The sequence below is a fragment of the Pogona vitticeps genome, chromosome 2 (assembly GCF_051106095.1).
Source record: "Pogona vitticeps strain Pit_001003342236 chromosome 2, PviZW2.1, whole genome shotgun sequence".
Classification (NCBI taxonomy): domain Eukaryota; kingdom Metazoa; phylum Chordata; class Lepidosauria; order Squamata; family Agamidae; genus Pogona; species Pogona vitticeps.
Window position 1 is genome coordinate 138,589,940 of NC_135784.1, and position 223,184 is coordinate 138,813,123.

The 223,184-nt window shown below is 40.4% G+C and overlaps 3 protein-coding genes and 1 long non-coding RNA gene across 16 annotated transcripts; 3 read left to right on the forward strand and 1 right to left on the reverse strand.

Moving 5' to 3' along the window:
* The first annotated feature begins 30,178 nt into the window (after positions 1 to 30,178).
* Positions 30,179 to 41,617, forward strand: LOC144586283 (uncharacterized). The gene is made up of 2 exons (XR_013541017.1): positions 30,179 to 34,602; positions 36,685 to 41,617. It is a non-coding gene; the product is annotated as an uncharacterized LOC144586283 (long non-coding RNA).
* A 24,540-nt stretch (positions 41,618 to 66,157) lies between these two features.
* SPAG9 (sperm associated antigen 9) lies at positions 66,158 to 186,565 on the reverse strand. Of its 13 annotated transcripts, none has more exons than XM_072990632.2 (31): positions 186,138 to 186,565; positions 178,117 to 178,237; positions 165,290 to 165,360; positions 149,220 to 149,314; positions 141,293 to 141,325; positions 138,195 to 138,348; positions 130,392 to 130,599; positions 125,671 to 125,770; positions 124,813 to 124,934; positions 115,714 to 115,756; positions 112,683 to 112,835; positions 112,539 to 112,590; positions 111,951 to 112,081; positions 109,169 to 109,225; positions 107,310 to 107,483; positions 106,217 to 106,346; positions 102,393 to 102,488; positions 101,374 to 101,541; positions 97,782 to 97,953; positions 92,523 to 92,750; positions 89,815 to 90,010; positions 88,631 to 88,753; positions 85,325 to 85,405; positions 83,640 to 83,707; positions 82,667 to 82,815; positions 81,322 to 81,493; positions 79,857 to 79,970; positions 77,658 to 77,696; positions 76,357 to 76,533; positions 73,494 to 73,640; positions 66,158 to 69,716 (listed from the first exon to the last, which is right to left on the reverse strand). In XM_072990632.2, the coding sequence occupies exons 1-31, from the start codon at positions 186,441 to 186,443 to the stop codon at positions 69,601 to 69,603; spliced, it is 3,996 nt and encodes a 1,331-aa protein (XP_072846733.2). In that variant the 5' UTR covers positions 186,444 to 186,565; the 3' UTR covers positions 66,158 to 69,600. The 13 variants fall into 13 exon arrangements, with proteins under 13 accessions (XP_072846733.2, XP_072846732.2, XP_078240363.1 ...); XM_072990631.2 differs by having other exon boundaries at positions 115,714 to 115,771; positions 186,138 to 186,564; XM_078384237.1 differs by lacking the exon at positions 141,293 to 141,325 and having other exon boundaries at positions 186,138 to 186,564.
* An 11,419-nt stretch (positions 186,566 to 197,984) lies between these two features.
* Positions 197,985 to 207,719, forward strand: NME1 (NME/NM23 nucleoside diphosphate kinase 1). The gene is made up of 5 exons (XM_020814885.3): positions 197,985 to 198,124; positions 199,063 to 199,186; positions 199,924 to 200,025; positions 205,287 to 205,399; positions 206,422 to 207,719. The coding sequence occupies exons 2-5, from the start codon at positions 199,067 to 199,069 to the stop codon at positions 206,537 to 206,539; spliced, it is 453 nt and encodes a 150-aa protein (XP_020670544.2). The 5' UTR covers positions 197,985 to 198,124; positions 199,063 to 199,066; the 3' UTR covers positions 206,540 to 207,719.
* Positions 207,720 to 209,426: 1,707 nt separating this feature from the next.
* LOC110090964 (nucleoside diphosphate kinase) lies at positions 209,427 to 217,852 on the forward strand. Its single transcript, XM_020814873.3, has 5 exons — positions 209,427 to 210,525; positions 211,976 to 212,111; positions 212,935 to 213,036; positions 216,983 to 217,095; positions 217,611 to 217,852. The coding sequence occupies exons 1-5, from the start codon at positions 210,194 to 210,196 to the stop codon at positions 217,726 to 217,728; spliced, it is 801 nt and encodes a 266-aa protein (XP_020670532.3). The 5' UTR covers positions 209,427 to 210,193; the 3' UTR covers positions 217,729 to 217,852.
* The last annotated feature ends 5,332 nt before the right edge of the window (positions 217,853 to 223,184 follow it).

A 223,184-nucleotide genomic window follows, 5' to 3' on the forward strand; every position in this document is an offset into this window, starting at 1 on the left:
ATGTCTGGATGGTGCTCTAATGCCTGTATGAGCACAATTTCTATATGCAGTTGCAGAAGTTTGCCTTTGACCTTCCAGACCTTCTAGAACAGGGGCCTCAAACTCAATTTACCTGGGGGCCGCTGGAGGCAGAGGCTGGGTGAGGCTGGGCCACATCAGATTTTCTGCCAAGCGGAGCAAGAGCCTGAGGAAGCTGTCCAGGGGTTTCCTTAGCCCAGCTAAGGAGGAGGAGGAGGGGCGCGTGAGCCCTTGTAGCCGGCAACGACCCCCTCCGGCTCCTTCTTCACTACCACCACCAGCAGCAGCAGGACGAAGAAGTGGAAAAGGGAGGGACCACCAGCGACCGTCTAGCGGGGGAAGGAGGAGGGCACAACATTTTTTTAAAAAAAAACCCTCAAAGAATCATCTTGCCAAAGGAGAAAAGCTCCCATTGATCCCCGCGAAATTAAACAGAACGGGGTGGGCCCCCCACAGGTGCGCACATGTGCACGCATGCACACACACACACACGGAGGTCCGGCAACCTTCCTCTGAGGGCCCCCATCAAAAGAGGCACACTCAGCAGCAGCAGCTGCCCCCACCACGACAGAGGAGCAAACTTTGCGAGGCAAGCCCAGGCAGCCTCCAGAGTTGAGGCAGCTGAAGCAGGACGAAGAGGAGGAGGAGGAAGCACTGCCAGGCGCTGAGATGGCCGCTGGCCGGGCTGGTGCTGGGGGTGCGAAGAGAGAAAGAGAGCCAGAAAGCCGCTTCCCAGGAAGAGGTGGTGGCGGCGGCAGCTGCTGTTGGCGGCTTGGAGGCACTTTTCAAGGTTGGGCCGGGAGCGAAGTCCACTCTCAGGCGCCACGCGGTGCCAGCTTGGGCACTCAGGGGAAAGGGCTGCCAGCGCGCCTCGCTTGCCGGCTCTCCCCCAAGACAGCACCTCTTTCACCCTCCATCCGGAACTGCAGCCTGCCAGCCGGCAGACAAACAAACTGGCAGGCAGGCTGCAGTTTCAGAAGGAGGGTGCAAGAGGCGCTGTCTTGGGAGAGAGCCGGTGAGTGAGGTGAGGCTTTTTTTGACTCTTGACAGCAAAGGACACTTCGGGGGGGGGGGGAGCAGGCAAGGCGGAGGCCACAAACTATCATCCGGCAGGCCACAAATGGCCCCCAGCTGAATGTTTCAGACCCCTGTTCTTGGATATTGCATCTCTTTTGAAGGACTGACGGTAGATATTACCAAAGTAGAGACCATCCTGTTGTGACCAGTACTCCAAAGTATGAAATACAGTGTGATTCCTCAGATTCACCAATTACTATCACAAAATAACAGAATTGGAAGGGCCCTATAGGACTATCAAGTCCAACCCCCTGCTCAGTCTAGGAATACAATCAAAGCATATCTGTCAGGTGATTAAGTTTTTCTTGAATGCCTCCAGTGCTGGAGCACTCACCAGCTCCCAAGGCAATTAGTTCCACTGTTGTACTGCTCTAACATTTAGAAGGTTTTTCCTGATATTCAACTGAAATTTGGCCGTCTTTAACTTGAGCTCATTGTTGCATGTCCTGCACTCTGGGATGCCCTCTGTATGACAGCCTTTCAAATATTTAAAAAGTGCTATCATATCTCCCCTCAGTCTTCTTTTCTCAAGGCTAAACATGCCCAATTCTTTCAGCCTTTCCTCATAAGGCTTGGCTTCCAGCCCCCTGATCATTCTTGTCACCCTCCTCTGAACTTGTTCCAATTTGTTAACATCCTTCTTGAAGTGTGGTGTCCAGAATTGGACACTGTACTCAAGACGAGGCCTAGCCAGTGCCAAATAGAGGGGAACTACCACCATTTCCATGTATAAGACGACCCCCCACTTTTCCAACCCCAAATAAGAACATTTTATTGCTGCTTTACCCCTTCATTCGGGGCTTAGGAAATGGAGGGGTAAAGCAGCCATGAAAGGGCTGCACAATCAAAGGGCTGCGATTGTGCAGCCCTTTGATCATTGGTGTACTCCACCATTTCTGAAGCCCCAAATGTAGGGGTAATGCAGCGATGAAAGGGCTGCAGGATCAAAGGGCTGCAATCCTGCAGTGCTTTGGTCCCTTCCCCTTATTTCCATGTATAAGATGACCCTCAATTTTTTATCTAAAGATTTTAGATAAAAGTATCATCTTATACACAGAAAAATATGGTGATATGTTGCAGGATCTGGAGACTATACTTTTATTAATGCAGTCTAAAACAGCATTTGCCTTTTTTGTAGCTGCATCATTACTGACTTTGCCACACTGAATGCCCATTTGACCAATCTGCTCTGAATCCATTTCGATGAACGTCTCCTATAGACTAGGCCTTTCAAGAGTTTAAGGAGGCTTTTACCACCAAAACCATTCTCTTGCACCCTGGACCAAGGACAATCTTTGTTGCTGTGACTCATGTTTCCAATGTAGCGATTGGGGCCATCATCTGCAGCCAGCTCAGGGTGACCACAGACTACTTTCATGTACCTAAAATTGAAGATTTACCCCTTCATGAGTTCATTCTACAAGGGTTTAGGAATTGCTGACCATGAAATCTGTATTGGAAAACTAGATGTATATTCTAGAAAGTGCCATTCACCCCACTGAACTGCAGACAGATCATCACAATTTAGAATACCTGCAGACTGTCTAGAAATTGCTTTGTTCAATTTCTAAATGACCTACATTCCCAACACCAAGAACTGATGCCCTTTCACTCAAAGCAAAACATACTCTCAAGGAAAAGATGGACTTTGTGTCCACTGCCCTGAGAATGCCATCACTTCCTACCTCTTGTGGGAGAGAATCTAGGTCCAGCAGCAATGTGGTCCATATGCAGAGGCTTGTGTGCTGAACACTTGTGTTCAGGGGAGTTACCTTTCCCCCTGAAGCTTGTCTGTTGCACCTCCAGGATGGACTATATATTCACCCCAGGCAGCTGTGAACAGTGACTATGCCATGACTAAGAAACAGACAGCTGGACATTTTGGATTGTATAATACCTTACATCTTTGTGCCCAAAAGTTTCAATGGTCTCCAATAAATGGCACAACAGAACAATGCCTATCAAAGAGCATACACCAAACTAGCCAAACTTGTGTGGGTCTCTTATTACCACTGCCTATCCCACTGGTCCAGATGGTCACCTTCTTTGGATTTTGTGGCATTCAGCTCTGCTCTCACCTGTCCTTCACAGCTGGGCAGGGGAACCTCAGCCAATGAGAGGACGGAGGGGTGCAGAAGTGGGAGGAGCTGGGGTATAGAAGGTGTGTGCGAGGAGTGTTGAGAGCTGAGTTTGAGAGATGAGTGATTAGAGAGATTGATAAGAGTGTGAGAAAGAGCCTGTCAGTGAGGGAAAAGTCTGTGTGAGCTAGTGTCTGAGAAACAGTGATTGAATAATTGATTTATACCTGTGATTTACTCCTTTTATTTCTTGTAATCAATAAACCTTTTTATTTGTTTGAAAGAAACCCTTGTCCTTTTGATTTTAAGGATAGGTTGGTGGCAGCAAGTTTTTGGTGAGGGGTAGTGAGCACAGGCTTGAGAGTGGCCTGCTACAGATTTCATCATGGGTCTCCACAGGTCACAGCATGATTCTGGTAATGGTGAACCTCATTTCAAAAAAAGGACCACTTCATCCTTGCTCTCAAATCCCCATGGTCTCCCCCAAAAAGTGCAGGTCTTCAAACAATAATTGGATTACTTGGCTGTAAAAGACCTGATCTTAGACTGCTAAACCCAATTTATGGCTTGGTTCTGGTAGGCTTTTCCAATATCTTGAAGCTGTTAGGATAATAGCAATATTGCATTCTAAAAAGAATTGCCTTCAATTATGGGGAGGGGCACTTTATAGAGTAATATGATTGTCCTTTGCCACTAAGTGGCATAAAGTTGATTTCCCACTTCAGACATTTGAGGCAAGCCTCTGCCCCCTTCCTGTATATTTTTGCTCGCATTGTTTTGTTTTTTGCCACTCTTCTTCCTCTGGCTATCATCCAAGCAGCAAGCATGCAGGGTCTTCTGGAAACTCCATTTCTCCCCTTTTCTTCTGACTGTAACTATAAATGGTAACTATAGGTAAATATACCTTTTTATACTGTAAATGCTTCTAGAATGATTTTTATCATACAAAGTGCTAGTTTGTGGGCCAACCAGGGTGAGCGTTGTTTGATGAGATGGGGCTGATCTCTTCATGTTTCTGTATTGTTTTTCTGGCCTTTTACTCTGCTGACGAAAAGGAATAACCAAATTCATAGAAAACCATTTTTTTTTTGCTAAATGTCCCCAAGAGAAGCTCAGTTCCCCTCCATATCTCATCACCAATCAGATGGGCAGATAGAATGCACCAGCACAATTCCAGGACAAAACATACAGGCTACCTTAGTTACAGGCAAGACAACTAGGGATTGCGTACAACATTTGTCTGAGTTCTTCTATAATAAGTCCCAGTATTCTTTGTTAATCCACTTCTTTCTTTTGTTCCTTCCACAGTCTCTGTTGCGATTTAAGCCTTGAAGGGACTATAGATTGTACACCAGGTCTTATGGAGGCAGCTGAATCAACCTAAAGGTGATTATGAATACTTTTGGTCACTGATGCCAGTTTTGCACAACATTAAAAATAAGCAACAACGTTTTTCTGTCCATCTGCCTTTTGCCCCTCCAAAACTTTGTCTAGAAACTGGATACCCATTTCATCTGCTCTTCTAACACAGCGGCCCAGGTCAACTGTGTTTCTTTTTGCTGTCAACTGCCCTCCTCACTTCATTTCTTGGTCCTAGATCAGTCTCTGTATGGAGACTAAGCCTGTCCACCTCCATCTCTGCCCATGTGCACTGATGATGAAGAGTAATATTGGGCGGCTTGCATCCTAGATTCCCAGCTACTCTGAGGTGCCTACACTATTTGAACTGGAAGATCATTTGTGGAAAAAGAACACCAATACACAAGGTCTTACCCTGGTTTATAAGCTCCATCACTACTGCCCTAAGAGGGCAGGAAACCCTGGGAAGGGAAGTAAGGATGAACAGGGAATTCCAAGCCTGTCCCCTAGAAGGCGGGCTGCTGTCCCCGCTCCCCGCCTGTCCCTCCCGCCTCTGCCTTCAAGGTGCACCTGCCCCACTCCTGCCTCACTATGAGTTCATGCCCACCTCACCATAATTCTTCACCCACCAATTCGCCGTCTGCAAGTTGCTGAGAGCATGCTATTATTTTATTACTCTTCTTTGTTTGAAATTTTGCACCCAGGGCAACTGCCCCTGTGTCCCCCCCCCCCCCCGCCATGCTATGCCACTGCATCCGATTGCCAGAAAAAAGGAGTGAACCAGCAAATCCAAGTAGGGGACCAAACAGTGGGACAAATGCCCATCTGATTGCACCCTTAGTCTGTTCTTTACCCAGTTCTGCACCCAGTTCCACTCCTTTTAGGTTGCCATAAATAGGAAGCTATTTGATGGCACATCACAACAACAAAAGTGACATCACTTTATGTTAAATTGCTTCTGCTTTCTAACACAGATATGTAACAGTATTCCAATTCCTCCCTCCCATTTGTGCTGCACTTGTTCCACTTGGACAGATGGCCAGCTTCTGCTTTGTTTCATCCACCAACAGGCAATAGGCACATCAACAGAGTATGTGCAATTGCCAAGCAAACAGTGATGCACGACTGCAAGAGTAGTTATCCCGGTGAGGAAACCACAAATAGCTCCTCTCTTTTGGCAACAGGAAGCAGAGAGCTCTCCTTTATCTCCCACATATTGCTGAGGTGGTTGGCATGAACTTTGGGTGTCAGTTTTTGACCAGCGTACAGTATGTGTGTTGAGAATTTGACAGCAGAATGGCATCATGGAGTCCACTCTTGAAAATCTCCAATTGTTGCTCTGATACTATGATAGATATGATCTAATTACAGTAAGCTTCCACTGTTCATCCAAAACAAAAACTTAATAGGAGCAATAGAAGCAGTAATACCCTATGTATACTGTCCCTAACACCTGTTTATGTATTATAATTATCTTTGCTAACATCTGTCTTTAGATTTGTTCCCACCTAGAGACACCTCCAGTCTTGCTATCTGCAACAGTCTAAAAATGGCTACCCACACAACCCTGAACATTCAGTAATGAGAGATAGGTCCCAAGTGGTGTCGTGGTTAAATTCTTCCTGATAGATAGCCTTTTAGACTAGGTTGCCTTTTTTGGAAACATTCAGACTCTTATACTTCAAGAAACAGCTTTTCATTGACTACTGTATCTTGAGGGAGATGAGTCTGGCCATGGTGGCTCAGAAGGATAATTTTACTACAAGGGAATACCTTTTTTGTTATGTATATCCTCAGTCAAAGACAACAAACTGGCTTTATTTTTTTTAATTTTTATTTATTGCATTTATATGCCACCCATCTAGACATAGTCTACTCTGGGCGGCTCGCAACATACAAAATAAAAACAATTTATGTGTGTCCTTGTGCAACAATCATATGGCATGGGATCCCAGAGCCAACACAGATTTCTCTTTTTAGAAAGGGAAATATTAATTCTGGGTATGACAGATGCAATAATGGAAAGTAAAACCTAATCGCATGAAAAAAATAGTGAAGACATAAAAGCAGTGTATGTGTGGGAGGGGAGCGTTCTGTCACACATCACAATTTATGACACAAACATCTAATGACTGTCTATAACACATGTACAAGCACATTCTGCACAGCAATCTCACAAATTTCAATTAACGTGTCATTTGTGGGAGCGACTGAATTGTCCCAGTCGTAGAATATCACACTTTGTTCAGACAACCAGAGGTTACACAAAATTTCAAAACTGTTTTAAAATTATGTTTTGCTACCATTCAGTGGCTGAAATCTGGTGTCATGACTTAGGCAGTGTAAGGCTAGTTTCAATGGTTGATATCCAGCATCATAATTTAGGCAGCAGAAGGCTGATGTGTGTGTGTGTGTGTGTGTGTGTGTGTGTGTGTGTGTGTGTGTGTGTGTGTGTGTGTGTGTGTGTGTGTGTGTGTGTGTGTGTTTTGAAAAAAAAGTTTTAGATATCCCTTCCCCATATCCAAAGATCCCAAGGGAGCCTCCAGACCTGGAAGGGAACTGAAATGTTTAATTTCCGGGGGGGGGGGGGGGACACAACAAATGATGTCATCAACCATATGCAGTGTAAGCTATAGTACTGGATTTCAGCCAATAGCTGAAGCTATCAAGACAGTAATGCAGTCTTGAGGGAACTTGTGGCTACTGGATGCAACTGATAGGAAATAACTGAACCAGCACAACACAGCACAATCAGCTTACGGCATCTTGCAGAGCTTCACTGAAGATGAATTTCCTCAAGATTCTTACAATCTAAACTGAATAACTGTTAAATCAATATAAGAAGGAGAACTTGGAAAGTTAGTTTTTAAAAGGCATCAGTATGATAACTTTTTCTAAAAAGGCAACTCATTGTAATTGTTTTTAAACGAACATTATGTTCCTTGTCATTACTTACCACTGCTTTTTATCCCTCCTCTAGGGGAAAAAGCCATCTATACTGTAAGAAAAATGGGATGTAACTTAACTAAGAAATATACAAATAAATGTGTCAATTTGACATCAGTATCAGGAAAGGTCCTAGCACAGTTGACCTGTAAGCTCTTAGAAAAGAACACTATGATTTCTAAAACCCACCAGGGATTTCTCAAAAATAAGTCACACCAGACTAATCTCTCTCTCTCTCTCTTTAACAGTATCATAGACTTAGCTGATAAAAGGAATGCTGCAGATGCAATATATTTTGATCCCAGCAAGGCTTTTGATATGGTCCCTTATGACTAAGGTGGAAAAATGTGGGATAGATGATGCTACCATTAATTGAATTTATAGCTGGTAGAGAGTCTGTGATACCCAATCTGGTGGTAGTGGATACAGTGGACCTCTTAACAGTGCAAGCTGTTCAACAGTAGAATGGACGGCCAAGTTGGGGGCCAGTTTTCCAACACTGGAGAATAATTGCTTTGAGGACCACCTGTCAAGGATGCTTTAAGGGGCTGGACTCCATGAGGTCCACAGCCCTTTCTGGCCCTATTCTAAAATGAGTCCATGAAATACCAAATGGCCTGACCTCTTTTAGGGGAGAGGGGAACTCACAAAATGCCCCTCAATGGCATTTTCATTCCATGTATATAGATAAGAAATAGAGGGAGAAACAAATAGATAACTGAACCAAGTAGGAAATTACTGTGGCTACAGACAAGTACATTTAATTGCTACTTAAAACTGAAGGCTCATCTAGACATGATGGCACAAGATGCTCGCGTGAACGTTCACCATTTCATTTTTGTTTACTAAACAGTAAACAGGGCAAGAGAAATTTAAATCAGAACAACAGCATGATGGGGGGAGCCTTCAGCTCTCTGCATCCACCTGTACCCTAAACCCAGTTTGGAGAATTCTCAGGAGCAAATCTGCCATAGCACAAAGCCAGTTACACACCAGTGGGATTAATTGTAAAAAAACCTACATTATTACACCAAAGAAGTTCACAGTCACTCTAGCCCAACAAATAAAGCAGAAAGCTTTAAGGAATTATGGTGATACAAACAAAATATGGTAGCTTGTGTTTTCATTTCATTGACACAGAATATATTTACCAGGCTGTTTTTAAACTTGGTTCCTTCCTTTAATTTTACTAGCTCCCAAGACTGCTATGGGAATGATTTGACTATTGTTGTGCTTTGACTTAATAATAACAACAAACCTCGCCCTTAAGGGGTGACCCTAAGGAATCAATTTATAAAAACTAGACGGTGTAGTAGCCTACTTGGTGTGTGATAGCATGTCAGTCCACTGGGTAATAAAACTGCTTTTTTCATGTGCATCCAAATATCTGAGCATGGCAAGTTCTTTTCATTAGTAATTAATTGTATTCAAACTCCTACAAGATATGGAAAACAAATAAATCATGTCACGTTTGAATGATTTTGAAGATTTTTTTTTTAAAAATCTAAAGTGTAAAATGTGGCAATTGTAATGGGCAAATATCAACTACTGTAATGTGGTTAGCAGTTCTGTCAGTCTTTACGCGTGGCAAGAAAAAATTAATTCACTGACAATGAATTTCATTTATGTTGATAGCAGCCCATATTATAATAGTAAAACATTGGAAAGACCTTGAGAAAATTAATATCATCATATGGTTGGACCTGCTATGGAAAACAATCTGACCTGAAAAGCTGAAATGTAGCATGAGGAGCTGAAAAAACGGGCATGTTCATTGTGACATGGTATAGCTTCATTTCTTCATCAAACCACCAAGCAAACACACAAAAATATGGACGAATTATTTTTAAAGGAACTTTAACCAGATATCAGCTTTATATCCAAGAACTACTGAAGTCCTCATTCAAATGGATTACAGACTTAAGCATAAGATAGGGGCTAATGATAGAAAATTTACTATTTGTTTGTTTCTCAAGAGCTGATAGATTGGCTGAAATCCTGTTGCTTAATGTAGTAAGTTGCACTAGAGTAGGCCGAGTGAATCAGTGGGGATTTGATGAGTCAATTTCCCCATAAAGATGTATTGATTCGGTTGGGTTTACTCTAGTTCTGACTTACTTTAATGTAGTAAGTACAATTAGAGTATGTTATAACAGTTTAACATTTTATTCATAGAAACATTATACATACGTACATACGTACATATGTATACAAGATGTTTTTAGTGAATGAGAAAACCAAATAAAAAGAGAAGTAGAAATATTTTAAAACCAACCCCTGAGGAGAAAGAGGATGGTAGTGGGCAGCAGAAGGATAAGAGCCTTCAAAGTAAATGGGTAAAATCCTGTTGCATAACTTACACCAGGTAAGAAAAATTATGTCACTGAAGAGGCAGGTCACTGCTCAGTAGAGTCTCCACTGTGGTTCTGCAGTGCTTAAGAGTCAAGTGGCATACCAGGAAGAGTTCTGTGCTATTTGTTGCCATGAAAAAGCTTAAATGCAGCCTTAAAGAAGAACGACCAGATTTCTGGGCCCAATTAACCTTTTTTTAGTTGCAGAGCCATGGCAATGGCTGCTCTTTCAAACTTCTCTCACAGGGACCCAAAAAAGCTCTTCCACAAAAGACAGGGAGTGCTGTCTTATTTTCTTGAGATATTATGTAACTCAAAGCCCCACCCCACCCCCAAAGAATTAACAAAAAGATGATTATAGTTCTTCTGAAGCACTTTCTGTTTAAGCTGTTTAATATTATACAGTTGCCTAGTTCCTCAGAATATTCCAGGTGTTGAATATTTGCGTCTCCAGAAGGCAGCAGACCTCTGCATGGTCCCATATCCAAATCCTCCTACTTATCATATTACACACAGTTCTAAGGTTCCCCAGTTTTATTAAACATGTACATGCATTTCTCTCTCAGCTGCCTGGAGAGAGTAATAGCCTGAATAAACTTGTTGACCAGAGAAGAATATTTCCTGTGGGGTTTTTATTTTCCTACTAGCAGGACTTAGACCATGCCAGCTGGGGGTTTTCTGAGAGCTGTTAATCCAAAAAAGAAGGAAAAGAAACTTTTTCAACTCTTCTCCAGATGTTGCTGGACTGCAACTCCAACAGTTGAAGGTGGAAAACTCAATGGAGAGGGATGCTGGGACCTAAAGTTCAAGAGGATCAGGGGGGCATGCATTCCCCATCCTTGTTATGCATGAATTTTTAATTCAGCCAGAGTGTATTAAATTGCTTTCGGAATGATAATTATTCTTTCGAACGTGAGACCAGGGTCTCTTTATTAAACAATCATAAAATGTAGCCAGTATTGAGACTCCTTAGCCTTAATTAAGATTAGAGATGGGCACAAATCACACTTCAATGTGGTTAGTCGGATCAAGCCCACAGGTGTTGCGCCGGTGCCTCAGATTCCCCACCCCAACTCCTCCCATGGGCACCCACTCAGAGAAAGCACCCCGGACTTCCCTGCCCCTCCTCCTTCTCCTCCTCTGAATGGGTGCTCGTGGGAGGAGGCAGGACAGGGGATCTGGGGGATCTGCACAACACCTATGGGCCTGATCCGCCAAACTGCGCTGGAGTGCCAAAGCACAATTCGTGCCCATCTCTAGATAAGATACTTTAATTGGTCTACACTAGAAAAAAGATTTTTTAAAAAACACAAGGAATTAACATTCTCAAAAGCTCATAGGCAAAATGCAGCCCTTTCCCAGAATAGCATTCATTTGGGAACACTTGTAATTAATAGTTGAAGCAGCCTTGCAGAACTGCACAGCCTTACGGCTTGACTTAGCTGAAAATAACAACTCTTTCCTTCAGCCATTCTGCCATCGTGGACTGTGTGTTGTGTCATGCTTCTGAGTAATACCCAGTACAGCTGTATGAGGCTGTGATGATAAGGGAAGCTAGCTATGGACTACATATATCATTCCATGTAATCCAAGAAGCCACAGCTGACTTTAAAGCAAGCCCTGACAAGAACATCACATGCTTACTGGTAGAATAACAAGCAACGTGATTCTAGTTCTGAGAGCCACAAAAAGGCAGGAGCGCAATTTAAGCATCTTGCATTAGAATGTGTTCCTTAAAGTAGAGCAAATGAAACATGTTAGCAGTCCATGGGGGGGTGGGGGTAACAGCCTGAGACATTTTGTTGTCTGAGGTAAAATAACAAAAGGCACTCCCTCCCCTGGCAAGTCAAGTTGCATAGTATTCAAAGCCAGCCAAATTATTTCAACGCCTAAGGCAGGAAATCTCACAAGTACTTCTCCCTGGCAATAAAAATATAACAACAACAAATGTAATAGGTAACAATTTGCTGACTTTTTTTCATAAGACCTAAAATTTGCTACCTGAGGCACCTTGTTCATTTAAATATCTCGCTGTGAAGCCAGATGCCTGAAGTTCAATTCCCCACTGTGCCTCCTTGACAGGGTCCCTTCCAGCTCTGCAGTTCCAATATGATGATGGTGATGATGCTTAATGGTTGACAAATCGGAATAAATTGTTCTGATTTCGTTGTTGTTGTTGGCGTTCTCTTGTAAAACCACTGGCATTTACGGAGTTTGGAGAGTAGTAACTAAATCCTTCTTCACGGATTGCTGCCTTGTCGTGGCGAAGGGGCTTGAGTAACTCAGAGAAGCTATGGGCTATGCCGTGCAGGGACACCCAAGATGGACAGGTCATAGTGGAGAGTTCCGACTAAACACGGTCCATCTGGAGCAGGAACTGGCAAGCCACTCCAGTATCTTTGCCAAGAAAACTCCATGATCAGAAACAAAAGGCTAAAGGATATGACACTGGAAGATGAGCCCCTCAGGTCAGAAGGTGTCCAACATGCTACTGAGGAAGAGCGGAGGAGAAGTACAAATAGCTCCAGAGCTAATGAAGTGGTTGGAACAAAGCCGAAAGGATGCTCAGCTGCGGACGTGCCTGGAAGTGAAAGGAAAGTCCGATGCTGCAAAGAAAAATACTGCATAGGAACCTGGAATGTAAGATCTATGAACCTTGGTAAGCTGGATGTGGTCAAACAGGAAATGGCAAGAATAAACATTGACATCCTGAACATCAGTGAACTAAAATGGACAGGAATGGGCAAATTCAGATGATTATCATATCTACTATTCTGGCCAAGAAACTCATCGAAGAAATGGAGTAGCCCTCATAGTCAACAAAAGAGTGGGAAAAGCTGTACTGGAATACAATCTCAAAAATGATAGAATGATTTCAATATGAATCCAAGGCAGACCTTTCAACATCACAGTAACCCAAGTTTATGTCCCAACCACCGATGCTGAAGAGGCTAAAATTGATCAATTCTATGAAGACTTACAACATCTTCTACAACTGACACCAAAGAAAGATGTTATTCTCATTCTAGGGGACTGGAATGCTAAAGTAGGGAGTCAAGAGATAAAAGGAACAACGGGTAAGTTTGGCCTTGGAATTCAAAATGAAGCAGGGCAAAGGCTAATAGAGTTTTGTGAAGAGAACAAGCTGGTCATCACAAACACTCTTTTCCAACAACACATGGACCTCACCAGATGGGCAATACTTGTACTGAAATCAGATTGATTATATTCTCTGCAGTCAAAGATGGAGAAGCTCTATACAGTCAGCAAAAACAAGGCCTGGAGCTGATTGTGGCTCTGATAATCAGCTCCTTATAGCAAAACTCAAGCTTAAACTGAAGAAAGTAGTAAAAACCACTGGGCTAGTCAGGTATAATCTAAACCAAATCCCTTATGAATACACAGTGGAAGTGAAGAACAGATTTAAGGAACTAGATTTGGTGGGCAGAGTGCTTGAAGAACTATGGATGGACACTCAATATGCCAGCAAGTTTGGAAAACTCAGCAGTGGCCAGAGGATTGGAAAAGATCAATCTACATCCCAATCCCAAAGAAGGGCAGTGCCAAAGAATCCTCCAACTACTGTAAAATTGCACTCATTGCACACTCTAGCAAGGTTATGCTCAAAATCCTACAAAGTAGGCTTCAGCAGTATGTGGACAGAGAACTCCCAGAAGTACAAGCTGAACTTCAAAGGGGCAGAGGAACTCGAGACCAAATTGCTAACATGCACTGGATTATGGAGAAAGCCAGAGAGTTCCAGAAAAACATCTACTTCTGCTTCATTGACTAAGCAAGAGCCTTTGACTGTGTGGACCACAGCAAACTCTGGCAATTTCTTAAAGAAATGGGAGTGCCTGATCACCTTATCTATCTCCTGAGAAATCTATACGTTGGACAGGAAGCAACAATCAGAACTGGATATGGAACAACTGATTGGTTCAAAATTGGGAAAGGAGTACGACAAGGCTGCATATTGTCCCCCTGCTTATTTAACTTATATGCAGAATACATCATGCGAAAGCCTGGACTGGAGGAATCCCAAGACGGAATTAAGATTGTTGGAAGAAATATCCATGATCCACTGCAGATGGTGACAGCAGCCACAAAATTAAAAGACGCCTATTTCTTGGGAGGAAAGCGATGACAAACCTAGACAGCATCTTGAAAAGCAGAGACATGAACTTGCCGACAAAGGTCTGCATAGACAAAGCTATGATTTTTTCCAGTAGTGATGTATGGAAGTGAGAGCTGGAACATAAAGAAGGCTGACCGCCAAAGAATTGATTCTTTTGAGTTGTGGTGCTGGAGGAGCCTCTTGAGAGTCCCCTGGACTGCAAGGAGAACAGACGTATCCATTTTGAAAGAAATCAACACTTAGTGGTCACTGGAAGGACAGATCCTGATGCTGAGGCTCCAATACTTTGACCATCTCATGAGAAGACTCCCTGGAAAAGATCCTGATGTTGGGAAAGTGTGAAGGCAAGAGAAGGGGACGACAGAGGACGAGATGGTTGGACAGTGTCATCGAAGCTTCCAACATGAATTTGACCCAACACCTGGAGGCAGTGGACCCTGGGCCCTGCTGCCCTGACACACATAGGTCTATGCTCTCCAATACAAGAAGGGGAGGTCTTCATGAAGTCTTGGAATCCAGGACCAGAGAATCAGAGAGGGACCGATAGTATTTCTAGAAGTACACGAGTACTAGTGTCCTTATCTGATGCCCATGAGGCCAGGGAAAAGCACCCTCACTGGGTCATTTACAGCCAGTGCTGAGCTGTGGCCTATCTCTGTCCATCCATTTGCCAGCTAGAAATACTGGGAATCGTAATCCAAAATACTAGGCAGATCTAATATTTACCATTAAAAGGGAATCTCAGACAGTGCGGCTGAGACTTTGGAGGCCCACTGTCAGCGTATCCTGCGCTAGATGAACTGATGGTATGACATGGGTTAAAGAGGCTTCCAACATTACCTAAGCAAGCCAGATGAGATACGTATCAAGTGCCAAACTATAAGAGTGCATGGTGTGTGTGTGTGTGTGTGTGTGTGTGTGTGTGTGTGTGTGTGTGTGTGTGTGTGTGTGTGTGTGTGTGTGTGTTGGTGTGTTGGTGTTGGAAGGAAAACTACACTGAACTTTCAGAACCCGCCAGAGAAGTGAGTTGTCCTCATGCATCATTAGGCTGAGGAGATTTTACTATTAATAACCACTGCCAGCAGCAAAGTGCAGCGCAGGGTCATACAAATATGACACTAAATTTAATACAATCAATCCACAACATCATGGTTGATTTTTAATTTTTTTTTAAAAGGGAACTGAAAGGAGGGAATGGGAGAAGGGAGGTCAGTCCTGCCCTTGGAGCCAAAGAAAGAATTTTGTGTTAAAAATAGTGACCAGGCTTCCCTTTCCCTTCAGAGTGATTAGAACATGCTGTACTAGAGAGATCATCAACATTGTACACAGCAGCTTGCTTTTCTCGCTCTTCCCTGTTACTGTCTGTTATACTCTCTTCAGATCCCGACAAGATTTTATGCTCTTATCTCTTTTTCTCCTCAAACTCCTCAGATGGTTGTTGCATCTCCTTGTACCATCACTCTTTGGCTCCACCTACCACCACATTAAATACCTTGCAGGTGAAGGTGCATATATTGTTTAGAAATTTAGTTGTAGGGGATGCTAGACTCCTGAGATTACTGCATATGCCATAAGCTAGTCTGAGTGTCTTTCCTCGCTATAATTAGGATATAGGAAGTTGCTGACAAGCATAGTTAAGAGCACATGATACGTCTCAACAAACACCACTGTTTCCCATTTCTCTTCTTCTGGGGGCCTCCACAGTCCTTAATGCAATAGAGTTTTTCCTTGTGATTAATATTGCCCAGAATGGAAACATTCCTTTTAGACTCACCCTTTACATCTGGAGAGGATTTAACTCTTTCCTGTGTTTTACTAGTTATCTTCACATGCTTATTTCACTGTCGACTCAGGGCCAAACTAGATTTCAGAGATAACCCATTGTTTGAACTGAAATCATGATACTGTGCTAAATGCAATGTTGGTGTACTTTCGTGTCCAAGGTCCTTGACAATTAAGAGCTTTTCCCTGAAGATGAGGTGGCTCTCTTTGTTTTAATTAAATTAGTGCTACCTAAACTGATTTTAAATAGTTTAAGTGTAATCTTATTTTAATCTTGAAAGTCTAATCACAGCGCCCTGATGCTCTCTCTAGGTGCAATACATTTGAATATAGACAGTTGATCCAGACCTTAATTTATTCCAAACACAGAATTCTGTTCTGCAACTTATTCTGCAATTCTTTGTGGCTTCTTGTTGTATGTCTTGAATCTGAACCCAAAGAGTTAAGTCCTTTGGAGCACTCGGTTCCACTTATTCACTACTGCTGCTGCTACAATGAAGGGCAATTGTAGAATTGGACGGGGGTCAGATACGCAGTGGTATGTAAGCTTAATTTAGTGTGTGCCACTACAGCACATCAATTATTATAAAGAGTAAAGTTAGAGTTCTGAAAGAGCAACCACTATTCTTTAGACACCCATGCCAGACTCATTCCTACCTCTTCCCTCTCCTCCCCTCAATGCAGCTACATATAATTTTGTCAAGATAATGAAATATTTTGCCTGCTGCTGGACCACCTGGTACAAAGCTGAGGGGAAAAAAAGAAAGAAACTGAAAATAAACTGCTAACAAGCAAAAAGGAGTCAAAAGAAAGAAAGACCCTCCACAGCTACCATGTTAAGAGAGAAAGAACCAAATAATGGCATTTTGCTGTACTAATGCTGCAGTATTATAGACCCAGCCTCTTTAGCATCAAAGCCCATGTAGCCCGCATTATGCTTAGCGACAGGGAACTCACATGGTTCTAATGACTGTCGCAGACAGAATGCCCTGCAGTCCTGGCATTCCAGAGCTCAAAATAGAACATCTCCAAGCTCGGCTTCAAATATACTGATGTCAAGCATAAGTAGGGGATCCAGACAGAATTTAAAAGCCAGTGCTTCCCCCCTCGCTTGAGCTTCCTGCCTCCTCTTGTTAGCAAAGTGTTATACTAAACTTAGCCCTCCTGAGAGTGAATTGTTATGCTAAGAGTGCAGCTATATGGTGAAATACTCTTGATTTTTGCATTGCTTGAAACTGATGACATTTTGTGACTACACAATGTACTCCAAAGTGCATTCTTTTTTAGAGGTAAATTGGTTCATTTTGAGCAGGCAGAGAGGGGTCCTTTATTTTGGATCAATTTAAGAAGTGTATCCCCTCACCCACCCGTTTCCTTACATGCGTGTGATCACCTCATTTGAGGTGTGTCCCTCAGTGACGTATTCATCGAACTTATTGTGAGACATCCCCCCCTCCATGAAAATGACTGATGTTGACTGCTTCAATATATCTTTTTCTATTTTGTAAATGATCATTTCCAAATTGGCACTGTATCACATAGTTGCTTCGGCATGAGGTATCCTAGCTTGCTTTTCATTTAGCTGTGTCAGTTCTTTTCATTTCTTAATGCGGCTGCAATTGCCAGGTCTCTGGGTGTGTCCTGGGGACAACGTTAATTCCTTCTGAAACAGCTTCTGACCAAGCAACTGACAGAGAAATGGGAGTGGGGAAGAGAAGGAAAAGACTGTGGAGGGTGATAATGAGGGGCAAGAATGTAATTCTAGAATTAATGTAAGTGGAGAAGCATGGGGTGGACTCTCAAAAAGGGGGCTCTTTATCTGGTTAGTGTGAATGGCAACAACATATCAAGACATTAAAAGCAATAGGGGCCCGGTTTGAAAAAATGTGAGGCAAAATAAAATCTAAATTGTATCACCCCATGTAGCTGCACCCTAATCTAACCTTTCTAGATAAGTTTTTTTAAAAAATCATACCATTTAATGCCTCAGTCTCTGAATTTTATGGAGGTCTTCAGATGACACCATCCTCTATTCACTACCTTTTTTACTTCTATTTTTCTTTTTCCCCACACAGCACAAAAAGGTGAATAACTGCATGCCAGTCTTCTACTTATTGATGTGAAGATCCTGCTGTTGGGCTCTGCACTGGGTCTGTACTTCAGTATTAGCACAGCAAACTGCTATTATTTAGTATTTAGAAAAGAAAAGTCCTGCTTTTGAAAGCAGACATTAAGAACCAGATTCTCCATCAAATCTTTCCATTCTAGAAATAAGGCAATGGAGCCTACAGTGGCTGTTTTTGTCTATTCTTCTACAGCTGGTGGGGGTGAAGTTTAGAATGAAGAGATGTTGTCTTCATTCTGTTGTTGGCTAGCAACTTCAAGGAACTGTCAAGATTGCAAATGTTGCATGAGTAATAGTGAAATACTGTAATTTGCCTGTATTGTGTGAGGTGTTGCAATATGTTAACATGACCAGTAGATGGTGCTCTGCTGAGGTAGCAAATTGCATAACCTGTAACTTAGTGTCCCTGTATCTTGTGGTGTCAGCATTTTGCTCACCTCACAGGCGCAGAAACCAACTTAGTCCACACGAAAGTTGCCATAGTGGCAACTTGCTGGTCTATTAATTAAAGGAAATTTTACTTTGCTACCCTGGCAAAAGCAATAGGGATTTCCACTGAAAGATTTCCGACCGTTTACAGAGGACCATAATTGATGAACTTGGCAAAATGAAATTGAAAGGAAAAATAAGCATCATTAAATAGTATAAATAGCACCCAGGAGGAGCAAAAGACGAGAAAGAGCAATGGTAGAGACTGCATGGGGGTGGGGAATAAAAATTTTTTTGCAACATATTATCCTGTAACTGTTTATGCTTTAGTTTATTAATGTGCTTACACATATGTGAACAGAGTTTTAAAAATTTAATTATTATACATTTGCAATATTTTAGTTACCTTGGTACCTAGTGAGGGCCCTCAAAACCTGGCTTTGAATCACCACTTGGCCATGGAAACTCACTTGGAGGTTACAGTGGTAAAGCCACTCTTTAAATATCTCACTTGCCTTTTTGGAATCCATTTAATAAGTGCCATTCCCAGACATTGAAATCATCCCCAAAATTGGATAGATATTTATCCCTTTGTGTTTTATTACTTATTACCAAACAGACCTGCTAATAGCCTAGTAAGTAAAGCTCAAGGAGGCATTATGGATCCAGTGGGAATTCCCAGTTTACTAGATGGTAAACATTGCTTGACATGGCATTGCAGAATGGTCCTTGCCTTATTAACAAATCTGTAACCCAAGATGGATTAAGTGTTCTGGGAGCATCTTTTTGCAGAACTTGTCTTGCAAGTGAGATAGGAAAAGCAAATGAGCCCTCAACAACCTAGCGGCTCCCAGTCTTTTTTCTATGCTAATCAGGGAAAGCAGCCTCATGCTTTCCAGGTTAACAGATGGAATAGACTGCTAAAGCTAACAGATTAAAGGAACACATTAGCAGTACATTTATGAATGTATGGCACTGAGAGCCATATCTGTCTAATTTCATTGTTCAGTAGTAAATAAAACTTCTTAAAGTCTACTTTAACAGATAGGATAAAATGCTAAGTTCCTCTAATCATGGTACTCTGAAATCAAAGAACTGGATGGTTGTGTTGATTCCAAAGACCATCTGGTTCAATTCCCTGCTTTAAACTAGAATCTTTCATCTCCATAATTATTACCAGGGTAAATTATATTCTAATTTATATACAAAATAGCAAATTTGACCTTGGTAAACATTCCTGCTTGACCACAAGTATGGCAATGAGTTAGATCTTGAGGATGAAAGCAAAATCCATCTGCATAAGAGGCTGCAGCTTGTAGTTCAACAACTGTGTTGTTGACTATTATGGGGCTAGCAAAGCCAAAAGCCAACAGGCTTTGAACACTAAAGTTAACAAAAATGTATATAAAAATATATTTGAAGCACTCTAGGTTTTTTTCTTTTTTGCACTAAAAGAATGAATTTGTCCATGAGCCACATTTTCTTCTCATTGTATTCCAGAAAAATATAGTAAGTAAATTTGGCTGAAACATGGCATGTTGAAAAAACTAGTAAGAAGAAAAGAAATCTAACTCAAAAGCAGAGCTTGGAAGTGAGCTTTTTAAATTATTAAATTATTTGTAATCCACAATGTTAATATTACTTTTTCAAATTCCTAGTTACAGTATTTTAAAAGTAATTAATGACAGAATTTGGAAAGTAACTTCTTACATTCCTTTTTTTTTTATGCCTTGGGTTTTGGTGGGGTTTTTTTGTTTGTTTTTATTTGGTTTTTAGTTAGCTTACTTTTCTAAAACAACAGTATTGATAAGAGGGTGATAAGAACATTCCAAAATTCCTGTCAAAATGCCTCTAAATACTGGTGAGAATCCTCTTAGTTACATCCACCTGTACAAGCCATTGGCATAAATCTGTTGAATTGCTTCAGGTTAAAATTTTGGACCACCCGTGTTATACCAAAATAAAAACTCAAGAGGATTTTGGCCACTGCTTGTCATGTTAATGAAGTAACTATGTTTCTTTCATTCTTCTATGTACTTTTGCTATACCTTCATTACCCTACTTGAAGTAACTACGTTGCACAGTACCAGGTTACCTGTAATGCATTTCAAAGTTCTGTTTATAATTGCTTCCTTTTTCCAATAATGAAGGTACAGTATAAGTCCATTACATAACTGTTGCAACTTAACAGTGTATGTGCAGCTTTCAGTTTACCTTTATTCTGACAAACTGGTTAAGGAAGAGTATCATGTGGTTCAAGAAGTGGTTCTGTTGTGGACTTTGAGGTGGGTACGAGGAGGGTGTCCTTTCTACCACAGCCCAGCAGCTTGTGGTATTCATGGATGGTTTAAGTGACATACAAGTAAGTATTTTAGTTCTGAGAGAAGATAAAGCGTTAAAGATTACAAAGAGTCTTGTGGCATCTCAAAGGCTGACGATGTTAGTTGGTATAGTAAGTTTTCATACATTACATCCTGTTTCATCAGATGTGTGGAGTGTTACTTGTGTAGGCAAATGTTTATATTCATGCCTGGATGGGAGAAGGGTGTAGAGAATTAGAACTGCAAAAGGAACAAATGTTGACATTATCTTCTTAACATTTTTTAATATGATGCTAATCATTAACAACAGTTGTTTAACTAACTGTAATAGGACAGATCCTGAAACTGAGGCTGCAATACTTTGGCCATCTCATGAGAAGAGAAGACTCCTTGGAAAAGACCTTGATGTTAGGAAAGTGCGACGGCAAGAGGAGAAGGGGACGACAGAGGACGAGATGGATGGATAGGGTCACAGAAGCGACCAGCATGAATCTGACCCAACTCCGGGAGGCAGTGGAAGACAGGAGGGCCTGGCGTGCTCTGGTCCATGGGGTTACAAAGAGTCAGACACTACTTAACAGCTAAACAACAACAAACAGGACTTGAAAATATAGTTGAATTGATTTAAGACCTTCTGGCTGTAACTGTAACCAATAACTTTTTTTAAATATAGCATCCCAAACTCTTCCAGAAAGACAACAGCTTCTGCTGATAGGATGACATATGAAGTGCCACACAGAGACAGACTCCCCAAATCCCCCTCTTTCCAGAAGAGGACATCACCTCACAGTGCCTCATAAGATGTCTGCAGTCCTTGGGACAACCCTAAAATGTGTCACAGGATATTAAAACACAAGGAGTTGCTGTTGTGGAATAAAGTAAGAAGCTTCGCTCAGAACACACAACCTGGTTCTAACACACATTTGACTCCCATTCATCTCTATGTACAAGTCCATTGAATTGACTTTGTAGATGAGATTAATTTTTAAGATTTGTGGGGAGGACTATCTCAAACATGTCTGTTCACACTTTCCTTGTAGTTTGACCCAGCATTGTACATGGATTATATTCATTGGATATATCTTTTTTTTTTTTTTTGCTCTAATTTTAAAGCTGTAGCATTCTGGAGACATAGATATTCATCTGAATAAAAAAATACTTAATCTGAAATAAACAAATCTGAGAGAAGCACTGAAATTACCCCCCTTTTGAATCATGTGGGTGCTAGTTACAATTTAATTATTACTAAATTCACCTCAGCAGTGCTTATGAGTGCTAATCTCATAAAACTGGCTTCATAAATATGGGAGGAATAGATGAGAGAGCACTGTTCTGTAAGTAAGTAAGTAAATAAGTAAGTAAATAAATAAATATCCAGAATTTAATCAGCTCTTGAAATCTGCCACCCCATAATGTAGTTCATTGAGATGATTCAGAAGACATTTGGGTCTACAGAATTGTGTTGGAATGAGGTGGGAGGGGGAGTAGAATGGTGACCTCCTAAACAGAGAAGAATGCGGGAAGTCAAACTGAGGCTCTGGAGAAGTAGTCTCTGTCCCTGAAACTGCTGTATCAGTTGCACAGGGCATCTGTATCTCAAAAAAGCAACCTTCTTTTCTGTGTAGAGTAGTGGTATGGAGCTCCTTGACAAAAGCTCCCACAACACACATCCCTGCATACGTGCAGTAGCAGAGCACCAGCGTCTCCCTCAATACAAAACAGTACAAAAAATACAACCTTGTTTTTTGGTGGGACAAAAAGGTGAACGAAAACAGGGGGGAAAGTGTAAAATGATATAAGAAGAATGTTGTCTGGATGTTGGGTAAATATCTGAGAAAATCAGCACATAAGCCAATACTTAAAGGCTGCATCTGCAAAACAGAAATGATTATTTAGATTTTTATTATGATCGCAAAGTAATGTGGAACAGTATCAGACTTGGATTTTCCTATTCCTCTCCTTCGTTCAGCATACCATAGTTGCTTGCAAATGGCTCTATTTGGAGATTGTAATTCATTGGCTCTGTGCAGGCTGACAAAGGCAACACAGTTTCAGCTAGATAAGTGGTTGCTGAGGCAATCATCGATAATACCTGCTAAATGGCTTGCTTTTTATTGAAGCCCGTTATTTGGAGGCCTGTGAATTAGGCATCTGGCTGCTGAGCCAGAGGCTTGGAATTCAGTTCCCCACTGTGCTTCCACAGAGAAGCACCAGCCTGTGTGGCCTTGGGGGCAAGCTGCACAGTCCCAGGGCGCCTCAAAAAGAATTGAATGACAAACCATTTCTCAGTACTTGCTATCTAGAAAACTCTGGAATTGGTCACTATTAAGTCAGAGTTGGCTTGATGGCACACAGTTGTTATGATTATATTTAGAAAAGCATCGAGCTCTCTGTTTTTTAACAATTACATAGTATTTTACACTAATAAAGTTTTGGTGTAAGTTGCTTCCCCATCTTTTTTTCAATGGTTTTGTAAGACTTTTATATTCTGATTTGGTAACTAGGGAATAGATATACATGTTTCAGGAACACGTACAGTATTAATATTATGACTTAATAGTTGCCCTGAAGTGGCCTTAAAGGACAAGGGGTGAAATCAAGTTGCATGTACACACAGGCAAGGCTAAGCCATTTTGCTGCCTTAGGTGGAGGAGCAAATTGTACCCTACCTACCCACCCAGTTAAACTACACAGTACCCCTAAATGGCTAAATTACTTTGGCAAAGGAGAAAGTCCCTCAAGTGTCTTTCCGCATCTGTCACAGTAACAATGCAATAATAGCAAGTTAAAAAACTAATAATTTATTATCTTTTCATGTCATTCAAAATGCTGCCAGAAATGACGGCCTCATTTTGCCTAACTATAGGGTCAGCTCTGCCTGCAAGTTGGGATTTAACTGCAGACTTATTTACAGGTACAGTATTCAGTCTTGTAAAGCTTTTGGAATTTGGCAAAAACATATTGTTCCTTTCTGATTCCTGAATTATTTTGGGCTTGTAGGTTTGTGAGCAGAATCCTAGATTTCTGTTGTGTTTTGCTAGCTGATCATAAGTATATTCATGATCAGCTCATGATTATGAGCAGCCTTTCACAAGTTATAACTTGTGAAAGTAGCAGTAATTTCTATGATCCTATTTCACATGAGCTATTATTACTTTAAAAACAGTTTTGTGTTTGTGTTGGGACCAGATTAATTGTTTTTCTGCAGGACATGTTCATCTCAATGATGCATTTTCATCTGGATTTCTTCAAATGGATGCTGAGGACTTCTAGATCTTTGTTATGCCACAAAAAGAAAAAAATAATTATCCAGTTTTCTATACAGATATTTGTGACTATGCACTAAAGTTATTTGTGACAATCACCTTTCATATTACAAACTCCCAGTTGTTCAGTTTTTCACTTAAATACTTCCCTCTGAAATCAAAATCCATTTGGGCATAGCCGTGGACCCTTGAAGGTTTGTGCTCTTCAACAGAAGCTGAACGTGTACAGTATTCCCTGTGTTCCTTCCAGCTGGTGATGTGGATGAAAGAGCCCTCTTTCCAAAAGCCCTTCCCTTCTCTGAAGTCTTTCCAGTAGAAGGCCCAGGTCTTTCACATGCCTCTTTCCCCCTCAGTTTTATCTGTGGTGTTTTACACTTATTTTAAATGCTATTGACTTCCTTGTTGTTGTATTACGTGTCCTATTGGTTTGTTTTGAAGTGGTCATGAAATATTTTGGTGAAAATATCTTCTATTGTTGGGCCTGCTATTTTGAACATCCATGTTGCTTTGAGACAGCAGCTTTCTTTGTGTCTTTCACCTGGTGAAATAATCCAATAGCATAATATATATTCTACTAGGTGTTAGGTGGAGTGGTGTGTAATCAGGCAGACAGGATATATTTGAGATCCAGCTGCATTATTAGTATCAGTCTACCTGAGTTATGGAAAAGCAGAAATTACAAATAGCCTGTGATTAAAAGAGGAAATTCCTTCACTGTGAAATTCTCCACATGCCTAACAGAAGCTTTTCTCATAACGTGTCATTCTGAAATTAACCTGCTTTGTTTTGATAGGATTTAAGAATAGGAATAGGATTTTTTCAAACACAAAAGATAGCAGTTCTATTGAAGCTCAATACATGACAAGCCCACCATGTAAAGAGGTGAGTTCACACCCCTCCTCTTGTCATTTCTCTTCATGACTTACCAGTGGATGAAGGTAAGTCTGAACGGAGAGCACTCTCCTATCTAGGAGGGCTCTCCATGTTAATCAGAACCCTGGAAATTTATGATCTCAACTCATATGAACAACACCCATGTATAGCAGAGCACACACACACACTCTTTCTCCAGATCTGTCAGCCCTCATGTGGAGAAGAGTGACAGAAATGAAAGATTGGGGAGGGATACTGGAGTGCCTCTATAGGTGGTGATTTTTTCCTGATAGATAAGCCTGGATAGGAGTCATCAGAATCATGTCTCTATAACGCTTGTTTTCAATTCTTATTATGGGCTATTGTGTATTTCGACATTTAGCAACCAGATAGGTGGGATATAAATAAAATAAAATAAAATAAATAAATAAAATAAAATACTTTTGAACACTTTCCTACTGTGTCGTTAGAATATTTATTAATTTAACGAATTAATAATATTAACGGAATATGTATTACTGTAATTTATTAACTTTTTAAAGCCCTCCTTACATTGCAAAATCTCAGGGTGGGTTACAAAGCCATATAATATAGTTTTAAAACATAAAAATCAATGTTATTACAAATTTACAATTAAAACACTTTAAAAGACACAAAACATTAAAAGCATTGCTTTAAAACCTGCATAGGCCAAGATCCTCAGCCCTCAAAGTCTCTAATAAATATGTTTTGACTTAGCACTGAAATGATTCCAGTGTTGACACCAGTCCACCCTCCAAGGGAAGGGCGTTGTACCTTTGGGCTAAGCACAAGGTTATAAGATTTTCTTATAAAACATTAAGTATCAAAATGTCATAAATGCTGTGGCTTAGTGTAGCAAATCACAACTAAAGTAAGCTCATTTAAATTGATGACATTTACAGAGGGATTGACACACCAAATCATTCAGTAGTTCTACTCTAGTGTAACAACACTAAACAACACAAGTTCGGCCAGTATGCATTGCAAACAAAGGAGAAGCTTTACTCTGTCTGTATCCATAATAAAATATTTGTTTTTAATCCGATGCTGTTGTCAGTTTTCCACAAACTCTGACCATAAACGCAAGCTTAGCCCCTTCCTATGACAAGCAACAAGGCAGTGCACCTGCTGGTGAGGAGATAACTAACATCAGTGTCTATAGACCTAGGGAACCTCTGGATTGATTGATTGAGGTCAGGAGGTCACCTCTCACTCATTTGGATTAAAAAGAAGAAGAAGACAGACACTATAGAGCAGGAGTGAGGAACTCTTAACTCTACAAACAGATGGAAGGCCAGAAGCATCCCACCTCTGCTGCAGAGGAAGACTGGCAGAGCTCTCCATCAGAAAGGACCAAAGCAGCTTTTCATTTGTTCTGTAAGGAGCGCCAGAAGTTCAGTCTTCTCCATGGGACTGTAAGGCATGAGAAAAAGTCAGGGAAAATAACTCTAGCTTGAAGCAGCTTCACTCCAGAAAAAGCTGTGGAAACCTCAAAGGACAAGCAACTATGTAAATCCATAAAGTATTGAATGCTGAATTCCTAATGTGCTGAAAGACATTTATAATTATAGTTTGCAACTTAAGGTACAACAACACAGTGGGGAAATGTGAATGGACCTGCTGTAAAGTTGAATCCAGGAAGTTCAGTTTCCCTGGGTTAATTCACAGGACTACACAGGAGTCAGGGAGAGGGGAGGAAATTAGCTTGTTTGTAGCTTGTTAACTGTTTGAATCCTCTCCTCCCCACACCTGGTGCCTTGGTCAGCTTGTTTCCCTCCCTCCCTTCCTTCATGCTTTAGCTGTAAGATAGCTAGGTGATGAGAGAGAAATGAGAAATCTTATCAGTCAACATTGGGTCCAACCCATTAAGTCACCTCTATTCTATGCCTCCTGCAAATCTGAACAGCCAGAGCAGTCCTACCTTAACAAGCTGGAAATTTCGTCATCTCTCTTAGCTCATTCCTTATTTTTTGTTTTTTTTCTCCTTGTCACCTAGCTGTCCTAACATTAGGACAATAAGCATTTCTAAAAGAAAGAAGAAGAAGAAGAAGAAGAAGAAGAAGAAGAAGAAGAAGAAGAAGAAAGAAGAAGAAGAAGAAGAAGAAGAAGAAGAAGAAGAAGAAGAAGAAGAAGAAGAAGAAACAAATAGAATAGGAAGGGAAGAAATGAACAAACAAACACAGGCATCAGGAGTAGGGAGGAAAGGATTCAAACCACAGTCAGTTTCCCTGCTGCCCTGCCCCTCTCACTGCTCCTGGAGCCGGGTGGAATGGCTTCAGATAAAATTGGTAGAAACCACTCCACAACAACTCAGGTGATCATGCCATCTGAATCAACGTGAGTGCATTTGCTACCAAAAAAGTAGAAGCCCCAGTAGCAGAAGAAACAACTATATTGGGAGGGTGTGGAAGCTCTGGGCTGATCTGCATTAATTTTTACATCATGCAGTCAACAGAAAAAAAAATGCAAATCTAGCAATTCCAAATCCAGAGCATTTCCTGCATTATTTGTTAATGTAGTCACTCCTTAGCTTTTTTTGGTATTGTAAATGGGTCAAGTCTTTATCTGAAATCCTTATTGCTCAGACATGAAGGTCTGGGGAATCACATCTATGGAAAACTAAAATGATTTCAATTTCTAATGACTGATTCTCTTAATGCCTAATTTGACTGCAGATCACAGCTGCCACAGAAATCATTTTAACAGAGAGAAGGATTACAAATCAGGCAGGCCTGACAGACAAACTGAGGACCTCCATGTTCTCAGAATAAAACCTTGGTTAGCACACTGGAATGCCCCTATTGAAAGTTAATGATTTCAGCTTTCATGGATAGATAAAAGGCAACTACTCACCTTCAAGGTTTCAGGGACATTCTCTGTTTTACTGCTATGTAGCAGTTGCTGAAAGTCTTCATGACGAGGGTGAAAAAGGATCATGGGTTTTCCCTGCATGTGCAATTCCTGATGACAGTTTTTATAGTCTCTGTGTCAATCTGCTTTCAAAATATAGCCTTAATGTAATTTCTACTATGAAAGCCTTCTGAGTGGGCCATAAAACTTGTTGCTCCTGGATACTAAAACCACAGACTGTTCAAAATAATGAAAAGTCAGCTAAATTTCTTTCCTCAAACCCAACCATCCAGACTACATCAACTGCAATGTATTGCTGCTTTTTCCACATAATTACAATTCCATCTATCTTTCTTAAGTCAAAGGTGATGTATGGTGCTGACCTAAAGTCACTGTTTATGACATACACCAATTTCAGTGTTGAACATTTTTCTGCCTGCACCTCTGCTTTTCTTAATGTGCATGGATTTATAGAATGTAATTGTAAGCGGAGACGTATAGATACATGTTAAAATATTAATCATACAGAGCAGAGTCTTTCAGAGAAGAGTTCTAAAAACTGGTGAATGAGATTAGTTGATTGTTCAAGTTGCCTCACATCATAGTCCGTTTTCGAGGAGGGGAGAAAATGAAACCAAAGAAAGAAGCTATAACACCCAGGAAATAAAAGTGGATTTAGGGCTGATAATTGGGCCTAGGACTGACTAGATGATGTAAGTAGCCTTGTAAGTGAAGTTGCTTTTCGAGAAACCTGCTAATCTGTGTGCATTGCTGGTTACAAGTGTAAGAACAATGTTAATCATTCAGTCATTTCAACGACTTTTGGGAAGGGGTGTTCTGAGAACCAGAGAGGCTAGAAGTTATTAGGTTCTGCTAAAAAGATTTAAGAAAAGGAGGGAATTGGAGGGAGGAAACACAAATGCCTCTTGTGTCTTTTATTTCGTTAAGTATAAAACCATTCCAGTAAGAGGTGATTTGAGCAATAACCAAGCCAATCTTGAATGTAGCTTGCAGACTATTTTCTTCAGTGAAGCAAGATGGGACTCAGATGTTGCATTAACTCTACCTAAGAAATCCTGTAAAGTTCAGTTTAATCCTCATTCCAATTTATTCCATCTGGATCCAGTTTAAAAATGAATTAGGAAGCTTTCAATGTTACCACTAATCCATTAACAAACAATTAAACCAAAAACAAAGGGCCTGACCCCATTGACAAAAAAAATCCTCCTGTTGTACCGAGTTCTCCATTTAAAAAAACTATTTGCATTTTAGCATACACATGAGGTATGTGCACACACACTGAGTGCATAGGCCAGGGGAGCGGGTGTTTCTCCATTTATTTTGGGGCAGATGTGGAGTTAACTCATTGGAACTGATTCCACACAGGTGCATGCCCCTGTCTGCTTTTTTAAAATTCTTGCTACAAGGTAGCAGAAATAATAATAATAATAATAATAATAATAATAATAATAATAATAATAATAATAATAATAATAATAATAATAATAATAATAATAATAATAATAATAATAATAAATAATTAATAATAATAATAATAATAATAATAATAATAATAATAATAATAATAATAATAATAATAATAATAATAATAATAATAATAATAATAATAATAAAAAAGAAGTAACAGGCTTCCTGGGGGCCCACATAACTGGTCATCCCCCCTTACTCGTTCACCCTCTCACCCACCCCTTTGCTCGCCCACCCCTCAGGCACCTGTGCCTGCACCCTCCCCCCTTGCCTTTTGCCCTCTTATCCTCCTCCCCTCCCTTTCCATTCTCCATGAAGAATGGATAGGATGGCAGTGACAGTTTTAGCCCAAATCCACCACAAAAGTTTTGGATTTGGACTAAAGTCCACATGATTTAAGCACAAATACCAACCAACCCCCCCCAAAAAAAACACCACAATCCTTCTGCCAGTTTAATCTGGCGGTGGGAACAGGCCCAAAATCTAGCACAGAAGATAATTCTTTAGAGAATTTTTCCTCACCATTTGGAAAGAGTTGTTGTGAAAGATCAGTGCACACATTTAAAAAGTGTTTTTCCTCCAAGATTTCTGAAATAATTTTGAATGGTTCCTTTCAAAAATGCTGATCTCTTTAAGAGCAAAGAAGCGGGGGTTTAGGAGTAAGTGTGGTCAGAAATTCTGGTAAGATCTGCACTTATTTGGCACCAACGGGCATCAAAGGGAAAGGAATAAATGCTCAGGCTGGATAAGCCCACAGAGTCACTAACCCATGAAAAAGCCTTGAATGCCACTTTTGAAAAAGTGGCCTTGAATCCCCGTGTATTCAAGTCTAAGCATTTTCAAAAACAGTCTCGTGCTAACAGTTAAAAGGTGCCATGCGACTCTTTCATTTTATTTTACTCCTTCTGTGATAAGAAACTGCCCTTTTAAAGGTGCCAACTGTTAAAGCTGTTCAGCTTGAATTTGTCAGGAAAAGATGTTTTCATGTTGCTGTCACTAGATTTTGAAATTCTCCTCCTGAATCTCTGTGAAGTCTGACATCCCCGCAGGGATTCAAGGAGAGATGCAAGGTAGAATTAAGGGGTGTACGAGGTGGGCCTTTGGATGTCACCAAATTGCTATTCCACCCCTTAAGTGGTGAAGCATTATGTGAGGCATATCAGATGCACATGTTAACATGGTGAGAGAGTGTGAATGTGTCAGGGAAGCTGAGAGCAAGGACTTCAGGAGGCTAGACTGCATTGTGAGTCTAGACTTCTAGCAACAGTCAGCCAAGGGAGAGTATTCGAAGCTGAGACACCAGACTACGACACATCTACACTCTTCAGGAACAACGGCCACAGCAGCAGAAATGAATGGGCAGTTCTAATGGAAATGGAAATGGGAAAAAAATTCTGGAGAGCAGCTCTTGGGGAGCAGCAGTAGTGGAAAGTGACATGGCAGACGATCTTTCACAAACAAGGGCAGTGATGCTCACACTACCATTGCTTGTGCTGCAAGAAGGCGGCAGTGGTAAACCACTTCCGAATATTTCTCACCTTGAAAATACTATGATGAGACAATCCAAAATACAACAAGAGATAGTGCTGGAAGCTTTGCTAATTACAGTACAGTGTTTAAAAGTATGACCCCGTGAGACCTTCAACATTGATATAAGGCCTTGGGGATTTTGTGTGTGTGTGTGCATGTGGGTCTGGTCTCTGGGTGTCTGTGTGAATTTTGTTGTACTGTATGTGTAGACTACGTATATACTTACAATGACAATAAATTTATTTGTATTTGTAAAAGAATTTTGTTCCTTGAAGGTCAGCTATCCATTTTAACTCAACCTGCAAATTCACCAGGCTAGCAGTTAGAAAGATGAGCATTATTGGGCCGATGGAAAGATGGGCAACCATTATTGCCTATAAGGAGACCCTGGGACTGCCAAGCAACCAAACTCTGTGGACTGATTGAGGGGCCACATTGAGAGAAATGTGTGTTTGTTTGTTTTTTTTAAATGAATGCCTCTCAAGTGAAGAACAAAAAGTATAATTGTGAAAACATGTTAGAAGAAGGAATGCATGCGTCCTCCGGGTTATATCTGGAATGTAAATAATGACTTCCTTTGCATGTTGAATTTTGGAGTTACCCATAACAAAGCAAACCACATTGCTGGGGTGAAAACAATGCTAGAACAGGAAAATTGCACTGCTCTGAAACTGTGCTTTCCTGGCACTCAGAGCCATAAACTAGACCATTACTCAAAAACTAAACAAGCCAGAAACCTGCAGAAATGGTCCCAAAAGATCCACTGAAAAATCCTGTTGAATTTGATGGGAATCAAGGACATTTACCTGTATAATCCTAATTTTTCTCAACACAATGTATATCTCTCTCACGCTTTCTCTGGATCACACCCCAGTATGCATTTAGTTTCTTTGCTGTTTTACCTTTTCCAAAACATATGTATGAAATCAGGACAGCCAATATGAAGGAAAGAATAATGTGTTTCTTTTAACAAAAAATTTAATTTTATCTCGGATAAATACTTTACTCTTAAAAGTACTGTGTCCATCTAGCGATGCATCAATTTTGTGATTTTTAAGCTGTTTCCCACCAGGTGTGATGTCAATGAAATAGAAGAAGTAAAAATGATAATGAACCCAGATAGACCTTTATCAGTCTGAATAGAAAAGTCCATGACATTGTCTTATAGTTTACTTATTTAACCAAAGATCAGTTTGCTTCTTACTATGATTAAACAGGTTTTCCCAGTCATCGTGTGCTTGAAATACCTGGACTTTCAAAATCAGATGACTAATCAACACTTTCTATTAAAGTTGCTTTTCTGAGCTGCAGGATGACATCTAGCTCTCTTTTCTCTTACCTACTTAGCAAATTATTATCAGAGAAATTCAAGATGTGTTAATGCCACTGTGTATAGATAATTAACATTCTGGAGCATTTAAAAGGAATATAATTCCCCAGAAAATTTAGATATTCTGCCTTCCCTCAGTTGTTAAATAGAAATGCTGTCCAAATGTTGTTTGGAAAGGAGATTTACAGTTCACCCCAAACAATGCTTTTATCCCCTCAAATGTATCTGATTGGTAGCTCTTTCAGGAGGAATAAGTTATGAAGGCATAACCCTCGGCCATCTTTTATTCAGCGCAGAAAAGAAAACATGGCACCAAATGTAGAAAGGAAATGAAACACAGAGGGTTACAGAAGACAATTTACAATCTTCAAAGCAAAGCGTGCTGCTTACATACCACCCCATAGCACTTCAAGCACTCTCTGGGCAGTTTACAAGTTAATTATGCAGGCTACACATTCCCTCCACCCTCCATGAGCAGGGTCCTCATTTTACCGACCTCGGAAGGATGGAAGGCTGAGTCAACCTTGAGCCGCTACCTGGGATTGAACCCTGTGTTGTGAGCAGTTTTTAGCTGCAGTACAGCGGTTTAACCACTGTGCCACAAGGCTCTTTTATTACAATTTTTATTTGGGCCGTTCTTATTCATTTCTTTTAAAAAGAGACAAACTCTGGTGACTGGACCATCTCAAAATGAGATCCCATGGAAGGCAACGTTGGCTTCTCTTTGAAAAAAATGCATCAGAGGCTGTCACCAGGGGTGTAACTTCTGCCATTACCACACAACCGTTCTCCCAAGGTATACAGGAGTTGCCTTTGACCTTCCACCCTAACAGAAGTATTACGTTTTTTCTGTGTGCGCATCCTGCTAAGTTCCATGCACTTCAGTATACTACTATGGCTGGGGCCATGTTAAGTTCACCGTTTCATTATCAACTTTGCAGGTGGTTATTTATTTGTAATCCTTTTTTTTTCAATTAAAGATAAAGCATTCTCTCTCTCTCTCTCTCTCTCTCTCTAGCTCCCAGCAATCTAATCAAGGACAACTTTCTCATCTAGAGCCAAGTCTTGGGGCTCCCTAGGCACTGAGCAACAGGGACACAAACTGAATGACAGAACCTGTAGAGTAGGAAGGTGGGACGTGTGATCCATCAGACATTTTTGGACTACAACACCTTTCACGGCTGAAAACTGGCCATGAAAAATGGAGCTAGAGGGAATTGGAGTCTCCCTACCCTTGCCTAAAACATCTAATCCTCTTCCTCGCTGAATAGACTTGAACATCCCTGGCATTAACTAAACTCACTGCTTGAAACTGGAATGTTAGACAGCTCGCCTTTCTTAACAGGCAACTACTAAAATTGAGGATGCTATTAAAGTAAAGGAGAACTTTGGCTTGCCCAGGGCCATGCTGACCTGTGCTTTCTAATTACCGAAAAGAGCTGTTTTACTGGCTTTGCAAATCTGCTGTTTCAATTAATTTTTAGAAAGCCATTTATTTGCTTTGTAAAACTGTTTTGTTAAGGAGAGCCAGGTGGTTTGTTTTGACTCAGCAGGACACACCTCTGGTTTTCTGCATGTGCCAGGTCAAACTAGGCCTGATTTCAAAGACTTTTGTTTTTTGTTTTATTTTTCCCTTTTTCCTGAATTTCAGCCAGGAAGGCCAGGGGGATCAATTTGTTGAGCGGTTTAACCATTCTCTTCTGTGCCATTTCCTCCTACCTATCTCATTCATTACCCCTGTGTGGGGTGAAGGAAATACAAATATGGGGAAAGTGCATGTTATCAGTCATTTAATAGGATAGGTAGGGAAAGGAAGGAGACTAGGCAAGGACATTGAAATCCAGCCAAAGAAAAACCAAACAAACAAATGGATCTCTCTATAACACTCAGCACAATGGTTAATCCTTGCCTTTCAACTCAGTGTTCATGTTTCTGGCTTCAGCAGAGACTATCCAGGTTGCTATAGGAAACTGACCTTTTAAATACCAAGGAAAGTTCAAAGATTTGGCCTTCTGCCTTGCTATTTCTAGATGACTGCACTCAATAAATTTTTTACCCTCGTAGATAGGAAGGCTTCCCCGCTCCCTTTTATTTAGAATTAGAGGCACCTGAAAAGCCAAAAGCATACCTTATTCAGGCTCTCCAGCCTCACCTAGCAAAGCTTATCTAACCTCTTCTTGTAATAATTCAAGGGGGTATTGCCTCCAGTCTTTGCCATCTGGATCCGTTCTGCTCCTTAACCTAAAACTGCTTTCACTCATTTGAACCCATTATTAATTTTTTGTCCAGTAGATGAAGTTTATTTTCTAGGTCATTTATCACCACCATCAGTCTTTAAATCTTCTCAGACTTGCTGACATCCTTCATGGACTGTGGACTCAGATCTAAAGCAGCATCTTAAGTTTTATACAGAGTTAATGGCCAATTACAGGTTCCCAATGGCTGCTTGCTCCTGTTGTCATGCATTTCACGTGAGAATATTTAACTCCTTGCCTGTTTGCTCTGCCTTCACACAAAAGCAGCTTCCTTGGCTCATGGGGCTCCAATGTAGTTGTTCACATGTGCTTTCAATCTAATTGAAGAACCCTTGGTGAGCTGAAGCTGAGAGATGGCCATTGAGGTAAGAATTCAACAGATACTTCTCCTCCTGCTTCTGTACTCCAGCTTAAGGTGGCCTGATGGGAAGGTAGGCAGGGCTCCTGCATGTATAATTTTTCTGAAAAAGATGGAATTTCAGCAAACAGGACAATCTGCTGCTTCTGAATTCCCTCACCGGCACAATTCTTAAAAAGCAAAATATGCTGCTTATCTACCATCCCATAGTGCTTAAAGAACTCTCTGGGCAGTTTGCAAGTTAGTTATGCAGGCTACACATTTCCCCCCCCCCCGCGCGCGCATGCACACTACGTACTCATTTTACAGACCTCAGAAGGATGGAAGGCTGAGTGAACCTTGAGCCAGCTACCTGGGATTGAACCCTGGGTCAGGAGCAGAGTTTTGGCAGCAGTACACAAGATTCCTTAAAGGCACAGGAGGGCCCCTGTCCTCTTTTGCCCTGGTCACGAGACTCTGGATGATTTTATTTAAAATAAGCATGCCAGGACTCTATAATATAAATTTGTGCACAATATGTAAGTTAATCTCTTAATCGGTACTCTTATTTACCAAAGCAGTTAACATATCCCAGAACAGTATTGGTCTTGCATGTCATGACATCACTGTTGACTAGAGATGGGGATATTCGTACTGAAAATAATCCAATCCTAGCTGGATCTAACCAGGGTCTGCCCCCTGGGACCATCCCATCCACTCACACATCCTGGTGCCATGAAGGTCCCGCTCTTCCCAACAATGGAACCAGGAGCTCCACTGTCTCCCTTCTCAGCTGGCCACTCCAGGCAAGGGGCAGGAGGAAAAATCTCCCCACACGACTGGTGAGTGGCCAGCCAAACATGGAGACAGCAGAGGTCCTGGCACCACTGGCAGGAAGAATGGGACCCTTCTGGTGCTGGGACATGTGAGTGGATGGGCTGGTCCTGGCAGACAGACCCTCATTAGATCCAGCTGGGATAGGGATATTAGTATTTGTTTACAAATATGAGTATCCCCATCCCTACTGTTGACCCACCCCGGCCAATTTCTTTTAGACACTGTGCCCACTAAGGGCACAAGTCACCAGACGTACTCATACATAACACCTGCACATTTCCTTAGGAATTCCATAGTCAGCAGTACCTCCTTAAGGAATGCACTCTGCAAATAATTGCTAGCTTGCTTGTTATCTGTTTTTCATTTGTTTTGTTTTGTTTTCTTAGTTCCTCCTCCTCAAGCTCATGCCCATCTTATTATAATTATGACTTGTAGTTTCTGTCTGTCAGAATGATGCATTGATCATGGATGAGGGTGATATTACTGCTCAGACGAGTCTCAAAAGCAGCTTTTTCCACAGCCCTATTTGATATCAGTATGTCATATTTAGGACAGCACAAACTTGGCTATCATCAGCTACAGGAACTCATAACAGGCAGTCTTTCTCAAGAGCTGAATGTCCCCCTTTAAACCTTCTTAAAATCCTGCAGTAATATTATTACCACAATTTGTTTTACTTAACCACTTCCCAAAATGGAACTTCAGACAGAATGTAAATAATTCCTAATCCTTTTATCCATTTCAGGGCTGCTTATGAGTGTGGAAAGTACAGGCAAAATGATTCCATGTAATATCCTATTAATAAATATACATAAGTACTGTGTCCAGAATTCCTGGCTTTTTGATGCTTGTCACAACCATATCCGATTTTTTAAAAAGCAAAAGAACATTATTATTTTATCCATTTTTAGAAGACTAATGATCACCAGAATAAGCCTGAATTTATTATGCAGGAGATCCAGGCTTAATCAGACTTGTATGGGTCTTTTTTTTTTTAAAGGTTCTTGAAGAACATCTCCATTTTGGCTGAAATTCAGTTGCTTAGCATAAATTGAAATAGTGTAAACACATTAAACCAGTGGAGATTCTGTGAGTCAAACCCTCTGTAAGTTTCACTAATTCTAGTTGTAACTTTTACTACACTAAGCAACAAGATTTAAGCCAGGATCAAACATTTTAGTTTTAAAATGGAAGGAAACTGGGAATTGTAGTCATGCAAAAATGGAGTCTGTTAGGTTCTGTTTAAGATGAATTTAAAAGACATGTTTTTCAGGAGCTTGTTGTGAAGAGTTGTTTGTCAAAGTCACAAGGTTGGACAATCCAGGAAAAGAAGATGAAACAAAAGACCAAGATCAGACACCTGGAGCATGAGAACTTTGGGCGGTGATCAGAGTGATCTGAGTTACACCAACTTGGACTTAATTGGGTGACAGCTGGAAAGTGTAATGAAGGAGGCCCTAGATATGTAAAATGAGCAGGTTTGTGTATGTAAAAAACTTGGTTCAGTGAATGCTGTGGAAGACACAGAGGCTTGTTTTTCTTGAGAAAGTAGAAGGGGGGGAATAGCCCAGCTTCTAGATGCCAACATGTAGAGATGTAGAACAAAGATGATTACCTAGCTGTTTTTATTTTAATCGGAAATTGTAGGTTTATTTAAACATTGTAATAGTCTGCAAATGCTTAATGGTTATGCTTTAAAGCTACAACTATACTCGAATGTAACATTATTTTCCTAATAAAACAAATATAATTCTTCAAAAGAGATCTAGTCTCTTGATACAGCAGGGCTATCTAAATCCAGTGTGCATGAAAGAAAGTTAATAGTTGCTACTGTAAGTTAATCCCCTTCATGGATTGCTGCCTTGTTGTGGTGAAGGGGCTTGAGTAATTCAGAGAAGCTATGGGCTATGCCGTGCAGGGACACCCGAGACGGACAGGTCACAGTGGAAAGTTCTGACTAAACGCAATCCACCTGGAGCAAGAACTGGTAAGCCACTCCAGTATCTTTGCCAAGAAAACTCCATGAACTGAAACAAAAGGCTAAAATATATGACACTGGATGATGAGCCCCTCAGGTCGGAAGGCGTCCAACATGCTACTGAGGAAGAGTGGAGGACAAGGACAAGTAACTCCAGAGCTAATTAAGTGGTTGGGCCAAAGCCGAAAAGATGCTCAGTTGCAGATGCACCTGGAAGTGAAAGGAAAGTCTGATGCTGCAAAGAAAAATACTGCATAGGAACCTGGAATGTAAGATCTATGAACCTTGGTAAGCTGGATGTGGTCAAACAGGAGATGGCAAGAATAAACATTGACATCCTGGGCATCAGTGAACTAAAATGGACAGGAATGGGCAAATTCAGTTCAGACTATTATCATATCTACTATTGTGGGCAAGAATCCCGTAGAAGAAATGGAGTAGCCCTCATAGTCAACAAAAGAGTGGGGAAAGCTGTAATGGAATATAGAATATAGAATGATTTCAATACAAATCCAAGGCATACCTTTCAACATCACAATAATCCAAGTTTATGCACCAACCACCATTGCTGAGGAGACTGAAACTGAACAATTTTATGAAGATTTACAACACCTTCTAGAACTGATACCAAAGAAATATGTTCTTGTCATTATAGGGTACCGGAATGCTAAAGTAGGGAGTCAAGGGATAAAAGGAACAACAGGGAAGTTTGGTCTTGGAGTTCGAAATGAAGAGTTTTGTCAAGAGAAACAATCTGGTCATCACAAACACTCTTTTCCAACAACACAAGAGGCGACTCTACACATGGAAATCACCAGATGGGCAATACCAAAATTATGTTCTCTGCAGCCAGAGATGGAGAAACTCTATACAGTCAGTAAAAACAAGACCTGGAGGTGATTGTGGCTCTGATTATTAGCTTCTTATAGCAAAACTCAAGCTTAAACTGAAGAAAGTAGGAAAACCACTAGGCTAGTCACGTATAATCTAAACCAAATCCCTTATGAATACACAGTGGAAGTGAAGAACAGATTTAAGGAACTAGATTTGGTGGACAGAGTGCCTGAAGAACTTTGGATAGAGGCTCGTAACATTGTATAGGAGGCAACAAAAACCATCCCAAAGAAAAGGAAATACAAGAAAGCAAAGTGGCAGTTCAACGAGGCCTTACAAATAGCAGACAAGAGAAGGGAAACAAAATGTCAGGGAGATAGGGAAAGTTACAGAAAATTGAATGCAGACTTCCAAAGAATAGCAAGGAGAGACAAGAGGGCCTTCTTAAACGAACAGTGCAAAGAAACAGAGGAAAAGAATAGAAAAGGAAAAGCCAGAGATCTGTTCTTGAAAATTGGAGATATTAAAGGAACATGTTGTGCAAAGATGGACATGATAAAGGACAAAAATGGGAGGGACCTCGCCGCAGCAGACGACATCAAGAAGAGGTGGCAAGAATACACAGAGGAATTATACCAGAAAGATTTGGATGTCCTGAACAACCCAGATGGTGTGGTTGCTGACCCTGAGCCAGACATCCTGGAGAGCGAAGTCAAGTGGGCCTTAGAAAGCCTGGCTAACAACAAGGCCAGTGGAGGTGATGGCATTCCAGTTGAGCTATTTAAAATCTTGAAAGATGATGCTGTTAAGGTGCTACACTCAATATGCCAGCAAGTTTGGAAAACTCAGCAGTGGCCAGAGGATTGGAAAAGATCAGTCTAGATCCTAATCCAAAAGAAGGGCAGTGCCAAAAAATGCTCCAACTACTGTACAACTGTACTCATTTCACACACTAGCAAGGTTATGCTCAAAATCGTACAAGGTAGGCTTCAGCAATATGTGGACCGAGAATTCCCAGAAGTACAAGCCCAATTTTGAAGGGGCAGAAGACCTAGAGACCAAATTGCTAACATGTGCTGGATTATGGAGAAAGCCAGAGAGTACCAGAAAAACATCTACTTCTGCTTCATTGACTACACAAAAGCCTTTGACTGTGTGGACCACAACAAACTATGGCAAGTTCTTAAAGAAATGGGAGTGCCTGGCCACCTTATCTATCTCCTGAGAAACCTATATGTGGGACAGGAAGCAACAGTTAGAACTGGATATGGAACAACGGATTGGTTCAAAATTGGGAAAGGAGTACAACAAGGCTGTATATTGTCTCCCTGCTTATTTAACTTATATGCAGAATACATCATGCGAAAGGCTGGACTAGAGGAATCCCAAACTGGAATTAAGATTGCCGGAAGAAATATCAACAACCTCCGATATGCAGATGATACCATTCTGATGGCAGAAAGTGAGGAGGAATTAAGGAACCTTGTAATGAGGGTGAAAGAGGAGAACGGAAAAAAGTGGTCTGAAGCGCAACATCAAAAAAACAAAGATCATGGCCTCTGGTCCCATCACCTCCTGGCAAACAGAAGGGGAAGATATGGAGGCAGTGACAGCTTTTACTTTCTTGGGTTCCATGATCACTGCAGATAGTGGTAGCAGCCACGAAATTAAAAGACGCCTGGTTCTTGGGAGGAAAGCGATGACAAACCTACAGTAGACAGCATTTTAAAAAGCAGTGACATCACCTTGCAGACAAAGGTCTGCATAGTCAAGACTATGGTTTTTCCACTAGTGATGTATGGAAGTGAGAGCTGGACCATAAAGAAGGCTGACCGCTGAAGAATTGATGCTTTTGAATTGTGGTGCTGGAGGAGACTCTTGAGAGTCCCCTGGACTGCAAAGAATCCAAACCTATCCATTTTGAAGCAAATCAACCCTGAGTGCTCACTGGAAGGAGAGATCCTGATGCTGAGGCTTCAATACTTTGGCCATCTCATGAGAAGACTCCCTGAAAAAAATCCTGATGTTGGGAAAGTGTGAAGGCAAGAGGAGAAGGGGACAACAGAGGACAAGATGGCTGGACAGTGTCACCGAAGCGACCAACATGAATTTGACCCAACTCCGGGAGGCCATGGAAGACAGGAGATCCTGGCGTGCTCTGGTCCATGGGGTTACAAAGAGTTGGGCACAACTTAATGACTAAACAACAACTGTAAGTTAAAAGGTCTGACTGTCCTACTTGTTAAGGCTGTTGTGCATTCTAAGGAATCACAAAGCCTGTTTTATTGCTTTGGAAGCAATCAAAGGTTACTACTAAGGTTCAGGCTTGTCTATGGGGCTTACTGCGCACTTCTGAGGCCTAGAAGACCTATGTACCTCAGGAAATATAGGTGGCAGATTCGTGCCCAGAGGGACTCCCTGACCACGATCTTTGTCCCTTTAGGGAGACAGGATTCTTACATTAAAAACTACATTTATAACCCATATCCATCCCATTATGGTTTCAAGGTAGCACATAAAGGGGTTCACAGGTTTTCTCCCATCCTCATGCTGGCCAGACGCAAATGTTTTCTGTTTTAGCCAGGTTGCTATGTCCTGTATTGTCACAAATATAGTCATTGCTAGCTTATCCACTGCACTAAAAACCCACAATGCATGTAGTAACATGTCTTGAGTGCTCAACTACATTATTAGCTATTAGAAAACTTCCATTGCTGAGTATTCTCTGAGTAGTAATTGCACTAAAGTCATGTCCACCTTTTGCCAGTGTCTGCCATATAACTTCCTCTTCCTCTATGACCACTAACAGAGCCCATTGCAAATGTGTAGTATAGTACCTGGTCTGTATTTGGGGTTTTAAAAATGGTCCTCAGAATCCCCACTGGGGAAAAAAGCCAGCTTCTCCTACACTGCCTGAATTTCAAAAAGTGAAACTGACACAGAAGTAGACCTCTGAAAGGAGGAGAAACCTGAAAAGGCAGGAGACCATCTGGACACAGCACTATTACTCCTCTGGAGTTCATTTCAGGGGCACTGAATATTGTGCTACAATGAATCAGAGCTTGGAATGTTATTTTAAGGTGACACATTGAAAACTGAACATTTGTATGGCATTAGTATCAATATTGTTCCTTGTTAAAGAAACAAGTTAGTCTTCCATTACTACTGTGCTGTTTTTAATTAATTTTAGACACCTAAAATGCAGAAAGCCCAAATATTTAGGTCATGTAGGGAAAAATGAGAAATATGCAGGTAGTTATAGCTCATCAGTCAAAGTAAAATAAAGAGGAAAAAGAAACTGCCTCCAAAATCAGTATAGAGGTGATGATGTCCAAAAAGACAGGAACGAGGAGGAGAAAGAAGTCCAAAACTCTGCACAAAAAACACTTCCAAAGTACAGTATAATTTAGGAGTAAAAACAGGACAAAAAAAGACAAAAGTGGCTTTGGGCAGTTCTCACACACGTGCGCACTGAACATGTTTGGTGATATTTTATGAAATATTTTGGCTTTTTTCTGTGTAAAAGAGCAGTTTTAATACATTATACTAAACTAAGGAGTGAATTAATTCGATATAAAGAAAACGTGGTGGCGCTGTGGGCTAAACCGCAGAAGCCTGTGCTGCAGGGTCAGAAGACCAAGCAGTCGTAAGATCGAATCCACACGACGGAGTGAGCGCCCGTTGCTTGTCCCAGCTCCTGCCAACCTAGCGGTTCGAAAGCATGCAAATGCGAGTAGATAAATAGGTACCATCTCGGTGGGAAGGTAAACAGCGTTCTGTGTCTAAATCACCACGGAAAGATTGTCTTCGGACAAGCGCTGGCTCTATGGCTTGAAGAGCGGGATGAGCGCCGCCCCCTAGAGTCGGACACGACTGGACAAAAATTGTCAAGGGGAACCTTTACCTTTAGCTTAAAGAAAACCATTCATTGAATTAGTACCAGTGACTGCCATTAAGTCTCCATGATTGCCTGGGAGGCTGGGGAAGGCATATGGCAGTGAGGAGTTTCCAGTTTCCATAACAACCTCTTATGTTCAATAAAACTGAGAAGTAATATGAGACTTCAGTGTTACCATCAGGTACCTGGCAAAGCAGCTTTTTGTGGAGTGGGGGGGAGTTGTTATATTTCTAGGTACTTCTTAATCATAATTCGCACTGTAGCACGGCTGCCGAGCTGCTGATGAAACCAGAGTTCTCAAGGACCAACACCATAATGCCTATGTGGAAAGCTATAAGAATGACAGGTTGGCAAAGAACATTTGGAAAACAGATGAGCTGGGGGCTTGCTCTGCACTAATTGCAACAACTGTAATTCACTGAATTATTCATACGAACAAAGATGGGCAGAGCAATCCTAAGACTGCCGTTAGGATGCTCTCAGAGAGAGCACTCGACACCTCCATTGCCCTGCGAGGAAGGCAGAGCAATTTCCTTCCCACTCTGAGCAACCTGAGGGCATGAATTTAGACCCAGCTCAAGGAATAGTCTAAGTTCTCAGCTCAGGCAGGTAGAGGGCCAGGATCGTGAGCCGGGAGGACTAACAGATCCAGAGCATACTGCACTGTGTCCAATGATACTCCTGATCTCCCCCCTTCTCCCTTTTTCAGTGGGCTTGCCTCCAGCTCACACCACCGCCTTGTCCCCTGCCCGAAGGGAGCCCGTGAGTGGCGCTGGATGAGGTAGTTGTGCAGTGGCGGCTGCAGCAGTCAATGAGCAGCCACAGGGGGTGGCCGAGCACACCTGCTCCTTCACCTCTGGCAAGGGTCAAAATTGAGGGTCGTCTTATACACTGGGGGGTCTTATACACAGAAAAATACGGTAAATAAATGACTCATTCATGCTTCCTCCCATGTCACTTCTGTGGACTGTGAAAAACTATTCTCAGAACATCCAGATTCCACAAAGTAGTGTATAATGTGGTTATCTTGAACATAAGCCACTTTTACCAAGTCCAAGCTCTATTTCTTGTAGGAGAGTTTAAAACACATCCACTCCAGCCCCACCAGATACTCAGACAGGAATTAGTGTTTGGTATATTTGTGCCTCTCTGGATGACAGTAGAACCAATTACTGTCGGGGTGGTGAGGGCTCCAACATAGGAGAATTCAAGAAAAGGTTAGACAGCCATCTGTCAAGTACACTTTGATTTAGATGCCTGCACTGAGCAGGGGCTTTGGAGTAGATGGCTTTATAGACCTCTTCCAAGCCCATTATTCTATCATTCTATGATGACCTTGATGCCCCGTGCATTCTTTCAAGGAGAATTGAGTTCATACAGTTCTATTTGGGCCCAGTAGCTGCTATATGTGATTAGCTTAGGGTAGCCAGTCTGAGAGCTCTGCTATGGCACTTCTCCATCAGGCAAACAGGGAAGACATTATTCGCAGAACTCTGTTCATGTCTTGCAAAGCAAAGACTATGGCTTCCTTTGCTATGTCAATCCATCTCACGTTAGGTCTTTCTCTTTTTTCCCTATTGCTTTCAACTTTTTATAGCATTAATGTCTTTTCCACTGAATCTTGTCTTCTCAAGATGTGCCCAAAGTACAATAGCATTGTTTTTTCTTTTGTACGCTGATACCAGTATTTTTTCTGATGCAAAGATTAAGCTGTGACCCAAGCAAAAAAACAAAACAAAACAAAAAAAACCCTAACTCCTTTAGGTGTTTTCTTTGTTTGTTTGACTCACTTTTGGCTGGTGAAGGGGTTCCATTAGCTTCTATAATTGGTAGCACTATTCCACTATTAAACAAAGAAACAGACAGAAACATTCAGCACATAAGACCATTTTGAAAAGGCCCCTGCAAAATGTTTCAAAGACTTGGTTTTAAAGACAGCTGATTTCCACAGTGGCTTAGCTATGAATGTCTGCTGTGTCGGAAGCTTTCAGTTTAACATTATTCCATTTAAACAAACAACAAAAAAGAACCCACAAAAATCCATCAGAGAGGATTATTTCTACTGTTTCCTCCAGATTTTTTTAAGAGTTGTTTTTGAAGACAGCTGATTTCTGAGGCGGATTAGAGCAGACATTTCCTGCCTTTGGAAGCTTTCAATTTATCATTAATCATTAAAGCAAAGGGAGGGAAAAAATGGATCCATCAGCTAATATCATTTTAAAAGGGTTTCAGGACTTCAAGTGTTACTTCAATTTTTTTTTGAAAGATGTTTGATCCCTTCCTTAAAGAGATGCTGATTTCTTGAAAGAGAAGTGAAATGGGGCTTTATGAATGAGTATGTGCACAGAAATCCTGATAAAATCTGCACTCAAATGAAGATACGTGGTACGTACCAGCATAAAGCTGGAAGGAAGAAGCACTGCATGGGGACGAGTGCTTAACATCTAATGAGATAACAGGCTTGATTGGACCCACTTTGTGGTTCTGGTGGTCAACAGAATAAGTAAAACTGTCCTCCATCACCACATTTCAAATGAATCCATTTTTTTTCGCTGTCAGCTTTCACCACAATCCAGCTGTCACATCCATACACAGTAAATGGGAATATTATAGTATGGATAATCTTGGCCTTGGTCTCCAGCAACACATTGTTACATTTAAGGATCTTTTCTGGTTCCTTCATAGCTGCCCTTCCAAGTCTCATTCTGATTTCTCAACCAAGGTCACCACTTGGATAGTCTTTAAAAATTTCAGTTTCTTAATAGTCAGTATTAAAGTTATGCCATCTTCAGTAATTATTGTTTTCGTTTCTTAATGTTCAACTATAATGCTGCTTTGCACTTTGTTCTTTAGCCTCTCTCAGGATCATTTCAAGTCATTGCTATTGGCCCACATCCTCTTGCTGAACATTGTAAATTGCAGTAGAGTTGGCCCATTGAATCAGAGGGAATTTGATGAATCAACTCCTCCATAAGTTTCATTGATTCAAAAGCAAGTTTTAAAAGACTTGCAAAGTACAGTCGTGCCTCACATAGCGACGATAATTGGTGCAGCAAAAACCGCTGCAAAGCGATTTCGTCGCTATGCGATATTAAAAAGCCCATAGGAATGCATTGAAACCCCTTCAATGTGTTCCTATGAGCTTCAGACTCACCTTTAAGCAAAAATCCTCCATACGGCGGCCATTTTCGCTGCCCGGTAAGCGAGGAATCCATCCCAGAAAACAGCGGGTGGCCATTTTTTTCACCCGGCAGCCATTTTGGAACCGCCAATCAGCTGTTAAAAATTATCGCTTTGCATCGGTAAGCGAAACAGGGTACCGATCATCGCAAAGTGATTTTTCCCCATAGGGAACATCGCAAAGCGATCGCAAAAGCAATCGCAAAAAGTTAATCGCTATGCGATTTCGTCGTTAAACGGGGCGCCCGTTAAGCGAGGCACCACTGTATTGTGAAGAGCAGGGTTAAAAAGAGAGAGAGAGAGGAGACCTTAATACAGTGCCCCTTTCTTTACAATTCAAAGCAGGAAATGTGCCTGTCTCTGCTCAAACCCTCTTTCACCTGTGAGGGAAAGGGGAAAGGCTGTCCTCCTTCTGAGCAATGTATCCACGTTGTTTTTGTGACAGCGGCAGCAGTGGCTGCTACTAGCAATTTATCATTATCCCCTTTTTTAAAAAGAAAACTTTTTTAAATGGTACAAGCGCAGTGGACATCAAGTGGCCACAGCACCCAAAACCTTTCCCCTTTGCAAAGTAAATAAATCAACAGCAACTTTCACACACACTGAAACAATAAGGAATGAAGTGGTACACCATCAGTACAATTTAAAACAACCCTCTTAGTGAAAAGGAAATAAAACAATGGCTGGGATAAATGAATCGATGTTATCCATGTGTCAGGTCAACAGTAAAATTTGAAAGGATCCAAATAGCAAAATGCTATAACTGGGGTTCTTATGGAAAACATGATCAAGACCTTAAATATATTTTATTTATATTTTATTTATTTATTTATTTGATTTATATCCCGCCCATCTGGTATATTTATACCACTCTGAGCGGCTAAGCTATGAATTATAGCTTATAGGACTAAGCTATGAATTTCAGTTCCTGAAATTTCAGATGCTAACCTCAGTTTTTAAAAGGTGAAAGAGGCATCAGGGATACAGTGGTGTAACAGTGATTTGTTTAATGAAGAATTTTCTCATTATTTTATATCTATGATTAGAACATATAGTTTGGTTGGTTCCATCCACAAAAATACATCCCCTATAACAAGAGTGGGAATCTTTGTCCTTGAGATGTGTTAGACCAGTACAGTACTTTCTGCTCTCATGTTTTCTTCATAATTATGAATTTATTTTAATTAGTTTATATACTCGATTTCTGCCCAAAAGATGCAGCTCAACCTACAACATAAGTGTGTGTCAACTTTTGAAAGCAGATTATCATAGATCCCAACTTCCATCCAATGGATGGGATATAAATGTAACAACAACAAAAAAACCTAAATGATATTTATTTATTTATTTATTTATTTATTTATTTATTTATTTATTTATTTATTTATTTATTTATTTATTTATTTATATCCCGCCCATCTGGTCTGGTCGACTACTCTGGGCGGCTTACAATAAAATATACAAACAAGTAAATAATTCTGAGGTGTTATGAAGGCTCTAAATCTTTGCCCATAGGTCAGGGCCCTGTAGAACTTGTGGTTATAAATAACAATACAATTGCAAAGAGACCGTGAAGCTCTATGAAAATAGATAGATAGACCGATAGATCGATAAATCAGACAAAAAGGTTGGGGCACCCACAAGCCTAACAGTTATATTTTAATGTGAACTTCGTGGACTTGCCTTTTTTACTCCCCCCCCCCCCCAATTCTGTTTTGTCTGATATGCTTGCACAGACTCACATGGCTACCTTTTCCAAAACCACACTTGTTTAGTCAGTTTCTTGAAGTATTTCAGGACTGTGCAATTTATCAAACTAAACCTTGGGGAGAATGATTGAAGAAAAAAAAATCTCTGATCCAGTAACTCCTTTTTATTTGGGAAAAGGACCATCTAAATCCTGCATAAACATGCACAAGTCATTTCCTGATGGGTGCTTGAACAGAGAATTTATTGCCAGCTAGCTAATCCATATTTTAATTGGTTTGAGGCACAGTGTAATTTGTCCTTTTGTCTCGGGGCTGCTCCATTATCTACTGTGACAAAGAGTTCTACTTTCTATATCATTACCATGCCTGCACACATGAATTGCTTTGTAATCACAGAGACTCTTCTCCCACAGCCAAGTATTTTGTTGGATGTGGTCACTTTTTCAGCCTTGCACTCCTCCATTACCACCAATAACGACGGGGATCTGTTTCTTTTAAAACAGAGCCGCAAAGGCAAAATGGAGACATCACATGTACATACTATACAGCAGGTGTTTCTTTTCGCCTTCTCTCCCAGCCTTGTGCATACCTTCCACATCTGGTCTGAAGGCTCCCCCCCAAAGAGAGATGGGAACATCCAGCAAGGAGGGGAAATATTTTCCACAGCAACTTGAATTAGTGGATGGCTCCACAGCAGCTGCCCTTAAAGTGAAGCCGAAGTATGTGTGGATATGAGGAATCTGATGTATTGAAACCCCTGTACACTGTTGTGGGATACTGTGCAAGTAGTGGTGACAGAGAAGGATCACCTCTCCACTATCACCACTTTCATGCAATAAGGACTTGAAGTCTAACACTTCATGGATCAGATTCACCCTGAATCTTCCACCCTTGTCACTCTAGCTGTTTCCATAAGTATTTTCATTGCCCTCAACTCCTCAATGTTGAAATTCCATGTGAAGATCTGCTAAAAAGTTTGGGTCTTTTGACGTTTAGAAGTTGGTAAGAGAGTTTTACAGAGTTACGCATGATGTCGAGAAACAGGACGTTAGAGGATTGGGTTTCAGGACTGTATTACAGTCAAGTCCGATTTGGGGAGCTGAAAGGAAGCTCTTCTTCACACCATGAATAATGGATTTACAGAACTCGCTGGTGCCATGTGTGATGACCACTGGTTTAAATGGTTTTAAAAAGGGAATTGGAGATATTCATTTCAGGTATGTCTAATAATGCCTAATAGTCAGGGTGGGTTTATTCAACTTCCATATTCAGAGGCAACACGCCTCTTGAGTGCCTGTTACTGGGAGGAACAAGGGGAGAGGACCATTGCCTTTATGTCCTATTCTTGGGCTTCCCGAGACAGAATGCCGCACCTTATAGCCTTTTCTTCTTCTCCAGCGGAGGTCCATTTATTTTTCCACTGCTTATTTGTGTTTCAGGACCACAAGGTTAGAAGTAAGAGGAGGGAAATGCATTCCTTCATGGAATGCAATTTCATCTTTATACCACCATTCATGGCATCTTCCTTTAACATGGTGAGGGTGACCTAGCAAGGCCACTCAAGGCTGAGATACAGCCATTCTCTTCAGGAGTTAATGGCTACATGTTCTTTTCTATTCTCCAGTTGCAGAACATACATTTTTACACTGATTTTGCTTTCAATAAAGAGGTGCAACAGCTAATATGGGCATTTTCTTGCTAATCTCCACCTCCACACATTAAGTGGCTATTGTTTGGCCATCTCATGAGAAGAGAAGACTCCCTGGAAAAGACCCTGATGTTAGGAAAATCTGAAGGCAGGAAGAGAAGAGGACGACAGAGGATGAGATGGCTGGACAGTGTCATCTAAGCTACCAACATGAATTTGATCCAATTCCAGGAGGTAGTGGAAGACAGGAGGGCCTGGCGTGCTCTGGTCCATGGGGTCAGGAAGACTCGGACACGACTAAATGACTAAACAACAACAAGTATGGTTATCAATGAAAAAAAACCCTTTCAAGACAATCATGCAGAGGTTAAAAACACATACATGTGGAGGATAGATCCATTGCTCATCTAGGCAAGTTCATCCCACTTTCACCTTTTTCAAGCCATCATCTGGTTCTGCTTTGTCTCAATATGAGCTCCTCCTGTGAAGCACTCAACGGTAGAAGTGAAAAGCAGATGCAGAGTCTGGGAAGCTGGCCAAATCATTAAAGTGAAAAAAGGATCTCGGATACAAATTTTCTAGAGCTGCCACTTTTAGCACAGGCAACTTTTTGTCTAAGTATAGTCACTGGCAAAAAAAAAAAAGAAGAAAAAAAAGATAAGTTCCACCTTAAAAAGAGCTAAAACAGCCAGCTCCCACAGTGCCCTACTTCTGCTGAAAAGCCATATGGAAAATATTTATAGATGTAGAATTTCTTAACATATGAATACATTAGGTCCTGGTCTTCATGTTTATAGCCCTGTTCATGCATTCTATAAGCATGTGTACTCCACATGCAGTGAAGGAAGCATGTTTGGCCCCATCTGGCTCCACCATTACTTTCAATATGCAAAAGTATGAAGTGGGGTGAGTATTATATCCATATGTGCTCTCTTCATGAATCTTTATATTCTGCCTCACAGGTAGATCCTACACGATACAGCTGCCTTCTCCTCTTCAGAATGCCAGTTTTGTATGTTCAAAGCAATGGCAGAGCAGGACAAAAAGACTGAGTCCGACTCATGAAGAGAGCACACATGGATATAACAGGCTTCCCTCATTGCATAGGAAGTACACAACTTACAGAATAGGGCTTATTCTGTAACAGAGAACAGGATGAAAAAAATGACTGGGAAAACTTTACTTGCTTCCCTCTGTGCTATACTGTTTCGGTTATTGCTGAAACTAAACACTGCAGAGCTTGAAATTTATTCCTTTTTACAATAACGAGATCATAAATGAATTAGATCACACTCAAAGTAATGAGGAATTACCTCATTTCTTTCGCAGCACAACTAAAACAATATTAGTTATCTTGTAGTTACAGGGTAGGAAACTCTGGCTAATGAGAAAGTGTTTATTGATTGATTGATTGATTGATTGATTGATTGATTGATTTGATTTGATTTGATTGATTTGATTTGATTTGATTTGATTTGATTTGATTTATATCCTGCCCATCTGGTCTGGTCGACCACTCTGGGTGGCTTCCAATAAGGTGTATACAAGAGTATACAAGTATAAATTTATTTTATTTATTTATTTATTTATTGGATTTATATACCGCCCCATAGCGCTACAAGCACTCTCCGGGCGGTTTACAATTTTAATTATACAGGCTACACATTGCCCCCCCCCCCCCCAGCAAGCTGGGTACTCATTTTACCGACCTCGGAAGGATGGAAGGCTGAGTCAACCTTGAGCCGGCTACCTGGGATTTGAACCCCAGGTCGTGAGCACAGTTTTAGCTGCAGTACAGCGTTTTAACCACTGCGCCACGAGGCTCTTATATAAATATATATATATATATATATATATATATATATATATATATATATATATATATATATATATATATATATATATATATATATATATATATATATATATATATATATATATATATATATATATATATATATATATATATATATATATATATATATATATATATATATATATATATATATATATAAAAAAGTATACAAAAGTATAAAAGTAGAGTTGCTTTTTAAAAACTAACTACAATAGTAACTTACTCTATCTTACTTATAATTGTAAATAATTTCTCCATGCACTGAGTACAGATTTAGATACGAATGAAAAGATATAAGAAATTACTACAATTGTTCTGCACTATCCATGAAGCAGTGATGTTCAGCCTGATGAAATGGAATGTTCCCTGCAAAAGTTTGCAAATTGTTTGATTTTTTTTTTTTTTTGTGGTCCAATAAAAATTATCACTCACTCTTTCATTTGTGTAGATTCATATAGCTTTCTCCAAAGAAAATGTCTTTGGTTTTTGTTTTTTTTAAAGGAAGTGCCGTTTCAAAAAGAGAGGGGAAGGTAGGTTGAACTTTTCCTCTGGCAGTTGATTTTTCCACACAGAAATCACACACACATGAATGCAGATATACCCCAAAGCCCTTTAAATTGGTGCTTGCTATCTTCAGTTTTTGTAAACATTATTTGAGGTGACATCACTAAGGTGGCTGCTTACATGTTGCCTAAAATAAGACATGCCTCAAACTCCTAAGAAAGAGGCTAAGATGTTCAGGGGGTTGCACACTATTTGCATATGCTAATTTACATGTATTGTTAGGGACACAAGCAGTTTTAAGTGGGTTTTTTAATAACACAACTGTAAATAAACATGCAAATGTAGAAATCATTTCCACATTTTCAACAGAAATACGCCTCACCTCTGTGGGTGGCCAGAGGACCTCTGTGCCTGCTCAGTTTGCTGTTCGACTGCTAACTTGACAGACAAATTGTGGTCTCACTTCTGATCATTCAGAACCACCCTCCAGAGGATTGTCTCAGAGGGACAAACTTCCAAGAGCCCTTCAGATAATAGGCTACCATCTATAAAGTATGGGACAGATGCTATCATGAGGCAGGGAAGAGTACACTTTAAGCAATGGTGAGGGGCATAAAGAACACAGAAGTAGCATATGCCATGCGATCAAGTATGGCCCTTCCAAGAAATTCCTGGCTTGTGTGGCTGACAATTTTCTCCTACAAAAAGTAGAAAAAGAAACTAGAGGATTTGCTATCCTTGACTTGATTCTGACCAACAGAGATGACTTGGTGGGGGAAGGGGCAGTAAGGGGAACTGTAGGCGAGAGTGACCATGTCCTAGAATTCTTGATTTCAAAGGAAATGAAAGCAGAGTGTAGCCACACACTTCTTTTGGATTTTAAAAAAAGCCAATTTTAATAGTCACAGAACAAGGATAAGTAAGGTCCCATGGCAGGAGATACTAACAAGAAAAGAAGTCCAAGAAGGGTGGGAGCTTCTAAAAGAAGAAATTCTAAAGGCACAACTACAAACAATTCCAACAACAAAAAAAGTAGGGGGTAGCAAAAAAAGGCCAGTGTGGCTTCACAAAAAGCTCAGGGAGGACCTTAAAACCAAAAAGAACATGTACAAGAAGTGGAAAGAAGGCCAGACCACCAAAGTGGTCTACAGACAAGTAGCAAGGAAATGCAGGGATGGCATTAGGAGGGCAAAAGCTGTGAATGAGCTGAATGCTAGAGACACTAAAAGCAATTTAAAAAGCATTCTTCAGGTATGTGAGTAGCAAAAGACAAACAAAAGACATAGTGGCACAGCTCCGCAATGGAGATGGAAAAATGGTAACAGATGACAAAGAAAAGGGACAGGTGCTCAATTTCTATTTTAGTTCAGTCTTTTCTCATAAGACAGACGATGAACTTCCAAACAAATTGGAAGTGCAAGTGGTGGTGGGGGGGTTTGCAGCTGGCGATAGATAAACGAACAGTCAAGGAATACCTTACTACCTTGAACAAATTCAAATCTCCAGAGCCAGATGAACTACATCCAAAAGAACTGAAGGAACTGGCTCAAGAACTCTCAGAACCACGGGAAACAGGTGAGATGCCAGAGGACTGGAGGAGGGCCAATGTTGTCCCTATCTTCAAAAAGGGCAAAAAAACAATGCAGTAATAACTAGAAGCCAACAGGGATTTGTCAAGAATAAATCCTGCCAAACTAATTTGATCTCGTTTTTTGATCAGGTCACCCCCCCCCGATAGACAGAGGGAATGTTATAGACATAGTATATCTTGACTTTAGCAAAGCTTTTGACAAAGTGCCCCACAATATCCTGATTAGCAAGCTAACTAGGTGTGGGCTGGATAGATCAATGTCAGGTGGATACACAATTGGCTACAGAATCATACTCAGAGGGTGATGATTAATGGGTCCTTCTCTAACTGGGAGGAGGTAACAACTGGGGTACTCCAAGGCTAAGTCCTGGGCCTGGTGCTCTTCAATATTTTTAATAATGACTTGGATGAGGGACTGCAGGGAATGCTTGTCAAATTTGCAGATGATACCAAATTGGGCGGAATAGCTAATACCTTAGAAGACAGAAACAAAATTTGAAATGACCTTGATCGGATGAAGCACTGGACTGAAAACAACAGAATGAAATTCAGCAGGGATAAGTGCAAATTCCTGCACCTCAGAAAAAGAAAGCAATTGCACAGTTACAAGATGAGGGATACCTGGCTCAGCAAAACTACGAGCGAGAAGGATCTTGGAATTGTCGTTGATCACAAGCTAAATATGAGCCAACAGTGTGATGTGGCTACAAAAAAAGCTAATGCTATTTTAGGCTGGATTAATAGAAGTATAGTTTCCAAATCCCACAAGGTACTAGTTCCCTCTCTATGCAGCACTGGTTAGGCCTCACCTTGAGTATTGTGTCCAGTTCTGGATAACATGTCTACAAGAAGGATGCTAACAAATTGGAACAAGTTCAGAGGAGGGAGACAAGGCTGATCAGGGGGCTGGAAACCAAGCCTTATGAGGAAAGGCTGAAAGAATTGGGCATGTTTAGCCTTGAGAAAAGAAGACTGAGGGGTGATATGATAGCACTTTTGAAATATCTGAAAGGCTGTCATACAGAGGAGGGGCAAGATCTGTTCTCAGTCATCCCAGAGTGCAGGACATGCAACAATGGGCTCTAGTTAAAGACAGCCAAATTTCAGTTGAATACTGTATCAGGAAAAACTTCCGAACTCTTAGAGCACTGCGACAGTGGAACCAATTACCTTGGGAGTTGTTGAGTGCTCCAGCACTGGAGGCAGTCAAAAAAAAAAAAAACTTAGATAATCACCTGCAGATATGCTTTGATTGTATTACTAGACTGAGCAGGGGGCTGGACATGACTGCCTTGTAAGCCCCTTCCAGCTTCACTTTTCTATCATTCTGTGATTCTATCTTCAGGAGGGGAGGAACTAAACAGTCAGCTGTATCAGAAGAGGCTATCTTGTCACCAGTGTGGAAGGCAGAACCTGGAAGTAATGTCTTCGCTCATTAGTTCTCCTCCTTTTTAGTTATGTGGGGTAAAATCATTGCTTTCTCTCTTTCCCTATTTTTTTTTTTCAAAAGTAGCAAATTTTAGGGGCTGGAAGTTGGCAAACACATTGATAAAAATGCAGGAAATGCTCCTAGATTGGAACATACTGATTCAAATGTGTGGGGTTTTTTTTTTTCCATTTGACCACATGATGCACTGGGAAATGCAAATCAGCCCAGCTTCATTCTGTTCACAAGAATTTTCTTTTTTAAAAAAAAGATGAGGAGGTGAGGAAACCAAGGAAGGACAATCTTGCTTACAGATTATTAAGTTCTTCCTTTGTAACAGTGCTACCTATAGAGCTGTCAATAGAACTGCAAGCAAGCTGCAAACAAGGCTCTCCTCCACTTTGTCTGTGTGGCCAGTCAATGCAAGGAGACCTGGGAAACTCAAATGGTGCAACTTCACAATGTGTGAATGTGAGTAAATTTACATTTTCCTTGCTGTGTAGTCACACCATCAGTCACAAAAGTGTTTTGGGCTGAAACTTGTAAAGACTCCATGAGCCACTCTACATATTGTACAGCCATCTTGCAAAAGGTAACAAGGATTTAGCCTGGTCAGTGGCTGGAGGGGTGGCCACCTGGGAAACACGTGTATATGGAAGTCTTGAGTTCCAGGACTGAATAAAAAGGTATCATTTTTTAAAAAGGCAACTTTTCTTTTAAAATATGTGATTTTTAAAACTAAGACACAAGTAAACTAAATGATTAATCAAACATTGAGAAAAAGGGGAGAAACTCCAGCACATTGGTGATTCCATTAAACAGCCTTACTCCCTCTCTGGCCTCCATTATATGAGAACAAGCATAGTACTACTGTAACAGATCAGGCCTTTGATTGTGTCTTTATGGAGGTGCAGGAAGCATTTTGTAAATTTTTAAATGGCTTTCCCTTTGCAGCTTCATTTATCTTTTTCTGGATGTGTTTTACCAATTGATTATTATTCATGTTTATACGTTTATTTTCTGTATGGTACTTTCAAAGGGATTCCTTTTTAAGAGAATGCATGTTCCTAAAATAAATGAAATAATATTTTTCTCTGTTTCCTTTCATTTTCTCCACAAGGCACACTGGTACTGTGGCCTTGTGAACTTGCCTTTTAAAAGGCAGTACACAACAAGACTATCTTCCATGCATTTCTTCTGTTTAATCTTTTTTTTAAAGGCCTGAGAAACAAAGGTCATCATCTATCTACCACTTATCTACAAGTTAATTAATGCAAAATTTTAGTCCTGCATTGGGGTATTTTCCCCTCTGCCCCCATCGCTCATATTTTTGCAAATCCATGACCTCTAAAGATCTCTGCTTAGTCATGTTCTGTTATGAAACTTAACTGACCAAAGCAATTAGCATCTTTTCCACAGAACGCAGTCAGGAAACGTCAAACAGCATCAAATGTTTCAGGGCAAAAAACATGAAACTCTGTTAATCTTTCTATGTATAGCTCTGCGTCATATGATTAATTATCTATTAAATTTTCCTTCAGTGAAATTACACTGGAAATCATAGCAGCCTTTTACAGGGAAAGTTGGACACTATTTATAAACAAAGATTAAAGATGCATATTAGGACATGGTGCCATTTTATTTAAAAAGATATGCTCTTATGCAATAATGTATTTTGACATTTCTGTAATTAAAAAAAATAGTTCAAGCTGGTTTGAAATCCTTCCACTTGCAATCAACCTTGCCCCCCCCCCCGCCATACACCCTACTTTCTAGTGGCACAATTAAAAGATAGACACACTTCTTTTAGCCTATCAGCACTACCTATTTCCAGGCACAGCATAGGCAATTAACAATCTGTTCTCATGTCTCCTCACACTGGAGACAGGGAATGCATGAATTAGAAAGAAGAGAAAAGAGGTAGAATTGGAAAAGAAAGACTTGCATGACAAACTGCAAGAGTGCCATCTTGTGTCCAACATGAAAAACTATGATTGTATCAGTTGGCTACCTTTTATGCATATGAAATCTCTGTATCAAAAAACAAGGAGAGGTAAGACAGACTGTGTTGCAACAATGGCCAATTTCTGATGGACCTTTTAATGCTAGTTTTCTATCAAAGAATGCCAGGCCATGTGGACCAAGACCTTCTCTAACTTAAGGAAATATGTTCTCAAGCTTATTCAGAGTCACTTAAAATGAATCATTTAAGCCAGAAAGAAAACACTGCTGTGTGATTACCACTATATACATATTTTTCCCCAGTAGGATTTTGGCCAGCATTTAATATTCAAATAGCCATGAGTATTGAGTAAGGAGCAATTAACTTTTCTCTTCTTGTTTCAAGCAATGCTAATGCATTAGCTTTTGCAGCCATGTTATTCCAAGTTCTGGTCCTTGCACCCTAGCAAGGCTCAGCGGAACAAAGGCCCACCCATGAGCTCTGGACAATTTGTACTTTGGAAATCTCAGGATACTGTGGAAAATTTTAAGTGGTGGATGTCCAACACTGGAAGTTGTGTCAGAACTCTGGCTGGAGGACTGCAGTCTGCTAGTGGCAGGAAGAGCAAGGGAACTTCTCAAGCTTAGAGCAATCCTTGGGTAGTTCAGCACCTGCTTTGCATTCAGAATGTGTGCGGGTCAATTTCTGCTGTCCACAATCCATGGTTTCTAGGACAGCAGATTTGCAAAATACTATTCCTGACAACCAGGAAGAGCCACTAACAATACTGTAATGGGCTAGATGGCTTAGGAAGAAGATTAGAGAATGATAAAAATGATACGATAAAAAAATTATCTCTCGGCTTAAAATCTAGCACCCCTCCCTCTTTATGTGGGTGGATTTTGGAATAAGGCATCAGGCTTAGAAGTAAAGAGCAAGTAGACACCTGCAATGTGTGGTTTTATTTTGTAATAAGGGCGTGATGGTGTTTTAAAAAATGACCTAAAGCCACTGGAGTATTTTGTGTAATTAGTAACATTTTCTACTTACTTTAGAAATTAGATGTTTTTAGATAGCTTGAAAATAATTTTTCAAGTTTTAGGCCATTCTGTTATCAATAGTAGCTGGCTGGATAACTGAGTAGATTGGGCATAGAGGTTGGGAGTTTGATTCCCCATTATCCCTCCCAGGAGAAAAGCCAGCATGTATAACTTTGGGTGAATTGCACAGTCCCAGGGCATCCACAGAAGAGGAGAATGGTAAACTACTTCTGAGTATACTGTACCTAGAAAATCATGGAAAGGTTCACCATTAATTGGAATCAACTTGCCAGCATGTAACAATAACAAAAACAGCAACAATCCTAAGGTGTTTCCCCCCCAGGCAAAAATGTTAACAGAAAAGAAATTTAGAACATAATAAATTACTGCAAACAAACAGTAACTGTAACAAATAAGTCCATCCCAACTATTATAATAGCTATTCTTGCAAGATAGGTTACACAGCTTTTTTCTCTTACCTGCTGCATCACAGTAATGCTTAAATTATCCTATAATTGTATCATCTAAGAATTCAAATGCAGCAGAATGTACAATTTTCTTATTTATGTGCTGGACCTAAACATTCACTCGTAACCTCAAAAATGAATTTTATAGTTGCTTAGATCCTTTTCTTGGTAGTTGTTAACAGCCTTCTTCCTAAAGGCTTCTGACTACTAAATCTTACGAGGGTAAGATTACTTAAATTTCAGGAGGTGCCCTCCTTACTCAGGGGTCATTTTGGAATACCTTTCTAGCTTTACTCAGAGATAATTTTGGAACATTTTAATCAGACTAACAAACTAAATACCACTTCTCATATGGTCTATTGAACCACATTTTGATTTAGAAGACATTTTGCTAGAAATAACCAAGTGAAATCCCATGACATCTTGCTATTTTATTTCTCAAAAGATATCTTGAGAAATTTAAGATGCTTTAATAAAAAGTGGAAGATGCTTACCTGGGCTGAATGTTCTAGAATTTGGTCCAGGGAAATTTTTGGACAAGAATCCCTAAGTACCTATTTTCATGTGGACTATTATGAGTCTATGCTGCAATGCAAATTGGATTTTGGAGTCACAAACTCCATAGAATGATTTAAGACATAGACAGTGTATACATGGTTATTGTGTCATTCGTCCCACCCACGTTGTCTTATTACCTCTCAGTTCAATGCCTCCTTCACTCAACCTCACAGTCTCTTAAAAACCCACTCCTAAGCTCTCTGGTGAGAAAATAACTTCCTGTATTTAGGTGAGTATTTACGTCTTCACCATGAAGCTTCTCCCTCAACAATATGAGCTGCATCGTAAGTGGCTGGGTATCTATGTAATTGATGGAGTGGTGGGTGCTACCCACCCCTTTTCCTTGCTTTCTTGATTAGCATAAAGAGTCTAAAATGTCCCTGGCTTACTCCAAGTCAGATAGCAATCAATTGTTAATATTTAGCACAACTCTTCTATGTCAGAAAGTTTCCCAATAGTGGCTATTTCTGCCTTTTATACTAGCCATCATATAGCAGTAACCCTGAACAGAAGTACTACATTCACTAATTTTCCAGTTTCTGCAAACAACTCTCTGGGAATATGTTGCTGGAAAGAACAACTCCATTTTTTTTAGTTAATTAAAAAACAGATTTTCTGGCAAAGCTGAGGCTGTGCAATCAGGGCCTTTAAAGAAGGCTTCTGGAGCACATACTTTCCCAAAGTCCTTGGAAGTAAAATTTTATTTTTATTGATTGATTGATTGATTGATTGATTGATTGATTGATTGATTTGATTTGATTTGATTTGATTTGATTTGATTTGATTTGATTTCAATCCCGCCCTTTTAGACAAAGTCTACTCCGGACGGGTTCCATTAAACATTGTAAACTAAAACAGCTAAAAACAATTCAAAATAATGATCATTAGTAATGCTCAAGATGGGAAAACAGAAAATTATAATAAAAATAAAGTCAAGTATTAACAGGAGGGAAGGCCTGCCTAAAGAGCCAAGTTTTTAAATGGCTCTTAAAAACACCCAGCGAGGGAGCCAAGCAGATCTCTGATGGAAGGCTGTTCCATAGTTGAGGGGCCACTGCCGAGAAGGCCCGGTTTCTAGTTCTTTCTGTCCGGGCCTCTCTCAGCGTTAGGCCCCTCAGCCGGCCCTCCTGGCTATGGCGAGTGATTCAGGTAAAAGTGAGTGATGAGAGTGAAAATTATTTTCAACTAATGTGCCCCCTGCTCTCTCCACTTAATGTAGCAGAGCTTCATGGCTGAGGACTACACATATATTTAAAAAGGCATATAGCAAATGCGGTGTACCAGTTCTGTAGACTGAAAGATCTGGCCTTCTCAAATGCTCAAGCATCAGAGTCCCTGGCCTCAGTACTTCCTGTCTTTGGCCAAGCTTACCCTTTAAATTTGCCAGCCCTCCAATGAAATATCTTGGCTGGAATAGGATTAAACTATAATCAGTTTGTTTTGTCTGCCTCTTCTGCTTCTTTTCTACAGGAAGCCAGGATCAAAGGAGAAAGACAACATCAGAAGTGTTTACATAACAACAGCAGCACTTCAAGATTGTACTTGAAGGTAAAAATATGTCAGCAGAATGAGCAAAACCTCTCATATTGTCAAGTTATCCACATTCAATGGCTCATAGACAATGATATGCTAGAGGTTTTGTGGTTAGTATGGTTCATCTATTCATCTATGGCTGCAATGTCCTCCTGTAGTACACCTAGTGGAAGAGTGTTGTCTCAAATTTAAATGAGATAAGTAGCCAGACAATGGATTCTTATGGTAAGCTTTTGTTTCTATCAACTTTTACAAGGGGGTGCTGATAAATATTGAGCCTTTCCCAGAAAAAAATTGAGCAAGGAAGCTATAAATTGCAGGGTGTAATGGCCAATTTGTCTGTATTCAATGGTGCAAAAATCAACTACCTATGATTTTAACTTATCTTTCATGTTCAAATCCAAAGTGAACATGGCAGCAACTCCAGAAAAGTTCAGTGTGGAAGAGCATAGGACCATAATCAAGTTCCTGTTTCTCTAAGGGAAAGGTGCAAAGCAGATCCATTATGAAATGTCACAAACTATGGATGACAGTGGCCCTTCATATGCAACAGTTATACGTTGGGTTGTCAATTTTAAAACTGGCCATTTCGGTGTTGAAAGTGAGAAACCCAGTGGAAGGCCTGTTTCTGTCTCTGTGCCTGCAAATGTGAAAGCCATCCATGACATAATCATGGATGACTGCCGAATATCAGCCAAAAGTACTGCTATATATCTGAGAATATCACGTGAGAGAGTTGGTGCCATTATCCACAATGACCTGGACATGAGAAAGCTGGCAGCAAAGTGGATCCACAAACTTTTGACAACTGAACAAAAGAGGAAACGTGTGGAGTTATTGGTGTCTGTTTTGGAACATTTTGCAAGAAATGAGTCTGATTTCCTGTGCAAACTGGTAACTGGTGATGAAACATGGATCTACTGTTATTATGATCCTGTGACAAAGGAACAGTCTAAGGAATGGGGGCACAGTGGTTCCCCCAAGAAGCCGAAGAAGCTCTGAGTGCAAAGGTCGGTGCAGAAGCAAATGGCAACAGTTTTTTGGGATAAGAAGGGAGTTTTGCTGGTGGACTACCTCCAACAGGGATCAACCATCAATGCAAAATATTACTGTGCTTTATTGATGAAGTTGAGGCAAAACATCAAGGAAAAACATCGAGGAAAGCTCTCCAAAGGTGTCATCCTGCTGCATGACAACGCCTCGTCACACACTGCAGGTGAAACAATGGCAAAACTGACGTCCATAGCCTTTCAAGTGATGCCCCATCCACCCTATTCTCCCAACCTGGCTCCTTCTGACTATTATCTGTTCCCCAAACTCAAAAAATACCTGAAGGGACAACGATTTGGGAGTGTTCTGGAGGCAACTAATGCCGCAAATGGGTGGTTACACCAGCAGTCAGAAGAATTTTATTTGCAGGGACTTAAGACGCTGCAGGACAGATGTTGCAAGTGCATTGACTTCCTGGGGGAATATGTAGAATAGTGTGGCAGTTACAGCTTCCTAGCTCAATTTTTTCTGGGAAAGGCTCAATACTTATCAGCACCCCCTCGTACTCAACATAATAGCTCTTCACTGCATGAAGATTTGATTGATTATAAATACAACAGATGTTTCCCATAGGTGGAAAGATCTAGATGGTTTGTCATTGAATACAGGTACCTACATGGGTCAGATATGGCTCAGTTGCACTTAAGTGGAAGATTGAAATAGAGAATGAGAGCAGCCAAAAGAATAAAAAAGACTGATTTATGGAAAAATGTTCTGGATTGTGGGTTTTTGGGTTTTTTTGTTTTTTTGTAAGGATTCCTAACAATTCTGCTTCCACTGGTTCACCTAAAGACCAGCACAGGTTCTGGAACAATGTTTTGTGACCTATTATGAAAATATCCCACACACACCCATGTAACTTTAGGTCATCGTATAATTCATATACCCTGGTTTGATGTTTTATTGCGTATTGTCCACTATATAGCTCCATGTTGCTCGACTGGTAAACCTCTGACCAAGGCCTGTCTCCTTGTTCAGAGAGCTGTAGGCCTCAGCCTGGGACCCTCCGGCCAAACAGCTCCTGTTGGGGAGAGGGGAGAGTCCTCTCTCCTCTCCCCTCTTCCTTAGCTGGAGGTCTTTATTAACCCCCCTATCCTTGTGGTGTCTTGCTGCTTCCAAATCTTATTCTCCTCACTAAACTGATCCACCTAAACATTTTCTTCCTCAGAATTTCCTATGGCAAACCCAAAAAGAGTTGTGCTCTAGGCCCTAGGCATTAACTTTGGAATTCTCTCCCTCAGGAGGCCAGCCCAGCCTAATCTTCAGCAAGCAAATAACTTCCTCTTTAGGCAATCTTTCCTTGAGTGACTGGCTGCCTGAGTGGGATTTTTAAACAGATTGTTGGACCTTACTGTTTTGAATGTGTTTTGGTGTCACTTATATTTTTTGTTGTTGCATTTGTTTGATCCTTTCTAGTACTGTATCTGTATACTCACTGTTGTTAGGTTTAATAGTTTTTTTAATGGTATAAGCCACCAGAAAGGCAGGGTTAAAATATTTCAATTAATTAATTATACATTGTTGTTGTTTCTGAGATGTGTATGTTTTCGGAATACTGTTAACAATAACTTCCTCTTCCAAAATCAGGTGAATTCAGTTCTTGAAAAACCTGTTGGTTTAAGAGCAGAGTGAAGGCTAGGGAGAATGCAAACTAGGAACGTAGAAGATAAGGCAGCTGTCTTCATTTTAATAAATATGCCCCACGATGAGGAACAATGTTATGCAATGTCAAAAATTGTGCTTGCTTACAATTTACATTCCATACGCCCACACATTTCCTTGGTCTTTCAGGCCAAAAAAAGCACACAAGGCCGGTTGGTGTGCTTGGAACTGCCAAAGATGCCTGCTATGGTCCTGCTTTTGTGTTGCTTTATGAAATGCTGCAGCCTTAATGTATCACTACAGGAACACTTGTAAGCTGTTTCTCCCTGCAGTCCATTATCATGGAAAATGCCTGACACTTCCGCTCCCTGCCACCAAGAAGCCAAGCCATATTGTTTTCCTCCTGCCTACTGCTATGGCCGTTTCAGACTCCAGCAGCATATGGAGGGAGAAGCTGCTCTTCAGTGTGAAATAGGCTAATCATCTGTCACATCATCTACCACGTGTGGGAAAAACAGAGGCAAAGGCCTGACCACACTTAAGCCTCAAACAGTGTGTGATCCAACCACTGAGTTGCTGAGGTCTCAGAACCTGATAAGGACACCCGACTTCCCCAGGAGTCCTCTGAAGATTTATAGACCCTCCCAGGCAAGGAAAAGATTCCATGATTCGTCATAGCTGGTATTATCCCAGTAAAGGGTTACTCCCAGAATGAAACCAGACAATCAGCGGCAAGCTTAGGTGTGTGACATAACTGCACTGTATAGTCTTTCTGTTTTAAAATCAAAATCAAGATTGGGAGGCCTGAATTTGAGGAAAGTAGTAGGAATAGGAAAGGAGGAAACCTTGTTTTCTTCAGCCATTTCTGGACTCAAAATTACTTCCCAATCACCTTTTTCTGCCATGGTGCAAAATACTATGTATGTATAAATGTACTCACATATTTCCTCTCGCAGAGAGAACAACAGTTGGGGAAATAGCTTAAATGGTAGAAACATGGCTACAGAGGAGGACTACTTTTGATTTAAAAATCTAAGAAAACACAACGGTGTGACCTATCTAACTTATCCGCTAGCATTCACACTTTATACATCCCCCTTGGGGGTAGAAAGAAACAGAAACGTGGTTTGTGTGAAATTACTTCCTTCCTTATCACCTTCTAGGGAAAAAAGGCATCTTTCAGTAATCCCTGCTTATTAAAAATCTAATTAAAAGTTTTCGCGTTAACAAATGCTGTTGAATATAGGAACAGGAACTTCACTTTTACAGAACAAAGAGTCTGCTGTGTAAGTAGTAAAAGATTCTCATATTAGGCCATATATTTGTCCTACTGAGTTTAATAATTTGCTTTACGGTATAATTTCATGCACTTCAAAAGTCAATCTTATAAACTGGTTTAAGTGCCAAGTCATGCCCTTTGTCAAGTGTGCACAAATGAACATTTAAGGTAACACCTAACTCAAGTGACTTTTCCATTTCAGCCAGTAATGAGAGAACTCCTATCCATTCTTAGTATGAATCATCCTCTAATTTTTGGCATGTGATGGTAGCTATTCAGGAAAAATGATGATGTTAAAAGCAAACGTGCTTCTGAAGATTCCTTTAAACACTTATATATCACACTGTACTGACAGAATTGTATTTAAAAGCTGGCAGACTATGAGACATGGAAGAAGTTTTGTGGTTTTTTTGAATGGGCAAAACTATTACCATCTTATTGGAACTGTGAATGTTTTAATAACTGGGAAAAGCATACATCACTATGAACATCACAATTTCCCTTGAAAGTTTAGCCTTTAATGATTTGAACAGAAAGCTATTCTACTGAAATCAGTAGTCTCTTTTTTTCAAAAACGAACACAAAAATAATTGGTCTATTTCCTGGTCATTCATTAATTTGAGGGATCACTGGAGCATACTAGTGGTATGAGTTGTTTTCAACTTAACAGTGAATTTAGTAGATTTTAAAGCTATGTGACACAATTATTTATTTATTTATTCTATTTATACCACGCCTATCTGGTCAATACAACCACTCAGGAGTGGTTTGCCATTCTCACTTCTCACTGAGCTTCCATAGTTCAGTGGTAATTTGAATGCAGGTTTTCCTGAGTCTTAATTTGCCACTATTCACTATACGACAGGGACGTGGTGGCACTGCAGGCTAAACCGCAGAAGCCTGTGCTGCAGGGTCAGAAGACCAGCAGTCGTAAGATCAAATCTACGCGATGGAGTGAGCGCCCATCACTTGTACCAGCTCCCGCCAACCTAGCGGTTCAAAAGTACGCAAATGCAAGTAGATAAATAGGGACCACCTTGGGTAACAGCGTTCCGTGTCTAAGTTGCACTGGCCATGTGACCACAGAAGATTGTCTTCGGACAAAATGCTGGCTCTATGGCCTGGAAACGGGGATGAGCACCCCCTCTAGAGTCGGGCACGACTGGACAAAAATTGTCAAGGGAAACCTTTACCTTTACCTTACTATACCACACCAGCTTTCAAATCAGCTTGTGGTTATTCTTAGAGAATCAAATGTAAAATAACAGTGTAATATAGATACTGTGTGTGTGTGAATGCTCACTCATGCATGTAGACAGTGCAACAGTACTATAACTCTGTCCACTCTACTTTATAAAGCATATATTTGGTGCTCTAGATATGAAGATGGACTGTGGGAGTTGTAACATAACAGACAGGATAATCAAAGACTCCTTTTCACTGTTGTACCACAAAACTTTTCTGATCATCGAAAATTATGGTGAATTGCATTTTTGAAGAAAGAAATATTAGCTACTGGTAAACCATCTGCTTTAATCTCACTGTCTTAAAATTAAGAAATTAAATATCATCTTCAGTTCACTATAAATCTACTATAATCCATAGCGATCATGATTCTCAACAAGGAGCTTTGGCACATTTTAAGGGGGCCACAGACTGGAAACAGTTCTTCACACACACCATCTTATTTATAAGTTTTGTTATGCAACTTATGCACCCCTAATTCAGTCTATATTCCTTTCAGATTATGTTTAAACCCATGGAGGTGGGAGGGAGTTGAGAATGGCTGGAATAGATGACATGAATACTGGGCCATCTTGATATTGTCTCTCTTTGCAAAGGGAACTAGTAAAAATAATTTTACCAGAAACTTACACTTAGAACAGAGAGCATCAGATTCAGCCTGCCTGGTGTGGTAGATAGAGTTGCCAAACATAGACAAGAGAGAATTTATTTTTCTAATGTCTGCTTACCAAGTGGCTTTGAAAAAATCACTCTCTCAAAATAGCCTATGTTATGGGTTTAATTTTAACAGCTGGATGGCTAGAGCTCTTTGGAGGAAAGATTTTATATATGCTAATGGGAGTTTTAGTTCAACAAAAGCTGGAAGGCCATAACTTACCCAACTAAAACCCAGCACAGTCAGTGGTGAGAGACCATGGGAGTTCATGCAACATAATGTGGCCTCTCTTTAATTATAAGAAATCCTGTGTGATGAAGAAAGGACTTTCATATTGCCTGCATGCTGACTAAAAGGTACTTGCCAGTGCTTGGAGAACCACAGGCACACAGGCAGCATAGACTATACCTCTGAAGTAAATCCTCTTCTATTCAGATACAGAAATATATGAACCTTAAATATTTCATCAATACATAATCAATGGGGATTTACAAAAAGGCATCTTTCTTTTGTCCTTATTTCCTAACAACAACATTATAATGATATGCCTGTGTTCAGTTTGCTCAAATTTAAGTCGGGGGACAGTCTTATGTCTCCATAACGACACAAAATCCATGTTGCTGAATATCTGAATACCAACAGGTTGCATTTCAGTGAAAAGCTAGTTTCTGCCCCTTGACTGAATCCTTAGTAATTACACCATAATTATACCTCTGTTCACCACAGACCGATAAGAAAGACAACAAAACAAGTTTGCATTTCATATACATATTTATATATATTTCATGTACAAAGTTACATTCTGAACCCCCAAGGATTCAATAATAAATACTGAAATAACTTCACTGCTATATGAGCTTTCTGGCTCACAGAAAAGAAGCCTCAAGTTTTAAACAGACAGCAAATTTAATGCTGCAGTATCCATCTCAAGGTTACAGAGACAAGTAAAATTCAACATAAGGTGTCTAGACAACATTTTCAAAAAAAATATTAATGACCATAAAATGTTTTAAAACATGTTTAAAAGTCTGAAAGTGTGCAGTAATGAATTGTTAAAAGGAAAGGAAAATATTTAGTGTACAGAAGAATGTTCTGTGGAGCAACATAGGTTGTTATAATATGGCATCATCCTATTAGGAAAATAAAGTCAGCATCCACAAAGAAGTGTGTGTTTTCATTCTGTTATATTTTTTTTACAAATTAAGGATCTTTATAAGATCCTTTCTGGACAGGGTCAACTGCAAGAGTGCCAAATCAGTATCAATCCTTTGGTAACTTTTGTAATACTCACATGGAAATAAATATTCAATTAAATGCTATCTTCAGGACACCATGTTCTTTAAAACAGTTAGCATATTAGACGATTATAAAACATTTCGGTTACTAAGGCAGCTTATGATAAAGTGTCTACACTCTGCCAGCTCTAACTGATCCAGTGCAGGAAGACCTTACAGGAAATTAACATGACACATAAACTTAGTTTTACCTTTCCATGCAAGACACCTTTTCCCAGACAAATCATGTGCTGCATATTTTTGTGCTTGAAATGCTCTTTTCAAACTATGAACAAAAGGTTTTAACTATCAAGAGATTCTCACTCCTGGTTTTAGAACTATAAGGATGTGATAACTAAAACATTCTCAAAACAAATTTTTGTTAGGCAATTATTTGATGTATGAGGTTTAGTGAGGTTTATCACCTACAATTAAAAAGTGCTCTGGAATAGAGAGTGTACACATCTCAGTGAAAAGTGATGACAGCCACATTCTAAATCTGTTATTCTGGACACAGCCTACCATTTAAAAATAAACAGGAGAGGAAAATGTGTGTCAATCTGTTATTTTCATTTATAATACTGTTACAGACTCTGCTGGACTCTCATTTTTCTGCTATGAATAGCCTTTCATCCAATGAGAACAAAATGGCACCCTTACCCAATATGCCGAATTATTAAATATGCTACCCCGATGTGTCTGTTATCCAACAATGGTGATGCTTTCTTAAATAGCCCACTTAATAGTTTTTCAATGAAAGCAATTTCCTTTAAAGGGGAAAATTAAGCTCTCTTTCCAAGAAGATGAAATGTAGCGAGTCAACCACTCATGAAAGATCTGGGTAGTTTTCCAAAAAAAGTCCATCAATATAAGTAGCCCACAGGAAGCAAGAAAGGCAAATAAGTTCTTTCAGCAGTGAAGACATACCAAGCATTTTATCTGGACATCCAGTATCAGACATAACTTGCCACACTATGAGTGCTTGAAGAATATTACAGAATCTTATACATTTACTATTTTAATCTGAACGTCCTCACCAAGCTGATTTTTAAGCATCACCATGTTGCCAAAGCTGCACTTTTATATATGAACAGGCAGGGTCACATTTTGGAATACCAAGTGGGGAAAACTGCATGCTTCTCTGGATCATTCAGAGCTTTTAGATGAGTGCTTATTTTCTGAAGCTTGAGTAAGTTGAAATTTTATACTCTTATCTTGTTTGGCATATTCAAGGGGAAAATTATCTATTACCAAGGTATTAGACATTCAATCATTTTTAGCAACATATATCATGGTCTAAATACATACTTACCAGAACTTACTAGCTGTGTACAAAATATGGTGCTTAAAAAGTATTTATACATATAAATCTATAACCAGTAGACCTGAACAGAGATTTACTGATTTTTTTTTTAAATCAGGTAAGATGCTCATTTCCTTTTTTTAAAAAGCTGCCTAAATAAATATTTACACAATAGACTTCATGATTTTTAACATGATTTTAAAAAATTAATATTATATATATTTATATAAATACATGTTTCCTTGACAGATCACAAACCATTCCTATTGCATAAAAATGTTTAGGCAGTTTTTCAAGACTGTTCCTAATTTTGTCTCATGTTGTCCTTTGAAACTCTACAAAATTCTCCTGTTCTGTCACTTAAATATTATCTGCTCCCATCTAATGGGAATATCCCAAGTCTCTTGATAGGGACCATTTGGATGTCCATATTTCAATTCATAGTTTTCAAGGTATGAAATATTGGGAAGCTGTTGCACCCTATAATGAATTAAAAATGTAGCATTCACCTTAGTTTAGCCATTAACTGGGTAATCTGTAATAAAGAAACATACTCTGTCCAAAGCTTATAGTGAGAAGATAGAATAAGTTGTCTGAAGTTATACCTGTTTCCTCAAACATCAGGGCACACCTCCAGCACCATTCAGTGTAGGGCTCTCTCAGCAACTACACCAGTGCAAATCATGTGCAACACTCCCTACCATACTCAACCCACAGAAGAAAAAAATACAACAGCAGTTTCACTAGTTATATGGACTATGAAAATCAATGCACTTTAAACCTAATTAGGGTGATTTCCCCTCATTTTTACTCAAGCAGTTAAAGCTCACAGCTATTTTGTTCCCTGTTTGAATCCTTCTATGTCAAGTGCCATGAATCTGACCAGCTAAGGTCCAAGATAGCAGGTGTGCAAAAATATTTATCTTCTGCCCAAGGAACAGAAAGGAAGGTTGCAAATCTTTCTAAGAACAACATTGAGATCCGTAAAAATGTTTCCAAATAATCTCAGATAAGAAAAATGGAAATAATTCTTTCCTCAAAACATCGCAATTCTCATTATTAAGGGCAGTTCTTGTAATTTTAGTGCTATTAGAATTAGACATAAAAATGTATATTATTATTATTGGTGAATTTCTATATAATTTCTTCTTTGGGGCTTTGATATCAAAAAGTAAAGACAAATTTGCTGAATGTACAGAATGTAAAAGGAATATGATCCATTTGATATTTCTGAAATATTACCATGGAAATAACTTTGCTGTTTTACTTGATACATGTTCAGCAGATGAATTCAAAGGGTTCATTCTAGAATTTATACTCCATTTGTAGTAGCTTTCTGTTATAGGCTGTAGTGTGGCATATGGTCAGTTCTATTTCAGAGTAAATACAGTTATTTCTCTGTCTGGGGAAACTAGTTTGTTCTCGCTGTGTAACACTGACACAGTAATACAGCACAAGCGAATTCCTGCATTGTTAAGGTTTGAGAGGCTTGTTATATGACGTCAAATGGCAACAAAACGTTCAAAAGATTATGGAGTGAAATGGGTTCCACAAAAAAGAAAACAAAATCCAAAGACATGCAAAAACTTTTGCTGTCTCAAGCCGCTTTCCTGGGGACTCATTCAGTGTCACACATAAGTTGCCACACTATGAGATGGCTTCTCTCAGCTTTGACTACTGAAGGCTCCAGTTGTAGTGCTTCTCCCAGGAGTTCTGATTCACCAACTTCGTCACCTAGGAGAAAAGAGAAAACATTTTAGGCAAACAGGCTAACATAAGAAGGCTACAAGTTGCCACTTTCTGCTCCTTTCCTGCAATTTTAATTACAAGGGAACTAGGGTAGCCCTCAAAGGACATTACTGATTTTTCCTTTGTTGCCTATTCAATTTTATTCTCCCAATAAAAGGAGGCAAGATAGTTTATAAATTATTTTGAAAAATATACAAACTACTCAAATACTGTACATTGGTTGAAATCCTGTGCTTGTTGTACTAAGCTGCAACAGGAGTAGGACTATTGAATCAATGGAACTAATTCAGAAGAGTTGAATCACTCAGATCTCCAATGGTTCAATGGGCCTACTCTTAGTTGCAACTGACTATACTAAGCAACAGGATTTGAGCCATTATATATTAAAACTATCAAAAAAATTCAGGGGAATTCTTGCTTGGCAATAATCTCTGCATCAAGAGCTTTCAAGAGGATAAAACACAACAGAATTTGTAGACAAAGAAAATGAAATTACCTATATAATTGAACAAAATCTAATATATAAAAGAAGGTAAAATAAAGGTTAAATCCATGGTGATACCAGAGGACTGAGAATCTGATACAGTACTTGTGTTGGATTACATTGTTACAGAAGAGGTAATGGAAGCAGTATTGCAAGCACACAATCTATGCTGCACAACTGCTTGTACAATGGGAACAGCCTGGATACTACTATCACACAAATGTTGTGCTATCTCTGCCAGTGCAATGACACCACTGAATGTACGCTCAAATATTCAAATAATCAGAAGCTTGAATAAACAGGAATACTTTTCCTTTAAAAGCAGGAATGAGAATCATGGAGTCTGCACATAGCTGCACTGAGGCCATTTTTAGGATCCTGCAGCAGAAGAAAATCAATACTTTTCAAGAATCATTCCTCTTGGGCAGGAGTGGACAAGGCATACACCTCCAAGCCGTTTTTCCTCAGACCCAGTCGTTCCCAATGCATCCCAGGAAAAGATGGTTTAAAAGAACTTTGGTAGCTTGCCCAGCAATATTCAGTGTAAAACCAATAACTTGAGGAACCTCAGAAAGACTTACAAGCCTTTTCCCCCAATATTAATTTCAGGAGGAAACCTTTAATTATCACTCTGTTTCAAAGTGCTGCCCCAACATTTCTCTTCTTTAACTCTTGAATTTTTATCCTGCAGGATTAAACTTATTATACCTTGTTTCCCCACAAATAAGACCTAACCTGAAAAGAAGCCCTAGTAGGATTTTTCAGGATGTTCATAATATAAGCCCTACCCCAAAAATAAGCCCCAGTTAAATGAAACCCTGCCCTCCACCATTGTGCACCAACCATAAGATGATAACATGGCTGTATTTGAATAAATGTAGATTGTTGTACATGAAAATAAAATAAAACATCTCCTGAAAATAAGCCCTAATGCATTTTTGGAGCAAAAATTAATATACGACCCTGTCTTATTTTCGGGGAAACACAGTAATATACCTTAACAGAGCAACTACTGTTTAAAAAACTTATGTCTAGGCAGATTATTAATCATAAGAGTATTACAGGATTGCAATTCTCTGTTGCTATTGTTGCCTTCTTGAAGTAAATTTCAAATACATATTTAAATAAAAGTGGAAATTAGTGACTATTTAATAAATTATTATTTAATAAAGTCTGAAGGGATAAAACTGACTTTCTGAAGGCATACATTAGATTTTCATAGAATTTATAATATTTTATGAAATTAAAATTACAATTTCTGTATTATAAATATCTTTTATTTATCATATGTCAATTTTTAGAACTGGGAACTCATGCATTTTGCCAAATTGATTTTATATAGGAACTAATATTGAATGACACAAAAAGGCAATGTAAAATATACATGTGATTTTTTAATTTACCAGTTCTACATATAGTTACCTATATTCACTTACTTTTACATATTTCATACAGTTTTAATATACTGTAACAACATTCACATATTTTTAGATTCTATCCAAGTGCTGGAATACAATATTTAACATTTTTAAAGAGTTAAATAGCTGTTTCAGTGACTGCCCTCTCTACGCTGGCAATGCTCCATGGGAGTGTGCCTTCCAACTAGCCAGCCAATTTTAAAAGCAGCTCTCAGTCCTACTAAAGTTGCTCATCCCTCCTCTACCATGCCTTGCTGTAGAGTGCAAAGGATTTAAAATGTTGGACTCACTATGAGCTATATCAGGGATCTCCAAACTTTTTACAGTGAGGGCCACACCAGATATTTTCAAAGTTCTTGAGCCGAAGGAACAGGAATGTGTGTGTGTGTGTGTATACATGGATGCACACACACACACCGCATGCACGCACAGATGCCCTCACGTACACATGGACCCCCCTGCATGGATGCGCGTGCACGCATGCACACCCCCCCCACATGGATGGATGCCCTCCCCTGCGCAAATGGGCTGAAGAGAACAGGCCAGACAAAATGGTAATGCAGGCTGGATGTGGCCTGCAGGCCGTAGTTTGGAGACCCCTGAGCTATAGGGAGGAAATGAGACACATTATATAATTGAATTAATAATAGCATATAACCAATTTCTGAACTTCACTTCTTCCACACTCAAGCACACGTCCAGCAGGCTGAAGGCAATTTTTTTTTTACTTTTAGTCTTTTGGAGAAAAAATTGGCTGCCTAGTCAGGGGTTGGGAGTCTGATTCCCCATTTTGCCACCTGAGCCGGCTTCAATGCATTTTAATTGGCTTCCCGATCTCTGTTTTCGCTCATTTTTAAGTGTCTTAAAATGTTTTAAACCTGTTTTAAATGCTTGGAATCGGTAGTGCACCTTGTGAAACCTATGCAAACTTAATTTGGCTCTGTTCTGAGTCTTCGTTAATTTTTGGTGATTTTTTGTTTTCCCCATTTAAATCCATTGAACTGTCCCTTCAATGGATTTAAAGGGGAAAAACAAAAAATCACCAAAAATTAATGAAGACTCAGAACAGAGCCAAATTAAGTTTGCACATGTTTCACAAGGGGGACTACCGATTCCAAGCATTTAAAACAGGTTTCAAACATTTTAAGACACTTAAAAATGAGCGAAAACAGAGATCGGGAAGCCATTCAAAAGCATTGCAGCCGGCTGCAATGCTTTTGAATGGCTTTCCGTTGGGGGAAACATTGTTTCACTTAGCGATGTTTCCTATGGGGATTTTCGCTTAAGGACGGTAATCCATTCCCATTGGAACGGATTAACCGGTTTTCCATGCATTCCTATGGGAAATTGTGTTTCGCTTAACAATGTTTTCCCATAGCGATGGGTTTTTTGGAACCAATTAACATCGTTAAACGAGGCACCACTTTATTATTAAAGGGAGAACAATCGACAATCAGTTTTCTACAGAAAATCAAGAGCTAGTGTAATGTATTGGTTAACATGTTACACTAAGAAGTGAGAGGGCTGTGTCCAGATCATCCATTTGGCCATGAAATCCACTGGGTGACCTCTAGACTCACATCAGCTGGATTTACTTCACAGCCTTATTGTGAGGATAAAGTGGGAAGTGGAGAGCCATGTACATTGCTGTAAAGTGACCAGTGGAAAATGTGATGTAAACTGAACAAACCAGCAGCAAGAAAGAATACAAAAATATAATTAGAAGGAATTTAAGGAAACTTCCTGAAAATAAAGCATCCTTGAAACTCACGGGAAGAAAACAAAGGAATGATACATCTATTCTTCAGCATTTGATTAGCATTACAACGCAGGGCCATTTAGCAATATTAAGGCACATACCCATCCTGAAGTCAATGTACCCTTCTCCTCCACTTATCACCAACATGGATTTTAAAGGAGCCTGGCTGTTGGGTTCCTGTGCAGAAAGAGCAGCTTTATCACCAGATAGTTCTGGGCCTCCTCCCATCTGAGGGCAAATAACCTGACCTAGACACGAGAAAAAAAATCAAAGGTATTACATTTTCTGAAGCAAGGTCAAAAGATAAACATCTCCCCAAGCGATTAAGCACATGTTTGCAAAATGAGTGACACAAAAAGGCTTAATATTCCTTTCCTCCAAATCATCCTTCTCCTTCCAGAACAAGAGGCTGACAAGAGTCTCAATTCCTGCTTCACCACTAAGAATGTTTGATTTTACTGGCAAAGCTTCTTGACTTTACTTGCTAAACTAGCATTACATCTTATCACGTACAAAGGAAAATTGCACCTCTTGAAACATAAGCTAAAGCAAAAAAAATTATAAAGTTCACTACTGGAATTAAACCAGCCAGAGAAATCATTGGAAAAATGTAAAACTAAATAAAGGCAAATCTCAGCATTTGGTTTAAGAGATTAACTTTCCCATGGCTGCAACCGTGTTGATTAAAAAACAAAACAAAACAGAGAGCGCCCAGAATAAATAGAATAAATAAGCTACCAGAACAGGATTGAATGAAAATGAGAGTAACCAAGAGAGTGGCTGTTTCCATGCTTAAGCGTGTTGAAATGTGCAACTATTTCTTACTATACCAACACAGGGCTAAATATTTGCACTCTCAATAGCTGAGTTAAAATAGCTATTGGCATTCACATACTGGTTGGGAAGTCTACTTTCCTATGCTTTATTCTAAAACCTTTGGATGTTATTAATGGCTGAGGTTCAAAGTGATCTAGAATTCAGTTTTTGAACAAAGCTGGTACAAATGGTCTAACCAGCTTCTGAGTAGACTGTTGAATGAACCGAGTATACTATGTTTCCATTTATGAGAGAAAAAAACCTAAAAATTCTGCCAATGCTCTAGCCCAGTGATGGCGAACCTTTTTGAGCCCCAGTGCCCAGACTGCAACACAAAACCAACAATGGCCGTCCCGAAGAGTCCCACTCCTCTGGCTGCACAACCTCCAGTGCCTGTCCAGGACACTCCCCGTTCTGCCTCCGGCTGCAATCCTTAAAGGTGCGGTCGGCAGGAGCTGGGTGTTTCCATGCCGGGGGGGGGGGGGGGCACGACGGTCTTTGATGTCTTGACTCTCCCTCCCTTCCCAAGACTTCTTCCCGAAATCTGGGATTGTAGGACAGGTAAGTATTTCTCAATGGAGACTTGACTCGCGTACCCACAGAGAGGGCTCGATATGCCAGCTGTAGCACGCGTGCCATAGGTTCACCATCACTGCTCTAGCCACTGTCTAGACTTCTGTAATCTCCTCCTTATGGACCTTTCCACTGATTGAGAGCATCTATATGAAGCTTGCCAACTACAAGCTGTGGTGACTCTGGCCATGAGTATCAAGCTTTTAGTTCTTACTCAATATTTTATGTAAAATGCACAGGAAACCTACTGCCCAATCCCCCAATCCCTGCTCATCATACCTGGTGCAATATGGTGCGTGCAGCTGTTCATCAGTTTCTAGAAGGGCAACAATCCCTACCCCTATTCTGCAATATTGTCTTTCCTTCCCACCCAAGTATAACACTCCCTGCTTGTTCTTCATATCCAAAGTCTTCTGCCCTTGGACCTCAACTATTCCTAGACTTCCACTTCTTTACTTTCTGCTGTGCTCCCTGTGGCTGTAATTATAGTGCAATGGGCTTATACGCATTGGGATTTCTCCCTTTTCCTGGGAGCAGTTCTTACTGGGCCTCCGGCAGCCACCTTTTGATTTTTTTGGCAGCAATCACAACTCATAGTGGTTCTAACAGAATGAGACTCAAGATGTTCTGCTGCATATACACAGAGCTCACAATCTACTACTTTAAGCAGGCCCAAGCCTGGAAGCCCCTTCCAGCCACTACTTTGGCCTCTTTTGGCATTCCTGAAGCTCTTTCAGAATAATTCAACCTACTCTCCTCTCAGCTTCACTACACTTGACCTCCCCTTTAATTGCACTGCTTGCCAACACCAATCTGTCCTCTCACTTGTTGTCTTATCTAAAGTAAGTGGCAGTGCCTTTTGTCAACCATAGAGAGCTAACACGTTTTGTTCAGTGAGTAACACCCTTCTGGCTCTATATAACAGTCCATTTGAAGCACCAGTAAGAAACTGACAGTAGATATCCAGTCTGGAAGAGGCACTAGAGATAGCATGTTTCATGAAAGAATTAGTAAGGACATTCTCCTTGTGAAAATCTTTTAAGTGGGAAAGTGTTGTGCAGGAACTTCTGCTGAAGGGATGGGAAATAAAAGGACGGGCGTGACATATGACAGAAGAAGTCATTACAAGAAGGGCAATGATATCAAGATCTCCTATGCAGTATCAACAGCTTTAAAGTGATCACGAGATAAACATTTCATCTCGTCCTCAGAACATGTCATGGCTGGGAGCAAGACTGTTCAGCATAACAGAGAAGGACACTAGCAAATTTAGCTGATGTCTCTTCTTCAAAACACGTTGCTGTTTCCATTTGTTTGTTTATTCACTTCAGATTTGGCTGACAAAAGAGTATGTCCCTCATTTCAAACAGGTACTAAAACAAAAGGAAAACAATTCTTATCTTTTTCAACAGGATCAATGACAAATCTTTCATGACAGCTTCTCCAAACTGATCTCTTCTAGATTTCTTGGACTATAACATTTATAATCCGCAGTGAGCACAACCCAATTTGACAACAATGGCTGAAGATGACTGGAGTTATACTTGGAGAAGTAGAGTTACAAATAAATCTTACCAGGCACTGCAACAAAGAATTTGACAGCATCACGATGCCCATGAAAACAAAGCTGTGCATGTGCCATCGAACAATAAGGTATGAACGTTCCAGGTGTCACTTTGTCACTGTTTTCATCACCATATACACGTATCACACTGCCTGGACGGTTGCCGGAGCCCGCTGCTGCTTTGTTAGCTACACAGAGAGAAAGAAAATATGTTGCACCTGAAATTGCTGGTAGTACAATGGTCGTTTATTAACAACCCTCATGGGACCAATCCATAAGCTAAAGCCGACTTAGAGGAATGAAATAGAAGGGGCAACAAAATGCCAATTCAAGACAAAGCTGGAAGAGAATAAAGGATAGCATGCGTAGTTATTTGAAATACCTGAAGAAGAAATGGAGTAGGTTGCTAGTCTAGCATAACTGTACCTTTTAATCCCTCTCCCCCTTGCTGAAAATTTACATTCATGCAAAAAGGATGTAGAAAAGACCTCTTCCATATTCAAAACACAAACTGATCAAATAGATTAAATACACAAACACTCAACATTTTACATCACAAATTACATTAATAATTTTTCAAAAGAAACAAACCCAACAATGTCAGGGAAAGCCATGCTAGTTTATTGTAGTAAGCAAAGATTTCTTGGTCACCTTAAAAACACGTTTACTGTGATGTTATAATTCATCGACATATTAGCAAACATTTACATTGCAATAATTGAGTCCTACATTTACAGTGCTACAAGACTGTTTTTAAAAGGAAGCCTTCCAGGGTCATTTGGATCTCTTGAAGCCAAGACACAATTAAGGGCGTGGGTGGGAGGGAAAGGCAATCATCAGCCACTGGTTGATTCTGAGGAGCTGTATTTCACTGGTAGACTCAGGAGAGCTGTATACTGATTTCAAAAGCTACAAAGCATCTTGAAATGTTGTATGCTAGACACACAAAACTATCTCCATTTTGAACAGTATCAGAGGAAGGAAAGAAACATTTTGGAACAGGAGAAAAATGATGTGATTAATGACAATTACAAGGTTATGGTATCACAGATGGTGCTGGAAGTAAAACAAGAAGCTGGCATGAAAAGTTCAGCTGCAACAAAAGATGAAGGCACTAAACTGCGGAGCAGGATTGGTGGTCATTTAGCAAACATAAAATACTGCAATGCAGGTAACTTCAAGTGGAAGAACAGTTTAGGAACATACGGGGGTGGGGGGTGGGTAAATTTTAGCAAAGTGGGGAACAGCCTTTAAGTGGCTATTAGAGAAGCCTGAGAATACAGAACTTTTTCCGTTTGGGATCAGCACTTACCCCTCAGCCCCAGTAAACGTCCCTGGTGGAGGATTACAGCTAAAGTAAGAAAGGAGGAAAGGGGGAAATGGATAGGTGTGACAGCAGAGGAGAAGGATTAATGAGAACCCACCACTTGCGCTCTGGTACTTGATATTTTAGCACCTAACTATAGAAGGTACAATAAAATATTACAATTTTTCCCCACTTGTTGGCATAGAAAGCAGCAACCTTAAGATTGTGATGTGTCAGCAAACTTGTTTCCCCTTTCTCTCTTTTCTTTCTCAGGGACACTACTCGTTCACAGAAATAAAGCTGTCATCTCCTCCTCCACTCACACCTCCAATGGTCCTAAGAGTATGAGCATTAGCCATCCAGTCTTAGCATGTCTGCTGATGAGCAGGACCCCAGCATTCAGCTTGTCTGAAGCTTGCATTTTGTTCTTCAGAACAGCAGTGAATGGTAGCTCAAGTAAAGAGCCATCATCATCCAGAACTTCCTTTCTTCCATCACTTTCCCCAATCCTTACTTACCTAGTTCTATGCTGTTCCTCCAAGCTACTTACACCTTCTAGATGATAAGGGTAATGTTACAGATATTATCATCAGAAAAACCAGAAGACATTCCACAGAAGGGAAATCAGAGCATGGTTTTTTTAGATGGCATTCAAGTGCAGCTCCCAGGATCACTCACCATCCTTTGTGCTGGCTAGGCTTAATGGGACCTGCAGTCCAACAGCTCCCGGGGAAGAGGGCTATATTTTGTCTGTTCCTATTCTACATGAAAATACTAACTTCCCATTAACAGTGGTGTCTCAATCACTGGCTGCTGAGATACCTGGGGACAATAAGTATAATTTCCCAGCTCAGCAATTTCTACAAATCCAGGCCTGCTTTATTTTATTTATTTAATTTATTTATTTGCCACCTTTTTCCCCAGAGGGGGAAAGCCCAGTAGAAACATGTGAAAAAAATCCAGCTCTTTCCCTCACTGCTTAAAATAATATTTTTTACATCAGGGGGAATCTAGGAAGAGTGCCTAAGGTGAATAAAGATAATCTTCAGAATCAGTTCTACTATTTAAAGCCTATTATGATTTGAAGTCTTTGTCTTAACTGAATACACATATGCAACTCAAAACCAGACATTTAATGGATGATCAATGATCAATGACACATGAAAAACAATGCACATGGTGTTCAAAGCAATTAATAAGAAAGAACGCATCATGTTTCAGATATTTAATATTTTACAACACCACACAATGATCAACCTCACCATGCTGCCAAATATGAAATATGAGAAAGTTATGTGACCTCAGCCCAGTGACAAGAATCCATACAGATTTAAATTGCATTATATTAGTTAATTGAAATATAGAAGCCCCAAATGAAGTGTTTGGGCAAGATTAATGTAACAAAGCACATTGGAAATTAAACAAATAGATCTTCATAATAATATTGATAACTGTCAAGGTATTTAAGGTGATTCAAGAAAATAATTTTATAAAAATAAAATTAACATTCAAGTGCTCAGGACAGAAACTATTACCTCTTTACATCTTTTTCCCCTAAATATTTTCCTTGGAACTATGGGAGTCAGAGGGGAGAGAGTGATTCTCTGTAGGGGTTATCAAAGATTGACAGGAAACAGGGAGGAAAGGAAGAACATTACAATATGGGGCTACTGTAAAGGAAGAAGTGACGTGGACAGAAGTCAGGGGGGTAGCCTCTTCCTGAATTACTGCATCTGCTTACTGTTTAATTAAAAGCTCTTTCTAATTACATGTTTAGTATCATGGCTTGCAACAGTTTAAATATTCAAACTCTGAATGCACTCTTGGGGCCCAATTGTCATATTGAAGATTTAACACTGAAATCCTACACACATATAGTTAGAAAGACGTTCACTGAATCCATTGATTCCCCTTTTCCTCCAAGTAAACATGCAGCTGCCAAGAATCCAGCTGCCAAGATGCTGAACGTCTTGGAAGCAAAACCTACAGTTCTATATTTTTGCATCTGTCAGATTTGCCATTCTGTAGATGTGAGAAGCTGCCAGCCAGAAGAGTCCCTCTGAAACAGCTAGATTTAGACTATACTAAAATCTTGAAACGGCATATATTACTGGAAAACAGCAAACACTAGACTACAATTGAGTTCGTATTTGATACAAAGCTGTTGTCGTTCTTGTCTAACACCTTTGGTCTTACAGAACTTACTTTCTGTTAATGGTATAGAGATGATGACACCATTTCCTGTTCCAACCCACAACCGATTACAGGATACCATAAGAGCTGTGATTCTCACAAATGAAAATCCCAGTTTTCCGGTACCTGGAATGAGCAACATTAATTAGAAATTAAAATGTAAATGCTTGTACAGAATACAGAAAAGCTCTATGTTTAATTTTATTCGGAAATATGTAAGTTTTTACAGTGTAAATCAGTCAGTTTCGTACATTCGCACATGTCTATACGCAGAGATTTGGAAACTATTCCTTATTTTAAAGAGCGTGGTTTCTAAAACGCCAAAGCAATTTTTAAAAAAAGGTAGTTGGGTTCAAGCTGTCCCTTTACGTCACAGAGTTGACCAATAATGACACAATCATGAGATCTCATAACCTGATTTTGGGACTGAGCAGACATCATGACTTGGATCCAGAGTCCCTGTGGGGAAAAAGTTCTGTCTACAGAACTACAAAAGTTCTGTCTAGCAGTAGATAGGCCAGGATTTCTTGGCCTACAACTCTCAGAAATCCTGGCCAGCACAGCTAGTGGTGAAGCCTACTGTTTTAGTCCAGGGACATCTGTGTCATTAGTGGTGCAAACAATGCTTATTTTTGCATGAAGATATTATGCTCTGCATTTCCGCAAGCATAAGTTGGAATCTCACAAGCATAAGTTGCATCAAATGTATTTTACTTCACAATAGTCAGATGTAAATGTGTAGAAGAACTGCACAAGTTAACTGAACAATGCAGGATTAGCAATACAATTTTTTTTAGTTTGATTGCACCTACTTAATGCATAAATTTCCCATAAATTATGGGATATAAATTATGTACACTTCTTTATGCTCAATGTGATAAACCTCTATGCTAGACTTCATTAGACTGCTGTGTGTTTGTCCAAGGTTTCACTAGGACAACACACTTTATTTTATGTCACTGCATAAAATCCGTACTAGAATCCTCTTGCAAAGCAGATTTATAACTGTAAAAACATTTATAGTGCTCATTATGTGTTTGTTTTAATATAAGATTGTCTATATTCCCTGACTGAATTAAAACAGATTTTGAGAACCTTCAACCTGGCAACCAGAAAAGGGCTTCTTTTTGTAAAGACTGAAGTTAAGAAATGAAGAGATAATCTTCAAAATCAAGAGGAAAATTATATTTCTCCCCACTCAACCAATGAGAGTATTTCCAAATGTCAAAAGATGAAAAAGTGTCATTCTCATAGTATTCTATGATGATAGCCAGAAACGCTTCTTGTGGGTTTTATTACCCTCCTTTTCCTTAGAATCTGTACATAAAACTAGATATAATGTTGAGTTTTATAAATGGTACTTGGTGTCATTCTTTGTCTAAAATAAATATATTCAGACAGTGTTTTTTGAAATAGCAATGCTACTCACACAGTTATTTTTCTTCTCATACACTGAAGACAACACCAAACAACTTACCTAGCATTTTGCTTACATAGGGCTCAATGTCAACATCTTGCAGATGCTGGTAAGTATGTGCATGATAAAGGCGGAGAGTGGAATCTAATCGAATGGATACCCACACACCATCTCCTATCCAAGCCAGTTGTCTCACCTGGCTTTCCTTCCTTGGGTGTGCATCAAATGATTTCTGAAACAAATTATGGCTTGGTTAATGCTCCAGAATAAAATACTTACCCCTGTCCCATTTACATTTGAGGCAGCAGGTGCCATAATGGCCCTTCTGCCTGTCCATTCTTCCTTCCTTTTGCATCCACTACCCTGAAGATCCATCATCCTACCTGTTTAGGGTGATGGGTAACAAAATCTTTTCTGGTGCTCTGCTGATTATAGCTTTTCCAAATTTCCCTGCTCATCAGGATAGACACATTTGTTTGGAGAGTGGGAAGATGGAAACAGCTTGTGAGATCTTGTATTATCAGTGTGCCATGGTACTTTAATGAATAAAAGTCTCTGACCCCAAGGAACTTATCTAAAGTTCACCACAAGACATGGAAACAGAAGAAGAATTAGGAAGTTTTCCACTCTCAGATCTAATTATTGCCTAAGTTTATACTACAATGTAGGAATTAGAACACTGAACGGAAGAATCCAGAAAGAAGAATTTTAAAGATGGATTTGAGAGACACTGGAATGCTCAGGTGTTCTAAGGTCAGTTTCGAGCTTCTAGGATGGCAAAAGGGAGACACAGAGGGCAGCATTTGGAAGGAGTGCGAAATCTTCAGATGGTGGAGGAGAGCAGAAACTAGAGGAGCGAGAAGGCCTCTGAAAGGAAGGAAAGAGGCCTGGAGAGAAGAGAGAGGAAGCCTGTCTAGGAATTTAAGAAGCGGTGCCATGTTTCACAGATAAATGAACCTGATTATTATTTTACTAAAATAGTTATGCATAGATATTTGTTTACAACTATTTACGGGGATGTGGCTGGTCTTTTGACCATAATAAAGTTTTATTATTATTATTTACGAGTATGTCCAGGGATACCTGGGTATATACACTTAAAATCTATTTACAGACAAGTAGTTAATGGTATTTTTGCCAATCTTCTAGCTTCAACAGGATAGAGAGAACATTCATTCATTCATACATACATTCATTTAAATTACTTATATGGTTCTTTTTCCCCATAGGGGATCCACAGCAGCTCGCAACAAACAACAAGTTAAAAACAATATATAAATATCACATTTTAAAAAACAATTAAACATACATTGAGATTTTTTTAAAGTATAAAAACAATTCCAACGCATTTAAAATTGACATCCTCTTCTTTATTTAGTCTTAAGAAAGGCTTATTTTAACTTGCCTCTATTTTCATGGCTTTAGGCTGAACCACATAGATTTTGTTTCGATAGCCACACCAGACTTTATCATGCACCACAGTCATGCACCGGATTGAATGATGAGGCCGGCCCAGGTCTAAAAGGTGATAGTTTGTCAAATCCCACTGCCCATCTTTTAAAAAAAGAGAAAATAGAGGGGTCAGAACATACAGTCATTGCAAGTTATATACTGACATGCTCCTACATGAGTTTTTTCAACTGCTGTCTTGTTTACGACACACATTCATAATAATACTTGGAAGTTGTCGAAAATGTTACCCAGTCTAATACTGTGCCAATATAAGCAATCCACTACTGTAGCATAATATCTTCTTATTTTTATCTCACTCAATTTTTTTAATTACATAAAGAATCAAACACATACTTTACTATCAAGAAATGTGATCAAGTACTGTATTGGACACCATTACTCAACTATGTGAATTGGCAATATGAACCCCAAACAGAAGTGGTGCCTACAGAGCACTGAATAGTTAGGTTTACAAATCAGGGTGACTTATAAGATAAACGTTCAAATATAGGGAAAACAAAATAAAGGAGATCACATTCAATCTTCCTTCGACAAGCTCTTTGGAGCACGGCAGCTCCTGAAAGGAGGGTCTCCAGGCTAATCATCAGCTTGCAGGGCAGCAGAAAACAGCACCATAGCACTCCTAGTGTGAAGGTCTACAATAGATCTGCAGACCCATTTTGAGGAAGAACAAAAAGGTGACGGAGAACAAAAGAAATACAGCCCTCTCAATAACATGCAGCCAAAAAGGGCTCTTCAGGAAGAAACAGGAAACTTGTGTGAAGACAACATGAGATGATTTAACAATAAAATCTCAAGAATTACAAGATTTCCTATAGTAGGCAACCTCTGGGAAACAAATTAAAGCTTGTAATAAACAAAGCCAAGATACAGATACATGACAGTTGTCCTGGAAGCATACTTACCAACTCCTCTATGAAATATTGCTAAAGTTCCATCTGCTAGTGCAACTAATACTATTCCTTTTACATGTCTACATGAGAGAAAGAGGCAAGACACATAGTATGAGAAAATTGGGAACACAGACACAGACTGCTGTACCATTTTTTTTCTTCTTCTTGACACCATACACAAACCACCCCAGTGCCCATTCTCCCCTGGAGTGGAAACTGGAATCTTGTGTCTCATGCTCTTTCAAATTTGGCTGCACTGAAACTTTATGAACCCTAATAAGTCCAATATCTGGAGGTCTACAATTCACTCATTCATGATCATAATAGATAACAACCAGTTGCTGCCCGAGCCCAATTCAAAGTGCTTGTTTTGACGTATAAAGCCCTAAACGGCTTGGGCCCTGGATACTTGAAGGACCGCCTCCTTCCATATGAGCCTACCCGGCAGTTAAGATCTAGCCAGGAGGCCTTTTTGAAAGAGCCATCCCTCAAGGAGGTAAGAGGGATGGCTTGTAGACAAAGGGCCTTCTCGGCAGCTGCCCCCAGACTATGGAATGCCCTCCCAACTGAAATTCGTCTGGCGCCGACGTTGATGACATTTCGGTGCCAGGTCAAAACCTTCCTGTTCCAGAAGGCTTTTAATTGAAATAACATCAACTGTGGGTCCTGATGATGGCAATTTTAATTGTATTTTAATTATTTTATCTTTTATTGTATTGAACTTTAATTGTTGTGAGCCGCCCAGAGACCTCTGGGTAGATTGGGCGGCATAGAAATTAAATAAATAAATAAATAAATCTCTGGTTTCTAATAATTTTGGTTTGGAAGAGAGTTGGCAGTAACCCCCACCCCTCTCTCTCAAAATCTCTCTCTTTAGCAAAACTGCCCCACTAAATTAGGAAACCACAATGCATGCCCACTGTCTAAGGGCATCGAAAATGAGAGTCTATTTAAATTATTCCATTAGTTAGAACATCCACAAATGGAATGACTATCGTATTTAATCAGGTTTATTCTGGGTGCCCAGAATTTTGAAGAACGAAAACAATTTCATCAATTTCATAGAAGAACTCCAGTCCAATCCTGTATTGTGGTAGAATCTTTTGCACTTCCAGTTTTGTAACACAATATGTTTCAGTCACTAACAAAAATTCTGTGTTCCTCAGCATTAAGCTACTGTATTGTTTAGACCATTGATGGCTAACTTCAGAGAGTATAGGGGTAGGTTTCTGGAGTTAATGGCTCATCACAAGTTGTATAGTGTATTTCAACTTACACTATACTGAGGATAAAATTTGTAAAATCAACAACTTCAGGTTTCTTATAGTTCTAGTTTGGCACTGAGCTTGTGGGGGGAGGGGTCAGTCCTTTCTTCTATAGCAAAACTTCCCCACTAAAAGAGGAATACTGTTCAGTAAAGATTATAAGAAAAACAGCTTGTACACTTTCCCTCGTTAACTCTCAGGGGATGTAAAATCTTGGCTACTAAGAGAACTTCATAACACTTCAATAATTAGAAATAAAGATGTCCCTTTTGATTTGCTTGGTGATTTAATTCTAACTCAACACTCTCTTACAAAAATACCAGGAGTTAACAAAAAGTATTTTTAAACCTAATTATTTTTCATTCAGCAAAAATCCAATTAATTCTCATGCAAATGATGTTACGGAAATATGTTAATATTATTTCAACTTACACTATACTGAGGATAGAATCTTTAAGTTTAATTGCATGGACACATTTTCGCCACTGAGCCACTGAAGAATGAACATACAAACTGCAACGATAAAATCAGAATGAATTAAATCCAAAACTCTAAATCTATGTTTCATTTACAGTAATTTCATGCTGTTAGCATAACGAAAACATTGCAACAGAAAACAGGCCATAAGTTTGCTTAACTACTTATGTTTTGTCTGGTCAGCTTTAGATTTCACTGACATTATCTAATCATTTTCAGCTTTATAGATGCCCTCTCCCAGGATCTTATCCTTTTTTTAAAGGCTTGATGGTTCCTTAAAGTCAAGACAGAGTTGTTTGCTTTTACAGTGTTCTCAGGTTCATGACTTGGGAACCATCTCCCTCCTATATCCATCCATCTATGTGTCAGGGTTGGTCTTAAAAACATTCCTTTGGTGTTGCTTATTAGAGGTCAGGTAGGAGACAACCAGGAGTAGGGCCATTTCAGTTATTATGCCCTGATTATAGAGGACTCCATAAGGAGATAAACCTGGCTCCAGTCTTATGTTTTTCTTATAGTTTCAGGCTCCAAAATCCTTATGTATTTTGTACTACCCTCTGGAGGTTTAGGTCTGAAATGCAATGAATTTCATTTTCCTAAAATATCTTAAAAACAGAGGGATCCAGTTATTAACAGTACAGTGGTGCCCCGCATAGCGACGATAATCCGTTCCGGAAAAATCGTCACTATGTGGGCTTTGTCGCTATGCGAAATAAAAAAGCCCATAGGAATGCATTAAACCCCGTTTAATGCGTTCCTATGGGCAAAAAACTCACCGTTATGCGGAAATCCTCCATACGGCTGCCATTTTCGCTGCCCGGTAAGTGAGGAATCGGCGCAAAAACACAGCGGGCGGCCATTTTATTTACCTGGTGGCCATTTTGGAACCACCGATCAGCTGTTAGGAAAACATCGCTATGCAAAAATCGGTAAGCGAAATAGCTTACCAATCATCACAAAGCGATTTTTTCCTATCTAAATCATTGCAATGCGATCGCAAAAACTTAATTGCTATGCAGATTCGTTGTTAAACGGGGCGCCCGTTAAGCGAGGCACCAATGTATTCAGATTTACAAAGGGAATGTATAGCAAGTGGAATGAGGGGGAAATCACCAAGGATGATTATACATGCACAGCCAAGTTTCAGATCTGATATCTGGTGGTGTAGATTGGAATGTGTTCCCCAATCTTGCGAGCATCCCCACCCCCACCGCCTTCTATTGAAACACAATGTTCCTTTGGGGCTGGGAATATACAGACCAACATCCACAGAGTATGAGGGTAATCATGTAAGGTTTCCTGTTCTAGTGAGGCCCCATTTGAGCAATTGATCACACAACCACTTGTGCATCCAATTTCATAATCAATACAAGACCTCACAAAGGGGAGCCTGCCGGAGTGGAGGGAATGCTTCTGCGCTCATCCTTCAGTGGCTGTGTAACTCAGCAGGATACTGGCCAGAGTAAATTAAATGAAGTAATGCTTATCTATTCATTTAAACAATGCAGTATCACTCTGATATATTTCAGCTTGCCAAGCGCAGTTCCCTCACAGACTGCAGTTTTGTCACAGTAAACTTTGCAAATTTATTGTTATTTAGAAATACATGTTATTAATGATTATTTTATTTACTTACGTTCAAATGTTATTTGTGTGATAGAAAGCACAATGGTATTGTTTAACATCCCCTTCAGTAACATATATACTGTCTTCAGTGTATAAAGAAATTCATGACTTGGTAACTGTAGTCTTCCTATATCAATATCTTGGATTTTAAAAAATTATTTACTTATATGTTTTGTGGCAGAAGCCAAACAGAAACATTTGTTAAGGCTTTGATTTTAGATAAAGCAAAGCACACTGTGAGCCGCATGAGAAAAAGAAAGTTATGATTCCTTAGATTTCAGTTAAGCAAAACTAAGCACAATCACTCCATCCATCCATGTGTAACAGAACACAATTGTTAACGGAATTCCATCGCACGTGGAATTGTTACATTTATTACTTATTTTATTTTATTTATTAGACACATGTTTCTCCAGGAGGAGTGCTGGGTCTAATAAAACAGCCGAACTCCTTACTTGGTTCACAAATGGGTTTTTTCTCCATCAATCATTAGAAAATTGACAGGCAAATTTGTCAGTTGTCAAGTGACCAACGTCACCTCCTTGCTTGGATTCAGCTTCTTTTGGTTGTCCTTTGGCCACCTGACCATAGCCTCCAACCAATAACTAAACACTGTCACAGCTACCTCTAACTGCTTAGTTAATGTAAGCTATAACTGGGTCTCAGAATATTGATGGCACCCAACTCCAAAGCCATGGATGATCTCTGACAGTGGTCTTGTATATGATCTGAAAAGCACTATAGCTAAAACAAAACCCTGTGGGACTCTACACAACAATTCCCAGGGACAGACAGTACCCTACTATTACTCTCTGAGTGCTCTTGAAGGGGAAAGATGAAAAACACTTCATCGATGGGCTACTATATCCAGATCAAAGGAAATAACAGAATCACTCTATTCTCCTTTGGCCAGACCTCACCTGGAACATTGTCCAGTTCTGGGCACCATAGTGTAAGGAGGATATCAACCAATGGGAACATACCTAGGGGAGGATGACCAAAATGGTAAGTATCTGCCAACCAAGCCCTATAAAGAATGGCTTAATGTAAAAGAAAAGCTGAAAGCTGATATGTTAGCCATGCTCAAAAGACTGAGAGGTAACATAAAAGATGGAGCAAGTTTATTTTCCATTGTTCCAAAGGACAGGGCTCAAAGCAATGGATTCACATTACAAGAAATGGAATTCTGATTACATGTTAAGAAGAACTTCTTGACAGTAAAAGCTGTTTGACAGTGGAATGGACTGCCTTGGAGGCTGGTGGGTTTTCCAATGAGGATCTTTAAACACAGGTTGGATGGTCACCAGTCAGAGATGCTTTAGTTACCCCTTGGAATCTCTTCCAGCTCTGTGGTTCTAAGTAAAACCTCTTTTCCAAATGTCACTTTCAAATGCCAACCTTAGTTGAGTCTCCACATCACTGGATGGATGTACAAACCACTTGCTGTCAACACTGCAAGTGACTAATAATAAATCCCAGTTTAAGTTAACCAACTATGAAAACCATAGAATTCAGGAAAGAATACTGATGTTTCCTTTTCAAGCTGGATATTTACCAATCTTAGAGAAAGAGATTCAATCACCATTTCTATGAGGGGGAAAAAAAACAAATTGGGAATTAACACTCCTGCCTTACCATCCATTCTGTGCTCCAAGCCACATAGTAGGTAGAAGGCTGCTCATTTTCTGGGCTTCTTCTCTTACAAGATCCTGTTCATTTGGCAATACAGCAACATCTTTGTACAAATCTGATTCATTACTGAAAGAGGCAGAAAGTTCTTTTTTAAAAAAAAAATAAACAAATAGTATTCAAATGTAATCTTTAGCAGGCACATTATGAGAATATATTAGATATGTTTGTGTACAGTATGTGGTTTAGTATGAAACAAACACATTACCCCACTTGGTCAAGATTTTTGCTGGGATCTGGGTCATATTTACAACTGAGGAGAAGGCAACCCAGCAGCCCCTTTCTACCCCACAGGAAAATCTCATTTTCCTCTATTCCCTGCCACCAGCCATCCCTTAAAATGGGATCAGTTTCACCTGACATGGGCTAGAAACGTTGGTGTAAGACCATTTGCACTTTGCCCAGGCTCTATGAAAACAACTACTCTGGTAAAGTAGGCTTGAGCATCTTGGCTTTCCGGATTGGTTTAAAGATAGCTCTGCAAGAAATTAGAAACCTCAATTTCTACAAGAAATGACTTTATGTACAGAAAAAAAGCAAAGCACTAAAGAAAAGGCTTGAAAAGCTTACAAATGGCAAATACATTTAAGGATTTTCAGGCAAGGGTAACCTTAGCTACAGGCGTTAAAGATAAAGAAATACAATTATTTCAGTAAACAAGATCCCTATCAGCCACTAAGTGACAGTCCTAACCTTAGGTCAAGTTCCATACCCATCTCCCTATTACATTTCTGTCTCTCAGTCTCCTGAAAAGGCTTTCTTTTGTTTGACTGGAGACTCTACTTAAGCCCCAAGCTTAGTTGTGTATTCCATGGGAATCCTGGGCAAAAGGGTACTTCGAAGAAGCTTTTGAACTGGGTAGGTAAAGGTAAAGGTTCCCTTGACATTTAGTCCAGTTGTGTCTGACTCTAGGGTGCGGTGCTCATCCCCGATTCCAAGCCGTAGAGCCAGCGTTTGTCTGAAGACAGTTTCTGTGGTCATGTGGCCAGCCGGCGACACATGGAATGCCATTACCTTCCCACCGAGGTGGTCCCTATTTATCTACTCGCATTTGCATGCTTTCGAACTGATGGGTTGGCAGGAGCTGAGAGAAGCAACAGGAGCTCACTGTCGCATGGATTTGATCTTACCTAGGCTGGAATGCTGGAGAACCCTCTACAGTATCTTGAACTCCCAAAGGATCTGTAAAGACGTGCTCAGTGTAAACTCCAGATTGTGCAGTATCTACAACTTCTTCTCCCGAGCCTGCATTGACTTCCGTTGCCTCTGTTGCTTCCTCTGCTGTCTGAACATTCTCATCTACTGCACCATTTTCAGTTGTGACATCTGCAGGTAAATTATGTATTACAAATCATGTATTAATCATGCATGATGATCTCTCTTATAGGAAGCATCCATGCATTCATATTTGTCAGTCACTCAGCAGCTTCTTCTAAAATTATTGCTGCATTAGAGTGCAGCAATGTTCTTCTGTTGGGAGAGCAGTTTTAAGAATGGGGGCAGCCAAAACAATTTTTTTTTAAATTGGGCTTCAGATCAGCACCAGATTTCACACAGTTGTAGCAGACAGACTGTTTTTGCTATGTGCCAAAATTGGGGAAGCTTGGGCTTTGGGTTTTCAAGTTAGGATTTCTAAAAGGTAAAACGGTTTTAAACCCGTCTGCAGAAACAGCCAACCCTAAATGTCCTCAGATTTCAAACAGATCATGTAAATTGAATAGACCAATCTTATTTATTTTTAAAGAAAAATTTTGGCCCCACCCATTTATTTTACAGTGGTGCCTCGCTAGACGATTACCTCACAAAACGGTTAATTCACAAGACAATGGGTTTTTGCGATCGCTATAGCGTTTTGCAAAACAGTTTTCCCTATGGGCGATTTTCACTAGACAATGTTTCGGTCTGTGCTTTGCAAGACTTTTTTTTTTGGGGGGGCGGTTTTTCGCAAGACGACGATTTTGACAGCTGGGTCCGCGCTTCGCAAAACGGTTTTCCTATGGGCGATTTTCGCAAGACGACAATTTTTCCCCCATTGGAATGCATTAAATAGATTTCAATGCATTCCAATGGGGAACCGCATTTCGCAAGATGATGTTTTCGCAAGACAGCAATTTTCACGGAACGAATTAACATCGTCTTGCGAGGCACCACTGTATTTGGAAAAAAATCCAGGCTGTAGAAGCTAAATATATATCCTCAAAAAAGGCCTTTCAAAAGACATAAACAGGGAGCACACATGGAATAAGCTTACCAGCAAAGATTTTGCAAAGTAAATACATTTTTTTGCAGCTTTGTGTGCATGGAAGGGAGATATTTGAAGAGCTTAGGTCACAGAAACAGAATCAAAGAGAGTTTTTTTTTTAAAGAATATAAAAGCTCACAGGCTTGCTTTAAAGAAAGTAATGGAGTGGCAATCCTTCAGAAAGGGGGACATTTTGCCATGTACAGGGAATTAGCATACAATTTTGTAAGGCATATTCAAAGTATTTCTGCATTAAAAAAGCACAGAGCAGTTGTGTTTGCCCCGGCCCTGAGTGTTTTCAGTAAACATTCACTTACTGAGACCAGCCTCCTGATACAAGTTTTTAACCAGGAAATCAGTGTCATGCCTGGGGCAATCTGAACTTCTTAATCTTAACAGCATCTCATATTAGCTTGTTATCTCTTCCTATTGCCCCTCCCCCTTCTAGCAATATTCCCTTTTCCAGTAAGTTCTGCTCAGGTCTTACAAACTAACAGCTATGGCTTCCTTTATAGAGACAATCTGCCTCATATTAGGACTTTCTCTCTTCTTTCTCTACTACCCCCACTTTTCCCCATCAATATTGTCTTTTCTGGTCAGTTCTGTATTCCCATGATACATGCATGGTGCAATAAGCCTCAGTTTATTCATTTTTGCTCTGGTGAGAGTTAAGGCCTGACTTGAGTGAGCACCTACTTATCTGCCTTTCTGGCTGTGGTACTTATAAGGCTCTCTTCCAACACCACATTTCAAATAAGGTGACTTTGTCCCATCTTCACTGTCTTTCTTTCACATAGTATGGGTAATTTTGATCTTGGTTTCCAGTGACAATCTTTGCTAACTCCAAGACTTCATTTTTTATTATTTCAATATCTTGGGAAACATGCACACAACTTGTTCAGAGAGCTTTTGGTCCAGTACAGGTAAGCTTCTTCGGGCTGCCTACCTTAAGATAAGGGTTTGGAACATAGCTTTCTAGTCTGCATTCTGTGGAGCAGACATGAAAACATTAGTTTACCTGAGAGATTAAAAGGTGTGCATGTTTCTCTGTTGCATGTGCTACATTTACTCACGTCTTTGCTTCACCATTTCATTCAAACTTGCTTGTCGAAAAACAGCTCTGCGAACTGCTTTGTATTTGGGGGAGAAGTAGTTAACTAATGAAAAATAACTCAGCTTCCGGGATTTTCTCTTTCTTGGTGTCATTTTGTGTATGGTAGGGAACACAGGGCAGTATCCTACCCCTTTGAGGTGCCTCACTATATGTAGTCTGTCAAGACACATGTTCTTACATAAGTTTCTGGAAGAGGAAGAAATGTATAACCATGCTATTTCCTCCTGGTAGAGAAGCTAGGATGGAATTAGTGGGAACTGAGCTTTTAATTGTGATTTTACATTACAGTATTTTATTAATTCTTATGCTTCTCAGCTGGAGATCATTAAGTGAAGACTAGGCTTTATGTTAAATGAATAAATAATCCCATTTGAGGAATATGACCAATATTTGTTAATAAACCCAAAATTAATACAGTACTGTATTAGTGATTCTAGGGGACAAAAGATGTACTTTGAATAAAATGGTAAATAATTTCACACCTGGCTGTTTATTCACATCAGGGGAGGCACCGTTGGCACTGGGAACAGCAGAAGGCCCTGTAATACCCTCTGCCGTACAACCAACTACTGTGATTCCTCCTAATAGACTGTCTGTTTCTGTGGAACTGTTGCTATTCATACTGCCAGACAGGGATGATTTATCCACAACACCCGAGTCTGTTTCTTGTGACCCTTCTTCTCCTGTAGGATAGTCAGTTTCCCGAGCCCCTGAAACAGAACAGCATATTGCATTCATTAATTTGGATATAGTAAGTAGTTCAATGCCCTTCAAAGATTAAAGATCATTGTAAAACACCTGTAATTTACCATAAAGAAACCAAACAGTGCATTTTTCTATCAGAACTAAAGCATGATGTCATCTAACTTACCTACCAGCTGAATAATTTTAAAAAGTGATTTTGAAAATTGGGTATTAAGAAATGGCAACAAGTACAGTGGACCCTCGACTTACAGACGGCTCGACTTACAGACTTTTCGAGTTACAGACTTCTCTGGCTGCAAAATTTAGGTTCGACTTTCAGCCGGAGAATCGACCTACAGACCAGAAAAAAACCAAAACGGAACAAAAATGGAACAAAAACAGCCGGTTACGGATTAATCAGTTTTCAATGCATTGTAGGTCAATGGAGACTCGACCTACAGACTTTTCGACCTGCAGCCACCATTCCAATATGGATTAATTCCGTAAGTAAAGGGTCCACTGTAACATGTTTTATGTTTAATATAACAGGTTCAAACAGAGCAACTACTTCCTAGATCTAGAGACATTAAAGCTGTTCCTAACACTTGTTTGATTTTATTTGTGTGGTAAAATACAGAAGAGCTAATAACTCTAAGTTTGGATCCTATCCTTTCAGATTTACAACTATGTAACTCCCACCGAATTTAATGGTAAGAACCGATACATCCATTGATTACTGTTCTTGGTTTTTCACCTTCTTTGTTCAATACAAATTGTTCCCACATCAAATTGCAATTTTACAAAAGTCTATATGCAAACATTTTTACATTTTTGTGTGCTTTGGTTGACAATCTTTCATGTGGAGGTTCAAATATGGAAAGACGCTTAGCAAAATGAAAAGTAAACAAAACACTGTTTTCTTCTTCAATGCTCCTCATGTTTGCATAGATATGTGTATCCTTGTGCTGTAAAACAGGAAAGTGTTCAAGTGCTGAAAGGTCACAAACCTGTGGCCAATTTAGACTGTCATTTTGGATTCTTTGTAATTTTATTTTTTTAAATTTTTAAATTTTCAAAACAAATACAAGAATACAAAATACTAATACAATCTGAAACACAGTGCACCCCCATATGCATGGGACCCTTTGGGGCAATACTTTTATTACGAACCTGGGTGATTCAACAATACACCCACAACAAGACACACTAATCACCCATCCACAGAAAAAGACAAAAGCCCATCTCACAGCCATAAATACTCCACTCCCAAGCCAACTACACCAGAGCACAGAGTGCTGTCCTCTGAAGATGCCGGCCACAGAGACTGGCGAAACGTTAGGAAGAATACCCTTCAGAAAATGGACAAAGAGCCCGAAAAACCCACAACCAATTTTAGTTTTATTATTACTGTTGCTATCTATTATTAATATAATTAGTATAGTTAATACTAAAGACTAGAAAGAAAGTGAAAAAATCGATATAAATTAATGAAGGAAAGAGAAGTAAAAGTAAAAAAAAAATTAAAAGATTTAGAAGGGGGGAGAGAACAAGTAGTCTGTCTTCTAACAATTTAGGAATCTGCTCCTTTCTGCTTCAACCTTCTGTTTTTTTGTTTGAAGTCGGAGTTAACTCCTGACCTTCATCTTCCTCCTGCCAGAGTGTGCACACCTTCAACAGGTCATTACCTTCTTCACATGAGTACATTTTAAACAGAACCTGATCTTTCCAAATTTTCAAAAAAACAGGACGACACCATTGGTATTTGAATTTTTTTTTTAATTTTATTTTCAAAACTATTGGGTAATGGGGAAGGAATACAAAAGGCAAAGGGCAGTGGGGGGGATGGAAAAAGGGTTTGAGAATAAGAAAACATCAAATGCATAATCATTCAATCTTTCATATCAAGTATATAAACATCTAATCTATTCATGTTCCAATAAAGGTTCATCTTTCTTCTTCTTTTTCTTCTTCTTCTTTTGACTATTTTGTCTATTTATTAACCTCTTTAGCTTTCAACTTATACGTGTAATACAGCTTAAATCTATGTTATTCCCACAGCATCAGAACACCAAGGCCAATTGTGAAATATATCCCCTCTTTCACCCTCCTTTTTTCTTGAGAATACACTCAACAGACCCAAAATAATATAAATTCTGCTCTCCCCTCCCCTTTCCTCCCTGTGCTTGTTTTGTTTCTGCGACTCTTTTTTCTTCCATATTTTAAAAGGGGGAACAATATCATTCAAAGTTTGCTTTTCAACCTCAATTTTCTTATCTGCTATCGCTACATCGCTTACTGGGTGGCCCTCCATCCCTTGTATATTATCTGATATCTTCATCAATACAGCCGGTTCTGAGATCTCTTTTTGGTGTAATTTAACCTCCGCTACCTTCCCTCCCCTAGAGCCTCCAATCACGTCTTCCATCTGGTCAATATAATAATTTACCTGCATGAATTTTTGCAACAGTGACATCTGAAAAGAGGTTTTCCAGTCTAGCCACCGATCTGTAATTTTCTCAGGGGGAGGTTCCATTTTCTGTTTCCACTATTTTCACTTAAAATTCCCTCTCCCCTTTACCCCAATACACATCCAATATTTCTAATATTTCACCTTGCAACTATACAATATTAGCAATAAGATAGCAGGTACATTCAAGTAACAGATGGAATCTAAAACACGAATCTCTCAAGTGTCTTTGTAGTCCAGTCCTTTTCCACGTCGCTGATAACTTTCAGACCGGTTGCTTCTTCTTTTCCCTTCTTTTCTCTTCTCCAAGTTTGTTTTAACCTTCACCCGGCAAGACTCTATTATTAGAATGTCATTTGTCAAGATCCCAGTTCAGTTCAAACCACATAGCCCCCAGTTCACAGCTCACAGTCCGTTCTTCTCCCTTTTACTTCCAGAGGCTTCCTTCTCCTCCCCCAAAAAGGGAAGTCCAGCAATCAGGGTCCCGGCAAATATATTATCCACGGAAAGCAGAGTCCCACACAGTCTAAAATATATATATCCAAAGAGGAAAAGGGTCCAAAGTGAACAGCTTGCAACAGAATTTATTTTTTCAAAGCCTGTCAGTTGATTCTTCAAGAGTTATTTTTTCTCCTTTAATGGAGACACGAGCTATTTCTGCCTGGCTGTTCCTTTAGAAATGACTCGACCTTCAGCTTGAGTAAAAGCTGGTATGCTAGGAATGCCGCTCCTTATCTCATTTGGTCATAAATTTGCACACAATCACTTGTTCTTTATTTAATGAGGTTTTTCATAGAACAAGGGCTTCCACTTACTTTGATGTATACTTTCGCCGTGCTTCTGTTTTCTTATTCTCGGCGAATGGAGCTGTCTTTGGCTAGTTGCCAAAAATGGCGCCCGTCTTCCTCTGTGCTGACGTGAATTTCCAGAAGAAAGAAAAATCGAGTTGCTGCCCAATCTTCTAACTTCTGTGGCTCACCAGCTGCTGCAGAAGGGTCTCTCCTGACTCTTCCTTGGCCCCCCCGTTTCTGGGAGGGTCCCAGACCGAAGTGGTTCTAGCTTTTCCCGGGAGCTATTCCCGAGAGCTGCTAGCTTCACCAAGACGAAGCTCCTCCTCCGGTATTTGAAATTATTTTTGATCAATAGGCTTCATAGATTTTCTCCAATTTAAAGAGTCACTGCTTAACTCTAGGAAAATCTGCAGTTTAGTGCCTCTGTAGACCAGCTGGTTTTGTTTTTGTTTAATTTCTCTCATTAATTGTTTTTCTTTGTATAATTTAAAAAACTTCACCACCACTGGTCTTGTCGTTGGGCTTTTGGGGTTACCAACAAAATGAGGTCTTTCTGTGTCCTGTTCATCCAAGTGTTGTGTGCCCATTATGGAGTTAACCCACATTTTAATTTCTTTTTTGAGGTCTTTTCCATGTTGCAATTGAAAATTCATTATTTTAATGTTGGACCTTCTGGAATTCTCTTCCAGATAAATCAGCTTTTTCTTTGTTTTGCTGATTCCCTCATCCAACCTGCTTATCTTGGTCTCATTTGCTTCTGCCCTGTCTCCCACTTCCTTAATTTTCTGTTTGACAAATTTCAATGCCTGTGTCATTCCTACGACTTGATCTTGAAGTTTTTAATGCCCATTTCAATACACTTGGCTTGTCTCGCTGCTTGCTCAAACTCCTGACTCATTTTAGAGGATGTGTCCTTCACAACCCATGTCACTTCGTCCATTGCTTCTTGCTTATCTACAGCTTGGGATGGTGAGACTTTGCTCTCTGACTCTTTTTTTTTCTAATGCAGCCTCCACCCTCCTCAAGCATTCCAGGCTGCAATCTGATGGCTTGTCAGAAGTTTTATCTCTTGCCAAGCAGGAATTTTAACAGCTTCGCCCTTCCTCTTTGGCATAGAGAAGAATCATTAGGAATGAATATCGTTGTCGGAAGTTCTCATTAGAAGCAGGGCTCTAAAAACTCTAACAGCTTATCAGACTCAAAAACAAAACCAGTATTCCACTCTAAATCAACACAGTCTTTAAAGAGTTTAACTAGATGTACACATTCCTTATCTTTCCCTCCGAAGGTTTACGTAGCAAAAAACAGTCTTCAAAAGGAAGAAATGCATTTTAAAAGTTGTTTACCATATCCGCGACACGGAGGTTTAGTTCTTAGCTGCCCATTCCTCCCGAGAGGAAGTGGATTCTTTGAAATAATTTACATCAACAATTTAACAGAATTAAGTCTTCAGCTATACAGTGCCCAGAGAATCAATTCCATACAGGATAGCTTGCAAAAAGGAGATCCAGAGCTCTGCTCCATGAGTTACAACACCAACATTTGGCTCCTTTTAAAACTTAAAAAACTATGATGTGGAGGATTTTTATCCTTTATAGAGCAAGATACATATTATAAAGAATGAAGCAGCAGAGTCTGAACGCACTGTACTGGACAATTTCAACATTATGGCCACTTGAGAATAGTTTACTGTTTGGTTGAATTCAACAGAAGTTGAGAATGAGCAATATCACTACAACAGGTATGGTGGTGGTAGTGGGGAAACAGTAATCCGCCCACAGCAACCCTGCCCATCTTACCTGGCACACTAGCTATACAGAGTACGTGAGAATTGCAAACAATGAAACTGTCTAGGATGTTCCCTGGCTGGTTGGCATCTACAATGATGACTTTTGTAGCAGAATGGGTGCTGGTACAAATCCAAACAAGGCTTGATAGCTCCTCCTGGTTTTTCAGTTCCTTCTGTTGATCCTAGATAGGAAAAATCAAGACCAAACCAAATAAATCTACAAGTTATGCAGCATATGTTTGAAGCGTGCTTTATCCAACTCTTTTTTAAGGGAAGGTTCATCTAATGAATTGCCAGATCTATTCATTGCAAGTACAATACAGAAAGTATTAAACATGTATTTATGACCAGAATTATTGTATAATATGAATAATAAAGTTTTTTACACATGCAATACTCCCCATATAATTTTTATACATACAGTGGTGCCTTGCTTAACGATGTTAATTGGTTCCATTAAAAAAATCGTTATGTGAAAACATCGTTAAGTGAAACACCATTTCCCATAGGAATGCATTGAAAACCAGTTAATCCGTTCCAATTGGAACAGATTAATGCTTGCAATCATTAGCCCACCTCCTGAAACCTATGCAAACTTAATTTGGTGTTGTTCTGAGTCTTCGTTAATTTTTGGTGATTTTTTCTTTTTCCCTCATTGAACTCTCCGTCCAATGCATTTCAATGAGAGAGAAAACAAAAAATCACCATAAATTAACGACGACTCAGAACAACACCAAATTAAGTTTGCATAGGGTTCAGGAGGTGGGCTAACGATTGCAAGCATTTAAAACATGTTCCAAACATTGTAAGACACTTAAAAATGAGCGAAAACGGAAGAGCTTCAAAAGCACTGAAGCCGGCTTCAGTGCTTTTGAAGTCCTTTCCGATGTCCGTTTTCGCTCATTTTTAAGTGTCTTACAATGTTTGGAACCTGTTTTAAATGACTGCAATCGTTAGCCCACCTCCTGAACCCTATGCAACTTTAATTTGGTGTTGTTCTGAGTCGTCGTTAATTTTTGGTGATTTTTTGTTTTCTCCATTGAAAGCCTTTAAACGGACCATTCAAAGGCTTTCAATGGAGAATTTTAAAAATCACCAAAAATTAACGACTCAGAACAACACCAAATTAAGTTTGCATAGGGTTCAGGAGGTGGGCTAACGATTGCAAGCATTTAAAACAGGTTCTAACAGTTTAAGACACTTTTACAGGAGCGAAAAAGGGACATCGTTAAGTGAAATTCCCCCATAGAGAACATCGTTAAACGATGGGGGAAATTTCTCAAAGAAACCCATCGCTGTGTGAATTCATCGTTGTATGAAGCAATCGTTGTGCGAGGCACCACTGTATATAAATTTCACTCAGAATACATATTCACGAACTATACTGAAGAAATCAAGCAGTTTTATATAGCTAGTTACTTTGTTTTCTTGTCCAAACTGTCATCATGACCCATCTAGAGAGTCTGAATATCTGTACCTCCCCATCCAGACTATCTGAAGGACTGCATCTCCCCACAGGAGCCTATTGGGGTTTTAAAATGTCCAAAAGAGACATTTCCTTCTGTCTCACTACTTTCACAGCCATTTTTTAACAAACTCTCAGAACTAGTTTAGAGTGGTCGAAATGCAACCTTTCATAGCGGCATTTAAAATCAGCATTCTACTCCAAGTTACGTATCTTTTGCAAGGCCTTTCAGTTCTGATTCTAGACACATTTTTCAGATTATAGCAAAACTGACTGTGGAATTTACACATAATTGTAAATGTTTAGAAATTCCTAATTCTCTTGTTTTTCACCATCTAAGAAATTAGGAGGTCTCAACAACGTGCACCTTTGGGCTTCTCACTCAGCTTTTCATTTTTAACAATTAGTAAGCCTAGTGGTTGACAATAAGGCTATCACTAGAAATACAAGGGTTAGATCTGTGTCAGAGGGACTCCCTTTTCACTGGAGGGCTCTAAGGCTATGTTAAAAAGAGCAACCCCGTTTTTTTCTTAAAGGAATACCTTTAAAAGTTGTACAGATATTTTTTGGTTTCATAAGTTTATAATTTCACCTTATCTGTTGGAGCCTTTCCTTGCTTACCCTCGGTTTTATCATAATAAAAAAAATCAGATGCAAAAAATGGAAATACAAAGGCCTACAGTGGACCCTCGACTTACAGACGGCTCAACTTACAGACTTTTCGAGTTACAGACTTCTCTGGCCGCAAAATTTAGATTCGACTTGCAGACGGAGAATCGACTTACAGACCAGAAAAAAACCAAAATGGAACAAAAATAGAATAAAAACTGCCAGTTATGGGATTAATCGTTTTTCAATGCATTATAGGTCAATGGAGACTCGACCTACAGACTTTTCGACTTGCAGCCACTGTTCCAATACGGATTAATTCTGTAAGTAGAGGGTCCACTGTATATAGATTATTGGAATATCTTTTTTATAGAAGACAGTTCAAAGACCATAGCTCAGTTGAGGGTACAGTTTCTGGGAAGTGGGGCTGCCCTTTGTGGTTGTAGTTGATCCAAGTTGCTGATTTCACAGCAATTTCTTCGGTGAAATTGCATGCCTCTAGAACAAAACCCCCTTTTGATGAGCTAGTCTTCTCCATAATGATAAGCACAATTCCCAAGGTACTAAACTGGCATGAGAAAGTGACCTTGTCACTTTGATTCTTATGACATCTGGCAGTCCAAATAGATCCAGCAGCCCTTTTAGATGAGCGTCCTTGAAAACGACGGACCACAAGTTACAAATTGCTCCACAAACTGTACCTCACCCTCATACAATTATATAAAATCAATCATACTTTTAATTCCAAATATTGGAGGGTGTGTGGGGAAATTGGTTCATATTCTCACCTGTGGCGATCATGCAGTAAGGAATGTGTCTTTTGGGAATTGATTTTTAGAGAAATTGGCAAAATAACAAATCAAAAGGCAACTTTATGTCCAGCATTAGGCTTGTTGTCATAATGCAAACTCATGTTTGATGTATAATTGTGTTATAATCATACTTTGTCAATCAGCATTCTCAGTTTTGTGTGCTAATATTCAGCAAGCAGTGCTAATGGGCAAACTAACCAAACAGTTCACTTAGACAAGGGAAATACACTTCTCACTTTTATGAAATATGGGGCCTGTTTATCATCAATGCTCATGTGCCATCCCTTCCAAGACTTCTGGCAGGATTGCTTTAACTGATTGATCAATTATCAGTTTTATCTTCATTTGACTACCTCCATTATTGCCCTGGCCTATGCTACTGTCAATTGTCTTTTTATTACATATATGGGCCTTAAAAACATGTTGTATTTGTTTGCACTTTTAAAAAAAGGTATATTCCACATCTTTCAAGATAATATGTAGACATAATATAGGAAGAGTTCTAGGTTTGAGGAACTGGTACCAAGTGAGCTAACTGATCATGAAACATTATCTTGTGATAGAATATTGTTTATTGACGATCCAAGAACCATCAGACAAACACTAGGTACTTATTTAAATTCACAACCAATTCTTTTTTAAAAAATACTACATAGCACAAAGTGTTAATAGGCTTCTAGAACTGTTTTACATTTTGATTTAATTTCTGGACTTACCTTGAGTTCTTGATCTAATCTATCCAAGCTGCTCTGCGATGCACTTCTCTGTTTGCTGCTCTCCACATCCACAGTTGTTACATCATTGTAGAACACACTGGCGCCAACCACTGAGCCCCCATCTCTCGTCTTCCCTCCTGATAAGTTCACTCCTACAGCACACCACAGCTTGAACAAAAGAGAACTTTATAAAAAACATTTGGTAAAATTAGGGTATTACGTCTTATGAAAGGAAGTGACAGATACCAACTTTTTAGAACAATCTGCATCATGTGAATGAATTCAGTGTAGCTGTATTTAACAGTCAGAAATCTTTAAAAACATTATTGTGTACAAATCTACAAGTCAAACTATACTATCACCACTTGGAGGCTAAAAGGTATCCCTATAAAGAGATCTTTCTTTTTCATGTCAAAAGTACCACAAAATGATTAATAATGATGCAAGATAATTTTCACCCAATGACAGGCAACATCCGGGGCAGCTGGCCATATTTTCCATAATACATGTTGCAGAGACAGATGTAAGTGTGAAAGTGCTGTTCTTTTCCACACTTACAAAGGAGTATAAGCAAAAATACCACTTTCGTCCTTTTTCTTTGGTTCTGTCAATCCCAGTCTGTAGCCTATTAAGCGACTTCTACTAACACAGCCGGGGGCTAGACTTTCCTGGGGTTCCATCCATTTTTAAAGGTGGGCAGTTTTTTATTTTCACATTCTAGCTATACCATACCGGGCTGGCTTCTTTCCCTGTGGAGTAGCTTTCGTTCTTTGTGTATGTATTTTTGAGCCTTGATGATCTGACAGCTTTTAAAGAATATTATTCCTTGCAGAGAACTTTTGCTTTGTATCTTTTAGCATTGCTTCTTATAGGTCAGCATATGATCCAAAGCAAAGGAAGCACCACTGGATAGAAAGGGATGCAACTTGCTTTTGCAGAGATTTAGGCTTGATTTAAAATGGACAAATTTCATATGTTTTGTTAGTGAAGTACAAAGAAAGAAAAGAAAACAGATCTACCTTCATGGATGCATCCTTTTCATCAAGTGGTCTCAGGTAAACAGGCACTGGTAAGTTCTTCATTTTGTTATCAACCTGACCACCACCATTTACAACCTAAAAAGCAGAGAAGAAAGCAACACTGGACACGAGTTTACAACGTGGAGCCTGCAAGAAGTCCTCAAGGTCCTGACCGAGTCTCCATTTCAGTGGCTGAAACCCTGCTGTTTTTTCATGGAAGAAGCAAGCAAATGGGCAACATTCACTCACTTTTAGCCAACAGTTAATGAGTTCTCCTCCAGGATGCTTGATTGCATGCTAAGCCAATGGGTGCATGGACCCCCAAGAATTGTGGCAGCAAGTCATTAATTGCCAGCTATACTTTAGTGAATGTTATGCTGTTTGCCTTCCACCTATGTAAAATAGCAAAAGGGTTTCAGCCAGTCTCTAACAATTATATTGCTCTCACTCATAGTGGCCTTCCTTTTGGCAACAATATAAACCAGAAAGATATAAGAATTGAATACACTATCTACCAGGGACCATCTATACATCAGGTCGAAATATTCTTCCACCTTGGTCCGACTTCTATACTTAAAAGTAAAAAAGGTTTTTTTACAGGTCTGGAGAATGTATTATTGCCTCTTTTCCCATCTTCAAGTAGGTTTCATACAAATGGGATGTGCTAAGAGCACTGAATGTCCACACATGTTGCACACCATGACACAATGACACTGTATTAATTTACTTTCATAATTTACTACATCATAGGTCAAAATATCAGTGACAGTTATAACTACAGCCTTCTTAACTAACACGGAAACAAAGGGCAATCATGTCGCCCACACTACATACTGGGTACCATACTTTTATATCCAGCGGTCGTGGTCTTTCCTTCCAGCCACTCTTATCTCACTCTAGGCACTTGATCAGCTTCTCCACATCCCACTGTCGCCTGCCCCCTCAGCCCAAGTGGAGCACTGATACTTGCCTTGAATGTTCCTCTCAGACTGGTGTGACAGAGGCATTCATAGCACAGTATGACTAATAGAGTGTCCATCATTCAATACATTTTGTCAGGTTTTTTTTAATCTACGTAAAACCAGCATCATCTTCCCTGTGCTCCAGTTTGTGACAAGCCCCTTAGAACAAGGTAGCACCCACCCACCCACCCTCTTTTCTTCTTCCATCTCCCTCCATCCTTTTCCCTTGCTCAAACGGAATCTCCCAGTTATGCATTTGCGTGCTGAATCACAGGAAGGAACTGGGGAGAAGTCTTACAACACCAAGCCAAGTAATAATATTGCAGTCACACAACACCTGGCTGTCTTAGGAATAAGCAGTTGTTCTATTATAGAAAAAGATAGGACATATTTGGGAGGGGGGCAAGCAATGTGTACATGTCTCACTAGCAATCAATATCCTACAGAAACCTGTCCGAGCCCCAGCATACCTTGCCAACTTAGTCCCTGACACAAGGGCCTATTTGCCACTGGTCCCATTATCAAGGATAATTTTCACACTAAGGCAGAACAAGGCCTATGGTAATCAGCAGCCATACTTGCTCCATCGCTGCCAAAGCCACCATTGGTGGGAGCCCTCTGGGAGCCCACCTGGGACTCCACCACCACCGAAACCGCCATCGGCGGGAGCCCACCCAGGTTTCCACCATCCCCGCGACCACTGCCAGTGGGAGCTCTCTGGGAGCCAACCTGGGCTTTCTCTGCCGCCGCGCAGGCTTCCTCCACTGCCAAAACCGCCATCAGTGGGAGCTCTCCGGGAGCCCACCCAGGTTTCCATCGCCACTGAAACCGCCGGCAGTGGGAGCCTTCGGGGAGCCCTCCCAGGCTTCCACCACTGCCTGGCCTGGGCTCTGCCACTGCTGCCCAGCTGGGCTCTACCTCCCAGACTCTGGCCACGAAGCAAGCAGCATGGACGAACCCAGCGCCAGGAGCCAGAACCTGGCTGAGATGGGTCCTCACCTCCCGGCCAGACCCCCACCACCACCGCCGCATCCCTTTCCCAAACCGTTGGGGTGAAAGAGCTACAAAGAAGCAGCCTCTTCGCCACCAATAGTCTACAGTGGTGCCTCGCATAGCGAGGTTAATCCGTTCCGGATTAACCTTCGCTATGCTGAAGCATCGTTGAACAGGGCAGGGATTTCCATTGGAATGCATTAAACATGGTTTAATGCGTTCCAAATGGGCCAAATACTCACCGTTCAGCGAAGCTTCTTAATGGCCAGCAGCCATTTTCGCGCCCTCACCTCGCTTAACAAGGGCGCGAAAACGCTGCGCGCGGCCATTTTGGGCCATTTCCGGGCTTCTGGTGGCCATTTTGGCCACCGAACAGCTGATCATCGGGCTTCGTTTTGCGAAGATCGGTAAGCGAAACGCTTACCGGTCTTCGCAAAGCGAATTTAGCCCTATTTAAAAAACGTTAAGCGATCGCATTAGCGATCTGGAAAAACGGATCGCTATGCGATTTTGTCATTATGCGGTGTGCTCGTTAAGCGAGGCACCACTGTATTTGAATTTCCCATCCCTTTCCCTGCTTTTTTCCATTTGTAAGTCAAAGCTCCATTTGCAAGTCAAAGCAAAATTTTGCAAACGGAGCTGTTCGTAAGTCAAAATGTTCTTAGGTCAAGGCGTTTGTAAGTCAAGGCACCACGGTATACTGTAAATACACTTGGTGTCAGAAGAAGCTGTCTTTGTCTGAATTAACTGGACTGCCTGAACTGAAACAAAACTCTGCTAACTTAAACCAGCACCCATCTCCGGCTACACTCTGGACTGCAGAGCACTGAGCTGATCAGTCCTTGCACTACTGACACACTCCTCACACCAAAAAGAGTCAGATTCTTTCCTCTGTGCCAAAAAGTTTCTGGAATCATACAGGGCAGTTTGCCACAATCACATTTATGGTTTTTGTAGGTTTACCAAAATACTAGACTTCCAGAGAGGTGAACAGGACCAGAGGTTCTCTTTTAAAATCAAAAGCTATGGAGATTAAGAGACTAGTTATTACCCTATTCTCAGAGGGGCAGTACTGTATATTAAAAAAGTATACAAATATATATTATATAATCTTCACCATTCTCAAAATATTTTGTAGCTCAAAGCATACAAGGTAGCACAAAATGTTTTTCAAAGGTCAAGAAAAATGTTCAGCAAGAACATTCCATTATAATGAAGGCTGAACAGGCAGCCGTCCCACTCTTTCTACAGCTCAGTGACCTTTTCTTGCTAGTTTGGTTTTCCATGAAAAGTGACATTTGTGTTTAAATGGGAAAAAATGCTGACTTTTCACAAGCAGGGCACAAAAGCCTAACTTACTGGCTTAAAATATTTCCAGATTTCAGGTTTACAGTAAACGTGATTAGATCTCAAGTATGCCCCCTTCCAACATACGATCTCTCTCCTCCAACACTTTCCTTCCAAACTGGCATAGAAGGCAAGACTCCTAAAGGAACAAAGGCCATTCCAGCATTGTGAGGAAACACGTCGCACTATTTTTTTTACAAAGCTACACCAGTAGGAAGGTAACAATGCTATGCCAGGCTTTTGAAACCCTTTGTAAACCCTGTTTAATATAATAGTTTACACAATGACTTGTGTCACAGCATTTATGGTCACTGTAATATCTACAAAGGGTTTTCAACAATATTTTTTATATCTCAAAAACAGAAAAGTATTCAGTGGCCAACCATCCCAATCTCCTCATGCTAAAGGAACACATGAGCAGTAAAGAACAGCTACGAACTCACAATAAAAATGTGCTTTTTATCTCTGCTGTGCTAGGAGATTAACATCCAATGGGCATATTCAGTTATCCAAACACAATACCTGTTTGTATTTCTGAGGAAGGCTCCAACCAAAAGCTTGTACTCTGCCATCTTCCTTCTGAACATGTGCTTTCACTTGGCGGTATTGTTCTCTCTTCTGCTCTCTGCGTGAGGCAAGGCTGGCCTCAGTCCTGGGCAAAAGAGAAAGAAAGGCCAGGAGGATTTCTGAGCACAAGTTATATTAGAATCAAGTAGCATGTATGTGGTAAGTGTGTGATAAAGTAGCAGTCTATCATGTGTGGCATCAGTATCATTTTCAACTGAAAAAGGGAAATCATTTTAACCTTATTCCCTTCCTTGTTTTTTTCCCCTCCTAAATGTAGAGGGTGACAAGCCAGAAGCAGAGATCCCTCACTGATTTTGTAGGGTTCCAATTCATTTGGACAAAGCTCACAGATAGAGGAGGCCCTCCCTCTCAAAACTTGCCACCTTCTTTGTGTACAAGTGCTATTTAAATGGCAACAGAGGGTTATGGGGCTAGAATACTCCCTGTTTTCTGTAAATCCTCCACCAGGTCTGTAGCTTTGGACTACAAGTGTACCTCAGTTTACGAATTTAATGCGTTCTCTGGGACGTTATGTACAGTACTGTGAAAAAATCGCAAACTGAAATGCGGTTTCACATAGGAACACATGTACAGGGTTGGTGCTATACACCTCCCAGGCACAATGCATCCTGGGGAAACTTGCTTTGTATTACAAAAAAAATTCATAAACCAAGGCATTATTTTCAATGGATTTTTCTTTCATAAACCAAAAATTACATTAACAAAGGTGTTTGTAAAACAAGGTACTCCTGTAGTTCTAATGGACAGGGCTTAATCCTATATATTAAAATACTGTCATGAGACAGATATTTACCATGCCTCTAGTCTAAACCATACAGCAAAACTAACAACTTCACAGAATTCTAGTAGCCAACATATTATCAACTTCTGTTACCCTGGTATGCACTGTTACAAATTTAGCTTGTGTTGTTATTTTTACTGTTATATGCTAACAATATACATGCTAGAATGGCTGGTTGTTTAGCCAGTTTTATAACTTTCTGCACCCTTTTTTCTGCACCCTTTTCACAAGCAAAAAAAGGCTTACTCTTCACTGAGGAAATCAAAGGCTTTTGATTTGTCACTTGGTAGCTGAGATAAAGTGCTGCTTCTTTTCTTGACTGATGGGGTGATGTGTGAAGTAGGTGCATTGTATTTAACATTAACGGGTGGTTCTGGTTTCTTTGCAGTGTTGCCTGATGAGCTGAATAGCCTGCTAAAACTAGGAAAAAGAAAAAAGCAGGATCATATGAGTATATAAATACACCAAATCATATGTTCATATAGCATTTTCCAAATTACTTTATTCAAAACATATAATTAAGGGTGAGTAGCGGGGGGGAGACCCCAAAAGAGCAGCCATTAATTGTTGAGTACAGCTACACTGTCAGGACAATAGCATCTCTTTATAACACTCACTAAAGTTATGCCATGCGCTTGCAAAGCAAGAATACAGACAAAATAAACATCCCTGTGGACAAGGGTTGGAGAGTGGTTAGATATTTTTAAATATGATATTAGAAGTGGAGATATTTTTCTATGTGAATGTAGGGCTGGCATTTAAAAAAAAATCATGCTGGCTCACAGAAATCAGACTCTGGCACCGAGAATTTGAAATGCATTTCAGCTTAGCCAACATGTAAAGCAAAGATCTACTGGGGTGCGCCATTTGGATTTTCTGGACTTCAACCTTCACTCTAGGGATCTGAAAACTACAAATGGAGCACTCCAACGTCTACCACTGAAGTAATCAGAAGGCATTGGACATACCAAGGCAAGATGTAGTCTATGTCTCACTTCCTTGTACAACATGGTGGCACTACTGACCTATCTTACAATTTAATCACACAATGTAGTTATAGCAGTTTGATACCACTTCGATTGCTGTGTGTCTACCCTATGGAATTCTGGGATCTGTAGCTTGGTGAGATGCTTAGAATTCCTTGCTGTGATGGGGGAATGCACTAGAATTCCAAGTATTTCCCCAAACTACAAATCTTATGATTTTACAGAATGGAACCATGGTAACTGAACCGGCATCAAGCTGATGTACTTGTGCAGTGTGTACGTATATACACTCGAAAGTAATCTCTATACATGAGATAGTTTGCACATTGTAATAATCTAAGCACCATGTGTATGCAACAGAGTATAACTTCATTGGAGTACAAAATTCAGTCAAAGTTCTCTACATCTGAAAGTAAAGTTGAGCAATACTGGCTTAGGTTCAGAATGTGAGTTGCAATTTTAAAAAAAGAGAGGAAGACAGAGCCACTATTCTTCAGGAAACAAAATCTTAACAACTGAACTATTCAACATGTCAACCCTATAACGGTACAAACATATCCACTTTTATCAGGTAACCGGGTACTAAAATATCCCTATATCATGCGATAATAAAAACTCTTGACAACAGAAAAGGCTTTCCAATAAAGCCATCTCTCATCACAGTTTTAGTACTTTCTCGTGTTCTTATGTTTAGTAAGAATATTAAGCTTGAATTACCAATTTGCAAAAAATCTTTGGTGAAGCCAAATTATATGCAAACTACAACAAAGCTACACATATTTCAGTTTATTTTAATAAGCACAGAACTACTGCTACAGTATCCTTATTTATTTTATCAGTACTGCTACAGAAAACTCTAAATTATTCGATTGGAATTGGGGTGTCTACATTTTTTAAAATTTCTTAATTAAGTTAGGCAATTATGTTTCTCAGCCAAGTGCATGAGCATTGCAAGATGCATCTTATGATACAATTTGTCTTTAAGATCGGTCTTACCCAGCTGGCATACTAGATTGCAAAAAGAAAAAAATTGTGATTATCAGTCACTTTGCTACTGAAGAAAGAAAAATATTTACTTTAAAGAAAAAACTAAATACATCATAAAATTTGAATACTTACAACTGCCAAAGACTTGATCTCTTCTTCTCTTGCATGGCTGGATTTTCTCTTGATGCCCTAAAGGGGGAGGAAAGCTAATTAGTTAAGCAACAAGAGCAGAGATGACCTAGAATGTTCTACATTTCATATCTAAGTAACAATAGGATAGTGCTCAATATTAAAACCCTATACCAATGATTCCCAACCTTTGTGACCGCCTTTTATAACAGCCAAGTAACCTGCGACCCCTACCACATTTGCACAAAAATGCATTTTTAATGAGGGCAAGTCCTCCCTCCTTAAGAAATTAGAGGCTTCCTCCCTCCTCAAGAGAGGCTTCTTTCTCCTCCAAAGGGAGGGTTCTCATACATTCACGCACACACTAACTTTAATATCCCGCGCAAGGAAGGAATTATTTAACAAGGGCTACAACACATATAAGGCAACCTGAAACCACCTCAGAAAATGCTCTGTGACCCCCTTGGGAAACACTGCACTATACCATAAAGTTTTTTAAAGAAGAGGAATGTGTTTTGTACGCAAAGCTTCCATAACATATTATTTTCCAAATGGATTCTAAATAAGGATCAGAGATTATGAAAGAACTGTGCATCAGCACATTTGTGCATGAAGAGAAGCCAAAATTTAGCAAAAGCAGCATTCAAATAGTATTTATTCAAACTCTGATTCATCCCATGTGAAAATGGTTTTTTAAAATCTAATAGTGTGATCAAGGTCATTAAAAATCCATCCTCAAGAGAACTTCTGTTTAATACAAGCAGAAGGGCAGAGAGGAAAAGAAAAAAAATAGTTTTCCTAACAAATCTATTTGACATTTAGATCTGCCCCCTCCCTTCCACTGGCAAAGCACACTAGCATTCAATTATAATGAAAAGATAAAACAGCTCCACACAAGAGTGGTATTGTAAAAGCTATAAATAAGACAAAATGTTGTCTGCATGTCAAACACATGGTTGCATTGCCCATAAGAACAACATTTGCCACCTGATTACCATTTCGTCTGTCTTGTACAAAAGACAGTTGTCCAGTGCAAGAACAAGAGCAAATACCCACAGCTCTGCCTGCAGACACTGAATCAGCCATGCGCACAAGAGAAGTCGAACGGTTTCATTCTAGAATGTGGCTGCAAATCTGTCTAATGCAAAATAATCCAACTTAGCCACAAACGGATGTACAAATGTAATTACTAGTTACAACTAAGACACAGCAATTACATCAGGCCATTAGATGGCAGCAGAATAGAGTGTTTTGATAAGTTAAAAAGGCCAAACTAAAAAGCCAATAAGGGAGAGAAGGATCTCTTCTTAAGGGGACAAAAGGTATCTGAGCAAGTTCCCTGCAGTCTGCCCTCATATTTGTATCACCATGTCAGAGGTATCTCTAGAGAGAAGTAGACACTGAGGGATGTGTTCTCTCCTGTCCCTTAGTCGTTGAATAGATACAACACACATTCCATGATTTGGGCATGTTTACATTTAACATACAGAAATCTGTCACCATTATGTTCAGTTTGGTCCCAAATTAATATTCAGCAACCTAGCAAAAAAACCAACAAGTTATCCCATCCCGTGGCCATTACCAAAACAAGAAAAGAAAATCTGGTACCGAGTAATCTTTGCACATAAGGTGTATTATACATGTTATATACAGCTCGCTCACTCTTTCTTTCATGTGCATGCACTCACTCCAGCCTGGCACACTCAGTACACATAAATGATACTTTAGAGCCAGATATTAAATGAACTAGTAAACTAACAAGCAAAGAGCCATTGGATACACAACAGGATTCCCATGCATACTCTGAGAATGAAGGAGCACTCAACAGGACTGCCGGTGTACATTTAGTCAGGAACTATAGAGAGGCACAGACCCCACTGCTTCCACATCTAGCCTTTCAATATGATCAATGGAATAATCTCACCCCACTATCCTTTTGCTAAGATTCTAACTGTGAGGACAGCTTGGTAGGATTAGAATTTCCACTTGCTGTCTAGATACTGCTACTTCTGCATGCCATACACTGCCCTAACCACAAGGGCTTTCTCCAGAGACACTCTGAAGCAGATTCTATTTTTTAAAAAAATCAATTGAAAATAGAGCCAACAGCCCACAGGCTAGTACTCTGTACCCAATACTCTGTTTCAAAATGTTATCCCTTATTTAGTCCCCAGATGCTGAGAACCTGACTCTCACATGGTAGGAGATTCTTTAGGATCGGGCAATATGTGGCCCTCCAAATGAGGGTCCATCAACCCTAGTGAGCATAGGTAATGATGTGAGACCATTAGAGCTGGTGCCTTATCAGAGAACAAACTACAGCACATTTCTATTTATAATGAATGCACCTTCCACATACCTGCAAGTTATACAATGCTCAAACCAATTCACACAATGCCCCTGTGGAAGGTGGATTCTTACAAAATGCCTTTAAAAGTTCTCAAATGCTTATGCCATAGTAAACATGTTGGGTACAAAAAGAATCTTTCATTTCTTCCAGAGACTTCAAAATGGCTACGTTTCTGGAAACTGCTTCATTTGAAAAAAAATGACAGATGCACCAAATACAACATTTTCCCACTAATTAAAACTAGATTGAACGTGACTGTTGACTTCTTTTATGCTTGGACAACAACGTGTTTATCTGTGACTCATAATAAAATATTAGTAACTGAATTATTTTTTAAAACATGTATTACATTAGAAAGAAACATTTTCTTTAGAAGGAAAAGCTTTTGAGGTGCTTTATCTCCAACATAGCACAAGCACAACAACATGTACTTGCCGTATCATCTCAGTCCATCGCACAGCTTCCTGGAGCTCCATCAGCCTCTCTTTATACTGGTTTCTTTCCATCAGGACACGGGCCATCTCAACTCGAGTGAAGCGTTTCCTCTGAGCAGTTGGAATGTCACTCTGCATATTAAAAGCGGGGGAAGCAAGTTTAACATATCACATCAGATATGTATCATCTGTGTAATGAAGAACTCTGATTTTCTGTGACCCACAGCCTACATGAAAGGTCTAACTTAGGTACTGAAAAAGAATTCAGTGGTCTTTATTAGCTGCAGAAGGGTACAAGGTTTGGCAAAGGACAGGAGGATACAGTGGCAACCATGGAAGAAGCCTCTCACTAGCTCCTCTGGGTTCAAAGCAGGTAGAAGAAACTGATTAGGCATCTCCCACCCCAGAATCCCTATGCCCGGCCTTGATCTACTTATCAACTGCAAAACAAGCTCCATTCTTGCCACGGAAAGAATAAGCACAGAATTTGCCCCTGTCATTCGACAGAAAGACCAGATTTGTTAGCCCACCTCAGAACGGTATTAAACAACAAGAGAACAAGATCTAAAATGTCAACAAAATTACATACATCATCTTCTTCCTTTGCTTTTTGTCTTGCTTCTTCTGCTTCTGCTCGAGCTCTAAATAAGATACAGGACATATCAATGAAATGAATCACAAAAATTCTTTTTCAGATCCCCTCTGCCACACGCACTTGGAGCACTACACTCACTTTCGAAGTTCTTCTTCCAATTCCTTATTCTTCTCTTCAAGCTTCTGCTTGGCTAGTTTCACAGCTTCCAGCTCTCCTCTAAGCACGTCCTTCTCACAAGTTAGGTCATCCACTTTAGCTATCAAGTCATTCTTCACTACATTCAAGGCATTTCTAAAACCAGAGACAGTCCACAGTCATATTTGTAACAGTAGCACTGCAAAATAAGTAAACATCCACTATGATGTTTTATTTCCATCTCACAATTCATGTAATAAGGTGTTGTCCCTGATCTCTCTCTCTCTCTCTCTTTTTCTGTCTCTTTCTCTTTTTCAGATTGATTATATTCTCTGCAGCCAAAGATGGAGAAACTCTATACAGTCAGCAAAAACAAGACCTGGAGCTGATTGTGGCTCTGATCATCAGCTCCTTATAGCAAAATTCAAGCTTAAACTGAAGAAAGCAGGAAAAACCACTGGCCTATTCAGTAAAATCTAAACCAAATCCCTTATGAATACACAGTGGAAGTGAAAAACAGATTTAAGGAACTCGATTTGGTGGACAGAGTTCCTGAAGAGTTTTAGTTGGAGGCTCATAACATTGTACAGGAGGTAGCAACAAAAACCATCCTAAAGAAATGGAAATGCAAGAAAGCAAAGTGGCTGTCCAACGAGGCCGTACAAATAACAGACAAGAGAAGGGAAATAGGGAAAGTTATAGAAAATGGAATGCAGACTTCCAAAGAATAGCAAGGAGAGACAAGAGGGCCTTCTTAAACGAACAGTGCAAAGATTTAGAGGAAAAGAATAGAAAGGGAAAAACGAGAGATCTGTTCAAGAAAATTGGAGATATTAAAGGAACGTTTTGTGCAAAGATGGACATGATAAAGGGCAATAATGGTAGGGACCTCACAGAAACAGAAGACATCAAGAAGAGGTGGCAAGAATACACAGAGGAATTATATCAGAAAGATCTGGATGTCCCAGACCACCCAGATAGTGTGGCTGCTGACCTTGAGCCAGACATCCTGGAGAGCAAAGTCAAGTGGGCCTTAGAAAGCATGGCTAACAACAAGGACAGTGGAAGTGATGGCATTCCAGTTGAACTATTTAAAATCTTAAAAGATGACCCTGTTAAGGTGCTACAATCAATACACCAGCAAGTCTGGAAAACTTAGCAGTAGCCAGAGGATAGGAAAAGATCAGTCTACATCCCAATCCCAAAGAGGGGCAGTGCCAAAGAATGCTCCAACAACTGTACAACTGCACTCATTGCACAAACTAGCAAAATGATGCTCCAAATCCTCCAAAGTAGGCTTCAGCAGTATGTGGACTGAGAAGTCCCAGAAGAACTGGATATGGAACAACTGATTGTTCTGATTGGTCTGAAGCTCAAATTCAAAAAAACAAAGATCCTAGCCACTGGTCCCATCACCTCCTGGCAAATAGAAGGGGAAGATATGGAGGCATTGACAGATTTTACCTTCTTGGACTCCATGAGCACTGCAGATGGTGACAGAAGCCACGAAATTAAAAGACGCCTGCTTTTTGGGAGGAAAGCGATGACAAACGTTGACAGCATCTTAAAAAGCAGAGACATCACCTTGCCAACAAAGGTCCGCATAGTCAAAGCTAAGGTTTTTCCAGTCGCGATGTATGGAAGTGAGAGCTGGACCATAAAGAAGGCTGACCGCTGAAGAATTGATGCTTTTGAACTGTGGTGCTGGAGGAGACTCTTGAGAGTCCCCCGGACTGCAATGAGAACAAACCTATCCATTCTAAAGGAAATCAACCCTAAGTGCTCACTGGAAGGACAGATCCTGCAGCTGAGGCTCCAGTATTTTGGTCACGAGAAGACTCCCTGGAAAAGACCTTGATGTTGGGAAAGTGTGAAGGCAAGAGGAGGAGGGGACAACAGAGGACAAGATGGATGGAGAGTGTCATTGAAGCAACCAACATGAATTTGACTAAACTCCGGGAGACAGTGGAAGACAGGAGGGCCTGGCGTGCTCTGGTCCATGGGGTCACGACGAGTCGGAACACGACTTAACGACTAAACAACAACAGTGGCTGATTCTCTCACCAGTTGCCTACTGATTTTATACAGACAGCTCTTTCCCTGCTGTTGCTAATTGTGAGGAGTAAGATGTCTATACCAGGATCATTGGGACAGGGGGTGGAGGCAGATCTCCCCGCCCCCCCAAACAATCCTAACACAGACTGTTCTTCCCTTGCTGGAAGGACGTAACTATATTAGGATTGCTGATCTCCACTCCCACTGAGAAGAAAGGATCACTGGGATGGGCATGTGTACGGACACACATTTGTGTAGTGTTCCTGAACAACCATCATATGCCATCCTCAGGAATAAACAGGCTGTAGAGTCCTTTCTTTTCAATATTCCAAGCCCCATAGGGATGCAATTGATTAAGGCATGATGAGAATCATCTCCTCCTACTGATTATCAACTGCATGCAGTAATCAGATTTGAAACACAGCCTTGGAATTGAAATCACTTGTTAACATGTAGCATTTTTGCATTTATCCTCCACAAACAAATCTAATTCCTCTTCGAAAAATGATAACCCACAATAGGATTGGTTTCCTTCTGAGGATTCTGGAGCTAAAATATATATATATTCTAGGGTGTTTATGTTTTAGGCTGCATGAAGGTAGTGGAGAGGGAAAAATGTTTGTCCTCCAACTTCTGAGGGAAAAAACAACTTCTGCCATTGGAAGCAGCCTTTTATCTACATGCCATCTAAAATGGGGATGGCTATATACTTTATACAGAATAGACCCTGTCTAGATGGGTGGGGTATAAATCTAATAAAATAAATAAATAAAATAAATTATCAATGGGTAATAACATTAAGCATTTGAGAGAAAGAGAGAGAGAGTTCCCTTTTCTTTCTTTCTTTCTTTCTTTCTTTCTTTCTTTCTTTCTTTCTTTCTATCTATCTATCTAAATATCAATATCAATCGATCAATTATCTATATATAAAAGGAACAACAGTATTTCTACATTTAAAAGCTGGGTAATGATTACTCACTTGGTTTCTAGCAGTTGCGTATTTTCTAAGATAAGGTTTTCAACTTCACGACCCATTCCTTTCAAAAGACAGAACAGAGGAAACAACTGAAAAACACTGAAATTTCCACTCATGTGTTATATGTCAAATGAGTGTGCTCTACGCCAGAATTCAATGTGTGTTCTGAAGTTCACAGAGTTACTGCAGACACAAGATTCCCCCATTCATTTCAATGCAGGATCTTGACCAACATACACAAGTAATCCTGTGTTCAAATTGCCTTCCTCCACTGAAATAAATGCTGATAAGAAGTTCTATGTGTACACTGCTGCCCGTAAATGCTAAACTGACAAGTGTTTTCAAATATAATTATGATTTGCCGTCAGATTTTTAAAGATCCAATAAACTGACTTAAGAACATAAAATGCATTGTGTACAAATGTTTACTGTTTGACTGCCTTTGGATTTTCTTTTTAAGTAAATTGTATTAAAGTTTGCAACCATTGCAAATTAACAGAAGTTCTTACCACATGCATCAGAAAAAAAACAGATGCTGAATGTGAAAAGTTCAGACAATGGAGAGTCCTTGCAAATGTTCCCCAAATGAGATGATGCCTTACCAAAGAAATTATGGTCTTTAATGCCCATGCATCCCATGAAGAGCAAGAAGAAGAAGAAGAAGAAATATTTCATGTAAGGAAGAACAGTACAGATGACATACAGCACAAGAGTAGTAATGTATGAGATATAGAGTTTGAAGCAAAGCCAAAACTAGATGTTTAAAAGCCAAATGGTTCTTGATTTTAAGAGAGCTAGACCCAACAGTTAAAAGCGAGCAGTATTAAAACATTGCTGGGAACCTAAAAACAGCTTTGCTAAACCAAGGAATTACCCACAGCTTGGAAACTGACTGACTGATTAGAGTACAGCTGCCAGAAAGATTGGCTGCAGGGATTCTGGGAGCTGCAGTCCAAATAACAACTTTTACAAGGTATAGATCTATCTAGTCCAGACTTCTCTGTCCCTTGATGGCCAAGAACACACCTTTCAAAATTCAGCATTCCCCTTTAGTGTATGTTGAGTAGCCTATATTCAGAAACATGTACGTACTCCGGAAAATGGAAATCTTCTTTAGCCTTCAAGGCTAAATGAGAAGCCTACCAACCATGAATGCGACAAATTTTCTCCCCAACCCACACACCATCACCACATTTACTGGCAGTGAATTCATATGTTAGCTGTTTGGTATGCTAAGCTTTTCTGCTATCTTTCTTGAATCATCCTCAAGGAACTCTTTGATAAGGAATGGTATATAAACATCAGAACGTGGAAAAGTTACTTTTGGGACTATGATTTCCACAGACAATGGCCATATTGGTTGAGGGATCTGTGCAAGTAGTAATCCCCCCCCCCAAATTGAGCTTTTCAAGTCCTTAAAATCCCCTAACAAGAATTTCACTGAGTGATGGCAAGTCATCTCATACATCTCTGTTCGCTTTCTTCCAGCAATGCTTGATTTAATTTGATATAGCTTGCCATTTTCCCTCTCTAAACTAAAATGCATGAAATATTTTAGCCTTTCCATAGGTATATTGTTAATCATAACAGCTGTCTTGGCCAGATATACAGTACCTTTTCTGAAAGGGAGAGCTAAAACTTCACAGCTAATTATCAGTATAATCATTACAAATAAGTTATCTTTCTTACTTCATTAGAGAATAGGTGAAATATCTGTACCACTTATAACACTCTCTGAAAGACATCTAAAATTATCCAATTCCAAGAATTACACTTTTAGAAAACTATGGCATAATATTCTTGTTGTGAAATAATATCTAAACTAAGCCTTCATATATATCTCAGATATGTGGGGTGGTTATATGCTGGCAAGTTGCCTCTGACATCTGGCAATCCTATGAATGAGCAGTATCCAAAATGGCGTATCTGCAAAGTTCTTCTCCAGCACCATATTCCAAATGAGTCAATTTTTCTCCTGTCTGCTTTCTTTACTATGCAGCTTTCACATCCATACATGGTGACTAAAAATATAAGAGTGTGGATGATCTTGGTCCCTAGTGATATATCCTTACATTTGATGATCTTTTCTAATTCCTGCATTACTGTCTTTCCTACTTTCTGTCATCTTCTGATTTCATGGCTGCAGTGTCCATTGAGACTGGTGACTGAACCAAAGTATGCAAAATCTTTCACAATTTCAGTTTTTCATTGTCAACATTAAAACTGTGCGGTTCCTCTGAAGTCATGATTTTTGTCTTCTTTATGATCAACTGCAGTTCTGCTTTGGCACTGATTTCACTTTCACTGAAAGAAGATTAAAATCATTACTGCTTTCTGCCAGTAAGACAATGTCATCTGCCTATCTTAAATTACTGATGCTTGTCCCACCAATTTTCACTTCGCCTTCATATGAATCTAGTCCAGTTTTCCATACATATTCTGCATACAGATTGAACAGATAAGGGGATAAAATGTATCCTTTGCCTATAGTACATTTTTTTCAACCGGGGTGGGGGGGTTCATGACTCCCGAGGTGGTCACAAAGTGGTTTTATTTTTTGGAGGGAGTCAGCATGGCTGCAATTATTTTATATTTATTATATTAAATTTGGTCTACACAATGCTGTTTCACAGCAGAACTCCTGTATTTGCAGGATCAGTACTAACAGTTTCATTTATCCACAGTCTGAAAATATATTTTAATTTTTTTTTAAATAGGAGCACATATGTAAAGAAGGACCCCTGTATCTGTGGGAGATTGGTTCCAAGTCCTCCTGTGGATAGTGAAAAGCATGCATTATGGCTAACAGTCAGGACTCCCCTGTACCTGTCATTTTTATCTTAATGGGGCTTCTATGAGTAACAACTGAGTTGAAATCTTCTCATTCCTGTGCTGAAAACTGAAGACGACCCCCCCTCAATGGCTCTGTGGGTTTTCTTTAAAGATAATTAAGAATCTAATTCCTTGTTTGCCTGGCAGTGTTGAGGAACGCGCTAGCTGGAAGGCAGGAAGGGCTGGAGGTGGGAAACCTCTCCCGGGATGCAGTTTGGCTTAGGTCAGCAGTCCTCCTCCTGCTCTGCCAGCCAATCCGGCTTTGACAACAATGTTGCTTTGGAGAGATGTTGCCTCAAGCTGCTGGGATACCAGGAGAAAGGGCAGTAGTAACATTGTGTTTGGTTCCCTCTAGTGGCCAGTCTGATAATTATACCTTGAAAATCTGTATTTGCAGGTATTTTCATTTAATAATTTTAGTATTTTCAGACCATGGATAAGTGAATCAGTGGATATTGATCCAGCGGTTATGGGGGTCCTGCTGTAAAATGTACTTTCATGATGTACTTACCAGAATTAGCCACTAGATGGAACCAGAGACAATGCTATATTTAGGGCCCACTATTATCCACAGTTTCGGGGGAGCTTGGAACTGATCCCCTGCAGATACTACAGTTTTACTGTATTTTAATTTTCCTTTCGACCCATAGAGGCAACTAGAGTTCTAAGTTATTTCTGTACCCTTTCAGGCAGATTTTCCTTTTATGTATGTGCTCATTCCTTCCTCCTCTGAAATGCTTTCACTCATTTCTCTCTGCTCCTCTGCTTTCTCCTTTGGGGAACTGATGTCAGCCCTTTGGACCCAAGCGTTCGCCTGGCTCAAAGAGGCCTGAATGAGGTGCACGTGCGTGGTGTGTGCCGGGAACTCCAATGCCCATTGTGACAATAGAACTGAAAAGTTGTTGCTGCCGTAGCAGAAGCGGCACCTTTTGCGCTGTCTGAGTCATGGAGGAGGAAGGCAAGAGAGGTAAAAAGGTGAGGGTGGAGAACCGGGGGTGGGGTGGGGTGTCGTGGGGCCTATAGATGAGGTATTTATTTGGGCATGGCTCTTCACTGAGGTGGCTTTTGGGGGCAGGGCAAAGACATGAAGGGGGAGTCAGTTCTACCTCCAAAAAAGTAAATTAAACTCAAAGTGCATTGACTTTTTTTTCCTTCTCAGATTTTATCTTGTAGAGGCAGAGGTACACCCCCTTAATTTTGTATTATTATAAATATTAATATATTAGGATAGAATTACAGTATACTGCAAAAAAAAATCTCTTTTCACTATGTTTCCTTTCACCATTACAGTATTGGCATTCCATTTACCCCTGGTGATTTATTTCTAGTACTTTCTAGCATTTTCAGAGCAGTTTTCACTTCACATTCTAGAACTGCAGATTCTTCCTCATAGGATTCCTCTTCAAAGAAGTCTATTAAACTTTTATCTCTTCTGCATACATCTTCAGCATACTGTTTCCATATTTTTATTTTCTCCTGGTCAGATAGCATGCTTCCCTGTTGGTTACTCAGGATTCCTAATCTAGGCTTAACTTTCCCTTTGATTTCTTGGATCTTCTGGAAGAGATTTCTTGTTTTTCCCCTTTTGTTGTGCTCCTCTACTTCATTGCACTGATCATTGTAACAGTTCTCTGTGTCACAGTCATTTTGAGAGTAGAACACTTTGTAGTTGTCTTACTGAAAATATCCCATTTTAGTTCACTTACACTGAGCAATGCAATGTTTATATATTCTATTTCTCACTCCAAGGTTTCCAGTTTACAGTGGGGTCTTGACTTAAGAACGGCTTGAGTTAAGAACATTTTGACTTAAGAACCGCTCTCATAGGAAAATATTGACTTGACTTAAGTACTTAGATTTGAGTTAAGAACTGAAAAAAACCCACGTGGGAGGCAGGGAAAGTGCAAAAAGTGAACTTTCAGTTAACTGTTGGCCAGTGAAAAGGGTGCCTGTCTGCTTCCTCACTCCTCCCAGCGTTTAGAGAGTGGATTGGGAGACAGTCTTCAGGCTGCCTGGTACTGCACTGCCTGGACTGTATTTTCCCTGCCTTCCCTGAACCTTTCTTGACCTAAGAAAAAAAGAAACAAAATATCCCCCTCTAGTGGTCGAACGCGGAATAGCAGCTTCCCATTAGTTTCTATGGACGGAAAAGAGCAGATACGGATTAAATGGTTTTCAATGCATTCCTATGGGAAATGCAGATTTGACTTGAGAACTTTTTGACTTGAGAACCGCCTTCCAATACGGATTAAGTTCTCAAGTCAAGACCCCACTGTACCTTGATTCATACTTCTCACATTCCAATATCCAATTGTATGTGTTGTGCAGCTGAGGACTTTCTTTTCACTTATGTGCATGTCAGCCACTAGAAGTCCTTTTGCCTTTAATCTAATTGCATTGTTAGCAACAGAGCTATTCATATTTGTCCTTTACAGTACCCCAGTAGCAGACTGAGTGCTTTCTGACCTAAGAGTTTCATCTTCCAACACTATCCTTTGTTTCATTTTGAAACATTGCCACCTTCTGCACAGTATTAACAAAAATTAGCTAAATAGGATGAGATGGATGGACAGTGCCACCGAAGCTACCAACATGAATTTGACCCAACTCTGGGATGCAGTGGAAGACAAGAGGGCCTGGCGTGCTCTGGTCCATGGGGTCACAAACAGTCGGACACAACTTAACGACTAAACAAGAACACCACTGCTGTCAGACAGGGTAGACTTATGAAAAAATTGTTCGTACCCAAATATGTAAATGATTGGGACAGATGTGCTATATATTCATATACAGTGATGCCTCGCATAGCGATCGCTCCATTTAGCGATGAAATTGCTTTGCAATGGACTTTTTGCCATCGCAAAACGATCGCTTTGCAATAGCCCCTATGGGAAAAATTCGCTTTGCGATGATCGCAGGGAAGTGATCATTGCAAAGCCCCCATTTTCGGCCAGCTGTTCGGCGGGGTTGTCGGTCTCCCTGCCGAGGCTGGAACTGCGAAGGGTGGAGAGAGAGAGACAAAGCACAGCTGATCGGCGGAGCCCAGCGATCATCTCAAAGCCCCGCGATCAACTGTGCTTCATCTCTCTCTCTCTCTCTCTACTCCTCGCAGCTCCAGCCTCAGCAGGGAGACTCAGGCGCCGCCGCCACCACCCTGACCGAGAAAGACCCTCTGTGCCCGGGCTTAAGGTTGCTGCAGGCACAGAGAGTCTTTCCCGGCCAGGGTGGCGGTAGCGGCACCTCAGTCTCCCTGCCGAGGCTGGAGCTGCAAGGAGTGGAGAGAGAGACGAAGCACAGCTGATCGGTGGGGCTTTGAGCTTATCTCTCTCTCCACTCCTTGCAGCTCCAGCCTCGGCAGGGAGACTGACAGCCCCGTCGATCAGCTGGCAGAAAATGGGGGCTTTGCGATGATCGCTTCCCCCCGATCATCGCATTTTTGCACAGCTGATCAGCGTTTCCAAAATGGCCGCCCGCTATTTTGCCTTGCTTTAGAGGCACCCAAAATGGCTGCCGCTATGGAGGAATTTCACTTAAGGTTAATGCGTTTTAATACGTTCCTATGGGCTTTTTAAAATCGCTTAGCGATTAAATCACTTAGCGACGTTTTTCCTGGAATGGATTAACGTCGCTAAGGGAGGCACCCCTTAAGCTCAATTTGTAATGGAATTGTGTACCATGCTTTGGAAGCAAGGCAAAACTTTCCTTCTGTGACCCTTATGTTCACTATTTTTGTCACTTGAATGAGAAGCAAGATAGCCTGTAGCAGAAACATAGCTGACTACATCCTGACTGAAGCTAAGGACATGTCTTATATGACCGCTCCTAAGGTTGCTGAAATGCTGAATCAGACTCTGATGAAAACCCATCCCTAATGATGCATCAATTGCTATTTCTGCACTCACTGCATGGACGGCAGGAACTCTGTTCTCATTCTGTAAGTGAAGCAGCACTACATTCTATTCTATTCTATTCTATTCTATTCCACACCACCTTTCAACAAGCCAGGATATCTTACAGTGTGTTTGCTATGTGCTCATGTTTTCAAGATGAGAGAAGTTTGGAGTCCTGTGATTATTCCCAATCTCTTCTCCATGTATGGGTGGATTTCACTCCCATCACATGTAGAAAAGTATTTTTAATTGCTGCTACTTGGTTTTTTAGAATACATTTACAAATGCAGTTTGAGGAGGGGTGGCTACTTGAGTTATTTGCACTACACTTTTAACTGCTGGTGTCTCAAACAGGGGAAAAAGTATCAGGCAAAAGTAAAAAGACAAAGCAGAGTAAAAAAAATGCAGCACACAAATTATGAGAGAACAGCCAAGACTATCAAACTTCAAAGTAATCACTGCCGAATATATTAAAAGCATACACACCAGAATATTCCCCTGGGTACGCAGCCCAAGAGAAAGTAGATTGGAGAGTCCCATTTAATTATTGTTGTGGAACTATGTATCATAAATCAAACAGCCAATATATAATTCATAAAACTACCAATACACAATATTCAGATAAAATGCATGCTCATTTCAAATTGAGTCCCACTAAACTCTGTAAGGCTTTTAAATAAACATGTGATTGTTGTGCAGGTAGTCCTACTCAGATGGAATATGTTACTTAAGACAGACCTTTGCTGGAACAATTCGTTAAAGCTGCATAATACCAAGTGTAATCACAAATTGCAAAGCAGTTAAATATCTGTATAAATTGCTGTTACATAATAACATCTTAAAATAAACATTGTTTTATTCTTATGCTTTTACAAAGCAAAGGGCAATGAAAACTTTGTGAACACCTTTACAAAATGTACAGTCTGTGAACCAACTATTGGCAAACTCAACAAAAAGGTGGCCACTGCCAGCCGCATTCCTTCCCAAATGGCTTTGCTCCATCATTTTACCACAGCTCACTGCTGTCTTTTGCACCCTTTTCTTTATATTTATTGCTATATTTAATTAAAAACAAGCATCTTTGTTAGTATAAATATAATATATATTAGTATATTATGTAAATGTAAACTAATACAGTTAGTAACTACAATATCCAAAACATGTCAATGGTAACTGTAATAATAACAACATACAGTAGTGTGATAGAGCCAAAGTTGTCACAGTCAGAGCTCCAGGGAAATGAAGCATCTAGGACCCATTAATCTTATAAAAGATCAACCTCTAGAGGAGAGGAAAACTGGTAGCACTGGTTACTCTGAAATGAATCAACACAAGCACCTACATTTTTTGATCCTCCTTAATTGTGTGGCTATGGGGACTGTGACAATCAGTGCACGCACTTCATAATTTACTGCTACATCCCCAAGAGTGCAGTGCTTATTTTAATCCTGTGAATACTAAGAAAATTTCGTCATAATAAAGTCAGAGTCTATACAACACTTCAGCTGTAAGGTTTAAGTATATACAGTATGGATGTTCAGAAAGCTGATCTATAACAGATGCTGTCACCACTTTGTTTCACCTCTTTGTCAGCAACTGTTTTTAAAAATAATATCAACAACGTGCCTCTTTTTGTAACTTCCCCTTAAAACCCAGATGATCTAAGACAGTCTTCCCCAAGCTGGTGCCCTCCTGATGCAACTGGTTCATGAGATCCACTGGGAACAAAGAAATAAATGACCAGCATTTCTTTAAATGGGCAAATTAGTTTCAGAGGAGCAGGAATAGAAAACTCATGTTCTTCAGGTTACAGATCAAAGTTCCCAGTCCAAACGGTATAAAGAGATATGCTAACCAGAAAGCAAAAGAATGCTAAAATGTTTCATTCAAATGCTAAGACCACATCATAAATGTCATACAAAGTGGATGGATATCTAATTACTTAAGAGCAGTTGATTGATCCACCCGAAATATGCTACATATTTGAGATGTCTAAATCAACAGGCAGTTTATGCCTCCTCATATTGCTCTATAGGTTTCTGGGATTTCAGAGGTCTTTTGGGAGCACCATGAATTCTACACTCTTTAATGTTATTGAGACTTCACAGCCTTACTCAGCCCCCTCCAGAAGTTCATTTAGATTTCTCTCCTTCACAGCAATCCTCCATACAATTACAGGGGGGAAAGTTTCTTGGGATTCAGTGGGGCTTACCTCTAAGGAACAGAACGGCCCAAACAATAAAGATACACTTTGCTAAAGTGTGAGATCCCAGGATTGACCGGAGTTGCAGTCCAGAAACATCTGAAGGGCCAAAGCAGTCAACGGGGAACTTAATGGAAATTCAACCAAGGTGTTTGCTTTTAAAAAACGACTACTCACCCAGCAGATCTGCTCCTTCATCCACATCCCCAATCAGACCAGAGCCAGCGGAAGACAGTTCCTCAAAAAGAGATTCTGTGTTGCGATCAAACGCTTTGTTTTCTATGCCTTTGGTGGGAGTGCTACGTAACAGAATTGGAATTTAATAGTTAGGGGAATTAGATGTTTAAAAAGATCTCCTGGCAGAGCAGGGGTTTGTACCAAAATATATTGCAGTCAAGCCCAGATCAAGCAAACAGCACTGACATAAATTAAGACAGTCACTAAATTGGGTTTTAAAATGAAAAGTGTATGTGCACATGGACCTGTGCTTTTGCACAAATGCACGTCCTCCACTTTCTAAATACCTTATAAACCTATCTCATGGGTTGTTCTTTAAATTACTGTACAACAGGCAACTGTAGTGCACAAATTATTAGCAGGAGACCTATCATTGCCCATCCTTGCAGAACGGAGAGGGGAATCAGACGCCTTAATCTATGTAACATTTCTTCCTCCTAAACACAGCTGCTCAGAGACTCTCTGCTCTTTTATCTTCTGATTTCACCAGCCTGTATGCAAGAATCTCCTTTTCCTTGTCTCCCCACTGCTCACATATTAGCTCAGTGTTTGTTTTCCTCCTGTTCTTCTGTGCATTAGGCAGCTTTACATTCTACTCTGGGCAGCTGAGAGATCCTGGCCACACTTTGCAAAAACAACAACAATAACAAGGTTCTGGCCTTATTGCTATCTCCAATAGTCCAAGGCACACTACACAAAGTAACAATAACAAAGGAGCATTTTCCTAAAGCCCCTCATAGGTAGAAGACTGTTGCAGCCTAAGTTTTGTTTTTTGCTTAAAGTGTGTGAATAAAATACCTTGAACCTTTATATCCACTAAGATCTTTGTCCATATCCAGCTCTGGAGTGGATTCAATGATTGCCTGAACTTCAGATTTGTCTTCATTTTCATTAGAATCTTGGGAAGAAAGCAGTAACTGTTTTACCAAGAGCAAGGCAGGCTTAGAAAGAAAATACTACAGTACTTGCAAAAGGTTCAGTTTTTCCCAGATCAACCATAAGGTTTGCTAAGAAGGTGCCTAGATTGCAGAAGCAAATTAAAAAACGAATGCACTGAACTACCTTTATGCCTCCTGATCTCTCCTAAATCATCACAGGGTGCAGCCCTTCATTATGAATTAATTATACAGACATTTTGGCTATAAACAAAAACAGACCTTATCAAAGGTCAAGAGCTGAAATGGATGATTCTCCAGTCTGCTCATAAGCAAGCCCTTCCAAAATGGTATCTTACAACTTTCCTCCAGAAAAGGGTAAATGTTCATACTATTACAATTTATTTATTATTTTATTTATTTATTTTATTTATATGCCGCCCACTCTACCCAGAGGTCTCTGGGCGGCTTACAATAATTAAAATTCAATACAATAAGATGATTAAAATACAATTATAATACAATTAAAATACAATTAAAATTGCCATCATCAGGACCCACAGTTGTTATTTCAATTAAAAGCCTTCTGGAACAGGAAGGTTTTGACCTGGCGCCGAAATGTCATCAACGTCGGCGCCAGACGGATTTCAGTTGGGAGGGCGTTCCATAGTCTGGGGGCAGCTGCCGAAAAGGCCCTTTGTCTACAAGCCATCCCTCTTACCTCTTTGAGGGATGGCTCTTTCAAAAGGGCCCCCTGGCTAGATCTTAACTGCCGGGTAGGCTCATATGGAAGGAGGCGGTCCTTCAAGTATCCAGGGCCCAAGCCGTTTAGGGCTTTATATGTCAAAACAAGCACTTTGAATTGGGCTCGGGCAGCAACTGGTAACCAATGTAAATTGAACAGAATTGGCTTGATGTGATCTCTAGCGGCTCCACCACTCACCAGCCGCGCAGCTCGATTCTGGACCAGTTGCAGTCGCCGGACCGTCTTCAAAGGCAGCCCCACATAGAGCGCATTGCAATAATCTATACGAGATGTTACCAGTGCGTGTGTAACTGTCATGAGACTCCGCTCGTCCAGGTAGGGCCGCAGCTGGTATAATTTCCGCAGCTGAAGGAAGGCGCCTCTGGCCACCGAGTCCACCTGGGCTTCCAAAGTTAGACTGGGGTCCAGGAGCACCCCCAGGCTGCGGACCCTGTCCCTTAGGGGGAGTGTAACCCCATTCAGGGCAGGGAAATGGCCCTCCAACCTGTCCGGCGAAGCACCCACTAACAGCACTTCCGTCTTGTCTGGATTGAGTTTCAATTTATTAACCCTCATCCAGTCCATTATCAGGTCCAGACACGAGTTCAGCACAGAAACCGCCTCACCTGGATTGGTGGAAAACGAGAGGTAGAGCTGAGTGTCGTCAGCATATTGCTGACTCCTCAGCCCAAACCTCCTGATGACCTCTCCCAGCGGTTTCATGTAGATGTTAAACAGCATGGGGGACAGTATCGAGCCCTGAGGAACCCCATGACATAAATGCCATGGGGCAGAGCAACTGTCCCCCAGCACCACCTTCTGGACACGGTCAGCTAGGAAGGAGCGGAACCACCGTAAAACAGTGCCCCCAACTCCTAACCCAGCCAGCCTATCCAGAAGGACACCATGGTCGATGGTGTCGAAAGCCGCTGAGAGGTCCAGGAGTATCAACAGGGTCACACTCCCCCTGTCTCTCTCCCGGCAAAGGTCATCATACAGGGCGACCAAGGCTGTCTCTGTACCAAAACCCGGCCTGAAACCCGATTGAAATGGATCCAGAAAATCCGTTTCATCCAGCAGCGCCTGGAGTTGCCCGGCCACAACCCGCTCCAACACCTTGCCCAAATAAGGGAGGTTCGCCACTGGTCGGTAGTTGACCACCAGCCTTGGGTCCAGGTTAGGCTTTTTAAGGAGTGGTCGAATTACCGCCTCTTTCAAGGCGGTAGGGACCACTCCCTCTCTCAGAGAGGCGTTCACGGCCTCCTGGACCCAAGTGCGAACCCCCCTGGCAGATCTTCCAATTAGCCAAGATGGGCAAGGGTCGAGCGGCGTGGTGGTAGAACGGACAGATCCAAGCACCCTGTCCACATCCTCAGGTCTCAACAATTGAAACTCATCCATTAAAGTTTGACCTAAGCACGGCACACTGGACACATCTTCCGATTTTGCAGTAACAGTGGAGTCCAGCCCACTGCGAATCTGAGCGATTTTTTCCTCAAAATGAATAGCAAACTCATCACAGCGAGCTGATGAGCAGTCCGGGACCTCCACCAGGTTTCCCGGTTGAAGAAGATCCCGGACCACCCGAAACAGCTCTGCTGGACGATATTCTGAGGAAGCAATGCGGCTGGAGAAATATTGCCGTTTCGCCAGCCGTATTGCCACGAAATAGGCCCGATAATGGGCTCTAAGTCGTGTTCGATCGGATTCCCAGCGGGACTTTCTCCACCTGCGCTCTAGCCGTCTCCCCTCTTCACACTATAAAATCTTACACAAAGTGAGGAAATATTAGGAGGCAGGGGATAAACTACAGCTTATAATATGACAATGGCTGAATGCCTGAAAGTTACAGTCCAAAACAAAACAAATTGTCAACTTTTTTCCGTATTCGGTCACTTGAAATAATTCTGCAATGTGTGAAGTGACCCTAAAATAGAGAATTGATTGGAAGCTCACAAGCCCCACCATGTTGGCAAGATATTATAACATATGCATACACCATAAAATCCACATGGAAGTTTGACAGTTATTTTTGGAATGAACCTAATATTCTTTTAGAAGTTTGCTATTACATCATACTTCAGCACTTTTAGGTGTCATCAGATCTTTGATATATCAGTAAAATATACACTAACTGCTATAACTTGAATATTATAACAATGAAAAAATTAATAACTTTGCTTCTTGCACGAATGAACCCATCACACAGATATTGTCCTACTAGGAGCAATAAAATGTTTATTTCTCTTTCTTTTTTGTTCTATGCAAGAGCTCAGATTTTGCTCCATTTTTTTTCTCCATAACAACCAAGTTTTAGGCTGGAACAGTACTATGATACAAACACTTCACGGCTGAGCAGGGGTTTGTACCAGAACATATTGCAGCCAAGCCCAGATCTAGCAAATAGCACTGACATAAATTGAGACAGTCTCTAAATGGGGATTTGAAATAAAATGAGTAATACATCCAACAGTCACTGCATTGTCTACAATGGAAACATCTCCATAAAGGTCTTCCATACTCTTTCACATAGGACCTTCCACATATTATAAGATTTCAAAAATCTACAATTAAGCCACACACACAGGCACTTATGCACAAAATTGTGTGAAACACACAAGGTCTACAGATTTCCTCATCAGACAAGGCAATACAGTGGTGCCTCGCAAGATGATTGCCTCGCAGGGCGAAAAACCCGCAAGACTATTGGTTTACACGATCCCTTTGGTGCTTCGCAAGACAGTTTTTCCCCTACGACCATGCTTCGCAAGAGGGTTTTCCCCTGAGCCCAATGCTTCACAAGACGAATAAATTTCATTCGTCTTGTGAGGTTCCCATAGGGAACCTCGCAAGATGATTTTTTTTCACAAGATGACAATTTTCGAGGAACGAATTAAAATTGTCATGCGAGGCACCACTGTAACAGTATTTCCCTAACATATGGGTCTTCAGGAAAGACCTTCATGCACATTTTTATTTCAGTAATTTCAGTTCCACTGCATTTGGAACTTGCAGCGATAATGATTTTAGTACAGGATTCATGTCTAAACAATCTTGTATGTATGTATGTATGTATGTATGTATGTATGTACGTACGTACGTACGTACAGTGGTGCCTCGCTTAACGAGCGCACCGCATAATGACGAAATCGCATAGCGATCCGTTTTTTCGGATCGCTAATGCGATCGCTTAACGTTTTTCCTATAGGGCACAATTCGCTTTGCGAAGACCGGTAAGCGTTTCGCTTACCGATCTTCGCAAAACGAAGCCCGACGATCAGCTGTTCGGCGGCCAAAATGGCCGCCGGAAGCCCGGAAATGGCCCAAAATGGCCGCGCGCAGCATTTTCGCGCCCTCGTTAAGCGAGGCGAGGGCGCGAAAATGGCTGCCGGCCATTACGAAGCTTCGTTGAACGGTGAGTATTTGGCCCATTTGGAACGCATTAAACCATGTTTAATGCGTTCCAATGGAAATCCCTGCCCCGTTCAACGATGCTTCAGCATAGCGAAGGTTAATCCGGAACGGATTAACCTCGCTATGCGAGGCACCACTGTATGTATGTATGTATGTATGTATGTATGTATGTATGTATGTATGTATGTATGTATGTATGTATGTATGTATGTATGTATGTATGTATGTATGTATGTATGTATGTATGTATGTATGTACACACACATACATACTGACATACATCAATCACACAAGAATGTTCAGACATAAATCCTGTACTGTTTCGTATATGAATGTGTTTTCCCATATAAAAGATGCATACTGCTCCCATATAAAAGATGCATACTGCTCTCAACAATTTTCTGGAATTCAGCAAACTGGATAAATCTGAATTCTAGATTGACAGAAGATTCATTCTAGATATGCAGTTTCTTATAACCACTTACCAATGGATACATTTCTTGTTTCTTGGGCTACCTGTACTTCAATATGCTTGCTTTCATCTGAGGTCTTGTCTTCTGCATCTGTGATCTTCACAAACCCTTCCTTGTCTTCATTCTGGGGTGTTTCAGCAGGTGCAAGCACATTTGAAGCAGCAATTAAGATGGGAGTGGTTGATTTGGAACCTGCTTGGCTAACATCAGAAATTTCATCCTAAAGTGTAAAGAAGTTCACAGTAATGACAGAATTTATATTGTATTTATTTATTTTTCCATTTGACTTGTAAGCCATCCGCACTCTGCAAGATCGCTTTGCTTTCTTGCTAAGCCCGCTTAGCAAATGGGGGGGGGGGGCAGAAGAAGGGATCAAAGCACTTTGATGATTTCTGCTTCGCAAGAAAGTGGAGGGGAAAGGCAGGGATCAAAGTGCTGCAGGATCGCTTTGATCCCTGCTTTCCCCTTTCTTGCTAAGCCCGCTTAGCAAGTGGAGGGGGAAAACAGCAATCATCAAAGCGCTTTGATTCCTGCTTTCCCCCCTGTTTGATCCCTTCCCCCCTCCTGTATAAGACAACCCTTAATTTTTAAACTAAAGATTTTAGACAAAAGTATCATCTTGTACATGGAGAAATACGGTATCTTTATTTTCTTCCTTCTTTCTTCCTGCAGTCGGTGACTTCCCACTTTTCTTCTTCGACACAGAAATGGAAATAAGTGAACCAAGGCCAGGATATATTTTATTTAATTTTTATTTACTTCATTTATATCCTGCATTTCTTCCAATACAGTGGACCCTCGGCTTACAGACGGCTCGACTTACAGACTTTTCGAGTTACAGACTTCTCTGGCCGCAAAATTTAGATTCGACTTGCAGCCAGAGAATCGACTTACAGACCAGAAAAAAACCAAAATGGAACAAAAATAGAATAAAAACTGCCAGTTATGGGATTAATTGGTTTTCAATGCATTGTAGGTCAATGGAGATTCGACCTACAGACTTTTCGACTTGCAGCCACCATTCCAATATGGATTAATTCTGTAAGTAGAGGGTCCACTGTAAAAGTATGCTAGATAACCTAGGAACAACACATTGTTCATGTAATTTTTCAGTTGTAGTATCGGTGACGTTCCTATCCCACCTTTTTAAGCATATTTCACTGAAATAAATGAGTGACTTTGGGCTCACTGATATTACTGAACTTCACCATATTGTGTGCGTATAAATGTAGAACATGGGGACGTGGTAAGTTTCTTGATGGTTGTGACTATTCGACAAAAGGTAGACAAGGACACAGAATAATTTTAGGTTTGTCACCAGCAGATACAATTCTGTTAACATTAACCAGTGATGTAACCACAACTATGTTTCAGGAGGAGCATTAAAAAGGGGGATCAAAAAGGGCTTCTTCCCATTTCATTTGTTATTTGCTGGCCCCTTCAGAAGCATCTTTTCCTTACAAAAAACAACAATAACAGGGGAGTTAGGCAAGGACAGGCTCAGAATATGCTCTGCCTAAATTATGAACTCTCCCAAGACCAGGACTACATTAAGTACCTGTGAAAAGGATCCGGATAACTTATGTTTTGATTCTATGGATTTATTAATTTGTTTTGATTTTACTTGTAACATTCGGAGGATCTGTATTTTTAGAGGTGAGATACACAAAATCAATAGACTAAAATACAATGCCAGGTTACAGTTACATACATTTGCAAGTAAATCAAAATTTCACCTAAATTAACTGAGTATCATAAACAGAACTGCAGCCTTGCCAGATGAAGCAGTTGCTCTTTTAACAAGTTAGCTCTAAGTGATCAATTAAACCCACTTCCTTATTTAAAGCAACATTTTTGTCTAGCTACTAAAATACATCCTTTTCTCAGGTGGCAGCCAAATGAGTTGAGACTTCTGATCACATATAGCTTCCTCCAGAGTTTTGTGACATATTTTTGATACCAGGCATACATAGTCTGCCATATTCCCCCATCCTTGAAATTGCATTTGAGATCTCTACAGAAGACAGTTTATGTGCTGGCTCTTCTCTGCTTATAGTTTAAACAGCTGTTTTGTATTTTTATTAGATTTTATATTATTATAATTGTTTAAAGCTGCTTTGAAATCTCATGCAGGTAAAAGGTGAGATTCTGGTTAACCAAGATTCCACCTGGTTCACCTCAGAAACAACACTGTTTATTTACGTTTAAGTATGAAATCAAGCAAGCCATTGATTGCTCTATTGAAAAAGAAGTGTACAGTGTTTAAAATAAATGGAAACTGAAGGCCATTCACAATGACTCAGAAGGAAGGACCTTTCCCAAGGCAGCAGAGAGAGAATATATGTTACAACAAATATGACAGAAGAGAGATTTTGAGTCAAAATCTGGGAAGTGTTTAGTAATTGGTAACAGATCCCCTTTCCAGGGCAGAGCAGGGGAGTGGTGCAAGATGAAGGACAAACAAAAGGCCTATTTTCATTCTGACACATATTCAGCAAAGTGAAAGACACATTATTGGAAGAGATTCCTTCAAACGTGGCACAGTAATATTTTCACTGTGTTATCAATATACAAATCTGGACAACTCAGTGTTAAACTTCACAATTTAATAAGATTTGCCTAGCATTTCTGTAAAGGAACACACATACTGAAGTGACACTTCTGAAACATACCGTATTTTCCCGTATATAAAAATGACACTTTTTAGTTAAATAGACAAAAAATTGAGGGTTGTTATATACATGGAAGGCAGCCGCTTTCCCTGCCTTTTGAGAGGCACCCCTTTGATCCTGAAGCAGTCATGAAAGGGCTTCAGGACCAAAGGGGTGCGATCGTGCAAATTTTCTAATTTGCGGGTTAGAAAAGGGGGGGTCATCTTATACAATGGGTCATCTTACAAGCAGAAAAATACAGTATCTATTTATATTTGCATGCAACAAAAAGACAATGAAAATTTCAATTTCAAGGCAACGCCAAGAGGCAAGAGATGCCAAGAATCCTCTAAACCAGCAGTCCCCAACCTTTTAGGGACCGCAGACCAGTTGGGGGGGGTGGGCTCCGCTAGTGGGTAGGAACATCACACTCGTGGGTGGGTGTGTCGCGCTCGCAGAGGGGCATGTCACACTCACATAGGGGCATGCCACGCCCCTCTGCAAGCACAACACACCCACCGTGCATGCATGTGGGGAGGCGGAGATCCATGTCTGCAGCCCAGTTCAAGGAAGCCCATGGACCAGCACTGGGCCGCAGACCGGGGGTTGCGGACCCCTGCTCTCAGCCAGTGGTTCCCAACCATGGGTCTCCAGATTTCCTGGACTAAAACTCCCAGAAACCTTCACCACTAGCTATGCTGGCCAGGATTTCTGGGAGTTGTACTGGGGACCACTGGAAACCACTGCTCTAAATACTTTTACAACAACACAACACACAAACATGTCTATACATTAGAGGTGGGATTATTTATATACGAATATCCCCACACAGGTGGCGTTAACAAGAGTCCAGCCCCAAGGGGCCAGATGGTCTACTGACCGAGATACGGATGGCGCAATTCTACAAAAGGGTGCCATAGCGCGCAATCCACTCGCCACTCCTCGACCTTGCAGTGAGGTTGGTCCTCCCACTTTCTGCCAGGAGTAGCAAGCAGATTATGCCCTGCAGAGCCATTTGTAGAATCATGCCATCCGTGTCTGCGGGAGATCGGTGAGTGGACCATCTGGCCCATGGGGCTGGACCCTCGTTAACACCACCTGTGTGGGGATATTCGTATACGAATGCCCCCATCTCTACTATACATGTGAATGCCCCCATCTCTACTGTACATGCATGTACACATGAAGCCATACACAGAAGTGAACTAATCTCCAAGATAAACTTTAAGACAGACTGTGAGGACAAACTGGCAGCAGACAAGAATGGGTTATGATCACTGCATTGGTGAAAAAATTGTAAGTCAGAAATAGAGAAAGCAAGAAAAGTAATGATCAGTCGTGTACATAGAAATCAAATGACTGCCAAACTCCTCTCCAATTATAGTTTCACATAAGTCAGCCACATACTCTAGAGCAGGGATCATCAACCCCCCCGTCCGTGGCCCACCGCCGATCCGCGGGCTGGCTGGAACTGGGCTGCAGACATGGCTCTCCGCCCCCCCCACTCAGGGGGCATGTCACCCTCATAGGTGGGCGTGTCTCACTTGCTCATGGTAACCATTCCCCCAATGCCCCTTGTGGGGCAGCCCGCATGGGAAGTGCCAACGGTCGGCCATGGGGTGCAGCGCCGCCCCACCCAGGGCAAGCGGATGGGCAGGAGCGAGCGCCAGCGATCCTACTGCTTCCTGCCTGGCCAACCCTTCCTGGGAAGAGGTGGGCCGGGCTGGATCGCATGGGACGCTGCTGCTTGTCCGCAGAACTTCCTCCTTCTGGGGCCTCCCGTCCAAGCCTCGCTCCCACCCTTGTGGTGGCGGCGCGGCCACTCACCCACACTGAAGTGAGGCTGGGCCGCCATCGCCCCGAAGAAGGAAGGAACAATGGACCAATGGGCGGGCAGACAAGTGACACAGGTGCGGAAGGCGGAGATAAGCCCCATCCCTGTGTCACCGTCCCTGGGAGAAGGAGCCTGGTGCACCACCACCCCGCCCTGTTGCCCTGGAACCCCTGGCAGAGCAGGAAGAGGCCACGGACCGGGGGTTGATGACTCCTGCTCTAGAGTCCAGATCAGAAACAGTTACTTTAAGTTAGCTCACAAATCCTCACTAATCCTATGAATTTTTTTTTAACTTTTGATCTGTATTAGTCATAAAAAGGGGGAGGCACATCATCAGGAACAAAGCCTTTGTCCAAGCATGAACAGCAGCAATATTTATAATAATAGTGCTACCCTCCCCAACCACTCAAATGCTCCCTGTGACTCTGAGGAGCAACCTCTGTGCCTTAACCGCTGTTGCTGTTTCTCTCTGTCTCACAAGGTCTTTTTCCACCCAGCGTGGGACTTCCCTGCTCCAGTTCAGGGTAAAGCATGCTTAGACACACCGAACACGTTGATCAGATGATGACCAGAGGCTGGTATAGGACCACACCAGCCTCTAATCAATGATTAACGCATCTCACTATCTCGCCCCCAAAGCAATGCAGCCTGTGGATTCTCTCCACCATGAAAGAAGCAAAAATCTATTCAGACTGCTAACATATTCCACCTGACTGAACAGGACCCTCTAGGATTGCACATTATCATTCAGTAACATGCCATCATAGGCTGCCCAGCCAAGTGCTTGTAGAAATGTTTCAATTATACTTTTTAGGCCAACTGCAACCCCCTTTCTGCTCTCCTGATGCTCATTTCTCTAGTTGCATCCCACCTTAAAAAAAAACACCCTCAAAATCCAGTTCCAACTCCAGCAACAACTAATTTGTGAATCAACCTTTCTAAAATAAAGGAATCTACAGTCTTATCAAGCAAATCCACAGCTCTTTCCATCCCCCACCAGAGTAGAATAAAAACTTGGCTTTGTTTAAAGATTTCTCAGCTTCTGTATTCCAACTGCGCACACAAAAGAATGCAGCACACACCACTGACCTTAGCAGACAAAAAGCTCACAACAAATGGCTCAACTGCCAACAGACAAGGGCCAAGGAAAACCTCAGAGCTTAGTTTCAACAGCTTAACAAAGGAAACGGACTAGCTCAGTTTCATAATTAGAATTCTACTCATCTATTGCCAGTGCTGCATTTCTCCTTATGCACTTGATCATCATATTGTCTGCACACATATAAGTTCAAAACTGTCTACAAATATATATAAAATTATGAAGGACATGTTCCACAGTTAGATTCTATGTCCTGTGAATACTATACATTCCAGGTCCCGAGTCATTTTCTTTCACTTCTCTCCATTTCAGGATTTTCTTTTGTAGCAGGAAGACTGTCAAGTACTACAAACAGGCAAAACAAGGGATACAGCAGTTAAAGAATGTTGAACTACAACAGTGGGAAATCCAGATTCAATCCTGCTCTCAGCTGAACTTATTTCACAGGATGGTTGTTTTGATAAAATGAGTAAAAGAACCAGGAAGATCATATTGAATTCCTTGAAAGCCTGCACAACTATATGATGTTTTTAAAAAAAGGATGAATAGCCATACATCTCTGCAATCTGATTGTGGATACGCTTGCTGATATCTTCAATGAAGGTTGGACAGCAATCCCTCCCCCAAGCCATTGAAGTATTATGAATTGACAAAAGAGGATACAATACTGATTGTCGCCCTTTTGAAAAACCTACAATAGACTGTACATTTTGGTGAGCCAGTACTTCATGATCTCTCCTATATTAAAATATTCAACCTGACATGCACTGTGAAAAAGATGCTCAAAATACACTTAGGTGACTTTCAGTAAAGTAACACAGGAAAGCTCTTGATTAATTTTAGTTGAAGGCAGCTCCTGGTCCAAAGTGGGATGTTGCCCTGACCTCATATTTTCAGCTGCCCTCCCCAAATCAAGTCACAAACCATCTATGGATTTATTATAGATTTATTTCTCTTGACAAAATTTAATAACTGCTCAAGTTATTAGGAACATGTGCTTTCTACGCCATATTTACACAGATGTTAGCTTAGAGAAATGACTGCATAATCTGAATCAGACTTCTCAGCCACCATTCTCTTTTCACATCCATAACCTACTGTGTAGGGAGAAGGGCACATACTGTACAGGAAAGCCAGACCACAGAAACTCCTCTATGACCTGATCATGGATCACATTAAATGGAACCTAGGCAAGATGTCAATGGATGAGTAGCTTCAGAAATCCACCCTCAACAGAGAGCAAAATGTGGCTTCTGTGTTGAATAAAAATAACACGTAGAATCTAAAATACATTTGGAGGCATTATTTTTCTCAGTTCAGTCAGCAATATTTCTCAGTTTACTGCATTTCAATATTCAGTGTTCAATGTGCTAGACAAAGTGCAGAAGGTATGCCTTCACCAAACATGCCAATAGAATCCACATAGCAGAACACAGAGATTGGGAAGAATGAACAAGCAATGTTATTCACTGATTTGGTTCAGGGGCAATTAGACCCAATCAACTACTCAACATTTCCGTTTGGAAATGTCTATGGAATTTCACTGATTTGAAAGCAAGTCACTTTAAATCAATTTTAGTAGCTCTTATTAATGTTTGCTAGGTGGACAGAGTACACCCTAGAAGAAAAGATACCATAAGTGCTTCCAGAAGATATAGTGCCATGGCCTTGACATGTGTTTGAGAAATGAACTCAAAAGAGACATGTTATTGGCTACCACAGCATTCATAAGCTTTTTTAAAATTGCAGTACAGTATATCTTTCAAATAACAGTATATTAGTATACACCAGTAAATCAAAACTCTAAATTCACTGTTCTCACACATCTTTCTATGTCCATCCATTTTCCTAAGTCATTCCCATATAATGTAAAACTCTGCCCCAAGCATACTAATATTCCTACAGAAAAAAGTAAATTTAAATATTAATCAGTTTAGAAAAGCAAAATAGGCAGGTTTTATCTATCTAGAAAGCTAATTTGAAAAACACTATGCCTGGAAAACCAGAACTGAGATCCTGGCATTCCAATAATCCCAGAGTGCAGTCTAAGACCCATTTGTCCAACTATACATGGGGGAGAGGGAACTTACCTTCAGCTTACCTGAATGAACTTTTTTTAGAATTTAGGAACTAAAGAAAGACAGTTCAGTATTTAAATTTCACTGATACCCACAACACATCATAAAAGGCCTCTTCTAAAAATTCCCCACAAAACAAAACCACTACCTCACCTTTAGGCTAGTGCGAGAACGTGGCTGACTTAGTTCACGGAACTTCCAAGTGTCTGATCCCGGCGTTTCTACTGTTGCTCTTTGAGTATCAGGAGTAAGAAGTGCTTCTCCGGGAGGTAATGGAAAGATGCCCAATGATATAGGAGGCTCCTTTCTGTAGGAAAAAGAAAATGTTTCGGTGTTTTTTTTTAACACTGACTATTTTTACACATAGCACCAAGCCAAGATTTGTTTTCATTATGGTTTGTTGAACCAGTCAAAGTAGCTTGTGGAGATGAACCAAGTAAACATAACTTATTCACTCTGTTCTTAGCTCATTTCCCCAAACACCATGAAAGCAATAGAGGATCAGTTTGCCTTTATGGAAGGGAAAGGTTGCTTTGTTTACTTGGATTTGTATGTACATTTCTAGAGGCTGGGAAGAGATCTTCTTGTGGGATGGGTATTTGTGGGGGAGTTAAATTTCTTTGTCAAGCACTGAATGGGCAAAATCCAGTTGCATAAAGTTATGCCAGCATCAAATGGATTCTGTACAAGAAACATACAGGAATCTTAGATTGAGGGGAAAGCCTTTAATAACCAAAAATTGTCACCAAATCTCCACCGCCAAGATTGAAGATGGACAGCAATATGGGGGGGGGGTGTGATTTTTTTTTTAACTATTAAAAGCTTGGTTGTTGTGGGTCTTTCAGGCTCCTTGGCCGTGTTCTGAGGGTTGTTCTTCCTATCCTCTGAAGATGCCAGCCACAGAGACTGGAGAAATGTTAGGAAGAACAACCCTCAGACCACGACCAAGGAGCCCGAAAGATCCACAACAACCATTGGATCCCGGCCATGAAAGCCTTCGCAAATATATTAAAAGCTTCCTTGTCCCTCATCCCATAGCTCCCAAAGGCGTCCTCAAAACAAAAGAGAGCTCTAGGAACCTGAAAAGGAGAGACAGAAAGTTTTGAATTAAATATTTCCAGTTCCAGATCCTATTTACATCAGGGTAATTTTATGCAACAAGATTTTGCCTGTTACCCATTACTGATGTGGTGGCAGAGAACATACATGATTTGCTTGTGTTTTGTATGCTGGGGATTTCCTTTTGCTTGTGCTGAGCAGCTTTTCCAGCGTGTGTGTAGAAAGTTTGAGTGTTTTTCCCTCTGTGTGTTGTGTTATTTATGTGCTGATCATTTGTGAGGGATCTATAGGATATATTAAGGAGTTCAGAGGAAAGCAAGCAACAGTGGTATAGCCTAAAACCCTATTTCTTTCTTAGTTCATCTTACCTTAGACCTGTTCAGGTTGGTAAGATATTTGAGCAGGGCTCAGAAACAAACCAAGAATAAGTTCGCATTTGTGACTCAGACATGATAACAAACCATAGTTAAAACAAGCTGTAGCATTAAACAGGAGTTTGCTGCCAAATATATATAGCTTTGTTTGTTACCTGATAAAGATTCAAATGTTCAGACATAACATAATTTGACTAAGCAAAGCCTGGCTTAGTGTTATGTGCAAACCATGGCTATATATGAACTTTTGAGTTTCAGCAGAAGTAACAAATGGCAATATTAAGAATCAATTAAAAATCTTAACACATGCGAGACAAAATCTTACATGTTTCTACATGTAAGCAGATGATGAAATAGATAATATTCACCCATTTTGTTAGAAGACATTTACAACATTTTTAAAAAATGTTGATTAAGTTGTTTGTCCGTAACTACTGCTTAAAAGCCTTGCAATAGCAATGCTGTGGAAGTGGTGTAAAAATGTGTAAGCATAAAGTAATCAAGACAATACTCCCATACTGTCAAAATACAGAAGGAAATGGGAGGACAAGACATCAGACTTAAAAACAGACAACAAATGGTGAAGGATACAGCAAAAAGCTTTATGTTCTAATTAATACTACAGCAAAATAAGTATTTTAATAGTTTAGCTGAACAGCACAGTGAATCGGGGCAAAACCTCTTGGGTTGGTGGAAGTGGGCAGAAAGAGAGGGTGCGTTTAAATGTGACCATTGTGTATAAAGATCCATCTGCAAGATAGCAAGTATATTCCTAATTCAGTGTTTTTGCCAATAGTTAAATAGTAATTTTGAGAAGTCTCTAAAAACCTTTGTCTTCTACCCCACACAAGAAAAACGCAGGTGCTTTCAGACATCTACTTCTGGAAGCTGCCATCATCAGAGCAAAATAAAAATGATGTTTCTAGTTTTAATAGTAGTTTATAACCAGGAAATAGGATTTTAGTTCCATCATGCTGGAACTAATTTAACAGTACAGAAATCTTTCATTATGACTGGACTCTCATATCTCTCTTCCAACACAGTGTTCAGACATGTTGAATTAAAATCAGTTATGTTTAGCAGATTTTAAGGAGAAATATAAAAATACGAAATACTGTACTAAGTTCCTGACTCAATGCTAATATTGGCTTAATACTAAGTATTCTTTATATGAACAAGTTTACCCTGTAGTTAATACTGATACAGAATCAGTTCCTTTGCCACATAGACTAAGCTATCAGAATTCCATCTCTGTGGAATCTACATTGTAAAGGAAGAAGCAATCAAATTATTTCTTAAATATATATACTTTCACTCATCCAACCAAATGAACTGTTCTAGTTTACATAATAACTATTGGCCTTACTTCTACCTACCAACCGTGGTCATTTTATTTCGTTTGTTTTCATGAAGGCAATGTTGGGCCAAAGCAGAATGAAGCAACCCTAGAAAGAAAAGACTAGAGTGTTCTCTGCACAAATTCCTATTTTCTGTAATCAACCTCACAAACTGTAACTGGGCACTATTTATAAGACTCTGTGCAAGAGCATTTTAAAGACATTCCTTCTCTGGCTAAACAAAACGAAAACATGCAAAGTTTATACAAAACAGACAAGAACTGGTTATAAAAATGAAAGTCTAAGTAATACTTTAGGTGCAGATTTGGTCAGATCAGCACCACTGTTTATGAAATAAATGAAAAAATACCAATGGAAGACTTGATTTAAATTGAACTCTTTCTTGCCAATTTAAATCACTGATTTAAATCAATTCAATTTAAATCACTTTCATACAATTAGTGCTTTGTAGACGCAATACCTGTTCAGTGTCCTTGCTAAGGTTGGCATCGGACTAATGATTAAAAAAAAAACACTTGGTCAAACAACTAAACAAATTCTGCATTTAACATTAATTTACAGGCATATGGACTAATTATAAGAACTGTCTTACTGAAGAATCAAAATGCAGCTTTGACCCCAAATATCACACTAAATCCTATGGGGGACTCTGCCTTCTATCACAGATCCAGTGGATTCTCATATAATCTTTACTCCTTGGCATCTGCAACTGTTGCCACTGTAATATCATTTGGCTTTAACTGGCTCACACATAGCAGTACCACATAAGGGCAAGAAGTGAAAACAAGGTTTGCATCACAGGTTACTTCACTACAATGTGCAATATCTTAAGAAGAAACCAAGTGCTTATGGAAAAGTCTTACAGGTTGTCTTCATTTTAAGGAGAATGGCAACTCTTGACTAAGATGTATGTATGAAGGAATGCCTCCAGAGGGGTTACCGAACAAGAGACTCCCACTGCCACTGTGATCACAACAAAAATGAAACAACAAAATATTGCCTGACACACGTGCATTCATAGGTTGCACAGAATGTTCAGCAAATGTTGACTATGGCCAAATAGGCAGCTAGATGTCTAGTTATTCAATAATTAATTAATTCTAGTCTTATTCACATTACGTTGCCAAGTGTACTATACACTCTAGAAACTTTCCAGTGAACCTAGGATCACTATATGTCTGAATTGGCTTCACAGCACACAATTATCATTACAGTGGTGCCTCACAAGATGATGTTAATTCGTTCCGCGAGATTCGCTGTCTTGCGAAAACATTGTCTTGCAAAATGCGGTTCCCCACTGGAACACACTGAAATCTATTTAATGCATTCCAATGGGGGGAAATCGGCGTCTTGCAAAAATCACCCATATGAAAACCATTTTGCTAAGTGCAAACCCAGCTGTCAAAAACCACTGTCTTGTGAAAAACCATCCCTAAAAAACCGTTTTGCAAAGCGTGGACCCAGCTGTCAAAATTGTCGTCTTGTGAAAAACCATCCCGGAAAAAAAAAAACCTGTCTTGCGAAGCACGGACCGAAACATCAACTAGCGAAAATCGCCCATAGGGAAAACTGTTTTGCAAAGCACTATAGCGATCTCAAAACCCCATCGTCTTGCAAATTAACCATTTTGTGAGGTAATCGTCTAGCGAGACACCACTGTATATTATAATTCAACTTTCTGAAAGAATAGGATGACAAATACAAGCAGAACAAACAGGAAGAATTATTGCCCTTCACCCTCCTAGTCTCTGTAAAGAGTTCTGAATTTAAACTAGCACTCTCAGTTCTGTTGGTTATATTTCTGGAGTCTGCAAGTGTTACAAGTACTACTAAACTATTAGACTGTTTTTTCATTCCAAAAACTGTTGAAAGATCCTGAATCACAAATTAGCACCACTTTGTTGTCACTTGTTCATAAGAGAGTCAATGGGCAGCTAAGTCTCCACACTGGTGAGCATTTACTAATAATAGGTTGGTACATATTAATTTATAGCAGCTAATGCACATCATCATCACCACCACCACCACAGAACTCCAGTGCTTGAAGGAACACTATGGAACATCAAGTCCAGCTCCTGTCAGGGAGGCACAGTGGGGAATTGAACTCCCAACCAGACCTAAACCACAGAGCTATCAAGCAGTTCAATACACTGTGTTGTGCATTACTAGGAGAGACATATAAGTACACACTCATGCAGAGAATGGTTTATACCATGTACAACAAAGAAGGGTTCACTCAGTCAAGCTTCATAATTGTATCAATTCAAAAGGATGCAAATCAGCAACAGACACAAGCAATTAAGCATAATAGATAGTAATCAGAAGCATCTGATAACATGAAGCAACTGGTAATCTGAAGCATTTATCTTACTCTGCATATGCTGAAGAAAAGGCTCATGCAACATGCATTAAGACTGCCATCATGAATTGCATGAACTCTATTTAGGACTCATAGGTAAAGGTTCCCCTTGACATTTAGTCCAGTCGTGACCGACTCTAGGGTGCAGTGCTCATCCCCATTTCCAAGCCATAGAGCCAGCGTTTGTCCAAAGACAGTTTCCGTGGTCATGTGGCCAGTGCAACTAGACACAGAACGCAGTTACCTTCCCACTGAGGTGGTACCTATTTCTCAACTCACATTTGCATGCTTTCAAACTACAGTAGTGCCTCGCAAAACGAATTTAATTCGTTCCGCAGTTAACGTTGTCTTGCGAAAAATTTGTCTTGCGAAATGCGTTTTCCCATAGGGATGCACTGAAATCTAATTAATGTGTTCCTATGGGCAAAAAAAACTCAGAACAAAGTCAAATTTGGTTTACAAAGGGTTTATTAAGTGCTCTTTAAAGCCATACATATTGTACAGATGATTTCAGAAATTTCAATCAAAAAAACTGTTATGTTTTAAACATTGTAGAAAAACGTTTAAAATCAGCAAACATGAGGCAGAAACAAAAAACGGAAAGCACTGATCTTGCGAAGCATGGCCATAGGAACATTCGTCTTGCGAGTCATCAACCCCATTGTCTTGTGAGTTTTTTGTCCTGCGAGGCATTCATCTTGCAAGGCACCAATGTACTAGGTTGGCAGGAGCTGGGACAAGTGATGGGAGCTCAATCCGTCGCATGGATTTAATCTTACGACTAAAGGTCTTCTGACTTTGAGGCACAGAGGCTTCGGCAGTTTAACCCTGCAGTTTAACCCTGCAGTTTAATCTGCAGTTTAACCTGCAGTTTAACCCGCAGCGCCACCACGTCCCTTAAATTTGGGACTCATACAGCTTGCTCGCTTGCTCGCATGCTTGAATTAATTAATTAATTAATTAATTAATTAATTAATTAATTAATTAATTAATTAATTAATTAATTAATTAATTGGAGTGTATTCCTAAATAAAATAATTTGGAAGAACCCCAAATATACAAAAGACTTTTCCATGATCATACATTTGCCTAGAAAAACATGCTTGACTACTTCATCAGACTCATTTAGGAAAACTGTCAAGACCTTCTTTTTAAAGGAAGGCATCGTATAACTGGATAGTTACTCCTATATACTCCTGTAGTGTATAATAGTTTTGATATGTATACATGACAGAACCAGATCACCATAGCAATAAAGGTTCCTTCATCAGCAGAAGTAATCCTTCTGCAAATACTGCATAACCAGACAGATATGAGGTATAATTTAAAGGCATCCAAGTAGCTTATTTAGTACTCTAACACTTGCAAAGCTATGTTTGGAGAGTGTGATCTCTCTTTAAACTTAGGTCCCTCCTTCTAAAGATTTTGATACAGTTCTACTGTACTATATTTAAGGGGGACAGCAAGAGGAATATTGAAAATTTCTGTTAGAAGCTAGGAACTCTGGCCTCTTTGAGGTATCATACACCTCTTTTACAGAAAAAATTAATCCTAATTTCTTTAAACAGTGCATAATACAAAAACAACTGCTGTCATTAGTTTTTGAAATATTAAAAAATACAGGACATTTCATGTAAATATGTAAGTGGGCTCATGTTTTTAAAGGGGACTTGGCCATCTGCTACTTAATTTATCTCAAACTGTTGTACCAGGGTGGGTTTTTTATTTAATTTTTTTAAATGCTTTTTTAATTTAAATTGCTATTTAAATCAATTTGATTTTTAATCAACCATTGATTTTTATCCACCCAGTACTGTTCATGAACATATTAAACAATTAAAGCAAGCTGTGAAGTCAGAGAAAACTGAAAAGCTGATAAGTCATTCAACTTTCGGACATGCAGCTTTATCTAAAATGAACTTCTATATTTCTCATACAGAAAAATTTCAAGAAGAACAGAACGGTACCTTCCAAAGCAAAAACCAAAATGACCTTGGAAGGATTTTGAAGATGTTAACACTGTCTCCTCCAAGCTTTGCCACCTCACCATAACTTAAATTATTGGCTGCACTACTTCAGCACAAACATGCTAACCTTGTAACATTTAAAAATATTCAAACGAAGTAGATGTATGCAAAACTGCAGTTAGCCAGTCCACAGAATTTATATTTTTCTCTTTGTGAGTGTTAACCAACCCTAGTTAAAACACTGACATTGTGACAAGATGATTAAGTGTGCCAGGGCTTGTTTCAGGCAAACATGCTGTATGGATCAATTGACTGACAGTTTGACTAGTTGCAGTCAAATATGCATGAAATGAAGATGGCCTCTGTGTAGAGGAGTGACCTATAATTTCAAATTATATCATAGCATTGCCTCATAGCTCCATAACACTGGGGAGGTCAAGGACATGCATGTACATGCACATGCATTCTCTTGCATACTTTTCAAGAAAATAATACTTGCCTGGCACTAACCATAATAAAAAATTTTAAATGAACTTGTGAATTTTTTTTAAGTGTGACTATTTACTGCTTTCTTCTTGTGGTCTGCACATATTTATATATTGTTATAAGGTACTTACAAATACAAGTGGTATAAAATTTATTTACTCTTCACAGTAGTTAACCAAACAATATTTGCACAAACCTGTTACACAGTCCAGCCCAACAGTTTCAGCATTTGTCAAATAGCTGACAATATGGATCATTTCACAACTAACGCCAAACCAGAATTTGGCACCTGCAGGACCTAACTCTGTGCTCAACCACCTCTGTCCTATCACATCACAAACACATAATTCTAATAACTACTGGTGTATGTACTACTACCATGCCACCACTGGGTATGTGGAAGTGGCCTGTAACAACACTCCTATTAGTTTTACAGTCTGATCCCTGAACTCTTTCACATTTCCTATTGTTTCAAGTCACTCTTCTTCCTTTGGCCACAAATTTTTATCTTCCATTATGGAGAATACCATACAAATGGTAAAGCTACCACCACTCTTTTCCGTTGCATGGCAGCTGGATACAGGACCAATGATCCCACTGTATTGGGACTAAATTGCACTACACCATAATTTTTTAAAATTACCATAAGTAATGTGTACTTGCCCATCTGTCTATAAATTCCAGTCTAAGTCATGAATGGAACCTCAACAATAAAGCAAAACATTTTCAGAAAATTTACAAAGGCTTTCTTGCCCGCTTATCCAGAAAGAATTTTGACTTTTCCCAGGTGAGCTGAGAAGTGACTGACATTTTATGAACCTGAGCTGGTGCTGCTTCACCACACATTACAACCACATGCCATTTTTAAGAGAGTTGCCTGTTGATTACTCCAGTTAGTGGCTGAAGGAAGAGATCATCTAGCTCAGTGGTCCCCAACCTTGGGCCTCCAGATGTTCTCGGACTTAAACTCCCAGAAATCCTGGCCAGCAGAGGTGGTGGTGAAAGCTTCTGGGAGTTGTAGTCCAAGAACATCTGGAGGCCCAAGGTTGGGGACTGCTGATCTAGTTTATGCACAGCAAAGGAGTAAAGGATTGTAGAAACTACTATTGGGCTACACAGATTCAGGCAGATAAGAGGTCTGCCTTAAACTACATAGTTTGGGAGGGAGGAGGAGAAGAGAAAGAGAGGATAGTGTCTGTGTACCATAAAGGAACACTTAAATCTGCTGTGATTTTAGAAATGCCACATCTGAAAATACAATACTGATTTAACACAAAAAATTGCACACTTGTCAGTTACTTGAAATATTACAGTGTTTATAGTTCAATTAATGCATCCAAAGATTAAAGCACATCTTTTTCTGACTCAACCTAACTTTCTTCCCTTCTTTTTGAATGAACATTGTTACAGTTTTTTTCAAATACTATTTGAAATAAATCCAATTAGACTGGATTTATACAACAGAGTTAACAACCCCAACTGAGTACCCTGCTTGCGGGGGGTTGGGGGTGGGAGGCAACGTGTAGCCTGCATAATTAAATTGTATACTGCCCATAGAGTGCTTTAAGCACTATGGGACACTATACAAGCAGCATGCTTTGCTTTTTACTTTTTAACACCACTCCATTTTCCACTCCAAGGGTGACATTAAAAGTGTTGTACTTACTACATGGGGGGAGACTTTAGAATGGGTCTTGCCCAGATCAAATGCACAAATATAAACCCCTTATACAACAGAACTATTTCAGACAACATGCTTATCTGGCCGCATTAATGTTCTATGAAAGACGTGCATATTTCAGTTTCAAGGGACAGTGGATTACAAACTGGGTTATACAGATGCCACAATTTTAATACTCTTTATGGAAAAATTAGCAGTACCTATCCTACATAAGATTTTGTTACACTGAAAAAAAATATTATAATTTAATTCAAATATGTTTTCTCCGGTGTAATACAGCATGCCATGGTGTCCTGTCCAATGTACTCAATTTTACAATAAAAAAACATAGATGATGTTTTCAGAAATCAGGTTTTGGGCATTATATCTCCCTAAAACAGTTTTCCTGTTGCTTTAAGGCAGCAAGCACATAACTTGATAGGGGTGGGGAGAAGCATACTCCTAAGTACATATTTTTAATCATTTATTTAAATCCCTTTATTCAGTGCAGTATATGAAGAATGCCTTAGTGTGTTAGAAATCAATTTACAAAAAAAGAATGAAACACGTAAATGGAAAAGCATGCATTTTGAAAAACTACCCTGATTCTACAGAATTCTGTGGCATAAAACACATACTGATCAAACGAAAGGCCTCAGCTACAACAGAAGCAAGGTTGTTGTCAAGCACCTAACAATCAGTGAATAGAATCTTTGTTGGCATGGTTTTTACACAGCATGTTATGCTATTTATGGTTATAAAAAGATTCTCTAATACCTTTTGCAAGGCGCACAACTGATGCTTCATAGGATCACACACAACACAATGAAAATCTCATTTTCTCTTTTAAAATGTTCAAATATATGATGACACATAGCTAAGGAACCCCAAATTTGGATTGGAAACCGGCACTTGAGAGAAGCACTACTGCACTGTATCCTTCCCTCCCCCGCCCCCATTTTCTCCAAGGAGAAAAATACCAGAGGCTAAGAACAAAGAATTAAAAAAAAAACCAGTAGAAGTCCAAGTACCTGAGAATCCTTGGTAAGTTCTGCGTCAGAGCTGGCACACCAGTGGATATAGAAAAGTGCACAAGCAGCAAAACAGAGAGAGAGACTAATATTGCTGAATTAATAACCACCGCCCCGCCAACGAAGCCAAACACAAATAGCAGCATGCATCCAGGATTCATGGCGCTGCGCTGGCATGGTGAAGTGCAAGAAGCAAGGCTACACAGGGGACAAGGGAGTATCTTTGTAGTGAGAGTCTGTCATTCAGCCGCCGCCACAAAAACAATGCCATCGGCAGCAGCTTTTCACTCTCTTCCGCAGCAGCTCCAAAGCAAAATGACATCACCTCCCTCTCCTCCTCCCCCCCCCCACCTAACAAGGAAGGAGAAGGGGGGGAAAAACCACCAGAGCTGCTTCTCTTCTCCCCAGCATCTATGCAGCAACCTAAAGATAAAAGCAAGCTTGTCCGTGGCTTTCTCTTCTACATCACTTCAAACCTTCCTAGCTCACTAGAGGGGAAGCTCCAGCATCTATTTCATAGTGTCGGAAAGCTTTAGTCAAAGATGCTGCCTTGTGAACTGGTGCACAAAAGCAGATGCAATCATGCAAACGTGATTCGGTTATTTGAAATCCTCTCCTTGCTAATCTTTTTATGTTGCAGCTTGTGACTCTATGTGAGAACAATGGGAAAAGCCTGCATATCAGATCTATGAGGACTTAATAATCTAAAGGAGGGAGCCAATTGCTGGATCCAGGCCTTGAACTCTCTCAGCAGCAAAACCATTCCACACACACTTCTTTTTGTCAACGTCAATAATATATGAAAAATTGTTGAAGAACAAAGAATTCCAGAAGGTACGAAACCGTGAATTGGGTGACTTCAGGCAAAGATGAGCAAGGCTTACCTAATTCTACTGTGCACGACAGGCTCCTGCTGATCACCTCCCGTCAGTTGGTGAAGTTTGGCTCTTTCCAAATGTTCCATATAATTATGAATCATCTGTTGTTAACAAGGGGAAAACAATACTATGAATTATTGTTAATGGCATATCTGTTTAAGCATAATAAAGATAAATGTATGTTTTCTCCTTCACCGTTGCTTCCCTGGAATAATTCTCTGCTGCAGGCATTTCTCTTAATGGCTTGTGAATTCAGTCCACCATATGTAATGTATGTTCCTTACAATGTCAATATTTCGCTTTTCTCCCAATATACACTAAGCATTCAGAAAACAATTCACAATTGACACTAATACAATCCTGAAGAGTTTCAGGTCACTATTTTAGTGTAAGCCATCAAATATTGCCTGGGAACATACATTTCAACCACACAAAATGAAGACCCATACACAGTTTGTCACCCAAGTGCACATCAACAGAATTAGCAGAGGACGAGAGTGGATCAAATTTAACAGTAAACTGAGAAATAAAACACATTTAAAATTTATTTTTTTCATCACACTTTGAAGTATCAGAAGAAACATGGTCCCTGCTAGGGAATGAGCCAAGGTGAGTCCTGAATTCTTCCTTTCCCCCTTCCATGCCTGCGAAATCAGAAGTGTCCACTTCCACTCTTAAGCAGACCACAGCTCCTTGTGAGCATCTTAATCTGGAAAATTGTAGTCTCTTTAAATAAAGGCATGTGAGAATGCATCACAACCAATCTACAGTTTGTGATTTGACTTTTTCTGAAACCAGAGTTTACAACAATCTGCAGATGCCTACTGTAGATCTTACAGGGAACCTGATTCAGTCATTACCATGGGTGTGAAAAAGAGGAGAAAGAAGAATATAATGAGTTCCAGTGCCAGATAATTTTACAACATAATCTTGATTTAGTTGCATCTGACCTTTCCTTCAAGGCTATAGCATTTGAAGACTAGCAACTAAGATCACTTTTAACATAAACATTGATTATGTTTATTCTCAGCAAAGGCTTTGACAGGGTATACGTTAGAAATAGTCACAGCCACACACATGCCCCTTATTCAGGAACAGAAAACGCAGCATGTGCACTTCTGGGACACATTTGGTAACCCACTATGGCAAATAAGATACAGGAGTAAATTTGTCATTGGCCTGGTCCAGCAGGACTCTTAAGCATAGTACCATAATGGACAAAATGTATTCTTCTATGTCAGGGGTGGGCTGTTATTGCCTTTCAAATGTTTTTCAACTGCAACTTTATAATCCGTCACCAGCAGCTATCCTGGCTAAGACTGCCGGAAACTGCAGGCCAAAAGCATCTAGAGGGCCACCGTTGCCCATCTCATTCTACTAACGTGGGCTAGGTAAAAGTATTTGTACTCTGAAACTATTATACATAGAAATGACTGTCCCACCAAGCAGGTCCCTTTGTCTGTTGCAGCTGAAGAGATAAACAATGCAGGCAAGTATGGGGAGATGGAACGGCGGCTGAACTAATTGATCACTCCTAATGAATTCTGCAAATTATCCCCTATCCTGAGTCCCATCTTATCCTATTACTTTGGTGCGTCACAAAAAAACACATAAATATACCCTCTGAGATTCTGTTTAACTGTTTTCTACACATAAAAGTACGTTGCACAGAATACTGGCAACTCAGTAGTCTATTTTTAAATCTGAGTGAATAAATTAAATTGAAATTTCAGATGGACATCAGATTTTGCTCACACACTGGGCCCAAATTCACAGAACACTCACCTAATCTCTTCACAATAGGCTGGATGCTTTGTATTACCTGCCCAAAATTCAACAGGAAAGATTGTGCAGGAGGCTTAACCCCTTCTCTCCTTTTTTTACCTTTTTTTTCACTAGCTGTTCTCAGAAGACATGTCCCCTTTGTATATGAGAAGGATCACTGATGGAACGTGACATGTTTCTGGCCCTGAAGCATGGCAAAAAGTTGTATATTAAAAGACAACTATTTGATTGACTCAGATGCATTTTCACAAGGCCATCAGGTTTCTTAGAACAGCTTGAAGATGTACAGAACATTTCTCAGCCTTTCTAACCTACTATAAAGGAACATATAACCTTAACATTAACATTTCAAATTGTTCAATAGGTAGCTTTTTAATATAATTTCTTCTACAACTAAACAAATAAAAAATAACAGAATACTGTTATCCGTGCAAAAAAAATTTAAAATTTAAACCAACCATAGCTGAACATGAGATCACATTGAGTTATGTCACATTCGATTTATTTAATATGTCAATATGTTTTTCCAACCTCCCAGGCATTTTAGATGAAGTTTAAGCTGCAAGAAAAGTTATTCTACATTGTTAGTGACAGAAATACTAAAAGAAACACAAAAACACACATTTGCAACTATGAATTGTTCATAGAATCACAGAACTGTAGAAGTGGAAAGTACCAGGAATAAAAAGGCTTAAAATTATTGTGCAAAATTATTGTGATACTGCATATTTTTGTGAACAGCATCAGATAATTTGAACATCTAAGGTATAATCTGTGAGCATCCAGTTTTCAGAAAATACAAAAACAAGGGAATTAGAGTTTTACCAAAATCCTGTTGGTGATTTATAAGTTAAATTGTATATCTCACTGACATCAATTGCCTTAACTGAGGCTGCAATATTGCACAACTGGCCATATGCCTCAGAAAGTGACCAGCACTTAATTAGTCAGCAATTGCTGGAATGAGTTATATCATTTAACATAGTTTCATTTAGTCGTTTAGTCGTGTCCGACCCCTCGTGACCCCATGGACCAGAGCACGCCAGGCCCTCCTGTCTTTAACATACACCTGCATAAATCATCAGCAGTATTCTAACCGATCACATTTAACAACATTTAGAGCCCATCTAAAAGTTCCAGTGCTGCTTATGAATATGTCCTAAAGCTATACAATATCAAACTTTAAAACAACTACTGTATAGTCAAAAGGGTTGTTTCTGCTTCATTCTTGTAAACCCAGAGGGGAATGTTCCTATCTCACCTTGCAGCCCCCGTATGCCCTCAAAACTACACTGAAGGACTGGAAAATGCTCTGGCGCAAAATACCAAGCAGCAGATTGTACTGCAAGAGAGAGATCGAAAGGAGACTGCCTTGTTACATTAGATATTGGGCACTCTGGTCCCATGACCTCCAGAGCTTGCCCACTATTTAAATCATTTTTTTAATGTCTGTATGACTAATTCAGAGCTTAGAAAGGACTGGTTACCACAACTAGTTACTTTTCACATAAGTACAGCTAGAAGTTATAATGTTACTTTATGCGCAGTAGCAACTACTTTACTTGTGCATAACAAGTATTTATTATTTATTTATTTATTTATTTTATTTATATCCCGCCTATCTAGTCGATTAAGACCACTCTAGGCGGCTTACAACTATACTACTGTAAGTCAGAATTAACTTGACATTCTTGTAAGTCAGAATTAACTTGACATTCATTCTTGTGATAGTCGAACTCGAAGCCTAAATCACTGTCTGAGAAAGATTCCCTGGAGACTGTTGCCTTGTTTTAATAGACAATTTAAGAGAGAAGATCAGTTTGCCATACAGATTCTGACAAAGTGCTAAAGGAGGGAAAGTGCTTCCTCGCATATTCACACTTGTAATATTATCATTACACATCTGTAAAGCCTGGTTTTGCAGCCTCTCTCGCCCTTAGGAACAGGGAAGACATGCACACTATGCATTTTTAAAAACACATTTATTAAATCTGTGGACTGCAAGACTATGAACAATAATACAGTGGTGCCTCGCTTAACGGGCGCTCTGTTTAGCGACAAAATCGCTTAGCAATGACTTTTTCAGAACGTTTTTGTGCTTTGTTTAGCGATTTTTGGGCGATTTTTGCTTAGCGATGGTTGGGACCATGCTTCGCATAGCAATTAAATTTTGGGTCCCGTTTCGCTTAACGTTGGTTTAAACAGCCTCATGTTTACTGTTTTTTAATGTTTTTGTGTTATTTATAAAGTTAAAGTTTATTGTTTAAAATGTTTGAAATCATTAAGTGCACTTAATAAACCCTTTGTTAACCAAATTTGACTTTGTTCTGACTCTTTTTTAATTTGTTGTTATATTTTTTTCCCCATTGAGATGCATTGAATATGTTTCAGTGCATTTCAATTGGGGAACCGCATTTTGCTTAGCGATGTTTCCTATGGCGATTTTTGCTTAAGGACGGCAATTCGTTCCTATTGGAACGGATTATCCGGTTTTCAATGCATTTCAATGGGAAACCGCGTTTCGCTTAGCAATGAAATCGCTTAGCAGTGATTTTTCGGAACGAATTAACATCGCTAAGCGACGCACCACTGTACATGTACATTTTTCAATTTCCTGTTGTGAGTAGGAAACTATGAATTGTTATCTCCCTTTTTGAGCTATCCACAAATAGGTAAGGTAAAAGTAAAGGTTCCTCTTGACAATTTGTCTAGTTGTGTCTGACTCTAGGGGGCGGTGCTCATCTCCATTTCCAACCCATAGAGCTAGTGTTTTGACTGAAGACAATCTTCCATGGTCATGTGGCCAGCGCGACTAGACACAGAACGCTGTTACCTTCCCACTGTGGTGGTACTATTTATCTACTTATATGTGCATGCTTTCTAACTGCTAGGTTGGCGGGAGCTGGGACAAGCGACGGGCGCTCACTCCGTTGTGTGGATTGGATCTTATGATCTTATGACTGCAGGTCTTCTGACCTTGCAGCAGAGGCTTTTGCGGTTTAACCCGCAGTGCCACCATGTCTCACAAATAGGTGCACACAACTAAATAGATGTATCTTTGAGAGGAAAGTAAAGGTATAATAATATATATAATGCATACAGTAAGGGAGGGGGAAAGACTTTTAAGTATTTACCAAGACATGCACACCTTTTCATATGAAGAAAACACTCAAAGGTTTGCCACCCAATCAGAAAGGAGGCTAGGAAAAGCACAGGTGATATTTGGGGAAATTCAATTAAATCAAGACAGAGAGATTTCCACATCACTTGCTGCTATAGGTGACAAAGGTGCGGAGTTTCCAGGGTACACCAGGGGGCGCTATTTGTAGACAAAACTTCCCTGCGATGAACACAGCAGACCACATGTAGTGTTGTCAGAAGTATAACTTGTATTATTTACAGCAATTTTCATATATACACAGCTTTACTCTTGGTCATACAGTCCTTGGTCATACACAGCAGTCCAGCAGTTACAATGGATAAATCACAGGTACAGTCCTTTGGTAAATAGTCCAGAGTTTGTTACCAGTTTGATCAGTCCTGAAGCCACAAGTTCCTCTCTCAGTAAGCACGGAGATAGGATTCTCTCAGGGTCTTCTCCAGCAACAGCAATTCTTCCAATACAGCAATTTTTTTCAGCACTCTGACACAGCATATATCACCAACAACCAACCCCACAACCAACAAAGTGAGAATGTTAGCTCTCCTAGCTTTATTCTAGGTTTCACCAATCATGTTGGTCTTTACTCAGCTGTATTCATCAGCTCAGCTGTATTTCCTTTAGTTACACATCTCTTTGTAGCTCTGATCCTGATATTATAGAATTGCATTCAACAATTTCTTCAGGTTGCCAAAACCTGTCAGAAGGCTTTTGATAGGTTAGAGGGCATCCACCCCTAATGTCGGAATGAGCCTGTGACGTTTACCTGCATAGCCCCTGCTTGTTTCATCCAACACAGAGCTCATGCGAGTATCCCAACACATCCTTTACCTTGCTACCATGAGTTGACCTCTGCCAACACCCTTTAATTAGAAAGCTTGAATGCATATTCATTTTCAAAAGCCATTCATAAAGACGTGAGACAGAAGGCGAGAGGGATACCCCGCTCGCTGGAGAGCCGTCCCTCCCCCACAACGAGGATAAGGAGGCAAGACGCCAGCCAGCACCCAAACCAACGGAGAGAGCTCAGCAAGGGAGAGTGATAGAGGAACTGAGTGAAAGAATGCAGCAAACAACGATGGAGGAGGTCCAGGAGGAAAAGGCAGGAAAGGAGAGGAAAAAAGGGGTGGAGTTCGAAGCAGGAATAGGGGAGGTAAAAAGGAAGGAGGGGTAGTTGCCGCCAGGATGGGAATGGGTGTGGACGGAGGATCCCTGGACTGGATCATGGAAAAGGCTAAGAGTGCCTAAGGAGGAGGCGGACTATAGAAGGAGAAGAGAGATCCCACCCAAATCCTCATGTTGGGGAGAAGCCAAAGCAAGAGACTGGAGAAGGAGACCAAGAGAAGAAAAGGAGAGAGTTGAGAGGGAAAGAAAGGAAAGACTGGGATGGAGGATAAGAGAGATGAGGAGGAGAGTTATGGGGGGACCCTGGGAGAATTGAGACCCAGAGAAACGAACCCTGTGGATTGATGCCTGAGATGACGAGACCGTTGGTCCTGTTGGAAGGTTCAATGTGGCAGACCATAAGAGACTGGGTTCCTTCGCATTTGCTGGCACCATGGAACGCTAGTCATGGGAATCCATTCATGTTCGAAGACTGGAAACCCCTTCGGGACCCATTGGCGGAAGTAGACGAACTTCAAGATCATGTTATGGACACTCGTTTAATGTTAAATACACCAATAAATCTTTCACCTGTTTTGAAGCAACAAAAATCTACTGGTTTCTTTGAGTCGAACATGGAGCCCAAAACCGAACCCTCACAAAAGAGTATTTGAAAGCACATAAAGCATTTTGTCAGGAGGTTTTCAGGATATATATTCCATTCTGTTATTAATTCTACTTGGCAAGGAAAGTATGATTTTGTCTTTTTTGTTGTTATAAATGCTTCCAAGGTTCAGTACCAGAACTGGCCCTAGGGGAACCAAAAAGCATTGCCCTGTATTTTTACTGGCCAGAGTCAGGAATGTGCAAACCAAACATTTTCAAATTTCTTTCATTTTGAATTCTTTAGGAAAGGTGCCTCCTTTTTTGTATTTTTTGTATACTGCTCCTTTTGCTTTACACAAAAGACAAAGCCTCTTTTATGTTTCCCATTTGTGTGCATGAAAATGAAAACTGATAATCAGACACCCACCATCACCAGTCCTATGCACAGAACAAAAAATACCTCATTCACCCATTAACCAAACCAAAAATCAGTAAAGCACTCAAAAACAATAGAAAAGGAAAACAGCAGTATGAGTTCGGTGCCATCCATCCAGTACAACAGATCATCTGGATTTAGGCAAGACAACAGAAAAAAGGCAAGGAAGCAACCAGCCAGCAAGGCACTGGCTGCCTGGCACAAGGAGATACCCTCTTACCAAATCAACCACCACCGCCACAATGCCAAGAAGAACAAGGGAGAAAATACCCCAAACTGTGTCAACCAGCAACAACAACCACCCTCACAGCCCAGTGTCACACTGTCATAATCAAAAAACAATTCTTCACCACCATCCCAAAGATACATCTTTAACAGAATAAATATACAGTACAGCAAATTAACCAAAAATAATTTCACTTTTAAAAAAATTAAACAGAGAAAGCATCACCTCCTCCTACCCAGGGGGAAAAAACAGCAAACAAGCAAATTTCAAGCAGGCAAGCAGAGGCAAAAATAAAATAAAAGTCTGCTGCAAGCAAAATTACTCGAATATGGAAATATGCCTTGCCTTCACCTCTCCTCTTTGAGTGCAGCAAGTGGCAGCAAGCAGGCCAGGCAGCAGCAAAAATAATCCGGGGGTGGGGTGGGAGTAGATCCACCCAAAAAAATCAGTGTGGGAGAAAAATCTAAAAAATAATCTCAGAAGGCACACTGGCATAGGCAAGCTACCTAGAAACAGCAGAAATACAAAGAAATTCATCTAAAGAGCAAGAAAACAAGGGGGGGAGGTAGTCAGGCATCCAAGATGGAGGGCACCAGGATCTCAACAAAGACTAGTCCCTCGTATAAGTAAAACCTGACGCAAAAAGCACTTATCACTGTGTTGCAGCCCCTTTTACAGATTCACAAGTCCCATTCCCCTGGATATTCTGAATGACTGCTGACAGTTCTTGCAGACCTAATGGATAAAACATTGCAAGTAATTTAACAGACAAAAGGGCAAAAGAGGGTATACAAAAGGGAGAACACTCAAGAAGCACACAACTGCCATGTACCCCTTCTCATAAACATGAATAATTTGTGTTTTGAGGCTTCTCTTTTGACAACTCGCAAATGAATATAAAGGAAACTAAAGATAACTTCTGTTGTATTTGGGTCTTTTTATTTAGAGGCACAAAATAATAATGCAACATGTTAATCACATGGAACAAATTACTTGCATGATGAGAACAACATTAAAGATAAGAAGGTACGGGACTGGCTGCCAAGAAGTCATAAGGAACACAATGAGCTTCTTTGAAAATGCAACATTTCAAGGCCTGATATAACTCTTCACTATCTCCCTAGTCACAGTGTTCATTTATATGGGGATAACCTTTTCTCAAGCTTTATTAAATATCCTCCCCTATAAATCAGAAGTGTTTTAAGGTCAAGTTCATCTCTGCAGTATTCTGTACACCAAGGAAAGTGTACATTTTGTTCCATAATGTAATCTTTATAATGATCTTTAAGTTAAAGCTTTGTTGGGTCAAGTGAAAAGGAAGAACCTTCTTTAAGAAAAAATATGCTCGCATAGGCATATTCTTAGTCCAAACAGGAGTGCATGGTTCATAGCGGTATCTTAGAAAAAAATTGTTTCTTTCAGAGCAATGTTCTTAACTGCTTACTTGAATCTTCCCATTATTAATGATTTGATATATAATGACAACCCTGAGTGCTCACTGCCTCCCAGAGTTGGGTCAAATTCATGTTGGAAGCTTCAATGACACTGTCCATCCATCTTGTCCCCTGTCATCCGCTTCTCCTCTTGCCTTCACACTTTGCCTACATCAGAGTCTTTTCCAGGGAGTCTTCTCTTCTCATGAGATGGCCAAAGTATTGAAGCCTCAGCTTCAGGATCTGTCCTTCCAGTGAGTACTAAGGTTTGATTTCCTTCAAAATGCATAGGTTTGATCTCCTTGCAGTCCAGGGGACCCTCAAGAGTCTCTTTCAGCACCATAATCAAAAGCATCAACTATTCAGCGGTCAGCCTTCTTTATGGTCCAGCTCTTACTTCCATACATCACTACTGGAAAAACCATAGCTTTGACTATGTGGACTTTGGTCAGCAAGATGATGTCTCTGCTTTTTAAGATGCTGTCTAGGTTTGTCATTACTTTCCTCCCAAGAAGCAGGCGTCTTTTAATTTCATGGCTGCTATCACCATTTGTAGTGATCATGGAGCCCAAGAAACTAAAATCTGTCACTGCCGCCATATCTTCCCCTTTTATATGCCAGGAGGTGATGAGTCCAGTGGCCATGATCTTAATTTTTTTTTGATATTGAGCTTCAGACCATTTTTTGCACTCTCCTCTTTCACCCTCACTACGGTTCTTTAATTCCTCCTCACTTTCTGCCATCAGAGTGGTATCATCTGTATATCTGAGGCTGTTGATATTTCTTCCGGCAATATTAATTCTGGCTTGGGATTTATCCACTCCTGCCTTTTGCATGATGTATTCTGCATGTAAGTTAAATAAGCAGGGAGACAATATACAGCCTTGTCGAACTCCTTTTCCAATTTTGAACCAATCAGTTGTTCCATATGCAGTTCTAACTGTTGCTTCCTGTCCCACATATAGGTTTCTCAGGAGATAGACAAGGTGGTCAGGCACTCCCATTTCTTTAAGGACTTGCCATAGTTTGCTGTGGTCCACACAGTCAAAGGCTTTTGCATAGTCAATGAAGCACAAGTAGATGTTTTTCTGGAACTCTCTGGCTTTCTCCATAATCCAGCACATGTTAGCAATTTGGTCTCAAGTTCCTCTGCCCCTTCAAAATCCAGCTTGAACTTCTGGGAGTTCTCGGTCCACATACTGCTGAAGCCTACCTTTTAGGATTTTGAGCATAACCTTGCTAGTATGTGAAATGAGTGCAGTTGTATGGTAGTTGGAGCATTCTTTGGCACTGCCCTTCTTTGGAATTAGGATGTAGACTGATCTTTTCCAATCCTCTGGCCACTGCTGAGTTTTCCAAATTTGCTGGCATATTGAATGTAGCACCTTAACAGCGCCATCTTTTAAGATTTTAAATAGTTCAACTGGAATGCCATCACCTCCACTGGCCTTCTTGTTAGCCATACTTTCTAAAGCCCACTTGACTTCACTCTCCAGGATGTCTGGCTCAAGGTCAGCAACCACACTATCTGGGTTGTCTGGGACATCCAGATCTTTCTGATATAATTCCTCTGTGAATTCTTGCCACCTTGATGTTTTCTGCTTCTGTTACATCCCTACCATTTTTGCCCTTTATCATGTCCATCTTTGCACAAAATGTTCCTTTAATATCTCCAGTTTTCTTGAACTGATTTCTAGTTTTTCCCTTTCTATTATTTTCCTCTATATCTTTGCACTGTTCATTTAAGAAGGGCCTCTTGTCTCTCCTTGCTATTCTCTGAAAGTCTGCATTCAATTTTCTGTAACTTTCCCTATCTCCCTTGCATTTTGTTTTCCTTCTCTTCTCTGCTATTTGTAAGACCTCGTTGGACGGCCACTTTGCTTTCTTGCATTTCCTTTTCTTTGGGATTTTGTTGCTGTTGTTGTTGTTGCTGCTTCCAGTACAATGTTACAAGCCTCCATCCATAGTTCTTCAGGCACTCTGTCCATCAAATCTAGTTCCTTAAATCTGTTCTTCACTTAAATATGTTCTTAAAATTACATGCACACCTATAAATGTACACATACTGTAAAACTTCTAGAATCTGTTTTTTTACTTCTGAGACACTGCTGTATCTTCTATCTATTGCACAGTTTTTACTGTAGCTTATACAACTTATTTGATGTTATGCAACCATTTATTCTTCTCTTTTAATACAAAACCTTTTGATAGTTTCAGGTCCTTTCTCCGCTAACAATGTATTGTGATGACATCCACAAATGACAACATAAAGTACAAGAATTGAATTCAATTGTTCAGTGAATAAACCTGCGTAAGCGTAAGAGGGATGGATGTCACATGCCATATTAAAGGAGGACACGCAAAGATACCTAGTAACAGGGAAATATTTCAACACTTCATGCTCCAAACACAAAGAGAGAAATTGAGGAGGAAATGGATGCAAAGAGTCTCCTCAGATTTTTTTTCTTTCTACAAAAAGCATCATAGCCAGAACAAGGTCCACAGGGAGAAGTTGTTATGTATGCTATTCTCCACCTGTCACATGCTTATGGCCCTCTCCACATTACTCCTCACCCAGTGCTTTCCTCCACCCTAGCTCGTACTATATCTCCTAAATATATCCACCCAGTTCTTGCCAAACTACTCACCATTTAGGCCGGTTTTCACCATTCTTAAGAGCCCTCTGACATCACTGTCCCATACAGGCACATTTTCCATAAAGGAAGATAGTATTTCTCATACATACGCTAATAGAAAAAGCTTATATGCTTTAAAATACTTTAAGAGTGCTACATAAGAAGCTCCATACTCCATGTTATCCTTTGCAGGTGAGTTCTAACTTAACTCCCTTCAGTGATCATTTGATGCCTACATTCAATGTAGTTTAAAATTAAAAATATATTGGAAGTACCACAAAATAGGCCATTTCAGATAGGAAAAAACCTTCTTTGAACAAAAAGCAGGAACATGTTTCTTGCAACTGCTGCACCATGGGGAGAAATATACTCCCCTCCAGAGACCTGCAGTTTTCTGTTAATTAAATCTCATAGGCCAGAATCCTATTCACTAGCTACACTGAATTAAGTGCAAGAACCTAAACTGCAGCAGCGAATTGCCACCAGTTAATAATGCTGCCACTTGAGAACCAGTCACACAAATTGCTGTGCAACAAGTGAAACAAGTAGCAACTTCCTGGAGGAGAGAATTCTGAAGGCAATGCTGGGGGACGCCTGTTTGACACCCTGGCCATTGGCCTGCATGGTCCCTCAGGGTCCTGTTTTGTTTCCTATGTTATTTAAAATCTACATAAACCCACGAGGAGAGGTTGTCAGGGGTTTTGTGGTTCAGTGTCACCAATATGCTGGTGACACCTAACTCTCTCTCTCCTTTCTATCTAAATCTGGGGAAGCTCTATCAGCAATAGATCAATGCCTGGTGTCAATAATGGACTGGATGAGGGTGAATAAACTCAAATTTAATCCAGACGATGGAGGTGCTCCTGGTCATTAGAAAGACAGATCAAGGAATAGGGATGTAGTCTGTGCTGGATGGGGTTGCTCTCCCTCTAAAAACACAGGTGTGCAGCTTGGGGTTGCTCCTGGATACATCCTTGAGCCTGGATGCTCAGGTTTCAGTCATGACCAGGAGTGTATTTGCTTAATTAAAACTAGTGTGCCAGCTGCATTCCTAGAAAGTCTGATCTGGCCACAGAGGCCTTAATGTATTCTCGAAGGCTTTCACGGATGGAATCCGATGGTTGTTGTGAGTTTTCTGGGCTATTTGACCATGTTCTTAAGGTTTTTCTTCCTAATGTTTCTCCAGTCTCTGTGGTCAGCATCTTCAGAGGACAGGAGTCTGAACTCTGTCTGTGCTCAGGTGAAGTTTGTGGGATAGTTGAGCATTTATAGCTATGGGATCCACTTTTGTCCTTTGCAGGAGATTGGGTGATTATGGTGATCAGGGTGTTTTTTGTTATGGGTGTATTGGCATGATAAGGGGGAGAGATGATCTGTCACTGTGATTGATGGGTGTCCTTAGCTGGTGTTTTGTGTTAAGTGGTCACCTGTTGAGGCCTTGGTGGATTTCTGAAATGCAGAGGCAGCCAAGGCATGACATTATCACTTCTAAGCATCCCCACCCATAGAGTGCAGTCAAACCTGCTTCTTGGTTTACTATGGAGCTGGGAATGATGAAATGAGTGAAACAGATACTAGAGTGACAATGGCAGAAATCTCAGAGCAGATTTGATCGAACATGGCCTAGACCTTATTGGAAAACCTACTTCATGGCAGGGTGGCAGTGAAGAAGCAATTCATTTGTACAAAGCTGTCCAGCAGAGCTTTTTCAGGTAGTTAAGGGCCTGCTGCATAGATGGTCACAACAGAAGGATGATGATAACTCAACAGCCTGCTGTGAAGAGTTAAGATGGCATTCTGCAGATAAAGTTGCTCAGATCCACTCTGATTTAGATGCTGTAGTTGACACAGGTCCCGTTGATGTAACTGACCCCTGCTTGTCCTCTTACAATGGATACATTTCTGTCGATGTAGCCTGATAATGTGGACAGATCTTTGCAGAGGTTAAGGTACTACATACGTGCTGGACTCTTGCCCTTCCTGGCTTATAAAATCAGCCAGAGCGGGAGTGGCTGAATTGGGTTAAGGGAGTGGCAAATGCCTTCTTTCAGCAAGGCAGGGTACCAGCATGCATAAAGGGGGCAGTAGTAAGATTTCTGTTTTGAAAAAAGCCCTCCTTGAATCCCACTGTATTGGATAATTATGGCCAATCTCCAATATTCCATTTTTGGGCAAGGTTTTGGAGGTTCCTGGATGATGCAGATTATTTAGATCCATTTCAATCTGCCTTTAAGCCTGGTTATCTACACCAGGAACTGAACAGGGGGAGTGTCCCCTTATTATTATTATTATTTATTTATTTATTTAATTTATACCCCGCCTATCTGGCCCACTGGACCACTCTAGGCAGCTAGATTCTGCTCATCTTCTTGTTGATTCTGCTCACCTTCTCAATGACTTTCAATAGGATCAACCATGCTATTCTTCTGGGGTACCTTTCTGGGACAGGTCCTGGAGGTACTCTCTTAGAGTGGCTCCAATCCTTCCTAGATGGCCAAACTCAGAAGGTGGTATTGAGGGAATCCTATTCAACAACCTGGCCATTGGTTTCTCCCAGGGTTCAGTCTTGTCTCCCGTGCTATTCAACATCTATGTAATATTGTTGGGAAAGGTTGTCCAATGTTTTGGGGATTTTATGTCATCAGTATTCTGATGACACCCAACTCTATCTGTCTTTCCCAACTGATTTCAAGGGAGCTATTCTGTGTCTCGACCAGTGCCTGGCATTGGATGAAGGCTAACAAAATGAAACTTAAATCCAGACAAGACAGAAATGCTCATGGGTTAGTCACAAGGCCAATCAGGGGACAGGGATTCAGTCTGTACTGGATGGGGTTATGCTCCTCCTGAAAAGTCAGGTTTGCAGTTTGGGTGAACTCCTGGGCTCAACTCTTAGCCTGGATGCACAAATCTCAGTGGTAGCCAGGAATGCAACTGCACAATTAAAGCTGGTGAGCCAGCTGCAGCTGGAGATGTCTGATCTGGAATGGTGACAGATGCCTTCATTTACGTCTCATCTTGATTACTGCAACCTGCTCTACGTGGGGCTACCTTTGAAGAGTGTTTGGAAACTTCAGCTGGTTCAAAATCACTGCAGCCAGACTGCTCACTGGTGCTGTTTACAGGGAGCACATACTAACTCTCTTACTACATCAGATTCACTGTCTGCCAGTCTGTTTCTGGACTCTTCAAAGTGCTAGTTATTACCGATGAAGCCCTATACAACTTGAATCCAAGCTATCCGAGGATCATATCACCCCATATGAGGCTAATAAGCTTTTAAGATCTTCTGAGGAAGCCCTTCTCTCGGTTCCATTACCTTCACAAGCTCATTTGATGAGAATGCAAGAGACGGCCTTCTCGGTGGTTGCTCCTAGTCTTTGGAATGCACTGCCCCAAGAAGCCAAATTGCCTGGTGACAGAAGGACAAGAGGGAGGAGACCAAAAACCTTCCTTTTCAGGCAGGCTTTTAAGTGATAAATGTCTAGGGAACACTCTATTTTTGAAATTTAGATATTTTAATGCTTTTTAAAATGTTTTCAAAATTGTTTAACCCTGACCAATGTTTAACTTTATATATATAAAAATTATATATAAAAAGAGTATATAAGAATATATATACTTTGTATATAGTTTTGTACTTTTTTAAAAATATATTCTTATTGTATAATTTAAATTGTTGTGAGCCACCTTGGATCCCCTAAGAGGAGAAAAGCAGCAAATAAATAATAAAATAAAACAAAATAAACTTCAGCCATGCTCTGAACCCATGTAGTATGGTCAGTATAAAAGAAGCACATTTTTACAACATAGTGATGCGAGCTATATTACAGCACACAAAAATAGATGATATTCTCAGCAGGTTCTCCTGACATCCTGTTCATTTTTAGCATAAGCCAAGTCTCATTAAATTCACACTGCTGCCCTTCATTGTAGAGGAGAATCAGTATGCAAGAGGCCTCTCTCAAACCTGCTTATTCTTCCCTGTAAGTAGGTGAGGACCCCAGGGCCCTCTAGATGCTATTGGATTACCACTTTCATCATTCCTGAGTACTGGCGGTGCTAGATACACTGAGGGGAATTGTAATTTAACACTACCTACAAAGCCAGAGATTTCTCACTCATGTCTGAGGCAGTTTTAATTAGTCCCTATTCCCAGGATGTCATCAAAAGGCAAAGAACAGGTAAGCAGCTTCCTAATCACCTACCAATCTTTCGTAGCTGCCCTCTCTCATCCCATGTTCAGTCATTATAGGAAACATAAGGTTTGAAATCATTATATTGACAGTATCATATTTCTATCATATGTTCTATCCTGTCACATGCCTTTAACATGAAGTACTTAAAATATATCCAGAATACACCAACAAGCTTTTAAAAGCCTGGAGGTAAAACCAGAAGAAAATATTGGCTCAATATACTTGACTACCGAGTCTCTGTGTGCAACCGTCTACACCTCTGTAGCTTCAAACACAGGTCAAAATGATCACCTACCTCTGTATGCCTTTTTAAGAATTTATTTATTTGTTGACAACTAAGAATAAGGTAAGGAATACAGAAGGTAAAAGGGGATATGGAGGGTAGGGGGGGTAGGGGGGGTAGGAGAACACAAAATACACATTCATCCAATCTATTCATGTTGCAATATGAAGTTGACTTTCCGCCTTTCTACAATTTGATTGCCTCCTACCTCTGTATGTCTTGAATGAAGTGCATTATATTCCTTCTTCAGCTCTGCTTCCCTCTCTTCCAGTCTGCTAACTGAAAAAGATAATTTAATCAACAACAGATATTTGACTAGCAACAGAAACAACGTTTTTTAACATCTGCTCCAGTTGCCATAAATTGAAGCTATTCGCCTAGATCACTGGTTCTTAACCTTTGTTGCTCAGATGTTTTTGGACTGCAACTCCCAGAAGCCTTCACCATCAGCTCTGCTGGCTGGGGTTTCTGGGAGTTGCAGTTCAAAAACATCTGAGTAACAAAGGTTAAGAACCACTGGCCTAGATGACACTTTGCACTTTTTTAGAAAAGGTACTCTTGCTCTGATATCCCTTCTTGTAAGCATTTTTCTCAAGCAAGCTTTGAACAGGTAAGGCTGTGGCTCAGGCATTTGGAGAGTATATATAAATCCAAGTCTCACAGAGAAGCATTACTTCATATCCCCATCGATCTTAAACCAATCCTGAAACCAGAGCAGTTTACCTACTGTTCTTGAGCCACTCCCGAAGTATCAAAGAATTATGCTCAGCAAAGCCTTTTGCAATATGCTATGAACTACAGGAAAGAATAAGGGCCTATATTATATGGCAGAAATACTCTTGCTCTTTTCCCATTAGCCAGGAATCAGACTACTGATGATGTTTGGCAGGCATGTCACCAATGCCCAAATCCAAGATTCACCACCCAACCTCTAGTGATGCTAAAACTGCATTCCCAATTCTTAAGCATGTGACAGAAATATAGAAGTACTATACAATCAGTTATATTAATGGTTTACAAGACCAAAACCAAGCATATTAACAAAGAAAATAAGAGGAGATAAAGGCAAATTTGTCTGACATGAAATCACCAAAATACAACATTCTTAATTTTAAAAAAATTTTCCACCACTTAAAACCAAAATGCTTTTCCAGGAGCTTGAAAAATCAGAATACAGGTCTTGGTTTGAATACCCTATATTTAGGGAACTGTTAAAATGTATTTAGGAAAAATTCTGGCTTACATACAGGTCCTCAGATCTCTATAGGGAGAAACCAGGAGATAATTTACTATACCTACCACTATAATGCCAGCCTTTGTATTTTACTTTTACATGCTGAGACGATTTCTCTAGAAAATAGTAACAATTCCTTTCAAATAAAAAAGCTACAAAAAAGGTAATGTCTAAATGTGGCCTTAAAAGCATAATTAATAGTGAAGTATATTTGAAACATTAACACATGTCTAGTTCATGCCATTCTCCCCACTCCTTTATTAGCTACATAAATACAGGAAACATGCAGGCAGTATTCAGAAAATGACACTTCATGTCATTGTCCAGCTGTGTAATATAACTATTCCTATTCACTGAGTGATCTGATAGCTATAGTTTCTGCTCCATCTAGTGGACTACTGATCTGATTCCATGCACATTAGTGTAGATTAAAGGACACCATTGATTAAGTGCATTTAAACATATCTAACAACTTTGCTTTCTAAATAAGTCAGGTGTTCTCTGGATTTTTCTTCCCAGTTTATATCTAGTTACCTAACAATACATTAAGTTCTGACAGAAAGTGTGTAAAAAACAAAAACAAAACAGGTATCTAGCAAGTGTTTTTTTACCACCCAAGTCTTATAACTCATGCATCATTTGGTGTTCTTCTTCATCAGTATTTGCTTTCCATAACCAAATGCTGAAAAAATCCCAGTATTATCTAACAGCATTGAAAGCAAGCAGGAAAATATAACTCCGGAACAAAAACATGCAAAAGAATAGCTAATGGGAGCACTGTGCCACATGATCAAGGAGGTTTAGAAAATATGCTTTCTCAACAACATCTGACTCATTGTGCCTTCTTTTTTTCTTTCTTTTTTTTCACTGTACTTCCTTAAGATTCTTAGGACAAGAATAAATGGGACACACATACTTCTTTTTTATCAGGAAAAGTCCATAAGGAAGATTGCAAGCAGAGTTCTCCTCTTTCCTCCTCTGACTGAGAAGGCTACCAGATGATGTAAAAAAAATGATTTTTACTGAGTACAGAAACAGAGGTGTGGCAGTCTGGAAACTTCCTAGGTTTACCAGAAATTGAGAGAAATCAGAAGAAGAGAAAGAAATGCAGTGTTTGAGAAAATCCAGCTCTTATGAAAATGGTTATAATGACAGGCCAGAAAATTCAGCAGTGCCCATTATGTGGCATTATAAACACAAGTTTTGTAACCTTCATGTTATAGGTTGACAAGGGTTAATATCATGAGACAGCTAGGCAAATGACTCAGAAGTATTCAATAGTCAGGTTTCTTCAGAGATCATTAAACTGGAAACAAGTTCTTTTCTTTCAGCTATGGAAGAAATTCACTGAGGACCCCAGCTAGGTCACTGGATCTATGGCAGCAGACTACAAACTGCTGTGATTAATTTAGGAACATCTATCATAGGTGTGTCCATAAGCCAGGATTTCCCAGGACCAGGTTTACCATGACATGCAACCATGATAAGAGCCTCGAGATACCAGCTGTTGGAAAGCAGTTCAGGAAAAGATGCATTGATTTACTTTATACGTATCCTACTTCTTCACATCATGCTCATGGTGGCTAACAAATATAATTAAAACCAGACTAAAACACTGAAAACAAATTAAATGCAAAACTAAACAGTGATGTTATTAAAATCACCACATTAATTATAAACAGTTAAAATCACCATAATCTGTAGTCAAAGCTGTCTGAAATGCCAGCTTGCACCAATACATCTTCACACCCTTGTTACAAACACTGGACCTAGGAACTGACCACAACGGTGTGGGAAGTGTATCCCTAGTATGGGAGCAAACACAGAAGCAAGTTTTCTCCTACATATCTACCAAGGTCTTCTCCTTAACACCTTTGCACATTCTTAACAAAGGAGGTCAGCTAAAAAAAACAGGCAGGGTTTGAAGATTAAAGCAAACATGTTGAACAGGGCTCAGATAATAACAGGTAACCAGTGCAGGTCTTTCATTATTGGTAACTTATAATCATGACAACCATGTACCAGGTTACCATTGCAGCTGCTGCATGCTAGAACTGAAGCTCCCAGATATTCATCAAGGGTAACCCCACACAGCAGGAATCCAGATACTGTACAATGTAAACCATGATGATCCCTTTGCCCTAGGAAAGTCTAGAGTCACAAAAGTACAGTACAGTACTGTACTTCCAGAGAAATAACATGGCTTCTTCAATTTAGAAACAGCAGCGGTGTTTCCAGTGTGTATCTAATTCACAATAAACTAGGACACATTCAACCAAAACTGCCAAAATGGTAGCCTCTGGGGTCCTTCCCGCCGCATCAAACAAACCTAGCAATAAAGTAACTGAAAGAAGCAGCACACTGATATCTTCTTGTACTATTCTATGTTAACATGCAGAAATTTCAAAGTACTTCCTTATATCATTAAATCCTCATTTACATTATGATGCATTATTTACTAAATACATATCCTGCAAGTCTGATAAAGGCAAGGTAAAAATTTTCTAAATAACTTGTTTAGTACTGTCTCAAGTCCAATAAATACTTGCTGAGGCCTCAATATAAAAGTAAAAAAAAATTTTAAGAAACAGGGCAGAGTTAAAATTCAAAATCCCAGCATTAATTTGATTTCAGGCTTTAATGTAGAGCCCTTTATCTTTCTCCATACTCAAAGCATACATAGTGATGAAAAACAAACATCAAAACAAGCCTACCAGATTTCTTAAAAGGTACAATATAAATACATAGAAAGGCTTCATTTTAGGAAAAATTCTTTAAAACACCAAAGCATAAGAATGTGCAGAAGCCAGGTGATTAAATAAATCATACACAGAGAAGTGTAACATGTTTAAGACAGTACTACGCTTTAATACAGTACGAAGAAATGGCAAAGATTACAGGATCTGAAAATATCACAGTGAAGAATGAAAAGGCAAACAGGCCTGAAGACTCCAGTCCCAAGACACAAAACAGTACACTACTACATGTATGGTTCCATCAAAAGTCTGTCCCTCATCATAGAGGTACCACTCCATCCTCAAACCATTAAATTAATACTGTCAAAGCTGATGCTGTTGGTTACTGATATGGTTCTAAGCATTTGGTTCCGAAGTTGGCAATAGAAACCATTGCTAGATGTAGCAATCCAGAGTAAGATCATGCACACCTGGTTCCTGATCCAACAAGAGATGCACAAGAGCGGACGTGTTGGCATATGATTTCCACGTCATCATAATGGGACAAGCAGCATACAACCTGGGCATTAGATACAAATCTTGGTCACAACTGGAAATGAGATGGAACAGCCCTTAAAACTGTGTTTTGTAAGAGTTAAACAAATTAAGCAAGAAAAATTGTGATGACCTTTATCAAGTATAAATTGTCTAGAGGAAATCTAATCAGTTATTACTCCTGTAACCAGTAATAGAACTCAAGTTTTACCATTTTCTCCATGAATAATATTTACATGGGAATGACTTCATCAGTGCTGGAGCTCAACACCAATACTGCAGTGAGGTTTTTTGATTACGGTAACTGGGAAAATCCTGTGCCAAAGAGTCCACAAAGTGTACCACTGGAGAGAATGTACACATTTTATATTGTCTCACATAGGCAGTTCTGGGGGCCTCTTTGTATTACATAATGGAAGATGAGGGTCCAGATTTCCATGTGACTTGACCATGATATAAGAGTAGAAAGGCATCTGGATGTTTACAAATATACTAGACAGGTGCAGTGAACTGTGGAAAATTTATTTCAATGTTTTATGTTACAACTTTTAAAAAAATAATTGTGGGAAATGGTCCTCAGTGTTTGTATGTCCAGACTACTGAAAAAAGCTATCTACTGTACACTGGAGGAACTTTAATGTTAGAATGATAAATTATTTATAACTCTGCAAAACAAGTATGACAGTCTAACAGACTGCCCCAAATGCATTTTGGAGCTAATCCAGTACAGAAATTCTGAGAATACACAAGATTCTTCCAAAAGGCACCAAAGGAACTATTGTCTCAGAAGAGGGGGGTGGGGATGCACTAACTTCTAATAGAGAAGTGGTAAGCTTCAAATCCTGCATATCCTTGGCAATTATATCATTAAGATGAATGATGCTGATGCCTATAAAGAAGGTACTTTTACTGGATGATGCAACCTGTTTTTCTCCAAAGCTGTTTAGAAATCAGCCCATATAAAACACAGTAAAACAGTTATCTAAGGGACGTGGTGCTGCTGTGAATCCATGTGACAGAGTGAGCTCCCGTCGCTTGTCCCAGCTCCTGCCAACCTAGCAGCTCGAAAGCATGTAAAAATACGAGTAGATAAATAGGTACCACCATGGTAGGAAGGTAACACTGTTCCATGTCTAGTAATACTGGCCATGTGACCATGGAAACTGTCTTTGGACAAACGCTGGCTCTATGGCTTGGAAACAGGGATGAGCACCACACCCTAGAGTCGGACACGACTGGACTAAATGTCAAGGGGAACCTTTACCTAAAACAGTTATACCAATGATATAGTGCAATTGGTGCAAATTATAACCAATTAACATATAAGGCTGCACATCCCTGGCTACTTCTAATTATGATTCACCCATACTCTTCCCTTATCACAATCAATAGGCAATTCATGTACTTCCAATATAGTTACATGGGGCGCTTCAACCAACAGGCGGAGAGTGGCAGGTGGTAAATAAGCAACTAGGACCTCTTATCATCATTAATTTTTCCAACTCCTCCTAACTCCATCCCCATTTCTAAAATACATGCTCTACAATATCACATTCCAGATCAACATAAGTGAGTCATTCTTTTAGAATGATTTATGCAAAAAAAAATTCTGTGCTACTGTGAGTTTTGTTGCATGTGGCCTCTACAAGTGGACACATCTACTCACTTTAGCAGCAGAAACATACAAAGTCATGAAAAACACCACATTATAGAAACGGCCATCAATACAAGCACGTACAAAATTCAAACATGTATTAAAAGTATTTCTCTCATTTTTCCTGCACTTCAACCACTGTAAACTAATATTTTAAAATACAGAGCACGTAAAATGTGATTAAATAGGTCTTGTGAAAATTGCCAGCTACAATGAATACAAAGTTGGCAGAGATGACCTGAAAGATGCAGAAATGGACTTCCCTAGTTCCACTTCTTTACAGTACTTATCACAAGATAACAGGGATGTTATTGAACAGAGCTGAGTATTATGTTACAAATTAGGTACAAGGGCAAATTATCAAAGCCAACCTATTAAACTCAATCCCCACTTCCACACATGGACTACACCAAATGTTTTGTCTGTTGTGTGACCTCTTTCCAAATTCATACTACAGTAACCATTTTTCATTTTCAAATCATATTCTGACTCTATACATAATTTATGAAAACTTAAAATGTGTTTCAAAAGCATCATTGAAAGAATTTTAACAAACCTAATCGCTTTTTTCAAATTTCAGAAAGAATACAGAACCTTCCAGTTTTGTTAAAAAGTCATTATCACAGTGGCTTTCAGCAGTACAAGCGCCAACTCCAATCCAGGCTAAGAAAATTCTGCATGAATGCACAATCTTCATAGATGCACTGTGGCTCTCTAACAGGAATCATTCTGATAAGCAGTCTTATTCTTCGCTTCAGCCCTCTTTCCTGTATTCTTCTATTAAGCCTCCTTTTTCATCAAAAGTATTACCATACCTTCTGCAACATATTTGGAAAACTCCACCCTTCCCCCCAAATTCTTGTATTATCTAATATCAGGAATAAGTAATCAAGCAATGAAGACTATCTGTCAAAAGAAGCTAACTAAGGTGTTCTCTTCTTGCAGGTTATACATCAACTGTCAGGATCCTCCTGAATTAACCATGGCTCTAGAACAATGCACTCTCTTTCTCCTGCATGCATCCTTGCACCCTCAACTGAGGTCTTATCAGGTAAGTAAGGTTTTTCTCAGCACTAAAATCAATCATGCTTAATATCAATCACAGTACATTCTTAAATAAACTTGACAACAGAGTTGAGTTCCATTAAAAATCCTGATTAAGAGCAAAGCTGTGTTAGCATTAAAAACAAGTCATAATTATGATTACCAAGAATTCCCATGCAAGTTAAGTATACACAAGCTGGAATCCTGTTACTTAATACAGTAAGTCACAACTAGAATACGTTCATTGAGTAAGTGGGACTTGGTACGTCAATACTTTCATAAGTTTCATTAATATGCTCACTCTGGTTGCCACTTCCTATCCAAAACAGGATTTCAGTCATTATACTATAATATGCTTGTGTGTGTGTGTGTGAGAGAGAGAGACCCCTCTCTCGGGAGTGCCGTCCCTCCTGCCAACTGCTGAGAAAGAGAGCCAGACCCTGCCAGTTTCCCAACCCTGGAAGACAAGACCTCCTGGACATGATCCGGGAATCTAGAGGGAGATTTGAAAAAACTAATGATCACTGAACCCGGGACTACCTTGGCAGGCATGGGAGAAAAAGGGTGGGAAGTAGTAGAGGCGGGGTTGGGGGATATAAGAAGGGGGGAAGGAAAGTTGCCAGTAGGCTGGGAGTGGATCTGGGTGGAAGATCCATGGACAGGAAAGACAGAAAAGCTATGAGTCTCCAAGGAAGAGGCGGATGCTAGGAGGAGGGGAGAACTCAACCCCAAACCATCCTACTGGAGTGAGAGAGAAATGAAAGAGTGGTAGAGGAAGTTAAGAGACGAAAGCGAGAGAGTGGAAAGAGAGTGAAGGGAGAGATTAGAATGATGTGGGAGAATCAATAGGGAATTCCTGGAACCCCGTGGCAGACAGGGGACACACACACACACCCCCGGGAGTGTGACTGACTGGACGTTCAAGAGGAGGACACCATCCCCCTGTTGGACTGAGAGGGACTAGTACTAAACCCTGACACCCCACCTGAATGGCCAGGAGCCTGGAATAACCAGGGTGGGAACCCTTTCAAAACAGAAGACAGGAACCCCCCATCAGACCCGTTGTCGAAAGGGGAGAAGGTTTGGAATGCATTTGTTGGTACTGGACTTTAGTTGAACACCCCAATATATGTTACCCCTATTTCTAAGCCGCGGAGAGTTGATACTTTATTTGAAAAAGAAAAGGAGCTGACTACTGAACCCTCACAATGCTACTTTAACCATCATATGTTGCTTAACAGATCTGACAAGCCCACAAGTAACCCAGATGGTAGTAAACTCCTCTGAGCTCCTCAGAGAGAATGTGGAATTATTTTCACCACCATCACCTTTCTCATTTTGAAACTGCATACCAACAACCACCCAGGGAACCATGAAACTAGTTCTATCAGGAGTTTAGACCATTTGCTCTATCAGCAACAATGCTTCTTATCCTCAGGACGCATGGTAAATCATTTTTGAAAATGATGGGAATCTGAACATCAGTTTTTTTTTGGGGGGGGGGAATTCTACTGGACTCAATTGTATCAGCCTAAGCAACTCTTTGGAGTTTAGCCATATTTATTATTAACTGACTAGGCCTACCAGCCCATTCTAAAGCTGCATCAGATTTGATATGAAGCTACTAGAATTCTTTATATCATTTTCTCTGCAGTTTTCCCAAGAAAGTTACGTGTCACTTAACTCTCCAGATTACATTTTTCTGTAAACAGCACAGATAGTTTAGTAAATAGAATGATGCGTTAGGACTCAGAAGACCTGGGTTCAAATTCCCACTCAGCCACAGATACTCATAAAGAGTGGCAATAGTAAAACCAGCCTTTCATTTTTCACATACCTTCAAAACTCAATAAGGGCCACTGTAAGTCAGAGGTGACTTCGATGGCACAAAACAGAACAGAAAAAGGACATTATTGCACCTGTCCAGATAACTGCCTTCACAAGACCCTGATCCCAAACAAATGATGGGAAATGTCAGGTAAGATGTCTCCTGTTGGACAGTTGCTCTGGCTCTCGCCCATGTGCTCAGAAAATGCTACATGGTGCAGTTTCCCAAAATGTTTCCTCTACCAAAGAATTGATTTCCCCAGCATATTAACAGTACAATACACAGCATTTATAAAGCATTTCTAAGAATTCAAAACACCACATGTATATAATGTCATATTGCTTCCTCCACCAACATAAGGCAAACATCCTGGGTCAGCTCTCTCACTGGTGCTGACGAGAGTCAGACTTCTTGAATTTCAACACAATAGCACCTGTCATGTGTGCAATATACTTGAGGGGCATCTCTTATCACTACTATCACATTAATGAGTTACACTCTGGCACATTCACCCTAAACGTAGCAACCTCCTTCTTAGTACTAATAGGCCAGGTGCTGGCTTCAAAACCCTCTCTACAGTGTTTGCAGTTGCCCTTTTAACTGCTCCAACCTGCTGGTGCCTTCTCGCCTCGGATGGTATTTACATTTAATTTGATTGCTGAATGAAAAGATCTGTTTGGTGCAATGCTGTCTTCTTAGTACTGTGTAGCTTGCATGATGATGATATAATATTCATTATTTTCTACACTGTATCGGTATCTTTATTAGTTACACTTAAAAATAAATAATGAGGAGAGCTTTACTCAAAAATAAACAAAAGGGATTTCTTTGGGAAATGTAGCTAGTAGAAGGAAGGGGAAAATAACATTTAAAATGAAGGATAAAACAACTGTTTGTTGTGGTTGTTACCTAATGTCAAGTCACCTCGGACTTATGCCGACCTTATGAATGAGCAATCTGCAAAATGTGTCCTCAGCAACCTTGCTCACTTCTTGTGGACTCAATCCTGTCACTTCCTTTAGGGAGTCGGTCCATCTCATATTCAGCATTCCTCTTTTCCTGCTGCCTTCCAATTTTCCCAGCATTATTATTTTTTCCAGAGAATCTCTCCTTCTCAGAATTTAGCCAAAGTAGGCCAGCCTCATTTTCATCATTTTGCCTCCAGAGATAGTTCAGATTTGATTTGATCTTGGACCCACTTGTTCATCTTTCTAGCAGTCCAGGGTATCTGCAAAGCTCTCCTCCCGCACTATATTTGAAACAAATCAAATTTTCTCCTGTTTTCTTTCTTTACTGCCCAGCTTTCACTCCCATATATGGTGATCAGAAATACAAAATGTGGATTATCTTGTCCTTGGTCTGCAGTGACACACTGTTACACTTGATGACCTTTTCTAATCTCTTCACTACTGTTCTTCTAAATCTCAGTTATACAAAATGTCTATTTCAGTTTCTTCATTGTCAACGTTAAAGCTATGTAGTTCTTCTATAGTCATGATTTTTGAATTCTTAATGTTCAACTGCAATTCTGTTTTGGCATTTTCTTCTTTCGCCTGAATTTGTTTCAGGTCATTGCTGCTTTCTCCCAGTAAGATGGTATCATTTGCATATCTTAAATTATTGATGTTTCTTCCTCCACCACTTCCTTCATCTGAATCCAGTCCAACTTTCCATATGCTATGTTCTGTGTACAGACTGAACAGGTAGAGGTATAAAATATACTTGTCTAACACAAGTGTCTCTATATAGGAAACAATTCTGTCTCTCGATATTCTGTCCCAACTATAGCTTCTTGGCTAAAATAAAAGTTACCAATCAGGAGAATCAAGTGCTGAGGCACATACACTTCTTTCAGAACCACCCATAGTTTCTCATGGTCTACACAGTCAAAGCCTATATAAAACACAGACTGATTTTCTAAAATTCTTTGGTGTGCTCCAGTAGCCAAAGGATATTTGCAACTTCTTCTTGAGTGCCTTCTCCTTTTCAGAATCCAGCTTGAACAGCAGGCATTTCTTGCTCCATAAGGTAAAAGCCTTTGTTGCAACACCCTGAGCATCAATTTGCTCGCACAGGAAATTAAATCAATGGTACTACAGTTACTGCAGTCCTTGGTGTCTCCTCTATTGAGGACTGGGATGTACAATGAACGTTGACAGTCTGTGGGCCATTGTTTCATTTTCTGTATTTGTTGGTATATTCTAGTTAGGATTTTGACAGATTCCATTTCTGTGGCTTGAAGTAGTATTCCATCTACCTCAGATGATTTATTTCTTCCTAGTATTTTCAGAGCATCTTTCACTTCACTTTCTGTGTTTCTTCACTAAAGGAATCTGTCATCCTTTTATCTCTTCATCATAGGATTCTTCATCAGGTTCTTCATCATAGGATTCTTCATCATAGGATTCATTATCAAACAAGTCAGTTATTGTTTTATCTCTTTTCGATAGGTCTTCAGCATACTTTTTTTACCTTTATTTTCTCCTGATCAGCTAATGTGCTTTCCTGTTAGTCATTCAGCATTCCTAATTTCCCTTTGATTTCTTAGATCTTCTGGAAGAGATATCTCATTTTTCCACTTTTGTTGTTCTCCTCTGTGTGTGTGTGTGTGTGTGTGTGTGTGTGTGTGTGTGTGTGTGTGTGTGTGTGTGTGTGTGTGTGTGTGTGTGTGTGTGTGTGTGTGTGTGTGTGTGTGTGTGTGTATTCGTTCATATTTATAACATACTGTACACCCATAAACTAGTTTCCTATATCAAAGATTAACTAACCTCACAGACTCTACACATCACACTCACTTAAAGACTCCTTTATCCTGACTATCCCAAAATAGGAAGTGGTTTCCAGATTATCTTGGAGTATAACTCCCAGAAAAATCAAGCCAGAACAGGTAGTGGTGAAGGCTTCTGGGATTTTTAGCTCCAGAACATCTGGGAACTCAAGGTTGGGAACCACTGCTATAAGGCATAGGAATTAAATTTTTCAGATTTTTTGACTATAAATTCCATAATCCTCCATTCTGGGAGTCCTATCTGATGGATGCCTTACAGATATCAAAATGTAGCTCATCTGGGAGAAAGGCTTCAACTGGAAGGATCTGATGCTTAGCTAGACCTAGCTCGCCCTGTTTTCCTGTTCAGTAAGAAAACCCCTGGCTTCCTGAGACATAAACAGGAAACTTGGGCAGTGCTAGGCTGAGCTAAGCATCAAAAAAAGTGTGCAACACATTCCTGTTGAGGCCTTTCTCCTAGATGAGACACAATCTGGTGCCTGTAAGATGTCTGTTTCGCAGGCAGAACTCCCAAAATGGGAGAATCGTGAGATTTGTAATCTAAAAAGTCTGAAAAATCCCATCCCTAATACTAAAATGGAAGAAAATACTGTAAAAGATTTGCCTGGGCAAGTTCGTGAGTAATTCAGTGAGTTCATGGAAAACATTAGATCTGAAAAGGAGACTTCCTGGTCTATAGTTCAATCTCTTAGTCACTGCACTACCCCAATACACCACAGATATTTTATGCTAAAACAACACTAGCACTCACTTTGTTCATTCGGATGTTAGTTTAATAGGATTCAGTAAAGTTTACTTTTACACAGTTACAATATGGTGATTCTAAGCATCTCCATACATAAGTAAGCCCTGTTGAATTCCTTGGACTGACTTCAAGGAAAATATGTGGAGGACTGAAATCTTCTACTATCATTTCACTATGCCATAACCCCAGAGGGTTGTGTCAAATTATTATTTTTTAGATGGGTATATCAGCCCCATCTTCCTTCAGTGATACTATGGGGGAAATCCCCATGGTACTACGTATTAAGATAAAGGCACGGCTGTTGTACAGAATAAGAAAAAGGTTAAGTTGTTCTATTAAAAAACTGTTAATGTAAGAGTGCACATATACGAATAAAAACAAAAATATCAACCAATGATTTAAAGAATGGAAACTCATTTTACACTTTTTAATACTGGAAGAGGAATGCGGAAACTTACATTAAGCCATGCTGTGGTAGACCCATTAGAATCAACCAATATAGTCCTACTTACTTTGATCGGCATAGTTTTTTGCTTTCAGTTCAAGCTGCCGAGTCTGGGACTCTAAAGCTTCCACTCTTAACTGGAGTTCTTTTTTTTCTTGTTCCTGAGAATCTTCAAACTCAATAAATTTCTGAGGAATCAAAAAACAAAGCAAGTTAGTGGCTAGATTTAAATGTGTACTTTGTCATAATAACACATCTCAGATATCATTTAAAAAATGAAATGGGTTGTTTGCACTAGCAGAACTCACAGGACCTTATATTCTTGTAAACGAATAGCCTTTCTCGCGCTTTCTATGATCATAAATAGAGGTGACTACATGGTCTAAGCTACTATGTATTCCATTATACATTACCTCATGAACTTTTTAAAAGTTCATGCTGCCTCTACCTCCTCACGAATGCACTTAAAAATAATTCACAGTTTGGAACCTTCCTAATTAGTCTAGTTTGTGGATCACTAAGGGGAGTTAGTGTTACCATATATCATATGGCCCATTCATACAACATACATGCATACATATACAGTCATTAAAATTACTGTCAGAAGTGATCACAGGTCTGAATATTACACTGGGAAATATTTTATTTATTTATTTATTTATTAGATTTCTATCCCGCCCTTTTAAACAAAGTCTATTCCGGGCGGGTTCCATCAAACATTATAAACTAAAAGAGTTTAAAACAATTCAAAACAATTCAAAACAATAGAAATTAGTAGTACTTAGTAGTGCTCAAGATGGGAAAACAGAAAATTATAATAAAATAAAGTCAAGTACTGTATTGACAGGAGGGAAGGCCTGCCGAAAGAGCCAAGTTTTTAATTAGCCTGCTTCAGCTCAGTGACTGAGGAATTAAAGCCCTAAAATTACAATGTACCGGTACTTTTTATAGGCAAAGCTGGCTAGATAGCTCAATGAGTTAGGTATATGGTTGCAGAGTCAGAAGTTAGGGATTTGATTTCTCACTTGGCCTCTTGCCAGTAGAGCCAGCCTGTGTGGCCTTGGGCAAGTTGCACAACCTCAGGGCATCCCAAGAAGAAAACAGTAAACTACTTCTGAGTACACCCAAAAAAGGTTTCAGTAGATTAAATTGACTTGACAGCACATAACTATTATTGCATGATATACAGACAAACCAGAAAGGCAGTTCTGTACAAGTCTCAACATCACTGGTCAAAGTCCTCTTGTGTAGTCACACCAGCATAATGTAAATGGTGTAACTTTGGGGGACAGACTGTCTGAAGTTAAAAATCACCATAGACATCTGCTGCAAGAGTTTTGTTGGCAGTCAAGACTCATAAGCCCAGCATGTTTCATCATATGGACCATTTTTTCCATTATTTGTATTACAGTAACTCAAACCTTAATACCACATTTTACCTAATGAATAGTTCTTAAAAACTTGAAAGCTCATTTTATTTGTAACTTTTCAGTGACCCAATAGAAGTACTGCCCCTTCCTGGACTTTGTTTCAATATAACAAGAGTTGTCACTACTTCATAACATTTCCATCTCACTTATACACTCTACACCAAAACTAAGAACTTAGGCTGTACACTTTTTGTGTACAAAATGTAGTAACTTTAAATGGCACAAGTTGAAACAAAATGGCATTTCCTAACCCTTACAGGTGCTGAAGGACCCATTACCTGCCAGGTAAATATACACAGAATTTTTCTGAGAGTGTTTTAAATTATGACTATATTGGGCTGGGTTCAGAATAAGTTAGCTGAACTTCGCTCTAACTGAAATTAATGGGGCACTGAGGTCAACACTCAAGTGTCCTGTTGATTTCAGCAAATACAACTGAAAACTGGAATCCAATATAGCAGGACAGAACTGTTATGTCTGACAATGCCAGACAACAGTTCTGCTGGTTTGAAAACATTTTAAAGCACAGTTACTTAAGACTGCTGGTGCTAATGGAAGATCCCATCCTGCGCCATACAACTGGTTTTAGGAGAGGAAGGGTGTCAGGCCCCAGAAGAGAAAGCATTAGGAAAACTCTTCACACTCACTACAGTAGAGGCTCAATCCAAAATTATTTAAGCTAAACAAAAAGATACACTACACACTTTGCTTTACTAAATTGTGGAAATTAGGATCACCAGAAGTCTATCAACTCTTTTATAGGCACCTATTCTGCAGTCTGATGTCTTCAAGAATAGCAGTTTCCTGATGTCAGGCTAAATGCATTATAGTACTTCTCATAGAATCTCTTCTCCAACAATCTATTTTCCTATTTCCCTCCATCAGTGCTTACTCTTCTTGCATGGTATCTGTTTTACGCTACAAACCATTCTAGTATGGACCTGTATTCAAATTATTCCTACATTAATAATGTAAAAAAACATCCTTCAACCATTTTACTTTTCTAAGAGTCCCTGATTTCACTCATTGCAGAACAATGAGTGAACTGAAGCACTGCAGAGCAACTGAAGCACTGCAGAGCAATTGCAAATTGAATTGAAATAATAATAAAAATAATCTCATAGAAGATGTGCTTTACCTTATCGTGCTATTTCAATATATAAACCAATCTATTGTCAAGCCAACCACCCAGTTCCCTCTCTATAACTCATAAAAACAGCAAACTTGTTTAGAAAGTTCTCTAATTCCAAGCCAGTAAAGCCCAAGGCACAAAAGATCATATGCCTTAACTCTCTTGATATCTGAAATCTTATAAAGCACACATTCAATGGGAACAATTCAAACAACCATCTAACAAAACCAACAGAACATTACTCCGCTAGCCAACTTCCTATCAAAGTAGATATTTGGATACTTCACCAACAAACTGAAACCAAACACCAGCAGCACTTTTGCTGTCAAGGGTTCTACAGTGCAGCCCATGTCACTTGGAGGCAGGTATAACAGGTCTCTGTACTTTTCCCCTACTGGCAGTATCTCAGAGACTGTTAAAGCATCATATGGTGGCTGAATATGGAACTTGTTGGAGGATCAGCAGATTTTTCTGGCTTATAGAGACCAATACTTTAAACATAAATGTTGAGATGCTCAGATATTGCTTCTGCTACTAGAGTGTTAGGAGCTTGACCCCACCTTTGCTAAATGTTTTGCAGCACCCTCTTATATTTGTATGGTCATCAAAACTAGTTCAGTTAACTGGTTTTGGGATGACAATCATTCACAAATTGTTCTAGTCTACAATGCTGTCAATTCACAAGAGAATGAGAATAAAACGAACAAAAAACCCAACGCAAGAATGCTTTTTATAGTTGTGACTGCGAAAGAATATTTGACCACTGTAGTTGGAAGCCACTATACAACTTTCAAAGAATTGTTTTTTTAAAAAGAGAAAGGAGCCCAAGGGAACTGCCAAAATAACAACACCCACATTTATTTAAATTGATTCCCCAGCTCCTAAAAGCTGCAGCCAATAGGACCAACTATGAGGGGGTGCTGGAAGATATTTCCCAATAACATGTGGGTGTTCTTAGGTTAGGAACCACTGAAGTAGGGAGGTAGATCAAAGTCCCCAAGAATAACCAAGCCCTTGCAAAGAAAGGGATAAGCTTCAACTGCAGATTCTCTGCAATTAGCAAATGGCCAAATGGTAAGCAATACAAACTGCCATTCAAGCCAGACACAAGGAGACTTGCAGTGGATAGAATATAGGCATACCAAGAGCTCCTTTTTCAATGGAAATTACTGTATTTGCTCAAGTGCTGATGTTGCAAAATAAGTTGTTACTTAACAGTCACATGTAGATCACTGCTAAATCATCAGATTCATTTTCTGAAAGTTTAGGCATATCTTACAGTTGGAAAAGATTCAAGATAACACATGTGTTATAAGACGTCACATGCATTAAAGAAACAAAAACTGATATAAATTATAAATGAGGGCTTTGCAGATACCCTGGACTGTCAGAAAGACTAACAAGTGGGTGTTAGAGCAAATCAGGTCTGAACTATCTCTGGAGGCAGAAATGCTGAAAGTGAAGGGTCGTCATACTTTGGGCACAACATGAGAAGGCAGGATCCTCTGAAAACTACAACACTGGGAAAGATAAAAGGCAATAGGAGAAGAGGAAGACCAAATACAAGATGGACTGACTCCCTGAAGGAACCCACAGGCTTAAGTCCGAACATGCTGTTAAAAACAGGACATTTTGAAGATAATAAGACAGAGGAGACTTTACAGCACATAACAAGCACCACTATTAAAGATATCGAACATTACCACCAAAAAATGACCATGTTCATTTTGCCTACAAATGCTCATAATTGAGCTTAGATGGCCCCACAGAAATCACAGATCTTTTACTGAAAACATCTAAACAGCCATCTAAACAGCCATCCACCTAGTCTCACAACCCACTTAGTTAAGAAACGCTAACACTGGCCCTTCATTTGACATACTTTAATGCTTTAAAATTTTACATTATGACCATATTCTTCAAATGTGGATAATAAAAGAAAAGGCTTTTTCCTCTTACCATTTTCACCATCTTCTCAATGTTATATGAATAAAACAAGCACCAAAAAGGTGACATGAACAATTAAAGATTAAGCCTGTCCTGCTATAGATCAGTAGATTTTACAGAGAATACAATTTAGCAACTAGGGTTCTACCTTCGACAGGTTTCCTAAATGGCAATCATCATATGGCAAAATAGGGGAAATGACATCATCCCTTCATACACAGTGTTACTGTTTTGCCTCCCAATATATAATACCTGCTTAATACACTGACAGTGATAATTACAACTAAATAAAGTTTTCCCCATTTAAAAATTAAATTAGTCAACTCAAGAATGCACAATACTTGCAAAGAATATATATTTTTAACTCTAAAGTTTAGCTCCATAAAACCCTCTCTTTTGTTTCAAAGCTCATTGATTCAATTTATTCCACATGGCACAAACCAGGCCAAGAATTTTACTCTTGTTTCCTAATCTAAAAGCCTGGCCACCTAGTAACAAGTAAATAGTTTCCAAGTGAAAAGGTAGACAGGTTAACACACCACTATTATCAAAAAAAATAATAAATGTACTTAAGGTACTTTGGTTACATTCTGGCATATTCTTGTGTAAGACCCCCAGCCAGGGTCAGGAAGCTTATGTAGGAGTGCCGTCGCTCCGATCTCAATCTAAGGAGACCCAGACTTCTCCCCCACCCTTTCCGCTTAGAAAAGAAAGCAAGGAGATGGACACTAAAGAGTTGGAAGAGTTGAGAAAAGGAAAGGGTCTGAAACATCAAGGGGTAGACACCCGGGATTTAATACAGGAAATGCAAGGGTTAAACATGTCGGGGTCAACTGGTGGGGATTTGGCAGGAAAGGGAGGTGGCTCGATAGAGGCGGGGGTAGGAGATATAAGGGGAAGGTGGGAAGACATTCCGGGCGGTTGGGAGATGATTTGGGTCCAGGATCCGTGGACAGGGAAATGGGAGCAGGTTAAGGTTCCCCATGAGGAAGAAGAGAGGTGCAGACGACAAGGGTTACAACCGCGTCCCTCTTATTGGGGTGAGACTGAAGTGAAGGAGTGGAGGAGTGGTCTGAGAGAGGAGCAGGAAGCCATGGCGAGAGCGATAGAGGCGAAGAAGACATGGCATCTCACGGAGCTCCAGAAGATGGGGGTCTTCCCGGACCGTGGCTGGCCAGTCCAGGAGAGGACTCCCCATTCTTGGGTTGGAGCGGAGACGAGGAGAACCTACCGCTACTAGGTCTTGAGAGAGAAGAAGGGGAACCACCGGTTACAGAGAAGATTTTATCTGGACCATGGGACTTTGATGAAACCAATCCCTTTGTTGGTAACGTTTGGACACCCTTGCAGTCGAAGTTCAGACGGCAAGAGACTTTAAACCCAGTTCCGAAAGATGTTGCAGTTAATGTTGAATTGCTAATAAACGAAGACAATGTTGAAGAGTTACAACCGTCTCATACTTTACTGAGTGTGACAGAAGCCCCTAATGTTGAACCCTCACATCTTGTCCTTCATAGAAATCTGCATCCTAATTTTGTTTTCATTCTGAACACCTAGTGCACAGGATTAGAAAGATTTCTACTCTAAAGCAGCCATTTTCAACAGTGGCCACGTAGCACATTTGAAGGGAGCCACAAACTAGAAACAATTCTTCACACACCACTTTATAAGGTTGGTTATATGACTTATACAGTCCTGATTTGGCCTATATTTCTTTCACAGATTTACCATCATAGCCAAAAGAGGAAAAAAAAGCTGAGAATGGCTACTATAAACCCCAAGATCAGACATTTCAGTGGATTAACAATTAGGTGGCTGGCCACCTCCAATCCTGACCACACACAAAACAGTTCCTTCTTTTTCTAGTTTGAGAGCAAAAGCAATGACATGAGAAACTTTTCTGCTTTCATTACTATAAGCCTGCTATTTAAAATTAAAAAACACATGTGAAGAGCATATGAATTCAACAGCTGTCAACAACTTTTCCAGAAAAACCAGGGACATTTAATGAGATATGGAAAAGAAGGGACCTGCATACTCCAAAGGCATGTGTTTTATCAAAGGGCCAATCTAAACATGGTGTTTATTTGTGTATTTCTTTTCTCTTACTACTATTTAAATAGCAATCCAGAATAATTCAACCCAAACAGCTATATGAGGGAAGGGATAGTCATGCATTTACTATATGTAATTCTTCCCCCAAGACCCCAACCCAAGCTATGTTTTCACCCCTTGGGAAAAAGAAACCAGGCCTACATTATGGCACAGTCTCTTCAAAGCCATATTTTTCTTTCTTTGTTCACATCAGAAGCACCACAGTATAATTATTAAATACATCATACTTTTTTGCTTAAGATGCAACATCAAGACCATTGGGGGAGCTAACATCAATTCTTCTACTGTATATGATGAGGGGCACGGAGCACAAAGACATAGATCTGAAGTTGCTTGTTCTTCCCTTCACTCACAAAGATTGTATCATCGCAAAACACCCATTTTGTTAGGTTCTGCTTTATTATTGATTATTGACCCAGTTTCTAGGAGGAGGAACAAGACCCCAAATAATAAAACCAGTTTCCATAACAGCAATGTCTTCCTCTGATTTTATAGAAGAATTCCTCATGATATGGGTCTCAAATACTGTATGGCATAAAGAACTGAGTTAGTGATGCAGCACTCACCACTGCAGTTTAATACACCTGGGGCCTTCACTGAAGGATTGCTTTCATGCACCACATGTTGCTTTAGCAAAGTCTTTCATCCATCAGTCCTGAAGACTATTACTGTCCAGTTCCTGATAGCACCGAGCATACATCTCTTAGGCAAGCATGCATTTATTAGGACCTACGGTTGCATGATTGACATGAGACAATTAGCCACTACAGAAGTTATCAGCCCTGAGGAAAGGAAGGTTTGAAAACAATGAAATGAGCCCTTGAAGAGGTTTCTGCCTAGCCAGGTACGGCATCATAAGATGCATTTTGGCAGGGATTCTGGGTCTGAAGAGTCCGCAGGCAATTCACAGGCCCAACAAACACAGGAAGGCAGTGCCCCCTCTCCCTGGACTCCCCAAAATCACGTCGTCCTCGCAATTCTGGGACCCGGGGGGCTTCTTTTGGCATCCTCCCCTCCAGCCCCGTCCCTGCCTCGGCTTGCTCCCTTCAAGGCTGTCACGTCAACTCCGCCAACTTTCTTTCTCCCACCCACCTCCTTCCTGGGCACAGGCGCCGCTTCCACCACCCACCCCCCCGGGCAAGACGTGCAGGGCCCGTTGCTCCTCTGACCGGGCGACGGGGGGCCTCTCCACAACCGCCACACCCAGCCGAGTTCCCTCACCCGCCTCGTCGGGCTGCCGCTCCTCCCAGACCCCCTTCTCCGCCACCACCCCAGCCGCGCAAGCCTCCCCTCAGGCCGGCCGAGCGATCACGGGCCTCCCGGGGGTGGGGGGAGATGCTCCCGGGGGGCCTCGGCAAACGGGCCTCCAACAGAAACACCGACTCACCCAGCCACCCACCCACCCCTCCCGCTGCCACGACGGCGGCGGCGGGGAGGGGGGGCGCCTTCTCCCGAGAGACTGACCTCCTCGGCCTGTTTCCGCAGCGCCTTCTCCCGCTCGTACTGGGTGAGGAGCTGCTCGTTGTCGTCCCGCAGCAGCTCCAGCTCCACGCTGGTTTCCTGGCTGTGGGCGCAGACCGAGTCCAGGTTCTCCAGCACAGCCACCACCAGCGGCATCAGCTCGGCCACCACCTCCTCGTCGTAGCGCCCGATGAGCCGCTCGAACTCGCGGTAGATGGAGCCAGCCAGACCGGACACCCGCTCCGACATCATCGCCGGGCCGGGCCCGCCGGGGTCCTCCTGGTACACCACGCCGTCCGCCAGCTCCATGGCCTCGGAGCGCAGGAGGGGCAACCAGGGCCGACGGATCGGGCGAGCAGACAAGCGGCTGAGCAGGCAGCGAGAACTCCTGGCGGCGGCGGCGACGACGGCGACCGGAGGGGGAGGAGGAGGAAGGAAGGGGAGATGGAGGACCGGCGGCAACAGCAGCGCCTCCCTCTGCGGCGGGGCCTTGATTACAGCTCAGCGCGAAGGGGAAGGGAGCCCCGGTGACAGGCGCGCGGCACTGACCTCACCCACGGCGCCGAAGCGGTGGGAGGGGCCGGGGCAGTGACGTTATCTTGGGCGGGATCGGTGCGCGCCCTCGCGCTCTAAGGATAGGAGGGGCGGGACTTAGAGGCTGAAAGCGACGCGGCGAAAGAGAGGGGGGGAACAGGGCGGGGGCGGAGCTCCCGAGTGGAGGAGGGGCGAGGCGGCGGTTCTGGGGGGGGGGGGCTCGCGCTAGGAAAATAGGGCAACGTGGGAGGAGGTGAGGTTAACGGCGGCGCCGCGCGCCTTCCTCGCAGTTTTCGTGCAGGGGGTGGGCTGACTTCCCAAATAAGCGCGGCCTCCCGGCAGGCTATAAACCGAGACGAGGCAGCGGAGTGGTTTGCAGGGATTGAGTCGTTAGTGGGAAGGATGGTGCGAAGCATACATGTTTACTCAGGCGAAGGTAGCCGTCGTTGTCCACATCCCCCCCCCCACACACACACATACACACCCTTCACTGAGGGTTACTACCTGGTGAGCCTGCACAGGGTTGCAGCTCAGGGCTGCCCAGTCACTCAGCTGGGAAGAAACCTCGTGAAGATGTGGTGGACTGATTTCCGAAGAAGCGTGCCCTCCCCTCAAGCTGTCAACCTCCTCCTCCCAGTTCCAAAACTGTACACTTCTATCCAGACCATTTTGATATTGCCACTCACACTAAGTAATCCAAACAGAGGCCAGCAGCATCACCTACAATACATCTTTTCCAGCATTTAATGAGGCCACACCCATTGACAGTAAAAATACTGAAAATTATGCTTATACCACAAAAGGAATGGAATCTTATTAAGTTACCACCTAATTTAATGTGGTTATTTCTAATGGGGGAAGAATTGGCTAGAAGTTATTGTTTATTTCCTATTTCTGTATCACTGGTGAGATTTACTGTAACAATTGTGTGTGAGAGAATGGGTGGGTCAAAAGGAAGTTAGTAATAAAGACCTCTAATAAATGGATGCTTCCCAGGGAAGAAGTGAGGAAAAATACAATTTTAGTATTTGCATCATAAATTTCATGGTAGTGGAACTATGCAAATCTAAAATTGGTCATGGAAACTGAATTATGAAATTCACTTCACCTTCTGTTTTTAGTAACTCATATTTATATAGACACCAGGGTGCGTAACTCACTACATTAGCAGTTTAGATTACTGTGCAGGGGGGTAGGGAGAAACAAAGGTAACAAGGAATGAGTATGAGTGATTTTGAATCTACAGAGAGATTATGTTTAATTGGAGCTAAGTGATTAAATCAACACATTATAGGAAGAGGACAATGGGAGAAAACCCCTTTAGCAAGTTTCTATTCTATAACATCTCTGAAAGTTACCCACCCATACAGTCTGAAGAACTGTATAAGAACAAATCTGCCAGTAGTAACAGAAATGAACAGATCTTGTGATTTATTATAATTGTGGTTTGTGGAAATAAAAAAAGAAATATGCTGACTGGGTAGAGTAGAACCATATAGCCTTCCAATGCTTGGGGTGGCATTCTGTTGTGCTACTTGGAGATGAAAAGAGGGCAGAGTTTCTCATTCCAAAGAAGCAGAAGGACAGCAACACTGAAGGCTAAAGTGAGGGTGGGTGTGTCCACATTTAAACCTTGTAATGGGCTGAATTCATTCCAACATCAGGAGAGTCAACTATGTCACACTGGAGTCAAGCAGACATGATCCACCTACCAAGGTCACCTTATAGCATAGTTCTGCTAATTTCTTCCCTCTGTCAGCAACTTCATATAAATTTAAAGAAACTGTATAATAGTAAAACTATTAATACAAATACTGCAGAGAATTCTGAGGGGAGCTGATGTACTGAAGCAAATGTATTTTTCTTTGGTTTTCTGAAATTCACGAGACTCTCATGCATCTTCTAACTGTTGGCTTTGTTTACGATAATTTATACTGAAATCAAAGAATGTTTCCAAAAACTAGGATGGATTGTGTGATTTAAGTTGTTACTTGTACAGGAAGCAACAGCATTTGTTTACAGTTCAGTGTTTACATAATGTTACTTTTAAAAGAGCTCCCTCTGCTGGTCCTGTAGGGCAGCAATCCCCAATCTTCTTGGGGCCGCAGACCTGCTGGGGGGGAGCAAGCTTCATGTGTGTGCGGGGGGGTCACCTCATGCTTGCACGATGGGGGGGTGTCACCCCTGCATGACATGCCCCACAACAAGTGCAACACCCCCACTGCGAGCATGACACACCCACCATGCTGAGATCTGTATCCGCGGCCCAGTTCCAGCAAGCCTACAGACCGGCACCAGGCCCCTGATGTACGGGTACCAAATATACAGTGTAAGAACATAAGAAGAGCCTTGCTGAATCAGGCCAAGGGCCCATCTAATTCAGCTTCCTGTATCTCACATTGGCCCCCACCAGAGGCCTCTAGGAGCACATGAGACAACTGGAGACCTGTCTCCTGATCCCCCTCCCCTGCATCTGGCATTTGGAGGTCCCTTCCTTTTAAGCTTGGAGATAATACATCCCCATCATGGCTCGTAACCTGTGATGGACTTTTCCTCCAAGAATCTGTCCAATCCCTTTTTAAAGGCATCTAGGCCAAATCCCATCACCTTATCCTGTGGCAAGGGGTTCCACAGACAAACAGCACACTGGATAAAGAAATATTTTCTTGTGTCTGTTTTCACTCTCCCAACACTCAATTTGAGTGGATGTCCCCTGGTTCTGGTATTGTGTGAAAGGAAAAAGAGCTTCCCTCTATCTACTTTATCCATCTCCTGCATAATTTTATATGTCTCAATCATGTCACCCCTCAAGTGCCTTTTCTCTAGACTAAAGAGGCCCAAATGCTCTAGCCTTTCCTCATGAGGGAGGTGCCCCAGCCCTGTCATCATTTCAGCCGCTCTCTTCTGCACCTTTTCCAGTTCCACTATGTCTTTTTTGAGGTGTGGCGACCAGAACTGTTCACAATACTCCAGGTGCAGCCTTACCAGTGTTTTTTACAATGGCATAATCTTGGCTGTTTTATTTTCAATCCCCCTTTTAAATGATACCTAGCATGGAATTGGCCTTCTTCACTGCTGCCACACACTGGGTTGACACTTTCATCGAGCTCCTTCGGAAGCTCTTCACAATCCATTCTGGTCTTCACCACCCAGGAAAGTTTTGTGTCTTATGCAAACCTGGCCACCTCACTGCTTATCCCTGTCTCCAGATCATTTATGAACAGGTTGAAAAGCACCGGTCCCACAACAGATCCCTCAGGCACACCGCTCTTCACCTCTCTCCATTGTGAAAACTGCCCCTTGACACCTCCTCTCTGTTTCCTGGTTCTCAGCCAATTCTCAATCTATAAGAGGACCTGCCCTCTTATCCCCTGACTGTGGAGCTTTCTCAGCAGCCTTTGGGGCGGGGCTGCATCAAATGCCTTCTGAAAATCCAGATTGACAATGTCCACTGGTTTGCCCATATTCACATGCCTGTTGACCTTTTCAAATAATTCTAAAAGGTTTATGACAAAAGACCTACCCTTACAAAAGCCATGCTGATTTTCCCTCAGCAAGGCTTGTTCCTCTATGTATTTTAAGGTTTCATCTTGGATGAGGCTTTCCACCATCGTCCGTGGAACAGACATTAGGCTAACTAGCCTGTAGTTTCTCGAGTCCCTCAATCCCTTTTTAAAGATTGGCGTGATATGTGCTGTCCTCCAGTCCTCTGGCATTGTGGCCGTTTTAAGGGACAAGTTGTATATTTTAGTTAAAAGATCAGCTGCATTTCTAAGTTCCTTAATAACCCATAGGTAGCCCCCTGGACCCAGTGACTTATTGATCTTCAGTTTATCAATTAGGTCAACAATGTCCTCTCTTTTAACCTGTATCTGATTTAATTCATTAGTTAGGAGAGGCTGTTCAGGTAGTGGAATCTGCCCAAGGACTTCTGTCGTGAAGACAGATGCAAAGAACTCATTAAATTTCTCTGCAATCTCCAAGTCCCCCTTTCCCTCCCCTTTCCCTCCCTCACCATCCAGAGGGCTAGCTACTTCTCTGGCAGGTTCCCTGCTTCTAACATATTAAAAGAAGCTTTTATTATTCCCCTTTATATTGCTGGCCATACATTCCTCAAAGTCTACCATCTTCTTACTTTTCTTGTGCCAGAGTGTGTGTTCCTTTTTATTTTCCTCATTTGGAAATGATTTCCATTTATGGAAGGACCCTTCCTTGCCCTTTAAAGCCTCTCTAACTCCTCTCATTAACCATGCCAGGACCCTCTTGGACTTAGTTGAGCCCTTCTTTCTTTGTGGTATACACTTCCACTGGTCCTCTACTACCATTATTTTAAACAGCCTCGGTGCGCTCTGGAGAGATTGGATTCTTTTTATCTTCCATTTCAACTTCTTTCTAAGTAGTTTCTTCATCTGAGGGAAGTCCGCCTTTCAGAAATCAAGGACTTTTGCATCACATTTGCTTGACACCCTCCCCTCAACATGCATGGCGAAAGAGATCACAGCATGGTCACTATTGCCCAGTGGCTCAGTGGCATTCACGTCCTTAACCAGGTCCTGAGTACAATATTAAATCCAGAGTCACCTGTCCTCTGGTGGGCTCCATGACAAGTTGCTCCAAGGCACAGTCGTTAAGCATGCCAAGAAAACCGGTCTCTTTTTCTTGACCTGAGCATGCATTGATCCAGTTGATGTGAGGATAATTGGAGTCCCCTACGATTACAATCATGTCCCTCTTGGACACCTCCCTGATTTCTCTCCTCATTTCAAGATCCCCCTCATGTTTTTGATCTTGAGGACGATAGCACCCCCCCACACACACACACAATCACATTGCTCCTGACAATCGACTCACCCACTACCAGAAGCCCCCTCCCACCCCCACAAGAAGTATCCTCAGTGCAACTGGATACGGGCCCATGACTTGAAGAAAGGGTCCCCCCCAGGGGATAGTTTCCCTCCTGTCCAGATTGCCATCTTCCTGCCTGGAGACTTCCAATCCCAGCAGATGAGGAGTTGCTTGTTTGTGGGTGAGACGATGCCTGAAGGTCCCTGGAAGTCTCACCGCAGTCCCTCTTGCCCTGTCTCTGCTTCTCCCAGTCCACAACCAAGACCTCAAGGGAACAAATCCGTTCCCTGAGTTCCTCGAGCTCCATGCAACAAGGACACGGCCATGACTTTTGCCCAAGAGGTATATAGTCATACATATGACACTTGGTGCAAAACACAGGATAGCCCCCAATCCACTGCTGTCTGTCTGTCTGTCTGTCTGTCTGTCTGTCTGCATACTGGTATTTGTTTAGAGCTTGCCAAACCTTTTCTCAAGGGAAGTGACAGGCAGTATCTGGGGCCCTGGCTTCCTCGCCCTGCTGCTGAACTCTCACAGCTGCTACACTCACTGCATCTTCTTACCCTGCACTTTGTTGCACTGCAGCATTTCATTGCCAGAGGTACTAGTGCTCGGTTTGTAACAATTTTCTCTTCTGTAAAGAAACAAGGAAAAAGAACTGGGAAGCAAAGGAGGTGGAAACCAAATTAGGAGAAAACCCTCCACTCTACTTATTCAGGAAATGCTACAGTTTGGCCAAAAGTGTATGCAGAGGGTGAGCAAGTAAAACTGAGAGGAAACGTATGGAATTCAGTTTGATACTAATAGAGATCCACTTACATTTAAGTTATAATTTATTTACACAATTTCCAGTATGGTAACTATGTTAGGCTACAGTACTGTACCCATTTACTTAGGAGTAAACCCCCTGAACTCAACAGAACATATTTGCTTCTTATGAGCAGAACATGGTGTAATTAATCTCTTACCAACAAATAATACCCTTTTAAGTGGTGGTGCCCTGGCTAGGGAATCACATCCTTAAAGCTGTTCACCTGGCATCTATGCTGTATTCCTTTCCACGTTTGGCCAAAACAGATCTCAATGTGTGGTAAATGTGGATGTAGAAACATGTTGCAGCTGTTTCTGGGTATTATGTGATTCGAGATTACTAAGTGTTATTGCTGTTTTAACGCATGATGTTAAATACACAAATTGTTAGTTTCTTAAAACAGTTATTAATTGCACTGAAACTGTAGTGACTGTTGCGTGTTCAGAGGGCCTTTTCCAATTAGAGCCTCTGTGTCTTTCCAGAATAAGAAATGGGGGCAGGAAGAGCAAATTTGGGTTCAACACAAAAACAGAGGTTCTTCCATTCTCCGATGTATTTCTTAAATAGCTATCAGTCCCAAAGGGGAAACATATGCTAAAGGAGAAGGATGGCCTACAGAAACCAATTGCAAGAGAAACGTATTTTATTAGGGCTATTGCATTGATTCCCACTAGAGAGCAGCAATACCTAATAATTTAATCATAGCATATTCGCTAGGCATAACTCAGAAGAAGTATTGATGTGTTCAGTAGAGCTGATTGCCAGGTCAGAGAGTCTGGAAGAGCATTCTTAAAAATTACCTATGCAAAAGAGACCAAGAGACACAAATACAGATGGGTTATGAAGGCCTTAGGCATGGACCTCAACAGATGGGAAAACTTGACATCTGAGCGTTCAGCCTGGAGGCAGGCGGTGCATCACGGCCTCTCCCAATTTGAAGAGACCCTTATCCAACAGGCCGAGGCAAAGAGGCAGTCCCGGAAGCAGCAAAATCAGGGAGCTGGACAGGGGACAGACTGTATTTGTCTTCATTGTAGAAGGGATTGTCACTCTCGAATTGGCCTTTTCAGCCACACTAGACGCTGTTCCAAGTCCTCAATATAAAGCACGTTATCATAGTCTCTCGAGACTGAAGGATGCCTAAGAAGATGTCATCCACCATTCAATGAAATACTTGGAACTAGAATTATATTAATTTTTTGTTGAATAATTATATTTGTTTCAATAATTGTCAGTATATCCTATACCTGAACAAAAAACATTCAGCGCTATATTTCTACAGTGATAAAATAAACTTTAGTAACTATGTGTAAAGAATAAAACCTACAGCAACAAGCCTCAGATGTGTGTTAAGAAATATTCAGTCACATGTACATGGTATTTTTAGGTTGATGACCACCAAATTTAACATCTGCTGTTGCATGCCATTTGATCTATGGTGAATACTATAGATCAGCAATAGAAGATCAAAATACAGTGGTGCCTTGCTTAACGATTGCCTCGTTTAGCGATGAATTCGCATAACGATGTGTTTTTTTAGAAAATAATATGCACCGTATAACGATGTTTCCTATGGGCGATTTTCGCTTAGCGAAGTTTGGGACCATGCTTCGCATAACGAATGCGATTTTAGGTCCCCTGCTTCACTTAACGATGTTTCTTTTTTCAATTAAAAAAGTGTCTTAAAAGGGTCAAAAATGGTTCTAAATGCTTGGATTCGTTAGAGGACCCCCTAAGTCATGTGCAAACCTGATTTGGCTTTGATCTGACTTTTCGTTAATTTATGGTTAATTTTTTTTTTCGGCCCATAGGAACCAATGGACCTGTCAAAATCTGACAGCTCCATGCTTTCCTATGGGGGAGAAAACAATTCGCCATAAATTAACGAAAGTTCAGATCAAAGCCAAATCAGGTTTGCACATGACTTAGGGGGTCCTCTAACGAACCCAAGCATTTAGAACAATTGCTGAGTCTTCGTTAATTTTTTGTGAATTTTTTCTTCCCCCATAGGAAATAATGGAGCTGTCAGATTTTGACAGCTGTCAAAAGTTGGGGGGGGAAATTCACCATAAATTAACGAAAAGTCAGATCAAAGCCAAATTAACTTTTGCATCCGTTTTAGAGGGTGCAGGAGCTAATCCAAGCATTTAAAACCATTTTTGACCCTTTTATGACATACTTAATTTTGCAAAAATTGACTTCGCAAAGCCATTGAAATGTATTGAGTCAGCTTCAATACATTCCAATGGAGGAAACATTGTTTTGCTTAGCGATGTTTCCTATGGGTTTTTTCGCTTAACGACGGCAATCCGTTCCAACTGGAACGGATTAACCGGTTTCCAATGCATTCCTATGGGAAATGGTGTTTCGCATAGCGATGGTTTCACATACCGATGTTTTTTTTGGAACGAATTAACATCGCTATGCGAGGCACCACTGTACTATAGATCAGCAACAGAAGATCAAAACATTGCTTTTTTCATTGCATCAGACTAGCAATGCACCATCATTTCTAGATTATTTCAGGGCAAGCCATTATTTAGGATATATACCATGTCGTTTAAATTCTCTGGTAAGTTGCATGTGCAGAGACAGAGATGTAGATTTAATCATTGATTAAGATCATTATCACAGATCAAGTTGCTGTACTGGCAGTCATTCAAAAGGAGCATTTCAGGACATCTGGCTTCAGGACAACCTTGTGTTGGGTGCAGGAGGTTGATCCCTCTGCAACCAACGCCAATACCACTATAATAAAATCACATTTCTATGCATTCTCAACAGCAAGCTTTAAAAAAAGAAGAAGAAGAAGAAGGCAGCATTGTTAGAAAGTCCTATATAATTGTGGCACTCCCACAGGGTTTCCAGGTACTCCCTTGTGGTCCACCAGTCTGGCACTCAAAACACCTCCACAGAATGTGAGGAAAGTGCAAGTCAGCACATGGTGACTATATGAAGATGATGGCACAAAACCATCATTTTCTGGAGAATACTTCTTTAGTTCTTGCCTAATGATCCTTCTGGAATCATGCTTATGATAGCAATTTCCTTATAGTGGAATGAATGGTGATTTCTTTTAATGCAAAGTCAAGGACTCCTTATTTGGCTGACAGAATTGGATTACTGTATGACCTGTTCGTGCCTAAGTAACCTCTGGGTGACACAGGATGGCTGCATTCAAATCTCCTTCCACTGAGAGATCAAGCCTGTGACCTCTTGTAACTCTAGTTATGCTGTTCTTCCAAGAAGCGGGAACTCCAAAAGGAACCCTTTTGAGACTTAACGTAGCTATATGGCTGGGAGCTCTGGATTCCAGGCATGGTATGACGCTCTATATCTTTGTTAATGGCTGGAACAAAAAAAAGGTATTATAGGCTTGGCTCCTGGCACACTAGAGAGGTTGCACGTAGCTCTGATTCTGTCTACTGTATATTCATGTGGCAACAGCTTCCTTCTATCTGCTTTGCAATGTACTTGTCCCTGTTACAAGAATGTTAATACAAACATAACATTTGCGGTACAGTATCATCTGAGCAGAAGCCTTGCGCTGGAAAGCTGTTGGTTTCTTCAGGAAAGGTTCAAGACCTCCAGAAGGCTTTCCAGATATTGTTGGTTAGCCCAGCATAATCCAGAGCAAGGGACAATGGGAGTTGTATTCCAACCAGATTTGAATGATCAGAAGTTGCCCATCCATGCTCTACCTACATGACATCAAGGGGCTTCAGTAAAGAAGCCACTGCCTCTCTTCTTAGGAGTGTCCATGTCCCCTTGCATGCAGGAAGAACTGAATCCTGAATTCTAGGGGGCTAAGACAGTGATTTCAGCTAAGAAATGAAGTCTGCACAAAGAGACCTGGCACGGATATGCAGGAGGCTTCCAGCAGAGATAAATACAGAAAGAAGACTGACCTCAGAAAATTCCCCCAGAATTAGCAACAGGGCTGCTGTTTATCTTTTGTATGGTTTCTACCCAGGCCAGCTAGTGATTTGGCCCCTTGTCAGTCATGTGTCTTGTTCTGCCTGATCTTCTCACCTGACTAATCCAGGAAGAATGGACATAGAATGGGCCATTTGAAGAAGAAGATGGGCAATTTTCATGAGGTCTTCAACAGTGGAAGAAAGGTTAATCTCCCTTCCCTGTGCTCCTAGCCAGCCTGTGCCCACCACAGTTGCTATTTTAAAAACAAATGAGACGTGTTAAATGGATTATTGCATTTATCTGGTTTGACCTAAGCAGCAATCTCTTGTTCATTCACAAGCAGTGTCATTTTACTAATAGGAAATACTGAGAGAAAGTGACTTGGTAGAGGATAAATAGTGAGTCAGTGGCAGCAGGAAATCCCTTTATAAGATGCAGTCAATCCACTACAAATTTCTCCTGTTTATAAAATTAGACCCAAATCATGGATAAAAAATTGCTATATCATGTAGACAGAGGATGAAAGCCTAAGTGGGGCCGGAAAGTGTAACATTAAATGTTTCTCACTGTATAACAGAAATATACAAATCTTGGATGTACAGTCATGATGCAGTGGCTTGCATTCTCAGGCATGGCTACATTAAAATTCTGGTATCATGAGTCTGTCTAGGATCATAGTTTTGGTGTTAAAGAGCAGAGGATGAAAGGATCAAGAGCAGCCTCAGGAAGAAAAAAAAGGCAGGTTCAATCCGATGAGTGGATTAAAAGCCAAATGGCAAAAGTCTGAGGTATAAATAAAGATTATAGGAAGGGAGCAGTGAAAGGATGAGGAAGATGGAGAGGCTGAAATTATATGAATGCTACGCCTTGTAGAAGAGAAAAGAGCAAACAGTCTGTGGAAATGCTACATTAAAAAAACTAGTAGGGAATATCTATCTGGTTGTTAATCACGCTGGCTGAAATTGTGTTGTTTAGTGTAGTAAGTCAAAAGTAGATTAGGCCAACTGAAGCAGTTGATTCACCAAATCCCCACTAATTCAATGGGACTACCCTAGTTGTGATTTACTATGCCAAGTAACAGGGTTTCAGTCAATATTTATGTAACTTTAACAAATATCTAGTAACGATTCAGCTAAGATCTCTTTATAGGGTTACGCTCTTTTGTTCCAGTTATGTGACAGCTAAGCAACTTTTCAGCTGTGGGGGAAGAAACACTGCAGGAACCAAGATCAGGAATCTTTCTACTCACCGTGTGTTTTCTTTTGGAAATTAAAAACATCTCAAAAATGCCAGTCATAGAATTTGGAGCTGTTTGGAATATATGAAGGGGGCCCTCCTGACTTTTTGAATCGGGGAGTTCTGATTTCCTAAGGATAGCCTTGTTTTTGGTCCCTTGTAGCAAAAAGTTTCCAGTGACTTTCATATGTGTGTCTGTGTACACATATTACCACGCTGTATTTATTTGTACAGAAGAAGCATTTGTCCTTCTTTAGAATACATTTATTTCATTTTTACCCTTGTCGAAGTAACCCTCAAACACTATCAGCATGTCTAAGTGTACCTAGATGCTGCTGCTGCTGCGCTGCGAATTTTGGATCAGTTTTAAAAGGGGAGGGGGGGGCAAAAGGTTCTGTGTGTCTTTGAAGCCACCAGTAGGGGGCGTCCAGGGAGCTGAGAAGGTTGTTCTGTGCAACCCATAAACTGCAGAGTGGAGCTCCTCCAAGCAGGCAGCAGATGGACGCGTGGGGATGAGTCTCCTGTGGAAAAGAGTCCAGCTGTGAGGCTGGGATGTCGCCAGGCTGGGTGCTGCAGTAACCTCCGTGTTACCACAGCCTCCAGCACTCGCAGATCAGCAGCAGCCACCGCCGCAACACTCAGGCAGGTAGGAACGCTTTTAGGGGATTTGCTGGTAAACTAGCCATGGTGGAAGCAGGAGAGAGGGAAGGGCGGGATTAGGGAGGGGGTGTGCAGGATATTGGAGGATGCTTAGGGAATGCCCATACAGGATAGCACTTGGGGATCCGGACCCAGATTGGTAGATTTAGGGGAATATGAAGGGGAAGGGATGTGGAAAGCATTTGGACTTTAGAGGCATCCGGCCCTGTAGGGGCAGCTGGGGGTGATGTGGAATATACCTAGGAAAGCTAACTGTTGCTGTTTTGTTATTGTTTCAACTCTTGTTGGAATAAGGCTACAGGTGGTTTTGGTTTTATCTTAACCTTCTGCTCTCAGACATGCTTGGTTGAAAGAAAGTTTCAAAGAAATCAGTGGGATGTTCCAAATAATTCCATGTGAGATTGGTCTTAACGTTGGAGCAGAGAAGTGTGTGAAATGTGATATTAATCTTCACCCAAACACAATGTTTTGCATTAAATGTCATACAATTTGCACTGTGTGGAGAATGATATCAAATTGCCATGTTCCAAAGTGAACCATTATATCTTCGGACTTGGCTCCATCTATGTCATGTCATAATTTTCTTATAAGAGCCTTTTGGACATGCCTCGTATACTAGATGCAAATTACAAATAGAGAAATTTTGGTTCTTTCTTTCTTTCTTTCTTTTTGGTTAGATCTCTATTAACATGTGACCTGGGGTGTATCTGCAATACAAATCCCATTTCAATTGACCACCTCATTTCTGCATTCCTCAAATATTCTGTGTGCATATTGTGCTTCATCCATTGAGCTGGTGGGTTGCACTCCATCCTAGCCTAAAGCATCATGGAACGACAGACTGCATTCTTCATGTGTGGACATATGTATACTGGAATTTATTTTTCATTTATAATTGTAACTGTTTGCTTTTCTGTGTGATAGGACGATGACTGAACGCACCTTCATAGCCATCAAGCCTGATGGAGTCCAGCGGGGCTTGGTGGGAGAAATTATCAAACGTTTTGAACAGAAAGGGTTCAAACTGATAGGCATGAAATTCATGCATGTAAGTTTTCTTCCTCTTTCGAGGTGTTCTTTCATCCATCAGAAATTAATTAATCAAAATTTTATTTAAAATATTTTACATAATTAAAAGATAATATTTAAAAGCTATAAACAGTATGTACACAAATATTAAAAATTAATCAAATGCCACACTAAAAATGTTAAACAAAATCAACACCAAAAGCAGATTCAAAGCAACAAAGCACAGCACTTAATTTGAAACTCCCTCTCAGGCAGTCAATTACTAAGTGAAATCCTGCCTGAAGAGAAAGGTCTTGGTCTACTCACAGTAGGACAGCAAAGATAGGGCTATCAAATGGATCTCAAGCAGAAGAATCTGTTATTTCATAAGATAGCCTAATATTTTAGTATCTTTCCAATGTCTAGCAGAAGATAAAGCCATGCTGATTACTCTAATTTTAGTAAGCAGCTCTTCTTAGTCTGAAGGGTGTGTCCTCAGATGTACATTATAAACTAAATACTTTGGATATTACTGAACTGCAAAAAATACATAAGTATGATTGAACTGACTTGAGTGGGAAGCATCTTACTGAACAAATCAAGTTAAATAATATTCAAAATTTATATCAGTCAGCTAAACTGGTCTTCTAACAAAGTACCAAAACCAGTCTTGGAAAAACAAGCGTGTATCTTAAGGATTAATACTATTCCTGTGGCTAATGTTATGTGACATAAGATGCTCTTAAGTACTTATCCTAAGCATTTTTTTTCCTGCAGGCCTCTGAAGATCTCCTCAGAGAACATTACATTGACCTGAAAGACAGGCCATTCTATGCTGGTTTAGTTAAATATATGCACTCTGGGCCTGTTGTCGCAATGGTAAGTACTCAACAGATAAACCTTGTTTTCTTTATAAGTAATTAAATTACGAGCAGCAAATTTTAAGAAGGAATATGTGGTCTGAGTTCCGCTTAAATTACAGGTTTTCTTGCTATTCTTAGAATTGATATATATTCTTGTGGGGGGGAATTAGAAGAGTATGGCAACTATGGAGTAATATGACTTTTAATGATCTAACTAGTAATTTCCTACCTAGATAACACTGAAAGATAAATAAATAATGACCATAATAACTGCGTAACTCCCTGGCTCACTGTTGCTTTCCCACTGTTCTCTTAGGATCGGCTGTTGAAAAGCACTAATCGCGTCCAGCAATATTACAGGCGGCCAGGGATAGGAGGGAGGAAATCCCTCCCTTCTCCTTCTAACGAGTATTACAAGAATAGATACTTCCACTTCTGTGGGTGTTTCCAGAATGTGTCCATACCTAACACTACCAATCAAAAGCATCACACAATTGCTGTATTTTCTTTTGTTCTTCCATGGGATGGAGGTAGGGGGTGAAACAACTGGAAAACATGGCTCAGTTACACAGGGAAGGCAACACTGTTTGTCTCCCCCTCAACCCTTATAAAATTATCTGCATGAGGTAAGGCAGATGTGCAGTAAAATCCTTTCCTGGAAGCACTTTGTGGATTCCCAAGCTCTGATACTATACTTGTCGAAGAAAGGAAAGCTGAATTATTGCTTCATGACTGTGTACCAATATTATTGTGCAGCAGACCGACATTCCACAAGGCAATTCTAAAAATGGGGGCAACCCAAACAAAAAATTGGAACTTTGAAACTGGAATTTGGATCGGCACCAAATTTGGCACAGGTGTAGCAGACAATCTGCTCTTGCCCTGTGTCACATTTGGGGAAATTTTGACAAAGGGCTTTTTAGTTATTATTATTATTATTTAAGTAAAATTGTTTTCCATTCAGAAGTCGGCAATTCTAAAGATGTCCAGATTTAAAATAGATCATATAAACTAAAAAGACTGATTTTGCTTATCTTGAAAGTGAATGGTTCACACCACCCACTTTTTTAATTGGGAGAGAATCCAGGCTGCAGAGGCTGAAATATTGATCCTCAAAAAAGGCCTTTCAAAGGGGGGGGGACCCAGTCACTTTGTTATAAGACTGAGCCAGCAAGAGCTTAGTGAAATTAAACATTGTATACACTTGTAAGGGGAGAGGGAGATATTTAGAGACAACGGTCACAGAAACAGATAGGTTTCCTTTAAAGAGTTAAAGTAAAAACCAGTCTCTCTTTGAAGAAAGTAATGGACTGACAGTCCTCCAAAAAGGGGGCTATTTTGCCATGTATCTTCAATAAACATTCTCTCAGGATTTCTGAGACCAAATAGTCTTCTCACATAAGCTTTCAAAGAGGGAATCCGCTCCATGTCTAGGGCAATCTGCACTTTTGACCTTATCAGTCAGGACCTAATTAGCTCGCTAACTTTTAAACTCCTTCCTGGACAGTCTTATCAGAATCATGCTTACAAGGGGATTCTGTGCCTAATTGTAAAAGTAGATACACCAAGAATATTAATTTTTAAATAAAAATATATTTGTCTTAAATATAAATATTGAAAATATTTTAACATATATTTTTAAAAGAATACAAAACAAACATTCAGAAGCTCACTCATTTAAGCTGTAAAAGTACTTTTTTTTCCTTTGTGGCTGGGGATGGACTTGATGTTAACCGAGTTTTGGTGCTTATATCATGTTAAGAGTCTCCTGTCATAGTCTCTATTCCACCCATCTTGTCACTATACAATTCTTTGATTAAAAAAAATCCCAATATGTTATGTGTCATCAAGTCACTTCTGATGTGGGGTGACTATGTGAGTGAAGGACGTCCAAAATGCCCTGCCATTAACAATTCTGCTCAGATTTTCCAAACCAACAGCATCTTATGATAGGTCGTTCTTTCTTCCTACTGCCTGTCATTCCCAGCAATATTGTCTTTTCCAATAAGATCTGCTCAGGTCTTGCAAACTAACAGCTGTGGATTCCTTTGCCAAGCCAACCCATCTCACATTGGGTCTTCCTCTTTTCCTACTATCCTCCCTTTCCCAGTAATGTCGCCTTTTCTAGTCAGTTCTGAATTCTCTTTATATGTGAAAGGCAGGGTAGCCATAATTTACCCATTTTTGCTCTAGTGAGAGTTTAACCTTGTCTTGATTGAGCACCCATTTATTTGCCTTTTTGGTGGCCTGTAGTATCTGTAAGGCTCACCTCCAACAGCACATTTCAGATGGGTTTAACCCCCCCCCGCTCCTTTCATCACTCTATCCTTTATATAGTAGGGATTATTTATTTCAAGTGGCAAACTTTGCTACCTCCAGCCCCCCCCTTTTTTTTATTTCAGAAGATGAGGGGACATATTTTGGGAAACATGCAGGCAACATGTTTGTAAAACAAGGCTTTGGAAAGTGGATGATAGCTTTCTAGTCTGCATTCTGCAGAGCTGGCATACCAATGTTAGTTTACCTGAAAAGTTAGTGTATATGTTTCTTTGTTGTATTTGTTGCACTCACTCACAGTTTTGCTTCCACCATTTCATTAAGTCTAAAACAGCCCATTAAAATAGTTTTTGGCACAGATTAACTGTGTGCACTCAAGTACATGTTTGTGCATCTGGAAAGTATTGGATTGTTAATCCCCAAGGATTTTACAGGAATTTGAAGAGCTTCTGTCCCACTAAACGTGGTGCACAGCACACCCAGCCATCTGTATTGGGAGAGACATCTCTGAAGACACATTTCTTCTAGACTTTTTGATGGCTTTTTTGGCTCCAAACAATAAATACCTAGAGAACTTGTTGAAAAACGGCCCTGGCAATTGCTGTGTGTTTGGGTGAGTAGTGGTTAACTGATGAAAAAAGGAGTCAGGTTCTGGGATTTCCCTGTGCTTGGTTTCTCTTTGTGAATGATGGTGAGCATAAGAGGATATCTGTAGACAATCGTGATTGATGACATGGGTGTCATCAACGTTTAGGCTGCCCTTTGCTGTGTAAAACGCTGTACTGCAGCTAAAACTGTGCTCACGACCTGGGGTTCAAATCCCAGGTAGCCGGCTCAAGGTTGACTCAGCCTTCTATCCTTCCGAGGTCGGTAAAATGAGTACCCAGCTTGCTGGGGGGGCAATGTGTAGCCTGTATAATTAAATTGTAAACCGCCCGGAGAGTGCTTGTAGTGCTATGGGGCGGTATATAAGTCTGATAAATAAATAAATAAATAAATAAATAAATAAATAAATAAATAAATAAATAAATAAATAAATAAATAAATAAATAAATAAATAAAGCTCATCATCCTTTTTCCAGTTGGCAGTGCGGGCACAATATTGTGCAGCCATATCGGGCTGTTTCTGGGCTTTTTGAAGTATTGCTATTCTATCCATTACACCACACCACAGATCATAAATAAGGAATACTGAGAGTCTCTGAGGAGAGGCTGGCAGTTGGGGCCTTAGGGCCCTTTTCTGCCTCAATCCCTTCTGCCAAGGCATGTCATCCAGGCTTTCATTGTCTGAGGAAGACTCTGCCTGAGAGGGCATGACAGTCTGTTATGCATATAATATGTATATGCAGCAGAGCTGCTCTTATGATGCAATTTTTGCTACATACCCATACTCAAAATAGCCCCAATTGTTTGTTTCAGATTTCTCACTCCAAAATTGTGTGATTATACAAATTCCATATTTCAGTTCCTTATTTTTATTGTTGTGCTTGTTACTGTAAAAATTTCCGTACACACAACAAGGAGAAATGGGTGATATGCTTATTTATTCTACAGTGTGAATCTGTGAGAACACTTATTCACAAAAGATGGAGAGGAAAGATTTCTAAAAGCTATCAGCAGGTGGTAACTGGGAGAAAGGCAGTGGAGACATAAAACAAATAAATTGAAAAGAAATTGCATAGGGGGCTCTCCAGTGGTATGTCTCTGATATTCACAGAACATGTTTTATGCAGAAGTGCTAATTGCAGAGGCCTACCACTAAAAATAGGACGTGGTGGTGCTGTGGGTTAAACCGCAGAAGCCTCTGTGCTGCAGGGTCAGAAGACCAGCAGTCGTAAGATTGAATCCACGTGACAGAGTGAACTCCCGTCGCTTGTCCCAGCTCCTGCCAACCTAGCAGTTCAAAAGCATGAAAAAATGCGAGTAGATAAATAGGTACCACCTTGGAGGGAAAGTAACAGCGTTCCATGTCTAGTCATGCTGGCCATGTGACCACGGAAACTGTCTTCGGACAAACACTGGCTCTACAGCTTGGAGGTGGGGATGAGCACCGCCCCCTAGAGTCGGACACGACTGAGCTAAAAATGTCAAGGGGAACCTCTACCTTATACTAAAAAACCTTGGAAAACTTCTCCTAATCAGAGTAGACTAGTTTCTGCTGGAATACTATGGAACACTATTACACTGGAATATGGGAAGAAAGAAAGCAAGGTTCTCACGCAGTATGGCCTCTCCCATAAATGGCAGCTTTATATGCTTGTGTGAGTAACACCTATGATATATGTTTGTTGCTCAGAAAAATGACCATATAAAGTATAGAGTTGCACAAATATGTCCTCTTATAATCTGCAGATCCTAGGTGTGCATAACACTGATCTGGATTCTGGCTGTTGTTTACTAGTAAAGATTTTCAAAGAACGTAGGAATCAGGTACTTACCGGTATATTAGACTGAGTAGGGCTGTTAGTTGTGTGTACATAATTAATAGTATTAATTTGAAATTGTTGGAAATGTATTGCACACACACGCACACACATTCATTTTATTACATTTCATCTTGTTTCTGTATTTCCTAATGGCCATACCTTTCTTGATCTAAGATTATCAGATATATAAAAATATCAAACAGAGCACAAAACCCCTAAAAGCAAATAAGAGCTATAAAACAAAATTAAAGTAAAACCAATAGTAAGTGCTGAGGGAAATGTAAGGACCAAGAAGCCTAAGAAGAATCCTGACTCGGTGCTGACAAAACCACAATGTAGACACTAGGCAAGCCTGTCTGAGGAGAGTGGAGTGCCGCCACTGAAACATCTGTCTCCTTAAAAGCTACCTGTCCTACTTCATTTGTTAGGGTCACTTAGAAGAGTTTTTGAAAATGAACTTAGTATCCAAGCAAGTGTCTATGGGACTCTACCCCTTATCCTGGTGCTGTTCTTTTGCTATATGTTGTTTCTTACTATGGCTCTCCTATTGATCTCCATTCTTTGGTTTTTAAAGGTGTGGGAAGGCCTTAATGTAGTCAAGACTGGTCGGGTCATGCTGGGGGAAACCAATCCTGCTGATTCAAAGCCTGGCACAATCCGTGGGGACTTCTGTGTGCAAGTTGGCAGGTAAATGCAGAATTCCTTTCTTATAAAATTGCCTCGCTGACTAGTTCACATTTACATCTAAGTCCAGGCATAAAAAATATTGGACTAATGCTACGACTCTGGTGGAGAAATCTCTCATCCTTGAAGTTGGAGAGGCAGCACTTTCCTCTTCCATGGCACTGATGCATCTGCTGCTGATATCGGGCACATGATGAGAAGCCAAGATTTGCTGGAAAAGACAACAGTGTGGGGGAAAATTGAAGGCAGCAACAGGAAAAAAGGAAGACCGAATACAAGATGGACTGATGTCCTAGAAGCCTCAGGCTTAAGTTTACAAGAGCTGAGCAGGGCTGTTGACCACAGGACATTTGGGAGATCACACATTCACAGGGTTGTCATAAGTCTGAGGTGACATGATGGCAAGTGACAACGACAACAGAAGGATCCTGTTGGATACAACTCATTGTATGCATCATACGATATTCTTTTCTTTGAGGATGCAATTATGGCAACTTTGTAAGATGGCATTGTAAAATGGTGGACTATTATTGACATTAAGATTTTGGAACATTATAGTTGACTGTAGCTCTCTGGAAAATCATTTTCTTTTGATAGAAATGGATAAAAACAGATTATTGGTACTAATTGTATCACCACACATTTTTAAAAAATATATGTATAAGGGCACTTCTGGACAGGTCTATTATCCTGACATCAGTCTGTTTGAAAGCAGGCAAGGGGTATGATGCAGGCAATATTGTCTTCTGTTTGCAGCCATCCCATGTTTCTTCCTCAAAGTATTCAGGAAAATGTCTTTTAATCATTAGGGGTAGTAGTCCTTTCTCTAAAAGACCCAATACTCATGCATGTATCTGAGTCTGTATCTGTATTTTCAAGACTATGTGCAAGATTAAAATGGGAAAAAAACAATTTTTTTCATTATCATTTGGTATAAACAGAATAGCAAAAAGTTGTTTTAATTTCTGCTTGTTTAATAGTGGCACAGTTGAATTAATTTGCTTTTTTATTTTGTTTTTATTTAGAAATATAATTCATGGAAGTGACTCTGTGGAAAGTGCAGAAACTGAAATCAATCTATGGTTCATTCCTGAAGAACTGGTTGACTACACAAGGTGTGATCACACATGGATCTATGACTAAAAAGCAAATGTGCTACTTACTTATTATCCTTTTCGTTCCACTGACTATTGACCCTGAAAAAACTACTACAGTACTTCCGTTTATCCCATAGGCTTGTTTTTTATTTCTCTCCTTCCAGTGCACTTTCAAGTATATCTGTGTTCATTATAAGGAATATGTGTAATTACATTAGCTGTTCAGACTTTATATATCAAATTCTTACTTGTATCTAATTCACACAATAACAATACTTTGGGCAGATTACAGTAGTGTAAACAGTGCAATGTAGATTGGAACAATGAAAAACACGTACATCAGATTTTACTGTTTAAAAAGTAAAATCTAAAATGCCTGGGAGAATAGGAAATGTCTTTGCTTGGTGCTGATAATGTGAGTGCCAGGGAAACCTCATTGAGGGAGGTGTTCTATATATTGGGGGCTCCCCATGTTTTCCCACCTCTTTTGCTCGGTTTTCATTTCCACATTTTAAAAAAATTAGAATGCCCTGTCTTTTTAACCACCTACCTAGCTTCTTTTGACGGGGGGCATCCATAGGAGGGCTTTTGGAGATAAAGATGATATCCAGGCACGTATATATGGGAGAAGATGTTCCCAGAAATAGTATGACCTTAAACTATTCATTTTTTAAATATCAACACCAACACTTAACATGATCCCTAGGGTCCCTTCCGATTCTGCTGTTCTAAGATGATTATGATTTGGACCCAAAGGAGGAGTCAGAAGCCTGGATGCTGGATAAAGCAGTGTCATGTGATCACATGCAGGCATTTAAAAAAGAACTTGAATTAACAGTACGAAAGAGCACAGCCTTTCCCATTCAGCAGTTGTCAAAAACGCACATAAGTTTAGCCCAAGGCATTTTATGGCCTCAAGTGAAGCATGACATTCCCTCACCACAATCCAAGTCTGGCCAAAATAATGTTGGTATCCTGGTCAGGATATATCCTGGTCAGGACACTCTTCTGGCCTGAGGTTAAGAAAAGAGTATTACGTAGCTAACAATTTCCTACCTTTTCTTGATGTCTGAAATCAGATGCCTCAGGTGGCTGCCACACTCTGCCTAATGGTAGGACTAGTCCTAAACGTTAATTTTGTTATCTGAAACCGACTGTATTCATTGGAGTCGACTCAGTATTATAGATTAAGCCCACACGGGTGTTTCAAATACAGGGCACAATTGGAGTCGACTCAGTATTATAGATTAAGCCCACACGGGTGTTTCAAATACAGGGCACAATTGCAAAGAAAGTATTATTTCAGTTGCAGAATAAGTTATACAAGTGGTTTGGCATAAAGAATATACTGCTTAAGAAGGATCAATAGAGCAGCTGTTCTCTTTCACCTTAAAAGGCCAAGTCATGGATGCTGCCATGTAAACCACAGTACTACAAGGTGATTTCAATGCAATATATTTATATACTGTATATTACTGCATATTGAGGAATTATAGAATATAAATTTGTACTGTAAAATATGCTGGCAGAGTTCAAAATTGTTTTTGCTCCACTCAGATGTGCATGGATTACACTATCAATTTAAAAATAAAGCTTGATGCTAATGGTTATTACATTATTTTTTTCTCCCCACCCACCTCTACATTGCTCATTTGTTCCATTTTAAGCCAAGATTAGTATAGCTGCTTATGAAATGTGCTTTTATGAGAAAAGAAGATTAATGTTCGGGTGCTATTTATTGAACTCTGCCTCCTGTTAATCATGTCTTTCTTCCTGCTTGACACTGAAAAGGGGTTTTGACAGCTGAGCTGTTCATTTTCTTTACAATGTCTATAAATATATTTCTATCTTTTGGATTGACACACAATCAATCTTAGTTCAGACATCATGGTTTGTGTGAAGTCTGAAATGGAAAAAGGGTTGCAACATACTATACCAACAAACCAAAAGGACAAATGATGTTTGAAATAGATTTCCCAACTATATGTGGAATCAGACAAAATTACCTTAAATTAGTTTCCATCACCAGCATTTCAGGGGATGGGGAACAATCCATAAACTTACACTGATCTGTCTGATGAAGTGGGCTGCAGTTCACAAAAGCCTATGCTAAATAAAATTTGTTAGCCTTTAAGGTGTCACTAGATACCGTTTTAATTGCTGTTCAGATCAACTGGACAGCTCAAGTGCCTGATTTCAGTAGGTTGTAAGCTCACCAAACTTTGTCTTGATTTAACTCTATAGTTTCTGCTAACTGAGGTCTAATAGTGATGTCTAAATTAACAAGCCATAGCTGTAGTCAAGGGTACTGTAAACCAGAGTGCTGAGCAGAATAAACCTTGATTCATCTCTACATTAAAAAACTTGTATCAGGGTTTGCATTCCAAATTAAGAACACAGCCCAGTACTTCTCTGAGAGAAACTTTCCTATAATTCGATCCCTCACTGCTTTAACTTGAGGTGCTGGCACTGAAGCTAGAGTCTTGTGAGAAACCCTGAACAATTTCAAATAGTACAACTCATATCCTGGCTTTTTTAACCTTGGGACTTCAGTCTTTGGGAAATTTTGTCCCAGGAATCAAACCTAGATGGGGACAAGAACTACCAGATGGGCGGGATATAAATAAAATAAAATCAAATAAATAAATAAATACTATGGATTCAATAGGACTTAATGCCAAGAAAAGATGCTTAGGATAAATCGGCAGGTATCCTTTCCAAGTAGAAAGGACATTGCTGCTATTTGAAGAATGAGGAGAGGAAGCTGACCACAAAGATACTTTGTTGGACCTTCAGAATAAAAATCCCAATATCATTATCTGAAAGAATCCTGCAGTTTTCTAGAATAATTGTTTTAACACCCCTATACACATTTGTAATTGTAGTTGCTTTTGAATCCTCTGAAGTTACTTGAAGCTACTTAGGCATGTTACTGGGGGAACCTTGGAGCACTTGGTAGCTCTCACCCAAGACTGTGCCCTGCTCCTCCACTATACGTAGTCTGTGCCCCAAAGAAGGCACACAGATTAGTGAATGAGCCACCCTGTGTCCCTTTGGCAATACTCTGAGCTTGTTCAGGCCTCTGATCATAGGAAAGAAACCATTCCTGAGAATAAGAAAAACCAAAGTGCTTTGATTTGAAGTGGGGCTACACAGTGCTGTCAAGTACAGGGACATGACAGACCTTAAATACAAGAGATATCCATGAAGAGTTTATTTCTGTTCACAAGTACTCTAGTAACACTGGTGCAAAGGCCAGCCAAGCAGTTGTATTTGTACACTGCACCAACAAGTCAAAGAAGATAAAAGGCAGAGAGGAGAAAAAGACAGACTCTAATGCAGTTATTTTGATGTAGCCATTTAAAGGCCACACAAAAATTATGCAAGAATACAAGATCTGGCCATTTACAATGCCTTCTTATATAGGGCACACTGAATCCAAGGAATTCCGTGGCAATCCCTAATAATCTATCCGTTAAGTGTGTGATCTTACAGGAACTTCCAACAAGAAGAGAAAGTAAGTAAAACAACTGAGCAGACACAAAAAAATATATTATTTTCTTCTCAGGCCTGGATGGAGAATGCACTGCTGAGATAGTAAAAGAGAATCTGTGTTTCCAAAGTGCAGATTACTGCTCATCTATATAGACTGGTCATTAAAATAAGTCGTTCTCCAAACTCCTGCAGCGATGGCTCGTAAATGGTGTGTGTGTGTGTCTCTGTGTGTGTGTTCTCTCCGCTGATTAGAAGATACAGTCTCACGACGGTCCTTAGAATGATGCAGTGCGTGTTCCCAGATTCCGAAAAGACGGCAGCTCACACGTGCTTTTGGCCTGACCCCCCCCCCAAAAAAAACGTCTGGTTTCCTCTTGCGGGAAGGAGATCCCCCGCCCCACGGGCCTCCTCCGCCCCCTTTCCCAAGAAGCGGCTTCAGTTCCGCCGGGCCTCGCTCCTCCTCTTTCCCCGGAGACTTTCAAGAGGGAGGCTGCGGCAGCCACGTATCCGGACTAGAGGAGACCGGCTGTCCTTGAGGTAAGAGGGTGCGGGGGGGTCCCTCGCCGCCGCCGCCGCCCCCCCTTGGCAAGTCCAGAGGCAGCCCTTCGCCCCGGCGGCGGCGGCGGCAGCGGCGCCTTCTGCTCCTTTTCGCAGGGGAGAGAGAAACGGAAGGGAAAAGAGTAAGGGGGGGGGGGAAGCCGGAATGAAAGGGAACGACGGCTGGAAAGCCGCTCTGGTCAGGCCTCCGTTTCAGAAAGGTCTTGGCATCTGGTCAGGAAGACGGAGCGCTTGCAAGTTCCCCCCCCCACGCCTCGCCGGGAAACCCCCCCCCCCCCACACTTGTAAAGGGAGGCGGCGGCGTCGCGGGCATGGCCCGCCTTTGTCTGGAGGCAGAAATGGCGCCTTGAGAAGGCCGGCCTTCAGCGTGCCTGCCACGAAGGGACTCGGAAAGGAAGAGCGAGGTTGACTCTCGCGAAAAAAGGGGGATGGAGCCGCAATTGGGAGGAGGGGGAAAGAGGAGCGGAGGCGATTCCCCACAGACCCGCCACCCGAGGGAGCGGCCGTTCGGGGAAACGAGAGCGAAAGGCGCCGCAGGACAACGTGGGACAGTGGGCGGGCGAGGGAGGGAGGCAGGCAGGCAGGCGTTGGCGGCGGGACGACACCAGTCGCGGCTGCCTGAAGCCTCTCCGAAGAAAGAAAGGTGCTCGCCCCCTAAAAGAGGGGCGCGGAAACCCCTTTTCCTGTGAAGGCCGCTGCCCGCCCCGCCCCCCCCCCCCCGCGGCAATTGGGGCGGAGAGCTCTGGGTGGCCCATGGCAACCTTCACCCGCCTTGCCCCCACCCTTCCACCCCAGCGCCCTATGCGGGCTGGCAATGGTTCCCCTCCAGGTGCTAAAGCCTTTGCTCCCCACCATCTCCATCTCTCTAGTCTCGCCCCAGCCAGGCGGAGTAGAGGCAGCCGCAACTGCTGCAGTGTGCCGGATCAGGCCCAAGCGACTCAAATCTGCACAGTGGTGTGGGTAGGCACCCTTGCATCTCTCAGTATACCAAAATGAAGAAATACCCATTAGGAGTCAGTTAAATTTCACAGACAGCAAAGGAAGCTGATTACTTTCTCCAGCGGTAATCAAATCAAATACGTAACTAATTTGCATCCCACGGCAAGTTTGATTTTAGTTACAGGTTAAACAATAATAATGATTTGTTTAAATTTTAAGTTGTGTTGGAGGAGAGTTTTACAGATGCCAAGGACTGCAAGAAAGAGCAACTGAAGTCTGAAATCACTTTAGGAGATAAAATTACAAAGCTGAGACTTTTGTCCTTTTTGAGCATCCTGAGACGGCAAATCTCACTGGAAGAGAACAATGATGATGGCAAAAGTTGAAGACAGTATGAAAAGAGGAAGCCCTCACAATGGCAGATTCAGTGACAGTGCTGGATTTGTTGGCTGCTGGCATCCACTAGTTTCTCCTTTCATTTCTCTTGCAGTGGAATAATGGCTTCCAATACAGAGCGCACATTTATTGCCATCAAGCCTGATGGAGTCCATCGGGGATTAATAGGTGAAATCATCAAGCGATTTGAGCAGAAGGGTTTTCGTCTGGTGGCTATGAAATTTTTAAATGTAAGTTTCCTCTTTGCTTGTAACAGTGCAGTAAAAGACTAATTAGCATGTGCAGAAATGTATTGCTTTGTTTAAAATAGGGCTGGGCATGCAGTATGTGGGGAGCAATATGAGGGATCTTATCAGTGGAGTCATGCTACAAGGCAGAGAACAAGAAACAAATTCCACCACAGTTTTTGCTCTAGTGCAGGGGTCCCCAGCCCTTGGGCTGCGGACCGGTACAGATCCTTGGCCTTTGAACGACTGGGCTGCTGAGACAGATATTTGAGGGCTGAAGGAACATGCACGTTCATGCGTACATGCATATGCACGCGCACTCTGGGCCGCACATACCCCACGCACGGACAAAAGGACACACACCCCGGTTCTTGGGAGAATGGTTTTCAGCAAAACCAGTTGCTGGCATTAAAAAGGTTGGAGACCACTGCTCTAGTGTCAAAAAAGAGGATGCCTTTCACAGATTAACATAGATAGCATTTGTCTTCAGGCTGCTCATTCTGGGAGTCTCCCATTTCCTCAGGCTCAGAAGATTCTGTTAAGCTACTTGTGTAACTCAGTACAGAGGAGTGTATATGATTTTGAGTAAATGGTTATGCTGGTAAGATAACGTAAAACAGTAGCTTTGCTAATTGTTGAAATTGGCTGCCTGAATGTAAACTGCCATTGGTTAGTTTTTTTCCACAGCTTAACTTTTCAGTATAATTATGTGTGCTTTGCTCTTTTTCTTTGTGACTGTACGGTTTTAGTGGTAGTGGAAGGGCTTAGTACAAGGTTGGCTAAGAATGAAGAGTTAATCCAGTTCTGTACCATTTTCTTCCTAAAGGCTTCTGAAGAACTTCTCAAGCAACATTACATTGACTTGAAAGACAGGCCGTTCTACCCTGGTTTGGTTAAATATATGAATTCCGGGCCAATTGTAGCTATGGTGAGTATCCATTTCTGAGCTTGCATTCATGCAATAAGGGAATTGTATAATTTAATCCCTTTAGAAGAAAAATATTGAACATTTAGCCCTTCAAATGTTGCTGGACTGCACTCCCATCAGCCCATAACAAATCTAGACCTTTATGGGATAGATGAGACAGACAGGCTGCTAATTATGTGAGAAATATTGATTTATTTTTAATTGCTTTGTTATGCTGCCTTTCTCTCAGTAAAGGGACCTGAGGCGGCTTACAAATTATTAAAACAACCAGCCAAAACTATTTTTAAAATTGAATATATAATATTAAAACAGTAAAAACACTTTAAAGCACCTTTTAAAAAACCAAAAACCTTTTATCTTTTGAAACATGAATATATGTATCCCTTTTGTCTCTCACCTAACAACCCTCTAGTATTGGAGAAGTGGAAAATAAGTATAGCAGAGTCATTTTGCATTTCTTCCTTCTTGTTCAGTGAGCAAAGCAGGAAATAGCTGTTGTGCTCCTTTTCACTTTTGTTTGCAACTTTTTCCAGAAATACTTAAATTTTGTAGAGGTATATGACATCTGAAGCTACAAAGAAATTTATGACCAAAACCTGCTTTAAATGGTGCTAATGTGTGTAATATTGACTTTAACTTTATAATATATTGAGCAAAGTCCTGTTGGTGTACATTTACACCATGGGATTTTGTCCAATGAGGAGGATATGGCTGTACAGTGGTGCCTCGCATTACGATGTTAATTCGTTCCAGTGAAATCGCTGTAGAATGAAAACATTGTAAAGCGATTTTAAAAAGCCCATAGAAATGCATTAAAACCTGATTAATGCATTCCTATAGGCTTGAAACTCACCGTCCAGCGAAGATCCTCCATAGCGTGGCCTTTTTCGCTGCCCGTGCAGCATGGAATCCGTCCCAGAAAACAGCGAGCGGCCATTTTTTTTACCCGGCAGCCATTTTGAAACCACCGATCAGCTGTTCTAAAATCATCGTTTTGCGATAATCGGTTAGTGAAGCAGGGAACCGATCATCACAAAGTGAAAAAACCACATAGGAAACATCGTTTTGCTATCGCAAAACTTCGTCGTTATGCGATTTTGTCGTAAAACGAAGTGCTCATCTTGCGAGGCACCACTGTAGTGCATTTGCTCAGAAGGTAATTATTTGTACGTACATGCTAAAAGATTGTTATTGGCTGGATGTGAGAGGGTGGATACAAATAAATGATTTTTTTTTTAAATCATTGATTTAAATTTAATTTTTTAGAAAATTTTAAATATTTTTTTAAAAATTTAAATGAAATCCACCTTTTTGTGAGCTGTCCATTCTTCTTCTTAATTGTTTCTAAAAGCCTTCTTAGTTCCTTGTCATGATAGAAACACATTCTTACTATCAATTCGATGTGCCAATATTTTTCTAACCATAAAATAGTGGGTTTTTGCCTGTTTTGTAATGTTCATCAGTTATACCTTCATTCACTATGCACATCTCACATAAAATTCTCAGCGTTGCATAGCCTGTTGTCTGTGGGATGTTAGTTAGCCAACAGGACTTCCCAATGAACAAGGTTAGAGCTAATCATCATTTCAAATTGAACGACTATGGGGAAGAGATGATGCCCAGACAAAGGACCATTTTAAAATTTGTAAAACAAAGAAGGAAAGACACAGGGTATTTTTTTAAAGTTTCTTTAAAGAAATGAACTGCTGTGACTTCCTTCCTAGGGGTGGATCATTTATGGCCCTATATATGTTATTGCATTGAAACTCCTAGCAGTCCTAGGTAGCATATCCAATTTTGAAGGATGGCTGAGCGCTCCCTGTCCCAATAACATCTGGAAGCTCACGCTTTGCTTCCCCCTGAGCTGTACTGTGGCAATACCTTGAAAGATTGGGGCCTTATAGAAATCTGAGATCCTGTTTCAGTAAGCTTCAGCTTTGTGGAAAACATCTCAAATAATGTCTGTTGTTCTTAACAGATTCTGACATGTTAATATCTGAAATTATAAGCCAAGTCAGTAGTCTCTAATGGCTTTTAAAGTCTCAATGAGCATGCATGTGTTACTTCTTCCTCTATAGCACTGTTTTAGAATTGGGTTCCCAAGAGTTCCAGATCCATGAATGAACAAATCTAGACCTTTATGGGATAGATGGTAGCAAGAGCATACAGGCTAAAACATCCGCCAAGAACATTCACCGCTAATGAGAAGTGGGACTTCAGTTACCTCTGTTTGGCTTCTTCAGTAGAGATGGAAACCATCCTCCCTATGAAGGGAGGGGTACATATGTTCAGATTGCCTCCTTCCGACTGATACCAAATGTGTGGTACTTGCTGACATACATGGCAGTGTCTTGGAGTGAGAGCTACTTGTAGGGCTGTATCTTTCGTGGTCTGCTGTCAATGAAATGTTTTCAGTGGGTGATTTTCTATCAAGAAATGTCCCTTTCATTAGTTCGTGGTAGCTTGATCTTGGCTTTAAAAGGTTTGATGTCATTAAAAATAGTTTTAAAAAGAGTCTTTTCACATCTCTATTTTCCTGTCAGTAGTCAGACTCCTGTTAGCAGTTGTGAACTGTAATTGCTCTATGGGAAGAGCACTCCACAAATTGCACCAGCAATCTTGGGCTTGCAAGTTACACAAACTGGAGATTGTTCCATAAAAAGCAACTGGGCTTATGTGTGCACAAGTGGATAGGAAACATCCCTTTGTGCAATTGGCTTTTAAAAGACTGTGCACAACTTTTTGTCATAGTTCATAATTCTTTGTCCTTTGAGCAGAAACTCGGCCATGTTCTAGGCATCGCTTTCCCTGTTCTTAACTACTGCAGTCCTCTGCTCTATGGGCTTTCCTTGATTTTCCTTCATCCACTTGAATTGCTATGGTACTCTTGCTGCCAAAATTATTCCCTCTTGCTCTGTGTGACTCCACTCCATAAATCTGAAGTACAATCTTGTCTCTCCTTATTTCTGAGTACAACAGATTACTTCCTGTCTCTTTCACTCATTCTGATCCACTGTCCTCAGCTCTGGCACTCTTAAACAACTTTCCCCTTTACTTTCCCTCAACTTGGAACTGGTGTCCAAAATATCTCCATGCAATCCTCTCTTAGTTAAGTGCCTCTAAACTCCAAGAAGCTTGTCAATCATTTCCTTACTTCTTCTTCCTCAGAGCCAGGTAGTCGGCTGCCTTCCAGACAATGCAGCTCCTGTAAATCCTAACCTGCATAGTCAATGAGCAGGATTATGGGAATTGTAGTCCAAAGTATGTAAGGATGTCAGGTCGCTTACACCAGCTTCTAATTTATCTCTATACCTTATTTTCTGTTGCTCATTCTTTTGGTGACTCTTGCAATTTTTAAAAAATTGCTTTGATTGGCAAAAACCACGTACAATTGATTAGATTCCTGTTGCATAGCAGGTTTTGAAATCAGTCATGTGACCAGTTTGACTGATTTTGCTCCGGACACTCTGACAAAGGGGTGAAACAGCTGTGTATTTACCTTTCTGTCTCTAGTTTCTCTGAACAAGATTCTGTTCTGTAATTCTAATGTTTAATATGTTCTTTTTCATCTTTTTTACGGTGCTTGCTAGCCATGTTGAGCTATTTTTTTAATTGAAAAGTGGGATAGAAATATGATAATGATGAAGGTGGCAACTATATTCCGTTTATGTTTGGACATACTGTGTAGGCTGGAGTTTTATTTGATGTACAATAGTTATTGTGTGCTGATTCTACTGATAACAATTTTTATTCAATAGGATACGTAACTTAGAGCAAGTTATATGACTATAAATTTATTGATTGGTTGAAATAACTTAGAGAAGCTAAGTGTTGATTATTTAAGTTTTACTAGGATAGTGGATTTAATTTCTTGAACATATTCTGTGATAACAGCCATTCCCCTTTTCTCTGATAAACTAATGTGAGCTGACATGTATTTTTGCAGGTTTGGGAAGGACTGAACGTTGTGAAGACAGGCAGAATAATGTTGGGTGAAACTAACCCGGCAGATTCAAAACCTGGCACTATCCGTGGTGATTTCTGCATTCAAGTGGGAAGGTTGGTGCTGGAAATTTACCTTTTCATGTCTCCATGTAATTTGCAAGCTGCAAATGAAACTCTGTTATCTTTAAAGTGTGTAGGACAGAAGCTTCCCTCTAGCTAGGAGGAGTGGTATAAGGCTATAAACATGCCTATTCAAGAGGAATGTCCAAAGCAGTGTTGTAGCATAATGGGTACAGGGTGGGTCAAAATGTGTGTTCAGGGCTGCTTTGGTCAAAATGTTTACAACTGTTCATTTTCTTTCAGGTGTTGATGGTAGCTATTCTGTGTGAATGGCAATATAAACAGCTATGCTACTATGACAATTCAGCAATCCTTAATTAGTTGAAGGTGATATGTTCACCATACATTTGCGTAATTGAGAATTCATTAGGTCGTGATTAAACTTGTGAAAACCTGTAAATTCTGGTGCAGTAGGGTTAGTTGTGCATAGTCCAGTTGTGAGACTTTTACCTCAAAAAGTAACTTCACTCTGTAAAAACCTTGTAATTGTATTCTTGTCTTTTCTGAAGGAACATCATTCATGGCAGTGACTCTGTGGAGAGTGCTCAGAAAGAGATCAACCTGTGGTTCAAGCCTTCAGAACTTGTGGACTTCAAATCTTGTGCTCATGATTGGATTTATGAATGAATTAAACTTCTCAAGAAGTTGTGCCTTCTTCCAACGAAGTGTCTCATTCCACCTTCTTATTAGTAAGGGACAGTTATCATGATTATCGTGTGATTACTGGCACTAATAAATCATCATAAATGAATGTGCTGCTGTTTCTTTAAAATAAAAACAATGTGTGTGACCAGTTTTGTTACGTAATTACTAGAATTGGCGGTGAAGTTGTTTGGCAAATATAAGTTCCATTTTGCAAAAACTCAGTTGCCTGCCCCCCCAGTTAGGATTTTACCCGCAATGACACAGACCTGAATGGTCATCTGTTTGAGTACCTTGATGATTCAAGGGATAGAGAAATTAAAACTGGAACAAATCCCACAATTCTCCATTATGGAACTTCTACCTGACAGACACCAAAATATGGCTCACCTGAGAGAAAGACCTTAATTGGAAGATTTTGAGGCCTAACTACGCCTATCTCCACCCAAGCGTCCTATTCTTACCCTAGTCAGTGTTTACTAGGAGTTTTCTATTTTAAATGGAAGCTAGGTGGACCTTCCTTTTTCAGAAAGAATTCTGGAAAATAGCGGTTTTCTACACCATGGGAAGGCTTCAATTTTGGGGCTCTAAACCTATAGTTTGAGTTTGGCTAAAGAGGAATGCTCAAGTATGTTGATGTGACTCGCCACCCTTAACACAGAAACATGAGTATGGTGGAACAGCACATTTTCCATAGATCTTCCGATTATCTCAATATTGGATAGGGGATATGCCAGGGAGACAAATGCCAGATGCACCTTGCAAGAGATTAAATACTACCATGTTTCCCCGAAAATAAGACAGGTTCTTATATTCATTTTTGCTCCAAAAAATTCATTAGGGCTTATTTTCAGGAGATGTTTTATTTTACAGTCATATCATCTGGTTGCTGCACAGTGGTGGAGGGCGGGGTTTCACTTAACTAGGGCTTATTTTTGGGGTAGGGCTTATATTACAAGCATCCTAAAAATCATACTAGGGCTTTTTTCAGGGTAGATCTTATTCTCGGGGAAACTGTATACACATTGCATCAGAAAAAAAGGCAAGGGCTTCAATATTAATAAATGGAATTGAATCTGAAAAATTTGAATTATACAGAGGAACAAGACAAGGAGACCCCTGTCCCCATCAATATTTGCATTGGCTATAGAGGCACTCATGGCAATTATTAGAAAAATATTAATATTAGGGGAATAATGGTTAGAAATAAACAAAATTTATTTATATGCTAACTATATACTTTTATTCCTAGAGTCCCCGATTGAAAATATAGAAACATTGAAACAAATATTGGAAAAATTCAAATATACAAGTTTAAAATTTTATTATGATAAATCGAAATTGCTATGTATGAATATTCCCACGCTGGAACAAAAAGAAATCAATAAAAGAACAGGTTTAGACCTGTGTTATTGAAGTTTCAAATACATGGGGATTTAGATAACAAAAAATACAAGGCAACTAGTCTATAGGAACTATTAAAAAGTATTTCTATAAAGGAAAAAATTAAATTGAAAAAATTAAATCTATCATGAGTGGAAGATGTTAACAACAGAGGAAGCAGAGTGGAGAAGGAAACCTAGAAAACCTTCGTAATGAGGGGAGTGAGAGAAGAGAGGGTGCAACAGGAGGATAAGAAGCACAGAGGAATGTTAGAGCGGCATGGATAAACCCCTTGCCCAACGGATTATTTGCCAACAAGATGGTGGGAGTCACATCCAAGGAATGAACAGCCGTGGTGGGGAGACAACAAACTGCCCTTATTGCAACTACCATTGTCTGGGGACTCGGATGAAGTGGTAAAACCCAAACAGGCGATAACCCAAAACTTGGGGAAGCTGTTTCTGAAACTAAGTACAAATCCCTTTCTTGCCTCAGGAGAGGAACGAGAAAGCTGAACTGTTTTAAGATGTTAATACCAAGTTGAATGGTTTTGAAGTAACAGTTGATAGTTGTGATTTGGTTCATTAAAAGTCTGGAGCAGTTCCTCTTTTTTAGCAGGAAATGATGACTGAGTCTCTTTTTGAACATTAACACATTTATTCAGTTTGACATTTTGTGATTCTACTACTTCTAACAATTCAAAACAACTCAGATCTGGTAACTTCGATTTGGACAGACTATAACTAGATTAACAAGATTCATTGAGGGGCTGGACCAAAACATTCCCGATCTGTGGGCTTCCTCAATGGAGCACTCCAGACCGCACATATTGTCCCACAACATGGGTGTCTGGCCCAACCTCCCCCCCCCCCAGGGATGGATGGTTGAAGGATGGGTCTGGTCGAATCACCTTCCTTGAGTGACCCTGTCCTCGTGGGAAAACCATGACCGTTCTAGGGCTTCAACTGAGGTCTTTAGATTTTTCCAGATCAGGTAGCAACCCTCCTACCTTCTAATTCAGAAAGTCCTCTAACAACGTTCTCATAATTTTCTTCTCCTCTCTTCCCCTCTCTCTCCCTTATATTGAATTGTCTCCTCCCACTTTTTCCCTCTATCTCCTCCTCCCATACAGGTAGAATTAACTCCTTCCCCCTCTCTCTCTTCCATTAGACATATTTCAATCTTCTACTCTTTCTCCTTTGATCCCTCTTTCTTCCATTATTTTCAACTCCTAATTTTCTTTTGCCTTCCCTACTTCTATAACTTTTTCCTGCTCCGACATCTCTAGCTGAGGGGACGGCTCACTCTGCTCTTCCTCCTTGGGACCTACTGCTCCTTCACAATTGTTTTTTTTAAAGGAGTCTCGTGTATTAGATCTTTTTACCATGCTATTTTGTAATCTGAAATAGTACATAGCAGCTTCTGTGCGTGGTTCTGTGCCTCACAGCAACTATTTTGTTGGAGTACACAGAGCTCTCTTAATTCCAGATGTGTCCACAGCATCACCCAAAAGGCCGATATGGTAGATAACAGGTCGGCTTATTGCTGAAGGCTACATAATTGAATATTAAGTATTTTACACAACTTATTACTGCTACCTAATTCATTTTGTCGATAAAAACTGTGCTTTCAAAGGGGTGTATTGTGCTTTATTTTCACTTAGCAGGAGTTAGTCCAGTGAGAACATCTGGTGTACCCAATAAGAACAAAACATTGACCCCTGTAAATAATCTGATGGCTTCATATCCTGAATAGAGATTATTTGAAGCAGTGATAAGAGTGCTCAAACAGCAGATGAACCTAGACACAACATGAGATTAGTTAATAGACTTTCAAATTTGGAGGTAAGAGAAAAGGTTTGCCCCGTGATAAGATTAAAATCTGTTTTGAGTTCTGTTGACATGATCCTGCTTTTTGAGGAAAAAACTGCTGTAGTAGTTGATGTAGTAGTTGAAACACTCAGCATGGCTTATTAAAGTGAGACAGAAACCTTTGGATGAAAGCCAGGTTTTTTAAAAAAGCAAATTAAAAGAGGTTCACCCAGCTGGTATTACATTAACATTTTATTTTGTGTAAAAAAAAGGCAAATTTAGTGAATTATTTTCATCTTGTACACAAAGTTATAATTTTAATGCTTTTTTCACATCCATGCTTGAAAAACCGCAGTCTGGTAAAAAATGAAAGTAGCATTAATTTCTTCAAAAGCATTATTCACTGATTTATGTACATTTCATTAGAGGTTTTAAAATGCTCCCATTTGACCACACAATTTACCAAGAAAATAAAAGATTGAATTTATACAGATATTGAGCTAAATATCAAATACAGAAATGATGTAAAAACCCTATTCAATTTTTTTTAATAAACCTCTGCTATGAAATAGTTTCCCCAGGCAGAAGGTTGATGCTTTTTCCCCACTTTTTTTAAAGAAATGGCTGAGGCCTTACTTAAATATGAAAATTAAAAAGAAAAAAAATCAATTTAATCACAGTTTTAATCCCTTTTCAATAAAGGACTGTTACCAAATATATTTAGCACCATAATACAAATATTGATGGGAGAAGGTGTTCACATCACATAAAAATGACAACAATAAAAACAAACAAACACTGAAACCCGTGTTAGTATCAAGAGACAAGTTGATAACTTCCCCCCCCTCAGATTCAGCAAGGAAATTCAGAACATGAAAAAGTGACAGCTGCAAAATTCTGAGCTGTAAAAAGAAGCACTTACAATGTAGCTTACCTTGTCCATGGTGCCTTCTTCTTAAAAAATAAAATAAAATCAACAACCCTGCCTTGTGCCAAATACTGAATTAGATGACTGTTCACATCAGTACTGGCCTCAAACCCCTGACTAACATCCCACCCCACCCGGACACCTTCCTGATTTATGTTAATTTGTTCACAGTAAAATAAAAAGAGAATGTTCTTTGAGTAAATGATACAAAAATGCATGCATACCAAAACAATTAAACCTGTACTTAAAAAGCCCACTGTCACTCAGTTGTCTGCTGTGCTACGGAGGCCACAAAAATGTTGCTCAAAACCGTCAAGAGAACAGAAATGACACCTAGGCAACTAATTGGGAGTGAGGGCTCATCGGAGAATGCTTCATGGCATTTACATTCAAAGCAATTTTAAAAACACAAGCAAGTTCCTATATCTCAGTTTTCTGTCATATATAGAGAGACTGGCAGTGCTACCAATTTGAAAGAAATATGTGGATATGCCTCCAAAAAGCTGAGGACTAGCAACGTAGCACTAATCAAGATTATCACCTTGCAGCATGATTCCAGGTTCAAAAAGGTCCAGCAAGATACTTTGAGACTGGTTTATGTTCACTTCCTAAGATGATATTGGTATGGATTAAGTGTGGCTATGGATTTTCCAAGAGCTGCCATAATCAACAGAGGTAGAAGTGGGGCTGCTACATTTGATCCCAACAAAAGTTTTAGGCCTATATCTGGCAAAAATTCAGCCACTCACATTTTCCAGCCTTAAAATGTGCAATGAGGAGGAAAGTTTGAACATTCTGAATTTCTGCCCATCACATAGAATCTTAAATATAGCTTCTGTCTGGAAAAAAAAGAGCAATCCCACCTAGAAAGTATGCTGTTTGTTGAAGTGCAAGGCTGGGTTTTATAAATATACAAGAATAAATTTACATATAAGTCCAACTTACCATGCTGTTCTCTCTCTCACTACCATGGTAGAAAGCCTTGCTCTGTTTTTCATGTTGGGAAGAGCTACATAGTGCAGATGGTCCCTACTAAAATCAAAATAAATACTTCTGCAGTTGCTGCTCCTAAGTTCTCCAATGTTATGAAAATAGAGGTAACTACATGCCAGCCCTTGCACATTAATAAAGGTGATAAAAGCTGCTCACCCTACACAGAGTTTATCACAGTTATTATACATGATCAAGGCTGATGGTATTCCACCTTAAGATGTGAAGAATGCTGGATCACTATTATGTGTCAGCTGCTGGAGTCTCACTTTGCCTTTTAGCTCATTCTGTCCCAAATTGGGGTGGTGTGATGATAGTTGTCCTTGTTT

Coding starts and splice junctions, on each gene's coding strand:
- SPAG9 (XM_072990631.2), bottom strand. CDS start 186,443: ATGGAGCTGGCGGACGGCGTGGTGTACCAGGAGGACCCCGGCGGGCCC. Junction 102,489..106,216: donor TTCCTCAGAAATACAAACAG/GTATTGTGTTTG, acceptor TCTGCTTTTTAG/GTTGTAAATGGTGGTGGTCA. Junction 97,954..101,373: donor GATTAGATCAAGAACTCAAG/GTAAGTCCAGAA, acceptor TTTCCTATCTAG/GATCAACAGAAGGAACTGAA.
- NME1 (XM_020814885.3), top strand. CDS start 199,067: ATGACTGAACGCACCTTCATAGCCATCAAGCCTGATGGAGTCCAGCGG. Junction 199,187..199,923: donor TAGGCATGAAATTCATGCAT/GTAAGTTTTCTT, acceptor TTTTTCCTGCAG/GCCTCTGAAGATCTCCTCAG. Junction 205,400..206,421: donor TTCTGTGTGCAAGTTGGCAG/GTAAATGCAGAA, acceptor GTTTTTATTTAG/AAATATAATTCATGGAAGTG.
- LOC110090964 (XM_020814873.3), top strand. CDS start 210,194: ATGGTGTGTGTGTGTGTCTCTGTGTGTGTGTTCTCTCCGCTGATTAGA. Junction 212,112..212,934: donor TGGCTATGAAATTTTTAAAT/GTAAGTTTCCTC, acceptor TTCTTCCTAAAG/GCTTCTGAAGAACTTCTCAA. Junction 213,037..216,982: donor CCGGGCCAATTGTAGCTATG/GTGAGTATCCAT, acceptor GTATTTTTGCAG/GTTTGGGAAGGACTGAACGT.